At 39.6% G+C, this 288,358-nt stretch overlaps 3 protein-coding genes and 1 long non-coding RNA gene across 10 annotated transcripts; 1 reads left to right on the top strand and 3 right to left on the bottom strand.

The window, feature by feature from the left end:
* Positions 1-117,690: 117,690 nt before the first annotated feature.
* EFCAB13 (EF-hand calcium binding domain 13) lies at positions 117,691-195,984 on the bottom strand. The gene is given in 22 exon segments (XM_063629323.1): positions 117,691-117,899; positions 118,478-118,549; positions 120,490-120,633; positions 124,056-124,100; positions 129,013-129,084; positions 129,625-129,768; positions 134,278-134,349; positions 138,629-138,772; positions 140,508-140,581; positions 142,995-143,142; positions 145,970-146,464; positions 150,406-150,477; positions 159,336-159,479; positions 171,941-172,084; positions 175,074-175,156; positions 175,881-176,011; positions 178,142-178,155; positions 178,158-178,252; positions 184,794-184,954; positions 191,462-191,576; positions 193,441-193,601; positions 195,854-195,984. Coding segments are annotated over 20 exon segments (2,493 nt in total). The 5' UTR covers positions 191,492-191,576; positions 193,441-193,601; positions 195,854-195,984.
* On the bottom strand, positions 151,051-155,249 carry LOC129470174 (UDP-N-acetylhexosamine pyrophosphorylase). Its single transcript, XM_055257677.2, is given in 5 exon segments — positions 151,051-152,008; positions 152,011-152,036; positions 152,038-152,729; positions 152,731-152,821; positions 152,823-155,249. Coding segments are annotated over 5 exon segments (1,332 nt in total). The 5' UTR covers positions 153,092-155,249; the 3' UTR covers positions 151,051-151,754.
* On the top strand, positions 195,981-234,940 carry LOC129470182 (uncharacterized). 7 transcript variants are annotated; one of them, XR_010118234.1, is made up of 7 exons: positions 195,981-196,197; positions 201,094-201,241; positions 205,904-205,958; positions 215,871-215,958; positions 218,794-218,961; positions 228,368-228,456; positions 234,909-234,940. It is a non-coding gene; the product is annotated as an uncharacterized lncRNA (long non-coding RNA). The 7 variants fall into 7 exon arrangements; XR_010118233.1 differs by lacking the exon at positions 234,909-234,940 and adding an exon at positions 228,573-228,651; XR_008653171.2 differs by lacking the exon at positions 234,909-234,940 and having other exon boundaries at positions 228,368-228,520.
* ITGB3 (integrin subunit beta 3) lies at positions 201,379-264,566 on the bottom strand. Its single transcript, XM_055257675.2, has 15 exons — positions 264,440-264,566; positions 243,524-243,609; positions 236,444-236,639; positions 235,297-235,549; positions 233,573-233,735; positions 232,770-232,931; positions 230,272-230,367; positions 229,777-229,866; positions 228,953-229,087; positions 227,312-227,741; positions 220,366-220,588; positions 219,070-219,170; positions 216,810-216,929; positions 212,035-212,201; positions 201,379-209,521 (listed from the first exon to the last, which is right to left on the bottom strand). The coding sequence occupies exons 1-15, from the start codon at positions 264,516-264,518 to the stop codon at positions 209,456-209,458; spliced, it is 2,367 nt and encodes a 788-aa protein (XP_055113650.2). The 5' UTR covers positions 264,519-264,566; the 3' UTR covers positions 201,379-209,455.
* Positions 264,567-288,358: the final 23,792 nt, after the last annotated feature.

The following is a 288,358-nucleotide window of genomic DNA, read 5'->3' as shown; positions in this document are numbered from 1 at the left end:
ATGTCAATTCCTTTCTAAGCTCCATTGCTCTCTACAATGCTTACCACTAAGTGAAAGATTTTCTGTCAGATCTTTAAGTTCCTTTTCTTTAAGTACAATCCCCAGGTTTCCCAGAACAGTGTCTAGGTTATTGACTTTAACCCTTCCTGCTTAGAAAAGAAACAAAGAATCATGATGACAAAAATTAATGATTTCAAAATATTGATATATTCAGGCATTGATTTTTACCTGATGTGCCCTTTATTATAATAAAAATATAGATGTACTACTTATTTGTATTAGTGAATAGGCATGTGAGATAAGCTCAGCAAATCACCTATCATAATATTAAGAACAACTTAACAAAAAAAATTCTGAAGTTGAAACATTATTTGGGGAACTGTGACTATGTATTTAAAGTTTTTATCTGCATTATTAAGTAGTAATTATCTACAAAAAGAGGGCCCAAAAGAATACCAATGGTACGGTTGTCCCCATGGGGATTATGGGGATAATACTAGGCAAGTCTGTCTCCCGAGTAAAATCAAGACAATAGCTGAAAGTGATAATTTGAATTTCTGACTATCAATGTTATACTCTATTGCCACATCTAAAAAGTATTTAAAATGGTAACAAATTGCTCTATGAGAGTATTATGGACAACACATTCACCACAAATGTTAACTGCCATTATTCTAAGGGTCTGGAAGGAGGCCAAATGCCACCAGCAAGAGATTTCTCTCACCATGTACTAAAAAGCAGAACTTGTAACCAACCCTTTTTCCTCCTCTACTCCCTTCTCTTATTCTAAGGACTGATAGGTGAAAGAAGCAGCAAAAAAGCAGCTTGGCTACAATTCTATGTTTTTTTCTACTTTTTAAACTTGTTTGTTAACTTGCATTTGGGAAAGTACATATTATAGAACATAACTTGAAGAATCTTGATTCATGGAATAAAATTATAATAAAGAGCACTCTAAATCCTTCATATAATAGGTTGCTATTGGGGAAATTTCCAGAAAACTGCCCTATCTTCTCTACATTATATTCTGCATGTAATTAGATTTCAAATGATTATTTGAGGGTGCCATTTAGAAATATTCAAAAGAGAACAGACTCCTTGCAATAATATAACATGGGTAATTATATCAAAGTACCATGTAATGAATGTAATAAAATGATAGATCTAAATATAGACACATACACACCATTAAAACCTAGTGGTATAGACGTGTTGTTTTTTAGAAGACATTTGTGTAAATCATGCTTCTTTCATAGACTTCACACCATCCAACAATCTGTTCTGACATACCTTTCCAGCAGCTATAAGAAAAGGCACAATTTGCCTCAGAAGGAAAAGAAAGTGGGTGGTCACACAGTTATTGTGCAAATGGATAATTCAAATAAAAGAGTTTAATGCTTGACCATTTTTGGGACCATCTAATAATTCCAAATAATAAAATAATCATCATCTGTGCTGTACCATCTTCAATTTGAGGTAGTGAACAGGTAGGAAGAGACCCATACAACTACACTGAATTATGGGAGAACTGCAAACAGAACATACTTCCATAATTTCATAAATAAGAAAATCCTCTCTTAGTGATGAATCTGTGGGCATCTCATGCAGCAGAGCAGTAATCTTGCTATTAAGATTGGCCACCAAATTAGAATGGAAATCATAGAAATTTATAACTGTGGCAGGAGAAATTGATATTGTGGGGTATATTTTTAATTACATGTTTTTTCTCTTCACAATGTCACTAATATTTTGTTCCCTACTAAAGCTTCAGCTTGCTATTTGCTATGCCAGTCAAGATATGGGTTATCTGAATATTGGTAAAATAAATCATATTATTGATCTATTAAAAATATTTCCTCTATATTGCTTACTAAAATACAGAATTTTAATTGTATTGTTAAATCTAGATAGGGTAAAGTCCAACATAATACTATAAGAAGATGCATTTAATGAAAAATTAATATAAGACAAAATATGACAATTTGAGTAAATCGAGAAAGCATCTAAAACATTAACACAGTTTTATAGTAACTTGTCACTCATCAGTAAACGCTTTTAAAGCATCCATTAACTTTTTCATTTCAACCTTCTGATTAATTGTTAAGAAAACATGCAAATCATATGGACATGCCACTGACACTCATTAAAATACAACATAAAAAGAAATAGAAATCATATACTCTATAATTTTATCCTGTTTATCCCTTTCATAAGTTAGAAGTTCCAGATTATGATTTCTAGGGTGTTGACTCATTGTCCTAAAGGAAATAAAATCTCTAACAGTCAAGGGTGAGTTATATAATAAAGTCACTTTTTTTCATGGGGTCTGCTTTATGACTCCTATGCCTTGGAAAACTATCTACTGTTTACATCAAACACAAAGAATAGGACTTACAACTTGTGTGTATTGCATATTAATGTTTCAGTTTGGATTTTAGAAATAATCTCCTTATGTAATGAGTTGATATTCAGTAGTTTCTAACTTTTCCCTGAGGCAGAGTTTCTTACTCCGTTGTTACATAAGTAAAATAATAATCACTCCAGTGATTAATATGAGATATTTTGTAAAGTGAAAGCTTAATATTTATTTATAAAGCCAATTTTTAAAAAAACATTAAAATGAGGCTGGGTGCAGTGGCTCATGCCTGTAATCCCAGCACTTTGGGAGGCCGAGGCAGGTGGCTCACTTGAGGTGAGGAGTTTGAGACCAGCCTGGCCAACATGATGAAATCCTGACTATGCTAAAAAAATACAAAAATTAGCTGGGTGTGGTGGTGCGTGCCTGTAGTCCCAGCTACTTGGGAGGCCGAGGCAGGAGAATTGCTTGAATCTGGGAGGCAGAGGTTGCAGTGAGCCGAGATCGCGCCACTGCACTCCAGCCTGGTCAACAGAGTGAAACTCCATCTCAAAATAAAAACAAAAATAAAAATAAAAATAAAAATACATTAAAATGAAAGTATGTTATGCAGATAAAATTAACTCAGAAATTAAGGTTGTGTTAGAATCTCAGATACATTTTCCTTTATTGGATGAAAAACAACTAAGAAATGTTCTCTCTGTTCTTCATTTGCAAAACATATTCTTGATTGTTTGCCTGACTGTAAATGACAAATATTTAAACAGAAGTTCCATGTAATTGAGAAACTCTGTTAGTAAAACTATAATTGAAAAACATTTCCAATAATTGAAGTTTGTATTGATTATCTTATAAGTTACAGAAGGTGGCCAAAAGCAAGCATCAATTGGCCATGTTATAAAATCTAGGCTGAGAGGAATTTTTGTTCCTCATTTTCTTCTTTATCTAAAAAATTCAAGTAGGCCATTATTCATTTTTTTAGATTTGCTGAACTGTTGTGAATACACAGCAGTCTCCTCTTATGTGTGCTTTCACATTTTGTAGTTTCAGTTACCTGCGGTCAGCAGTGGTCTGAAAATATTAAATGAAAAATTCCAGAAATAAACAATTCATAAGTTTTAAATTGTACACCATTCTGAGTAGCACGGATGAAATCTTGCACCACCCTGCTCTGTCCTGCCTGGGATGTGAATAATCTCTTTGTTGAGCATATTCATGCTGTATATGCTACCCACCCATCAGTCACTTAGTAAGCATCTTGATTATCAGATCAACTGTCTCAGTATCACAGTGCTTGTATTCAAGTAACCCTTATTTTACTTAATGGCTCCAAAGTGCAAGATTAGTGATCTTGGGTATTTGGATATGCCAAAGTGAAGCTGTAAAATGTTTCCTTTAAGTGAAAAGGTAAAGTTCCACACTTAATAAGGAAAGACAAAAATTTGTATGCTGAGGTTGCTAAGATCTATAATACTGATGCATCTTCTATCTGTGAAATTGTAAAGGAAGAAAAAGAAATTTATGCTAGTTTTGTTGTCACACACCAGATTACAGAAGTATACATATGATTCTGTACTATCCATAGTTTGAGGCATCCACGGGGGTTCTTGGAACATATGTTGCATCTTGGATAAGGGGAAACTACAGTAATTCACAAACCACATAATCTACCTTTTTTTTTTTCCCCAGACAACCTCGCTCTGTCGCTCTGTCATTCAGGCTGGAGTGCAGTGGTGAAATCACAGCTCACTGCAGCCTCAACCTCTCAGGCTCAAGCGATCTTCCTGCCTCAGCTTCCAGAGTAGCTGGGATTTACAGATGCATGCCACCATGCCTAGATAAGTTTTAAAAAATTTTTTAGTAGAGATAATTTTTTTAATGTTTAGTAGAGGTCTCACTATGTTGCCCAGGCTGGTCTCAAATTCTTCTCCAGCCTCAGCCTCCCAAAATGTTGGGATTACAAGCAAGAGCCACTGTGCTCGGACACCCATTTAAAGTGTACAATTGCATGTGGTGGTGTTTTTTTAAGCATATGCATAGACCTAGGCGACTATCACCACAATCTAATTTTTTTTTTTTTTTTTTTTTTGAGATGGAGTCTCGCTCTGTCGCCCAGGCTGGAGTGCAGTGGCGCAATCTCGGCTCACTGCAAGCTCTGCCTTCCGGGTTCACGCCATTCTCCTGCCTCAGCCTCTCCGAGTAGCTGGGACTACAGGCGCCCGCCACCACGCCCGGCTAATTTTTTGTATTTTTAGTAGAGACGGGGTTTCACCGTGGTCTCGATCTCCTGACCTCGTGATCCGCCCGCCTCGGCCTCCCAAAGTGCTGGGATTACAAGCGTGAGCTACTGCGCCCGGCCTTCCACAATCAAATTTAAGAACATTTCTATTACCTCAAACTTCATCTGCATTAGCCTATAGTAACCAGCCCCTAGTAATCTAATCCACTCTCTGTCTCAATTGATTTACCAATCCTGGATATTTCATATAAGCTGAATTGTATAATATGTGGTCAGTCCTGTCCACGTGTTCAGCATTCCTTTGAATCCAAATTTAAAGGAGTTGCTGACATATGTTCATAAAATTACAAGAATATCACCTTATTTTCTTTCTGAGTTCATTTCTAAGTTTTTATAAATGTCTTCTTAATAGCAAACTTTTTCGGAGGTGATTATATAGATGTTCACATTCTCAAGTTATCTTCATCAGTTGAAAAATTTAAATGCTCACCATCAACAGGTAAGTTCTCTATCAAAGCTTTACTTTCCATTCCTGTGAGTTTCATCCCCATGTTTTTCAAGACAGTGTCTGGTTTAGTGACATCAATAATCCCTCCTGGGGAAAAAAAAGAGGAATATAAGCAAATTTGAATAATCATAAAATGTGACAAAGGCTATGAATTACTATGTGTTATGGATATAAGTTTCACCAAGAAGACTAAGGTCCAATGAGGTATGTTCAGTTGTACAAAGACTGTCAATAAGGGTAGAATTAAAATGTCTACCCTTGAGCTTTTTTGGGAAGGGGAGAATAATTTATATAATTCACTTTCAAAGGTTGTGGCATACCTACTAGACCATTTATATAAATGGCAAAGAAAAAGGTCACATACTGCCAAGAGTAGGGAAGTATTATTCTTGTTTCCTGAACTAAACAGTTTTTTCTTCTCTGAATAAATTTATCAAATAATTTTGAATAATTCATCTCATTTTTTGTTAAATTACAAAATATTACAGGGATGAAACATTTTATGAAGATACCACTGACACCTTTGTATTCCACCCAGCTTCAGGAATAAACACTACTGATGTAGCAAAAATGTCCTGTGAAACCCTCTTCATCCTCAGCCCTATTATTCTCTCACATTTTTCTCATGTGAACCACTGTCTTAAACACAGTGTTTATAATTCCCATGCACATTGTACATGTATATGTGAAGTAGTTTTGCGTAACTTTAAAATTTATATACATCATATAATAATGTGAGTTTCCTTTGCCACTTGCATTTTTAATTCAATTTTCTTTGCTTTTTAAAAAAGATTTGCCCATGTTGAAATGTGAAGGTCTTCTTCATTCATTTGAACTACTGTTTATTATTCTACTATAATGTTATTCCAACATGAATTGATCCATTCTCCTGTAGATGAATGTTTAGGTTGTTTCTGATTTTTTGCTATTACAAGAAAAGAAAAGGATGTTAATGAGCAATAAGAAATCATCTGGGCCGGGCGCGGTGGCTCACGCTTGTAATCCCAGCACTTTGGGAGGCCGAGGCGGGCGGATCACGAGGTCAGGAGATCGAGACCACGGTGAAACCCCGTCTCTACTAAAAAAAAAATACAAAAAATTAGCCGGGCGTGGTGGCGGGCGCCTGTAGTCCCAGCTACTCGGAGAGGCTGAGGCAGGAGAATGGCATGAACCTGGGAGGTGGAGTTTGCAGTGAGCCGAGATTGTGCCACTGCACTCCAGCCTGGGTGACAGAGCAAGACTCCGTCTCAAAAAAAAAAAAAAAAAAAAAAAAAAAAAGAAATCATCTGAAGGTAGAAAACTCACTGGTAACAGTAAGTACACAGGAAAAGAGACTATTATAACAGTGTGACTGTGGTGTGTAAACTGCTCTTTTCTTAAGTAGAAAAACTAAACAATGACCAATCAAAAATGTTAACTACAACTTTTCAAGACATAGTACAAAAAGATATAAATAGAAACAACAAAAGTTTAAAGGCAGGTGGATGAAGTTAAGGTGTAGAGTCTTTATTTGTTTTATTTTTGCTTGTTTGTTTGCTTATGTAAAAGTGTTAAGTAGTTATCAGGTTAAAATAATGGCTTATAAGATAGTATTTGCAAGCCTCATGGTAACCTCAAACAAAAAAAATCATACAATGAGTACACAAAAAATAAGAAAACAAACTAAATCATATGACCACAAAAAATCACCTTTACTAAAAGGAAGATAAGAAGGAAGAAAAGAAGAAAGAGAAGACCACAATACAGCCAGAAAACAAATAACAAAATGGCAGGAGTAAGTCTTTACTCATCAATAATAACACTGAATGTAAATGAACTAAACTCTCCAATCAAAACACCTACTGTCACTGAATGGACCCTGCCACCCACCGCCAAAAAAAGACTAATAGATTCTGTTGTCTACAAGGAATACACTTCACCTATAAAGACACACACAGACTGAAAATAAGGGATAGAAAAAGATATTCCATGACAATAAGAAACCAAAAAGAGCAGGAGTGGCTATACTTATGTCAGATAAAATAGATTTTAAGACAAAACTGTAAGAAGAGACAAAGAAGGTCACTATATGATGATAAAGGGGTCAATTCAGCAGGAGGATATAATAATTTTAAATATATATGCACCCAACACTGGAGCACCCAGATGTACAAAGCAAATATTATTAGAGCTAAACAGAGGGATGGACTCCAATACAACAGTAGCTGGAGACTTCAACATCCCACTTTTAGCATTGGACAGATTTTTTAGACAGAAAATCAACAAAGAAACTTCGGATTTAGTCTACATTATAAACCAAATGGATCTAATAGATATTTACAGAACATTTCATCCAATGGCTGCAGAATACATTCTTTCCTCAGCACATGGATCATTCTCAAGGATAGACCATATGTTAGGTCACAAAAGAAGCCTTACAACATTCAAAAAATGGAAATAATAGTGAAGATCTGACAACAATGGAATAAAATTAGAAATTCGTAACAAGAAGAATTTTGGAAAATGTACAAATACATTGAAATTGAATAATATCCTTCTGAGTGACCATGGGTCAATGAAGAGATTAAGAAGGAAATTTAAAAATTTCCTGGCTGGGCGCGGTGGCTCATGCCTGTAATCCCAGCACTCTGAGAGGCCAAGGTGGGCAGATCACCTGAGGTCAGGAGTTCGAGACCACTCTGACCAACGTGGAGAAACTCCATCTCTACTAAAATTACAAAAATCAGCTGGGCGTGATGGTGCATGTCTGTAATCCCAGCTACTTGGGAGGCTGAGGCAGGAGAATCCCTTGAGCCCAGGAGGCAGAGGTTGCAGTGAGTAGGGATCATGCCATTGCATTCCAGCCTGGGCAACAAGAGCAAAACTCTGTCTCAAAAAAATCTTGAAAAAAAATGATAATGGAAACACAACATACCACAACCTATGGGATATAGCAAAAGCAGTACTAAGAGTGAAGCTTATCACTATAAGTGCCACACCAAAAAAAGAAAAACTTCAAATAAATAACCTAACAATGCATCTTAAACAGTTAGAAAAGCAAGAGCAAATCAAACCCAAAATTAGTAGAAGAAAAGAAAAAATAAATATTAAGGCAGAAATAAATGAAACTGAAATGAAGAAAATACAAAAGATCAATGAAACAAAAAGTTGGTTTTTTGAAAAGTTAAACATAATCAACAAACCTTTAGCAAGAGTAACTAAGAATAAAAGAGAAGAGATCCAAATAAATAAAACCAGAGATGAAAAAGAAGACATGACAACTGATACCAAAGAGATTCAAAGGATCATTAGTGGCTACTATGAGCAACAATATCGTAATACATTGGAAAATCTAGAATAGACAAATTTCTAGACACATACAACCTACCAAGACTGAACCATGAAGAAATCCAAAACCTGAACACACCAATAACAAGAAATAAGATCAAGCCATAATAAAAATTCTCCCAGCAAGGAAAATCCCAGGATCTGATGTCTTCACTGCTAAATTCTTCCAAACATTTAAAGAAGAACTAATACCAACCCTACTCAAACTATTCTGAAAAACAGAGAAGAAAATACATCCAAATTCATTCTACGAGGCCATCCAAATTCATTCTCCCTTCCTTCTCCCTTCCCTTCCTTCTTTCTTTCCCTTGTTCCCTCTCTCCTTCCTTTCCTCCTCCAAATTCATTCTACAATGCCAGTATTATCCTGATATCAAAATCAGACAAAGACACATAAAAAAAGAAAACTACAGGCCAATATAGCTGACTAATACTGATGCAAAAATCCTCAACAACAACAAATATATATAACAAAATATTAGCAAGCTGAATTCAACAATACATTAAAATGATCATTTATCATGACCATGTGGGACTTTTCCCTGGGATGCAAGGATGGTTCAATATATGCAAATCAATTAATGTGATACATCCTAACAGCAGACTAAAGGACAAAAACCATAAGATCATTTCAGCTGATGCTGAAAAAACATTTGATAAAGTTCAAATCCCTTCATGATGAAAATCCTCAAAAAACTTGAGATAGAAGAAACATACCTTAACATAATAAAAGCCATATATGACAGATCCACAGCTAGTATAATGCTGAATGAGGAAAAACTGAAAGCCTTTCTTCTAAGATTCAGCACATGACGACAAACACACCCACTTTCACCACTGTTATTCAACACAGTACTAAAAGTCCTAGCTAGAGCAATTAGACAAGACAAATAAATAAAGGACATCCAAACTGGAAAGGAGAAAGTCAAATTATCTTGCTTGTGGATAATATGATCTTAGATTTGCAAAAACCTAAAGACTCCACCCAAAACTACTAGAAGTGATAAATTCAGTAAAGCTGCAGGATACAAAATCAGCATAAAAAAGTCTGTAACATTTCTATATGCCAGCAATGAACAAGCTGAAAAAGAAATCCAAAAAGTAATCCCATTTACATCAGCCACACATAAAATTAAACACCTAGGAATTAACCAAAGAAGTGAAAGATCTCTATAATGAAAACTATGAGACAATGATGAAGGGAATTGAACAGGACAACAACAACAACAACAAAATGGAAAATTATTCCATGTTCATGAATTGGAAGAATCAATACAGTTAAAATGTCCATACTCCCCAAAGCCATCTACAGATTCAATTCAACAGAATTCCTATTCAAATACCAATGATATTCTTCACAGAAATAGAAAAAACAATCCTAAAATTTATATGGAACCACAAAAGACCCAGAATAGCCAAAGCTATCCTAAGCAAAAAGAACAAAACTGGAGGAATCACATTACATGACTTCAAATTATACTACGGAGATACAGTAAGCAAAATGGCATGGTACCAGCATAGAAACAGACACAGAGACACACGGACTTTTTTTTTTTATTACTGATTCAATCTCTACATGTCATAGGCCTGTTGATACTTCTTCTTGAGTGATTTTAGGTAATTTGTGTTTCTAGGAATTTCCCTATTTCATCTAGGTTATTATAATGTCACCATACAATTGTCATAATATGCTCTCATAAACCTTTTTATTTATGTAAGCTTGGTGGTAATGACCCCACTTGCATTTCTGATTTTAGTTATTTGTATCTTTTCTCTTTTTTTCTTTGTCAGTCTGGTTAAAGGTTTGTCAATTTTGTTGATCTTTTCAAAGAATTCAGTTTTGGTTTCATTAATCTCGCTATTGTTTTTCTACCAAATGTCTAAGTGTTATCTATCTTCACTTTAATCTTTATTTCCTTCCTTGTACCAGCATTGCTTTTAGTTTGGTATTCCTTTTCTAGTTTCTCAAAGTGCAATGTTAGGTTATTGATTTGAGTTCTTTCATCTTTTTTAATGTAGGCATTTACATCTATAAATTTCCCTCTGAGCACTGCCTTCACTGCATCCCACAGTTTTGGTATGTTGTGTTTACATTTTCATTCATCTCTAAGTATTTTTTAATTTTTTGTGCCTTGGTGGCAGTATATGGGGCCAACTCTGCAGGTGTGCAAAATGCAAGAATTGTGGGGGTGTGGCTACCTCCACCTAGATTTAAAGGATGTTCTGCAGAGCCTTGGGGAACAAGCAGAAAAATTCCATGGGGCAAAGCCACTGCAGAGAGCCCCCACTAAGGAAATGAATGCCCAGTGGAGCCATGGGGGCAGGACTGCCCTCCAAGACTGCAGACCAGTGGAGCCACCAGTGTGTAACTCCAGTCTGGGAGAGGCCACAGGTATGTGACTCCAACATGGGAGAGATGCCGTGTGGGCTGCACCCAGCAAAGCCACGAACACAGGGCCACCTAGAAACTTTGGGGTCAAACCTCTGCCCCAGTATGTCTGGAAGGTGAGACACTGAATCAAATAAGATCATTCTCAAGCCTTAAGACTTAATGTTCTTTGACCTGTTGGGTTTTGAATTTACTTGGGACTAATTTCCCTCCTTCTCTACTTCCCTCTTTTCCATCTTTCCTTCCTTCTCCCTTCCCTTCCTTCTTTCTTTCCCTCATTCCCTCTCTCCTTCCTTTCCTCCTTCCCTTCCTTTCCTCCTTCCCTCCCTCCTTCCCTCCCTCCTTCTCTCCCTCCTTTCTTCCTTCTTTACCTCCCTCCTTCCCTCCCTCCCTCCTTCCTTCCTTCCCTCCTTCCTTATTTCTCCTCTTTAGAATGGGAATATATATCCTATGCCTATTATATTTTGGAAGCACATAATTTGTGTGATTTCATAGGCTCACAGCCAGAGGAAAATTTTCCTAAGTATAAATTATACCTTGAGTCTCACCCATACCACCACTTAGATGATATTTAGATGTGACTCTGGACTTTAGAGTTGGTGCTGGAACAAGTTAAGACTTTGGGGGCTATTGGGATGGGATGAATGTATTTTTGGGAGATCAGGAGTAGAATGCTATGGTCTGAATATTGGTGTCCCCTCAAAATTCATATGCTGAAACTTAACTCCAAAAGGGATGTTATTAAGAGGTAGAATCTCTGGCAGGTGATTACATCATGAGGGCTCTGTCCCCCATGGGACAGGGATTAGTGCCCTTATGAAACATCTTGAGGGAGCAATTTGCCTCTTCTGCCCCTTCCACCAGGCAAGGATACAGCAAGAATATTCTATCTTTGAAGCAGAGAGCGAGCCCTCTCCAAACACCAAACCTGTCAATGCCTTGATCTTGGATTTCCTAGCCTCTGAAACTGTGAGAAATGAATTTCTATTGTTTATAAATCAGCCAGTTTTAGGTATTTTTGTTATAGCAACATGAATGGATTAACACACATACAGAGCATCGATCCCAATCTGAAGAAGGTCAAGGCAAAAGTTGTTCGTGCCCCATCCATGATGTAACTTCTTACAAGTACCTGTAATTCTCTAGTTGTTTTCTCTAGCTATATAAGTATGCTTAGCCAGTTTGGGGCATATTAGAGGTGCCAGGGATTAAGTTTACTCAGGAGCATCACTCAACCATTGATTAGTGGGAAGTGGTCCTCCTTTATTTTTCTTTAAGTCCTTGGACATAATTGCAATAGCTGCTTGAAAGCCTTTGCTAAGTCCAACATCTGAGCTATATCTAACTATGTATCTGTTGATTCTTCTTTTTTCTTTATTTGACTATAATACTTTTCTGATCTATCTAGTAATATTTATTGTATGCTGGATGTTGTGATTAATATCTCATAAGACTCTGGATTCTGTTCCATTCCTCTGAAGCATTTTGAATTTTATTCCAACAGGCAGTTCCATACAGGTGACCCTGAACTAGTGTAGGTTTGATTTTGCATACTGTAATAATTGATCTAAACCAGTGCTGTCAAATAGACCTTTCTGTGATGACGGAAATGTCTACCTCTGCACTAATACAATAGGACTAGTCAGGTATGACTATTAAGCACTTGAAATATGGCTAGTGTGACTACAGAACTAAATTTCTAGTATTATTTAATTTAAATTCATTTAAATTTAAATGACTGCATGTTGCTAACGGCGACCATATTGGACAGTGCAGATCTAGAATAATCCTTACTCCAGGATGTGGTATTTACTTCGGAGGTGTAGCCTTTCTGGTTTCTCGGCTACTTGTCCAAGGGGTTAACGAGGTTTCTTCACTCTAGCTGGACTGACACGTCAACTAGCATTGCTTTCCCTCTAGTGTCTTTGTTCCACTCTCAGTTCTATAGCAGCTACTTTCTAGTGTAGCATCACTTTGAGCATGTGCAGTCTAAATCTTGGCTCAGAAGTCAGAGCATCCCCCACCTGACCCCATAGACTTCTGCCTCACTTCCTACACAGTCTTCTTCTCACTGGCACTATGCCCATCAGATTCCAGCCACTTCAACAGCCCTGAACTCTAATCTATAACTGCCTCAGCTCAGTGTGACCACTGTGTTCTGCCTGGGCTTTAGTTTCCTAAACTATAACTGGAAAATTGTCCTTAGGCTTACTTCATAATTTTTTCTTCTCTCAAGGATCAGAGTCTTGTACTTTCTGTCATGTCCAATCCTTGAAAACAGTAGCCTTATATATATTGTCCAGTTTAATAATTGTTTATGGCAGGAGAGCTAGTTATTTCATAATGATCCACAGGGAAGATCCTGGTAATGTTTTTTTCAAAAGTTTTAATTTTGCTGAAACGCACATCAATGCTCTATATATGTAAATTAAGTCTGTTAATTATATTGTTCAAATATTCTTGATAAATTTTGATTGCTTATTCTAGCAATTTCTGAAGGATATATGTTGTAATCTCTATGGTTAGGATTTATTTCTCCATTAAGTTTTGTCATTCTGTGCTTTATATATTTTGAAATTATATTATTATGAACATTAAAATTTAGAACTGGATTATCTTCCTCATGAATTAACTCCTTTATCATGCTGCAATGTGCTGGATTATCTTGCTATAATCTCTACCTAGCTTGGTATTAATTTCATTATACCAGATTTATTTTCATTTATGTTTGTATTATGTAACCATCCTTTTGCTTGCAACTTTTCTCTGTATTTATATTTAAGATGTGTCTCATGTAAGTAGTATATATTATTTTTTAATCTAGAGTCACAATCTTTTTGTTTTAATTTGAATATTTATCTCATTTACATTTAATATATTATATTTTAGTTAAATCAATATTTATTATTGCTTTATTTGCCAACTTGTTATGCTTTCATTTTCTCTTTTAATTTACTTCTTCCTTTCTCTTGACTTATTTTTATTTTTCCATTATTCCCTCTATTACAGGGAAAATGGTGGCTCATGCCTGTAATCCCAGCACTTTGAGAGGCTAAGGTGGGCAGATTGCTGGAGCCCAGGAGTTCAAGACCAGCCTGGGCAACATGGTGAAACTGTCTTTACAAAAAATACAAAAATATTAGCCAAGTGTGGTGGTGTGCACTTGTAGTCCCAGCTACTTCAGAGGCTGAGGTGGGAGGATTGCTTTGAGTCCAGGAAGGCTCTTGGTTGCAGTGAGCTGAGATCATACCACTGAACTCCAGCCTGGGCAACAGTAAAGAAAAAGACTCTATACTTTTATTTCCTCCCCATTACATTTTAGATTATTGATATTATGGTTTATACATTTTTGTATTGTGTGCCCATTAACAAATTATTATAGTTATAGTAATTTTTAATATGCTTATCTTTTAACTTTTATACTAGTGTTGAAAGTGATTTATCTACTGCCATTAGAATATTAGAAAATTCCAGATTTGTCTAAATATATTTACTTTAATTAGTGAGTTTTATACATTCATATGTTTTTATGTTGTTAATTAGCATTCTTACATTTTAGCTTGAAGAACTCCCTTAAGTATTTCTTGTAGGGCAATAAACTAGTAATAATAAGCTCCCTCAGCTTTTGTTTATATGGGAACATGTTTCTGTCTCCTTCATTCCTGAAGGACAGCTTTGCCAGATACAGTATTCTTGGTTAGCATATTTTGCTCTCTCCATATTTTGAATATATAATCCCATTATTTTCTTGCCTACAAAATTTCTGCTGAGAAATCCATTGTCAGTCTTATAGAGGGTCCCTTGTACGTGATAATTCACTCTTCTTTTGATGCTTTCAAAATTCTTTTTCTTTGGCTTTTGACAATTTAATTATAATATGTCTTGATGTAGGCCTCTTCAAATTCAACCTATTTGCTGACCATTAGGCTTCAAGAAGCCACTGGCTGGGCCCTCTGGTTGGGCATGGCCACCAGCAGAATGCAGTGCCATCACCAAGGTCAGCACACTGGTTACTGTGAACCATGTCCCTCTTTTTCTGTTCCTATGTGACCCCAGGTTGTCTAGCCCTGCCAATTCCCCCATTGTTCCCCATAAGGAAAGACAAAAATAGGCCCACCTAAAATTGCCCAGAACACTGGGGAAGCTTGATGTTCTCCTTAAGATCTCTTTCCTCACTAGAGAAACCATTGGCTTGGGGATCCCTTTTGGTGTGGTGCTGTGCTAAAACAAAATGAAACCTCTCCTCTCACCCTTCTGATATAGCTTTCCTCCATTTTTTATGTGCCAAGGGGGTGCTTTTTAGCCTCAGTCTCAGGTTCTGAGATTTTAACAAAGGCACTCTTGTCTATGGATAGTTGATAATCAGTGTTTCTGTGAGGTGAACTAGAGCAGGGACCTCCTATTCTGCCATCTTGCTGATGTCACTCTCCCATATATTTAACATCTAACTACACGTCTTTAATTGATACATCAACAGTACTGAAAAATGAAGCAATGATTTGATAAAGATATATTTTGGGGAATGAGCTTACCATAGGGCAACGGTGAAACAGTATGCAACCCATGGCAAAGTTATAACTAAATGGCATACAAGTCATATGAACAAACATTTTTATACATAAGAGACAGTGTTCAGTAAAATGTTCCTATGGAATGCTGTTTTGTCTTATTGGACTGTGTCTAGCTTAATATATTCTATTTTAGTTCCTTTAAGTTAGAGATTACTTTGTGATTTACCACACTTCAATTCTAATTCAATTTTTTCTTTAAGACAGGCAATTCTGTCCTCGATTCCTGAAATCTGATTCAAGAATTTGAAAATCCATGCCTATAAATAAGTAGGGAAAATGTACATGTCGGCTGAAACTCTGGTAGCTCTAGTTCCTATGAAAACTGCTGATTTGACTAAGGCCCTAGCAACTTTCTCAGCTACTCCTGGTACACTAAGAATTGTTTACATTCGGCCCCACAAAACCAAACACTACGTCTATTTTTGCTTACCACTGTATCTCTGGCACTTCGCATAGCACCTGATATATAGTGCTTAGTAAAAAATTGTTAAATGAATGAGTGAATGAATGAAAAATTTAAAAGTACCAACTTTAGATTAATACATTAAGAGAAAAAATATCATTCTCATCAAATAAGTACTATCAAAAATATCAGCCAAAATTCTCTTGAGGGTGGCAAAGCTATTAAGAATCCAAATTCTCTTGAGGATGCAAAGCTGTTAAGTTTCTCACCATTCACTGGTAGATTTGGGGTTAGATCATTAAGTTCCTTAGCTGTGAGTTTGAATGCCATGTTTCTGAGTATACTGTCAATGTCATGAACATTGACTTGCAACTCTATAAAAGAGGAAGACATGAAGAAATTGAAACAAAAGTCAAAATGTAATAAATATCAATTTTTATGTATCATGATTATCAATTTCATTATAAAGAAGAGCCCAGGGACACTTAAGTATTTAAAGAGGGCCATTAATGAACTAAAATTAATCTATTCATTTACATCCAATATCCAAAATGAGCCCACATAAATAGCATGTTGAAAGTTGATAAACCACTCAGGTTATTTATAGCAGAAAAATAGCAAATTTTTAAATAGTTTTTAACAATGTATCCATACAAATAAGGTTCTGTTTGCTCACTGTCTTATTGGACTGCACTCTGTATCTCAAGATATATTAGCTTCTCTAAAATTTTGAGACCTAGGACTAAATTTTATTATTTCCACAGCCAAAATTGAGAAAAATCTAAGATAGGTAGAATAACTTTAAAAATAAAACACAGGAAATTATTAAATCAACGTGAACATGCATATGTATTAAAATTAATTATGGAGCTATATATGAGATTGATAGCAAAATTTCGTGGTGAGGATAAAACAAAAGCATAACACAAGTACCTCAATTAATCTGCTTTCTCAATTTGCATATCACTTACCTTTTATACCTTTCACACAATTCAGCAACCTATTCTTATATATTTTTCCATTAGCTGTAAGAAAATACGTAATTTATGTCATATGGAAAACAATTATATATGCAAAAGCAATACAAAAATCTCTAAGTTCAGAAATACAGACCATAAAATAATTTGCTCTTAAAATTTACTTAATATCCTCTAAAATGACAAAATTAAAATGTAGACAAAATTCTTAATATGGTAAATCTGTCAATTCTTTAGCATCTGAGAAAATTATTAATATCAACTAGGATAAAGCAAAAAAAGTATACCTTTTCTGACTTTATTCTTTTTTTCTCCACAGCTCCTATACATCTATACATTTCTCCTCCTCCTCCTCCTCCTCTCCCATATCCTCCTCCTGTTTCCTATAGGTCTTAACTCAACACATCTCAATAGAATGAAAGATAACCATCAATATTAATTCCTTAGCCCTGATGACAAGATTTATGGTTATGTATATTTTATTAGACAATTTTTACATTCCTAAATATTAAAAAGTTACCTATGAAATTATGAATATTTTAAAATCCCTAATTTATAAACAATGTACAATAAACATAGGTTGTTGGATAATATAAATTTTGAGGATATATTCCTATTTCAAGACTCTACTGATATGTGTAATGTGGAATAACTCCCTTGATGACTACACTAACTCTCCTGAAGACTACTACTATTTGAAATGCCCACCATCAGTTGGAAGTAATTTCTCTAGCTCCAAGTATTCTCTAGATGTGAGCTCTATCCCCATATTTTGCAGGACATTTTCCAGGTCATTGAAGTCAACTTCTCCTCCTTCAAAACAAAAAACGTAGAGAAAAATAAAATTTAAAAAAATATTATAATTCAGAATTATGAAAGCAGAATTAAGGCAAATAATGGTATTTGCTAAACAATAAGCAGTCAATTGCAGATACAGAGAATGAATAGTATTCCTTCAACCCTAGTAAAAGAAGTGTTCTCACAGTGATGTTTATAAAATAATATTGCACACAGTTATATAAAGCTTATGCCACTTTTTTTTTTTTTTGAGACGGAGTCTCACTCTGTCGCCCAGGCTGGAGTGCAGTGGCGCAATCTCAGCTCACTGCAAGCTCCGCCTCCCGGGTTCACGCCATTCTCCTGCCTCAGCCTCCCGAGTAGCTGGGACTACAGGCGCCCGCCAACACGCCTGGCTAATTTTTTTTTTTGTATTTTTAGTAGAGATGGGGTTTCATGGTGTTAGCCAGGATGGTCTCGATCTCCTGACCTCGTGATCCGCCCGCCTTGGCCTCCCAAAGTGCTGGGATTACAGGCTTGAGATACCGCGCCCGGCCGCTTATGCCATTTTAAATGAGCATAATGGCAAAGACAATTGGTACAAATAAATGTGTTATCTAGGGTAGGGAATTAAACTAGAAATCAATAGTAAAGGATTACTAAGAAAACTCCCATATATTTGGAAATCAATAAGTGCATTTTTAAATAATTCATGTGTCAAAAAGCAAATCAAACAAAGTTAGAATATATCTTGACAATGATAATATTACATATTAACACTTGTGGAATAAGGTAAGGATGTGCTGACAGGGGAATTTAGTCTTAAATGCATATGCTAAAAAAGATAAAAAGACCAATAATCTAAGATTCTATCTCAAAAAGTTAGAGAAAAAGGCTGGGTGTGGTGGCTCAACACCTGTAATCCCAGCAATTTGGGAGGCTGAGGCGGGTGGATCACGAGGTCAGGAGATCGAGACCATCCTGGCTAACACAGTGAAACCCCGTCTCTACTAAAAATACAAAAAAAATTAGCCGGGCGTAGTGGCAGGCGCCTATAGTCCTAGCTACTCAGGAGGCTGAGGCAGGCGAATGGCGTGAACCCAGGAGGCAGAGCTTGCGGTGAGCCGAGATCATGCCACTGCACTCCAGCCTGGGCGACAGAGTGAGACTCCCGCTCAAAAAAAAAAAAAAAAGAAGTTAGAGAAAAATAGCAAATTAAACCTCCCGAAAGTAGAACAAAATAAATAATAAAGACAAAAGCAGGAATTACGGAAACAAAAAACAAACCTTACATAGAGAGAATGAACACAGAAAAAAGTTGTGTTTTAGAAAGACTAACAAAGTTGATAGATACCTGTACTAAGATTGACAAAGGAAAAAATGGAGAAAACATAACCAATGACAAATGAGACCATTACAGTTCCTATAGATACCTAAAGGATAATAGGAGGATATTATAAACATTATGTAATTAGTTTGAATATTTAAAAAAGGTATAAAGTCCTAGAAAAACATAACTCAGCAATAATGCTATATATATAGATACAGATATATACAAAGTAAAAAAGACTTAGGAGTAAATCTAACAAAAAAGAAAAATTGAGTTGACCGAAATAAACTTAGTGATGGAACGATTTTTAATCATGTGCCACCAACTTGAATTGGCTCATGACAACTGATTGTTAAATTTTCAGGAGTTTTGTGAACTTGATTTTAAATTGTTTACTACTGGAAGTCAGCCATGGTAAGACAATTTACATCATGGAAGTTGAAAAATGCTACAAATCAAATGGTGGTGTTTTACAGAGAGTCATTTTACCAGCATACCATTTACTGAAAAACTCAAAATTATAAATATATCCATTCTCTATAAATTGATCTAGATTCATAGGCTGTGGCAAGATGGCTGAATAGGAGAAGCTCCAGCCTGCAGCTCCCAGCAAGACCAATGTAGAAGGTGGGTGATTTCTGCATTTCCAACTGAGGTACCTGGTTTATCTCATTGAGACTGGCTACACAGTGGGTGCAGCCTATGGAGGGCAAGCAGAAGCAGGGTGGGGCATCACATCACCTGGGAAGCGCGAGGAGCTGGGGAACTCCTTCCCCTAGCCAAGGGACTGTGCCATGAGGGACTGTGCTATCCAGCCCAGACACTACATTTTTCCCATGGTTTTTGCAACCCATAGACCAGGAGGTTCCCTTGTGTGCCTACACCACCAGGGCCCTGGGTTTCAAGCACAGAACTGGGTGGCTGTTCAGGCAGACACTGAGCTAGCTGCAGGAGTTTTTTTCGTACTCCAGTGGTGCCCGGAACCCCAGTGAGACAGAACCATTCACTCCCCTGGAACAGGGGCTGAAGCCAGGGAGCCAAGTGGTCTTGTTCAGTGAGTACCACTCCCATGGAGCCCAGCAAGCTAAGAATCACTGGCTTGAAATTCTCACTGCCAGCACAGCAGTTTGAAGTCAGCCTGGGATGATTGAGCTTGGTGGGGGAAGGGGCGTCTGCCATTACTGAGGCTTGAGTAGGCAGTTGTCCTCTAACAGTGTTAACTCTGACTGTGCGGAACTCACTTTAGCGCAGCAAAGCCCCTGGGGCCAGACTGCCTCTCTAGATTCCTCCTCACTTGGCAGGGCATATCTGAAAGAAAGGGAGCAGCCCTAGTTAGGGGCTTATAGATAAAACTCCCATCTCCCTGGGACAGAGCACCTGGGGGAAGGGGCAGCTGTGGGCATAGCTTCAGCAGACTTAAATGTTCCTGTCTGTTGGCTCTAAAAAGAGCAGTGGATCTCCCAGGACAGCACTCGAGCTCGGCTAAGGAACAGACTGCCTTCTCAAATGGGCCCCTGACCCCTATGCCTCCTGACTGTGAGACACCTCCCAGCAGGGGTCGATGGACATCTCATACAGGAAAGCTCTGGCCAGCATCAGGTGGGTGCCTCTCTGGGACGAAGCTTCCAGAGGAAGTAGCAGGCAGCAATGCTTGCACTGGTGATACCTAGGCAAACAGGGTCTGGAGTGGACCTCCAGCAAACTCCAGTAGACATGCAGAAGGGGGGCCTGACTCTTAGAAGCAAAACTAACAAACAGAAAGCAATAACATAAACATCAACAAAAAGAACACCCACAGGAAAACCCCATCCAAAAACCATCAGCATTAAAAATCAAAGGTAAATAAATCCACAAAGATGAGGAAAAACCAGCACAAAAACGCTGAAAATTCCAAAAACCAGAATGCCTCTTCTACTCCAAATGATCGCAACTACTCTAAAGCAAGGGCACAAAACAGAAGTAGGCTTCAGGAGGTAGGTAATAACAAACTCCTCCAAGCTAAAGGAGCATGTTCTAACCCAATGCAAGGAAGCTAAGAACCTTGATAAAAGGTTACAGGAACTGCTGACTAGAATAACCAGTTTAGAGAAGAACATAAATAAAGTGATGGAGCTGAAAAACACAGCATGAGAACTTCATGATGCATACACAAGTATCAATAGCCAAATCGATCAAACAGAAGGAATGATATTAGAGATTGAAGATCAACTTAATGAACTAAAGCAGAAGACAATATTAGAGAAAAAAGAATGAAAAGGGATGAACAAAGCCTCCAAGAAATATGAGACTATGTGAAAAGACCAAACCCACAATTGATTGGTGTACCTGAAAGTGAGTGACGGGAGAATGGAACCAAGTTGGAAAACACACTTCAGGATATTATCCAAGAGAACTTCCCCACCTAGCAAGATAGGCCAAAATTCAAATTCAGGAAATACAAAAAACACCGCTAAGATACTCCTTGAGAAGAGCAACCACAAGTCACATAATCGTCAGATTCTCCAAGGTTGAAATGAAGGAAAAAATGCTAAGGGCAGCCAGAGAGAAAGATCAGGTTACCTACAAAAGGAGGCCCATCAGACTAACAGTGGATCTCTCTGCAGAAACCCTACAAGCCAGAGGAGAGTGGGAGCCAATATTCAACATTCTTAAAGAAAAGAATTTTCAACCCAGAATTTCATATCCAGCCAAACTAAGCTTCATAAGTGAAGGAGAAATAAAATCCTTTACAGACATGCAAATACAGAAGGAACTTGTCATCACCAGGCCTGCCTTACAAGAGCTCCTGAAGGAAGCATTAAATATGGAAAAGAAAAACCAGTAATGATGGGAGGTTCCAAGATGGCTGAATAGGAAGAGCTCCAGTCTGCAGCTCCCAGCGTGAGTGGCGCAGAAGATGGGTGATTTCTGCATTTCCAACTGAGGTACCAGGTTCATCTCACTGGGGCTTGTAAGACAGTGGGTGCAGCCCATGGAGCAGGGCGGAGCATCACCTCACCCAGGAGGTGCAAGGGGTCGGGGAATTCCCTTTCCTAGCAAAGAGAAGCCATGACAGATGGTACCTGGAAAATCAGGGCACTCCCACCCTAATACTGCACTTTTCCAATGGCCTTAGCAAATGGCACAAAAGGAGATTATATCTCACGCCTGGCTGGGAGGGTCCCACGCCCACGAAAACTTGCTCACTGCTAGCACAGCAGTCTGAGATCAAACTGCAAGGCAGCAGCAAGGCTGGGGGAGGGGCGTCTGCCATTGCTGAGGCTTCAGTAGGTAAACAAAGCAGCTGGGAAGCTCAAACTGGGTGGAGCCCACCGCAGCTCAAGGAGGCCTGCCTGCCTCTGTAGACTCCACCTCTTGGGGCAGGACATAGCTGAACAAAAGGCAGCAGAAACTTCTGCAGATGTAAACATACCTGTCTGACAGCTCTGAAGAGAGTAGTGGTTCTCCCAGCACAGAGTTTGAGATCTGAGAATGGACAGACTGCCTCCTCAAGTGGGTCCCTGACCCTCGAGTAGCCTAACTGGGAGACACCTCCCAGTAGGGGCCGACTGACACCTCATACAGTCCAGTGCCCCTCTGAGACGAAGCTTCCAGAGGAAGGATCAGGCAGCAACATCTGCCGTTCTGCAATATTTGCAGTTCTTCAGCCTCCACTGGTGATACCCAGGCAAACAGGGTCTGGAGTGGACCTCCAGCAAATTCCAACAGATCTGCAGCTGAGGGTCCTGACTGTCAGAAGGAAAACTAACAAACAGAAAGGACATCCACACCAAAACCCCATCTGTACACCACCATCATCAAAGACCAAAGGTAGATAAAACCACAAAGATGGGGAGAAACAAGAGCAGAAAAGCTGAAAATTCTAAAATTCAGAGCACCTCTTCTCCTCCAAAGGAATGCAGCTCCTCGCCAGCAATGGAACAAAGCTGGACAGAGAATGACTTTGACAAGTAGAGAGAAGGCTTCAAACGATCGGTAATAACAAACTTCTCTGAGCTAAAGGAGGATGTTCGAACCCATCGCAAAGAAGCTACAAACCTTGAAAAAAGAGTAGATGAATGGCTAACTAGAATAAACAGTGTAGAGAATTCCTTAAATGACCTGATGGAGCTGAAAACCATAGCACAAGAACTACGTGACACATGCACAAGCTTCATTAGCCAATTTGATCAAGTGGAAGAAAGGGTATCAGTGATTGAAGATCAAATGAATGAAAAGAAGCGAGAACAGAAGTTTAGAGAAAAAAGAGTAAAAAGAAATGAACAAAGCCTCCAAGAAATATGGGACTATGTGAAAAGACCAAATCTACGTCTGATTGGTGTAACTGAAAGTGACGGGGAAAATGGAACCAAGTTGGAAAACACTCTTCAGGATATTATCCAGGAGAACTTACCCAACCTAGCCAGGCAGGCCAACATTCAAATTCAGGAAATACAGAGAACACCACAGAGATACTCCTCAAGAAGAGCAATCCCAAGACACATAATTATCAGATTCACCAAAGCTGAAATGAAGGAAAGAATGTTAAGGGCAGCCAGAGAGAAAGGTCGGGTTACCCACAAAGGGAAGCCCATCAGACTAACAGCGGATCTCTCGGCAGAAACTCTACAAGCCAGAAGAGAGTGGGGGCCAATATTGAACATTCTTACAGAAAAGAATTTTCAACCCAGAATTTCATATCCAGCCAAACTAAGCTTCATAAGTGAAGGAGAAATAAAATCCTTTACAAGCAAACTAATGCTGAGAGATTTTGTAACCACAAGGCCTGCCTTACAAGGGCTCGTGAAGGAAGCTCTAAACATGGAAAGGAACAACCGGTACTGGCCACTGCAAAAACATGCCAAATTGTAAAGACTATCGACGTTAGGAAGAAACTGCACCAACTAATGAGCAAAATAAACAGCTAACATCATAATGACAGGATCAAATGCACACATAACAATATTAACCTTAAATGTAAATGGGCTAAATGCTCCAATTAAAAGACACAGACTGGCAAATTGGATAAAGAGTCAAGACCCAACAGTGTGCTGCATTCAGGAGACTCATCTCATGTGCAGAGACACACATAGGCTCAAAATAAAGGGATGGAGGAAGATCTACCAAGCAAATGGAAAACAAAAAAAAGCAGTGGTTGCAATCTCAGTCTCTGATAAAGCAGACTTCAAATCAACAAAGATCAAAAGAGACAAAGAAGGCCATTACATAGGGTAAAGGGATCAATGCAACAAGAAGAGCTAACTATTCTAAATATATACGCACCCAATACAGGTGCACCCAGATTCATAAAGCAAGTCCTGAGGGACCTAAAAAGAGACTTAGACTCCCACACAATAACAATGGGAGACTTTAACACCCCACTGTCAACCTTAGGCAGATCAATAAGACAGAAAGTTAACAAGGATATCCAGGAATTGAACTCAGCTCTGCACCAAGTGGACCTAATAGACATCTACAGAACTCTCCACCCCAAATCAACATAATATACATTCTTCTCAGGACCACATCACAATTATTCCAAAATTGACCACATAGTTGGAAGTAAAGCACTCCTCAGAAAATGTAAAAGAACAGAAATCACAACAAACTGTCTCTCAGACCACAATGCAATCAAACTAGAACTCAGGATTAGGAAACTCACTCAAAACCACACAACTACATGGAAACTGAACAACCTGCTCCTGAATGACTACTGGGTATAAAACGAAATGAAGGCAGAAATAAAGATGTTCTTTGAAACCAATGAGGACAAAGACACAACATACCAGAATCTCTGGGACACATTTAAAGCAGTGTGTAGAGGGAAATTTATAGCACTAAAACCCACAAGAGAAAACAGGAAAGATCTAAAGTTGACACCCTAACATCACAATTAAAAGAACTAGAGAAGCAAGAGCAAACACATTCAAAAGCTAGCAGAAGGCCAGAAATAACTAAGATCAGAGCAGAACTGATGGAGATAGAGACACGAAAAACCCTTCAAAAAATCAATGAATCCAGGAGCTGGTTTTGTGAAAAGATCAACAAAATTGATAGACCACTAATAAAGAAGAAAAGAGAGAAGAATCTAATAGATGCAATAAAAAATGTTAAAGGGGATATCACCAATGACCCCACAGAAATACAAACTACCATCAGAGAATACTATAAACACCTCTACGCAAATAAACTAGAAAATCTAGAAGAAATGGATAAATTCCTGGACACATACACCCTCCCAAGACTAAACCAGGAAGAAGTTGAATTGCTGAATAGACCAATAACAGGTTCTGAAATTGAGGCAATAATTAATAGCCTACCAACCAAAAAAAGTCCAGGACCAGATGGATTCACAGCCAAATTCTACCACAGTTGAAAGAGGAGCTGATACCATTCCTTCTGAAAGTACTCCAATCAATAGAAAAAGAGGGAATCCTCCCTAATTCATTTTATGAGGCCAACATCATTGTGATACCAAAGCCTGGCAGAGACACAACAAATAAAGAGAATTTTAGACCAATATCTCTAACGAACATCAATGAGAAAATCCTCAATAAAATACTGGCAAACCGAATCCAGCAGCACATCAAAAAGCTTATCCACCACGATCAAGTCAGCTTCATCTCTGGTATGTAAGGCTGGTTCAACATATGCAAATCAATAAACATAATCCATCATATAAACAGAACCAAAGACAAAAACCACATGATTATCTCAATAGGTGCAGAAAAGGCCTTCGACAAAATTCAACAGCCCTTCATGCTAAAAACTCTCAACAAATTAGGTATTGATGGAACATATCTCAAAATAATAAGAGCTATTTATCACAAACCCACAGCCAATATCATACTGAATGGGCAAAAACTGGAAGCGTTCCCTTTGAAAACTGGCACAAGACAGGGATGCCCTCTCTCACCACTCCTATTCAATGTAGTGTTGGAGGTTCTGGCCAGGGCCATTAGGCAAGAGAAAGAAATAAAGGGTATTCAATTAGGAAAACAGGATGTCAAATTGTTCCTGTTTGCAGATGACACGATTGTATATTTAGAAAACCCCATCGTCTCAGCCCAAAATCTCCTTAAGCTGATAAGCAACTTCAGCCAAGTCTCAGGATACAAAATCGAAGCGCAAAAATCACAAACATTCTTATACCCCAATAACAGACAAACAGAGAGCCGAATCATGAGTGAACTCCCATTCACAATTGCTTCAAAGAAAATAAAACACCTAGGAATCCAACTTACAAGGGATGTGAAGGACCTCTTCAAGGAGAACTACAAACCACTGCTCAACAAAATAAGAGAGGACACAAACAAATGGAAGAACATTCCATGCTCATGGATAGGAAGAATCAATATCGTGAAAACGGCCATACTGTCCAAGGTAATTTACAGATTCAATGCCATCCCCATCGAACTACCAATGACTTTCTTCACAGAATTGGAAAAAACTACTTTAAGGTTCATATGGAACCAAAAAAGAGCCCGCATTGCCAAGACAATCCTAAGCCAAAAGAACAAAGCTGGAGGCATCATGCTACCTGACTTCGAACTACACTGCAAGGCTACAGTAACCAAAATAGCATGGTCCTGGTACCAAAACAGAGATATAGACCAATGGAACAGAATAGAGCCCTCGGAAATAACACCACACATCTACAACCATCTGATCTTTGACAAACCTGACAAAAACAAGAAACGGGGAAAGGATTCCCTATTTAATAAATGGTGCTGGGAAAACTGGCTAGCCATATGTAGAAAGCTGAACTGGATCTCTTCCTTACACCTTATACAAAAATTAATTCAAGATGGATTAAAGACTTAAATATTAGACCTAAAACCATAAAAATCCTATAAGAAAACCTAGGCAATACCTTTCAGGACATAGGCATGGGCAAGGACTTAATGACTGAAACACCAAAACCAATGGCAACAAAAGCCAAAATTGACAAATGGGATCTAATTAAACTAAAGAGCTTCTGTACAGCAAAAGAAACCACCATCAGAGTGAACAGGCAACCTACAGAAAGGGAGAAAATTTTTACAATTTACCCATCTGACAAATGGCTAATATCAAGAATCTACAAGGAACTTAAACAAATTTACAAGAAAAAATCAAACAACCCCATCAAAAAGTGGGCGAAGGATATGAACAGACACTTTTCAAAAGAAGACATTTATGCAGCCAACAGACACATGAAAAAATGCTCATCATCACTGGTCATCAGAGAAATGCAAATCAAAACCACAATGAGATACCATCTCACACCAGTTAGAATGGCCATCATTTAAAAGTCAGGAAACAACAGGTGCTGGAAAGGATATGGAGAAATAGGAATGCTTTTACACTGTTGGTGGTAGTGTAAACTAGTTCCACCATTGTGGAAGACAGTGTGGCGATTCTTCAAGGATCTAGACCTAGAAATACATTTGACCCAGCAATCCCATTACTGGGTATATACCCAAAGGATTATATATCATGCTACTATAAAGACACATGCACACATATGTTTATTGCAGCACTATTCCCAATAGCAAAGACTTGGAACCAACCCAAATGTCCATCAATGATAGACTGGATTAAGAAAATGTAGCACATATACACCATGGAATACTATGCAGCCATAAAAAATGTCCTTTGTAGCAACATGGATGAAGCTGGAAACCATTGTTCTGAGCAAACTATCTCAAGGACAGAAAACCAAACAGCGCTATGTTCTCACTCATGGGTGGGAATTGAACAATGAGAACACTTGGACACGGGGCGGGGAAGATCACACACCAGGGCCTGTCGTGGGGTAGGGAGAGGGGAGATGGATAGCATTTGGAGATACATCTAATGTAAATGATGAGTTAACAGGTGCAGCACACCAACATGGCACATGTATACATACGTAACAAACCTGCATGTTGTGCACATGTACCCTAGAACTTAAAGTATAATAATAATAATAATAATAAAAGAAAAACCAGTACCACCTACTGCAAAAACATACCAAAATATAAAGACCAACGACACGATGAAGAAACTGTATCAACTAATCTGCAAATTGAACAGCTAGCATCATGATGACAGTATCAAATTCACACATAACAATATTAACCTTAAATGTAAATGGGCTAAATGACCCAATTGAAAGATACAGACTGGCATGTTGGATAAAGAGTCAAGACCCATCAGTGTGCCATATTCAGGGGACTCATCTCACATGCAAAGACACACATAGGCTCAACATAAAGGGATGGAGGAATGTTTACCAAGCAAATGGAAACATACTTTATACCAACAAAGGTCAAAAAACACAAAGAAGGGCATTATATAATGGGAAAGGGATCAATGCAACAAGAAGAGCTAACTATCCTAAATATATATGCACCCAATACAGGAGCACCCAGATTCATAAAGCAAGTTCTTTGAGATCTACAAAGAAACTTAGACTCCCACACAATAATAGTAGGAGACTTTAACACACCACTGTAGATATTAGACAGGTCAACAAGACAGAAAATTAAGAAGGATATATAGGACTTGAACTCATCTCTGGACCAAGTGGACCTAAAAGACATCTACAAAACTCTCCACCCCAAATCAACAGAATATGCATTCTTCTCAGCACCACATCACACTTATTCTAAAATTGACCATATAATTGGAAGTAAAACACTCCTTAGCAAATGCAAAAGAATGGAAATCATAACAAACAGTCTCTCAGACCACAGTGCAATCAAATTACAACTCAGGATTAAGAAACTCACTCAAAACCAAACTACATGGAAACTGAACAACCTGCTCCTAAATGACTACTGGGTAAATAACAAAATGAAGGCAGAAATAAATAAGTTCTCTGAAACCAGTGAGAACAAAGACACAAAGTATCAGAATCTCTGGGACACAGCTAAAGCAGTGTTAAGAGGGAAATTTATAGCACTAAATGCCCACAACAGAAAATGGGAAAGATCTAAAATTGACACCCTAACATCACAATTAAAAGAACTAGAGAACCAAGAGCAAACAAATTCAAAAGCTAGCAGAAGATAAGAAATAACTCAGATCAGAGCAGAACTGAAGGAGATAGAGACACGAAAAACCCTTCAAAAAATCAATGAATCCAGGAGCTGGTTTTCTGAAAAGATTACAAAATAGACAGACCACTAGCCAGACTAATAAAGAAGAAAAGAGAGAAGAATCAAATAGACACAATAAAAAATGATAAAGGGGATACCACCAATGACCCCACAGAAATACAAACTACCATCAGAGAATACTATAAACACTGCTATGCAAATAAACTAGAAAACGTACAAGAAATGGATAAATTCCTGGACACATACACCCTCCCAAGACTAAATCAAAAAGAAGTCAAATCCCTGAATAGACCAATAACAAGTTCTGAAATTGAGGCAGTAATTAATAGCCTACCAACAAAAAAAAAGCCCAGGACCAGATAAATTTGCAACCAAATTCTACCAGAGGTATGAAGAGGAGCTGGTACCATTCCTACTGAAACTATTCCAAACAATTGAAAAACAGGGATTCCTCCCTAACTCATTTTACGAGGCCATCCTGATCCCAAAACCTGGCAGAGACACAACAAAAAAGGAAATTTCAGGCCAATATCCTTGATAAACATCTATGCGAAAATCCTTAATAAAATACTGGCAAACTGAATTCATCAGCACATCAAAAAGCTTATCCACCATAATCAAGTCAGCTTCATTACTGGGATTCAAAGCTGGTTTAACATATACAAATCGATAAATGTAATCCATCACATAAACAGAACCAATGACAAAAAAAAAACCACATGATGATCTCAACAGATTCAGAAAAGGCCTTTGATAAAATTCAACACCCCTTCATGCTAAAAACACTCAATAAACTAGGTATTGATGGAACATATCTCAAAATAATAAGAGCTATTTATGACAAACTCATAGCCAGTATCATAGTGAATGGGCAGAAGCTGGAAGCATTCCCTTTTAAAACTGGCACAAGACAAGAAAGCCCTCTCTCACCACTCCTATTCAACATAGTATTGGAAGTTCTGGCCAGGGCAATCAGGCAGGAGAAAGAAATAAAGGGTATTCAAATACCAAGAGAGGAAGTCAAATTGTCTCTGTTTGCAGATGACATGACTGTATATTTAGAAAACCCCATGGTCTCAGCCCCAAAACTCATTAAGCTGATAAGTAACTTTAGCAAAGTCTCAGGATTCAAAATCAATGTGCAAAAATCATAAGCATTCTTATACACCAATAATGGGGAGCCAAATCTTGAGTGAACCCCCATTCACAATTGCTACAAAGAAAATAAAATACCTAGGAATACAACTTACAAGAGACGTGAAGGACCTTTTCAAGGAGAACTACCAATCTGCTCAAGGAAATAAGAATGGACACAAATAAATGGAAAAACACTCCATGCTCATGGATAGGAAGAATCAATATTGTGAAAATGGCCATACTGCCCAAAGTAATTTATAGATTCAATGCTATTCCCAACAAGCTACTGTTGATTTTCTTCACAGAACTACAAAAACTACTTTAAATTTCATATGGAACTGAAAAAGAGCCCATATATAGTCAAGACAATCCTAAGCAAAAAGAACAAAGCTAAAGGCATCATGCTACCTGACTTCAAACTATACTAAAAGCCTACAGTAACCAAAACAGCATGGTACTTGTACCAAAACAAATATATAGACCAGTGGAACAGAACAGAGGCCACAGAAATAACACCACACATCTACAACCAAATGATCTTTGAGAAACCTGATGAAAACAAGCAATAGGAAAAGAATTCCCTGTTTAATAAATTGTGCTGTGAAAACTGGCTAGTCATGTGCAGAAAACTGAAACTGGACCCCTTCCTTACACTTTATACAAAAATTAACTCAAGATGGATTAAAGACTTAAATGTAAATCCAAAAACCATAAAAACCCTAGAAGAAAACATAGGCAATACCATTTAGGACATAGGCATGGGCAAAGACCTCATGACTAAAACACAAAAAGCAATTGCAACAAAAGCCAAAATTGACAAATGGGATCTAATTAAACTAAAGAGCTTCTGTACAGCGAAAGAAACTATCATCAGAGGCAACCTACAGAATGGGAGAAAATTTTTGAAATCTATCCATCTGACAAAAGTCTAATATCCAGAATCTACAAGGAACTTAAACAAATTTACAATAAAAAAACAAACAACTCCATCAAAATTTGGGCAAGGGTAGCCGGGTGCACTGGCGGGCACCTGTAATCTCAGCTACTTGGGAGGCTGAGGCAGGAGAATCACTTGAACCCGAGAGGTGGAGGTTGCAGTGAGCCGAGATCGCACCACTGCACTCTAGCCTGGATGACACAGCAAGACTCCATCTCAAAAAAAAAAAAAAATTTGACAAAGGACATGAACAAACACTTCTCAAAAGAAGACATTTATGCAGCCAACAAACATGAAAAAAAAGCTCATCATCACTGGTCATTAGAGAAATGCAAATCAAAACCACAATGAAATACCATCTCATGCCAGCTAGAATGGCGATCATTAAAGTCAGCAAACAACAGATTCTGGAGAGGATGTAGAGAAACAGGAATGCTTTTACACTGTTGGTTGGAGTGTAAATTAGTTTAGCTATTGTGGAAGACAGGGTGGTGATTCCTCAACGATCTAGAACCAGAAATACCATTTTACCCAGCAATCCCATTACTGGGTATATACCCAGAGGATTATAAATCATTCTACTACTAAGACACATGCACAGGTATGTTTATTACAGTGCCATTCACAATAGCAAAGACTTGGAACCAACCCATATGCCCATCAATGACAGACTTGATCAAGAAAATGTGGCACATATACACCATGGAATACTATGCAGCTATAAAAAAGAATGAGTTCATGTCCTTTGCAGGGACATGGATGAAGCTGGAAACCAGCATTCTCAGCAAACTAACACAGAAACAAAGACCAAACACCGCATGTTCTCACTCCTAAGTGGGAGTTGAACAATGAGAACACATGGACACAGGGAGGGGAACATCATACACCGGGGCCTGTTGTGGGGTGGGGGCAAGGGGAAAGAGAGCATTAGGATAAATACCTAATGCATGCAGGGCTTAAAACCTAGATGATGGGTTGATGGGTGCAGGACACATGTATACCTAAGTAACAAACCTGCACTTGTATCCCAGAACTTAAAGTTTAATAAATTGAAAAATAATGACCTAGATTCAACAAAAACCCCAGCCATAGGGGTGGATTAAAGTTTGATTTGAAATGTATATGAAAATATAAAAGGCCAAGAATAGCCAGGGCAATCATAAAAAAGTAGAACAAATGTGAAAGATTTACACTTCAGATATAAGATACATTGAATATATTAAGAGAGTGGTGGACTGGTGCAAGGACACACAAACAACAACAATAAAGTAACAGATTAAATAGTCCAGATATACAAACACATTTATGGTCTTTGATTTATGAATAAGATAGCCTTACACTGCAGTGAGAAAACTGTATTCTTTTCAATAAATGGTGCTGAATATCCACTTAGAAAAAAACTGAATTGTCACCCTTATCCTACATCACGGATTGTAGATCTAAATGAGAAAGTAAAATAACAAAGGTCCTAAAAAGTGAAATAAGAAAATATTTCCACGGGCTTGGTGTATGCAAGGATTTCTCTTCTTTTATTTTAAGTTCAGGGGTACATGTGCCAGTTTGTTACTCAGGCAAACGTGTGCCATGGTGGTTTGCTGCACAGATTATCCCTTCCCAAATATTCTACCATAAAAGAGAAGACTGATTAGACTACATGTAAAAATAGGAACATTTTTTCTGTAAAAAGTATAATTCAAGTGAAAAATCTAATACATATAGTGAGATATCTGTAATTTATAACCTGCAATGGACTTGTATCTAGAATATATTAAAAAAATAAGTAAAAGACAGTAAGTTTAAAAAATCAAAAGTAAAAGACAGACATCCAAACAGACAAATAGGTAACAGACATCAAGAGGAACTTTACAAAAGAGATTATCCAAATAACTAAGATATGTAAAAAAGGTGCTCAATATCATTCATCATTAGGGAAATGCAAATTATAAACACAGTGGGATAGTAATACATGCTAACATGGAAAAGACAGTATCAAGTATCAGGCAAGGATATAAAGCAAAACTCTCACACACTGTTGGTTGAATTGTAAAATGGTACTACTACTTTGGAAAATTGAATGACAATATCTAATAAAGTATACATAATTCTATAACAAAGCAGTACAATTTCTATGTATGGCCACATAATCATGCACATATGTTCATCAAAAGGCATGTATAAAAATATCATTTGTAGTTGGCCAAACTGGAAATGTCCTTCAGTAATAGAATTGACAAATATATTATAGTATACTTACACAATGGAATATTACACAGCAATATATTCAAGTACAACAAACTAATTGAAATCATTCCCCATACCAAAAAAGGTTCCCTAAAGATTTCTACTTGATTACACTTTATTAGTCTTTGTACTATATAGCAGTGAAAATGAGAAAACTACTGCTGCATGCAACAATATGAATGAATCTAAGAATTGCATGTGACATAATGTTGAGTGAAAGAAATTAGACATAGAAGAATACAGATTGTATAGTTTCATTTATGTAAAGTTCAAAAACAGACAAAACTAGTAAATCTGTGGTCCTAGAATTCAGGATAGTAATTGCCTCCAAAAAGTAAGGAGGAACAGTCTATGTAGTGGTATCAGGAGTCTTCTGGGTTATGGGTAATCTTTTATTTCACAACCCAGGTTATAGTTAAATGGGTTTGTGTAGATGTTCATTTTGTGATAATTCTTAAGTTGGACACATATGATTATATAATATAATTAATTATATATGTCAAAACTTAGTGAAATAATTATCATAGAAAATATGGCTTAAAATATTAGGATCTTAAATTCATAGTAACTTCTTACTAACCTGTAATAACTTGCACTGTATCCATCAATGATTTCAAATCAGTCTCCCCTTTAGCTGTAAGATAAAGTGAATTCAGGAAAAAAATTATTTCTAAATAATAATCCAGAAACCAGCTAAAGTTTGTTATTATACATCATTACTTAGCTTCACTTCAATTGAATAACTTTTTTGTCATTTTTTTAACTTTTGAAATTCTTAGAAACAAAATAGTATGGTGTAGCACAATAGACAACCCCATATGTTCTCAAAGAAAAAAGTGAATAATAGATTTACATGTAGAAAGACAAGAACTTCCATTCCAAGAAGGCTAAAACATAATTGCTAATTGTATTATACTGTTTAAGCACAGTATTTAGAACTATTTTCCCACAATTTCATATATGCTCTTTTCCTATCCAATTGAAACACATAAATCAAAGTTGAAATTAACTCTTTCTACATGCCTATTTCAGATGTATAATTATATTTGAGGACTATGCTTATTACTAGTATCAGCATTTAAGCTTCCATTTCCTCTTTATTTTTATATAGTAAGAGCAAAATTTAAGTATGTATGCATGCAGATGTATATGCACAATCACATATTAAAATAATAAGATAAATATTGCTGTCCAGAAAAAGATGGCAACTACCAAATTGAAATGCCAGCTGCCAGACCATGTTACCATACAGTCATTTCAGCTAAGGTCCCAAGTTTGAATTCACAATACAAAGGACAATTTGAGGATTTTAATGTATGAATGTATAAATAATGTATGAATGTATAGGTTGTATGAGAGATAAACATACAAAAATTGCTGACTATAATAAACTGCTATGGTTGAAGCCAAGGTTGAGGAACTAGAGCCCACCCTATGTATCACTACCTGTTTATCCTCTTCCTGCATAGCAACACTTGAAACAATTCAATAAAACATAGTCTTCAAGAGTTAATTCCATATTAGTAAGCTGGCCCTTGACCATTGGACCACAAAGTCTGGCTCGGGAAAGAATATGTTCTTACTGGGCTCTTATGCTTTCCTATAAACATGATGAAAAATACCATCCATGCAAGTTAATTCTCTGAAGACCCTCAATTCTGATAATGCCACAGTTCTCTGGTGACAAAGACCATATGTTCATCTCTGGTCTATTCCTAACAGACTTTGATACAGCATGTCACTCAGAATTGCTGCAAATAAATGATTACATTATACCAGGTGTAAATATTAGTGTCCTGACCAAAAGCAGTTCTTCATTTTCTTTAGGAATTATCTTGTCAATATCTATTCATTCACTTATTCATTATGTCATTCTCTCATTTACTCAGTAATGTGTCCATCTCTAATTTAACATTTGTGGAGTGCCTACTTATATGCCAAGTACTCTTCTAGGTATTGGAAGATAAAAATATACCCATCCCTACTTTAAGGCTAACATTAAAGTGACAAGATAGGCAAATAAACAGAAATACACAATTACAGTACAATGTGGCAAATATAATGAAAAATGTATGCACAGTTATTGTGGAAATACAGAAAAGAGGTATCTAATATAGTCTGGGTAGTTAAAACTTTCTGAAAAAAAAAAAACGTGGCTCTCAATTCTGATAAGCAATGAGAAAGAGTTAGTCATATGAAGGGAAAGGAGAGGCCCTCTGAGTAATGGAGACATCATAAACAAAGCAAGGAAGTGATAAAAAGCATGATATAAAATACAAGTGATATAAAGTTATTTTATTCTATGATATAAAATGGAATAAAAGTGCAATATTATTGGAGTGTAAAATACTAGATTAGGTAAACAGGATCCAAATCATGAAGGAACTTGTTTTCCATATCAATGGACTTAAGACATTTTTTAGCACATGATTGTAAGCCACTAAACACTTTTAAATTGAGTCATGATGTGGTCAGATTTGCATCTCATATAGATCACTATGATGGCTATTTTGTAGAAGCCACTGTAATAGCTGAAACCAGGAAGGAAAGAACCTGAAATATGACAATGATAGAAGGAACAAAGAGATGTTAACAGATTTATATATGGAATTTTTTCAATGTTTTATTATGTAAATTTTCAAACATATGGCAAAGTTGAAAAAACTGTACAATGAACAGGCCTATCATCTAGATTCTACTATTAACATTTTAGTATACTTGCTTTGTCATATACCAATCATCTATGTATGGTAGTTTGAGGTAAAACTGGCATGATAAAGTGATAGTCCAGATAGGAGGTGATAGGAAACAAGTGGTTATAAAAAATGAATCCCATATATCTAGCTTATGTGACTAAATAGACAGTGATAGAACAAATGGGGCAGAGAATATAGGACTAGAAGGTAGCTTGGACAGGGAACAAATGAATTCAGTTTCAAATAGGTCAAAGGATGTCTCCTATGGAATATCTGAGTAGAAATATCTAGCAGGCATTTAGATATACCGATCTGCAATGCAGGGGAGAGGTCTGTGTAAAAATACAGATTTGAAAGTCATCAGCATGTAGGTGATATGTAAAACCGTAGATATGAGTGAGATTTTCCAGAGAGAGGATATAAAATGAAAATCAGAATAAGAAAATCCAGATTGTGGTAACCACACAGAAACTAGGGGAACAAAATTTCAAGGTCAGATTTATCATCAATATCAAAGACAGCAGAGAGCTCCAATAAGAAACAGAACGAATAATGTCTAATGCAATCGACAAATGGAAACTTATGGTGTCCTTAGAGAAGTTTCAGTAATATTAGGGAGCTGAGTCAGAATACAAAAATGAATGGGAAATATAGAAAAAATACACATTAACCTTCTTTCATTCCTTTCTTTTTCCACTCTTTTCTTTGGCTTCCTGAACATTCCCAGATGTGAAAAACAATCTTAGAATCAATCTAGTCAAATGCTTTGTATTCTATGTGGATTTAGAAAATGAAGACAGGCTTTGTTCTTGCTCTGAAACTGAATCTTTCTGAGATGTTGCAAGGTTTTTTATTATCACAAAATTAAACTGGTTTTAGAAATACTCATATATAAACCCTCAACCCACTTCTGAAGAATTTTTTTATATCTAAAATGAGTCACCATCAACTGGAAGGTTTCTTGTCAGCTCTCCAAGTTCTTCTTTGGTAAGTTCAATCCCCATGTTTCCTAGTACGTTGTCCAAGTCTCTGATATCTACTGTCTCTCCTTAGTAAAGAGAAAGAAATATGAAAATTTCCACTAATGCTGAAATGTTCCACCTTATACTTGCTTATGCATTAAAGATTTTGTTTTGCAAGTAGACTTAAGATCACTGGAACCTGTTTAAGTTTACACAGAGATTCAATATGGTTAGAATTAAGCTTAGTTCCCTTAAATCTTTTTAGAAGAATAACATATTCACCATAAATTTTCAAAGGGAACAAAATTAGCTTCCAGTGTATTATTCTTATAATGAAAATAAGAATTTCTAGTGAAATGAGAAAATTACTATGGTTGGAATAAGAATACATGGGTTTGAATACTGTTTTCTACTATTTATTATCTACAGGAACTTATTCAAATAACCTAACTTCTTTGGTCTCCAGTTTTCTGTTGTATGAAATGAAGATATTCCTACCTGTTTCACAGAGTTTCTGTGGGGATAAAGTTACATGTGAAAAATCCTAGAACTCTGTCAGCATAGAAAGTGCTTGATACATTTTAATAACTACGTCTGAGCCAAAGGTAGGCTCATTTACCTTTTTAACCCAAACTAGATTCATTGTCCACGCTAACCACAATGACTGAATGGCAATTCTCTTGCATTTTACAATTAACCTTTAAAAATAAACTCAGTCTCTTCTCTAGGAAAGTGTATCAAAATGTGTATAAATATGATCAATATAAATAAAACAAAAATAGACATTCTGCCAAGATAAAAAATAATGTAAATTATGTTGGATCCATATGTTGGAGAGTAGCAGGATTCCTTATCAAGTGATTAGGAACTATGACAACAAAGAGGAAAATTGAGAGTGATTTGTTAATTCATCATCCATCTTACCATTGAAAGCTTTCAAACCAGATAAGATTTCATTCTGATACACCTTCTCAGACTTAGTTTATGTCTCTACTGTGAAATATATCTGATCATCTATTTATGGTCATTACTGAGAAAAAACTTATTGTAAAAGACTAATATTTAGCTCAGAAGACAAACATTTAGCAAAGCGATATAACCGAATATATGTCCATCATTGCGATGATTCATGTCTTTCTTTTTTTTTAATTTTATTATTATTATACTTTAAGTTTTAGGGTACATGTGCACAACGTGCAGGTTTGTTACATATGTATACACGTGCCATGTTGGTGTGCTGCACCCATTAACTTGTCATTTAGCATTAGATATATCTCCTAATGCTATCCCTCCCTGCTTCCCCTACCCCACAACAGTCCCCGGTGTGTGATGTTCCACTTCCTGTGTCCATGTGTTCTCATTGTTCAATTCCCACCTATGAGTGAGAACATGAGGTGTTTGGTTTTTTGTCCTTGCAATAGTTTGCTGAGAATGATGGTTTCCAGTTTCATCCATGTCCCTACAAAGGACATGAACTCATCATTTTTTATGGCTGCATAGTATTCCATGGGGTATATGTAAACTACTTCAACCATTGTGGAAGTCAGTGTACCGATTCCTCAGGGATCTAGAACTAGAAATACCATTTGACCCAGCCATCCCATTACTGGGTATATACCCAAAGGATTAAATCATGCTGCTATAAAGACATATGCACACATACGTTTATTGCGGCACTATTCACAATAGCAAAGACTTGGAACCAACCCAAATGCCCAACAACGACAGACTGATTCATGTCTTTCTTTGGGAGGGAGGGTAATGCTCAAACAGCGTGCATCACAAAAGACATTCTTCAATTTCCTACAATGGTAATAGTTCTTCACTAATAATGAGTAATGTCATTCATAGTAGTAACAATAGATTTCAGACCATGCTCTCCTATGCTACAGCTAAGTCAATACAAATGTTTCATAGCCTTTCCCCCAAGTTCGAAATTGACCTGTAATTCACACTTTTGACACTGAACTTATTTCTGTAATGCTAGAGTTTTGCCTTTTTTTGACTTTTTTTTTCTCATGCACCTGTTCCAGGAATCCAATCTAATGGGTGTGGATCTGTGAGCACGTGCAAACATACACACTCTTAAACTGATAATTCCCAAACCCTAATTGTTTGCAACCACTATGAGCCCACAAATAATGGAGATGGAAGTTTTGGGAAGGTAGAGGAGTGATAGAATGATCAATCTTTCCCTTTTCCCATCTCTTCTCAATTCAAGTCTGCTTGATTTGTTCTGGCATGTTATAATTACTTAATAACCTTGATTCCTGGCTTCTCCTGAATAAAAAAAATTTAAGGATCTAGAAGTAGTTTGAAACTTCACAATAAAGGCTGAAGCTCCCTCTTCTTATTTCTCAAAGGTCCGCACTTGGGAAAATAGGAGACAAGCGTAGAGATGGTCAGTAACAGTCCACCACATTCCAGTAAGAAGACCCAACAGAAGGATAAACCACCACATCAGGCTTTTCTCCTGGAGTCAGTCACCAGCACAAGCAACAGCACCAGAGAGACTGCATAACACATGATCTGTGAAGTCTGTGGTAAGCTATCTATGATAGTGGCAAGACATCTTAAAAGAAAACAATTGTAGAAACCAGGCAGGCAGGGTACACTCAGTATATGCAGAAATAGAAACAGAGGATAAAGGTATCACATCTTTCAGGACAGATAATATTTACAAAGACAGAAAAGGGAAGAGGGCATCCCAGGTGGCACATACAGGCTTTAAATCCTATACCTAATATGGAGATGAAGCTATTTGATGACAGTGATGGTGGGAGGAGAAAATCAATCCAATGTGGTGACAGGCTGTCATGTTATCAGCATACCAGGCCTTGGCGGGGTCCCAGGGGACAATTCTTTTATCCAGAGAGTGCACACATGTGGACTCCACAAGTAGCATCTCCCCTTATTAGCCTTCAAACTGGAAGCAGATGGGCAACAGGTATACCAGCCCTGCTGGAATTCATAATAAAAACTGGCAATCACAGAACCACAAAAGGCCAGAGCAATACCTACAGGCTGGCTGGGGCTCAGCTGGAAGAACTGGAATGGAACACTTGGGGGACTATCGGAGCTTAAACACCAGGAAGGCTTGAGAGGAGGAGTACACAGGGACATCTGGAAGCAGGAAGTAAATATTTGACTTTAGAACTATTTCCCTATAGACTGGGATACCGAAAAAAGGGAACCAAGATACAAATTCAGACCAGAAGAAGCCTAGAAGAAGAAACAAGACAGGGACCAGTCAGTAGCAGTTGGGCATAAGCAAGAGGTACATCACATGGTAAGAAGTAAGAAACAGCTGCTGGTCCTAGGGTTGGGTGGGCAGCCAGGATGACAGAATAGAGAAGCACTCTCAGTTATGAAGATCAGAAGGATGGTGAAGACAAGATATCATTACAATCTGGAATCTTAAACCATTATTTCCACCAACCAAAACAATGTGGTTATGGCACAATGTCTCCTTAACCTGTGAGTTCTGCACCAGCTTCACGGAATCCAAGAAACAGGTAAAATGCACCTAAGATGGTTTCATAAATTTTCATACTCTATTATTCCATTTCTATAACATTCTTAGAGATGAAACTATAGTGGAGAACAGATCACTGGTTGACAGCCTAAATAGAAAAGTTTTAAATTAAAAAAAAACAAAACGCAAAATACAACTCACAGAGAAGAGAAATAAAATCCATAAAATAGTTTAAGTTTCATAAAGGAGCACTTTTCTGATTTGCCTTAAAAATTAGGAATATCTGATGAGGACGATGAAGAAAAAAAAAGAAAAAAGTAGGAATATCTTCACTGGCTGGCCGTGGTGGCTCACATCTGTAATCCCAGGACTTCGGGAGGCCAAGGCAGGAGGATAGCTTGGGCCCAGCAGTTCAAGACCTGCATGGACAACATAGTAAGACCTTGTCTCTAAACAAAAAAAAAAAAAAAAAAAAAAAAAAAAGAGAGAGAGAGAGAGAGAGAAAAGAAATATCTTCATTAAAATATGGAAGCTAGGCCAAAATCTTGTCACTCTTGAAGCAGTTGTTAGTGACACCCTGTCATGCCGAATATATGTACAGGTATAACATTTTAAATTATATCAATGTACTTTTCATTCTCACATTTCTTTTCTTCCATGCAACCTTTCCCAAATCAGCCATAGAATTTACACCACTTCAAAAGAAAAAACTTGTTTTTAATGTTTAAAGGCTACTTTTACGAAGCAAAACTTCAAGGTCTGACACTTAGTGTTATTGTAAACTAGAGGACTGAGAGGCCAAAAATTACATAAGGGAAACTCCTTTCCTCCTTCTTTCTACCCCCTACTTGATAAGAAGAAAAATGAAAAAAGTCCACTTTACGGTTTAAGAAAGTGCAACTGGGAAGAGCAATAGTTACAGTAATACAGTTTTATCTAGTTATCATCTATCTACCTACTGACCTACTTATCACCTTTCATCTATTTCTCTTTTATCTATTTATCTCCACTTACTGAGAAGTTTAAGTGTTCTTGCAGCCTGCTGCCCACCTTCCACCTCCACCCGAACTCCCCTCTCCAAGAGGAGGTAAGACAGAAGAAAAACTCCAGATATGCAGGTGGGATGAGGGTGGGGTATGAAAAAAGCAACAAGGACTTGTGTCATACTTCCTATTTGGAACTTTGTGAAGTTACCACCTCACTAAGTGCGCAGGCACTAGCATTCCACTGTCATGAAGGATAGATATTGTGGCATGGTGTATGTAGGCAGACAAAGGGCTGAAAATATGCCACCCCTTAGTCTCCTTTGGTTTTTGTGTGATACGTGAGAAATTCAGATACTTCCATGTACTTCCAGTGAGGAATGTGAAAGGTATCTCAGAGATGAAGGCCAGTGGGTTTGCCATGGGATATCAAGTCAAAGGGCAAGATGTTTCCTAACACAAGCTGTTGGGGTCAACGGTCCAGTCTGGGTACAGACAGAATACTTAACTGAGACTCAAAGGCCCTTATTACCAGTGAGTGCTAAGGCTGAGCCAAGTTAGTGAAGGAAGGATCACAGAATCTTGACTTTGCTGGGAAAACAGATTGTGAATTTTTCAAGCAGTAGAATTCTGCAGGAGAGGTCAACAGGATCCATGGAATCCCATGAAATATGGGACATTGCTAAAGAGAGTATCAAGAACCCAGACAATAAGACAAGGTCTGGCTGCCCTCTTCTACCACCAGGAAGACATTCAAGCTTTCCCTTATACTGGGATGCCTTTCTGAGGGGAAGTAAGGGAAAGACTTGAAAACTGATAATTTCCCAAAATGAGCTGGGTCAGCCAAAAGAGACTGATTTTTTGCTTAAACCAGAAGAAACTGGATTACTGGTCAATTTGAATTCTACCTTCTCACCTTTCAACATCCCACCCATAGCCAGAATAGGATGGGGGACTGAGAGAGAAATGAAGTTAGAAAAAATAAAGAACACACCACATTTATTGTGTATCTCAGTTTGTTGTATGTCAAATTTGAATTTGCTACACACACATACCCATTCCTTTAATATTTTTTTTCTTTATGACTACTTCCCTATTTTCTTCCTCTGTACCTCTCAGACTTGTTTCCTTCTTTTTTTATACTTAGACTTTAGGCCTATAGGTAATTCTGGTATACCATTCGAAATTGTTTAATACTGATGGAAGAACCCGTAAGTGAATGGTTTGCTGCTATAAATATACTAAAAATTCAATCACAAAACAGTTTTATTTTTCATTATAGTCATATTGAGCTAATGTTTTCCTCAACATATTTTATAAAACGTTAGTATGATGATATAGATCTGGAAATTTTCACACACAAGCCTCAAAACAAAGCTCCCTTGAAGAGAAATTCATCAGCTGAACCTTTCCTTATCTGTGAGTTTAACCGACATACTCCCAGGAATATTTTGAAAGTCACTGGGATCAATTTTCTTTCCTTTGAAAGATTAGAAAAAGAGCCCAGAAAAACATTTAAGAATTATTTAATAATTGCAAGATAAGCAAAATACCTAGCATGCTTGTATCACTCTAATTCAGCTATAGAATGAAAATAAAGATATGAGCTATTTCCAATTAATTGCAGTCTAAAATAGCCATATTTTGGTAATCCTCTTATAATTCCAGGTCAGAAATATTATATATCAACAACCTAAAATTACTAACAGGGAGTATCATTATTATTTTCTTTTGTATTATGAAGCTGGTTGTCTATATATAGATACAATCTGAAGAAAAATTACATACATTTTATCCTGATATTTACCCTCTAAGCTTCTAGTCCTTCATTTATAAAATGAAGATTATAATAATACCTATCTAATAGATATAACAGTAACAAATGAACTAATGCATGCAAAGCACTTGGCACAGTGCCTGGTATATAGAAAGTGTCCACTACATAGTAGTCATTATTATTTTTATTATGCTGATTTAGGTTTCATATTTCTAAAGTATAACAAGTGAAGCATGCTATTGGTAATACCTCTAGAGAATGGAGGACTTCTGTCAAGAAATGGCACTATAATTTTATGTTGAGAACACTGAAATTCAAAGTAGTTCATTAGAAAACATTTGCATTAGTTAATAAAGTGGCAGAAGTTACAAAGAAATGGTTACATATTCAAAATACTGTTGCAAAAAAAAATGTGTAAAGCATTAGTATCTCAGTTTTACACCAACTTCTTACCTGTAACAGGTATAGCTGCATGCACTAGTTTAATATGTTCCACTTTCCCATCAGCTATAAAACAAAACAAATCACAGAGGCCACAGTGAGATTCAAAAACACAATGTGAAATTTTTTTTTTTTTTTTTTTGAGACGGAGTCTGGCTCTGTCTCCCAGACTGGAGAGCAATGGTGTGATCTCGGCTCACTGCAACCTCTGGCTCCTGGGTTCAAGCGATTCTCCTGCCTTAGCCTCCCAAGTAGCTGGGACTATAGGCACGCGCCACCACGCCCAGCTAAGTTTTGTATTTTTAGTAGAGACGGGGTTTCACCATTTTGGCCAGGATGGTTTTGATCTCTTAACCTCGTGATCCGCCCGCCTCAGCCTTCCAAAGTGCTGGGATTACAGGCGTGAGCCACCGCGCCCGGCCTGTGAAATTCTTAACTGTGAGACACAGCATAAGAAATCAACAATTTCCCACTATTTTCACTATAACTGTATTTTTACCATCCCTCCCCACACCATAAGAACATGGAAAAAAATGAGCATTTGAAAAATGATACACATGCTTTTTTTTCATTAAAGTACTTTGGTGTTAAACTCTATTTATAGCATTAGAGCAAAAATTTTGAAGTATTTTCCTCCATATCAAGCAGGTTCATTTGATCTCCTAACCTCTCTAATTTGTTCTCTTTCACTCAAGGAAGGAAAGAAAATGAAATTTAATGCATGTCTACCAAGCCATATATTGTGATAGATGCTTTCATACAGTGCATCTATTTCATACTTCTATGAAGTTACTATGACTCCTTTTTAAAAAACATATAAAGAAGTTGAGCCTCAGAAAAGTTAAGAACCTTGCCTAAATCACAAAGTTAGTATGAGATTGAAAACTGTATCTGTCAGATTCCTAAATCAACATTTGTTCCATTCCAAGTCAAGTAGGCTGCTGGGGCAGGATTTAAAAGCAGCACAATCACTTGCACCAACATTCTTAAAACTGACTATGGTCACACTTAGTCCTCAGTAAGCACTTTTGATAAGCTGATATTTCTAACCCTTAAATTACTTTCACTTACACTTTTTTGCCTATATATTTCTCTTCTCCCTTAATCTAATGCACCTTTAGAAACAAACACTAAGTTTTACATTTTTATAAATCTCATCTCCAGAGCCTAGCATGGGGTTTTGCTTCTTTGAATTTACTTCAAGAAACATAGAATATTCTAAAGTATCATGAAGGTAGTGCTCAGTTCAGCAAAATGAAATGCTTACTTTTGGACTGAGTTCCCTTAACATGTGTCAGTTGTATTTGAAGAACTAAAAAAATAGAATTTTAAAAATGTGAAATCATAAGCCCACAATCCCAAATTATCCTTTAATGGGGATGAGGGTGTCTATAATACTCATAATTACCTGGCCAATTGTGTGACAGTTCTTCAAATTCCTTATCAGAGAAATTCATTTCCATTTTCTCTAGAATGGTGTCAAGGTTATCAATATCAACCTTTCCCTCTTGGAAAAGAGAAAGAACTATGAAAAAGGTATCATGACTCTACAACACCAAAACAATGTCTATATATTATCAATACTATGTCCAAAATCTATCCAAGTGGCAATGAGGTTTAATATCAGAATTAGAAATAAAATGTATTTCATTAGGCTTATGTTAAAGAAAATCCTATTCAGCAAGATTTCTAAAAGGAAGTTGACTCCAAACGTCAGCTCAAATGTTACCCTCCTCTATCAGGCAGTCCCTAACTATCCTATCTAAAGTAACCCCGCCATCTTCCACTCTTGCTCATGTTACCTTCTTTTTCTTTCATAGCACTAATAATTGCTTTATAAAATTATCTCATTTTTATTTATTAATTTCTCCCTCACTTTAGTGGGAATATGAGTTTCACGAAGGCAGGAATATTGCTTGATTCACCACTGTATTTCCTACACCTATAATACTAGAGAAGTACCTAGTACTATAAGAGCACAGTAAATGTTAATTAACTGAATGAATTATAGCATTGAAGGCAAGGAATCTAATATTAAAACCTTAAACAAATAAATGTTGTCCAGACTATCTAAAAAGGTAGTCTCCATTGCTGAGAAAATCCTGAAGTCTCTATTTCACATTTTTGTTGCAAAGACACAGAGCTTGTTTTTTTCCTCGCCTATCAAGATTGGAACTTCTTTCCAAAATACGAAACAGTTTATCATGTGATATTAACTGATAAATACGTAAAATAATAACAAACCAATTAATATGTGGTGGCAAGACTGTCACTCTAATGACTAGGAAATGGTATAAGAATCAAAGCAAAAGGATCACAGTTACTGTCTTTTCATCTTTTTTTTTTTTTCCAGAGACGGAGTCTTGCTCTGTCACCCAGGCTGGAGTGCAGTAGGCGCGATCTCGGCTCATTGCAACCTCTGCCTCTCAGGTTCAAGTCTCTTACCTCAGCCACCCAAGTAGCTGGGATTACAGGTGCCTGCCACCAAGCCTGGCTAATTTTTGTATTTTTAGTAGAGACGGGGTTTCACCATGTTGGCCAGGCTGTTTTCAAACTCCTGACCTCAAGTGATCCACCTGCCTAGGCCTCCCAAAGTGCTTGGATTACAGGCCTGAGTCACCGTGCCCAGCCTCATCTTACTTTTAAGAGCCTCCATTACATCTATTTGCTTCATCTGATTTATTTTTTTCTGTTGCAATAAAAGGCAAATATATAATGATTTATAAACACTGTGAAAGACTCCAACATTTCGTAAATAAATTTAGAAAGTTAAAATTTCTTTTATAATTCTGCATGACAGTCTTTCCAAATGAAATGAAAGTAGGACATTTAGAATACTTTCCATTTGGTAATATGACAATTAGTAACTCGTATCCATTCTTAATCTTTCTCTACTCCCACCTACTCCTGCCATCCTATCCTAATTATTTAGGAGCAAATCATAGACATCATATCAAATCATCTGTAAATATTTCAGTATGTATGAATAAAATATAAGAGCACTGTAAAAATATTACTAAATCATTATCATGCTAAAATTGTTAACAAGTATTCCTTAAATTATCAAGTATCTAGTTTGTGTTCACATTTCTCTGTCTCAATTTTATATGAGTTTGTTCAAATAATGATCCTAATAAAGTCTGTTACCTGTAATTGCAAATGCTATTACATCTTTTAGGTCTCTTTAAAAAAAATTTTTTTAGCTTTTACATTGATATAAAGACATTTGTTCAATTCATACAAATAATTTTTCAGATCTATACAGTAAGCCTGAGCTGAGGGGAAAAAAAAATCCTTACATTGATAGCAAAATATCTTCTAGCCCTCATAAGTCATCTGCAATCACTTACTAGGGAAAAATTCCATAATCACATAGATCATGCAAACACTTTTTTATGCTATTGGTATTCACTTTTCTAAACCGAGCAAAACAATGAAACCTTTTACTTTTTTATGGATTTCAATTTTCACATATATTAATTTTCCTTCCAACCTTGATCCAGCTCATTACCTAAAGGAATGAGATAAGGAGTGAGAAAAAGATCCTTGAATTTTCTCATTTTCCTCCTTTTTCCTTGAAGTAAACCAAGAATTCATTAAAAATTTTTATGCTGCATTTTCTTTTTCTTTATTTTTAAATTTTTTTTCAATTTTTATTTCAGATACAGGGGGTACATGTGCAGATTTGTTACATGGGAATATTGTATGATGCTGAGGTTTGGGGTATGGATCCCCATCATTTAAATTTTTATAAATCAGAACCATAACAAAAGACTCAATGGAGTAAATAAACAAATAGGTATTCAAATGTCAGTAATCTAATAGGCCCTAATACAGCTTTAAGATAATTTCACTTTAACATGGAAGTGTTAGAACAGAAAAGAAGTTTCCCAAGAGGCACTCATTTTTAAAATAAATTGTGGCTTAAATTATTACTGTATAGACTATATCAGGCAAAGGCAGAAAGAATTAATTTTTTCCTCTTTTCATGAAGCACTGCAAATCATCTACCATCTTGATTAATTGTGTTTATTGAAAGTTTTCTTAACATTAGACATTTTTATGGGAGTAAAATGATTAGCAAATAATCATTTAATTTCTTCTCTCCTCCTAGTCTAGCCACATAAACCAGCCGTAAAGGATGATACAGATTTCAGCTCTAATTTGTAAAATATTCCAAGAGCTGCCACACTCCCAAAAACTAGAGAAAACTGTCACCCACAAATAAACTATCAAGATAAATGTAAGCACAGTGTGGTTCTAATTTCTTTCATACAATCCCAGACAACCCCAAATAACTATAAATGCCTTATTTTAAAAAAAGTAATTTTAAAACCTTCAAAAGTACTTAAAATATTTAAATGTAGAGCTCTCAAATTTCCTTCAATCAGGCCAGAAATCATCACAAAAATTATGATCACAGTTACAAATGGAATGAGTGAAATGTTTAAGTTTAGGACAACCAAAAAGCCCTATGTAACTTCTTAAATATAATCATTTACTCAAATATACTGTAAATGGGAATGGTGATAACACAGGGAGCATACCTTGCAGGTGAAGTTTCTAGAAATTCATGAAAACAATGCCATTCCATATTACAGATACAAAAGGAAAAACAGTTCTAATAGAGTTAAGAGGACTCTGGTCATCTTTGTACATTTAGTCATGCAAGGTGTTAACTATTTTCATTTCCCATGACATAAGATAGTCCATAGGAGGAGCTAGTGGATATTGTCCATTATGAAGGGATGATGGAAGCTGGACCAAGGCTTAACAGCTGAAAGACCACCTGGAGCTTCCAGAATCCTGTGGCTACTTCAGATGCCACTCAGGTCCCTTTTAATTTATAGGTCCTGACTCTATCTCATTTTTCTCTGCACTTTTTTTTTGTTGAAAACACTACGTTGTTAGTTCCTTATAGTTTCTCATAACCTGGATTTTGATTATTACACCCCCGTGGTGGGGTTTAACATATTCCTCTGTGCTCTTATTTTTTTCTGTGAATCAATAGGAAGATACAGAGGCTTGACCAGACACAGGGTTGATCGTCTGGAAAAAAATACCTCATAGCTGGTATTTTGTATTTTCATCAGAAAACAATGTCTAGTTTTCTTTATTTTTGGGTGATAGTAGTGATCACTGATAATTATAGACTAGACCCATTAAATTATTAGGGGTTGCAAAATCCTCATATTCAATTTCAATCATTCATTTCTTTGTTAAGCTGCAATACATTTATAAGATAAACTTCCTCTTTGGTTATTTGGTTACTAAAAATTACAGTTTGTATAGAAAGTGCTTATTTCCCTCTATTTACCAGTCTCAAAATAATTTGTTTCCTAGAATCTTCCAGTGATGATTTGTGATGATTTTGTTAGTTGTGAGTTTTGTTGTTTCACTTGAGTATCATTAAAAAACTCATGGATTTAAAGATTTGTTTCAAATTACCACAATTATTCTTACTGATGATCAAATTGTGCTATCTTTGGCCAGAGGGAACCCATTCAAGTCAGAGTTTGAGTCCTTTTAGTAGTACTGGATAGGTTTATTGCTTTCTGGCATTATAAAATATTCCAGGCTCTTCCTGTACATTTTCTTTGGCATACCTGGGATCAGCCATTTCTCCAAAAAGCCATTCTTACAGAAGGTAGCTAGTCAGACATGAGCAGAGCAGGAAACACTCTGGCTTTACACCAGGAATGTCAGGTGACCATCAGGTGCTGGTCAGGTGGTTGTTAACTCTCTCTCTCTGAAAATATAATCTGTCACAGCCAGCACCAGGAAAAGGTAGTCTCTCAATAAACAGAAACACCTAAAACTGGTGATCGGAAGCTTCCCAATAAGATCTCAGGAGCTGGGTGAGCGGGCTCAAGCATGTGCATTAAGAAGCAAAATGACAGAGTTTAACTGGTATATGACCTTCTAGGGACATTCAGCTGGTAAGGGAAGAACACCTCAAGTGAACAAGGCATACAACTCCAGTAAATACACTGTGCATGCTCTCCTTGCAAGCGCTAGTAGGCCATTGTGCATGTGGACAGCCCACCCCAAGGGAAAAATCAGGGTAGAAGGGATGCAAGACTCTGGAAGTATGTCAACATATAAAACCCCACGCCAAAAGGTCAAACTGTGCACTTGTCTTTCAAGTCACCCACTTTGCCCTCTTCCAAGTGTACGTTCCTTTCTTTTGTTCCTGCTGTAAAGCTTTTTAGTAAACTTTCACTCCTACTCTAAAACTTGCCTCAGTCTCTCTTTCTGCCTTATGCCCCTCAGTCAAATTCTTTCTTCTGAGGAGGCAAGAAATGAGGTTGCTGCAGGCCTGTACTGATTCACTGTTGCTAACATACTTTGATGCCACGTCTTGGATACGTTCTGCTGATAACACCATGCTTCCTTTTAAAGAAGGGAGATACAGAATTTGGAGACTACAATCTGGGTCTTAGGGGCTGTGTTGTAATAAAAATATATTTTGTCTTGGTCCTCAGTTCCTGTCACAGAGTGATGAGAGTGTCTTTGTTATTTATAAGGAACCCCTTTAGACCATACTTGAGTTATGCTAATGAAGTAACTCATGGCATGGATCCTTGGATAGCTTGGGGAAGAGGAGGTTGGTTACAAGAAAACCAACCATGTGATTAGAGAGTTTAAACTTTCAGCCCCACCCCCATCTTTTGATCTTTGGAGTATAGAAAGGGACTAAAGATTGAGTTCAATCATATGACCAATGATTTAATGAGTCATGCCTATATAATGAAACCCAAGATAAAAACTCTGAAACAAGAAGGCTTGGAGAACTGCTGGGTTGGTAAATAATATTAATGTGCTAGGAGGATGGCATGCTTAAAGAAGGCACAGAAGCTCTGTCCCCACCCACCTTGCCACCCTATATATCTCTTCATCTAGCTGTTCATGTGTATCCTTTATAATAAACCAGTAATCATAAGTATAGTGTTTTCCTGAGTTCTGTGACTTGTTCTAGTAAATTTGTGAACCCAAGCAGGGGGTGGATGCAGGAATCCTTGAATTTTTAAACTGGTTGGTCAGCAATCTGGATGGCCCACTGACTTATGGCTGGCATCTAAAGGAAAAGTAGTCTCATAGTATTAAGCATTTTAAACTGTGGGGCCCATGCTAACTCTAGGTAGTCAGTGTCAGAACTCAATTGAATTGTAGGACACTCAGTGTCAGAGAGTTGGTTATTGGAATGACACAGGGGTGCTCTTCAATAAAGGCTAGTTAGTAATTGGTTCCAGGCCTTTTCCATGGATGTAATTAGGAAATATGCATCTTAAGATAAATTACATCATGAATTCATAGTAATATATTCACAATCCAGGGTGTTTTAAAGTAAATCTCATTTATCTAAATTAATATTTCCTTTCTCCTATGCCAAAAGTCACCATTCTCAACAATATCAACATAATGACTCATTTGCTTTATCCCACAGAATATACACAAGAACACAAGAGTCTCAGAATAATGCCACAAAAGCTAACAATAATAAGCTAATTGTTGAAAATATTTTCAGGGTTATTGTTATCATTCTTTGCAGATATTTTTGTCCTTTGATATTCCATTCAGGGGTGCACAGTCAAATTTGTATTTTTTATAAAATTGTTTGAAGTAGTTCCTTTCTATGTTTTAAGCTACCAAATCAATATAAAGTTAGGTTCATCTGATTTTGCTTTCAATTTTTAGAAACTGCTTTTTAAAAAATTGCTAAATAATTATGTAAAATATTTACAAAAATCCAAAGTTAAATATTTATTCAAAATAGGAGGCTGGGCATGGTGGCTCACTCCTGTAACCCCAACACTTTGGGAGGCCAAGGCAAGCAGATCACTTGAGGTCAGGAGTTCGTGGACAGCCTGGCCAACATGGTGAGATCCTGTCCCAGCTAAAAATACAAAAATTAGCTGGGCATGGTGGCAGGCGCCTGTAATCCCAGCTACTCAGGAGGCTGAGGCAGGGGAATTGCTTGAACCCAGGAGGTGGAGGTTGCAGTGAGCCAAGATTGTGCCACTGTATTATAGCCTGGGCGACAAGAGGGAGACTCCGTCTCAAAAAAAGATACATTTTTTAAGTGTATCCTCTTTTCCAGTTTTATTCACCTTGTTCCTTCCCATCCCTGAGAGTAACTATTTAAAAATTGTATATCTGATACTTTCATTTCTCTTTTTAAATCAACTTTGTTGAGACATAATTTACATATGATAAGCCACAATTTTAAGTGTTTGGTGTGATAAGTTTTGACAAATACATACATCCATGTAAACAACACTAAAATCATGATATAAAACATTTCCATCACCCCTCAAAAGTTCCCTTTCTATGCTGTCGGTCCCTCTAAAACATAAATCTAAACAATCACTGATGTAATTTCTGGTATTATGTTTGCTTGTTCTTGAATTTCATAAAAAGTATAATGTAGTCAGTATTATTTTGTGTCTGTCTTCTTTTACTCAGCATAATGTTTTGAAATTCATCCAGAATGTTGCCTATTATCAGTAAATCATTCATTTATATTGCTGAGTCATATTCCATTGGATGAATACTATACTTTGTTGATCCCTTTGCAGGTAGATGGACATTAGGATTATTTCCAATTTTTAACTCTTACGAATGAAGCTATGAGCATTCATGCACAAATATTTTTGAGAACATTTATATTTCTTTCTTTTGGAAAAATATATAGGAGTGAGAATGCTGAGTTTTACAGTAAGTTTATGTTCGGTTTCTTAAGAAATTACCATGCTGATGTCCACAGTGGTTAGAAGACCCTCTAGCAATTATATGAGTTTCAATTGCTCCACATCACTACCAACACTGGGTATGGTTGATCTTTTTATTTTTAGTTTTTCTAGTGGATGAATAGTGATATCTATTTATGTTTTAAATTGCATTTCCCTGAGAGAAATAGGAATGCTTTTTTACTGTTGATGAGAATGTAAATTAGTTCAACATTGTGAAAATGGTGTGGTGATTCCTCAAAGATCTAGAACCAGAAATACCATTTGACCCAGCAATCCGGTTACTGGGTACGTACCCAAAGAATAGAAATAATTCTATTACAAAGATACATGCATGAGTATGTCCATTGCAGCACTATTCACAATAGCAAAGCCATGGAATCAACCCAAATGCCCATCAATGATAGAGTGGATAAAGAAAATGTGGTACATATACACCATGGAATATTATGCAGCCATAAAAAGGAATTAGATCATGTCCTTTGCAGGGACATAGATGGAGTTGGAAGCCATTATCCTTAGCAAACTAATACAGGAACAGGAAAATCAAACACCACATGTTCTCACTTACAAGTGGTAGCTGAACGATGAGACACATGGACACATTGGGGGAACAATACACACTGGGACCTGCCATTGGGGGTAAGGGGAAGAGCATCAGGAAGAGTAGCTAATGGATGCTGGCCTTAATACCTAGGTGATGTGTTGAGCTGTGCAGCAAACCACCATGGCACACGTTACTTATGTAACAAACCTGCACATCCTGCACATGTACCCCGCAATTTAAAATAAAAGTTGAAGAAAAAAAAAAAGAATCAGATCTCACACCTATGAGTGATCTTCAGCCTGCCCCATTTCTGGTCCAAGAACTGTTGAAACTCTGATTGCCTAACCTCCTCCTGGCCTTCTTCTCCACTTCTTAGTATCTTACTTTCAGGCCTTCTCTTTCCTTCTATGTCTACTCATTTACCTTCTTATTTTCCTTTATCTGTTTTTCTTTTCCTAAGTTAAGTCACTCATAGTAGAGTCACTCTCAGATATTGTGTAAGCCTGCCAATGACACCAAAGAATTGTAAGAGAAGACAATATTTTAACATATTTAAGAGTTAACCTTTCTGAATACAATTCAGAGCTGCAACATGGCAAAATAGGTATTGTTTAACTAATTCTCATAGATAAGATATGCTCCTCTAAAAATATCAGCAATGCCAGAAATGTTTACCATCAACCGGTAAGTGTTCTCGTAGATTCCAAGATTCCTTATTTGTGAGCTCCACTCCCAACTTCTCCTGAATATTGTTAGGCTTTTTAGCATTAACCTTGTCTCCTTAAGAAAGATGAGACAAATTAGAGGAAAAAAAAATTTGTTTATCTATGTCCACACATATACATAACATAATATCTGAGATAAAAGTACTCTGTGCATGTTGTGCTTTTAAGCAAACTTGCATGATTAAGATTATTTTAAAATACATATAAAATAAATAGCAAAATTAGCAACAGAACCTGATATCATTAGTCCTTGTTCAAGGATCAAAATTATACCTCCGACAACCAGCGTAAGCCAAATTTTTTTAATGTGAAGTTGGTAATTGTCTACCACTAAATTTCACCAGTAGATAATAATTCAATTATTTTGGCCACTACTTACTATCTATACCAGAAGTGGTATTTGTTCCCTTCTACTTCCTCCAATCCTTCTAGATTTCTACTTATGTATTTAGTTACCAAAGTAACTTAAATCCTGCCAATTTATAACAGCAATACTTCCGTGCAGTCAAAAACATGACCACTTTAAGAAAGCCAGAGTAAATTACATTATTTAGAAAAAATATATAAAGAGATCATAGAAGTTGTTTGGCGTTACAGTAGTACAGTGATTCTTTGTTCATGAAACAAACTCAGTATCAGTGGATACAAATTATCAATCAATAAAATGATTACCATTTTTTTACTCATTAAATAATATAAACACTAAAAATCAAAACCAAGAATTTCAGTGCAAAATATAAAAAAGAATTAAAAGAAATGTACCAAAATATAGATGTTGGTAATCTTTGTCTTTGGTTGTAAACTAGGGGTGATTTTTTGCCTTCTTTATGCTTCCTTTGTTTTCTACAAGCTTTGTGTATTATGAGCATGTATTCTCATAATCAAGGACAAACATTTAATAGCTTTATTAAAATACTATTGTGAAGGCTAAAGATTTTAATTTTATGTCTTATTACTCACCTTTAAGAATCTTTATGGTATCCATCAATTTAAGTTGAGTTATCGTCCCATCAGCTGTGAGAAAAGATACAAAGTTTTAAACAAAAGCAATAATAATATGGGAAGTCAAAAAGCACTATAACGCAAAATTATAAAAATTAGTATAAACAGCAAATCTTTTAAAATTTATTTTTTAATCGACAAAAATTATATATATTTATGGTGTGTAACATGTTTGATATAAGCATACATTGTGGAATGGCTAAATCAAACTATTTAACTTATGCATTGTCTCATATACTTATCATTTTTTTGGAGTGTGAACACAAAGTCTACTCTTTTAGTAATTTTCAAGCATATAATACATGGTTATTAACTATAGTCACCATAATGAACAATAGATGCCTTGAACTTATTCTTCGTGTCTAACTGAAATCTTGCATCTTTGGACCAATAACCCTCTATTTCCTGCACCCACCAGCCTCTGATTATCACTGTTTTACTCTGTTTCTATGAGTTCGACTTTTTAAAATTCCACATATAAGTGCAATCAAGTGGTATCTGTCTTTCTGTGACTAGCTTATTTCACTAATATAATGTCCTCCAGGATCATCTATATTGTAGCAAATGACAGAATTTTCTTCTTTTAAAAGTCTGAATAGCATTCCACTGTGCGTATATATCACTGATTTCATTTTATATATATCCAGGAGTGGAATTTTTGATCATATGGTAGTTCTATTTTTAATGTTTTGGGCAATCTCCATACTGATTGCCTTAATGGCTATATTATTTTACATTCCCACCAACAGTGTGCAAGAGTTGCCCTTTATCCACATCCTTGCCAATACTTACCTTTTGTCTTTCTAGTAATAGCCATTCTAACAGGTGTGAGGTGATATCGCATTGTGATTTTAATTTTAATTTCCCTGATGATTAGTGATGTTGAGCATTTTTTCATATATCTGTTCCCCATTTGTATGTCTTCTTTTGAGAAATCTATCCATCAGGTCCTTAGCTCCTTTGCCCATTTTTAATTTTTTTTGCATTCTTATTATTGTGTTGTTTTAGTTCCTTTTTATTTTGGATATTAACCCCTTATCAGATGTATGGTTTACAAGTATACTTGTCAATTCCAAAGTTTGTCTCTTCACTCTGTTCCTTATTTTCTTTGCTGTGTAGACGCTTTTCACTTTGATGTAACATTATTTATCTATTTTCACTTTTGTTGCCTGTACTTTTGGGTTCATATATGAAAAATCATTGCCCAAATCAGTATCATGGAGCTGTTCCCTATGTTTTTTCTGGTAGTTCTACAGTTTCAGGCCTTATGTTTAAATCTTTAACTCATTTTGTGTTGATATTTTTATGTTGTGTGAATTAGGGTTGCTATAGTTTGAATGTCCTCTCCAAAACTCATGCTGAAATGTAAGTACCAATTTCACAGTATTGGGAGGTGAAGCCTTTAAGAGGTTATTAGGTTATGAGGGCTCTAACTTCTTGAACAGATAAATGCCCTTATTAAGGGAGTGGATTAATTATCATAGGAGAGGGCTCCTGATAAAAAGATGAGTTCGGCCCAATTTCCTCTCTCTGTCTTGAGTGCTCACTTCTGCTTTCTGCCTTCCAACATGGGATGACCCTCTCTAGATGCCAGTGCCATGCTCTTGAAACTTCCAGCCACCATACCATGAAACAAATAAATATCTTCTCCTTATAAACTACCCAGTCTGTGGTATTCTGTTATAGTAGCAGAAAACAGACTACATTAAAGTTCTAATTTCATTTCAGCTTTTCCAACACCATTTATTGAAGAAACTATGTTCTTAGCCTCTGTCTAAAATCAAATAACCATAAATCTATGAATTTATTTCTTGTCTCTCTATTCTGTTCCATTGGTCTATGTGTCTGTTTTGGGGTCAATACCATGCTGTTTTGATTACTATAGCTTTGTAGTAGATTTTCAAATTTGGTAGTGTGATGCCTCCAGCTTTGTTCTTTTTGTTCAGGATTGCATGACTATTCAGTCGTATGGTTCCACATAAAATTTAGGATTGTTTTTTCCATTTATGTAAAAAGGTAACTGGAATTCGGATAGTAACTCCATTGAACACATTGCTTAGAACACGTTGATTAGAATACATTGCATAGAACACATTGCTTTGGGTAGAATGGGCATTTTATCATTTTGTCATTATCAATTCTTCTAATCCATAAACAAAGAATATCCATGAATGTGATATCACTCCACTTATTTGTGTCTTTAGTTTCTTTCATCAATGTTTTATACTTTTCAGTACACGGATCTTATACTTCCTTGGCTAAATTGATTCCTAAATATTTCCTTGACTGTTTTTTTGCAGATAATTCGTTGTTAGTGTATAGAAATGTTAATGATTTTTTATGTTGAGTGTGACTTTACTGAATTCATTTTTTATTTCTAACAGTTTTTTGGTAGAAAGTTTGGAATTTTCTATATGTAAGATCATGTCATCTGCAAACAGAGACTATTTAACTTCTGTCTTTCCAATTTGGATGCTTTTTATTCCTTTCTCTTGCCTAACTGATTTGGCTAGGACTTCCAGTACTATGCTGACTAGAAGTGGCAAGAGTCAGCATTCTTCTCTGGTTGCCGCTGTTAGAGGAAAAGCTTTCAACTTTTCAGTTAAATATGTTGTTAGCTGTGGGTTTGTCATATATGGTCTTTATTGTGTTGATGTACAATCCTTTTGTACCTAATTTGTTGAGAGTTTTATCATAAAAGAATGTTGAATTTTGTTGAATGCCTTTCCTGCTGCTATTGCAATTATAATATGGTTTCTGTCCTTCATTCTGTTAATGTGATATATCACATTTATGGATTTGCATATTTGGAACCATCCTTGAATCCCTGAGATAAACCCTACTTGATCATGGTGAATGATCCCTTTAATGTGCTGTTGAATTCTGTTCACTAGCATTTTGTTGAGGACTTTTGTATCTGTACTCATCAGGGATATTGAACTGTAATTTTCTTTTCTTATAAAGTTCTAACCGGATTTGGTATCAAGGTAATCCTGACCTCATTAAATATGTTTGGAAGTATTCCCTTCACCGTAATTTTTTGGAAGAGTTCGAAAAGGCCTTGTGTTAATTCTTTCTTAATTGTCTGGCAGAATTCAGGAGTGAAATCATCAGATCCTGGGCTTTCCCTTGATGGAGGCTTTTCTTTACTGATTGAACCTTCTTACCCATTATTGATCCTTTCAGATTTTCTGTATCTTTGTGATTCAGTCCTTATAGGCTGTATCTGTCTATAGCTTTATCCACTTCTTCTATATCATCCAATTTGTTGATGTATAAATGTTTGTAGCAGTCTCTTATGATCCTTTGTATTTCTGTGCTATCAGTTGTGATGTCTCCTTTTTCATTTCTGATTTTATTTATTGGGTCTTCTCTTTTTTCTTAGTTTAGCTAAAGAGATTTTCAATTTTGTCTATGTTTTTAAAAATCAAATTATTAGATTCTTTGACTCTTTTTACTGTTTTCTAGTCCTATTTCATTTATTTCTACTCTGATCTTTATTATTTTCTTCCTTCTACAGGATGCCTCATTTTATTGTGCTCATCTTACTGCACTTTGCAGATACTGTGTTTTTTACAAATTGAAGATTTGTAAAATCTTCAATTTGTAAAAAACACAGTATCAGGCAAGTCTACCAGTGCCATTTTTCCAAAGCCATGCTCTCATTTCATATTTCTGTGTCACCATTTTGATAATTCTCGCAATATTTCAAACATTTTCATTATTATTATATTTGTTGTGATTTGTGATCAGTGATCTTTGATATTACTATTGTAATTGTTTTGGGGTGCCATCAAGCATGCGCATACAAGATGGAGAATTTAATCAATATATGTTTTTGCGGCTTCTGACTGCTCCATGTACAGGCCATTCCCCCATCTCTCTCCCTCTCCTTGGGACACTCTGTTCTCTGATATGCAACAATATTGATGATACCCCTATAAATGGCCTCTAAATGTTCAAGTGAAAGGAAGAGTTTCACATTTCTCATCTTAAATCAAAAGCTGGCAATGATTAAGCTTAATGAAGAAAGCATATCAAAAGCCAAAATAAACTGACAGCTATGACCCTTGTGCTAAACAGCCAATTTGTAAATGCAAAGGAAAAATTCTTCAAGGAATTAAAAAGAGCTACTCTAGTGAACACATAAAGAAAGAGAAACAGCCTTATTACTGATATGGAGAAAATTTTAGTGGTCTGGATAGAAGATCAAAGCAACACAACATGTCCTGAAACCAAAACCTGAAGCCATCTCCATAACATAAAAGTACAAGGTGAAGCAGCAAGTGTGCCAAAGAAACTGTAGCAAGTTATCTAGAAAATCTGGCTGAGATAATTGATGAAAGTGGCTCTACTAAACAACAGATTTTCAATGGAGATGAAAACAGCCTATTGAAAGAAGGTGCCATCTAGGACTTTCATAGCTAGAGAGGTAAAGTTAATGCCTGGGATCAAAGCTTCAAAAACAAGCTGACTCTCTTGTTAGGGGCTAATGCAACTAGTGACTTTAAGTTGAAGTCATTCATTAACTTAATTAAACATTCTGAAAATCCCAGGGCCCTTAAGATACTACTAGCACAGGATAAATCTACTCTGCCTGTGCTCAATAAATGGAACAACAAAGCCTGGATGACAGCATACTGTTTGTAGCATGACTTACTGAAAATTTTAAGCCCACTATTGTGAGCTACTGCTCAGAAAAAAATATATTTGCCAAATATTACTGATCACTGACAATGCAGATAGTCACCCAAGAGCTCTGATGGAGAAGTACAAGGAGATGAATTTTGTTTTCATGCCTGCTAACACAATATCCATTCTGCAGCCCATGGACCAACGAATAATTTTGACTTTCAAGTCTTATTATTTAAGAAATACATTTTGTAAGGCTGTAGCTGCCATAGATGGATCCTCTGATGGATCTGGGCAATGTAAATTGAAAGCCTTCTGGAAAGGATTCACCACTCCAGATGCCATTACAAACATTTGTGATTCATGGGTGGAGGTCAAAATGTCAACATTCACAGGAATTTGGAAGATGTTGACTCCAACCTTCATGATAACTTTAAGAAATCATTTGGAGGAAGTACCTGCGGATATGGTAGAAATAGCAAGAGAACTAGAATTAGAAGTGGAGCCTGAAAATGTGACTGAATTGCTGCAATTTCATGATATAACTTCAATGGATGAGAAATTGCTTCTTATGGGTGTGCAAAGAAAGTGGTTTCCTGAGATGGAATCTGCTCCTGATGAAGACGCTGTGATGCTTATTTGGTTTGTACTCCCAATGTCTTGTCACAGATGACAACCTCAGTAGATGTCTGTCTGTGTAAATGAATATTTATCTTATAAGAATAAAGGGAGGATTCAGGGGATCATGGTAGATGGGAAGCAGTTTTAGATTGCAGCTCCGGACAGAGCAGCATGCAGAGGCTTGCATTGTGAATTTTAGTTCCAGATCAACTTCAAGAACAAACCAGCAATCTTGAGAGAAAGTGGACTCCTCCTGCAGGACCCAGGAGACACCCCTAATACTGTGAGTGCCCCAACTGCGGAAGTGAGAAAGGGAGACCCTCTTCTCCCAAACACACTCCCCCACTGGAGAAACTGAAGGTCTGTTTGTGGGAGAAGTTTCTGACTTTACCTGGAGCTGAGTCAAGTTGGAGAGCTGAGCGAAATACAGGGGTAGAGGAAGCAGCAGAAAGGCCCTGGGAGCTTGGTGGGTCCCCAAGCAGCCCATTCCTGCCTGGCATCACAGGGATCCATTGGGAAGGTGGCCAGACAACCACGGGGTAAAACTACACGGAGAGAAGGAATTATCTAGCTGAATCTTGTAACAATTTGAGGGGGCAAGACGCCTCCTAGCCAGAACTCTGGAGAAGGCACGAATCAGGTGTGCAGACTTCACAGGTAGGGGAAGAACTAAAATCCTTTTCTCTTGCAGCTGGGAGGCAGATAGCCTTGGGCAAATTTTCAAACCTGTCTTGCCCTCCACTTGGAGACAGACAGGGCTATTGTGGGGAGGGTAGGCACAGTGGGAGTGAGACCAGCCCTTTAGTTTGCATGGCAGCTGGGTGAGGCCTGTGACTGCCAGCTTTCCCCCACTTACCTGACAACCTGCATGACTCAGCAGAGGCAGCCATAATCCCCCTAGGTACACAACCCCAGTGACCTGGGAATCTCACCCACATCTCCTACAGCAGCCACAGCAAGACCTGCCCAAGGAGAGTCTGAGCTCAGACATGCCTAGCCCCACCCCTACCTGATGGCCCTTCCCTATCCACCCTAGTAGTGGAAGACAAAGGGCATATAATCTTGGGATTCCTAGGGCCCCCGCCCACCACCGGTACCTCTCCACACTATGACAGCTTATGCTCTCTGGAAAGCACCACTTCCTGGCAGGAGGGCAACCAGCACAAAAACAGAACATTAAATGACCAAAGCTAAGGACCCTCATGGAGTCCACTGCACCCTCCACTACATCTACTGGAGCAGGCACTGGTATCCATAGCTGAGAGACCCATAGACAGTTCACATCACAGGACTCTGTGCAGACAACCCCCATTACCAGGCTGGAGCTGGGTAGACTCACTGGGTGGCTAGACCCAGAAGAGAGACAACAATCACTGCAGCTTGGCTCACAGGAAGCCACATCCATAGGAAGGGAGAAGACCACCCCTCATATTGTCTTATGCCCAATTTCTGCCTCCAAAGAAAGAAGAAGTAAAAACTAAAAGGCAGAAATGAAATCCACAGGCAGACAGCCCAGCGCCACACCTTGGGCCTGGTAGTTAAAGATCGACCCCTGACCTAACCGGTTATGCTATCTATAGATTCCAGACGTTGTATGGAAAAGCACCGTAAAAATCCCTGTCCTGTTCTGTTCTGATTACCAGTTCATGCAGCCCCCAGTCACATACTCCCTGCTTGCTCAATTGATCATGACCTTCTCACACGGACCCCCTTAGAGTTGTGAGCCCTTAAAAAGGACAAGAATTGCTCACTCGGGGAGCTCGGCTCTTGAGACAGGAGTCTTACTGATGCTCCCAGCCAAATAAACCCCTTCCTTCTTTAACTCGGTGTCTGAGGGGTTTTGTCTGTGGCTCTTCCTGCTATGTTTCTTGGTTCCCTGACTGGGAAGCAAGGTGATTGGCAGATGGTTGAGGCAGCTCCTTAGGCGGCTTAAGCCTGCCCTGTGGAACATCCCTGTGGGGGACTTCGACCAGCCCGAGTAACGCAGATCCTGAGAGTGCTCCTGGGTAGGCATTTGCCCCAGTGGGACGCCTCATCAGAGCAGTGTGTGGCAGGCCCCCGTGGAGGATCAACACAGTGGCTGAACACTGGGAAGGAAGTGGCACTTGGAGTCCGGACATCTAAAACTTGATAAGACTGGTCTTTGGAACTTGCCCACTCCGTTTGAGTGGAAGCGTGGCCTGATTACCCATGGCATGCCTTTATCAGCACTTTGGTTTTGGTTTTGGTTTTGACTTGGTTTGAATTGCTTGATAGGACCGGTCTTGGGAACTTGCCCACTGCATTTGAGTCGAAGCGTGGCCTGATCACCCATGGCATGCCTTTATCGGCACTTTGGTTTTGGTTTTGACTTGGTTGGAATTGCTTGACAGGCACATGTGCTTGCACAAGTGTAGCATGGATTTGACCCTGAGGCCATGTTTGAAAATGGTTCCTAGTGCTAGGAGGATTTAAAATTCTTATAATAAAAATTAGAGTAAAAACAGGAACCTGCTTACTGATCCCTTATTTACTACCTGTACTCATTCAAATGGTAAAAGGTTTCATCGATACTCTAGTTCACCAGAATGCCTCAGCACAAGTGTACTACATGAATCCCTATCAATCTGTCATGCAGGAAGACATAGGTAGTAAGGATGAAGGTGAGAACTCCCACTAATGAAACGAGTGGGAGTCTCCAAGGTGGGGAATAAGGGAGGAGACCACCCCTCATATTGTCTTATGCCCAATTTCTGCCTCCAAAGAAAGAAGAAGTAAAAACTAAAAGGCAGAAATGAAATCCACAGGCAGACAGCCCAGTGCCAGGCCCTGGGCCTGGTAGTTAAGGATCAACCCCTGACCTAACCGGTTATGTTATCTACAGATTCCAGACATTGTATGGAAAAGCATTGTAAAAATCCCTGTCCTGTTCTGTTCTGTTCTGTTCTGATTACCAGTGCATGCAGCCCCCAGCCACATACCCACTGCTTGCTCAATCAATCACAACCCTCTCACACGGACCCCCTTAGAGTTGTGAGCCCTTAAAAAGGACAGGAATTGCTCATTCGGGGAGCTCAGCTCTTGAGACAGGAGTCTTGCCAGTGCTCCCAGATGAATAAACCCCTTTCTTCTCTAACTTGGTGTCTGAGGGGTTTTGTCTGCGGCTCTTCCTGCTATAATAGGAAGAGTGGGAGAGTACTACATCAAGGGAACACCTCATGGGACAAAAGAATCTGAACAATAGCCTTCAGCCCTAGACCTTCCCTCTGACAGAGCCTACCCAAATGAGAAGGAACCCTGGTAATATGACAAAACAAGGCTCTTCAACACCCCTAAAAAATCACACTAGTTCACCAGCAATGGATCCAAACCAAGAAGAAATCCCTGATTTACCTGAAAAATAATTCAAGAGGTTAGTTATTAAGCTAATCAGGGAAAGACCAGAGAAAGGTGAAGCCCAATGCAAGGAAATCCAAAATATGATACAAGAAATGAAGGGAGAAATATTCAAGGAAATAGATAGCTTAAAGAAAAAAACAGTAAAAATTTCAGGAAATTTTGGACACGCTTTTAGAAATGCAAAATGTTCTGGAAAGTCTCAGCAATAGAATTGAACAAGTAGAAGAAAAATTCAGAGCTCGATGATAAGGTCTTCGAATTAACCCAGTCCAACAAAGACAAAGAAAAAAGAATAAGAAAACATGAACAAAGTCTCCAAGAAGTCTGAGATTATGTTAAACAACCAAATGTAAGAATAATCAGTGTACCTGAGGAAGAAGAGAATTCTAAAAGCCTGGAAAACATATATGGGGGAATAATCGTGGAAAACTTCCCCAGCCTTGCGAGAGACCTAGACAGTCAAATATAAGAAGCATAAAGAACACCTGGGAAAATCATCACAAAAAGATCTTTGCCTAGGCACAATGTCATCAGGTTATCCAAAGTTAAGATGAAGGACAGACTCTTAAGAGGTGTGAGACAAAAGCACCAGGTAACCTATAAAGGAAAATTTATCAGATTAACAGCAGATTTCTCAGCAGAAACCCTACAAACTAGAAGCGATTGGGGATCTATCTTCAGCCTCCTCAAACAAAACAATTATCAGCCAAGAATTCTGTATCCAGTGAAACTAAGCATCATATATGAAGGAAAGATACAATCATTTTCAGACAAACAAATGCTGAGAGAATTCGCCATTACCAAACCACCACTACAAGAACTGCTAAAACGAGCTGTAAATCTTAAAACAAATCTTGAAAAAAGCATCATCAAAACAGAACCTCTTTAAAGCACAAATCACACAGGACCTATAACATAAAAATACAAGTTAAAAAGCAAAAAAAAAAACAAATAAAAAACACAAAATACACAAGCAACAAGGAGCATGATGAAAGCAATGGTACCTCATATTTCAATATTAACATTGAATGTAAATGGCCTAAATGCTCCACTTAAAAGATACAGAACCGCAGAATGGATAAGAACTCACCAACCAAATATCTGCTGCCTTCAGGAGACTCACTAACACGTAATGACTCACATAAAAGCAAAGGGGTGGAAAAAGGCATTTCATGCAAATGGACACCAAAAGCGAGCAGGGGTAGCTATTTTTATATCAGACAAAACAAACTTTAAAGCAACAGTGGTTAAAAGAGACAAAGAGGGACAGTACACAATGGTAAAAGGCCTTGTCCAACAGGAAAATATCACAAACCTAAACATATATGCACCTAACACTGGAGCTCCCAAATTTATAAAACATTACTAATAGACCTAAGAAATGAGATAGACAGCAACGCAATAATAGTGGAGGACTTCAGTACTCCACTGACAGCACTAGAGAAGTCATCAAGACAGAAAGTCAATAAAGAAACAATAAATTGACACTATATCTTGGAACAAATGGACTTAACAGATATATAAAGAACACTTCATCCAACAACCGCAGAATACACATTCTATTCAACAGTGCATGGAACTTTCTCCAAGATAGATCATATAATAGGCCATAACATGAGCCTCAATAAATTTAAGAAAATTGAAATTATATCTAGCACTCTCTCAGACCACAGTGGAATAAAACTGGAAATCAACTCCAAAAGAGACCTTCAAAACCATGAAAATACATGGAAATTAAATAACCTGCTCCTGAATGACCACTGGGTCAAAAACAAAATCGAGACGAAAATTTAAAAATTTCTTAGAACTGAATGACAATAATGACCCAAGCTATCAAAACCTCTGGGATACAGCAAAGGTGGTGCTAAGAGGAAAGCTCACAGCCCTAAACGCCTACATCAAAAAGACTGAAAGAGCACAAACTGACACTCTAAGGTCACACCTCAAGGAACTAGAGAAGCAAGAACAAACCAAACCCAAACCCAGCAGAAGAAAGGAAATAACCAAGATCAGACCAGAACTAAATGAAATTGAAACAAGAAAAAATAAAAGATAAATGAAACACAATGCTGGTTCTTTGAAAAGATAAATAAAATTGATAGACCATTGGCAAGATTAACCAAGAAAAGGAGAGAGAAAATCCAAATAACCTCACTAAGAAATGAAACAGGAGATATTAAAATTGACACCACTGAAATACAAAAGATCATTCAAGCTACTATGAACACCTTTATGCACATAAACTAGAAAACCTAGAAGAGGCGATGGAAAAATTCCTGGAAAAATACAACCCTCCTAGCTTAAATCAGGAAGAGTTCAATATCCTGAACACACCAATAACAAGCTGCAAGATTGAAATGGTAATTTAAAAATTAACAACAAAAAAAAGTCCAGGACCAGACGATTCACAGCAGAATTCTACCAGACAATGAAAGAATTGGTACCAATACTTTTGACACTATTCCACAAGATAAAGAAGGAACCCTCACTAATTCATTCTATGAAGCCAGCATCACCCTAATACCAAAACCAGGAAAAAATATAACCAAAAAAGAAAACAACAGACCGATATCCTTGATCAACATAGATGCTAAAATCCTTAACAAAATATTAGCCAAGTGAATCCAACAACATATCAAAACATAATCTACCATGGTCAGGTGAGTTTCATACTGGGGAAGCAGGGAGAGCTTAACATACACAAGTCAATAAATGTCATACACCGAGGGTGGAGCCAAGATGGCCGAATAAGAACAGCTCCGGTCTACAGCTCCCGGCGTGAGCGATGCAGAAGATGGGTGATTTCTGAATTTCCAACTGAGGTACCGGGTTCATCTCACTAGGGAGTGCCAAACAGTGGGTGTAGGACAGTTGGTGCAGCGCACCATGCGCGAGCCGAAGCAGGGTGAGGCATTGTCTCACACGGGAAGCACAAGGGGTCAGGGAGTTCCCTTTCCTAGTCAAAGAAAGGGGTAACAGACGGCACCTGGAAAATTGGGTCACTCCCACCCTAATACTGAGCTTATCCAACAGGCTTGGAAAACGGCACACCAGGAGATTGTGTCCCACACCTGGCTCGGAGGGTCCTATGCCCACGGAGTCTCACTGATTGCTAGCACAGCAGTCTGAGATGAAACTGCAAGGCAGCAGCGAGGCTGGGGGAGGGGCGCCCACCATTGCCCAGGCTTGCTTAGGTAAACAAAGCAGCCAGGAAGCTCGAACTGGGTGGAGCCCACCACAGCTCAAGGAGGCCTGCCTGCCTCTGTAGGCTCCACCTCTGGGGGCAGGACACAGACAAACAAAAAGACAGCAGGAAACTCTGCAGACTTAAATGTCCCTGACAGCTTTGAAGAGAGTAGTGGTTCTCCCAGCACGCAGCTGGAGATCTGAGAACGGGTAGTCTGCCTCCTAAAGTGGGTCCCTGACCCCCGAGCAGCCTAACGGGGAGGCACCCCCAGTAGGGACAGACTGACACCTCACTCGGCCAGGTACTCCTCTGAGACAAAACTTCCAGAGGAACAATCAGACAGCTGAATTTGTGGTCTCACGAAAATCCACTGTTCTGCAGCCACCACTGCTGACACCCAGCAAACAGGGTCTGGAGTGGACCTCTAGCAAACTCCAACAGACCTGCAGCTGAGGGTCCTGTCTGTTAGAAGGAAAACTAACAAACAGAAAGGACATCCACACCAAAAACCCATCTGTACATCACCATCATCAAAGACCAAAAGTAGAAAAACCTACAAAGATGGGGAGAAAACAGAGCAGAAAAACTGGAAACTCTAAAAAGCAGAGCATCTCTCCTCCTCCAAAGGAACGCAGTTCCTCACCAGCAATGGAACAAAGCTGGATGGAGAATGACTTTGACAAGTTGAGAGAAGAAGGCTTCAGACGATCAAACTACTCCAAGCTATGGGATGAAATTCAAAACAATGGCAAAGAAGTTAAAAACTATGAAAAAAAAATAGATGAATGTTTAACTAAGATAACCAATGCAGACAACGGCTTAAAGGAGCTGATGGAGCTGAAAGCCAAGTTGCGAGAACTATGTGAAGATTTCAGAAGCCCTGGTAGCTGATGTGATCAACTGGAAGAAAGGGTATCAGTGACGGAAGATGAAATGAATGAAATGAAGCGAGAAGGGAAGTTTAGAGAAAAAAGAATAAAAAGAAACTAACAAAGCCTCCAAGAAATATGCGACTATGTGAAAAGACCAAACCTACGTCTGATTGGTGTACCTGAAAGTGACGGGGAGAATGGAACCAAGTTGGAAAACACTCTGCAGGATATTATCCAGGAGAACTTCCCCAATCTAGCAAGGCAGGCCAACATTCAGATTCAGGAAATACAGAGAACGCCACAAAGATACTCCACGAGAAGAGCAACTCCAAGACACATAATTGTCAGATTCACCAAATTTGAAATGAAGGAAAAAATGTTAAGGGTGGCCGGAGAGAAAGGTCGGGTTACCCACAAAGGGAAGCCCATCAGACTAACAGCTGAACTCTCGACAGAAACTCTACAAGCCAGAAGAGAGTGGGGGCCAATATTCAACATTCTTAAAGAAAAGAATTTTCAAACCAGAATCTCATATCCAGCCAAACTAAGCTTCATAAGTGAAGGAGAAATAAAATACTTTACAGACAAGCAAATGCTGAGTGATTTTGTCACCACCAGGCCTGCCCTAAAAGAGCTCCTGAAGGAAGCACTAAACACGGAAAAGAACAACCGGTACCAGCCACTGCAAAAACATGCCAAATTGTAAAGACCATTGAGGCTAGGAAGAAACTGCATCAACTAACGAGCAAAATAACCAACTAACATCATAATGACAGGATCAGATTCACACATAACAATATTAACTTTAAATGTAAATGGGCTAAATGCTCCAATTAAAAGACACAGACTGGCAAATTGGATAAGGAGTCAAGACCCATCCGTGTGCTGTATTCAGGAAACCCATCTCACGTGCAGAGACACGCATAGACTCAAAATAAAGAGATGGAGGAAGATCTACCAAGCAAATGGAAAACAAAAAAAGGCAGGGGTTGCAATCCTAGTCTCTGATAAAATAGACTTTAAACCAACAAAGATCAAAAGAGACAAAGAAGGCCATTACATAATGGTAAAGGGATCAATTCAACAAGAAGAGCTAACTATCCTAAATATATATGCACCCAACACAGGAGCACCCAGATTCATAAAGCAAGTCCTGAGTGACCTACAAAGAGACTTGAACTCCCACACAGTAATAATGGGAGATTTTAACACCCCACTGTCAACATTAGACAGATCAATGAGACAGAAAGTTAACAAGGATACCCAGGAATTGAACTCAGCTCTGCACCAAGCAGACCTAATAGACATCTACAGAACTCTCCACCCCAAATCAACAGAATATACATTTTTTTCAGCACCACACCACACTTATTCCAAAATTGACCACATAGTTGGAAGTAAAGCTCTCCTCAGCAAATGTAAAAGAAAAGAAATTATAACAAACTGTCTCTCAGACCACAGTGCAATCAAACTAGAACTCAGGATTAAGAAACTCACTCAAAACTGCTCAACTACATGGAAACTGAACAACCTGCTCCTGAATGACTACTGGGTACATAACAAAATGAAGGCAGAAATAAAGATGTTCTTTGAAACCAACGAGAACAAAGACACAACATACCAGAATCTCTGGGACACATTCAAAGCAGTGTGTAGAGGGAAATTTATAGCACTAAATGCCCACAAGAGAAAGCAGGAAAGATCCAAAATTGATACACTAACATCACAATTAAAAGAACTAGAAAAGCAAGAGCAAACACATTCAAAAGCTAGCAGAAGGAAAGAAATAACTAAAATCAGAGCAGAACTGAAAGAAATAGAGATACAAAAAACCCTTCAAAAAAATTAATGAATCCAGGAGCTGGTTTTTTGAAAAGATCAACAAAATTGATAGACTGCTAGCAAGACTAATAAAGAAGAAAAGAGAGAAGAATCAAATAGATGCAATAAAAAATGATAAAGGGGATATCACCACTTATCCCACAGAAATACAATCTACCACCAGAGAATACTACAAACACCTCTACGCAAATAAACTAGAAAATCTAGAAGAAATGGATAAATTCCTCGACAAATACACCCTCCCAAGACTAAACCAGGAAGAAGTTGAATCTCTGAATAGACCAATAACAGGCTCTGAAATTGTGGCAATAATCAATAGTTTACCAACCAAAAAGAGTCCAGGACCTGATGGATTCACAGCCAAATTCTACCAGACGTACAAGGAGGAACTGGTACCATTCATTCTGAAACTATTCCAATCGACAGAAAAAGAGGGAATCCTACCTAACACATTTTATGAGGCCAGCATCATCCTGATACCAAAGCCTGGCAGAGACACAACCAAAAAAGAGAATTTTAGACCAATATCCTTGATGAACATTGATGCAAAAATCCTCAATAAAATACTGGCAAACCGAATCCAGCAGCACATCAAAAAGCTTATCCACCATGATCAAGTGGGCTTCATCCCTGGGATGCAAGGCTGGTTCAACATACACAAATCAATAAATGTAATCCAGCATATAAACAAAACCAAAGACAAAAACCACATGATTATCTCAACAGATGCAGAAAAGGCATTTGACAAAATTCAACAACCCTTCATGCTAAAAACTCTCAATAAATTAGGCATTGATGGGACGTATCTCAAAATAATAAGAGCTATCTATGACAAACTCACAGCCAATATCATACTGAATGGGCAAAAACTGGAAGCATTCCCTTTGAAAACTGGCACAAGACAGGGATGCCATCTCTCACCACTCCTATTCAACATAGTGCTGGAAGTTCTGGCCAGGGCAATCAGGCAGGAGAAGGAAATAAAGGGTATTCAATTAGGAAAAGAGGAAGTCAAATTGTCCCTGTTTGCAGATGACATGATTGTATATCTAGAAAACCCCATTGTCTCTGCCCTTAAGCTGATAAGCAACTTCAGCAAAGTCTCAGGATACAAAATCAATGTACAAAAATCACAAGCATTCTTGTACACCAATCACAGACAAACAGAGAGCCAAATCATGAGTGAACTCCCATTCACAATTGCTTCAAAGAGAATAAAATACCTAGGAATCCAACTTACAAGGGACGTGAAAGACCTCTTCAAGGAGAACTACAAACCACTGCTTAATGAAATAAAAGAGGACACAAACAAATGGAAGAGCATTCCATGCTCACGGGTTGGAAGAATCAATATCGTGAAAATGGCCATACTGCCCAAGGTAATTTATGTATTCAATGCCATCCCCATCGGGCTACCAATGACTTTCTTCACAGAATTGGAAAACACTACTTTAAAGTTCATATGGAACCAAAAAAGAGCCCACATCACCAAGTCAATCCTAAGCCAAAAGAACAAAGCTGGAGGCATCACGCTACCTGACTTCAAACTATACTACAAGGCTACAGTAACCAAAACAGCATGGTACTGGTACCACAACAGAGACATAGATCAATGGATCAGAACAGAGCCCTCAGAAATAATGCCGCATATCTACAACTATCTGATCTTTGACAAACCTGACAAAAACAAGCAATGGGAAAAGGATTCCCTATTTAATAAATGGTGCTGGGAAAACTGGCTAGCCATATGTAGAAAGCTGAAACTGGATCCCTTCCTTACACGTTATACAAAAATTAATTCAAGATGGATTAAAGACTTACATGTTAGACCTAAAACCATAAAAACCCTAGAAGAAAACCTAGGCAATACCATTCAGGACATAGGCGTGGGCAAGGACTTCATGTCTAAAACACCAAAAGCAATGGCAACAAAAGCCAAAATTGACAAATGGGATCTAATTAAACTAAAGAGCTTCTGCACAGCAAAAGAAACTACCATCAGAGTGAACAGGCAACCTACACAATGGGAGAAAATTTTTGCAACCTACTCATCTGATAAAGGGCTAATATCCAGAATCTACAATGAACTCAAACAAATTTACAAGAAAAAAACAACCCCATCAAAAAGTGGGCGAAGGACATGAACAGACACTTCTCAAAAGAAGACATGTATGCAGCCAAAAAACACGAAAAAATGCTCATCATCACTGGCCATCAGAGAAATGCAAATCAAAACCACAATGAGATACCATCTCACACCAGTTAGAATGGCCATCATTAAAAAATCAGGAAACAACAGGTGCTGGAGAGGATGTGGAGAAATAGGAACACTTTTACACTGTTGGTGGGACTGTAAACTAGTTCAACCATTGTGGAAGTCAGTGTGGCGATTCCTCAGGGATCTAGAACTAGAAATACCATTTGACCCAGCCATCCCATTACTGGGTATATACCCAAAGGACTATAAATCATGCTGCTATAAAGACACATGCACACGTATGTTTATTGCGGCACTATTCACAATAGCAAAGACTTGGAACCAACCCAAATGTCCAACAATGATAGACTGGATTAAGAAAACGTGGCACATATACACCGTGGAATACTATGCAGCCATAAAAAATGATGAGTTCATGTCCTTTGTAGGGACATGGATGAAACTGGAAACCATCATTCTCAGTAAACTATCGCAAGGACAAAAAACCAAACACCGCATGTTCTCACTCATAGGTGGGAATTGAACAATGAGAACACATGGACACAGGAAGGGGAACATCACAGTCTGGGGACTGTTGTGGGGTGGGGGAAGGGGGGAGGGACAGCATTAGGAGATATACCTAATGCTAAATGACGAGTTAATGGGTGCAGCACACCAACATGGCACATGTATACATATGTAACAAACCTGCACATTGTGCACATGTACCCTAAAACTTAAAGTATAATAATAAAAAAAAAGTTACAGAATTAACTTATTAGATAAGTATTATTTTCCAACAAGCCAGAAAGTTTTCTCCATCTCCACATGTAATTCTTCAGTAAACCTAGCCCTTTTAGAATGTTTTAGACTCATGCCACAAATTCAGGTTAAGACTACTCTAGTCCTCCCAATCATCCCAAGGAGTCCTGACACACAAGACCACTTTCTCATTCCTAATTGAAATAAAGAGAGAAAAGGAAAGGAAAAGTCCTTCAGCAACAGCTAAAATGTATATGGAGATAATATTCTTTGTTAACAAGACTAACAATTCTTTGTTAGCAACATTCATTCATCCTTTAGAACAGCAAAGGTTAAAAATGGTTTAAAATGAATTTAAACTGCTTTCATTTATAGTTATACTGTTTTCTTGAAACTATCAGTGAATTTAAGTTAAGGATTATAAATTAATCCTTAATTTAAGGATTATAACTACTTAATAAAACTAGAATATTTTCCCTAAAAACATATACACAGTTAAACTATGATATTAATTCAAAAGGCAGTGTACAATGCAAAAAGAAAAAGGTAAAATTAAAAAGCACAATATTTACCAACCATGGCCTTTTCTAAATTGTTGCAGTGAAGTATTACTAAAAATTTCTGAAGACTACACACTTTCTAAAGTGGAACACTGGATTACTTGTGAAACTCAAACAACAATATTCAAAAATGTCTATTAAAAATACATTTGTGCTTTATAAAAATAAACATAGTTAAGTTTGACTATTTTATTAACCTCAGAATATAACAATGAACTGAAAAATACTTGCCAGCTCAAACCAAAATTAATTTGATGACTCATATCTCTAGGATAATGTTGGTTTAATGTAATGAATTTTTATGACCTATACAAACCTTTTAAATAATTTGTGCCAATCTCTACAACCAAAGTCTTTAAAAGAAAACATATATGGTAGAATTTTTTAACTTTTTTTTAGGTGGAGTCTCGCTCTGTCACCAGGCTGGGGTGCAGTGGCACCATCTTGGCTCACTGTAACCTCTGACACCCTGGTTCAAGCAATTCTCCTGCTTCGGCCTCCCAAGTAGCTGGAATTACAGGCACACGCCACCACGTCCAGCTAATTTTTGTACTTGTAGTAGAGACAGGGTTTCAACACGTTGGCCAGGATGGTCTCCATCTCCTGACCTTGTGATCCACCCGCCTCAGCCTCCCAAAGTGCTGGGATTACAGGCATGAGCCACCATGCCCAGGCCCAAAACAACTTTTAAAAGGTAGAACAAAGTTGAAGGGCTAACATTATCTGATTGATTTTAATTTTTGTTATGAAACTACAATAATCAAGACAATGTAATATTAGTGTAAAGATAGACAAAAAACAATGGAACAGAATAGAGAATCCATAAATATACATTTATGAAACATTCTACATATATAAACATTCCACTTATAAATAATGTTCTATACATATAATATTCTGTAAAAGTACAAAGGCAATTCAGTGGAGAAAGTATAGTCTTCTCAACAATAGAACAATTACATAACCATATGTTAAAAAAACTCCACACTTTACCCCACATACAAAAATTAACTTGAATTACACATCAAAAATGTAAAACCAAAAACTATAATTTTAGAATAAAACATATGATTTTAAAAAACTTGCAAACTTGGGTAAGAACAAGCTTTCTTACACATGACACCAAAAGCATGGTCCATAAAAGAAAAAAATTGGTTAATTAGACTTCATCAAAATTAAAATTAACCCTCTTTTAAAGACACTTAAGAAAACGAAGAGACAAAAGATTAGAAGAAAATATTTGCTAAGCATGTATCTGGTAAAAGACTTGTATCCAGAATACATAAAGAAATATGAAAACAGGCAACAGAGACCAACCCCATCTCTAAAAAATATATGTGTGTATATATATTTACATGTATATATATATATATGAAAACAAACAAGCCAACTTAAAAAGATGAACAAAGTTATAACAGACACCTCACCAAAGAATATACACATGACAAATAAGTATACAAGAAAATGCTCAACATCATTAGTCATTAAGAAAATGCAAAGTAGAACCACAATGAGATACTACTATATACTTCTTAAAATGGTTAAAATTTGAAAGCCTGAATATGCCAAGTATTGGCAAGAGTTTGGAGGAACTGAAACTCTCATACACTGCTCTTGGGAATGTAAAATGGTAAAACCAGTTTAGAAAACAGCTTGGCATACTCTTAAAAAGTAAAACATGCATCTACTATATGATTCTGTTAGCACACCCCTTGGTAATTGCCCAAAGAAATGAAAGCATATGTTCATACAACAACTGGTATGTGAATGTTTACAGAAGCTGTGTTTGTAATAGGCAAAACCTAGAAAAAACCTAATTTACCTGTATCACCAGGAAAATAAAACTGTGGCATATCTATAAAGTGGAATACTATTCTGCAATAAAAATAATGAACTACTGATGCACACTATAACATGGATGCATTTCAAAATAATTATGCTGAGTGAAAGAAGCCAGCAAAAAAGAGCACATCCATTTACATAAAATTACCGGAAATGCAAAAACAAATTTCTAGTGAAAGAAAGCATATCAGTGGTTGCCTCGGAATGTGGGAAATGTGGAGAACGGCAAGAGAGATTATAAAGGGTATGAGAAAGTTTTAGGTGTAAGGGATATATTTATTATCTTGATTGTGATGATGGTTGCATAGGTACATGCACATGTCTACACTTAATCAAAATATGTCCTTTAAAATATAAAATTATACAGTTTTACATCAATTATACCTCATAATGCTGTTTTAAAAATAATAACAAGAGGCAATGAAAACTATCTAAATATCTAAAATAAAATATTGATTGACCCACCTTCAAATATAGAAGTTGGCTTACTTGTGTTCAAATTCTCCAAAATTTTCTTGAGACTTACATTACTATTTTCTAAAAAGTAAGGTACAAGGATTATAAAATGGCAAAGTGTCAACGCTAATAATTATTAAATAACGATGACAAAGGATAGGGATGGGAAATTTTTGTAATTTCTAGAAATTAGCAGGATAAAAATCAATTAACTTAAAATAGTTTTACCCACAATCGATTTTCTCAAGATAAGAAATTCTAACTAAAGGAATTTACTTGGCTTAAATAATTAAATTTTATGCATATATTTTATAGATTTGATGCTAAATAGAGGATGGCTCTTAAAAATTTATTTCCAGTAGAAAAATCCATGAATTTTAATTAGCTCTCAATCTGCCTATGTTCTCATTATATTTCTAAGACCCAGTTTACCTCTCACATGTAAGAATGGCTTTTATCAAAAAGACAAAAGATAACAAGTGTAGGCAACGAAGTGGTGAAAAGGGAACTCCTGTACAGTTATGGTGGGAATGTAAATTAGTACCACCATTATGAAAAACAGTATGGAAGTTCCTTAAAAAATTAAAAACAGAATTCCCATGTGATCCAGAAATTTCACTTCTAAGTATATATCCAAAGGAAATGAATTCAGCATGTCAAAGAGATATCTGCACTCCCATGTTCATTGCAGCACTACTCACAATAGCCAAGGCAAAGAATCAACCTAAGTGCCCATTCAACAACAGATGAATACATTTTTAAAAATGTGATGTCTATCTATATTTATAAATATATATGCACAATAGAATACTATTCAGCCTTTTAAAAATGAAGGAAATCCTGTCATTTGCAACAACATGGATGAACCTGGAGGACATTATGCTTGGTGAAACAAACCAGGCACAGAAAGACAAATACTGCATGATTTCACTTATATGTGGAATCTAAAAAAGTTGATGTAATGGAAATAGAGAAGACAATGGTGATTACCAGGGATTGCAGAATTTGAGGGGAGAAATTGGTTAAGAGAAACAAAATTTCAGTTAGACAAGAGGAATAAGTTCTGGAGATCTATTTTAGTGCAAGGTGACTATGGTTCATAATGTATTGTATACTTGAAAACAGATAAAAGCCTACATTTTAAATGCTATCACAAAAAATTATAAGGATTTAAGGTGATGGATATGTTAATTAGCTTGATTTAATCATCCACAGCGTATACAGATTTCAGAACATCACACTGTACTCCATAGATACATATTTTTCACTTGCCAATTAAAAACTAAACACTTTTGGACTGAGTGTGGTGGCTCACACCTGTAATCCCATCACTTTGGGAGGCTAAGGTGGGTGGATAGCTTGAGTTTAGGAGTTTGAGACCAGCCTGGGTAACATGGCGAAACTTTGTCTCTACAAAAAATACACATTAGCCAGGTGTGGCAGCTGCTTGGTGGGCTGAGGCAGGAGGATGGCTTGAGCCCAGGAAGCCAAGGCTGCAGTGAGCCGTTATCACACCACTGCACTCTAGCCTGGGAGACAGAGAGACCCTATCTCAAAATAAATAAAAGTAAAAAATAAACACTTCTGCTGATCAAAAAATAAAATAAAATATACATATACACAACAGCTATCCCAAGCACATAGTAAAACTAGGGCTTCATTAAGCTCAAAATAGATTGCTCTTTCAAAAAGGATTCACCATCAACAGATGCTTGTCTCAAGATCTCTTGGAACATTTTGCTGCTTACTGGAATTCTGGCACTCAAGAGTTTGGAGCTCAGTTCATTTACAGGCATTGTATCATTTCTGATACTATCAAGAGTTCTAATCTCTTTAAATAAATCTGTAAATACGGGAAGAATAGAAAACAGATAATGAAGTTGGGGCAAAGCCCCTTTTAAGATATAACATCCACAGCCTGCTGTAGAAGACATTCTGAGTTAAAGGGCTTTTAAAACATACCTATGGGCTTTGTTTTTAGAAGTCAGTTAAATAATAAAAAATGTTCAACATACCCCTAGTCGGTAAAAGTTAAGTTTCTGCAAATTTTTTTGTAAACTCCACTTTTTTCAGTAACTATTATCCCTGAAAGGTGTTTCTGCTACATGCTCTGGTCTTTCATAGACTGCAAAGCTTTTCAAGACAGGTAGGTAGGTGGTAGCTCTTAAAATGAGGCTGAGAAGCACAAATAGAAGCCAAATAGTTGGGGAAAGGAAAACACTAACAAATATAAATTTGCTACAGACTGAAAAACAGTCATACACTACCTTAACATTAAAGAGTGTTTATCTCTTACCAGTCTACCAACTAATTTTAAGAACACTAGATCTTTCTTGTACTTTCCTTAATTAACATGCTTCACTATAGGTGAGGAAAATAAGCATGTGGCTATCAATAAAAGTGAGAGAAAATTTTACTAGATTAATGGGAAGGATGCATACTTTTACAATAAAGCATAATACTGAGACAAATTATTTGCTTTAAGGAAGCATATTCTAGGTATGTCATTCTAAATAATTCATTATACTCAAAGCATAAATTGAATATGATAAGGAATAAGAAAGCAGATTACAACATTTCAAATAAAGCAAAGAAAACTTAGGAAAGTGTTGAAAATACAGAGAGAAACAAACTATATTTTAGAAAAGATAGGATACAATAAAATGACCTAAGAAACTGCTTTCTAATTTTTATTCTTTTACTATACTTACTGTTGAATGGTGTGGATGGTTTAGGTGAATTAGTGAAAACATCAACTACATCTTTTAAGATCACTTTTCTTTCTGAAAGGTTAAGAAATAAAGTAGGATTTAAATAAAGTAGATTTTAAATTCATTAAGGCAGGGATCTGGTATTATTTTAATATTTCATCCAGCTTTCAAACCCTAGTGATCATAATGCATAGTAAGAAATACTTCTATATTGTGAGCACAGACACAAACAAAAATACAAGTTTTATAAAGCAATACTCACCCTTATTGTAGGTGATACATTCTAATATCTTCTAACAAATTTCAAGTTATTCTATTTCATTTTTAAATACTATTCAAGACCTATTAAATTTATTTCACAACTGACCCACAGTTTTAAAAATGATAAACAGGTTATATAGCACAAATATATATACACATAATTTTCATTAAAGCATACAAATACTTATAAAGAGTATAAGAGAATGTGTAAGACTACCCACTGAAGAGATGTTTTACCCATCAAAAACAGCAAAGGAAGAGACGAGAAAAAGAAAGAAAAGACATACTTTTCCTTTGCAAAAAAAAAAAAATCTGGTGACAAAGAGGAAAAATTCATTCTTTTCTTACTATCATTACTTCCTAATTGACATTGAAACAACAAACAAACAAAAAACTATACACAAAAGTAAATATATGAAACTAAGACTCCCTTTTCCAAGCAAGTAAAAATCCTTAGGAAACCTAATAGTCAAGTGTCAATTTCTTCTGAATTATCCATAACATTACACATAAATATTTCTTATTCTTTGGAATAACAGGGTTCAGGACATGCTATCCCAAAATATAACACTGTGACAGAATTGGATATTTAAGCTGAAGGAATCTGAGAAATATCAGGTGCAAGAACAACTCTGTGATCTCCCTTGTCTCCCCTGAAGCAGGTCATGATATCCTCATATGAGAGGTGCTCTTCTTATAAAAAAAAAATGAGTATCCTTATCTCCAAAGATGGAGGGATGCTGAGAGGAATCAAAACAAACAGGCCATGCTACCCTTAGCTACACTTAGCTCATAGCCACTCTTTTGTCTTCTATTACATTTTCCATGACTTTCCACTCTTCATCAAACCTAGCGTAAAAACATCCAGATTTAATCACTTCTTCAGGTTTTCATTTTCTAATGAGGGTTCCATGTCACATAAAACTTACACCAAATAAACTTGTATGCTTTTATCTTGTTAATCTGTCTTTTGTTACAGAGCCTCAGCCAAAAACCTGAAGGATAGAAGGAAAATATTTCTTCTCTATGCTTAACTGGAGACTGCTTCAAAGATTATAAACTATTAGCCCACAGATTGAATACAGTATGAGATTTAGTGATTTTCATTGGCCTAGAGAGTGTCATAGTAGTTTTTAAATTTGAATTTCATTATCTTTACATGGGATATATACTCTCAAGTTACTCCACAATTCTCATCACTTCATCTTATGCTAACCTATTTTATTAATTTGTATTTCATGCCTGACTGCTAGACATTTGAGTTAGATGCCCTTGGCCTGTTTCAAATATTATCCTTCTCTGGAAGCCTACTGTAATTTATTTATTTATTTATTTTTTTTTGAGATAGAGTCTCGCTCTGTCGCACAGGCTGGAGTGCAGCGGTGCGATCTCGGCTCACTGCAAGCTCCACCTCCTGGGTTCATGCCATTCTCCTGCCTCAGCCTCCGGAGTAGCTGGGACTACAGGCGCCCGCCACCACACCCGGCTAATTTTTTTTGCATTTTTAGTAGAAACGGGGTTTCACTGTGTTAGCCAGGATGGTCTTGATCTCCTGACCTCTTGATCTGCCCGCCTTGGCCTCCCAAAGTGCTGGGATTACAGGCATGAGCCACTGTGCCCGGCCTGTAATTTATTTAAAATGTCACTATTAGAACTATAACACTGTACCTCTTGGATTGGGAAACTAATTTGACCCATCTTTCCCCTATCTCCTATTCTAAGCAATTAGCTTGACCTTAAATAGTATTTTTTCACTCGTCTGATTTTTGTAAACTTAATGTTTTTGTAGAGACTGCTTTTGCAAAAGCCTAAAGCCCTTGAAGAAAATATATCAAATGCCTAAAGAGAGAGATTTTGACAACTGAGAGGAAGGATTTCTTCTGAAAAGAGAGAAAGAGAGAGATCTGATGAGAAATAATGAGAATTTCTCTATGAGAGCATCCATTCCCCAACCCTACCCATCCTCAAGGTGCAGGACTGCCATTGCCTTTATCAACTGAATGTCAGTAGAAACACAATGAAACGGAGTTTAAAAGCTCTTCCTCCTTGCCCCATTGCCCTTTCCCAAATTATAGTGCAACACTGGATTGGGAGGGAGTCCCAGTAAATAACCAGCCAGCCCTCAGGGTCAGAGTTAATTCAATTAAAATAAAATAAAGTGACTGCAATTTCTGGTACTATAGCAGCTAGACATCTGGATTAACCCTCCTACTGAAGACGACAAAAATTCTAAATAAAATATGATTTATAAAAAATCTTAACTGCCTCAATATGCTGCCAAGAAAGTAAGAAACTCCCAGGCCAAAAAAATTGATGAAGAACTCTAACCCAAAGCACTGTATCTACTTTTTCAGGCAAAGAGTGTTTGCCAAAGACAAAGCAAAAACAAATGGAATGAATTTTACTTTATATTTTCAAAGGCTCAGACAAAACTTAGGTTCCTCCCAAACTGCATATTTATACTCCTTTAACTTATAAAACTGCTTACCTAGAATTCAATACCCACAAAAAATATCAATAATAAAGAAAGGTTCCTCCTTTAGAGGTAATTTGACTCTTCTCTCTGGCTACCTTTAAGGTTCTGTTTCTTTTGGGGTATGGGGCAGGTTCATCCTGATATATCTTTGCATGGATTTCCTTTTATTCTCTGTGGAATTCACTGGACTTCTTGAATTGGTAGGTTAAGGTCTCTCTCAATTCTGGAAAATTCTAAGCTACTGTCCCTCAAATATTTTCTCTGCAATTACTCTATCCTCTCTTCTCCCCTGTATCGATGTATATTTTTTATACCTCTTCATTCTATCGTCTATGCCTCTTAACCTATTTCCTATATAATTTGTCTGGCTGCATTGTGTATAAATTCTTCAAACTATTTTGCAGTTCATATTTCTCTCTATGCCTATGTTTAATCTGTTAATATTCTTGTCCACTAATTAATTTTGATTATTATATTTTAAATTTCTAGAAGTTGTCCCTTTTTTCATATCTGTGCATTCTTTAAAGGCTTTAGGTTCCCTTAGATATTTTCAAGCTTCTCTTTTATTTCTTTGGAAGAATACAGAAGAATATGACTATAGAAAGAATGAAACTTTAAAAACGGAAGATACGTGCACCAGAAAAATATTACCTTAGGCTAGATTGGCATCAGACAAAATATACTTTAAGGCAAAAGCCTCACTGGTGATGAAAATTCAACTTACAACACGGGAAAAAAACAGTTTTAATCTCTTTAGGAATCTATAACAAGTTTAACTTTAAATACATCTAGTAACAAAGACTTAAAATATAGAGAGCAAAAAATTGACAGAACTACAAGGAGAAATAAACAAATAAACTATCATTACTGAAGATTTTTAACAAACCTTTCAATAAATGACAGGACAAAGACAAAAAATCAGTAAGGACATAGAAGATTTGAAAACATGATTAATAAATGAGCAAATATAAAGGACTGACTCAACAATTGTAGAATTTCTTTTCAAACTCATAACATTTTCCAAAAAATGATCATGTTGTGATCCATAAAGCAAGTCTAAATATATTTTAAATAACTAAAATCATATGCATTTTAAATAACTGAAATTATAGAAAATATATTCACTTACTGCAACATAATTAATCCAGAAATTAAAAACAAAAAACACTCCCAAATTTGGAAATGAAGAAACCTTCTAGAATTGCCTATGGATCAAGATAGAAATAATTATAAAACTAAGAAAAATAATTTTAACTAATCAATAATTTAAAAACTACATATCGATACCTGGGGCCACGTAGCTAAAAAAGCAATACATAGAAGAAAATATATATGCTTAAAACCTTACATTAGAGAAGAAAAAGGGACTAAAATTTCATGAGCTAAGCATCCATCTCAAGAAGTTAGAAAAAGAGTAACAAAATAAACATAAAAAGTATAGAGAAGAAAATGATAAAAACATAAATGAAATGAATAATAAACATATAATAAAGAGGATCCAAAAGTTGACTTAATTATTGAAATGTACAAACCATGAGCATAAATTATCTTAAAAACACACAAAAAAGACAAAAATGAGCAAGACAAGGAATGAGATGGGAATATTACCGCAAATGCCACAAATATTACAAAAATGTTAAGATCTTATTATTAAAAACCATAGAGTGACTAGCCTAGCCAACATGGCAAACCCTGTCTTTACTAAAAATTAAAAGATTGGCCGAGCATGGTAGCACACGCCTGTAATCCCAGCTACTCTGGAGGCTAAGGCAAGAGAATCACTTGAGCCTGGGAGGCAGAGGTTGCAATGGGTCAAGATCATGCCACTGCACTCCAGCCTAGGCAACAGAGCAAAACTCTGTCTCAAAAACAAACAAACAAAAAGTATAGTATTAGAGTGATAAATTTTTCAGACGAAAAAGTCAAAGTCTTAGGAAAAAACCAACTTACCCAAATTGACTCACGAATAAACAGAAAACCTAAATAATCCTACAATATGAAAGAAGATGAATCAGAATCAAAAATCTACCCAAAAGAAAATGTCAAGGCTCAAATGGCTTGTTCTGTGAATTCCACTAGACCCAAAGATAATATGCAATCTCAATGCTATAGAAACTATTCAGAGATTGGGGGTGGCTGGCAAGATGGCCACTGAAACTATTTCAAACAATAGAAACAGAAGGACTCCTCCCTAACTCGTTTTATGAGGCCAGCATCATCCTGATACCAAAACCTGGCAGAGACACAACAAAAAAAGAAAATTTCAGGCCAATATCCCTGATGAACATCAATGCAAAAATCCTCAATAAAATACTGGCAAACTGAATCCAGTAGTATATCAAAAAGCTTATACACCATGATCAAGTCAGCTTCATCCCTGGGATGCCAGGTTGGTTCAACATACACAAATCAATAAATGTAATCCATCACATAAACAGAAACAATAACAAAAAACACATGATTGTCTCAATAAATGCAGAAAAGGCCTTTGACAAAATTCAACACCCCTTCATGCTAAAAACGCTCATTAAACTAGGTATTGAGGGAATATATCTCAAAATAATAACAGCTATTTATGACAAACCCACAGCCAATATCATACTGAATGGGCAAAAATTGGAAGCATTCCCTTTGAATACCGGCACAAGACAAGGATGCCCTCTCTCACCACTCTTATTCAACATAGTATTGGAAGTTCTGGCCACAGCAATCAGGCAAGAGAAAGAAATAAAGGGTATGCAAATAGGAAGAGAGGAAGTCCAGTTGTCTCCGTTTGCAGATGACATGATTGTATATTTAGAAAACCCCATCGTCTCAGCCCAAAATCTCCTTAAGCTGATAAACAACTTCAGCAAAGTCTCAGGATACAAAATCAATGAGCAAAAATCACAAGCATTCCTCTATACACTAATAATACACAAACAGAGAGCCAAATCATGAGTGAACTCCCATTCACAATTGCTACAAAGAGAATAAAATACCTAGGAATACAACTTACAAGGGATGTGAAGGACCTCTTCAAGGAGAACTACAAACCACTGCTCAAGGAAATAGGAGAGGACACAAACAAATGGAAAGACATTCCATGCTCATGAAGAATCAATATCGTGAAAATGGCCATACTGCCCAAAGTAATTTATAGATTCAATGCTATCTCCATCAAGCTGCCAATGACTTTCTTCAAAGAATTAGAAAAAACTACTTTACATTTCATATGGAACCAAAAAAGAGCCCCATATAGCCAAGACAATCCTAAGCAAAATGAACAAAGCTAGAGGCATCACGCTACCTGACTTCAAACTATACTGCAAGGTTACAGTAACCAAAACAGCATGGTACTGGTACCAAAACAGATATATAGACCAATGGAACAGAACAGAGGTCTCAGAAAAAACACCACACATCTACCACCTGATCTTTGACAAACCTGACAAAAACAAGCAATGGGGAAAGGATTCCCTACTTAATAAATGGTGTTGGGAAAACTGGCTAGCCATATGTAGAAAGCTGAAATTGGATCCCTTCCTTAACACCTTATACAAAAACTAACTCAAGATGGATTAAAGACTTAAATGTAAGACCTAAAACCATAAAAACCCTAGAAGAAATCTTAGGCACTACCATTCAGGACATAGACATGGGCAAAGTCTTCATGACTAAAACACCAAGAGCAATGGCAACAAAGTCCAAAATAGACAAATGGGACCTAATTAAACTAAAGAGCTTCTGCACAGCAAAAGAAACTATCATCAGAGTGAACAGGCAACCTACAGAATGGGAGAAAAATTTTGCAATCTATCTGTCTGACAAAGAGCTAATATCCAGAGTCTGTGAGGAACTTAAACAAATTTACAAGGAAAAAACAAACAATGCCATCAAAAAGTGGGTGAAGGATATGAACAGACACTTCTCAAAAGAGCATATTTATGCAGCCAACAAACATGAAAAAAAGCTCATCATCACTGGTCATTAGAGAAATGCAAATCAAAACCACAATGAAATACCATCTCATGCCAGTTAGAATGGCAATCATTAAAAAGTCAGGAAAGAACAGATGTTGGAAAGGATGCGGAGAAACAGGAACACTTTTACACTGTTGGTTGGAATGTAAATTAGTTCCACCATTGTGGAAGACTGTGGTGATTCCTCAAGGATCTTGAACCAGAAATACCATTTGACCCAGCAATCCCATTACTGGGTATATACCCAGAGGATTATAAATCACTTACTATAAAAACACATGCACACATATGTTTATTGCAGCACTATTCACAATAGCAAAGACTTGGAACTAACCCAAATGCCCATCAATGATAGACTGGATAAAGAAAATGTGGCACATATACACCATGGAATACTATGCAGCTATAACAAAGAATGAGTTCCTGTCCTTTGCAGGGACACGGATGAAGCTGAAAACTGTCATCCTCAGCACAGGAACAGAAAACCAAACACCACATGTTCTCACTCATAAGTGGGAGTTGAACAATGAGAGCACATGGACACAGGGAGGGGAGCATCACACACTGAGGCCTGTTGTGGGGTGGGGGGCTAGGGGAAGGATAGCACTAGGAGAAATACCTAATGTAGATGACAGGTTGATAGGTGCAGCAAACCACCATGGCATGTGTATACCTACATAACAAAGCTGCACGTTCTGCACATGTATCCCCAAACTTGAAGTATAATTTAAAAATAAACTATTCAAAGATTTAGGCAAAGAAAAAATACTTTTCAAATTATGAAGATAATGTGACATCAAAGCCTGACAATGCTAATGAAAACAAAGAACATTACAAGTTAATCTCACAGATAAAGATGTATAAATCCTTAACAAAATATTAGAAAATGAACCCACCAATATGTAAAAAGGATAATACATCACGACTAAAATGAGTTTATTCCAAAAATTCAGGTTGCATTTAATATAAAAAATCAACTAATGCACCACATTAACCAATTAAAAGAGAAAACTCATATGACCTATTTTAATAGATGCATAAAAATTGTTGAAAAATTTTGTAATAAAACAAATACAAATGTAATCATTTTTAAAACAGGATTAAAAGGCAATTTCCTCAGCCTGGTGAATGGTATTTATGAAAAACCCACAAGAAACACTTGGTTTCGTACTTAGTGAAATGCTTAAAGTATTCCTTTGAGGTCAGGAATAAAAGAAAGATGCCCATTGTTGCTATTTTTAGCTAAGATTATTTTGGAGGTCCTAGTCCCAGTACAGAAAGATAAAGAAAAACAAAAACATAAAAGAAGTGCACATTTTGAAAATTAACTTTAAGAAATATCATATGGCCGTGAAATAGAAAACACAGTACTATAAAGATATATGTTCTCAGAAGAAACCTTATACACCAGAAGAGATTGGGGTCCTATCTTTAGCCTCCTTAAATAGAGTAACAGTCATCCATGAATTTTGTATCCAGCAAAACTGTTTCATAACTGAAGCAGAAATAAAGTATTTTTCAGACAAACAAATGCTGAGGGAATTTGTCACTATCAGACCAGGCTTATAGGAAATGCTAAAAGGAGTTCTAAATCTTGAAACAAAAAAATCTGCTATGCACCAGAATAGAACTTCTTTAAAGCACAGAACTTACAGGGCCTGTAAAACAATAATCCAATGAAATAAACAAATCAGGTAACAATCAACAGGATGACTGGAACAGTACCTCACATCTCAATATTAACATTGAACATAAATGCCCTAAATGCTCCACTTAAAAGACAGATTGGCAGAATGGATAAAAAAATCACAAACCAAATATCTGCTGTCTTCAAGAGACTCACCCAACATGTAAGAATTCATATAAACTCAAGGTAAAGATGTGGAAAATATATTCCACAAAAAGGGAAACTAAACATGAGCAAAAGTAGCTCTTCTTATATCAGATAAAACAGATTTTAAAGCAACAACAGTAAGAAAAAAAAAAGACAATGTCATTATATAATGATAAAAGGATCAATCCAACAAGGAGATATTGCAACCCTAAATATACATCCACCTAACTCTGGAGCTCCCAGATTCATAAAATGATTAATACTAGACCTAACAAATGAGATAAACAGCAACAGAATATGGGACTTCAACACTCCACTGACAGCACTAGACAGATCATCAAGGCAGAAAGTCAACAAGAAACACTGGACCTAAACTGCACTTTAGAGCAGATGGGCTTCACAGATATTTACAGAACATTCTACCCAAGAACTACAGAATATACATTCTTCTCATCAGCACATGGAACATTCTCTAAGACACACCATATGATAGGCTACAAAACAAACCTCAATAAATTTTTAAAAATCAAAATAATACCAGTATCTTCTCAGGCCACAGTGGAATAAAACTAGAAATCAATTCCAAAAGGAACCCTCAAAACTATGCAAACACATGGAAATTAAACAATGTCCTCTTGAATGATTTGACAGTTAACAATGAAATCAAGATGGAAATTAAATAATTTTTTGAAATTAATGATATTAGTAACACAAGTTATCAAAGCTTCTGGGATATAGCAAAAGCAGTGCTAAGAGGAAAGTTTATAGCACCAAATGACTACATCAAAAAGTCTGAAAAAAATCACAAATTCAACCACCTAACATCACACCTCAAAGCATTAGAGAAACAAGAACAAACCAAACCCAAAGCTAGCAGCCAAAAAGAAATAATAAAGATCAGAGCAGAACTAAATGACATTGAAACGAAAAAAATACAAAAAAGATCAATGAAACAAAAGTTGGTTCTTTGGAAAGATAAACAAAATTGATAGACTATTAGCTAGATTAACCAAGAAGACAGATTCAACCAAGCTCAATTAGAAATGAAAATGGAGACATTACAAACAACACCACAGACATACCAAAGATCATTCAAGACTACTATGAACACTTCTATGCACACCAACTAGAAAATCCAAAGGAAATGCATAAATTTCTGGAAACATACAACACTCCTACATTAAATCAGAAAGAAATAGAAATCCTGGACAGACCAAAAACATGCAGTGAGATTGAATTGGTAATTCAAAAATTGCCAACAAAAAGAGCTCAGGGATTCACAGCTGAATGCTACCAGACATTCAAAGAATTGGTACCAATCTTACTGAAACTATTCCACAAAATTAAGAGAGGGAATCCTTCCAAACTCATTCTGTGAAGACAGTATCACCTTAATATCAAAACCAGGAAACGACATAACAAAAAGAAAACTACAGACCAATATCCCTGATGAACATAGATGCAAAAATCCTCAACAAAATACCAGCAAACCAAGTCCAACAGCACATCAAAAAGATAACATACACAATCAAGTTGATTTAATCCCAGGGATGCAGGGATGGTTTAACATACAGAAGTCAATAAATGTGATACATCACATAAACAGCATTAAAAACAAAAATCATACGGTTATCTCAACAGGTGCAGAAAAAGCATTTGATAAAATCCAGCATCCTGGCTGGGCGTGGTGGTTCACGCCTGTAATCCCAGCACTTTGGGAGGCCTAGGTGGGTGGATCAGGAGGTCAGGAGATAGAGACCATCTTGGTTAACAGGATGAAACCCCATCTCTACTAAAAATAAGCCAGGCGTGGTGGCACGTGCCTGTAGTCCCAGCTACTCAGGAGGCTGGGGCAGGAGAATCGCTTGAACCCGGGAGGTGGAGGTTTCAGTGAGCCGAGACTGCGCCACAGCACTCCAGCCTGGGTGACAGAGCGAGACTCTGCCCAAAAAAAAAAAAATCCAGCATCCTTTTCTGATAGAAATGCTATCATAAACTAGCATACATTCAATCAAAAAAAAACTAGGCATCAAAGGGACATACCTCAAAATAATAAAAGCCATGTATGACAAACCCACAGCCAACATCATATTGAATGAGGAAAAGTTGAAAGCATTCCTCCTGAGAACTGGAGCAAGGTAAGGATGCCTACTTTCACCACTTCTATTTAACATAGTATTGGAAGTCCTAGCCAGAGCAATCAGGCAAGAGAAAGGAATAAAGGGCATCCATATTAGAAAAGAGGAAAGCAAACTATCACTGTCCACCAATGATGTGATCATATACCTCAAAAACCATAAAGACTCCTCAAAAAGACTCCTAGTTTGATAAATAAATTTAGTAAAGTCACATGTGACGTAATCAGTGTACATAAATCAGTAGCACTGCTGTACACTAACAGCAATCAACTAAGAATCAAATCAAGAACACGATCCCATTTCTAATAGCTGCAAAATAAAATAAAATACCTAGGAATATACCTACACAACAAAGTGAAAGTTGTCTATAAGGAGAACTCCAAACCCCTGCTGAAAGAAATCATAGACAACACAAACAAATGGAAAAACATACCATGCTTATGGATTGGGAGAATCAATATTGTGAAATGACCGTACTGCCCAAAACAATCTACAGATTCCATGCAACTGCTATCAAAATACCAACATTATTTTTCACCTAATTAGAAAAATAAATTCTAAAATTCATATGGACCCTAAAAAGAGCCTGAATAGCCAAAGCAATCCTAAACAAAAAGAATAAATCTGGAGGCATCACATTACCTGACTTGAAATTATACTCCAAGGTTATAGTTAACTAAAACAGGATGGTACTGATTTTTTTTAAAAAAGTAGATACATAGACTAATGGAACAGAATAAAGAACTCAGAAATAAAGCCAAATACTTAACAATCATCTGATCTTTGACAAAGCATACAAAAACATAAATTAGGGAAAGGGCAGCCTATTTAATACATGGTACTAGGAAAACTGGATAGCCACATCTCTCTCCTTATCTCTCACCTTATACAAAAATCACCTTATATAAAAATATCTCACGTTATACGAAAATCAACCCAAGATGGATCAAAGACTTAAATCTAAGATCTGAAACCATTACAATTCTAGAAGAAAACCTAGGAAAAACCCTTCTGGACATTGGCCTTGGCAAAGAATTTATGACTATGACCTCAACAACAAATGCAACAAAAACAAGAATAAATGAGTGGGACCTAATTAAACTAAAAACCTTCTGCACAGCAAAAGAAATAATCAATATGGTAAATAGACAACCAATAATATAGAAGGAACTATTTGCAAACTATACATCTGACAAAGGACTAATATCCAGAATCTACAAGGAACTCAAACAAGTCAGCAAGAAAAAAACCACATAATACCATTAGAAAGTGGGCAAATGACATGAGCAGATATTTCTTAAAAGAAGATATATGAATAACCAACAAACATATGAAAAAATGCTCAACATTACTAATAACCAAGGAAATGCAAATTAAAACCATGATGAGATACCATGTTACCTCTGCCAGAATAGTCATTATTAAAAAGTCCAAAAACAATAGATGTTGGCATGGATATGGTGAAAAGGGAAGGTTTATACACTGTTGGTGGGAATATAAATTAGTACAACCTTTATGGAAAACAATATAAAGATTTCTTAACAGAACTAAAAGTAGATCTACCATTTGATCCAGCAATCTCACTACTGAGTACTCAAAGGAAAAAAAGTAATTATATCTAAAAGACACCTGCACATGTATGTTTACTGCAGCACAATTCACAATGGCAAAGATATGGAATCAATCTAAGTGCCCATCAACCAATGAATGAATAAAGAAAATGTGCTACATATATACGATGGAATACTACTCAGCCATAAAAAGGAATAAAATAATGTCTTTTACAACACCTACAATGGAGTTGGCGGCCATTACTCTAAGTGAAGTAACTCGGGAATGGAAAACCAAATACAATATGTTTGCACTTATAAGTGGCAGCTAAGCTATGGGTATGCAAAGACATACAGAGTGGTATAACGGACTTTGGAGACTCAGAAAGGGGAGGTGTGAGAAGGGTGAGGAACAGAAAATTACATATTGGGTACAACGTACACTACTCAGGTGACAGTTACACTAAAATCTCAGACTTCACCACTATACAATTCATCCATATAACCAAAAATCACTTGTACCCCGAAAACTATTAAAAAAGTTTTTAATTAACATAGAAATATACAAGTTCTCCCAAATTGAACTATATATTCAAAACTCCCAAAGGATTTTGACAATCTGTTCCCAAAATTTATACAGACAAGGAAGGGTTAAAGAACAGCCAATACATACTTGAAGAACAACAAAATGGGGGCATTGGGGGCCTCACCTACCATATAAAAGGTTGATTTTAAAACTGTTGTAAATACGTGGTACTGACACAAGGATAGAAAAATAGGCCAATGTAAGGAACTATGCATATATAGACACTTGATAAAGACAGAAGTGATATTATTGGTCAATAAGGAGAGTTTTCTCAGTAAATGATATAGAAATAATAAAATTGGGCCCCTATTTATCACCGTAATAAAAATTACATCTGGATAGATCAAAGACATAAAAATGAAATGCAAAACTATAACACTTTTAGAAGGTAACAGAAGAATCTCTTCATGGTCTCAGGATAGGGGCAGGATTTCTCAAACATGACAAAGTTTACTACCCATAAGGTAAATATTGATACATTTGAGTACATGCATATTAAGAAATAATGTATACCAAAAGATACCATAAAAAGTTAAAAAACAAACCACAGACTGAGAGACAATATTGGCAAAGCACAGTGCTAAAGACCAGTATCCAGAATATATAAAGAACCTCTATAAATTAACATTTTAAAAATGAAATCCCTCTCACCAAAAAAATGAGCAGAAGTAATTGGGCATTTATTAGATAGTAAATTGAAATAGCTGAAAACATCTGAAAGGTGCTCGATTTTATTAGTAATCAAAGAATTTTAAGTAAAAACCAAAATTATGTATTTTTACTTTCCCACCAGATCTGAAAAGAGTTAAAAAAAATCTAACAATACCAAGTGTTGGTTAATATATGGAACCACAGGAATTCTTTCCCATTATTGGTAGGGGTATAAACCATTATACCTACTTTGTAAATGTTTGGCATTACTTTGTAAAGTAAAACATGAAAATACTGTAAGACCTAATAGTTCTCCTAGAAATATACTCAAAGAAGCTCTTGGACATGCCTATCAAGAGATAAATACGATATTCTTCTTCATAACAGCATAGCAAAAACTGAAATCTAGCCTAAGTTCATCAACAATAGGGCAGATTTGTCTTAAAATTGTGGTTTGCTCATGAAATGGAAAACTATACAATAGTAAAAAGGAATGAACCACAGCTACAATGCATCCGTCTGGATAAATTTCACAATACTGAGCTAAAAGCAAACCATAAAAAATATATACAGCATTATTCCATTTATATAAAGTACAAAAAGCAAAACTCCACTATATATTTTTTAGGGATATGAACATAGTAAACTATAAGAAAAAAAAGCAAGGAAATGGTTAGAACCATGCAATGGATGCCTTCTAGACATTCCAGAAGTCATTTGCTGAATCTCACTGCTGTCTTTACACTCCATCTAGTCTAAAAATTATGCTAATCCAACAATAGTAGGGTGACTAAGGTTATGTTCTTAACCACAGAACCCAAAAGTCTGTGGAACTCTGTATATAGGAAGTATCTTCTCTCTAGAATACTGGGTTGGGGAAAAGGAAGAGTAGGGCTCTACCAAATGTATTATTTGGCTTTTATACTCCAATATATGAACATCTGGTTTTAAAACATGAATAACAAGATTATGTCTGTCTTATCCAAATAAAGAACATCCATACACTTTGCAAAAGGGTTGTAACAATTCACAACGAGCAATATACGAATATACTGGTTCCACAATAACCTTTTTAAGTATACAGTATTACTATCACTTTTTAAAAATTTAGCCTGTGCGAACATGTGTACTCTAAACAGGAGAGCTGAGAAGTAACGGAAGTACTCACCGTCTGTTGCACAGTTTGATAAGATCTTAAATTCTTCTTCATTTAAAGGTTTCTCCAGGCTCTTCAAAGTGGATAAAAGGTCTTCAGTTTCAACTTTCCCATCACAGACACTATTAATAATGTTCCATGCATCTTCTATTTCTATGTGTATATATATACATATTGAGAAAGTGTCACAGTACTTACTCTAACCATATAAGCACATAACAACCCGATTTGTGTAAAATATATTCACTTTGTAGGATATCCAATCCTTTTTGCCTCTGAAATATCTTCTAAATGGAAAGCTCTACAAAATTTATAGGTTAAATGTTTATATGAGAAAACAAGAAACAAATATTTTTAAAGTGTTCAACTCAAAAAACTAAACAACAACAAAACAGAAAAATGATCACAATTAAAATGGTGCCATAAATTATTTTTTAATTTAAAAAGTAGCCCTTGCTCTTCTTATCTACATGTTTGGAAAGAATGACAGTGCTGTTGAAGAGATGTCCATAAACTGATGTTTTATTAACTTAATTTTAAGTGTTATTTAAATAATTTTAAATCTCTGTATCCACACTTTTCACTATCTTCTTATTTATGCCATCTCTATTTATTTTCCTTCATCATAATTCCTAAACAGTTCTTTATTTTATTAGTCTTTTTCAGGACCCAACTTTTGGTTAAACAAAAATTTGCTTTTTTGTGTATGTTCTATTTCAGTTACTCCTACTTTCAACTTGATTAGTTTCTAACCACTGCTTTTTGTGGGGACTGTTTTGCTGTTATAGTTTATGTTGCTGTTTAGTTCACAAGTTGAAAAATTAAGATAATTTTCATTATTTCTCTTTTCTAATAAAAGTATTTAAAGCTACAACATTTCCTGTAAGACTGTTTTGGTCATACTTTACATGTTTTGACATGTAGTGCTCTCATTCTCATCCATTTCTAAACAGTGTTTAATTTCAGACTTTCTTCTTTAACCAAATAATTATTTAGTGGAGCATCTGCTTTTTTTGCTTTTTTAAAAGCTGCTTTTAAACTTCAGATCAAAATGTTTTCCACATTCCTTCATAAATAATTTTAATATATTACTACATGGTGGTCAGAATACGTGATCTAAACAACTTCTGATTTTCAGAATTCATTGACATTTTTCTTGTGGCTTAAATATATCATATATTTGTGTGAATATTTCATAGGCATTTGAAAATGTGTATTCAATGTTTTTGGAATATGAAATGCTGTATGTTTCTTAAATCAGGCTTATTGTCATTTAAATCTCAAATTCTTTCTATCTTTATCTGTGTATAAATATATACACTCTGTTTAATCTTATCTAACTTATCAATTTAATTTTTTCATATTAGTAAAGAGTTCTAGTATACATAATTGAGTTGATCATACTCTTGAATTCATGGTGTTTTGCCATCACTTATCTTCAAAGGGCCTCTGCTTGTTTTATTCTTTTTCTCCTTTAACTACTATCTCCAGTTTTATTCCTTCATAAGTAGCAACTCCAGTATATTTAATATATTTCTATTCAATCTATCTAATTACTTAGACTTATGTGTTTACCTGAAAAAATACAGTGTTGTCTAATGTGCACTCATATAAATCAGTTTACATAAAGCATTTTGAACTGTAAGTTTATTTTATTTCTTCCCTTTCTTCACTGAACCATATATTACTGAAATATATCTATGGTACAACTAGTTTGTTTCTGATTTACTATATGTAGAGGCCACATTTTATTGAATCATTCCCTTAGTAATGGACACCTAAGTTACATTCATCTCTTTTCTCTCTCAAATAATGTTGCAATGAGCTCCCTTATACATGTCTCTAACAAGAAACTTTCTCTGGGCTAATTAAGAACTGAATTATTGGGCGATGGGAACGCATGGATTTAATTTCACTAAGTGCTGCTAGACTGCTATTCTGAATGGCAATACTGTTTTACCTGCCCACCAGCTATTCATGAGTATTCCTAATGCTCTCTTCATATACTTATGAGCCATTTGTTTCTCCTTTTGTATACTGCCTTCTTATATCCTTAACTCATTTTTCCAAAGAGTTTTTATTTATCTATTGCTTATTTGTAGAATTTCTTTATATATATTTGAATTATTAATCTTTTGTTAGCTCTAAAAGTTGCAATTATCTTCTTTCAGTCTGTTACATATCTGGTCATTTCTTTAGAGTCCTTCATTGAACAGAAATCTTTAATTTTAATATAATCAAATCTTTTTCTACTCTATGATTGTGATTTTAGAAGTCTCATTTAAGAAATCCTTCGCAACCACAAGGCACAATATTTTCTCCAATAATTTCCTTCACCAGTTTTGTAGTTTTACTTTCAGATTCACATTAACATCTATTTATTTGAAGATTATTTTTGTGTATGGCATAAAGTATGAATTCAATTTTATTTTCCTCCACAAAGTGGGGCAATTTCCCAAATAAGGTATTAAATAACACATCTTTTCCCCCATTGATTGATGATATCTCTATCATATGCCAAGTTCTCATATACATGAGTCTCTGCAGGTACTATATTGCGATGCATTGGTCTATTTGTAACACTGTTACAACAGCATTATAATATGTCCTTCTATCTGGTATGGTAAGGCAACTTCCTCATCATTATTGCTTTTCAAAGAGTCTGTCTTTCAAATAAATACCATAATTACTTTCTCAAAGTTCCCACCAAAATTTTCCTGGAATATTGATTGAAATTGCATTCAAATTAAAGACTAATTTAGAGATAATACACTTAAGACCCATTCAAAACCCCCAATAGCAAAGAGTTGGAACCAACCCAAATGTCCAACAACAATAGACTGGATTAAGAAAATGTGGCACATATACACCATGGAATACTATGCAGCCATAAAAAATGATGAGTTCGTGTCCTTTGTAGGGACATGGATGAAACTGGAAAACATCATTCTCAGTAAACTATCGCAAGGACAAAAAACCAAACACCGCATGTTCTCACTCATAGGTGGGAATTGAACAGTGAGAACTCATGGACACAGGAAGGGGAACATCACACTCCGGGGACTGTTGTGGGGTGGGGGGAGGGGGGAGGGACAGCATTAGGAGATATACCTAATGCTAAATGACGAGTTAATGGGTGCAGGAAATCAACATGGCACATGGATACATATGTAACAAACCGGCACATTGTGCACATGTACCCTAAAACCTAAAGTATAATAAAAAAAAAAAAAAAAAAAAGATTCCAATTCGCAATTTCAGTGTTTGTGTTCCAAGGTTGTTTTAATGTCTCATTGTGCTGAAATTTCAAAATAGACTTTAAAAAGCTGAGTTAAGCACTTAGCTAAAGTTTTTGACAAAGAGCAAGAGAGTAAGCCCAAATATATAAGAAGAAATAAGGAAGAAAGATAAGAAAAGAGGAAATGACACTAGAGGTGATTAAAGAAACCAAAACCAAATTACTTTAATAATAAGATAGATAAACCTTGGACAAAACTGATAAAGAAAAAATGCAACTTAACAGAATCCATGAAAAGTGAGAAACACAGATAATTTTTTAAGTAACTAATGATATTATGAAAAATATGTATCCACAAATTTGAAAACCTGGGTTTTAAATATATATATTTCTATATTGTTTAAATGACAAAATGAAAAAGGGGCCTTGGCAGAGTTTTGTTAAAAGTTAAATACATGGCCAAGCATGGTGGCTCATGCCTGTAATCCCAACACTTTGGGAGGCAGAGGCGGGCAGACCACTTGAGGCCAGGAGCTTGAGACCAGCCTGGCCAACATGGTGAAATCCCATCTCTACTAAAAAATATAAAAAACTAGCCAGGTACACACCTGTAATCCTGACTACTTGGAAGGCTGAGGCAAGAGAACTGCCTGAATCCGGGAGGTAGGGGTTGCAGTGAGCCAAGATCATGCCACTGCACTCCAGCCTGGGTGAGACTCTGTCTCAAAAAAAAAAAAAAAAAAAAAAAGTTACACACACACACACACATACACACACACAAATACACACACAACTACACATACCAATCTAGAGACATGAAGTTTCTGTTCATATTCCATCAAATTTCATACTTACTTTGGCATTCAGTAAATTCATCAGTGTTGGCCAATTCTCTGATAAAATCCTTAAAATGCACCACTTCATCTTAAAAAAAGGAAGTAACAATTTAGATATTGTTGTTAAAATGATCATTTGATGTTATAAAACCAGAGCTGTAAAACATGAAAATAAAGTGGAGGAATGAATTATCTTGTGTTGTATCCAATATGCACATCAGATCCAAAATAAAAGCGGCCAGACATGTAACTTTGAAAATAAGTTCCTTCAATACAAACTCATCAATTAAAAGATAATTTCCTTGGGCATTTAAAGTTTCTTCTGACATACTCCAACTTTGTTAATTTAAAGTGAAATAATTACTCACCATTAGGATTAGTATTATCCAAAGTGTTCTGTATTTTATCATCTGTCAGATAGATTCCCATGGCATTTAAATTTTTCTGGAGACCAGAAATGGCTGTAACATCATTTTTGTGAATGTTGTTGTTGTAAAATTTATCTTCTGGGAAGAGATAATTACTTTCAGTTAGAAAGAAATTTTCATGTTTCTCCTTTATATTTTAAAGATAGGTGGTTAAAATTTCCCAACATATGAAATTACACTCAAGAAAAATGATAGTATTATTTATTTGTATTTATTTATGTCCTTCTCTGTTGCCAAAATAAGTTAACTGACAAGAAATAGACACCAAAAAAATACAAATGTAAGTGAAAAAATTGGGGGAAAGGAAGAGAGCAATAAAAATAAGATAAAAAAGAGCAATAGACAAAATATATTTCATAAGGTCATATACACAAATTTTGCAAGAATACCACATTTGTATATACTGAACAAAGCCTTCAAAGTAAATAAAGCAAAAACTGACATAATTAAAGGGAGGAATAAATGATTCTACAGTGAGAACTGGGGATTTTAACACCTTGCTATCAGTAACTAATAGAACAAGTAGAATAAAAAACAGTAAGAATTAGAAGACCAGACCAAATTAGCAAACATTGTAACCTAACTGATATTTACAGAATGCTATCCAACAAATGCAGAATGCACATTCTTTCAGGTACACATGGAACATTCACTTAGATGGACCATAACCAGGGCTATAAATAAATCTTAATTAATTTAAGAATTTAAATCATGCAAAATATATTCTCTGGCCAAATGTATTAAATTAGAAATCAGGCTTGGCACAGTAGCTCACACCTATAATCCCAACACTTGGGGAGGCCAAGGCAGGAGAAATGCTTGAGCCCAGGAGCTCAAGACCAGCCTGGAACACAAAATGAGACCCCATCCCTATAGAAAAAATGTTTAAAATTAGCCAGGCGTAATGGTGTGTGCCTGTAGTCCCAGTTACTTGCAAGGCTGAGGCAAGAGGTTGCTTGAGCCCAAGAGCTGGAGGCTGCAGTGAGCCATGACCATGCCACCTGCACTCCAGCCTGAGCAACAAGAAAGACCCTCTCCCTAAAACAAATAAATAAATAAGTTAGAAATCAATAATAATTAAGATATCTAGAAAATGTCCCAATATTTGGAAATTAAAGACTACATTTCTAAATAACCTATACTTCAAAGAAAAAATCATTAGGTAAATTAGAAAATATTTTAGTAAATGATAAAGCACAACATAACAATGTTTGTGAGATGCAATGAAAGACATATTGGGGAAAATTTGCAGTTTTAAATGTTAGAAAAGAATAAAAATCAGTTACCTAAGCTTCTATCTTAACAAGCTAGCAAAGAAGGGTAAACGAAGTCCAAAGTAAACAAAGACCAAATGATAGTAAAAATAAAAATATAAACCAATGAAAAAGAAAAACAAAAGAGAAAAGTTAACAAAAATTAACAAAATCACCATTTGTGTAAAATTATTAATAAATTTAATAACCTCCTAGCAAGACTGGTTACAAACAAAAAAGAGAAAACAGAAATTACAAACATCAGGAATGAAAAATAAGACATCACACTATAGACAGTAAAAGGATAATAAGGGGATATTATGAACAACTTTATGACAATAAACCTGATAAATTACATAAAATAAACATTTTGACAAGACACAGTTCCAATTATAAAAAGTATATTTCTTCTTTATGATACTTACAGAAAGATATAGTGACTACAGAAAGATTTAGAAGAGGGAGGCTCTAAACAGCTATACATCCACTGAATAAATAGAGCTCAATATTTTAAATCTTCAGGAATAGATGGTGAATTCTACCAAACATTTAATGAAAACAATAATCCTAATCATAATCATAAACTGATATGGTTTGGCTGTGTCCCCACCCAAATCTCACACTGAACTGTAATAATCCTCACGTGTCAAGGGTGGGGCCGGTGGAGATAATCGAATCATGGGGGCAGTGTCCCCGTAAGTGAGTAAGTCTCATGAGATCTAATGGTTTTATAAATGGGAGTTCCCCTGCATGAGCTCTCTTGCCTGCCGCCATGTAAGAGGTGACTTTGCTCCTCATTAGCCTTCTACCATGATTGTGAGGCCTCCCCAGCCATATGCAACTGTGAGTCAGTTAAACCTCTTTCTTTTATAAGTTACCCAGTTTCAGGTATTTCTTTATTAGCAGCATTAGAACAGACTAATGCACAAACTCAACCAGAAATAAAAGAGGGAGGGAAGACTTCCCAACTCATTTTATGAGGCCAGCATAACCCTAACAAAAAAATCTGGAAAAGACACTAAAAGAAAACTATAGACCAATATCCCTCATAAACATATACTCAAAAATCTTTAATAAAATATTAGAAAATCAATAAGGTTAAGAGCTCTGTTGTATAACATGGTGACTACAGTTAATAACAATGTATAATATTTTTGAAAATTGCTAAGAGAAAAGATTTTAAGTGTTCTCATCACAAAAATAGGTATGTGAGGTAAAACATGTTAATTAATTCAATTTAGCCATTCCACAATGTATGTACATATTTTGAATCATGCAATACACAGTACATACAATTTGTATTTGTCCATTTAAAAATTAAAGGGTGACCATAGTTAATCATGTATTGAATGTTCTCACTACAAAGAAATGATAAATGTTTGAGCTGATGGTGTGAAAGGAAAATAAATCTCGGTATCCCAAAATCACTAAGCCGAAGGGAAAAGTCAAGCTGGGAACTCTGTCAGGCAAACCTGCCTCCCATTCTATTCCTAAAGGAGATAGCAACAGAGATAAAAAATAAAATAAAATAAAATAAAATAAAAGAAGAAGCTACATACCTTCCTAACAATTTGCCCATAAGGAAATTCCCCACTTCAAGTTGTCTTCCCCCCACCGTTCTGGACCAAACCAATGTACATCTTACATGTATTGATTGATATTTCATGTCTCCCTAAAATGTATAAAACCAAGCTGTGCCCCAACCACCTTGGCACTCAGGACCTCCTGAGTCTGTGTCATGGGCACACCCTTAACCTTGGCAAAAATAAACTTTCTAAATTAATTGAATCCTGTTTCTGATATTTGGGGTTCACAACCAGTTGCTAATTACACTGATTTGATTATTATACAACATATAAATGAAACAACACATTGTACCCCATAAATATGTACAATTATGTATCAATTTAAAAATTTTTTTAAAACACTTCTAATGTGTAGATTAACTTCTTGATTTATATTTAAATATGAATCTTCAGCAAAATAGCAAAAGCAACCATCTTGATTTAATGTCCTAGTATTTTCTTCCCATATATGAATTGTATAACCTTAAGTGAGGACAATAAAATCAGTTAAACTGTAAGTTTAGAACAGACCTGAGGGATAATTTTGCACAGCAGCTTTACTAATGGTACATTGTTGGTTCAACAAAATGTTGGTTACACATATACACACATACACACACACACACACACACACACACACACACAACTTAGTGGGAAACAAACAGCCAAAGGGATCAGTACCTCAACTTTGGGGGTCCTCAAATAAAGCTTTATTTGGAATTTGTAATATTGCAACCAGAACCAATCAGAATCCATTTTTTCTAGGGAGGATTGGTAGTATAAATGAGAGTACAAAGTACATTCAAAGTATATGCATGCAATGACTGCCAAACTCAAACCACTTCATATTTAATCATTTACATGATATTCCACAAAAGGCAAAACTATAGGGACGAAGAATGAATCAGTAGTTGCCAGGGGCTCAGGGTAGAGGAAGAAATGGATTACAAAAGGGCATAAGAGACTTCTGGGGGATAATATAGTCTATATGTTGTGTACAGTAAAGGTTACATTACATTATTTTTAAGAATCCAAAGAACTGTATACCTAAAAAGAGTGAATTTTGCTATATGTACCTTATACCTCAAAAAGCATGAATGTTTAAAAAATGTGATCAAGAGAGTCACTGAAGATACATGAGAACATAACAGTGATAAAAATTCTACTGGATTTGTCAAAAGTTTTAAAAATTATTTTCTAATAATTTCAGAAGTCAAATATGCCTGCTGAATAACCTCAAAGAATAATATATAATCTAGTAATTTTCTAGCACTACCAAGTAAGACTACCTAAAATTTTCAGTTTGGGTTAAGCTTAGCAATATTTGCCTTAGAATTCAAACAGAAGTTATGTAATCTAATCTTGTGTTGTTTTATATTCATATTGTATTGCTTCTTACTTACCTGTGCTTTAGCTATCGAACCCTGTATTGTTTTTAACATGCAAACCACTGCTTGCCTTTCTAGATCTGGGCAATAAGTGCATATTAAATAAAACTTACCTGCAGCTTTAGGAATTGTCAATACATCGGATAATTTAGTCATAAATTCTTGAATGGTAACCCTGCCACTTTCTGTAAGGCAAAGCATAATTTAATTAAATGAAAGAATTACTGTTTCAGAATTAAATAATATAGCTCAAGCTAATAGTCAAATTATAACAAAAGTTAAAAGCTTGAGAGTAAGGCTGGGCTACTCTCTTGCATGCATATGATTATCAATTTCTGCTCATTCTATTTCCAAATACTTCTTGAATTTACTGCTGCATTAACTAATACCTTTGTTATTACAATAGCATCTTTAAAAACCTATGCCACCAGTCTCATCTTCTATTTATTTTCCACAGTATGTCAAGGGATGTATTCCTCTTTAAAATAATTGATTATTCCTATGCATAAAACCCTTCAGTAGCTCCTAATTGCCTACAAAACTACAGAATAAATATAATACTGAGGAGGTGAGGGAGGGAAATTATAGACCAATATTACTCATACATGTGTTAAAGTATAAGTAAAATACTATTTATAGGATTCAGCAGTACAACAATGAAAAAAAATTCAAGATACTTTCAGAACAGACATTCTCACTGAGAGTGATACTGCTCTCAAGGGGTGAAACTGGTTCTTAGGAGAAAAAAATCTCAGATATTACAATAGTTTGTGGCCATAGTACTTAAACAGATATATGGTATATCTGTGGTATTAAATTTTCATGGGGGGTGGGGGATAATTAGGAACTAAAATGTCTATAAAGTCTTCTTATGGGTGCGAGAGAAAAAAAGGTTAGAAACACTGCTTTAGTATGACAGTAGACAAGTAAATTTAATCTCTCCACATGGTCTCCAAAAATCCATACAAATTAACAAGTAAGGCAAGTAAAATAACCTATAGTCCATGCCTACAGTGTAACTAAGAGGCAGAATATTAAACATTTGGATTTGCATATAAGTCAGAAAACAAAAATCTAGGACCAGCACAGTCAGCTTCAGAGCCTACACCAAAGAGGAAACTCAGGCCAGACATGGTGGCTCACGCCTGTAATCCCAGCACTTTGGGAGGCTGAGGCGGGCAGATCACTTAAGGTCAGGAGTTCCAAACCAGCCAGGCCAACATGGTGAAACCCCGTCTCTACTGAAAATACAAAAATTAGCCAGGTGTGGTGGCAGGAGCCTGTAATCCCAGCTACTTGGGAGGCTGAGGCAGACGAATTGCCTGCACCTTCAAGGCGGAGGTTGCAGTGAGCCGAGAATGTGCCACTGCACCCCAGCCTGAGCAACAGAGCAAGAATCTGTCTTTAAAAAAAAAAGGAAACTAAAATGCAATTTCATAGACGAAAGAATAAGGAAATGTCTTTGTAATACAGAACATGGATAATATCAATGTGAGTTTACCCATAAGAAGAGAGTCCCCTTGCTGTGTAGGGAAATACTAAGAACAAGTCAGAGAGCTGATGAATGAAAGCCTTAACTTCTGGGGAGATGAAACAAAGAAGCTTGGAAATACAGGAGGCCAAAGATAGCAGTCTTGAGATGGTATATGAGGGAAGCAGAAAATTAATGTTAGAACCTGGGTACAGGACAGATTCCGAAAGTGAATAGCATTATACAAAGCTTGGTAGAAAAATCGCACTAGTTCACCAGTAATGGATCCAAACCAAGAAGAAATCCTTGATTTACCTGAAAAAGAGTTCAGGAAGTTAATTATTAAGCTAATCAGGGAGGGACCAGAGACAAGCAAAGCCCAATGCAAGGAAATCCAAAATATGATACAAGAAGTGAAGGGAGAAATAGTCAAGGAAATAAAGAAAAAACCATCAAAAATTCGGGAAATTTTGGACATCCTTTCAGAAATGCAAAATATTCTGGAAAGTCTCAGTAATAGAGCTGAACAAGTAGAAGAAAGAAATTCAGAGCTCGAAGATAAGGTCTTCTAATTAATCCAACAAAGACAAAAAAAAGAATAAGAAAATATGAAGAAAGCCTCCAAGAAGTCAGTGATTACGTTAAACAACCAAATATAAGAATAATCAGTGTACCTGAGGAAGAAGAGAATTCTAAAAGCCTGGAAAACCTATTTGAGGGAATAATCGAGGAAAATTTCCCTGGCCTTGCTAGAGACCTAGATATCCAAATACAAGAAGCACAAAGAACATCTGGGAAATCCATAGCAAAACAATCTTCACCTAAGCACACTGTCATCAGGTTATCCAAAGTTAAGAGGAAGGAAAGACTCTTAAGAGCTGTGAGACAGAAGCACCAGGTAACCTGTAAATGAAAACCTATCTGATTAACAGCAGATTTCTCAGCAGAAACCCTACAAGGTAGAAGGGATTAGGGCCCTATCTTCAGCCTCCTCAAACAAAACAATTATCAGCCAAGAATTTTTATATCCAGTGAAACTGAGCATCATATATAAAGGAAAGACACAGTCTTTTTCAGACAAATGAATGCTAAGAGAATTCGTCATTACCAAACCACCACTACAAAAGCTGCTAAAAGGAGCTCTAAATCTTGAAACAAATCCTGGTAACACATCAAAACAGAACATTTTTAAGCACAAAATACACAGGACCTATAAAACAAAAATACAAGTTAAAAAGCAAAAACAAAAAACAAAAAAAACCAAAGTACACAGACAACAAAGAACACGATGAATGTAACCGTACCTCACATTTCAATACTAACACTGAATGTCAAAGGCCTAAATGCTCCACTTAAAAGATACAGAACCACAGAATGGGTAAGAACTCACCAACCAACCATCTGCTGCCTTCAGAAGACTCACCTAGCACATAAGGACTCAAATAAACTTAAAGTAAAGGGGTGGAAAAAGGCATTTCATGCAAATGGACACCAAAAGTAAGCAGGGGTAGCTATTCTTATATCAGACAAAGCAAACTTTAAAGCAACAGCAGTTAAAAGAGACAAAGAAGGACATTATATAATGATAAAGACCTTGTCCAACAGGAAAATACCACAATTCTAAACATATATGTGCCTAATGCTGGAGCTCCCAAATTTACAAAACAATTACTAATAGACCTAAGAAATGAGGTGGACCTATGTCTCCACATCCTCTCCAGCACCTGTCATTTCCTGACTTTTTAATGATTGCCATTCTAACTGGTGTGAGATGGTATCTCACTGTGGTTTTGATTTGCATTTCTCTGAAGGCCAGTGATGATGAGCATTTTTTCATGTGTCTGTTGGCTGCATAATTGTCTTATTTTGAGAAGTGTCTGTTCATATCCTTCACCCACTTTTTGATGGGTTTTTTTGATTTTTTTCTTGTAAATTTGTTTGAGTTCATTGTAGATTCTGGATATTAGCCCTTTGTCAGATGAATAGATTGCAAAAATTTTCTCCCATCCTATAGATTGCTTGTTCACTCTGATGGTAGTTTCTTTTGCTGTGCAGAAGCTCTTTAGTTTAATTAGATCCCATTTGTCAATTTTGGCTTTTGTTGCCATTGCTTTTGGTGTTTTAGACATGAAGTCCTTGCCCATGCCTATATCTTGAATGGTATTGCCTAGGTTTTCTTCTAGGGTTTTTATGGTTTTACGTCTAACATTTAAGTCTTTAATCCATCTTGAATTAATTTTTGTATAAGGTGTAAGGAAGGGATCCAGTTTCAGCTTTCTACATATGGCTAGCCAGTTTTCCCAGCACCATTTTTTAAATAGGGAACTCTTTCCCTATTTCTTGTTTCTGTCAGGTTTGTCAAAGATCAGATAGTTGTAGATATGTGGCATTACTTCTGAGGGCTCTGTTCTGTTCCATTGGTCTATATCTCTGTTTTGGTACCAATGCCATGCTGTTTTGGTTACTGTAGCCTTGTAGTATAGTTTGAAGTCAGGTAGCATGATGCCTCCAGCTTTGTTCTTTTGGCTTAGGATTGACTTGGCAATGCGGGCTCTTTTTTGGTTCCATATGAACTTTAAAGTAGTGTTTTCCAATTCTGTGAAGAAAGTCATTGGTAGCTTGATGGGGATGGCATTGAATCTATAAATTACCTTGGGCAGTATGGCCATTTTCACGATATTGATTCTTCCTACCCATGAGCATGGAATGTTCTTCCATTTGTTTGTATCCTCTTTTATTTCATTGAGCAGTGGTTTGTAGTTCTCCTTGAAGAGGTCCTTCACGTCCCTTGTAAGTTAGATTCCTAGGTATTTTATTCTCTTTCAAGCAATTGTGAATGGGAGTTCACTCGTGATTTGGCTCTCTGTTTGTCTGTTATTGGTATATAAGAATGTTTGTGATTTTTGTACATTGATTTTGTATCCTGAGACTTTGCTGAAGTTGCTTATCAGCTTAAGGAGATTTGGGGCTGAGACGATGGGGTTTTTCTAGATATACAATCATGTCATCTGCAAACAGGGACAATTTGACTTCTTCTTTTCCTAATTGAATACCCTTTATTTCTTTCTCCTGCCTGATTGCCCTGGCCAGAACTTCCAACACTATGTTGAATAGGAGTGGTGAGAGAGGGCATCCCTGTCTTGTGCCAGTTTTCAAAGGGAATGCTTCCAGTTTTTGTCCATTCAGTATGATATTGGCTGTGGGTTTGTCATAAATAGCTCTTATTATTTTCAGGTACGTCCCATCAATACCTAATTTATTGAGAGTTTTTAGCATGAAGTGTTGTTGAATTTTGTCAAAGGCCTTTTCTGCATCTATTGAGATAATCATGTGGTTTTTGTCTTTGGCTCTGTTTATATGCTGGATTACATTTATTGATTTGCATATGTTGAACCAGCCTTGCATCCCAGGGATGAAGCCCACTTGATCATGGTGGATAAGCTTTTTGATGTGCTGCTGGATTCAGTTTGCCAGTATTTTATTGAGGATTTTTGCATCGATGTTCATCAGGGATATTGGTCTAAAATTCTCTTTTTTTGTTGTGTCTCTCTGTTGGTGGGACTGTAAACTAGTTCCACCATTGTGGAAGTCAGTGTGGTGATTCCTCAGGGATCTAGAACTAGAAATACCATTTGACCCAGCCATCCCATTACTGGGTATATACCCAAAGGATTATAAATCATTCTGCTACAAAGACGCATGCACACGTATGTTTATTGCAGCACTATTCACAATAGCGAAGACTTGGAACCAATCCAAATGTCCAACAATGATAGACTGGATTAAGAAAATGTGGCACATATACACCATGGAATACTATGCAGCCATAAAAAAGATGAGTTCACGTCCTTTGTAGGGACATGGATGAAGCTGGAAACCATCATTCTCAGCAAACTATCGCAAGGAAAAAAAACCAAACACTGCATGTTCTCACTCATAGGTGGGAACTGAACAATGAGAACACATGGACACAGGAAGGGGAACATCACACACTGGGGCCTGTTGTGGTGGGGGATGGGGGAAGGATAGCATTAGGAGATATACCTAATGTTAAATGACGAGTTAATGGGTACAGCACACCAACATGGCACATGTATATATATGTAACAAACCTGCACGTTGTGCACATGTACCCAAAAATTTAAAGTATAATTAAAAAAAAAAAGAAATGAGGTGGAGAGCAACACAATAATAGTGCGGGACTTCAATACTCCACTGACAGCACTAGACAGTTCATCAAGACAGAAAGTCAACAAAGAAACAATGGACTTAAACTATACCTTGGAATAAACGGACTTAACAGATGTATGCAGAACATTTCATCCAACAACTGCAGAAGACACATTCTATTCACAGCATGGAACTTTCTCCAAGATAGACCATATGGTAGGTCATAAAGTGAAACTCAATAAATTTAAGAAAATTGAAATTATATTGAGCACTCTCTCTGGCCACAATGGAATAAAACTGGAAATCAACTCCAAAAGAGACCTTCAAAACCATGCGAATACATGAAAATTTAAATAACCTGCTCCTGAATGAGCATTGAGTCAAAAATGAAATCAAGATGGAAATTTTAAAATTCTTTGAACTGAATGACCATAATGACACAACCTATCAAAACCTCTGGGATACAGCAAAGGCAGTGCTAAGAGGAAAGTTCATAGCCTTAAATGCCTACATCAAAAAGACTGAAGGAGCACAAACTGACACTCTAAGGTCACACCTCAAGGAACTAGAGAAGCAAGAACAAACCAAACCCAAACCCAGCAGAAGAAGGGAAATAACCAAGATCAGAACAGAACTAAATGAAATTGAAACAAAAAAATACAAAAGATAAATGAAACAAAAAGCTGGTTCTTTAAAAAGATAAATAAAATTGATAGACCACTGGTGAGATTAACCAAGAAAAGAAGAGAGAAAATCCAAATAACCCCACTAAGAAACAAAACAGGAGATATTACAACTGACACCACTGAAATACAAGAGATCATTCAAGGGTACTCTGAACACCCTTGTGCACATAAATCAGAAAACCTAGAAGACATGGATAAATTCCTGGAAAAATACAACTCTCCTAGCTTAAATCAGGAAGAATTAGGTATCCTGAACAGACCAATAACAAGCAGCAAGATTGAAATGGTAATTAAAAATTACCAACAAAAAAAAGTCCAGAACCAGATGATTCACAGCAGAATTCTACTAGACATTCAAAGAAGAATTGGTACCAATCCTTTTGACACTATTCCACAAGACAGAGAAAGAAGGAACCCTCCCTAATTCATTCTATGAAGCCAGCATCATTCTAACACCAAAACCAAGAACGGACATAACTGAAAAAGAAAACTACAGACTGATATCCTTGATCAATGTAGATGCTAAAATCCTTAACAAAATACTAGCTAACCGAATCCAACAACATATCAAAAAGATAATCCACCATGATCAAGTGGGTTTCATACCAGGGATGCAGGGATAGTTTAACATACACAAGTCAATAAATGTGATACACCACATAAACAGAATTAAAAACAAAAATAGCATGACCATGCAGAAAAAGCATTTGACAAATCCAGCATCTCTTTATGATTAAAACCCTCAGCACAATAGGCATACAAGGGACATACCTTAATGCAATAAAAGCCATCTATGACAAACCCACAGCTGACATAATACTGAATGGCAAAAAGTTGAAAGCATTCCCTCTGAGAACTGGAACAAGACAAGGATGCCCACTCTCACCATTCCTCTTCAACATAGTACTGGAAGTCCTAGCCAGAGTAATAAGGCAAGAGAAAGAAAGGCATCCAAACTGGTAAAGAGGAAGTCAAACAGTCACTATTTGCAGATGATATGATTGTTTACCTCAAAAACCCTAAGGACTCCTCCTGAAGGCTCCTAGAACTGATAAAAGAATTCAGCAAAACTTCCAAATACAAGATTACCATACACAAATCAGTAGTTCTTCTATACACCAACAGTGACCAAGCGGAGAATCAAATCAAGAACTCAACCCATTTTACAATAGTTGCAAAAAAAAAAAAAAAAACTTAGGAATATACTGAACCAAGGAGTCAAAAGACCTACTTTTAGTTTTTTAAGGGATCTCCGTGTTGTTTTCCATAGTGGTTTTATTAGTTTACACTCCCACCAGCAGTGTAAAAGTGTTCCCTATTCACCACATCCATGCCGACGTCTATTTAATTATGGCCATTCTTGTAGGAGTAAGGTGGTATCTCATTGTGGTTCTAATTTGCATTTCCCTAACAAATAGTGATGTTGTGCGTTTTTTTCATATGTTTGTTGGCCATTTGTATATCTTCTTTTGAGAACTGTCTATTCATATCCTTTGCCCACTTTTTGATGGTTTTGTTTTTTTCTTGCTGACTTGTTTGAGTTCTTTGTAGATTCTTGATATTAGCCCTTTGTCAGATGTAGAGTTTGTGAATATTTTCTCTCATTCTGTGGGTTGTCTGTTTGCTGATTATTTCTTTTGCTTTGCAGAAACTTTTCAGTTTAATTAAGTCCCATCTATTTATTTTTGTTTTGGTTGCATTTGCTCTTGGGTTCTTGGTCATGAACTCTTTTCCTAAGCCAATGTCTAGAAGAGTTTTTCTAATGTTATATTCTATAATTTTTATGGTTTCAAATCTTTGATTTAAGTCTTTGATCCATCTTGAGTTGATTTTGTATAAGGTGAGTGATGAGGATACAGTTTCGTGTTTCTACATGTGATTTGCCAATTATCCCCATGCCATTTGTTGAATAGGGTGTCCTTTCCCTACTTCATGCTTTTGTTTTGTTGAAGATCAGTTGGCTGTATTTGGCTTTAACTGTGGGTTCTCTATTCTGTCCCATTGGTCTACATGCCTATTTTTATACCAGTACCATGCTGTTTTGATAATTATTGCCTTGCAGTATAGTTTGAAGTCAGGTAATGTGATGCTCCAGAGTTGTTCTTTTTGCCTAGTCTTACTTTGGCTATGCAGGCTCTTTTTTAGTTCTATATGAATTTTAGGACTTTTTTCTAGTTCTATGAGGAATGATCATGGTACTTTGGTGGGAATTGCAGTGAATCTGTAGATTGCTTTTGGCAGTATGGTAATTTTCACAGCATTGATTCCACGCATCCATGACCATTTGTTTGTGTCATTGATGATCTCTTTCAGCAGTGTTTTGTAGTTTTCCTTGTAGAGATCTTTCACCTCCTTGGTTCAGTATATTCCTAAGTATTTATTTATTTTTTTGTAGTTGTTGTGAAGGGGATTGAGTTCTTGATTTGATTCTCAGCTTGGTCATTGTTGGTGTATAGCAGTGCTACTAATTTGTGTACACTGATTTTATATCCTGAAATGCTACTGAATTCATTTATCAGATCTAGGAGCTTTTTGGATGAATCTTGAGGGTTTTCTGGGTATACAATCATATCATTGATGAAAAGTGACAGTTTGCCTTTCTCTTTACTGATTTGGATGCGCTTTATTTTTTTCTCTTGTCTGATTGCTCTGGATCACACCAGACAGCAATTTTTAAACTGTGATATTTGACAAAGTTTTGACATTTGTAAACACAAATAAGCAATAATCACAATAAAATAATGAACACACTTATCATACCCAAAAGGATTTTATATCATTTTGTCATATTTGTTTTGCTATTGTCTAAGAAATTGAGTAATTTTTAAAGTAAAAAATCCAAAAGACAAGGAAAGAGAAAAGGAAATATGAAACAGGTGGCTGAAATAGAAAGTACTAGTAAAATGGTAGATTTAAACCCAAATACTTTAGTAATCTCATACGTGTAAGTTAACTACATGGTTTAATTAAAAGACATATTACTAATTAATTAATGGGAGTGAAGGAATAAATCGTCCCTGCCGAAGAATTTCAAATAATTTTAAAATGTAGAAGGAATGAGGGAAGTAGAAAATCAACATTAGAACAACACAGTAATAATTGCTACCGGCTAGCAATTCATCTGCCAATGAATGCTAAAATTAGTGGGAGAAACTTAGAGGAGAAACAGAATACTTGCACAGTCTCAAAGTATCTCCTCCAAAAATATTTATTAATTACTGTGGTTATTTTAACACACGTTCACAAATTCTTTGATACTCCTCCCTCCAGAAGAATAGCCTAATTTTCTTCTTCTTGAGCATGGGGCTAAACTTTATGACTTGCATCTAACAAAAACTGTGAAAAAAGGAAAAAGAGTAACTTTACAATGAAAAAATATGGCAGACACCATTTCAAGTGATCAAGTGATCATACTATCATCAGTAACAAATCATGTTAATATAATGTATTATATGTTGCAATAAAAAGGGCACTTTACCTTTGGGGTATTCTTCCCAAAAGCCCATAACCCCAGGCAAATCATGAGATAAACCCAAACTAAGGGTTTATACAAAATATCTGACCAATACTCTTCCAAAGTGTCATGCTCACTAAATAGAAGGAAAGACTGAGAAACTGTCATAGACTAGAGAAGGCTAATAAGACATGACAGCTAAATGCAACATGGTATCCCAGGCTAGATCCTGGGACATTAAAGCACATTAGTGAAAACTAGTGAAATCCAAATATATTCTGTAGTTTAATGAATGGTACTCTCCCAATATTAATATCTCTGTTTTAATAAATGTTACATGGTTATGTATGATGCTAACATTAGGGGAAGCTGGGTAGGGTACACAGGAACTCTGTACTATCATTAAAACTCTTCTGTAAATGTAAACATTTCAAATAAAACATTTTTTAAGATACTAACAGGCTAGCAAAGCCATGTACTATTCATGAGATACATCTAAAATATAAGGATACAGAAAGAATGAAAGTAAAATGACAAAAAAGATATGTTATCCCTAAAAAAAAGATAGCCAATGTTGCTATACTAGTATCAAGGTAGATGTTAAGATAAAAAGCATTATTAAAAACAAATATGGATACTTTATAATGAAATGGTCTATTAATTTGGATGATATATCAGTTTTTTTGAGACAGGGTCTCACTTTGTCACCCGGGTTGGAATGAAGTGGTACGAACACAGCTCACTGCAGCCTCAACCTCCTGGGCTCAAGCAATTCTTGCCTCGACCCCCCAAGTAGTTGAGACTACAGGCTCATGCTATCACACCGAGCTAATTTATTTATTTATTTTTTCTTTTTGAGATGGAGTCTCACTCTGTCACCCAGGCTGGAGTGCAGTGGTGCGATCTCAGCTCACTGCAAACTCCGCCTCCCGGGTTCACACCATTCTCCTGCCTCCGCCTCCCAAGTAGCTGGAACTACAGGCACCCGCCACCAGGCCTGGCTAATTTTTGTATTTTTAGTAGAGACGGGGTTTCACTGTGTTAGCCAGTATGGTCTTGATCTCCTTACCTCGTGATCCACCCACCTCAGCCTCCCAAAGTGCTGGGATTACAGGCGTGAGCCACCGTGCCTGGCCCATACCAAGCTAATTTTTGTACTTTTTGTAGAGACAGGGTTTCACCATCTTGCCCAGGCTGGTCTCAAACTCCTGAGCTCAAGTGATCCGCCTGCCTCAGCCTTCCAAAGTGCTGGGATTACAGGCATGAATCACAATGCCCAGCCTTAATTCTAAGTCAGCATGTTAACAACATGGGCTAAAACTATAGACAGCAAACACTGACAGAATTGAAAGGAGAAGTAGACAAATACATAATCATTGTATAAAATTGTGAAAGATTTTAGAACAACTGTTTCAGTAATTATTGAACAAAGAAATAAAACATCAGTAAGAATATAAAAAAATTGAATTTGACAATAAATCCGATCTAATATATAGAACACTCCCACCCAACCCAACTGCAGACTACATATTCTTCTCAATCACATGAAATATTTACTAAAAATTAGGAAATTATTACATTGATACAATGTAATAATATCATCTAATTCTCAAACACATTCACATTCTGCTATTTGTCCTGGTAATGCCATTTTTAGCAAAATGATACATATTTTGTGAATGCTATAAAGAAGGCACCGAGATTAACTTTTTTATAAATGAATATTCAATTGAAATAACATCATTTATTTAAAAGGCCATCCTTTCCTTGCTCCATTGCAGTGGTACCTTTGTTGTAACTTTATAACTTTGTTATAAATCTTGATGTAAAGTAACGTGAGTTTTGCAACTTTGTCTTCTTCAACTTTGCCCTGGCTATTTTGGCCCTTTGCATTTATTCTCATATTTAAAATCAGATTGTCAGTTTCTATAAAATTATGCTAAACTTTTGATTGGGATTGCATTGAATATATAGCTCAAATTGGTGAGAACTGAAAGCATATTGAAACTACAAAACATAATATATCTCTCCATTTATTTAGGTTTTTCTTTAAATTTTGTCAAAATTGTTTTGTAGTTTTCTGTTTAAAAATTATAAACTTGTTTCACTAGTTACTCCTAAATATTTACTTTTTTGTACCATTGCAAATCATATCTTTATTTTCATTTTATAATTGTTTGTGGCAAAATACAGAAATACAATTTTTGAACATAGAATTATAATTTTAAATTGATCATGTGTCAAGCAGCTCTGATAAATTTGCTCATTAACTGAAATACAACAATATAATAAGCAGTGTATAGATTCATATTTTTTCTACCTATTAATTATATTGTCAATGAGTAATGGAAGTTCTATTCTTCCCTTTTAATCCTTATCTTTCTTATTCTGTTTTGCCTGTGGTACTGGCTAGGACTTCCAGTACACTGTTGAATAGAAGTGATGATAGTAGACATTCTTGTCTCATTCCTAATCTCTGTGAGCAAGAATTTAAAATTTTCCTTTAAACATGATTGTTGTAGGTTTCTGTAAGTACCCCTTAACATGAAAGGGTGTTGAATTTGATCATATATGTTTTCTACAACTACTAAGATGATTTTTCTTCCTCCTTTACTTTGTAATATGAAGAATTACATTTTTATTTTTGTTAATTAATACCAATATTGCACTCCTAAAAATAATTCAACTTGTGATATATCTTTCCTTTTTATATATCACTAGATTTCATTTGATCCTATTTTATTAAAGCTTTTCCCATTTGTGGTCATGATGGGGACTGAATTATAATTTGGTGCCCATGTAAGGTTTTTATATGAAGATTACATAGGTCTCATAAAATGAGGTTGGAAATGTTCTTCCTGCTTCTAAACTCTGAAGGAGTTTATGTAAGAGTGGTACTATATCCTTCTTAAATTTTAAAATAACTTACCAATGAAGCCATCTGAACCTGGAGTTACTCTTCAGATTTTCTCATTATTCTTCAGCTACTTTTGGTAAGTTGAGTTTTTCAAGGAATTCATTCTTTTCATTAAAATTTTCAAATGCATTGGTATAAAAGTATAAGATCCTCTTAGTATCTTTTTTATGTCTGTGTACTCTGTAGTAATGTCCCTTTTTTCATTCCTGATATTGGTAACATTTCTTATATGTAGATCTCTTGGTAGTGAACTTTCTGTTTTTTAAAATATTATTTCATTTTTAAAAGATATTTTAATATAGAATACAATGTTCACAGCCTTTAAAAAAGTTTAGTATTCAATGTTATTCCATTGTCTCTGGCATTCATCAGAGATGGACCACAGCATTCTGAAAGACAGGTGCATTTCACCAGCACTGTAACTCCTGAACAGTAATAACCAATAAACTATTGACTCATGAACTAAGCTAGACTCCTCCAATGATAATTTTGTAAACATTTTTTGTAAAGAAAGCTACAAATATTTATTTATTATTATTATTATCATCATTATTATTTAGAGATGGGATCTCGCTCTGTCACACACGCTGGAGTGCAGCAGCATGATCACAGCTCACCGCGGCCTTGAACTCCTGGGCTCAAGCGATCCTCCTGTTTTCCTGAGTAGCTGGGACTACAGTTATGTGCCATCACACCTGACTTATTTTTAAATTTTTTGTAGGGACAGGGTCTTGCCATGCTGCCCAGGCTGGTCTCAAAGTCCTGGCCTCAAACGATCCCCCCACCATGGCCTCCCAAAGTGCTGAGATTTATAGGCATAAGCCACCACACCCAGCAATCAATATTTTTTTGCTCCTTAGAAAATAATGTATAACTTTTCACTGGTGGCTTTTAGGATTTTCTCTTTGTAGTTGGTTTTCAGCCATTTTACTCTCGTGTTCTTAAATGTGGTTTTCTTTGTGTTTATCCTATGGCCCCACAAATCCTGACAGGCTTGGTTACTGCCCATTGCCCTTAAACAGTTGTGGTGATTACTTATGTTGCTTAATTTTTACCAGATTTTATAGTTATTCTACAAAATACAAGCTACTTCATCATATACAGATAGAACCAGGTGAACCAGCTTTACGGGTAATTCTAGTTACCCTGCTCTGGTTAAAAATTACTGTTTAGGTTATTACTTTAAACAAAGCTATAGCAATCAAAAGTATGTGATATTGATATAACGATAGAATAAATATAAAAGGAATAGAATTGAGAGTCCAGAAATAAACCCATACATCTATGATCAATTGATTTTCTCTAAGGGTACCAAAATCATTCAGTGGAGAAAGAACAATGTTTTCAACAATGGATGCTAGGACAACTAAAAATCTGGACCAAAAAAGATAAAAATGGACTGTCATCTCACACCACATACAAAAATTAACTCTAATTTATTAAGGATTCAAATAAAAGAGCTAAAACTAGAAGAGAACTTTGGTGTAAACCTTCAGGAGTTTAGATTATCTTTATGATATCAAAAGAAACAACAAAATAAAATATAAATTGAACTTCACCAAATTCAAAATCATTTATGCTTCAAAGGACACCAGGAAAGAAAAAAAGACAACTAACGAAATGTGAAAAAATACTTGCAATTATCTACCTGATAAAGGTCTAATATCCAAAATATATGAATTAACTCTTAGAACTCAACAATAAAAAGCCTGATTTTAAAATGGGCAAAGGATTTGAATATACATGTTTCCAGAAAATCATTGAGGAGAAAGTATGTATCCCAGAACAAGTTTTTAATGCAGACAAAAGTGCCCTATTCTGGAAAATAATGCCAAAAAGGACACTTATTAGTAGGGAAGAGAAGCAAGCATCATGATTTAAGAAGGGTAAGCTAGCTCTAATGTTTTGTGCAAATGCAGTTAGGTTTAAAATCAGGACCGCCCTTATCCATAAAGCTGCTAACCCTCAAGCCTTGAAGGGAAAGATAAACTCCTGCTCCCATCTTTTGATTTTATAACAAGAAGGTTTGGAAAACCAGAATTCTTTTTCTAGATTGGTTCCATCAATGCTTTGTCCCTGAAGCAAGGAAGAGACTGCCTTTTAAAGTTCTTTTGATATTGGACAATGCCTCTGGCCACCCAAACTCTATGAATTCAACACCAAAGGCATTGAAGTGGTCTACTTGGCTCCAAATATGATATCAGCCTCTACATTAGGGGGTCATAAGAACCTTTAAAGGCTCATTACACATGGTACTCTATGGAAAGAATTGTCAACACTGTGGAAGAAAACCCTGACAGAGAGAACATGAAAGGCTTCAGTAGGATGCCACGTCAAGCCCCAAACAATAAACTCCTGCTGGAGAAAGCTGTGTCCAGATGTTGTGCATGACTGCACAGGATTTATAACAGAGCTAAACAAGGAGATCATGAAAGAGATTGTGGAAATAGCGAGAAAAAAAATGGTGAAGGGTGAAAGGAGAAATTCAAGAGTTAATATACACCACACCAGAGGAATTAACTGAAGATGACTTGATAGGGATGAATGCTTCCAAACCAGTGCCAGATGATAAGGAAGGAGACATAGAAGAAGCAATGCAAGGAAACAAATTGACATTAGACAATCTGGTAGAAGAGTTCCAATTATTCATGACTGCTTTGACTTATTTTATGACATGGACCCTTCTATGATATGGACACTGAAACTAAAGCAAACAGTGAAAGATTGGTATCATAGAGAAACATTCTTAGAGAAATGAAAAGCCAATAACGTCAGACAAGAAATTATGATGTATTTCTATAAAGTTAAATCAACTGTCCTTGCCTCTTCTGCCTCTTCTTCCACCACTTCCACCTCTTCCATCTCTCCCACTCCTGAGATAGCAAAACCAACTCCTCTTCCTACTCATCTTGAAGATGATGAGGATGAGGATGATCATCCAGTTACACTTAATGAAGAGTCAACATATTTTATCTTCCTTATGATTTTAACAATATTTTCTTTTCTCTAGCCATGTTATTGTAAGAAACAGTATTATATAAATATACCATAAAGATACGTGTTAATCATTTATGTTATTGATAAGGCTTCTACTCAACAGTAGACTATTAGTAATTAAGTCTCGGGGGAGTCTGAAATTATACATGAATTTTTGACAGTGCAGCCACTCGTTTTCCAGCCAGTCTCTTGAAGCAAAAGTATCCCCTTACCCTTGGACTTTTGGAAATGTGGACTTTCTTTCATTTTCATTAAGCAATCTTTTAAATCCAACTCTATATTATCTAGAAGGTGCCCCTAACCCCCACATTGTTCAAGAGTCAATTGTACTAATTCATGCTATAATATAAATGAACTTAGAAAACATACGCTATCAGCATGGATGTAGCTGGAGGCCATTATCCTAAGTGCATTAACACAGAAACAGAAAACCAAACACTGCATGTTCTCACTTATAAGTATGAGCTAAACATTGGGTACTCATGAACAGAAAGATGGCAACAATTGAAAGTGGAGACTACCAGAGGAGGGGAGGGGGAGAAGGGGAAAGGGTTGTAAAACTAACTATTGCATACTATCCTCAGTACCTGGGTGATGGGATCATTCATATCCCAAACCTTAGCATCACACAATATACCCAGGTAACAAGCCTGCACATGTACCCCCTGAATCTAAACTAAAAGTTGAAAAAAAGAGAAAGAAAGCATATGCTGTATAAAAGAAGTTAGACACAAAAAAATACAATATGATTACATTTATATGAAATGTTCAAAATAGGCAAATTCATACAGACAGAAAGTAGATGCATGGTTGTCAGTAGTTGGAGAGAAGTGGGAATGGAGAATAACTGCTAACAGGTACAGAGTTTCTTTCGGAGTCATGAAAATGTTTTGGAATTAGAAAGTGGTGATGGTTGCACAACTTTCTGAATATACTAAAAATCACTGAATGGTACACTTTAAAAGGGTGAAATTTATGGTATATGAATTATGTCTCAATTTTAAAAGCTACATCTGATTAAAAATACTATAAGGCATTCAATTTTAGAGATATTAAAATGTAAAAAATGTGATACAAAGACATTTGTTTCACCAAAGCATTTAGAAATACGCCATTGATAAGGGTATCCGCATCCATGAAGAGTTCTTTGGTAGGTGTTCTCTGCAGACTTGGGAGTTAGGAAAATATGTTGGTGTTGAAATGGTCTCCCTAATTTCAAAAAGAATAAGACAAACCTCAGGGACAGAGGCCAAGCAGAAGTCTTTAAATAGCAGGGACAAAATGATGTGGTTAGGCAACATAGATAGTGTGGTATTAAGAATAATACAGGGATTGATACTGCGGGGATTTAGAAGGACTGATTAACTGAAGTTAGGATTTCTATAACCGAAATAGATGAGCAGTCCAGTTGTGTACATCTGAAAACTCCAGAGGCATGACTTAAGATGTCACAAAAACTGGTGGTCCCTCATCCAATTCCACACATGATTTAATTCACAGATCAGAAGTCATTGAAGAAAAACCTAACTCCTTTGAGAAAGGACCTTGCACATATTAATCTTTTTAACCTTGCCTAGTTTTCCCCCTCATTATATCTTTGCCCAATTTTCTTCACTTATTTTTATATTATTATATTATTTATACTATACATCATAAGTGGCTTGAAATCCTTTTTAAAATTAGAGAGACTAAAAATTAAAAACTTGAAATCCAGATAGTCATTTTTAAATGTCATTTTTAAGTATCTATTTTCTAGCCATTCTCTTGAACAAGAAGTATTCACTTACCCTTGGACTTTTGGAAATGTGGACTTTCTTTCATTTTCATTAAGAAATCTTTTAAATCCACCTCCATATTATCTGGAAGGTCAAAGTCAAAAATGCTGACATTAAAAACCTGATACTGAATTGGCACATGAAATAAAGACCGATTTATAATAGTTAGCTAAAATTTCACTCTAGCTCACTTTTCTGTCTCAAATGATTGAAACTATTTCAATAGAACTTTTAACACTTTTTAAAACCACCCAGTGAATAGTTAATAATATTACTAGCAAACAATAGCTAACATTTTTGAGTTCCTTATATATACTAGGCACCCTTTTATGGTGTTTTACATATATTAAATCATGTAATCTTCATAACAATTCTATGATGTGCGTACTCTTCGCATGCCTATTTTTTTTTTTTTTTGAGACGGAGTCTTGCTCTGTTGCCCAGGCTGGAGTGCAGTGGCGCGATCTCTGCTCACTGCAAGCTCCGCCTCCCAGGTTCTGCATGCCTATTTTTGAAAGATGAAAGCACATGGAAATTAAATAACTTGTCCAGGTCACAAAGTCAGGAAATGTTAGAGGTTGTATTTGAATTGATGCAGTCTAAGGCCAGGGAGACAATGTTATTAGAATACACACATACATGCACATGTACATGTACAAACACACACACACACACACACAAACACACACACATACAGTCACAAGTTAAGTAAGGTGCAATAATGTGACACAGCAGACAATTTAGGGCTATAATTATATTAAGGAGACTTTGAGTTTAAACAAAATGGCAGACCTGGGTAGCACAGAAACCATCCCACTACAAACCCCTAGAGATGCTCTATGACATATAACATTCCATGGATGTGTGACTGAGTCATATGAAGGAAATAACAAAAAGTTAACTGGGAACTGAGATCCAGAATGCTAAGCATTGAGTACTAACACCAAAACTATCTTTGGGATAGAGATGAGACCCAGAAATGGCTAGGTCCTTGATTTAAATGCTCATACAGAGTCATAAAAAAAGATTCGAGCCCATAAAAATAAGAGTAGGAACTTAGCTATCAAATAAAACTGAAATGCTTAAAGGGTTTCAATCTTGGTTTTTTAAAAAAGAAATTAAAATATTATATTTATTGACTCAAATAAACAAGGAGGCCTAAATCTTCCCAATTCTGAGAGACAGTGGAGAAAAAAAAAATCTCTTGTGAGAAATTGAAGGCCCAGCATGCATCTCATGTGGGTGTGAAGTCAAAATTTATACCACTCTGATGATGTGAGAAAAGCGAGGTAAAAACATAAAAATTGATCTAGGTGAATAACAATCTGGGGAACCTGGCAAAATCAGTAACTAAACTGTACTGGGGAGGTATTCTTAAACCTAGGACTCACAGGATTCCCAGACACAAATTGGTTAAGATAAGCCCAAAATAAAAGTTCACCAAAAACCAACAGAACTCCACAGCTTCTAGAAGTATTCCCAAATGATTTGACTTCCTAAAAGTAAATGTGTATAGGAAAGGAGATCAAGTACATATTACATGAAGTCAAAGACAGAAAACAAAGGTAAATATGGACTACTTGAAAACAATCACTAAAACTAAATAACTTATTTTTAAATGTAGTGAGCCCTCCCATATTTTATTTGGTTAAAAATCAAAATGGAGCAAGTACTGTAAAAAAAAAAAAAAATGAAAGCGGATCTCCTCTGAAAAAGATTGCATATCAAAATAAGCTGCTGTTGTCATGTTTTTATTTTATTATACAATTTATGGTATTTTTCCACCCATGCTTATAAGTAATTAATGGTAATTAAATAAGCACATATAGTATCCATATGAGTATGAATAGATATGTTCAATAAATATTTAAATTAGTAGAGTGATTTGGCTCTAATTTGTATCAACCTAAGCCTCCAACAGAAAAATGACTCCCATTAGCATCTTATCCTTATAGGTACACTCTAAGATATTTTTCATAAGTAGAAAAAAAATGAAAAGAATCTCAGGCCAAAAAAATGCTCACCACTGACGTTACAACAGTTAAGGGCTTCATTGAAGTCCTCCTCAGTTAAATTAACATTCAAACATTTCAAGGCATGCTCCAAATCAGGTATACCAATCTTGCCATTATCAACATGTGACAAGATGTTAGCAGCTTCTTTTTTTTTTTTTTTTTTTTTTTTTTTTTTTTTTTTTTTTTTTTTTTTTTTTTTTTTTTTTGGAGACGGAGTCTCGCTCTGTCACCCAGGCTGGAGTGCAGTGGCGCAGTCTCGGCTCACTGCAAGCTCCGCCTCCCGGGTTCACGCCATTCTCCTGTCTCAGCCTCTCCGAGTAGCTGGGACTACAGGCGCCCGCCACCACGCCCGGCTAATTTTTTTGTATTTTTAGTAGAGACGGGGTTTCACCGTGGTCTCGATCTCCTGACCTTGTGATCCGCCCGCCTCGGCCTCCCAAAGTGCTGGGATTACAAGCGTGAGCCACCGCGCCCGGCCAGCAGCTTCTTTAATCTCTACAAAGATAAATGTATACAAGCTAGTATGGTGTAAAAAACATTCAAAATAATTTGTCCAAAATCTACCATAGGTAAACCTCAAATTAAATATTTATCTGAATCAAAATCTCTCCAAAGGAAACACAATATTTTCTATTTGTAACTGATGGCCCACTTCCCTCAAGCAGCACTTGAAACAAAAAAACATTATGGCAAAGAGAATAATATGATGGGTTATTGACATGTATTATAATAAGATTTTATCTTCATTCATTCATCCATTAAAAACTGAATGAGCTACATGCCTCCCTGTACATGTAGATCTAAAGATTTCTACCACCTGATGATGTAAACAAAGGCTAAAATTTGAGATTGAAGCTCTTGATCCCCAGGGCCTCAGATAGTTCATACTGTGCTTTTGTGTGAATTGGGAAAAGGCACCTCCTCTCTATGCATTAGTTACAAAAAAGGGTACCTTTCACTAGGCAACTGCAATCCAGCACAGAGGTTCAAGGCTTGGGTATGAACTGCATTTCAGCCTCCACTTATGCTCTCTCAACAGGCACCTTTGTACAAAGCACAACTCATATAACCAAATGGGGCAGTCCTGTTGATCTCACACCAATTTAAAATATAAAACATAATCATTATGTGGTTTTTAATTTTTCTGGTTTTTGTCTGTTTGTTTTTGTTTTTGTTTTTGAGATGGAGTCTCACTCTGTCACCCAGGCTGGAGTGCAGTGGTGCCATCTCAGCTCACTGCAAATTCTGCTTCCTGGTTCATGCCATTCTCCTGCCTCAGCCTCCCGAGTAGCTGGGATTACAGGCATGTGCCACCACACATGGCTAATTGTTTTTATATTTTTAGTAGAGATGGGCTTTCGCCATGTTGGCCAGACTGGTCTGGAACTCCTGAGCTCAAGTGATCCACCGGCCTCAGCCTCCCAAAGTGCTGAGATTACAGGCGTGAGACACCAAATCCAGCCTAATTTTTCATCTGTACCATTTCTCAATCAATTTCTCCCTCAACCCCATATGTCTATGTTTCCATATGCTGAAAATTGTTGCATTACACCAAGAGATCTAAGCCTTCATGGAGATCACTTGGAAAGAACACCATAATATCATCTTAGACCTACATTCATTCTACTAACAGTTATTTTACAGCTTCTAAGATCAACAATAAAATATTCAGTCCCTCGTATCAAAGATTTTCAAGTAAATTCCTTGATAAGGGAGACTAAATCTGTCATATCTATAAACAAAATTATACCATATAGTAAGTGATATGAGAAAAATACACACACAAAATTATGGAAGCACTGAGAAGGTTCACCTAACCTAGATTTAAAAAGTGATGAACTCTGGGAAGGAAGTCTTATGGCATGAGAAATGACATTTGAGATGAGTTGGGGGGGGAAATGTCAGTTTGTCTGTCAGGGAATGTATCCAAAGGAAACAGTATATGCAAATAAATGCAAAAGCAAATAGAGCCAATTTAAATTGTGCTAAGTAGTATGACTACAGAATAAACACAAATGCAGAAATGATAAAGGGTGGGTCTGAAGAGATAAGAAGACAGATCTATTCAGTCATTCATTCAATAAATATTCATGATTATGAGTTAATAACAAAAGATTTGGAACAATAGCATAGTAAATATTACATAAGTATCAGATGTTAATATTAGTTAACCTTAAGAGTCTAATTAAAGAGCCAGGACTCTGCTAGGTCCTGGAGATACGACGGTAAGCAAAGTGGAGACATATTCCTTGGCCCAATGATACCAGGCAAGTGGGAGGAAGAGATATTAATCAAATAATCGAAAACAGAAATGGATATTTATAATATGAAATAAGTGCTATGAAGTGGACAGAATTTAATAAGAGCATATAACAAAGGAAACAAAAAATTCTGACCTATACTAGCCGCTGATGATAGGCTTTTCTATAATTGACTCATGGAGTCAAAAGAGATTATTCTCCAGCTTTCAGACTTAATGTTGTTTTCCCTTTTTGGTTTCGGACTTACTTGGGACCAATTATCCCTTTCTTCTCACTCATTTCTCCCTCATGGAATGCATATGTCTATCCTATGCCTGTGTGTTTTGGAAGCATGTAACTTGCTAACTTCACAGGCTTACTGCTGAGGAGAATTTGCCTCAAGATGAATTGTGCCTTGAGTCTCACCCATCTGATTAAGATGAGACTCTGGAATTTGGAATTTTGAGTTGACACGGGAACAAGTTAAGACTTTTGGGGCTACCAAGATGGAATGAATGTATTTTGCACATGAAAAGGGCATGAATTTTGAGGGCCAGGGATGGAATGCTATGGTTTGATTGTGTCCCCCAAAGTTTATGTGCTGAAAACTTAATCCCCAATGCAACAGTGTTGACAGGTCGGGCCTAATAAGAGGTGATTAAGTCACAAAGGCTCTGCCCCTGTGACTAGATTAATGTCAGTGATTTAGTTATTGCAAGAGTGGCCTTATTATGAAAGTAAGTTCAGTCTCTTCTTGCTCTCTTGCTCTCTCAAACTTTCTTGCCCTTCTGTCTTCTGCCATAGTATGACACAGCAATAAGGCCCTCACTAGATGTGGGCCTCTTGACCTTGGATTTCCCAGCCTCTAGAATTGTAAGAAATGAATCTCTCTCTTCTTTTTTTTTTTTTTAAACAAATTATCCAATCTGTGGTATTCTGTTACAGCAACACAAAACGGATTACAACAGTAGGCAAAGAGGATCAGGGAAGAATATTCCAGGGAATAGAATATGAAAAAGTCTTGTGGTGGGAGGAAACGGGAGTATCTAAGGAACTAAAGTAAAGCCAATTTAGTTGAAGTACAGAAAAGAAGGATAATGGTACAAAATAACACTAGAAAAGGCATGGAGGATTTTAATTTTTATCCTAATAACAATAGGAAATGTTTGAAGAGTTATAAATAGGGGGAGGTAACATGATTAGATTACTATTGTGAAAAATAGTAATCTGGCTGAAGTGGGCAGGAAAGATGAGAAATACATTGGTACTTGGCAATTATTCTAAAAAATATCTCTTATTATTGAAAATTTTCTCATATACAAAGTTCTTACTCACCGTTTACCTTTGGTAATTTTACATTTGAAGCCTCTTTCCCAAAATCTGCAAATTTAGAGAGAGACATTACATAATGAGGAATGGCATCCTAATCTTACCCTGTTTGAAAGGAAACCAATGGATAGATTGAATACTTCTTTTCCCACTAACATTTATCATTGATAACCATTCCCTTCTTCTCAAAAGTTGTTCCCTGGCTCCCAAAATATCCATTCTTTCCTCATTCTTTGCTTACTTCTTGGGCTCCTTCATGGTTATCTTCCACCAACTCCTTAAATGTGGCAGCTCCTAATGTCACAGATGCTTCCTTTCTCCCTAAGGGTACAAGTTAATCTCCAGCCGGTCTATTCAATAAAATGCTTAATTATTAGTCTAAATTGTCCTTCTTGATCTCTTACCTACCTATCTACTATCTAGTCCTAGAATTTTTCCTAAGAACAAGTTGCAGTTATACCCATTCACTCCACATACTTCCTACAGAGATGCAAGTTGGTGTAGAGATCTGAGGAACAAACGATAGAAATAAAATCTGTCCATTTGCATAGATGGACTCTATTGTATTAAAGAACAGTTTAGAATAACTCACAGCTAGCCCAGGTATTACCTTGAAACAAACAGAGGTTAGAATACACATAAATTATATTTGCCTTAATTTGTATTTTTGTTTTAAGCAGGATAAACAAAACAAATAACTATAAAAAGTACTTTTAAAATAATAGGTTTGGACAATTTTACATGGTAACTCTAAACAAGATTTCTGAACCTAGGCACTATTAATATTTTTGGCCAGATAATTATTTGGGGGGGGGCAAGGGTATTATCCTGTAAATTGTAGGATGTTTAGCAGCAACCCTTGCCTCTATTCACTAGATGCCAGTAGACCTCTCCCATCAGTTGTGATAACCAACACTGTCTCTAGATATTGCCAAATATTCCCTGGTGTGAGGTGGGGGGCAATGGGGGATTTGATTATACTTTTTATTTTGTACTTATTTATTTATTTGAGATGGAGTCTTGCTCTGTCGCCCAGACTGGAGTGCAGTGAGAGGATCTTGGCTCACTGTAACCTCCGCCTCCCAGGTTCAAGCATTCTCGTGCCTCAGCCTCCCAAGTAGCTGCAACTACAGGCACGGGCCACCATGCCAGGCTAATTTTTGTATTTTTTTAATACAGACGGGATTTCACCATGTTGGTCAGATTGCTCTCAAACTCCTGACCTCAGGTGATCTGCCCGCCTTGGCCTCCCAAAGTGCTAGGATTATAGGTATGAGCCACTGCCCCCAGCCTGATTACATTTTTTAGCTGAAGCTAAATTTAAAGGCAGGAAATGGCTTTCTAAATATGGGATAAAATCCATCTCAGTACATCCAAGCTGAGGGTATATAGATGGATCAGGTAAATTCTTTGTAAATAAAGTAAACAACAACTCAACACTTAGAATTGGCTACAGAAATAAACATTAGTTTTTCAACAATACCTTGTACTTCTCAAAGGGCCTTTCATCCAAAAACAGAAAGCTACAAAACCATTAAGACCTCTCTAAAACACATAAAAGGAAAAGGATTAACTTTGAAATAAAATTATTCTTCAAAGCCATGCAACAAATATATAAATACTCTGAGACCAATTTTACAATCCAGGTCATCAGATCACCCAGGAATTTGATACTGTAATGACTAAATCTCTGTGGGCACATATAACATATAGACCTGAATATGGTCTACAGTAAACCGTCCAACAAGTTTATGGTGTGATTTAGGGGCCAAGTATTAAGACTCAAATAATACTTGGTAAAATAGTTTGAAATCCTTGGATAAAAATTTAGAACAGTAATATCAAACATTTGGACCAGACAGCCCATGGCTGACCTCCCTAAATTAAAAAACAAAAAACTAAATAAAATTCAGAAGAAATTTTTTTATACAAGCTGCTGGTTGTCTGCCAAATCAACTCACCTTCAACAAAGGAGTCATCCATTACTTCTTGAAGTATGTCATCAGTAAAAGAAAGCCTATCAGTGTTTTCAAGTACATCTGGATTTTTGTCTTTGTCAAACTGACAATTTTCTTTCATGGAATCCAATGTATTGATAGTCTCATTCAATGCTACAAACAGAGAATATACATACAACATGTAATTCAGTCCATGGATCTAAGTCTTTTGAGCATAACAATAAAATTGATGGCCTCTTTTGAGATCTACACTGTCGAATAAGGCAGTCACCAGCCACATGTGGCCATTTAAATATTTAGAGTGGTCCATTCTCCACTCTAATAATTTTCTATAACCCTACTTCAATAGTTTTCTCCACTCCAATAGCTTTCGATTTGTAGCTCTAATAGTTAAAAATAACCCTTTTCTTTATTCTTAAAATCGATTTGTTAAACGTCTGGGTTTGAGGTGAGCTATTCTGCTACAGACAAAAGTATGTTAAAGTTTCCCTAGTTATTTTGTTAATAAGCACACCATTTCAGTAAAGTCCCCTTCATTCCTCATAACTCCTCCTAAATGCCAATTTTTCTCTTTCCTTCCTTGCATCCCTTGTTCCTGTCAGCTAACTTCACCCATTTTAGAGAATCATCATAGCCTCTTATGTTTAGCACAGTAACAAACATTTGGACTAAGAAGACCGTGGCTGACCTCCCTTGATTTAAAAAAATGTTAAAAATTCACAGTTCCAAAGTATATTTCTAAAAAGGCATCTCTCGGGATTTTGTTCTATGATATAGTCATTTGTCATTGGTAAGACGTTTCAAAAATAGGTCAGTGAAGAAGAGTTGAAGGGTATTTGAGTCTAGAGAGAAGATTCATTTAGTGGGAAGGAAAGAGAACATGTGAGTTATCTTGACATTTCTGGAAGGCCATTAATGGGAGGAAGAGTCCAAATGTTAAATATGGTTCCAGGAAATTTCCACCAAATATGTGGAATAATGTTCTAGTTCTATAGCTGTCGAAAATTATAGAATGAGCTACTTCAAAAAGTCATAAGGACTTCCAAGACAAAGAGTGAAATGTGTGAATGTACCTTACCTAGCCTATCCCTGCAACCAACTAATTTTGATTTTGATTTTTAAATAGTAAATATAAAAGTTGAGGGAATTCTGTCTCTAATGAACTAGGGAACTATCAAACCCTCTATTACAGACCTCATTCTCTGACCACAATAAAATACAACTAGATATAAACAACAAACTTAAGGCAACAATGACATTTAAATTGCTTTGAAATTTGGCCAGGCGCGGTGGCTCATGCCTGTAATCCCAGCACTTTGGGAGGCTGAGGTGGGCGGATCACAAGGTCAGGAGTTCGAGACCAGCCTGACCAACATGGTGAAACACCGTCTCTACTAAAAATACAAAAATTAGCCAGGCATGGTGGTGTGCTCCTGTAATCCCAGCTACTCAGGAGGCTGAGGCAGGAGAATCGCTTGAAACCGGGAGGTGGAGGTTGCCGTGAGCCGAGATTGCTCCACTGCACTCCAGCCGAGGCGACAGAATGAGACTCCATCTCAATAAATAAATTAAATAAATACGTTGCTTTGAAATTTAAAGTTTCCTCCTAAATAACTCTCAGATCAAGGAGAAAATCAAAATGCAACTGTAAATATTTATAAAATAACCATAATAATAGCCTAACAAGTCAAAGACTGTTAGATACACCAAAGTTTCACTAAAATGAAAATTGACTGCCTTAAACATGTTTATTACCCAGTAAGAAAAAAAAATTAAATAAATAATTTAAATAAGAAATTAGAAAAACTATTAAATGAGCATAAGGAAACAATATAAAGGACTTACTAAAGATAAAATCAGAAATTAATTTTTAAACTATAAATAGAAACACTAAAGATAAACCCAAGAGCTAGTACTTTAAAAACAGAGATATACATATATATATAAATTTGAGAATGAGAAAATAACCATATATACAAAAAATGAAAAGAATTAGAAGTGCATAGGGCTGTCCTAACAGTCTAAGTCATTTTAACCTCAATACAATTTAAAATTTCCTAGAAGAATCAAATTACCAAACTGACAAAATGAAACAAAAGATGGCAAAAAGCAATCCACCAAAGTCAAAAAATCAAAAATAAACTAGAAAAAAACCTGAAATGGGTAAGACAAAGTATTAATGCTCCTATCAGAATTTTTAATAAATAATACCCCCTGTTGATAAAAGTGTGAATTTCCACAAACCTTTAGGAGGGTAATTAGGCAGTAGCTTGTTAACATTTTACATCTAAAAATACTTTGGCCCAGCAAGTCCACTTCTAAGGAATTTGCCCTACAGAAAAATTGTGTGCAATGTGCACAAAGATATACGTACAAGGATACTCACCAAATGTTTGTAATAGTAAAAAATGGCAATAACCTAAATATTTATTAAACGTATTGTGGACAAAATTATAGTTCATTCCTCTAGTATAACATTATGCAGTCTTTTAAAAGAATGAGGTAGGTTTACATAATATAGTGGAACACAGAATTATATCTAAGATATACTGTCATATATTGCACTCAAGCTGTGCAATATTATGGACAGATGTAAAGAAGAAAGCCTAAAAGGATATTTACCAAACCTTCATAGGGATAGTTCTGAAGGGTAACATTAATGTTATAAGAGACTTGCACTTTATACTTCTTACATTCCTGGTCATTTAAGTTTTTTATAGCATTAAAAATAACCATTCATACAATAAAGGTATCTTATTTTAACTATTGGAAAAGATCATAATCTTGTTATTTTTCCAATCTCCAATCACAAATATACAATTCTTGAATTTCAAAATAAAATGTAGGAAGTTCCCCATAACTGAAGTGTTCAAGCACACATGAAGCAAACATTTGGCACAGATACTATAAAGAAGATTTAAACACCAAATTTAGGGTTTTACTAGGTGAACTTTGAATAAGTTCTGTATCATTGCCTTCGAACAGTTTTACCATAAAGCTCTTACCAATATAATTGGAAAATTTCTGGGTGTCCCTCAAAGCCCTCATATAGTCTTTAATGTTCACCATGTTATCTTCTGCAAGGAAAAGAGAGAGATGACAAACAAGAACCCCTAGGCAAAGTAATACTTAAAGGCTAGTATCAAAATCAGCATATGACTTATATATTTCTTGAACATTTTATTTACAAGGTACTTTTAGATTCATTTTCATCCATTAAGCCTCGCAATAACCCTACAATGTTGTAGGTATACTAGTTCTGATTCTACCTATAATGGGAACTGAAGTACAAAGAAAGCCCCAGTAACTCTGACCAGTAATTTGGTCAAAGGTGGCAAAGCTAGGATTTCTATTCACAGAACTTGAATTCCTAAGATGGTCTTCATTAATTAAATCAAGATAGCAATGAGGAGAGAGTATTCTAACAAGCCGACTTCCACAAAATCTAGACCCGCTTGTATAGAAGTATTCTCGTAACTGCAAAAGAGGAAATTAAGAGGAAAGGCTCCATTTCAAAGATTACATTTATAGTAACATAAGCAAATACCTATAGACCTTGCACATCTTCTTTACTCATACAAAAAAAAAAACCTGAGAGTAATATTTAAAATGCCTACCAGAAACAAAATCTGATTGAAGAATTTTCTCTACCTCTTCTTTAGGTGACTTAATCCCAATATTTCTTAGAAAGTCTTCCAAGTTCTTCCCAGCTATCATGTCACCTTCAAGCAAATCAGCAGCTAAGACAACTTCCTGTAACTCTATAAATAGAAAAAAAGTTAACTGATAAAAAGCAGTAGCCATCACTCAAGACATTTGTTAGTGGAAATCCATAGTTTATTATTGTATCCTGAACTGAGGAATAAGAAATCTCAGAGAGAAATTCTCCCCTCATAGAATTCTATGGCCAGCAGCACAATGTGCAAAGAGTTCTCTTGATCTATCACATTTCTCTGGTGCGTTTATAAAATTTGCACAACCAAAATCACTCATATAGCTGAATTTTTCACTGCAATTATACAAAGTAATTATTTTGCTGAGGACCTGTAATGGTATCAAATAAAATTAACTCATCAGATATAGGCGAAATAACTTTCAGAATTATGAAAAATGTAAAATATAGGACAAGATTTACAAGGGCTCATTCAGTTTTCCTTTTCAATTCACCAGGACCCAATTGTACCCTAGCGTCTGGAATGTTGCTTTATTTCCAGCAGTGGTTAAGTCAGACAAACATTCAAAGTCTGGCTCCAGGATTTGTAACCTGGAACTGTGCAACTGTGAGCAAATTATTACTACTTAACATCTCTTTCGTCTAAAATGGGATAATACTATTATCTACCTCACAAGGTTGATGTGGAGAGTTAATATAATAATGTATAAAAAGTACTTAAGATAGCATTAGACATATACTAATGCCTCAATAAATGTCATATTTATAGAATAAAATTAGTTTTATTATTATTATTAAAGTCAACAGAAACTAGCTGCAAATAGTAATCACAGTTTAAGCCTTATGTCCTGCCTCACTTTCTATTCCTCTAACATCACTGGGAGGCACCTACAGATGGCAATCTGAGCTTTGCTGACACCCAAAAAACCTGTATCAGCTCTGTTTTCTTGCCTTAGCACTTGATTTCCTTTAAAAACAGTTTCTTTGCACAACCACCTTGAGTAGAGTCTGCTCATCCTCCCATGCTCCACATACTGTAAGACCAGGAAGCAGAATAGCATTTTCCTGTCTTTCTGCTGCTGCTATCAGGCCATTTTAGTTCCACCTTCAGTCAAACCTTATCCCTCTCCCTTGAGGCTCAGGCCTGTTATTCAACTATGTCACTCTCCTGACAACAGTATTGATTACTGTCTGATCACTCCTTCACATTCTCTGAGGTTTTTGGCGCTTTGATCATAATCCTCCTTCTACCTCTCATCCCAATATCATCCAATGACAATAAGGATGAGCCTGGCCTCAGAACACTTTGACCTCTTAACTTCAAAAGGCCTTTATTTCCTTTCCAAAGTCATCCACACCAATGGCTACCCTTAATCCTTATCATTACCTAGAATTGTCTATTCCACCTCTAAAATCTTTTTTTTTTTTTTTTTTTTTTTATTACACTTTAGGGTTTTAGGGTACATGTGCACAATGTGCAGGTTTGTTACATATGTATCCATGTGCCATGTTGATTTCCTGCACCCATTAACTCGTCATTTAGCATTAGGTGTATCTCCTAATGCTGTCCCTCCCCCCTCCCCTCACCCCACAACAGTCCCCGGAGCGTGATGTTCCCCTTCCTGTGTCCATGAGTTCTCATTGTTCAATTCCCACCTATGAGTGAGAACATGCGGTGTTTGGTTTTTTGTCCTTGCGATAGTTTACTGAGAATGATGTTTTCCAGTTTCATCCATGTCCCTACAAAGGACACGAACTCATCACTTTTTATGGCTGCATAGTATTCCATGGTGTATATGTGCCACATTTTCTTAATCCAGTCTATCGTTGTTGGACATTTGGGTTGGTTCCAACTCTTTGCTATTGTGAATAGTGCCGCAATAAACATACGTGTGCATGTGTCTTTATAGCAGCATGATTTATAGTCCTTTGGGTATATACCCAGTAATGGGATGGCTGGGTCAAATGGTATTTCTAGTTCGAGATCCCTGAGGAATCGCCACACTGACTTCCACAATGGTTGAACTAGTTTACAGTCCCACCAACAGTGTAAAAATGTTCCTATTTCTCCACATCCTTTCCAGCACCTGTTGTTTCCTGATTTTTTAATGATGGCCATTCTAACTGGTGTGAGATGGTATCTCACTGTGGTTTTGATTTGCATTTCTCTGATGGCCAGTGATGAGGAGCATTTCTTCATGTGTTTTTTGGCTGCATAAATGTCTTCTTTTGAGAAGTGTCTGTTCATGTCCTCTGCCCACTACCCCATCAAAAAGTGGGCAGAGTCCACCTCTAAAATCTTAAATTGCAAGGTCAGACACTGACCATATTCCCTTAAAATTATATGTGTAGATACTGAAAGAAGGCATAGAACTTCATACTATGCCTATTCTCTTGGCTCCTCCAAGTTCTTTAACAAATAGTCTAGACAGAGTAAACCAGCTTTATCAGTTAGTAATGAAGGATACATTCTGAAAGCCAAGTTCCTATATGCCAGCCAATGTTTAATCAAAACTAAGTTTCATCTGCGTACAAACATATCAATGCCAACATGTTAACCAGAAATTAGGTGAACACACAGCATTAAAAACAAAAACAAAAACAAAAACAAGGCCTTTCAATAAAAGTAAATCTAACCGTTATAAATAATTCAGGGACAAAACCCCATTGTCTCAGCCCAAAATCTCCTTAAGCTGATTAGCAACTTCAGCAAAGTCTCAGGATACAAAATTAATGTACAAAAATCACAAGCATTCTTGTACACCAATAACAGACAAACAGAGAGCCAAATCATGAGTGAACTCCCATTCACAATTGCTTCAAAGAGAATAAAATACCTAGGAATCCAACTTACCAGGGATGTGAAGGACCTCTTCAAGGAGAACTACAAACCACTGCTCAATGAAATAAAAGAGGATACAAACAAATGGAAGAACATTCCATGCTCATGGGTTGGAAGAATCAATATCGTGAAAATGGCCATACTGCCCAAGGTAATTTATAGATTCAATGCCATCCCCATCAAGCTACCAATGACTTTCTTCACAGAATTGGAAAAAACTACTTTAAAGTTCATATGGAACCAAAAAAGAGCCCGCATCGCCAAGTCAATCCTAAGCCAAAAGAACAAAGCTGGAGGCATCACGCTACCTGACTTTAAACTATACTACAAGGCTACAGTAACCAAAACAGCATGGTACTGGTACCACAACAGAGACATAGATCAATGGAACAGAACAGAGCCCTCAGAAATGATGCCGCATAGCTACAACTATCTGATCTTTGACAAACCTGACAAAAACAAGAAATGGGGAAAGGATTCCCTATTTAATAAATGGTGCTGGGAAAACTGGCTAGCCATATGTAGAAAGCTGCAACTGGATCCCTTCCTTACACCTTATACAAAAATTAATTCAAGATGGATTAAAGACTTATATGTTAGACCTAAAACCATTAAAATCCTACAAGAAAACCTAGGCAATACCATTCAGGACATAGGCGTGGGCAAGGACTTCATGTCTAAAACACCAAAAGCAATGGCAACAAAAGCCAAAATCGACAAATGGGATCTCATTAAACTAAAGAGCTTCTGCACAGCAAAAGAAACTATCATCAGAGTGAACAGGCAACCTACAGAATGGGAGAAAATTTTTGCAACCTACTCATCTGACAAAGGGCTAATATCCAGAATCTACAATGAACTCAAACAAATTTACAAGAAAAAAACAAACAACCCCATCAAAAAGTGGGCAGAGGACATGAACAGACACTTCTCAAAAGAAGACATTTATGCAGCCAAAAAACACATGAAGAAATGCTCATCATCACTGGCCATCAGAGAAATGCAAATCAAAACCACAGTGAGATACCATCTCACACCAGTTAGAATGGCCATCATTAAAAAATCAGGAAACAACAGGTGCTGGAGAGGATGTGGAGAAATAGGAACACTTTTACACTGTTGGTGGGACTGTAAACTAGTTCAACCATTGTGGAAGTCAGTGTGGCGATTCCTCAGGGATCTCGAACTAGAAATACCATTTGACCCAGCCATCCCATTACTGGGTATATACCCAAAGGACTATAAATCATGCTGCTATAAAGACACATGCACACGTATGTTTATTGCGGCACTATTCACAATAGCAAAGAGTTGGAACCAACCCAAATGTCCAACAACGATAGACTGGATTAAGAAAATGTGGCACATATACACCATGGAATACTATGCAGCCATAAAAAATGATGAGTTCGTGTCCTTTGTAGGGACATGGATGAAACTGGAAAACATCATTCTCAGTAAACTATCGCAAGGACAAAAAACCAAACACCGCATGTTCTCACTCATAGGTGGGAATTGAACAATGAGAACTCATGGACACAGGAAGGGGAACATCACGCTCCGGGGACTGTTGTGGGGTGGGGGGAGGGGGGAGGGACAGCATTAGGAGATACACCTAATGCTAAATGACGAATTAATGGGTGCAGGAAATCAACATGGCACATGGATACATATGTAACAAACCTGCACATTGTGCACATGTACCCTAAAACCCTAAAGTATAAAAAAAAAAAAAAAAAAAAATTCAGTACTTACCTTCTAACCTGGCGGCATCACGCATATTCCTTACTACTTTTGCAAATTCTTCAAATTGTACTTTGTCACCTTCTGTGAGAAAAAACACTTTTAATAGACCAATCTCATTTAGCAAAAGTCAGATCCAATAAAGCAACCTATAAAAATATAAACCATTTGATGCACTCATAAGAATCATATTTCCTTTTCATATTTTTGAATAACCAAAGGATTAATTTTATGGGATTAATAAATATTAAGACTATAGAAGTCAGGCTGACAGCTGGACGTGGTGGCTCACGCCTGCAATCCCAGCACTTTGGGAGGCTGAGGTGGGTAGACCATGAGGTCAGGAGTTCAAGACCATCCTGACCAATATGGTGAAACCCCATCTCTCCTAAAAAATACAAAAATTAGCAGGGTGTGGTGGCATGCGCCTGTAGTCCCAGCTACTCAGGAGGCTGAGGCAGCAGAATTGTTTGAACTGGGGAGGTGGAGGTTGCTGTGAGCCAAGATCTCACCATTGCACTCCAGCCTGGGCAACAGAGAGAGACGCCATCTCAAAAAAAAAAAAAAAAAAAAAAAAAAAAAAAAAAAAAAGAAGTCAGGCTGAGTTCTCAATTTCAATCACTGGAAACAATATAATCCATATTCCCAAAATATAAAACCAAGACATATTCCTAGACAAAATTGAGACATACCTCAGTCTTAGTTTTGTCTTTCAATTGTTTGAAGATAAAAATTCTATACCAGAAAACTTTAAAGACTTCTTTCAGTGCCTGATAGGCCTATGACTACGATTTCTGATATGTGTTTACATCCATTTCTTACACAGTACACAAGTACTAGATTACAAAGTTACAGTCATGAACACAGGAAACAGAGCAGCTTTGTTTTCCCAGCTAGGAATAAGGAAGCTTAGGATTTAGAAATATTATAGTTTATTATCATAGACTAGAACAAAGCACAACAAGCAAAATGTGTCACCAGCAGATAAAAGCCTGAACAGGGCTTAAGTATATAGCTCAATTAACAATGTCTCACCTTCTATCTACTTTAGCTTTAAATTAACACTTGAACTTTTAGGAACTATTCTCTAGAGTAAAAACGCATGTCTTTATTGCAGTATTTTTGCTGCTTTGGTCATTTAGTAGAGTCCTATATATCACTAACTGTAAAGGCTCTGTCCCTGAATCTGTGTTCTCTCTCTGATGGGAGAAATGGTAGAGAAGGATAGAAGTGTTCGCACATTCCATTCCTCATGCTTCTTTTATACTTTTATACCACTCAGGATGGCCTTCCACTAGCTTCACATCAATCAACAAGGTTACATAATCAAATATTCTAAGACCATGTTATATAAAGACGTTCTTAATTAAGTGTCTTCAACTTAAAGTAGCTTAAAGATTAGCTTAAAGTAGCTTAAAGATTAGCTTAAAGTAGGCAACAGGTACTGTAACTCAGTCACCTAAATGGAGTCCCCTCTGAATCTAGTTCTTGGTATGTATAATCAAGTAGAACTAAATCACAGCTACTTAGAATTCTGGAAGGAAAGGAAGGGAAGGGAAGGAGAGGGGAGCAGAGGGGAGGAGAAGGGAGGGAATCGAAGGAGGGAGGGAGAGCGGGAAGGGAAGGGAGGGAGAGAGGCAAGGAGGCAAGGAGGCAAAGAAAGAAAGGAAGCAGGGAGCCATCTAAGGTCAACAGGTACTGATAACACTAACAAAATTTACAGCTAGCTTTGGACCTATTTACCAAGGGACCCAAATCTGTAAGCATGACCTGTGATCTCATTTGATCCTTAGGTTCATATAACTTGCTGAAATAGAATAGCAACTACCAATATTAGGAAGGATCTCCTGGATATCTTTAAATAAATCCTGTGAAAAGACATGTGGATGGATAGAGCTGCTGTCAAGAATTTGTAGCTCAATTATTCTTTGCTAAACCACCAAAACAGGGTTAATCACAGGTGATGCCAGGTTGTAAAGTTAGAGCCTGAAACAAAGATTCAGATCTGGCTTCAATGGATATTGCATAAAAAATCATGAAGATAAGTTCAGAGTCTTGTTGCCAAGCCGAAAAGAAAACGAAGTTATTAAGCTAATTTCAAACACATCAGATATCAGAGTCAGGAGAAACAGAGAATATCAGTTTAAGTTTAAAAATCTAAAACAAATAAAGCTAGAGAAACCACCAGCAGAGAAGAGATTGTCCCAGGCCTTAAATGCCTAACAACACCTATTAATGATTTCCTCTAATTCTTAGCCTATGGATTCAATGTCTCACATTCACCTTGACCATTTTCCATACCATCTGACCTATTTTTGTTCAACACCAACTTTCTTCACTCAGGTCTTTCAGAAGAAACAAGAGAGCTCATAAGCTACATAACTAGATATTTGGGAAGCATTTCTGAATATGCCAAATGATAAATTATCTTTTCTATTTTTCAATGCTTTTTTTGTAATCATAAAATTATTTTTTAATTTTAAATATATTTTAAAATATTAAGGAGTCAATATGGAATACCACCAATAACCAAGAACTCACTCTTCAATTTCACTAGAGAGAATCTGAATCAGTTGTTTTTCAAGTTTTTTTTTCTGGTCAAAATAATACCCTAGATCAGTACTTTTAAGTTCTTTCTTATATTTCTAAGGTCTTATGGAGCTGTTTCAGCAGTCCACTTGGTCATTTCTCCCACTTTGGTCAGAGAAGCTCAACTTTAATTTTTATATATTAGGATACTGTATAAGATTTAATTTGGAAAAAAAGCATTCTGCTTTAACAATATCAAATATAAACAAAAATAACAAATCTCAAAATTTTGCAAACCACTGCATTAAAATAAGAACTAAATACCTTTGTACTAAGTGTACAATGTTAAAAGAAGAAATGATATGACAAATGGCGTACAGATACAGTTTGCAGTATCATGTGTGTATTTAGGCTTAAATTGTAAAATCTGCATTTTATATACTGTCTTTTGCTTCATAAGTACAGAATAATAAACACAGGCCTGGTGCGGTAGCTCATGCCTGTAATCCCAGCACTTAGGGAGGCCAAGGCCAGCAGATCGCCTGAACTCAGGAGTTTGAGACCAGCCTAGACAATATGACAAAATCCCGTCTCTACAAAAAATTAGCCAGGCACAGTGCTGTGCACCTGTAGTCCCAGCTACTTGGGAGGCTGAGGCAGCAGAATCGCTTGAATCGGGAGGCAGAGGTTGCAGTGAGCCAAGACTGCGCCACTGCACTCCAGCCTGGGTGACAAAGCAAGACCTTGTCCCCTCCAAAGAAAGAATAATAAACACAATATGTGAGTTTTTATTATCATAAAAAATACTTTTCTAGTTACTTTCATATCTCATAAAATAATACTTCGTTGGTCTGGTTCAAATAAATGCTATTACTTTCTGTGGTACATGTTGCCTATAAATTCCATTAACTTTAACAAAAGAACCTGAAGCACTGCCACAGAGAAAAAGGGAAGAAAATCTATATTATTGGGCAGAAATTAGCCTTCTTTTTATCATCAACCTTTTCACCTCAAATCTTCCAATAAACAAAATAATCAACACATTTAAAGCCCAAAACTGCTAGCCTCAACTAAACAGAAGCTTAATGGATGAAAAGGATAATAAATGATTACAGAAAAAGTTCTTTGACAAAGACCCCTGACAGCATGCTCATGTTACTAATCTAGTTCTGTATAAACATTCCACATAAAAGAATATAAACGTACTAGGCACGTTTTCAACTTCTAGGCACTAAGACTATGAGAGAGTAGAAATGTCTACCTGTAGCCTGTGTACTCTCCTTCCTGCATGTAGAATATCAGCAGTAAATGATGGAGACTTACTTTACATTTACATTTTTTAGTCTATAGTCTTTGTTATACAATACTTTTTTGAACTTTGTTTTTATTTTTTTTTAACTTGCTAAATAGAGGTGGTAGCTATCAGCAGGTGTGTTTTTCTACCAAATTAAATAAAAGCCTATTTCAACAAAACAGTATGAATATTCCAAGTGCTGTTATTATAAAATTTAAATAGATCTTTTACCATTTCCTAATCATGCCCTCTGTGTTCATTGGGATATGCCATTTTCCAGTAACATACTACACAACTTGAAGGTACTCAATGCATATTTGATCAATTTAGAGCAATAATAAATTACATAATAATATTTTTATATTGAATAGCCAAACAATCTGAACTTTCTTTATACAGTATTTCCTAAATGCATATGTTGGCATTTCAATCATATTGGAACACTCCGTCTCACCAAGTACAAGATACAACGACAAGAGTTGACAGAAAATAAAGTAGTATCTTGGTATACTTCTTAATTTTAGTATTTGTAACACTCACCATCAACTGTCACTAGTTTCAATGCAGCTAGAAATTCATCCTTTTTTAAATTACTATTCAAACTAGACAGAGTATTCCACAGGTCAGAAACACTCATCGTCTCCTTTCTGAGATTGTCGAGGGTTTCAATAGCATCAGGCAATACTAAAGGGTAGATAAAACACAAGTTTTACGAATGCTTATGCAAGAAGTTAATACAGTAAACTGTCATCTGGAATAGACAAAAATTAAGGTTTTTATGGTTTAAAAGAATAATAAATATAGCATAAATGAACTGCCAACTTTCAAATATGAAAACATAATAAAATATTTAGCCTCAAATATAATGTATTTTTTAGGATCTTGAAATCTTTTAAGAACTTACAGTGCCCCAACCCTGAATAAACATTATAAATAATAATTTTTATTGAATTTAGATTTTTAAAAGTGTGAATTCAGAAACATTTTCAATTGATAATACAATTAAGTAGCTTTTGTTCTATATCTCTCCCTAAAATTCTCCTCTGGCTCCTACTTCCTCTTCAATCTACCACTGTAGACAATAAAAAGAAAGACTATTTCAATACAAAATCACTGGAGCATCTTAAACAAAGGAGTGCAATTATCTTACTACAAATTTGTAAAAAGTCACTGTGCTGCTATATAGAGAATGGATTCTCAGGAAGATTAGACATTAGGAAGAGCTAGCAGATATTAGTGACCAAGATTTTGTTTATAACCTGTACAATCTTCTCAGCTGTGTGATTTTCTCCAGAAATGCTGTCAGACACAAGAAGGAGGGTAATTGGGTTCATTTGGGGTTGAAAGTTTTGACAGATAGGTGCAACAAAAGTACACGGAGGCAAGACAGTCTAGGGTATTAGGTATATATAGATAAGATAATTTAAACTAAACAAGGAAGAAAAGTGAAAACAGGAGGAGACTGATGGATTAGGAGAAAGCGGAGGGGTAAAGGGATATAAGCTCCCAATGAGGTATATGGAACCAATAAAGAAGACATGCTCTGAGCAGTCTAATGAAGAAAAAAGAAAAAGAAGTAAACATAAACATGCAATATTAACAATGATATATAAAATACAATGACAAAGATAGATTAGGTAATATACTATATAACTCTGTGCTAATAAAATTTTAATCTCCATAAAACTAAATTTCCTAGGAAAAATGAAGTAACTGATAATCTCTTTCTCTGTATGATGTACCCCTGTATAGGAGACAAATTAAATCTTATATTGTAAGGTAAAAGGAGCTGCTACTTAAAATCTACTGTTACCTAACATATAAGAACAAAATAATACAATGTTACTTTCAGCCCCAATTTTTAGAATGCATACTAACTTCACTCCATTAAAAATATACATATGTGACCTTACACTTTTTTATGGTGAACTTCTGAGTGGCAAAACTATCTTTTCCATATTGCCACACTTACAGCTTAACATAAAGCCTAGTACATATTAATGGTTCATAAATGTTACTGAATACATTGGAAGATAGAAAGAAATGGGAACAGATGTAACCAGAAATTCTCATATTAGTACTCAGGCACTAGATGGCATCATTTTTCTTAAGTTGAAAGACATTTTAAATCTTTTCCCCAAAATGAATGCTATACATGGTTCTAGCCCTCTATAAGTGTGCTAATGAAAAATAAAATTATGATAGCTTTTAATTCACTTGCATGTAGAAGACATTCTAGAATTAGGGGTCATTAGGGAAGATTAAAGCCAAATATAGCAGCAGGAAGCCAGGCATTTATTTCCCGGATGACCTGCAGGATAACCAGCTCTATAAGAGACTAAAAGAGTGTTTACGCTCTTTTAAAATCTGTCAAACCATTTGGTCCACAAAAACCAGAAGACATGATATTCTTATGTACATAATTTTTCAGAGAAGCATTCTGTGTTGCTCATCATAGTATTGATGAATTCTTTAAAATTCACTTTTTTTATTCTACAGGAAAAAGAAACATTTTTTTCAGTATCTTTTAAGTATTAAATTATTACGAAAAATATTGAATTATATAAAATAAGTTATATATTCAGAAATATATAATTATATCCATCAGGTAATACTAACCAATAAAAATACATGGGTATAAAGGGGAAAAGCAAATCAATTTACAGTAGAGAAGTAAACGCTGAAAAACACCAAGAAAACTGGTCAAAATTCTTCCAGTCCCTCTCAAGCATACATAATATTTTTAACTTTAATTTATTTTTATTTTTTTATTTATTTTTGAGACAGAGTCTCACTCTGTTGCCCACGCTAGAGTGCAGTGGTGCAACCTCAGCTCACTGCAACCTCCACCTCCCAGGTTCAAGCAATTCTCCCGCCTCAGCCTCCCAAGCAGCTGGGATTACAGGCACGACACCATGCCCAGTTAATTTTAGTATTTTTAGTAGAGACAGGGTTTCCATTATATGAATACACAATGGTGTATACCACAATTTATGTACACATTCTGTGGATGAATATCATGTTGCTTTCTTTCTCCTTTTTTGCCATTAAGATCAGTGCTGCCATGTACCTTCTTGAACATGCTTCCTGGTAATTAAGTCCAAGAGATTTTCCAGGATTTATAGCTAAGAATAGTATTTCTAAACCATGGGGTATGCAAACTTTACAAGATACTACATATTATTTTCCAAAGTGGTTTTACCACTTTCACCATATTTACCAATACTTAGAATTAACATATTTCTTAATTTTTCCCAATTTTAGTGGATATAAAAATGTATCTCATGAGCCAGGCATGGTGGCTTGTGCCTGTAGTCCCAGCTACTCAGGAAGATGAGGTGCGAGGATTGCTTGAGCCCAGGAGTTTGAGGCCAAAAGATCCCTCTTTTTTTTTAAGTATCTCATTATGACCTAAACTTTGCACTTTCCTAATTACTAAGGATGTTGAGAACCTTTTCATGTGATTATTAGCAACTTGTGTCTTCATGTGGAAAATTTTTATAATTTCTGTTGAGTTGTTAGTTTGTAAAAGTTGCCTATATATTCTCTATGATAATCATCACTGTTGTAAGTGTTGCAAATAACTAGTGTGTGGCTTGTATTTCATTCTCTTTGTTGTATCTTTTAACAAAGAGAAGTTCTTGATGTACTCAAAGTTATCAATCTTTTCTAGTTTCTTATTTCATATCTTAAAAAATCCTACGTCAGAAAATTTTTCTTCTATTTGTTTTCTAAAACTTAGTTTTCACACCTGGAAATTATTGAATACGGAGTGAGACAGGGATCTAACTCTATTCTTTCCATTTGAATAAGTAATTATTTCAGTACCATTTATTAAATGGTCCTTCTTTCCCCAGTTATCCACCACTTTATCATATATGTTGCCATGTATGTTTGTGGATATGTTTGGAAGTTCCTTATCTTGTCCTATTGGTAAATTTCTCTAGCCCTGTGCCATTCTCACACTCTTTTAGTCACTATGGCTTTAAAAGGAGTGTTGATATCCAGGAGAGCAAGTTCCTCCCAACCCCCACCCCCCAACACACACACATCTCCACAAATGTTCTTCTTCAAGAGTGCTTTAGCTATTCTTAGCCTTTGGTCATTCATATAAATATTAGAATTAGCTTACAAAAAAGTCAGGGTTTTATTAGAATTGCTTTGAATAAATAAGTTAATTAGAGAATTGACAGTCTTGGGTCTCTGAATCTACAGACATGGGATACATTCTTATTTATCTAGATTTTAATGTCTTCACAAAGTCTTATTTTCTCTATACAGGGTCATACAACTTAGATATTCCTTTTTTTACTTTTTATTATGGAAAATGTTAAATATACACAAAATAGAATAGTGTAATATGTTCATATATTATCGCTAGCGTCAACAATTATCAACTCATAGACAATATTTCATCTATAACCCCAGTCTCCTGTCGAGCCACTCTCACCCTTTCCCTTTAGAAGAGCTGCTACTAGGTTATATGGGCACAGATACTCAAAAATGGCATACCTTTATTGTGAATTGTAGGTTTTGACATAATAATGAATCCCTATTTGCCCCCATTTAATACCTTTTGTCCTGACTTCTACCTTGTCAGACAGCAATACCACAAATTCTGCTTTCTTTTTGTTTGCATTTTTGCCTAGGAAAAAAAATCTTAAAAAGACTATTTTAAAAATAAATAAATAAAAAATTTTTTAATTAAAAAGACTATTAATACTGGTTATTCCTAAAAAATGGGCTTTTGAGTGTTTTCTTGTACTTTTGAGTACTTCCATACTTTTTGTATTAGTTTAATTTTAACATTTTATAATAAAAAAATTAGTCATTTTTCTAAGGAAAAAAATAACAAATTGACCCTCCTTCCAGATGTGTCAATGCAGTTTGCCTGAAAATATATCACTCACCACCAGCTTCAGTCAATTCTGTGATCTTCTTAAATTCTGGCTTAGAAGGGTAAATACCCAAATTTTGAAGACAAGTATTTAGATCCTCATAATCCACATTTTTATCTTTAATTTTATCAATGGCTTTAATGACACCAGGCAACACTAAAAATAAAGGAGTATGCTAATAAGTATTAAATATAAGTCAAAAATAAAACACCAGTAATAAGATAAATTTTAGTTCTAACACTAAATTAACAAAAATATAAATCACTTCAGCAGTGTTATATACTAAAAGCACATCTAGAATCTTTAATTAAAAAAACAGTAAGTATCAAAATCAAAGTCAAAAATATATTATTCTAGGCCACACACAGTAGCTCACACCTGTCCTAACATTCTATAAACATTTATAATCTACTTGTTTGGGGGAACAGCCTGTTCCAGTGGCCCAGCCAATGCTGCTTGCTTCTGATTAAAATAAAATTAATGAGGCCAGGTATGGTGGCTCCTGCCTGTAATCACAGCACTTCGGGAGGCCAAGGCAGGTGGGTCATTGGAAGTCAAGAGTTTGAGATCTGCCTGGCCAACATGGTGAAACCCTGTCTCTACTAAAAATACAAAAATTAGCCGGGTGTGATGGCGCATGTGTGTAGTACCAGCTACTCAAGAGGCTGAGGCGGAAGGATCACTTGAACCCGGGAGGCAGAGGTCGCAGTGCACTGAGATCACACCACTGCACTCCAGCCTGAGTGTGTGTGTGTGTCTGTATGTGTGTGTGTAAAATTAATGAGTCCAAGAAATAAAAACACGGAAGTGTTTTGTTTAAATTGAAGAATTCCAAGCAAAAATGTAGAGTTCTTCACCCTCCCATTAATTTACCCTACCATGTTTTCAGTTCATTAACCTTCAAAAAATAAAATCTTAGAAGCAAATACACGTAGACGTCATGTGCTTCTTACTATGATGCACTGAGATGGGTACAATATCACTTCTGAGGTAATCTGACCAAAAATACATAACCTGAATTTATTTGTGAAGGAATAAAAGAAAAATCCAGAATGAAGGGTACTATACAAGACAACTAGTCAATACTCTTCAAAAGTGTCAAGGTCATGAAAAATTGAGGAAGCATCCCAGACTGAAGGAGACTAAGGAAAAGTGACAACTAAATGTAATGGGTGATTCTGGATTAGATCCTGGAATTGAAAAAGAACATTCATGGAACAACTGACAAAATTTGAATAAGGTCTGTAGATCAGTAACAGTATTGCATCAGTGTTAATTTCCTGGTTTAGATCATGTCCTAATGGAAATGTTTGTACTATTTTTGTGACTCTTAAGAATGTAAAGTTATTTAAAAATGAAAAGTTAGAATTTTTTAATGTAAATCATACAGGCAGTCATATTCCATAAAAGTCCAATTACCATCAATTTGTTTCAGGAAGTTATGCCACATAAACTATTTCATACTTCTCTATATTCAGAACATTAAGTATGGCTGTGGTAGGTGACATAATTTTATTTTAGTGACACGAGAAAGGTAGATATCACTTTCTTCTGATAGCCTCTTCTACCCATGTCTGTCTGCTGTTTCATTATTCCTTTAACCCAAGGTTTTAATTCTTTTGAAATAAAAATAACTCTCAGAAATACAAATGAGGCACAAAGTAGCAGCAGTGCATTGGTAAAGGAATCAGAATCAGGATGATAATCACTGTGCCTCCTTAATAGATCACATTCCTTTTTTCCATCGAGTTATTTGAATTATGCACTAATGTATGAATCACAAAATTTTCACTAAACAATCATTTTATCTATTACATTAAATACTAAATGTGATATGAAGGTCAGTAAGTTTTTAAAAGAGCATAAATATGACTTAAGTAACTTCAGCAGAGGACTACAGGAAGAAATCTTTAATTGGGTTCCACACACACTGCTTCTATGATGAAAGTAATACAAGGAGAGAAAAATATATTGGTTGGGAAACCATTGCTCATCTTTGAGAAAAATCATAAAGACTTGGAGACCTAGATATATACTATTATTTTTTCCTGATATTCTCCTTCCATAAGAGATAATACCTGAAGTACTATGAATATTATATATTTAAATTACAGCACTCTAAGCAAAAATTTCACATAGATTTCCTACTTGTTTAAATGTTTAGTAAATTACAAAATAAACATTTCTAAAAGAAGCCAGGCCTTCTACTTTCTAGGGAATATTAATGACTCCAATTAATCACTGAGTAAGTTTCTCAGGAAAAGTTAAGCTCCTCCCTAAAGGGGGCATCTGGAAAGGAATTATCATCAAAATCACAATATTATATCCATTAGTTTATGTGCCAGAAGTGGCAGGCCAGACGTGGTGGCTCATGCCTGTAATCGCAGATCCTTGGGAGGCCAAGACAGGAGCACTACTTGGGGCCAGGAGTTCAAGACCAGCCTTGGGAACATTATTGGACCCCATCTCTATGAAAAAAAAAAAAGTTAGCTGGGTGTGGTGGCATGTGCCTATGCTCCCAGCTACATGAGAGGCTGAGGAGGTGGGACGATCACTTGAACACAAAAGGTCGAGGCTGCAGTGAGCTAGGATCATGCCACTACACTCCAGCCTGGTTGACAGAGTGAGATTCTAACTCAAAAAATAAATAATAAATAAACATACAATTCAGTGGCATTAATCACATGTACAAAGTTGTACCACCATCACTACTGTACATTTCCAGAATTTTTGCATAGGCATGGTGGTTCACGCCTGTAATCCCAGTACTTTGGGAGGCCAATGCAGGAGGATTGCTTGAGGCCAGGGGTTTGAGACCAGCCTGGGCAACCCTGTCTCTATAAATAATTTAAAAATTAAAAAAAAAGAAGTGATGGTTACCCAGGGTGTTAACAATTGAAATGCTTACAACTATCTAATAATTGATTGATTCTGTTCATTTCTGTGATGACTGAAGAACTCAAGAACCTAGATTTTTTCTTACCCAGAGTATTAATTGCAGTTTTTTCCGTAGACGAAACCTGTTTTAGGAGACTGGAACGCTTTCTTACAGCTGGCTTCTGAAGTTTTGGGATACTAGAAATATCACTTTTATCCAGAGACTTACTGAGGCTTGTACTACTCTTCAAGCTTTGTGGTTTAGACTTTGAGTCATGAATTTCACCCTTCTCTGAATGTTTTTTAAAGTTTATGCCATTCTTTGAATATGGTTCTTGGACTTCTACATTACTGCTGCCAACCCCACCCAGAAATTTTCTTCTTTGCCAAGTATTTTTTGGTCTTTTAGATTCAAGGTCATCATTCTCCATAATTTTGCTATAATACTGGTTGCTGTTTTTATTTAACTTTTTGGATATTGAAGGTTCAGGGAGTTTGGAAGACAAACTGTTTTTCTTCTTATATTTTAGATAGCATTCTGCTATACTTGATAACTTTCTGTCTGAAGTAATTTCATCCAAAGGTGATCCTTCTGTAATTGCTAAATAAGAGAAATATACAATTATTTCATTTACCTGTATAATCTGCAATACATTTCAAAAATAACAACTAAGTCCTCATGAAAACTATTCAAGAAATTATCAGTTGCTTAAACATATAAAACAAACCAAAAAAATTAAAGAACTGACAGTCAAAAGATTGGACTATTAACTAGGTCAAATATAATGTGCTGCTTTAATATATTTACATATTCCCATCCAAAGCTATTTAAAGTTACACTGAAACTAAAATGATAGCCTAATGAAGTATATGGTTCTCATTCCCCACTCCTTCCCAATTGACAAAGATAACAGATTAATAAGCTAATACAGATAGAAATTCCTTACTTATAAAAGTGCAGAACTATGAGGAAAGGGGAGATTTTATTTATAAAATTAGAACTTAAGTAATTACTCTCCTAAATATTCTTGGTATTTGTGGAGGAAAAAATAACTTCATATATAAAACAACATCTTTAGAAAAATATTAAAACAATGCCCCAAACTGGGACTTCATTTACAAAATTTATCTGATGTTTCAGAATCTTATCTTACATTTGAATAACACATTTTAAAATATTTCGAATGTTATAATATTTGATCCTCAAAACAACTCTATGAGACTGTCAAGCAGCAGCAGTATAATCTCAACTATGAATAAATTTTGCCTAGAGGAAATAAAAAAGTTTCTTATCTTAGACTCTATGAGAATAAACAATTGAAAATAATTAAATGACAATATTTTGATATTAAAGTCTGAAAATACTTAAAGATGGTGCTATACATGTATCTCTAAGTGCACTATGTATCAGATAAATAGGTTAGTGAGCAGGTAAAAATATAATCTTTGACACTTCTGATTTAGGCTTTTGGACCACACCAAACAGCCTGCCCAGAATCTCTGATTCTGACTGATTAACTGCTTTCCCAGTCCTTCAAATGCAGAGACATCAACATAAGGCAACAAGAAACATGAAAAATCAAGGAGACATAATGCTACCAAAAGAGCACAACAATCTCCTGATAGCTAACCTCAAAGAAACGAAGATATAGAAACTTCCTGACAGAATTCAAACTAATTGTCTAGAGAAAGTTCAGGGAATAAAATTAATGACATACAGAGAAAAAAATTCAGTGAAATCAGGAAAACAATAAATGACCAAAAATAACATTTTACAGAGACACTGAAATTACACAAAAGAAAATAAATAAACAAAAATCAAGAGCTGAAAAGTGTAATTAAAGAAATGGAAAATACAATAGAGAACATCAACAACATAACTGATTAAGCAAAAGAATGAATTTGTGAACCTGACAAGTTGTTTGAAAATATATAGTCTGTGGTGAATAAAATAAAAAGAATGAAAAATAATGGGGAAAGCTTACAGGATTTATGGGACAGCATCCAAAGAGAAAATAGTCAAGTTATAAGAGTTTATGAAGGAGAAGAGAAAGACAAAAGAGTAGAAAACTTACATAAAGAAGAACAGAAAACAATCCAAATTTGGGCAAATATATAAATATCCAGGTACAGGAAGGCCAAATGCCTCCAATCAGATGAATTCAAACAAGACTACACCACGACATATTATAATCAAACTGTCAGATATCAAGAACAAAAGGGAGATTCTGAAAATAGCAAGAGTAAAGTAAATAACATATACGTTCCAATAAGGAGAGCAAATTTCTCAGCAGACACCTTATGGGTCCATACAGAATGGACTATATATTCAGAGTACTGAAGGAAATAAACTGCCAACCAATAATACTGTACCTAGAAAAACTGTCCTTCAGAAATGAAGATAAAGACTTTCCCAGACAAAAGCTGAAAGAGTTCATCCCCTATATTTGTCTTACATGAAATGTCAAAAAGAGTTCTTCAAGCCAAAACAAAAGGATACTGTTTAGTAACACAAAAAATAAATGTGTAAAACTCACTGGTAAAAGTAAGTACACAGTCAAAGTCAGAATACACTAATACTATAATGGTGGTGTGCACTTCACTTACATAGTATGAAGGTTAAAAATAATAAAAGCTACAATGATTTGTTAAGGGAAACAATATACAAATCTGTAAATTGTGACATCAAAAATTATAAATGCAAAAGGAGAGATGAAGTAAAAGCACAGTTTGTTTATGCAAGCAAAGCTAACTTGCTATCAGCTTAAAATTGCCTGTCATGACTACAAGAGATTTTGTAAGCTTCAGAGTAGCCACAAATCAAAAACCTACAGTAAATACACAAAAGATAAAAAGTAAAAAAAAATAGAGAAAAATCAATCACAAAAGAAGATAAAAATAAGGAAACAAAGGATCTATGAAACAAGCAGAAACAATTAACAAAATGGCAGTAGTAAAATCCTTCCATATCAATAACTACCTTGAATGTAAATGAATTAAAATCTCCAAAGAAAAGACATAAAGTGCTATGTGGAACTGTGAATCAATTAAATGTCTTTCCTTTATAAATTACCCAGTCTCACGTATGTCTTTTTTAGCAGCATGAGAAAAGACTAATACAGCAACCAAAACAGTATGTATAAAAATAGACACAGAGGCCGGGCACAGTGGCTCACACCTGTAATCCCAGCACTTTGGGAGGCTTAGGCAGGTGGATCACCTGAGATCAGAAGTTCAAGACCAGCCTGACCAATATGCTGAAACCCTGTCTCTACCAAAAATACAAAAATTAGCCAGGCATGGTCATGCATGCCTGTAATCCCAGCTACTCAAGAGGCTGAGGCAGGAGAATCGCTTGAACCCAGGAGGCAGAGGTTGCAGTGAGCTGAGATCATGCCACTGCACTCCAGCCTGAGTGACAGAGCGTGACTCCATCTCAAAAAAAATGGACACAGAGACCAATGGAACAGAATAAAGAACCCAGAAATAAAGTCACATATTTACACCCAACTGATCAACTGTTGGTTTACACCCAACAAAGCAACAAAGCCAACAAAGCAGTCAAGAATATACACTGAGGAAAGGATACCCTCTTCAATAAATGGTGCTGGGAAAAGTGGATAACCATATGCAGAAGAATGAAACTAAACCCCTATCTCTCATCATATACTAAAAACAACTCAAGCTGAATTAAAGACTTAAACATAAGATCTGAAACTAAAAAACTGTTTGATGATAACATAGGGAGAAGTCTACAGGACATTGGTCTAGGCAAAGATTTTATGACCAAGATCTCAAAAGCACCAGCAACAAAAACAAAAATAGACAAATGAGACTATATTAAACTAAAAAGCTTCTGCACAGCCCAATAACAGAATGAAGAGACAACATCTTGAATGGGAGAAAATATTTGCAAACTATTCATCTGAGAAGGGATTAATATCCAGAATTTATAAAGAATTCAAGGAATTCAAACAACTCAACAGTAAAAAAAAAAAAAAATCCCATTAAAAATTGGGCAAAGAGGCAGACGCGGTGGCTCACGCCTGTAATCTCAGCACTTTGGGAGGCTGAGGCAGGTGGATCACCTGAGGTCAGGAGTTCAAGACCAGCCTGACCAACATGGTGAAACCCTCACTCTACTAAAATTACAAAATTAGCTGGGCGTGGTGGCATATGCCTGTTATCCCAGCTACTTGGGAGGCCGAGGCAGGAGAATCACTTGAGCCCAGGAGGCAGAGGTTGCAGTGAGCCAAGATCGCGCCACTGCACTCCAGCCTGGGCAACAAGAGCAAAACTCTGCCTCAAAAAAAAAAAAAAAAAAAAAAAAAAAAACTAGGCAAAGAACATGCATAGACATTTCTAAAAAGAGGACATGTAAATAGCATTTTGAGTATTATATTTCATCTCCCTGATTTAAGAAGGTAAATTATTCAGAGAAGGTTTTCAAAACCCTTTATAAAATAAAACTTGTAAATTAAGATTTAATGTAAAGACTTTAATTATAAACAAAACTTGTCATAGCAACAAGAGCTCACTTACAAACATCCTCATACTGTTCCTGTAGCTCATTCAAAATAAATATAATATCCCCAATATCCACCATGTGGTTTCCTGTAATAGAATAAGTTCAAATACTGTATTTACTTTTGAACACAGATATATCTGCCATCCTATTCTAATATGAAAATAACACAGAATGTGTGGCTAGTAGGAACAAAGAGCCAACTATTACGAGTTTTGAATAAAACCTGAAATCATGAATTAATAACTCAGTACACACCCAACATAAGAGTAAGACCATGGTCTTTTCTCCTTAATAAAAGAGTTTTTCATCAAAAGAAATAGTCATGTTTTAAGCTCTCGTGCTAATCAGGATATTTTTTCATTTTACATGTTTTTTAGAGTTTATTACAGGTATTTATTTACTCTTTTGACTTCATTTCTAGATTGTGAACTCCTCAAGAACAAAGGATGTGTTTTTCCTTTGTTTCCCCAATGCCTCACAAACTACCTACTTCTTATCACTAAAAATTATTTTTGGTTGAACAAAATATACAGAAGGTGATAAAAAACAATGCAATGTCTACATAGTGAATAGCAGACAACGATTTACTTTGTACCTTCTCTGTGTCCAGCACTCATAACTTCCCACTATTCCTGCCCCTGCCCGTCTAAGATCATTTTACTTCTTGGATAATGCATGACTGAGGATGTGTTCAGATGCAGTCACCTCAAATAATGTCATTTCAATTGTGCACAGAGATAGAAAATGCTTTGCCCAATCGTTCTTGCCTCCAAATATTTGACTTTGCTTGCCATCCAAGATGAAAAAGACTGAAAATTTACTTATCTATAATAGTGACGGTTTTTTTCTTCAGTCTATTCATAAGAAATCAACTGTTCAATAATATGCATAAGTGAAAACTCTGACAGGAAGAAGCAAATTTTTATTGTTTTCCAGAAACAAGAAGATACGTTTATTTTACTGTCCAATTATTTCATTTAAAAAGTTGAATGTTTGATAAAATAAACTTTTGGTACCATAGAAACCTTTCAACATCTACAATGACATATTATTACTATGCACAACTTCAAAAACAAATGCCTCCAGCTCCAAGTAAAGTGATGTTGAACATCCTGACTATAGTTCAGCTGTAGGAAATTTCTTGTATTGCCAATGGTTTCCTTGCCTTGGAAAGAAATACACAATTGAAAAATATAAATAAGACCTTCAATGAGTTGGGAATCATAAAAATGCTATCTGAAGTTCAGTCATCTAGATCTTGGGAAGTTTGCAGTAGCTCTAAGAGTTCAACAAGCAAAATAAAACCCTGTGAATATTTAAACTTCAGTCATCCAGGAGGTCCTGTAGGTTCACAGTTGGTCTATCAAAAACAAAAGCTATTCCTATTGTGGTAGAACTTGGTATCAGGCTCATATACCATTTTCAACACCTCATGAACTCCATTCTCATCGATGATTAAAGGTGCATGGAATTCTATATCTGCCACATAACTTTCTATTCCTTCCTCAGCATTAGAGATAAGAAGAGAGGTTTCACACTGGATTGGTACATCATTGGCATCCTTTAAGTGGGAAATTGCTGGAAGATGAGAGCCATTTTCATCTATAAAGTGACCCCTGCATTGAGAACCCAGCAATAATGAAGTGTGCCTTGCGGTAGTAGAGTTGTCTTTCCCATTCTGACTGTCAGCATTCTTTAGTGTGGAAAAGTCATCTTCCCATAATACTTCATAAACCACAAACTTCTTTGCGAACTAGAAGATGTCAAAGACAAATTTTTCCATACTTATTCCACTGGGTTTATCTGGCTTAATTAAGTGTTGTTGGGTATCCACATAAGGAATCTTCTTTTGAGCCACATGGTGCTGCAACTGAGGTTCATAAACATTGACAACATCTCTCAGAAATGGTACAGTTAATAAATGGTTGGCAATATTCCCCACATTGAACAGCAGTCATCCATCTGAGCTTCGTTTCTGAGCTGTTGCCAGGGAAATATCACTATATTCTACCACCTGGTAAAGTCCATCCACTTGGCAAACCACTCCAACCGGTTCTGTAGGGTTTGTTTTCTCTACCACCTTTGCTCCACAGTCTGCTCCTTTCTGAATGCAAAATCCAGTGAACCGTGGGTCTGCCACTTTTACTAATAGGCTGTTAACACAATAGACATGAATGCTCCAAATGCCTCTTTGCTCCATATCCTCCACAATATGCCAGGCTGCAAGAGCCCGATGAAGACCACCATTCTCATCTGGAGCCATAGAAACTTTGTTCTTCTCTTCCAAAATAATTTGCCCATCAAAACTCATGGCAGGGAGCATTCCTTGCTGAAAAAAAGATTATATTTTCTATTTTTTTTAAACCAAAGTACTTGTGCTTGGTGAAGAACTCCTTTGTAGATTCTGCTGTTCTGCCACTGATCCTTATATGGAATAATGCATTTGTTGCCATAATATTTTTCAGCTAACTGTTGTAGCTTCAGGATATGCTCTGCTTGAATCTGAAAAACTGTCTTATGGGATGGCAAACCAACATCATACATCCCCTTTGGATATGCAACGAGTCTAGTCCCCTGCCCACCAGCTAGAAGAACTGTGACTTTGTTCTGAGAAATCTGGAAAACTTTGCTTTCCCAGGCCTGGAGCTGATCTAGCTTCCCTGCAGCACTGCCCAGTACCTCTTGAGGGACAGGTTCCATTCACGCATCCACCTTTTCTTGATGAGAGGACTGGTTAAATCCTTCAATGGCCTTTTGGAAAAAGAAGTTCAGTTCCTGAAAGTTGATGGCCTGGAGCTCTGCATAAAGTTCTACCTGTCAGGCTTCTTCAAGCTCATTCCAGAAACGTAGTGGGTGTTCTTGCTCAGCTTTGGACAACCTGAGTTCGAGATCATTAGTGTTCATAATGCTCTGATAGTCAAGCTTTGTGAAAATAGGGATGCAATGCATGTATCTATAAAGCTTCCTCAGCGCGACCACAGCTCCACCCGGCTCCTTCTGTGCCGGCGTCCTGCGTCCCCTCCAAATATATACCCTCATCCTGGGCCATGGTGGTGGGGCGGGGCAAGCCGGGACCAGGGCCGAGGGGAGTGGCCCAGCCACTCTGCTCCTCTTGCTGCCACGGGAAGCAAATATGTAAATCAAAGAATAGTATCATTTTGGTCTTGGGTCCACCTGATTCACTCTGATTCTCTGAAAATTGGTAAACTATGTATTTCAGGTGCAGGCCTTTAAATCACTGCAAAGCAAGTACTATGTGTTTGAACCAATCAAAGAAATGCTAGACAAAATTGGTGCTAAACTGCCTTCTGATTAGAGATTGCATTCTACATTCTGGTTTCTTATTTCCTTGGTATTTATCCTCATTCTGGTTTTGATTATAGTTCTAACACTTCCCATAACCTCCCCAGTAACTGGCACTTATGGTAGATTGATTCCATGTCCCATGTTCTTAGATCATGGCTTAAGTCCTAATAAACTCAAAGCTTCAACCCTCAAGCTCTTGAATCTGATCACTGAAAAGTATTCTGTTAGACCATACATGTATTAATCCAGTGGAAAAGGCCATCTTGCTTTTACCTGCTCTTCATTTAGAAAACTCCTTTCTCTGAACAGAAGTCCAACGTCAACTAATAAGAGTATGGTAGTCAACCATGTTCACAGATTCATTAGCTCTTGCTCAAATTTATTCCTTGCATCTATGCAATAATAAACACCTATTATGAAACTCCCAAACAAATATTACCTACTTAAATAGTCCCTAGTGGCCGAAGATGCATTCCAGAATCTGAAATGACTATCTTGGTCCCTATCTAACTTAGCAAAACCTTAAAGAATGATTCCTGGTTGAAACCAAGGCAATCAATATGGTCATAGGTATCATTTATTCCTAAGGTATATAATTCTGGAGGAAATTCATCCTGGAAAACGCAACTACTTACTGTGAGAGGAAAAAATGATCCTAATTATTAAGGTCATATATGCAAGGCAACATTACTCTGAAGGTGCTAAGTGACCATTAACACTACATTTCTGTAATCTTCAGGTAGCTCCACAATATCGAAAGCCTCGTCTAGCAAAAACTGCACTAGTCACAACTTCCCACCCAGTTCAATTTCCAGATCTCTAACCTCCATGAGAGAAAAAAAAAAAAAAACTACTATACCAATACACTATTTCAGAAACCAAAATACCTGGCCCTCTAAGAACTGCCATCAGCTGATTTTCCATATGGCACTTTTTGCCGTATCTTAATAAAGCAAATCCTCCTTGGACTTTCCTGAAAATTTCAGGGGGCTAATTCCTTCTCCCTCATTGCAAACATCTATAAAGATGAACATATTATCTACCTATCATCTCCAACAATATACCAAATGCAAAAATAAGATGCTGGAACAGTACCTGCAGTGCTATGTCTTCTTTCAGCAGGACTGTGTTATATTATTCCTTACTGCAAAATTCTGCCACAGAAAAATTAACATCTCCTACCTGGGCGACCCAAAATTTTTGGCATCCTGGGGTTAACGTTTCCTTTAATATTAAAATAGCTCAGACCCCAGAGCATATACTAACATAAATCAATACCTTGACCAAAATTTGAGGATTCCTGGGTCACTTGTGCTCTTTTTGTTTATTTTTGCTTCGTTTCTCTATTCCCATGGACTCTTGATCTCACTCACATTATTACTTTCCACAGGTGCAATCCTCTTTCTGCCCCAAGAAGATCAAACATAGAACTTATAGGTCTTTATCCTTGAAATCTCCCCACCAACAATACTAATACAAGTCTATTGTATCTATCCAACTTTTATTGGTAATTTGCAATTGATGGGAGTAAGGGAGTTCTTAAGAAGCACAGCAAGCAACTACATACTATAGTCCTAAAGTTCTATGGTTACTCTACCCTCACTCACTCTTAGGTTCTATCCATCTTCTTCCTCCACTACTGAGCCACTACTATATTTCAAATTCCTGTTGCTTTCTTACTTTACCTTACCTTTTTGCTCAATCTAGGTGTTTCCCAGTATGTTTTAACTCTCATAATCTAACATATCTATTAAGATTATTTTCCTGGTCAAAAGATAAGGACCTTCCTTATGAAGAATTTTGTCTCAAACTGCAGCCAGCTTATTCATATGATAAAATGAAGAACATTTTGTTCTTTCTGACTGGAAGATGTGGCATGAGGAATCAGAATTATTCATTCATTCAACAAATATTTGTTGAGCGGTTAATATGTGCCATAAGCACCATGCTAGGTACTGAAGATACAATATTAAGCTAAAGCAGACATGATATCTGCTCACCTGATGCTCAGTCTTATTTGAAATATCAACGTCAATCAAACAAAAATACAAATTTCAATTGTGAATAGTGCTATGAGAGTGTATAACATGAGAATCTGACCTACTCAGAGAGGTCTGGGAAAACATCCCTGAGGAAAAGACAGTTGAGTTTGGATCTAAAGTATAAGTAGGAATTACCTAAGGGGAGAAAAAGGTTCAAGGAAGAGAAATGAACACATGCAACAGCTATTTGGCAAGAAGGGGAATGGTATATAGTTGAAACTCTAAGAAGGCACAGAGAGCAAGGAAGAATATGGTCTCAGATAAAGCTGAAGCTCTGGGTAAAAGCCAGAACACACAAGGCCCTGTAAACCACACTAAAAGAGTTATTTATCCCAAGAGGTATTATTAGATTTTATGTGAGGAGAATAACATGATCAGACCTGTACTTGAACGAAGATCATTATGGCTGCAGTATAAAGGAACATAAGAGTGGAGAGGGGTATACTTGTTAGGTTGAACTGCAATGGTCCTGAGTAAAGGTTATGTGAACTTGGACTAAGATAGGGAGATAAGGAGAAATAGATTACGTCTGTAATCCCAGCACTTTGGGAGGCCAAGGCGGGTGGATCACAAGGTCAGGAGATCGAGACCATCCTGGCCAACATGGTGAAACCCTGTCTCTACTAAAAATACAAAAATTAGCTGGGCATGGTGGCATGCGCCTGTAATCCCAGCTACTCGGAGGCCGAGGCAGGAGAACCGCTTGAACCAGGGAGTCGGAGGTTGCAGTGAGCCGAGATCACACCACCGCACTACAGTCTGGCGACAGAGCGGAGTAAAAAAAAGAGAGAAATAGAAAGACTTAAGAGATATCTATCTTATATACAGAAAAAAGGAGAAAAGTTTTTAAAAAGATGTATCTAAGACTTTAAATAAGGGAACTATTGCATGAGGAATAGAGAAGTAGAGTTGCCAAGGATGACTCTCAGGTTTCTGCCTCACCCTTCTTCTGTCTGTTCTAGGTGCCAAGCACTGTGATAAATGTTTATATTTAATTCCTATAACAATTCTATAAAATTAGTATCATTTGTCCAATATACCGCCCCAAATAAAGCAGGAGACCTGGAGACCCAGACCAGAACTCCATAAGCCAAAAAGCAACGTACTGCAGCTATTTCATATATGATTTCTGTTGTTCCTGGTAGGGCATGCCCTAAAGGCTTAAGATTAGTCTTTAAAATCCCCATTTTACATTTTCATACCCCATCATATCCTTCCGCTCATGCCTCACCCCAGAGCCCACCATACCTGACTTCCTAAGAGAACTCCATGTGGCCTGATTCTATCTCCAGACCACATATCAGCAACCAAAAGCCCACTACAAAACCACCATTAATAAATGACAAAAACTAGTGGAAGCCCACTCAAAAAGATGTCATGTCTGATTATTTTTCTGCCATATTTACACAAACTGTTCCTTTGGCTTAAGATGTTTTTCTCACTCTTTGCTACCACCTTCAACTACTTAATTCATACAGATCCTTCAAGATTTAGCTCAGACATCAGGCCCTCTGATAATCTTTCCCTAAGGCTTCCAGTGTGTATTAGCAGCCTATGTACACTCTATTATAGTATTTGCCATGGAGCATTTTAATTTTCAGTTTACTTGACTCTTTCCACACTTGAACGTGAGCTCCCTCAAAAAAAAAAAGAAGTGTGTTTTATTCATCTTTGCATCACCTAGCACAGTTCCAGGCATAGTAGATATTAAATGACTGACTATCTGATTCATTAAGTGAATGAATCAGGCTGGGTCCAGCGGCTCATGCCTGTAATTCCAGCTACTCAGCAGGCTGAGGCAGGAGGATCACTTGCAGCCAGAAGTTTGAGACCAGCCTAGGAAACATAGCAAGACCTCATCTCTACAAAATAAAAATTAGCCTGGCATGATGGTGCACACCTATAGGCCTAGCAATTCAGGAAGATGAGGTGGGAGGATTATTGAGCCTAGGAGGTCAAGATTACAGCAAGCTATGATCACAACACTGCACTACAGCCTGGGCAACAGAGTGAGACATTGTCTCTAAAAATAATAAAATAACTGTAGGGTCCAGCCCCACAGGGTCAGTGGGTTTTCTGCCCGTGTGTGGAGATGAGAGAGTGTAGAAATAAAGACACAAGACAAAGAGATAAAAGAAAAGACAGCTGGGCCCGGGGGACCACTACCACCAAGACGCGGAGACCGGCAGTGGCCCCGAATGCCAGGCTGCGCTGACATTTATTGGATACAAAACAAAGGGGCAGGGTAAGGAGTGTGAGCCATCTCCATTGATAGGTAAGGTCACGTGGGTCGCGTGTCCACTGGACAGGGGGCCCTTCCCTGCCTGGCAGCTGAGACAGAGAGAGAGAGACAGAGAGACAGACTGCTTACGCCATTATTTCTGCTTATTAGAGACTTTTAGTACTTTCACTAATTTGCTACCGCTATCTAAAAGGGAGAGCCAGGTGTACAGGATGGAACATGAAGGCAGACTAGGAGCATGACCACGGAAGCACAACATCACAGGGAGATGGTTAGGCCTCTGGATAACTGCGGGCAGGCCTGACATCAGTCAGGCCCTCCGTCAGGCCCTCCACAAGAGGTGGAGGAGTAGAGTCTTCTCTAAACTCCCCCGGGGAAAGGGAGACTGCCTTTCCCAGTCTGCTAAGTAGGGGGTGTTTTTCCTTGACACTGACGCTACCACTAGACCACAGTCCGCTTGGCAACGGGCATCTTCCCAGATGCTGGCATTACCGCTAGACCAAGGAGCCCTCTGGTGGCCCTGTCCAGGCATAACAGAAGGCTCACACTCCTGATCACTTCTCAGTATGTCCCCTCAGCTCCTATCTCTGTATGGCCTGGTTTTTCCTGGGTTATAATTGTAGAGCGAGGATTATTATAATACTGAAATAAAGAGTAATTGCTACAAACTAATGATTAATGATATTCATATATAATCATATCTAAGATCTATATCTAGTATAACTATACTTATTTTATATATTTTATTATACTGGAACAGCTCATGCCCTCAGTCTCTTGCCTCAGCACCTGGGTGGCTTGCCGCCCACAATAATAAAACAAATGAATCAATCAATTAATCACTAATTATTATAGGACGTCCTCTGGTTACAAGTAAACATGTAATACAAAACACCTGCTAAATATTTTTATCATGTTTAAAGCAATCCACATTGTGCAGAGAGCAACCGAAGGGCATAGCAAAATTGTTTAATCAAAGCTACATAATAAAATTGAGAATTCAAGAAATTTAGGTCTTCTAACTTGTGGAGTCAATGCCCTTGACACTACAAGAAACTACTTCTCCACAAAGACCAGAAATGACTTGGAAAAGAGATATAAGGCTGAACTTTTTTTAATTCATTTTATTCTTTAACCAAACATACCAAACTATAACAATTTTAGAAACCTCTCATTTAATTTTTCTAGACTATTTCTTACTATAGACACCAGTAAACAGTGTCAATGGCAAAATGTAAGAATCAAGAGAAAAAAGGAGAAGCAAAGGACAGATCACAAAATTGATATCCGGAAAAAAATGTATAAATATATTCACATATATATTGACATATATATCTCAATGCAAATAACTCACTGTCAATATAGGTATGTTTTATCACTTCTTCTAAAATTTCAGGGTTTACAGGGATACCCATGCTATCCAAAACAGCAAACACTTCATCAGTTGAAACTCGACCACCTTTTATCCTACAGTAAATCTTCAAGGCATCCTGGAATGCTGCAAAAAACAAATTATTATACCATGAGAATCAACAGCTTTTCTTGGAAAAGGAGCTGATTTTGTGTCAATAGCCTTCTAAGGGAAAATAACCTTGTATAAGCACAGGGTTTTATAAATATTTATCTACAAGTAAACCACTGTTATAAAATAACTTTATAATAGTGGTTAAAACATTGGTCTTTTATTTCTCCACAGGAATTTCATATTCTTATGTTAACAATCCTTAGCATATAAAATGAATTGAAAAGAACCTATTCAGAAGGAAATATTCAGCATGGCCCTGACTAGCAAACCAAATCTGGGGGTCCCCAAGACATCTACTTCTGAATGTTAGATTCTATAATTTTAAAACAATTTAACTAAAATAAATTAAATACCAAATCACTTTATCATTTTCTAAAATTTTTAGAGTCACATCAGAGAGCTCAGTATATTTTTAATTTTAAAAAGAAAATATTCAGATAAATTATAATTTTCCACAAAAAACCTTAAAAATTAAACAGATTGAAAGCAGATTGAATATAAACTGCTAAATTTATATTCTCCCTGACCACTACACCCCTAAATTAGCCTTGACAAAAAAAAAACACAATTCCCGTTATCAATTTCAGATGGAAAATCATTTATAGTCAGACTAGATTTTCTTGAAATTCATCATATAATAAACTAATGATTACTAAGTTCTTTGATAAGCACAGTCAAGGAGGAAAAAATGGGCATTATTTGTTCATTCAATTAGTCTTTTTTTAATTAATTAATTTTTTTTTTAAAGACAGGGTATCTCTCTGTAGCCCAGGCTGGAATGCAATCACACGATCTCGGCTTACTGCAACCTCTGCCTCCCCAGCTCAAGCGATCCTCCCACCTCAGCCCGTTGAGTAGCTGGGACTACAGATACATACCACTACGCCCCGCTAATTTCTTTGTATTTTTGTAGAGATGGGTTTTTGCCATGTTGCCCAGGCTGGTCTCGAACTCCTGGGCTTAAGTGATCCACCCGCCTTGGCCTCCCAAAGTGCTGGGACTACAGGCATGAGCCACCATGCCTGGCCTCAACTAGTCATTATTGATCAAGTGAACAAAAATAGCAGAGGAAGGGACCTCCAGAAACTCTCTCCTCCATAAAAGCAATGAGAACTCTGGCAAAAATGATCAGAACCAACTTGTTTTAAAATTCTGAAAATAAGCCAAAGGCTTGCAGCTATCTGAGGAATTTCTTCAAGAAAAATGACTGAGTCTTAGTAAGAACAGTGAGCTTTGTGGCATTTAAACTTGCCCTATTCCCATCTACCCATTTCCAGGTTCCCTGGAACATTGAAAACCAGTACTCCACAATCATGATGAAAATGTGTGTGTGTACTATTGAGGTGAGAAAGGCCCCTTTAAGCACAACTCAAAACTCATAAGACATAAAGAAAAAATAATAAATTTTGTGATAAAACGTAACAGTCCCATTCCAAAAACCAAAGACACCATTTCAAAATTAAAAGAGAAACATTAGAAGAAAACATTTGTAATATACATAACAAAGGATTAATAGCCAGAATATGAAAACTCCTACAAATCAATGAGATGAACCCAGTTTTTTAAATGAAAAGTGTATGTGAAAAGCGAATTCATAGAAAAAAATATATGAATGACCAGTAATTATATTAAAAGATTACTAATTTCATACTTGAGAAATATAAGTAAACAAGATAGTTCCTGCAAAACAAGGTGGCAAAATTTCTTTTTCTCTTAAGAAAAAGATATTTGCATTTTTCCCTTTTATTTTTCTCTAGGGAGTCTCTTGATTTCTAACTGTATGCATGATCTTTTTACTAGTTTCTATGAGACCTAGGTCCTTTGCTTCCACTCTGCCTAGTAATTGATAACTCATTTTGCCTTGACAAAAACATAAATTATATATATATATGTGCATATAAAAAGAATTCTCAGGTCAGTATTAAACTGTAGCAATCTTAGAGGGGTTAAAGAAGGTCTTTCATATCTTTATACACATATATTGCTTGGATATTTTATTAAAACAATATATTCAAGAATTATGTGTGTTCTTTTAAAAGGAACAAAAGAAACCTGAGAGTTCTTGATTAGTCTCAGAACACTGTCTGTAAACAGAAAATAAGGTCAAAATAGGAAACCAGGACTTGAAAAATCAAGGAATATAGGGAAGTAAATAAGCTATTCTAAGTTGTGATTCAAAAAATGGTCTCTACACGCTGCTCTGTCTGTCCGAGTGAAAGCTGCAAGTTAGTCCTGCCTCCTATCCATCATTTTTCCCTATTGTCTGGAACTCAACTTACATTTTTTTCTGACTATAGATTTATATGTGTGTTTGGACTCCTAAGTACTGACCACAGATACATATATATAATTTATGTTTTGTAGCAGGGCACAGTGGCTCACGCCTGTAATCCCAGCACTTTGGGAGGCCGAGGCGGGTGGATCGCCTGAGGTTAGGAGCTCGAGACCAGCCTGGCCAACATGGTGAAATCCCACTTCTATGAAAAATACAAAACTTAGCCGGGCATGGTGGTACGGGCTTGTAATCCCAGTTACTCAGGAGGCTGAGGCAGGAGAATTGCTTGAACCAGGGAGGCAGAGGTTGCAGTGAGCAAGGTCGCGCCACTGCACTCCGGCCTGGGCAACAAGAGTGAAATTACATCCAAAAAAATAATAGTAATTTATGCTTTGTCAAGGCAAAATGAATTATCAAAACGTCAAAATAGGAAACCAGGACTTGAAAAATCAAGAAATATAGGAAAGTAAATAAGCTATTCTAAGTTGTGATTTAAAAAGTAGTCAGTTAGTAGACACTCACATCGTGAACTTTTGCTCCAAGAACTACTGCAGGAACATACCAGGAAAGCCAAGAGAATCCACAGACCCCCTGAAGGAGGTGGATGCCCTTGCAGGCTCTGTGGGACAGGCAAGTAACTGTGAGTCAGCTTGCTTTCTCAGTGGGGAGGCTTGTAGCTTGGGGCAAGTTCTCATCCCTGCTCACCGCCTGCCTGGAAATAAATTCGGTGCTATAGGTGAAGCACAGTGGGAGTGAAACCAGTCTTTCAGACTGTGGGCTGCGTGGAAGCTGGGTGAGGCCTATCGCTGCTGGCTTTCCCCCACTTCCCTGGCGACCTGTCAGGCAGCAGAGGCAGCCATAATCCTCCCAGGAACATAACTCCATTGGCCTGGAAACCACACCTTCACCCCGACAGCAGCTGCAGCAAGGCCCACCCAAAGAGAGTTTGAGCTCAGACATGCCTAATCTGCCCCACCTGATGGTCTTTCTCTACCAATCCTGGTAGCAGAAGACAAAGAACATAATCTCTTGAGAGCTCTGTGGCCCTGCCCACCACCTGACCCTAGGGCAAGCTTGTAATCTCCCTATACTACTGCAGCTGATGCGCTCTTGAAAGTGCCACCTCCTGGCTGGAGGCCAACCAACACAAAACCAGCACACTAAACAAAAATACAACCAAGGACCCTAATAGAGTCCACTTCACTCCCCTGCTACCTCCATTGGTGCAGGTGCTGGTATTCACGGCTGAGAGACCTGAAGATGGAACACATCACAGGACTCTTTGCAGACACTCTCCAGTACCAGCCTGGAGCCTGGTGGCTCCACTGGGTGGCTAGATCCAAAAGAGAAATAACAATCACTGCAGTTTGGCTCTCAGGAAGCCCCTTGTCCAGGAAGCCCTATGTCTCAGGAAGCCCCTAGGGGAAGGAGAAAAGCACCAAATCAAGGGAGCACCCTGAGGGACAAAAGAACCTGAACAGCAGCCCTTGAGTCCCATAGCTTCCCTCTGACATAGTCTACCCAAATGAGAAGGAACCAGAAAAACAATTCTGGTAATATGACAAAACAACATTCTTTTACATCTCCAGAAGATCACACTCAAAAGCTTAGCAGCAACGGATCCAAATCAAGATGAAATCTCTGAATTGCCAGAAAAATAATTCAGAAGGTCAATTATTAGGCTAATCAAGGAGGCACCAGAAAAAGGTGAAGTCTAACTTAAAGAAACCAAAAAAAAAAAAAAAGATACAGGATATGTATGGGAAAATCTCCAGTGAAATAACATAAATAAAAAACAATCATAACTTCTGGAAATGAAGGACACACTTAGAGAAATGCAAAATGTGCTGGAAAGTCTCAGTAATAGAATCAAGTAAGTAGAAGAAAAAACTTCAGAGCATGAAGACAAGGCTTTCTAATTAACCCAAGACAACAAAAACAAAGAAGAATTTTTTTTTTTTTTTTTTTTTTAATTGAGACGGAGTCTTGCTCTGTCACCCAGGCTGGAGTGCAGTGGCGCGATCTCGGCTCACTGCAAGCTCCGCCTCCCGGGTTCACGCCATTCTCCTGCCTCAGCCTCCCGAGTAGCTGGGACTACAGGCGCCCGCCACCACGCCCAGCTAATTTTTTGTATTTTTAGTAGAAATGGGGTTTCACTGTGGTCTCGAGCTCCTGACCTCGTGATCCGCCCGCCTCGGCCTCCCGAAGTGCTGGGATTACAAGCGTGAGCCACCGCGCCCGGCCAGAAGAATTTTTTAAAATGAACAGGCCAGGTGCAGTGGCTCACACCTGTAATCCCAGCACTTTGGGAGGCTGAGGCAGGCGGATCATGAGGTCAAGCAATCGAGGCCATCCTGGCCAACCTGGTGAAACCCCATCTCTACTAAAAATACAAAAATTAGCTGGGTTTGGTGGCGCGCAACTGTAGTCCCAGCTACTCGGGAGGCTGAGGTAGGAGAATCACTTGAACCCGGATGGCAGAGGTTGCAGTAAGCCGAGATTGCGTCACTACACTCCAGCCTGGTGACAGAGCGAGACTCTGTCTCAAAAAAAAAAAATGAACAAAGCCTCCAGGAAGTTTGGGATTACATTCAATGACCAAGCCTAAGGATAACTGGTGTTTCCAAAGCAGAAGAGAAATCTAAAAGTTTGTTAAAACATATTTGAGGGAATAATCGAGAGAAACTTCCCCGGCCTTGTGAGAGGTCTAGACATCCAAATACAAAAAGCTCAAAGAACACCTGAGAAGTTCATCGCAAAAAGATCGTTGCCTTGGCACATAGTCATCAGGTTATCTAAAGTCAGGATGAAAGAAAGAATCTTAAGAGCTGTGTGGCAAAAGCATCAGGTAACCTATAAAGGAAAACCTATCAGATTAACAGCAGATTTCTCAGCAGAAACCCTACAAGCTAGAAAGGATTGGGTCCTATCTTTAGCCTCCTTAAACAAACAATTATCAGCCAAGAATTTTGTATCCAGTGAAACTAAGCTTCATAAATGAAGGAAAAATACAGTCTTTTTCAAACAAATGCTGAGAGAATTTGCCATTACCAAACCAGCACTACTGACTGCTAAAAGAACTGCTAAAAGGAGCTCTAAATCTTGAAACAAATCCTCAAAATACATCAAAATAGAATCTCCTTAAAGCATAAATTTCACAGGACCTGTAAAACAATAACACAAGAAAAAAAAACCCAAGATATTCTGTCAACAAATAGCACAATGAATAGAATGGTATCTCACATCTCAACACTAACATTGAATGTAAATGGTCTAAATGCTCCACTTAAAAGACAGAGAATGGCAGAATGGATAAGAATTCACCAACCAAGTATCTGCTGTCTTCAAGAGACTCACCTGACACTTAAGGACTCACTCACATAAACCTAAAGTAAAGGGGTGGAAAAAGATACTCCATGCAAATGGACACCAAAAGCAAGCAGGAGTAGCTATTCCTATATCAGACAAAACAAACTTAAAGCAACAGCAGTTTAAAAAGGCAAAGAGGGACATTATATAATAATAGGACTAGTCCAACAGGAAAATATCATAATCCTAAATATATATGTACCTAACACTGGAGCGCCCAAATTTATAAAACAGTTACTACTAGACCTAAGAAATGAGATAGACAGCAACAGTAGTAGGGGGCTTCAATACTCAACTGACAGCATTAGACAGGTCATCAAGACAGAAAGTCAACAAAGAAACAATGGACTTAAACTATACTCTAAAAAAAATTGATCTAACAGAAATTTACAGAACATTCTACCCAATAAATGCAGACTATGAATTCTATTCATCAGCACATGGAACATCCTCCAAGATAGACCATATGGTAGGCCACAAAACAAGCCTCAACAAATTTAAGAAAATTAAAATTACAGCAAGTACTCTTGCTACAGTGAAATAAACTGGAAATCAACTCCAAAAGGAACCCTCAAAACCATGCAAATACAGGGAAATTAAAGAATCTGCTCCTGAATAATCACTGGGTCAACAATGAAATCGAGATGGAAATTTAAAAATTCTTTGAACTGAACAATAATAGTGACACAACCTATCAAAACCTCTGGGATACAGTAAAGGCAGTATTAAGAGGAAAGTTAATAGCATAAAATGACTACATCAAAAAGTCTGAAAGAGCACAAATTGGCAATCTAAGGTCACACCTCAAGGTACTAGAGAAACAAGAACAAACCAAACCCAAACCCAGCAGAAGAAAAGAAATAACCAAGATCAGAGAAGAACTACATGAAACTGAAACAAGAAAAAAAATGTAAGTCAAAAACCAAGTAGACAAAAGAGAACCAGGAAAATCCTAATGCCATGGAGTCTATCAAAATGCCAAAAAGAAAAAGCAAGCCAAGCATCATATCTATATTATTCACTGCTTCACATATAGGCATAATTAATGTTTATTACATAAATGAGTAAATAAGTATTGAAGAGTTTTCATTGCCTTTTACTTGCTAATCCAGTTCTATAAAGACTATCACATTCACATATCCTTGATGCTAACAAAATAAAATCTGGGCCGGTGCAGTGGCTCATGCCTGTAATTCCAACACTTTGGGAGACCAAGGCAGGCGGATCACTTGAGGTCAGGAGTTCGAAATCAACCTGGCCAACATGGTAAAACCCCATCTCTACTAAAAATACAAAAATTTAGCCAGGCATGATGGTGCACGCCTGTAGTCCCAGTTACTTGGGAGGCTGAGGTAGGAGAGTCCCTTGAACCTGGGAGGCAGAGGTTGCAGTGAGCTGAGATTGTGCCACTGCACTCCAGCCTGCATGACAGAGCAAGACTCCATCTCAAAAAATAAATAAATAATAAATAAATAAATATACAATCTGATTCACTATAAAAGGAACATACCTCAAAATAATAAAGGCCATATACAACAAACCCACAGCCAACATCCTACTGAATGGGGAAATGTTTAAAGCATTCCCCCTAAGAACCAAAACAAAACGAGGATGCCTACTTCCACCACTCCTATTGAATATATTACTGGAAGACCTAGCCAGAGCAATCAGGCAAGAGAAAAAAAGTAAGAGGCATCCAAGTTGGAAAAGAGAAAGTCAAATTATGTCTGTTTGCTGATGATATAATCTTATACTGAGAAAACCCTAAAGACTCCTCCCAAAAAACCCTTAGATTTGATAAACAAATTTGGTAATGTTTAAGTAGATAAAATCAACATACAAAAATCGGTGGCATTTCTATACACTAGTATCAAGCTGAGAACCAATCAAGAAGGCAATGCCATTTAGCTTAGCTACAAAAAACAAAGTACCTAGTAATACATTTAACCAAAGAGGTGAAAGATCTCTACAAGGAAAACTACAAAACAGTGATGAAATAAACTATAGAGAACACAAACAAGTGGAAAAACATCCCATGCTCATGGATCAAAAACTTAATATCATTAAAATGACCATAATGCCCAAAGCAATCTACAGATTCAGTGCAATCTCTATCAAAATGCCAATGTCATTTTTCACAGAAATAGAAAAAATAATCCTAAAATTTACATGGAACTAAAGGAGCCCAAATAGCCAAAGTAATCCTAAACAAAAGAACAAAGCTGGAGACATCACATTACCTGACATCAAATTATACTATAATAGTAACCAAAACAGCATGGTACTGCTATAAAAGTAGAAACATAAATCAGTGGAATAGAAAACAGAACCCAGAAATGAAGCTTCATATCTATAGCCACCTGATCTTTGACAAAGTTGACAAAAACATACACTGGTGAAAGGACACTCTTTTCAATAAATGGTAAAGGGAAAATTGGATTGCCATTTGCTGAAGAATGAAACTGGACCCCTATCTCCCACCATATACAAAATCAACTCAAGATGGATCTAAACTTAAATGTAATACTTGAAGCTTTAAGAATACTAGATGAGGCCGGGTGCGGTGGCTCACGCCTGTAATCCCAGCACTTTGGGAGGCCGAGGCAGGCGGATCATGAGGTCAGGAGATCGAGACCATCCTGGCTAATGCAGTGAAACCCCGTCTCCACTAAAAACACAAAAAAATTAGCCAGGCGTGGTGGTAGGCACCTGTAGTACCAGCTACTTGGGGGGCTGAGGCAGGAGAATGGTGTGAACCCAGGAGGCAGAGCTTGCAGTGAGCCAAGATCACGCCACTGCACTCCAGCCTGGGCAACAGAGCGAGACTCCATCTAAAAAAAAAAAAGAATACTACATGAAAACCCAAGGAAAACTCTTACTGACATTGGTCTAGGCAAAGAATTCATGACTAAGAACTCGAAAGCACAAGCAACAACAACAAAAAAAGACAAATGAGACAACTAAACTAAAAAGCTTCTGCACAGCAAAAGAAATAATCAACAGAATGATTGATTGAACAGACAATGAATGAACAGACAACTTGAAGAATAGGAGAAAATATTTGCAAACTATGCATCCAACAAGGACTGACATCCAGAATGTACAAAGAACTCAAACAGATCAACAACAACAAAAGCAACAAATAATCCTGTTAAAAAGTGGGCAAATGACATGAATAGACATTTTTCAAAAGAAGACATACAAATGGCCAAATGAGCATTATGAAAAAATGGGAAGCAGTGTGGAGATTTCTCAAAGAACTAAAAATAGAACTACTGTATGATCCAACAATTCCACTACTAGGTATATATACACCCAAAGGAAAACAAACCATTATCTCAAAAAGATACCTGTACTCATATGTTTATCACAGCACAATCCACAATAGCAAAGACATAAAATCAACCTAAGTGTCCACCAATGGATGACTGGATAAAGAAAATGTGGTACACACACACACACACACACACACAGTGGAATACTAGTCAGCCATAAAAAAGAATAAAATAACATATTTCACAGCAACATGGATGAAACTATTATCTATCTGACTTTCTGTTTCTGACTTGTTTCACTTAAGATAATGAAAGCCATTTATAGGTAGGAGCCAAATTTATAGGTGGGAGCCAAATGTGTACACATGGACATAGAGCATGAAATAATAGTTACTGGAGACTTGGAAGTGTGGGAAGGGAGTGAAGGATGAAAAATTACTTAATAAGTACAATGTATAACTATTCGAATAAAGGTTACACTAAAAGCCAGACTTTACCAGGATGCAATATATCTATGTAACAAAACTGCATTTGCACCCCTTAAATTTATACAAATAAAAAATAAAAATATATAATTCCAAGGACCGAGCATAAGAACTTGATATCGCCTAATGGAGGAATAGAAGAATTGCTAACATCAGGTCATGAACACCACAGATTTCGTGTTTTTTGAGATACTGTTTCTACCATTAGTACGAATACCCTTTCCAACCACTTTATTTATAATGTATAGGTAATGTAAACTAAAGGTTACTAGGAGACCCATAAGTATCTGAAATTTTTAGGAAGAGATACAAACAAGACTCCTGGCAAAAGGAAGGAAGTACTGTTAAGGATGAAGAACAAAACAGAAGTGAGATTTCAACAGAAAAAAAAAACACGCACACAAACAAAGGCATGGGAGTAAGAATTATATTGGCACGTATGGAGATTTATGACTAACTGGAGTATGCGGTTCTTGCCTGGGAAAGGTTCTGTGATAAAGGGAAGAGTGGTGAACAAAATTATGAAGGGGTGAGGAGGCTAAGCGTGAGAGTTTGGCCTCTATAGACTCATTTGATAATAGGAAGAGCATCTAAATTCTTGAGCAGGAAAATGACATGGAGAAAATAGTATTTTAAGAGAATTAGTCTAGCAGTTAATGTGCAGGAAAAACTAGAGATTAGAGATAGAATGTTTGAATACTGGGGCAGTATGAGCCAGGTTTTGTAATGCCTTTTATGACAAAATTCACTCCTCATTTTTCTCAGCCTACACTAGTGGGAGATTTGTAAAATATAAATTAATTCATATATTAAATACCACCCCTCCCAACCCCAAAATCAGTTACAAAAGTATTATCTTCTATACTTTTGAAGAAGTCTTTTTTACCTGGATTCTGAGAGACCAAATAAGAAACATCAGCCACAGCTTTAAGGAAATTTGAAAAATCCAGCATTCCATTAACTATAAAAATGGTTCCAAAACAGAAGGGAAAAAAACTCCATCAGCAAACATTATTAGCAAACTCACTAAGAACATAAGATAAAAGTGGCAACTAAAAATGTAAATAGAATTAACTAATGAAGGCCGGGCGCGGTGGCTCATGCCTGTAATCCCAGCACTGTGGGAGGCCAAGGTGGGCGGATCACGAGGTCAGGAGATCGAGACCACAGTGAAACCCCGTCTCTACTAAAAATACAAAAAAATTAGCCAGGCATGGTGGCAGGCGCCTGTAGTCCCAGCTACTCAGAGAGGCTGAGGCAGGAGAATGGCGTGAACCCGGGAGGCGGAGCTTGCAGTGAGCCGAAATCACACCACTGCACTCCAGCCTGGGTGACAGAGCGAGACTCTGTCTCAAAAAAAAAAAAAAAAAAGAATTAACTAATGACATTAGAATACTATTATCTATACACAGAGCAGTCGACATTATACATAGAATGTAAAAAGAATATTTACCAGAAAAAAATTTACATATTGTAATTAGGTAGTAAATAGTGTTCCAGCAGTAATAAGAATGCTATGGGACTAGTACTGTAGATACTGCAGTGCTCTTTGCTCAAGACTAATTTTTATATTTGTAGTTCTTCAAGATTCTTCAAGTTAAATAACTATGAATTCATCTTCTGCTGTCATTAAATAAATGAGCCCAACTTTGACAGGGTTTATTTACATCAGTGATGTTATCTAAGTCATGAAGAAAACAAGTATAAACTTATATTTCAATTTAATGTCATCTGAGCAGAAATAGCCTATAGAGGAATACTTCAGTGCTTCCAATTGTCTGCAGAGGAAATGACAAGGCTTGGTTGTTCTCACTTCCATACCACAGAAGCACTTTCTCCAATACTGAAAAGTCTGTCAAGTTGTCTGTCTCCACTTCTTCAGTGTAACAACTTGAGAGTGGATTCTCCTTTCTTTCAAAAACAGTGAAACATCTGTCCAAATTTTAATGAACTACTTTGACTTGTTTTCTAATATTGTTGTGACTTTGGGTTGGCAAAGATCTTTTAGATAAGATATCAAAGGCAATTCATGAAAGAAAAAATTGCAGACTGGACTTCATCAAAAGTATGAACTTCTGCTTTTCTAAAAACATTCTTAAGAGAATAAAAAGACAAGTAACAGAATGGAATAAAATATCTACGAATCACATATCCAATAAAGGACTTATATTCAGAATATATAAAGGATCTCAAAATACAATAATAAGAACACAATTTTTCAATGGGCAAAAAATATACAAATGGCAAACAAGCACATGAGAAGATATTCAACATTATTTAATCATTCAGGAAGTGCAAATTAAAACCACAATCAGATAATAACCGTATATCTATTAGAACAACCATAATTTTTAAAGGCTGATCAATTCAAGGGTGGCAAGAGCAAGAGCATACAAAAAAAGCAGTATACAACAGTATGAATAAATCTTAGTCACATAATATTAAGTGAAAAAAACAAAAGATTATATACATCATGAAAAACTGTTTACTAAAGTTTTCTAAACAACTAAAATTTTTGAACTATTTTACAAAAATACCTATCCATAACAATAATACTATTTAAACAGAAAAATAAGAGAATAATGAATATAGGATTCAAGATAATTCTTACCTCAGGTTGGGGAAAACAGACTAATAGGTTGCTTAGGAAAGTTTACAGTTAGATGTAAATTACTGACAAGGTCCTACTTTTTATTTTGGGTGGTTGGGTCAAGTATTTATTACATTATTTAAATTATATAACTAAATAAGATTAGACCATGCATGGAACAATAATGAGAATAAGTCATAATCCAGTCTAGTAATTAATCAATCCAATTACACAAACCTGAGGCTAATTTTCAATATCATTATTGTAAGTAATGTTCTTGTAACATGTAAAAATGTTTCGTAACATATAATATGACCAAAAATGATGTTTTTATAATATATTTTAAGGTTTAGCTTTCCTATCATTTGTAATTAATCTGACAAACATAACATATTTATGATTGCAGACCCTTAAACTAATACTGAAAAGATAAAACTTACCGTCAATATCAACAGTCTTTAGTGCCTGTCGCATTTCTAAATCACTTATAGAAATTCCCAAGATGCAAAGGATCACTGGAAGATCATTCACATAAATCTTACCACTTCGAATTTTACTAAAAATTTTACAGGCTTTATGAAGTGCTGCACACACATAACAAAACATTTAGTTAATTACCAAAAAGAATAATTATCCTTATTCCCCCCACTATCTCTCAAAAAAATAATAATCACTAAAAGAAAGGGGAGCCAATCTGTGTTTTCAGCCTTTCAAACTTCTTTTTTACCCCACCCGCTTCAATCTTTTAATATTCAAATCTTTCAACCTGTTTCCTAAAGAACTTTCAGAAACTGTCAGAAAAGTCACACAAGGGCACATAGGCAAAGACTTCCACAACTTGCCCTGGGAACAGTAAATTTTTCCTCTGTGTTCCCATAGCACTTACTATGTATCTCAGTGAAAGCCCTTGATATTATGATTGCTTGCATGTCAGTATCCCTCACTAAACTGTCAGCTTCTGCGGAGCAAGATTTTTCATTCTTCTGTTTCCAGTGCCTAATTAAGAAATTCTCAAAAAAATGTCTATTGAACTGAATTTTTTGGTTCAGTGGATACTACACTTTATTTTCAGAAAAGAGGCAATTGGTGATAGTGCTGTTTTTGTTTGTCTTTTTAGAGCCAGAGTTTCTCTGTTGCCCAGGCTGGAATGCAGTAGTGCGATCATGGCTCACTGCAGTCTCAAACTCCTGTCTCGAAATCCTGGGCTTAAACAATCCCCCTACCTCAGCCTCTCCAGTAGCTAGGACTACAACTGTGTGCCAACATGCCCAACTAATTTTTTGTTTTTATTATTTTTTGTAGAGATGGGATCTCACTATCTATATTGCCCAGGCTGGTCTTGAACTCCTGGTCTCAAATGATCCTCCCACATTGGCCTTCCGACGTGCTGGAAATATAGGTATAAGCCACCTCACCCAGCCCTAACAGTGATAAATACAAAATAATGACTAAAGAGTTGATAATAATGGCTTTAATAAAATAAGTTTTAGTAGAATTTTGTAGGTGGAAGCCAGATTTCCATGAAATGGGAAGAGAGAAAATTCAGCAACTAATGAAAACAACTCCTTCAAAAGGCTTCTGTGAAAAATATTGAGTATAAAATTAGCAAAGCATAGACCTTGAGAAAGCAGAAGAAAATCAAGAAATGAAAGGATTAGTCTGGTGAAAGGGCACCTTTTCCAATGAGACAAGATGAAAGGATATGAACGTTGTTTGTAGGTAAGAATATCAAGGAGTTGGCCGGGCGCGGTGGCTCACGCTTGTAATCCCAGCACTTTGGGAGGCCAAGGTGGGCGGATCACGAGGTCAGGAGATCGAGACCATGGTGAAACCCCATCTCTACTAAAAATACAAAAAAAATAGCCAGGCGTGGTGGCGGGCGCCTGTAGTCCCAGCTACTCGGAGAGGCTGAGGCAGGAGAATGGCGTGAACCCGGGAGGCGGAGCTTGCAGTGAGCCGAGATCGTGCCACTGCACTCCAGCCTGGGCAACAGAGCGAGACTCCGTCTCAAAAAAAAAAAGAATATCAAGGAGTTTAGGAAGCTTCCCAACAGCCCTTACTAACTCTCTATGAAAAAGCAAAGCCACATGATCCAGTAATCCCACTTCTGGGTATTTATCCAAAAGAATTAAAATCAGGATTTTGAAGAGACAGTAGTACTCCCCTGTTCACTGCAGTACTATTCACAATAGCCAACCTATGGAAAACAATCTAAATATCTGTGGAAACAACCTAAATGTCAGATAAATGGGGGGGAAAAAGTACATTATATACATATGATAGAATATCATTCAGCCTTTAAAAAGAAGAAAATCCTGTAATATGTAATAACATGAATGAATCTGAAGGACATTATGCTAAGTGAAATAAGCCAGTTACAGAAGGACAAATACTACAGAATTCCAATTATATAAAGTATCTAAAATAGTCAAACTTATGAAACAAAGAATAGAATTGTAGTTGCCAGGAGCAGGGGGTATGAGGAAATAGTGAGTTGCTAATCAGTGAGTATAAAATTTCAGTTACACAAGATGAATAAGTTCTATAGAAATACTGTACAATATTGTGCCTATAGATAAGAATAACTTACATTTTTAAAATCTGTTAAGAGGGTAGATCTCATGTTAAATATTCTTACCACAATAAAATTTTTTTCAAAAGTAACAGGGGAGAAAAGATTCAGTTTCATAGATTTCAGACTAGCAAGTTTTAATTTTATTTTAATTAAGTAAAACATTTTTAAATGTTTAAAGTTGGATAGGTGACATAATTGAGTATTTGAGGAGAGTAGTGAAGGTTTGGAATAGATACCAAAGGAAACAGGAGAGATCACACCAAAACTTAAAGGGAATACCAGCTGGTGCTAAGGGCAGCTGAGGTTGGAAATCATACAATCATAGTGGCACCAGATGGAGAGGTCAAGAAAATAAAATTCTAAATAAAAAGAGATTGTGAGTGAAGAATAAGACATTAAAGTCTGAGATTTTCACATAATGACAATGTGTAATTTGTGGCCATCAGTGTTGGTCAGGGGAATCAAGGTAAAATAATTGGTTTTGAAACTGTGAAGCTACAGCAGTATGAGTCACCCATTTGGACACTAAGATACACAATATGACAACCCGAGTTAAGGTAAAAGGAAAACTATGCGAAATTATTCCATAAGTATAAAGGAGAAGCTCAAGATAGGGAGAGGTCAGTGTCATGGAGTGAAGGCTAGTATAAGCCTTAATATTAAGATACCAAAGACTAAATTCCAGTGATATCAGTGACTCCAGCACTTACTAATTTATCCATGGGATGTAATATGCAGACATTTTTCCAAAAAATACATTTGGACTAGTATAAGCTACATATTATATTTTCCCTATCTTACCAATACAACCAAAGATATTTATGTATTGAACTATCTACTTTTGCTTCTTCACAGCCCGCAGCATTTGCTATATCATGTATTATCAGTTGATACCATAAGCCATTAGGAGTAGATGAAGAGGCACTAACTGCTGAAACAATTCCTAAAAAGCACATAATCAGGAAATGTATTCAAGAAATTTTAGAACCTCTTATTACCACTTAATTCTTTTGAGTGTAAATATCCATGGGTTACTTCATCATCTAATGTCATGTAGAGGTTAGACAGCATTTCCTTTTCCCTGTCAAAGAAACAGCCATATTAGAAAGTGGCAATGAAAATATGCAAATTCCATTTTAAAATATTAGCAAACCTACCAATAGTCTGAGATTCATAAGAACCTTTCTTGAAGAACTGTCCAAGTTATGGAAAATTCCATATTCTTCACCTCAGAAATCCCACCTTATTTCTTTTTGAGATATTTTTCTATAAAGCAGAATTTACCCTAGTCTGTAAATAGTGTCTATGACCCACTATCCTTTGACTGTGGTCCAATTTTTCCTATTCTTAATCTAAGTCACAGCAAATTTTTAAGAAAGTTATAATAATAAAGCAAACGAGAACATCTTTAAACAGCCAAAGAATCTCAGATTCCATTACCTATCAGGAAAAATGTCTGGAAAAGACGATTTATCTAATACTGTAACATGTAAATAACCAAAATCATATAATGTTAGTGTTGAAAGACATCTCAAGAGTCCATTTAGTACAAGGTCCTTATACAGATGTGGAAAGTGATGCCCAGAGATGTAAATTTTACAAAAGTCTAAGCATGTGAGGTCAATCAGGACTCAAATCTAAGTCTTCCAATTCCATATACAGTGCTATTATCTCTACACAATTCTAACAGCACAGTTAGCATAAACTACTTGATATTCTTTGTGTGGAAGGGATAAATGATTCTGGAGAGAAACACCCAAGTCCGAACCCAACATTTAAAAAATAGAGAACAAGGATTTAAATACCGAGTAATTGCAGAAGATGTACAAAGAGGTGATGAAGTCTTGTGAACGCTGTACTGATTTGGCAACTTGCATAAAGAGTTTTCTTCCCTAGTCACCTTCTCCTTTGACAGCTTCAGAAAAGGAGGGATAATCTAGAGCCAAATGCAAGTATGTTGGTGCCTGAGGTGACACTGGTAATTCAGCATTCTTGGATGATAAAATTCTTAAAAGATAATTAATCATACCTTGGCTCCTCATTAATTATGCTTCTGGTGTAAAATTGCCTTTTGTAATTAAATTACATTTAATATAAACTAAAATTTTAATAAACTATACAATGTTGTTTTGCAAAGCCATGGTTTTCTTAAGTATGCAGTTAATCATGTCATTAATAGTTGGTAAATATATAGTAATGGATTTTGCAAAGCAGGGAAAACCTATGGTATAGAGAGAACAAGAAGACTCAGCCACCAGACTCTAGGCTACATATAAAGGCTTTGACTTAAGTGCAATGTGGAGAATCAACACAGTTATTCAAATGATACAGGTAATTTTGTTTTCAATTATCCCTATCATTGAGTAAATTATCCACTTAAGATTGCATGTATAAACATGATTCCAAAAAGGCAAGCAGCTAGGTGGATAGAAAAGTAGCACTTTAGAAAAATGAGAATTCTAATTGTGTCTTCAATTTTACATGGAACCCTGAGCATTGAGTTTCAATGACCATGCAAGATGTGGAAAAAACACTCTCACGTTACACAAGATTGACAGGAATTGGTACTTAGATGCCACACAGAACCAAAATCTTCAAAAGACAATGTTTTCAGCAAGAGTGGGGAAAGAAAAAACTTATCCCCCAATGAAAAAGTATGATTAAAACATGTCTGTATCCCAGCTCTAGGTTTGAAAAAAAGAAAGACTATTCCTCCTGATTAGTCACAATCATAACTCTACATACATGAGTTTGGAACTCAAATCTACACTAAATATATGGGTCAGGGAAACAGAAACCAAAAAATTCATTTAAAATGACCTCAGATTTGTAACACTTCTGAAGTGCATGGCAAAGACAAAAGCAAATTTTCTTTTTAAAAATTCTCTTGAAGAGCAAACTGAAGATTCCCACAGTTTTACATCAACTATATATGAAAGAATGTACAAAGTATATATAACACCCAAAGAACAAGTTAACATGAGTGAGAATCAGACAAAACAACAAACACAAGATTTGGATCCCCCAAGAATTTCATATAGTGAATTGATCAGATACCAATCTTGAAATAACTATAGAATATGAGCAAAAAACATGACACAGGGCATATTTTAAGAACCATCAAATAAAATTTCTGGAGGTAAAAAATAGAATCACTGAAATTAAAATCTGAGAGGAAAGGTTAAATTGCAGATTAGATTCAGCTAGATAAAGAATAAGTGAAGTAGACAGTAGATGGGGAGAAATTACCAAGAACAAAATAGAGAGACAGAATAGACAAAAAATATGAAGCAATGTTAAAGAATATAGAAAACAGGATGACAAAATCTAATACACATCTAATAGAAGATACAAAGGGACAGTAAAGAGATTGAAAGAGGGGAAATATTCTAAAAGATAATATATTAGAATTTTCCAAAATTGAAGAAAGGCATGCATTCTCAGATTTAAGAAGCACAGCAAATACTAAGAGGGGAAAAAAGGAAATATACCTCTAAGTATATCCTCTAAGTATATCATAGTGAGTGACTACACAAAAAGATATTCCATGTTCTAATATCTGAAACCTGTGAGTGTCACCTTATTTGGAGAAAATGTCTTTGCAGATGTAATCAAGTTAAGATCTTGAAATGAAATATACAATGACAGACGTGCTTGTAAGAGAAAGGAAGAAGGAGATGAGATACAGACACAGGAAAAAAGGCCATGTGAAGACTCATGAGAAGATGGAGGCAGAGACTGGAGTTATGCTGCCACAAACCAAAGAACACCTAGGGTTCCTGTTAAAAAAGCAAAAATGTTAGCAGAGAGCACAGTAAAAAAAGACAAAAAAATGAAAAAACGCAAATTTTTCATAAGCTCCTGAAAACATTCCTTGTTCTTTTTTTTTTTTTTTTTTTTAGGGAGAAGGAAAAGGAGAATTAAGAACAGAAGAGGTGGAGCAGGAGCAGGTAGCAATATTTAAGACTGTGACATTTCAACACTTGGACTAAAAAATATAAGGGAATGTTTGAGGGCTAAGGAAAACACTTGAAGGTAAAAGAAAAATTTCCAAATTTTTATTTACCTCAGTTCTTTTCTGTGCTGTTGTACTTGTAAACTCTCTCTCCCAACTTTTTTTTCTCCTGAAAAATCAGAGGACTTTTCTTCTCCACAAAGGATTATTGACGTTTCAAATCTAAATGACACAGAAATTGGAATCACTCTTGAATTTCTTTTTGCTTTTTCTTATTCTTTTCAACTTTTAATTATGGAAATTTTCTAACATATACAAAAGTATACAGAATCCCATCACCCAGTTTCAACAGTGGTCAATCCAATTCCATCTATATCCCATCCCTGTTCCCATCCCTTATTATTTTTGAAATAAATCACAGTATATTATTTCCATCTGTAAAGATTTTAACAGAAATCTCTACAAGGTGTCTTTTTTTGTAGAGATTGGGCTGGGTGCGGTGGCACACACCTGTAATCCCAGAACTTTGGGAGGCCAAGGTGGGCAGATTCCTTGAGGTCAGAAGCTCAAGACCAGCCTGGCCAACACGGTGAAACTCCATCTCTACTAAAAATACCAAAAAAAAATAGACAGACGTGGTGACACACGCCTGTAGCCCCAGCTACTCAGAAGGCTGAGGCACAAGAATCACTTGAACCTGGGAAGTGAGCTGAGATCGAGCCACTGCACTCCAGCCTGGACTCCATCTCAAAAACAAAACAAAACAAAACAAAAAACACCATATGACAGCTAAAAATTAATAATTTCTTAATATCATCAAATATACAGGCAGCATTCACATTTCCAGTTTGTCTAGTAAATGTCATAAAATTTTTTTAACATTTTGCATCAGGACTCAATAAAATCCCAGCATTATAATTGACTGAAATGTCTTTTTAACTTCTTTTCATCTATAAGTTCTCCTTCTACACCTTTTATTATCATTATAATTATTATTACTAGGTCATTTGTCCTGTAGATTTTCCAGTCAGGATTTTGCTGATTGTATCACCATGGCTGTAGGATTCTAGAGGCTTGAACATATTAACGTTCAATAGTTGAGGGAGATGCAAAACCACTCTCTAGGTGGTGATGTTATTCCATCAGGAAGTACATAATGTCCAACTGGCTATTTGTGGTATTAGCAGCTACTTATACATAATAACTAGATCCAGTAAATCATGAGGGACTGGCTGGGCATGGTGGCTCATGCCTGTAATCACAGCACTTTGGGAAGCCAAGGTGGGCAAATCACCTGAGGTTGGGAGTTCAAGACTAGCCTGGACAATATGGTGAAACCCCGTCTCTACTAAAAAAAAATATATATATATATATACAAAAATTAGCCAGGTGTGGTGGTGCACACCTGTAGTTCCAGCTACTCAGGAGGCTGAGACAGGAGAATTGCTTGAACCTGGGAGGCAGAGGTTGCGAGCCAAGATTGCACCAATGCACTCCAGCCTGGGTGATAGGGCAAGACTCTGTCTCAAAAATAAATAAATAAAAATAAAAATAATAAATCATGAGAGACTGCAAAGTGGTTATAAATCTATCATTCCTTCAGTCATTAGCTAGAATATTTCTTTTTTGTATGTGTAGAGATGGGATCTTGCTAAGTTGCCCAGACTGGAGTACAGTGACTATTCACAGGTATGATTATAGTACACACTACAGTTTCAAACTCCCAGGCTCAAGTGATTGTCCCACCTCAGCCTCCTGAGTACTGAATTATAGGCACACACCACCATGCCTGGCTGCTAGAATATTTCTACAAATAGAAACTTTCTCTCATGTACTATTGGGTTGCCTAGTGGTACAGTTCATATAGAAAGGCAAGATATAGACAGATTCAACTGATTAAAAAAAAAAAAAAAGAACAAGAAAGAAAGAAAGGCAAGATAATTGTTCTATTGTTTTCCTTTATTTACCACTTTTCATAACAAAGACTTGGCTCACTTGTAACCTCTAAAAATGACAAAATAATTTTATACCATTTTGAACACAAAGACTTAAATACATTTGATGCAGTTTAATTCCCTGAAATTATTATACTTATTGATGCTCTAATTTTCTCATCTTTTATAGGAAAAGGTGGGAGCCTCTTCGAGTAGGCTCTTGAGTCCTTCTGATGAGTCCCTGGTAGCAGTCTTTTTTATTAATAGTTTCCTTATCTCCAGAAGACAAGATGTTCCAGGCTTACTGTACATTTCCTTTCACAGACATGCAATCAGCATTTCTCTAAAGAGCCTTTTAATAAGAAATGGTATTTCAAGACTAAAGTTTGGGCACTAGAAGCTGAACTTCTTTTTAATCAACATGCTTCTTTCTTATTGTTTGATTTTCTCTTATTTCTCTTTTTTCCTCTTCTTATTGGACTGTCAAAAACTTTTTTTTTTTTTTTTTTTTGAGATGGAGTCTCGCTCTGTCGCCCAGGCTAAAAGCACAGTGGTACGATCTGAAGACCTTTCATAACACAAACATTCCATAAACCAGGGGTCCCCAACCTCTGGCCTGTGAACCAAAACCGGTCCACACAGTAGGAGGTAAGTGGCTGGAGAGTAAGCATTACCACCTGAGCTCCACCTCCTGTCAGATCAGCGGCGGCATTAGATTCTCACAGGGGCACAAACCCTATTGTGAACTGTGCATGCAAGGGATCTAGGTTGTGCTTCCTTATGAGAATCTAATGCCTGATGATCTTCTGAGGTGGAACAGTTTCATCCAGAAACCGCCCCTGCCTCCTCCCCATCCCCTTGTCCGTGGAAATATTATCTTCCACGAAACTGATCCCTAGTGCCAAAAAGTCTGGAGACCACTGCCATAAACTATACAACAATAAGATAAAATGTAATTATGAATTACATTTGAATTAAATTTTAGAAGAGACGACACATACTCTTAGAAAGTGCTTCAAGTAATCCAGGGTAGACTTAAATTTCAAGAACAACCCATCAGGACAGTGACTAACTAGACTATATCTACAACAGCTTCAGGTGAACTCAGCCCTAAGCAAAACTGTGACATAAAAAAAATTATAATTCATGCCACTCCCCTTCTTTAGCAAGTACCTTGGCCTTTTTTTCCAATTTTATTTATTTTAAATTGATAGATAAAATTATATGTATTTATTGCGTTTCTTAAATTTATTTTTAATTGACAAATAAAATTATATGTATTTATGGTGTATCCTGCTTTTTTCTGACTTATTTCTCCAAGAAAAAGTATCCTGCTTTTTTGACACACTATCCCTTTAAATCCAATCTCCCAAATTTATACCCTGTGAACCCCCATACTTTGCTCTTCACTTCCCTGAAGCTGCCATATGATTAGATCCCTCTGCAGTCCTCTAGTCTCAAAGCAAGGATTTTCAACTATTTTGCCTATGACCCACAGTCAAAAGTACATTTTCTATTGAGGTACAATATACATATACAGAGAGAAGAGGTGCAATAGAAAGCAAGGGAGAGAGAGGAGGAGGAAAAAGCACTCTAATGCTTTCAATTCTATTCTAACTTATTTATTTTAAAAAAAAAAAACTAGTAGTAAACCAGCTGCAGTGGCTCTCACCTGTAATCCCAGCACTTTGCGAGGCCAAAGTGGGAGGACTACTTCAGGCCAGGAGTTCAAGACCAGCCTGGGCAATATAGTGGGACCTCACCTCTCCAAAAAATTTAAAAATTAGCTAGGTGTGGTGGTGCACACCTGTAATCCTAGCTACTCAGGAGTCTGAGGCAGGAGAATCCCTTAAGCCCAGGAGTTCCAGGCTGCAATGAGCTACGATCATGCCATTGCACTCCAGCCAGGGTGACAGAGTAAACTCCTGCCTCAAGAAAGAAAGAAAGAAACAAACAAACAAACAAAAAAAACTAGTAGTGACCTCCTAAACTGATTTCATGACCCATTAATGAGTCACAAACTGCAGTTTACTGGTGCTTTATATCCCCCATATATCCTTATTGAAGTTGAGCCTTCTTACTTCTAGTATAATCATGACTTCCACTCCATTACATGACTTTTGATCTTTCATCTTTTTTCAAAAAATGATAAAGAAAATAAATTTTTAATCTGATGAATGCAAGGCCTCTTTAAATTATCAGGCCCAAAGAGGCATTAAAATGAGATAGCAGTCACTGTCTCACATCCCCTTGAGCTAAGCAATTATTTCAAAGTTGCCTGCTATGTGGACTCCAGACTGTCACCAAGTAGCCACAAATTAACCTAACAATGCCATACACTGGATACCATAACTCACACGCTACAGTTCAGCAATATATAGCCAATCACTAATCAATGTTATTTCTGTAAGCCAGTAAGAATTCCTGAAAAACAACTTTTGTAATCAACCCATCTCCTGATTGCTTCCTTTTTTCTTTAAAATATTGAACCTCTCCTTTGCTCTCCAGAGTACCTCCCAGTGTTTCCCAGGCTGCAGTCCTCAACCTGGGCCTAAACACTCTACTTATATTAATTTTGCCTCAGTTTCCTTATTTAGGTAAACAAAAGTGTAAGTGTATTTTTTAATTATGAGCTGCTTCGCACATTTCATAGAATAAGGATGATTTGGTATAAATAACGAATAAGTAAAAACATTTGTCCTGTACCCCATTTTTAAATTTTTTTTATTTTTATATATTTAGAGGGTACAAGTGCAGATTTCTTACATGCACATAGGCATTGTGGTGAGTTTAGGCTTTCAGTGTACCCATCACCAAATTCAACCCTCACCCCTCCTCCTACCTTTTGTAGTCCCAATGTCTATTATTCTACTCTGTATGTCCATGTGTACCCATTGTTTAGCTCCCACTTACAAGGGAAAACATGCACTGTACCCCATTCTTTTGAGGCATGTGCTTCCCACAGTGCTAACCTATCTTGAGGAATGCTAATGGAAGAAGGTAAAGGGATGCTCCCACGACCTTCCTTTTCTTCCTAGGTAACAAGTTTCATTGTAGTCTTCTAGAAATAATTGCTTCATCTTTTGCCATCTAACAAACAGGAGTAGTGGTGAAAATGTTAGATTAAATAAAAGTGAAATACAGATTTCTGGAAGGTAGAGGAGATTTTTATTTAGGTGCCTCTCCAATCACAATGTGTAGGTAATTTCCAGTTTCACCAACAGGTAAGATGAGCATTTAGTTAAAGATAATAAAGTGACATAAGCTCTGAATGTTTTCCCAGAGGCTTTTAGATTTTTTTTATTTTTTAGTCATTTTATAAATAATAAATACAGATTGAGTATTTCTCCTACATGCATCTAAAATGCTAGAACTTCTATGACTAACAAAAGGCAACCAGGCAATGCAGCATACAAGAAAGAACTGCTAAAAGATTCAAATAGCTTGGCCGGGCACAGTGGCTCACGCCTGTAATCCCAGCACTTTGGGATGCTCAGGTGGGCAGATCACGAGGTCAGGAGTTCAAGACCAGCCTAGCCAATATGGTGAAATCCTGTCTCTACTAAAAATACAAAAAAAAAAAAAAATTGGCCAGGTGCGGTGGCTCACGCATGTAATCCCAGCACTTTGGGAGGCAGAAGCGGGCAGATCATGAGGTCAGGAGATCAAGACCATCATGGCTAACATGGTGAAACCCCATCTCTACTAAAAATACAAAAAATTAGCCATGCATGGTGGTGGTCACCTATAATCCCAGCTACTTGGGAGGCTGAGGCAGGAGAATGGCTTGAACCCAGGAGGCGGAGCTTGCAGTGAGCCAAGATCGTGTCACTGCACTCCGGCCTGGGCAACACAGCAAGACTCCATTTCAAAAAAAAAAAAAATAGCCGAGTGCGATGGTACACACCTGTAGTCCCAGCTACTCGGGCGGCTGAGGCAGAAGAATCACTTGAACCCAGGAGGTGGAGGTTGCAGTGAGCCATGGCTGCGCCACTGCACTCCAGCCTGGGTGACAGAGTGAGACTCCATCTCAAAAAAAAAAAAAAAAAAAAAACTATTCAAATATCTTAATTTCATGGAAGGCACAAAGCCAAGCCTAGAGGAAAGAACCTTCTGTTTCCTTCTTAAATTCTCTTTAAGACAAACTTAACAGACATATGGGTAATTGTTCTCCTCTAACTAGAAGCCTATGATTCCAGTTAGCCTATAGCTTCCTTATAGGCTTCCACATGTGATATAGTTTGACTCTGTGTCCTTACCTAAATCTCATGTTGAATTGTAATCCCCAGTACTGGGGGAGAGACCTGGTAGAAAGTGATTGGATCATGGGGGCAGATTTCCCACTTGCTGTTCTCACGATACTGAGTGAGTTCTCATGAGATCTGTTTGTTTAAAAGTATGTGGCACTTCCCTCTTCACTCTCTCTCCTGCTGGCCTTGTGAAGATATGCTTGCTCCCCCTTCCCCTTCCACCATGATTCTAAGTTTTCTGAGGCTTCCCCAGCCTTGCTTCCTGTAAAGTCTGCAGAACCATGAGCAATTAAACCTCTTTTCTCTATAAATTACGTAGTCTCAAGTAGTTCTTTATAACAATGTGAAAACCAACTTAGACAACATGGAAGCCTATAGACTTCCACATGGCTGTGAGAGAAGTCAGAAAAAATGTAAGAACAGCTATTTAGGAGTTAAAATTATGCTACTGAAAGAATGACCACAAATATGCATGATCCTATACACATGGTACATTATGAGAACACATAAGCTACATTATGGCACTCTTAACTTGCAAAAGTATAATTCAATAAAGTAAGTTCAGAGTTTTTAACTTACATTTGTTTATATTCTGGGCTCAAACTCCTAATTTCCGGTGAAATTTTCTTCTCTATTGTTTTAGAAAACTTGATATATTTCTTGCGGTTGATAGCTCCTGATGGCAAGTCAGTTGCAAAAGAACTAGAGCCATCATCTACTAAGTCAATATTTTCCTCTGCCTGGGGAATATAAGAGCCACAATCAAGCATGTCCTCTTTGCACATACATATTAAATATGACATTCTGGGTCAATCATTCATTTTAGATCGATATTCTTTCTCAAATAGTGCTACCGAAGAGAATTTTGTTGAAAAAGGTTTTACTCACTAATGTATTATTTTTCCAGATTCAGTACATATTCTAAATAACTCCAATTATCCTTAGTGCATTATACAGCTATAAAATGAACATCATTTATGAATATGTCTAACAGTTATTGCATCTAGCACTTTTTCTTTTTTTGAGACAGGATCTCTTTTTGTTGCCTAGGGTGGAGTCCGGTGGTGCAATCATGGCTCACTGCAGCCTTGACCTCCCAGGCTCAAGCAATTCTCCCACCTCAGCCTCCTGAGAAGCTGAGACCACAGACATGCACCATCACACCTGGCTAATTTTTTTATTATTTGTAGAGACGAGGTCTCTCTACATTGCCAAGGCTGGTCTCGAACTTCTGAGCTCAAGCAGTCCTCCCATCTCAGCCTCCCAAAGTGCTAAGATTACAGGCATGAGCTACCTCTCCCAGCCTGGATCTAGCTCTTAAGGCATCAAGGTACAAAAGTTTATCATACTCTTTGCCAAGCAAGGTGAAAAAGTTTATCATACTCTTTGCCAAGCAAGGTACAAAAGTTTATCATACTCTTTGCAAAGCAGTATTTTTATTATAAAAATTAACTCGATTTTAGATATAAACCAAAGCCATGATCCATGAAAGAAATAATCGATAAGTTAAACTTCATTTAAATTAAAAGCTTCTGCTCTGTGAAAGACACCATATCAAGACAATGAAAGGACAAGTCACAGACTGGGAGAAAACGTTTTCAAAAGACATATCTCATAAAGAACTGTTATCCAAAATATACAAAGAACTCTTAAAACATAATAAAAAAATAACTCAATTTTAAAATGAGCTAGACTTGAACAGACACCTCAACAAAGAAGATATACAGAAACATGGTAAATAATGATATGAAAAGACGCTCAACATTTTAATGGGATTAGGGAACTGCAAATTAAAAGGAAATATCATTACATACCTGTTAGAATGATGAAATTTTAACAAAAAAAAACTATAAAACTTTGATAAAAGAAACTGAAGAAGACACAAATAAATGAGAAAATAGCCCAAGTTCATGGATTCAAAAAGTTAATATTGTTTAAATGTCCATACTTTCCAATGCTATCTACAGATTCAATGCAATTCTTCTCAAAATTTCAATGTCATTTTTCACAGAAATAAAAAAATCCTAACATTCGCATGGAAACAGAAAACACCCCATACAGCCAAAGCAATCTTAAGTAAAAAGAACAAAGTTGGAGGCATCACACTTCCTAATTTCAAAACAGATGATAAAGCTATAGTAATCAAAACAGAATGTTACTGGCATAAAAACAGACACACCAATCAATAGGACAGGATAGAAAGCCTAGAAATTTTCCAAATATTTACAGTCAGCTGATTTTCAACAAAGGTACCAAGTACACACAATGGGGAAAGAACAGTCTCTTCAACAAACGGCATTGGGAAAACTGGATATCCTTCTGCAGAAAAATGAAATTGGGACATTATCTCACACCATATACAAAAATCAATTTAAAATACATTAAAGATTTAAACACAAGACCTAAAACTGTAAAGTTACAAGAAGATAGGGGAAAAGCTCTACCACATTGGTCTGGGGAATGATTTGTTGGATAAGACTCTATAAGCACAGGCAACAAAAGCAAAAATGGAAAATGGGATTATATGAAACCAAAAAGCTTCTGTACAGCAAGGGAAACAATCAACAGGGGATGAACAATCCACAGAAGGGGAGAAAATATTTGCAAACCTTACATCTGTTAAGGGGATAAGGGGTTTATACCCAAATTACATAAGGAACTCAAGCAAGAAAACAAACTATCCAATTAAAAAATGTGTGAAGGATCTGAACAGACATTCTCAAAAGAAGACATACAAATGGCCTATAGGTTTGTGAAAAAATGCTCAATATCACTAATTATTAGGAAAACGCAAACTAAAACCACAATGAGATATCATCTCATACTAGTCTGTTAGATATTCTGTTAGCTATTCTGTTAGGACAGCTATTATCAAAAAGACAAAGGATAATAAGTGTTGGCAAGGATGTGGAGAAAAGGGAACATCTGCACACTGTTGGTATGAATGTTAGTACAGCCATTCTAGAAAACAGTATGGAGGCTCCTCAAAAACTAAAAACAGAATTACCATACGTTCCAGCAATCTCACTTCTGGGTATATATCCAAAGGAATTGAAATTAATATGTTGATATCTGCACTCCCATATTCATTTCAGCATTATTCACAATAGCCAAGATATAAAAGTAACCTAAGTGTCCATCAACAGATGAATACATTAAGAAAATGTGGTGAATATATACAAATGAATACTATATAGCCTTTAAAAAGAAGGAAATTTGGTCATTCACCATAACATGGATAGAACTGGAAGACATTATGCTAAGTAAAATAAGCCAGGCACAGAAAGACAAACGCTGTATAATCTCACTTACATGTGAAATCTAAAAATGTTGTTCTCATAGAAACAGGAAGTAGAAAGACGGTTATCAGAGGCTGGGGGGTGGAGAGGTTTGGGGGAAGAAGAGGGATGGGGAATGGGAAGACATTGATCAAAGGGTACAGAGTTTCAGTTAGACTGGAGGAACAAGTTTTAGTGATCTAATGCATTGGTGAACATGGTTAGTAAATAATATATACTTCAAAATCACTAAAATATTTTTTATGTTCTTACCACAAAAAATAAGTTGGTAATGATTATGTTAATAGCTAGATTAAATATTTCTATAATGTATACATAGATCAAAATACTACATTATGCCCCCAAAATACACACAATTATTATTATTTGTCAATTTAAAATAATAATAAAAAACTCAATTAAGAAAAAAGAATGGCAATAATCCAAAACACTGACAACAACAAATGCTGGCAAGGAATGTGAAGCAAGAACTCTCATAATTGCTGATGGGAATGCAAAATGGTACAACCACTTTGGAAGACAGTTCGGCAGTTTCTTACAAAACTAAACATACTTTTACCATACAATCCAACCACTGCACTTGTTGGTATTTACTTAAGCAAGCTGAAACTTTATTTCCACATAAAAACCTACAATTGGATGTTTATAGCAGCTGTACTCATAATTGCCAAAACTTGAAAGCAATCAAGATGTCCTTCAGTAATTAATAAACTGTGTTAAATGTAGAGAATGGGATATTATTTAGTGCTAAAAAGAAGTGAGCTATCAAGCCTTGAAAATACGTTTAAAAACTTTAAATGCACATTAAGTGAAAAAATCCCGACCTGAATGGTTCCATATTGTATAATTCCAACTATATGACATTCTGGAAAAGGCAAAACTATGGAGACAGTAAAAAATCAGTGCTTGCCAGGGGATGGGGGAAGGAGAAGCAAATAGCTAGAGCACAGAGGATTTTAGGGCAATGTGATTATTCTGTATGATACAAAATAAACAAATGAGACCTAATTAAACTCAGAAGCTCTTGCACAGCAAAAATAATAATCAACACAGTCAACAGACAACCAACAGATGGGAGAAAATATTTGCAAACTATACATCCAACAAAGGACTAATATCCAGAATTTACAAGGAATTCAAACAAATCAGCTGAAAAAAAACAAGTACTCCCATTAAAAAGTGGGAAAATAACATGAGCAGATATTTCTCAAAAGAAGATACACAAATGGTCAACTAATATATGAAAAATGCTCAACATCACCAATCACCAGGGAAATGCAAATTAAAACCACAATAAGATATCACCTTACCCCAGCCAGAATGGCCATTATTAAAAAGTCAAAAAACAATAAATGTTGGTGCAGATGGGATGAAAAGGGAAAATTTATACACTGCTACTGGGAATGTAAATTAATATAATTTCCACAGAAAACAGTATGGAGATTTCTCAAAGAAATAAAAGTAGATCTATCATTCAATCCAGCAATCCCACTACTGGGTATCTACCCAAAGAGAAAAAAAAGTTATTGTATCAAAAAAAAAACCTACACATATATGTTTATCTCAGCACAATTCACAATACCAAAGGTATGGAACCAACCTAAGTGCCCATCAACTGATGAGAGGTTAAAGAAAATGTAGTATATATACTATGGAATACTACTCATCCGTAAAAAAGAACAAAATAATGTCTTTTGCAGCAACTTGGATGAAACTGGAGGCCATTATCCTAAGTGAAGTAACTCAGGAACAAAAAAACCAAATACCACATATTCTCATTTATAAATGGAAGCTAAGCTATGGATCCAAAAAGGCATATAGAGTGGTACAGATTCAGAAGTGGAGAGGGGGCAGGGAAGTGAAGGATGAAAAACTACCTGTTGGGCACAATGTATACTATTCAGGTAACAGGTACACTAAAAGCCCAGACTTCACCACTGTATAATTCAGCCATGTAACCAAAAACCACTTGTACCCCTGAAGCTATTGAAATAAAAAATATTAAATAAATAAATATCTTTCTCTACAAAAAATAAAATAACAAAAAACAAAGCCTACATTAAAAAAAAAGAAGCTATATTGCTTCTAAATAGACACCTCTCCCCACCCCCCCAAAAAAGAAATAGAGTTTAGTGACAATAAACATGTTTAGAAAAAGAAGAATGCAGTTGGAAATATTCTCTCCTGAAATTTGGCTGTTTGCTTAAGACAACTGGCGGCACCCAGTCAATCAAAGGTGCATTAGTCCTGAGTCTTTGAACCCAAAGGTGACCCTGAAGATTACACAGACAATTTATAAAGATTACCAAGGAAGTTTAGAGAGAATCTCTATTTCCACAGGATAGAAATTAACAGAACTATTTCAGTGACTTTTAGAATCTGCATCATTTGTCTTATAACAAAGGCATACCTTTAAATTGTTTCAAAAAGGCAATTCAATTTGCTGCCTTGATGAGATGTGTATTACAAATGATGAAAGGATTCCTAAAGAGATTGAAAAAAATGACCCAAAATAGAAAGCTGAGGGGGAAAGGGGGTAGGAAATTTAAAAAGACAGAAAAACCTGTTACCAAAGGCCAAGTGAATGAAAACAAAGAGTGAGTAGAAGTTTTTGACACAGAAGAAGAAAAGAATCTCAGAAACACTGTAGTAAAAGGTGAGCCATCTGGGAAGTATAAATTATACAGTCTAAGGAAAACAAACCGGTATGATACTTTAATATTAATTTTTAAGAATTCATCTTCAAAATCAGTTTATAAGGGCAAAATCAACAAAGTAGTAGGTATAAAAAGGTAAACTTTAAATGTATATATGTGTATATATATGATATAAAGTACATATCTCAGCACTTTTCAAGAGTCTCTGAGATTATTTTTCAAACTATAGTACAGGTACATGTTTTACACAGTAGCGTCAGATCTGTTAAAAGGATAAATTTAAAAGATTAGGACTCTCAATTGACAATGCTGAATTTCACTTGAGCCCTAAACTCCCAGAAAACAGTGAGGGTTAAAGGAAACCCCCACCCTTTTGTGTTCTGGAAAATGGCTTACTGCAAACCACCCCCCACCATATGACTTAGGTAAGACTCTGGAATGCCCCCCTTGTTTACTTATTACAATGCCAGACACACCCCCTCAAAATTCCCTTTCTTTTTGTCATAAATTATTAGCTGAATTGTTTTATCCCCACTGATAATCAGAACAAAATAGACTGACTTCATGATAAAATACTCTCCAATATACTTATCTAATCATTCTACTGTTTCATCCCATTTCCCCACACCTGGTTCTTTCTAGCATCTCTCTATAAAAGAAAACTCTTTCTGCCCAACCCTTGAGACACCTGCAGATCTTACGGTCATAGCATTCTTCCCATTGCAATAGTCCTCCTCCTCTTCCAATTTCAATAGTCCCTTTTTTACCTTGCAACAATTATTTTGAATAAAGTCTCTGCTTACTAAGTCCAGATTTGTTTTTATTTGAAAAAAATTATCTTATTTGACACAATACTAGCAAAAAAAAAAAAGGCAGAGACATCTAAAAAGACAGAAGGGCATAAAAATCTGAAGTACAGATAAGAGGGCTAAAGAAATTTGATGTCCTCTACATTATTTTTTGGTTATACTCTCACATCATTAATTATATTATCTATGACCTCTCGTGTAAGTTTAACCCTTTTGATCTCCACAAAAATTATCCAGGTCCATACCCCACCAAAATACTCTCATCATACACCACAGAAGATCTCTCAGTATTATATGGGTTGTTGGGATGGGAGTTCAATACATGTTCACTAAAATGACTCAAAAGTCATCTCAGTTACTTGGCCGGGTTCCTTATAACTATTACTCTATGAATTTGCTTACTGATTATGAATATGAGGTAATGTAAACTAATTTTAAAAAGAAGAAAGAAGAAATCTTTGGAAACTGTTTTAAATAAATACCTGGCAGAATAAATGTACTTTAGTTTCCATCTTTCTGTTTAGAGGTAAATTCTGTCCTTAAGGACTCCAGGCTTTGATGAACAAGTATGAATGAGCAATAGTACAAAAGGATTTCCTGCCAAAAAAAAAGAGAAAGAAAAAATCATATGCTTGTTTAGGACACTTAAGCAATTATATTTACCTACCTGAAGTTATCTCTTCAATGTAACATTGACACAATATTTCACCAACACAGATATGTGGGCAAACACTAGAAAAAGCAGTTAGTAGACTATAAATCACAGATCATCCAGTTCCTTAACTTTACCTTTTGTGGTATGAGGAGAAATCCAGTTTCAAATGGCATACAAAGCAGAGAAATCCAATTACCTGTTTATTTAAATAAACCCTGAGAAGCAGAACTGCTAAGACAGTAGTAATCACTCATGTTGCTGAATGCTTACTGTGTGCTAAATATTATGATAAAGACTTGAAGAGATCAAGTTTCCCAAGATCACACAGCCAGCAAATAGCAGAGACAGAATTTGAATTCAGACAATTTAACTCCAAGCCTGTGGTCTTCAGTCCCATAGAACATTGCCTCTCAAAACAATGCTACTGCAAACAAAAGATGGTGTAGGCTGGGCGCGGTGGTTCACATCTGTAATCCCAGCACTATGGGAGGCCGAGGCGGGCAGATCACGAGGTCAAGAGATTGAGACTATCCTGGCCAACATGGTGAAACCCCGTCTCTACTAAAAATACAAATCAATTAGTTGGCGTGGTGGCATGTGCCTATAATCCCAGCTACTCAGGATGCTGAGGCAGGAGAATCGCTTGAATCCAGGAGGCGGAGATTGCAGTGAGCCAAGATCACACCACTGCACTCCAGCCTGGGATATACAGCAAGACTGTCTCAGAAAAAAAAAGGCCAGGCATGGTGACTAACACCTGTAATCCCAGCACTTTGAGACGCCAAGGCAGGTGGATCACGAGGTCAGGAGTTCAAGACCAGCCTGGCCAAGATGATGAAACCCCGTCTCTACTAAAAATACAAAAATTAGCCGAGTGTGGTGGCATGCGCCTATAATCCCAGCTACTCAGGAGGCTGAGGCAGAGAACTGCTTGAACCCGGGAGGCAGAAGTTGCAGTGGGCCAAGATCACGCCACCACACTCCAACCTGGGTGCAAGACTCTGTATCGAAAAAAAAAAAAAAGAAAAGAAAAGAAAGAAAGAAAAGATGGTGTAGCCTCACTTCAATCCAAAGACTTTCACATTATGCAAATGTGATAACCAACACTTAGAAATTCCTCAAATTTTCACATTTTCAACTCACATCTGAGTTACATTTGATGAGCTATTTATCACAGTGCTAGCTATATAACATTATATTACATTGCTAGTTATAATCATCAGTCTTTTTCTTGTAAAGTTTAACTGCAAGTATTAATATTCTAATGAAGACAGAGCACTTAAAATCATTTTTATTTATTTCTGACATATGTTAATAGTCATTATTTTTCAATGTGATATGTCCAACATTCCTGGAATTCAAAATATGTTAAAATAAAATAGAACCACATTGAAAATACCCATCTCAGAAAATACTGGAAATCTATGCAGGTCTCCTCAGTAACCCATCCTATGTAATCTCTTCTAGATCTTCTCCAACCAGTTCAATATTTACCTCTAAACTACTGTGCATAGCACTTACTGTCTTCACTATTCTTGTCTTCACTATCTAACTGACATTAATCATTTGCCTTGTATTTGTATTTAATTTTTATATGTATACCTCCTATACCAACTATAGCCTAAATTTATAAAGAACTGGGACTGGTAACTTATCATTCTTAAAATTATTTCTCACAGTATCAAATACAATGGTATATATATAATGAAGGAAAGAGTAGAGGAGAGGAGGAAAGGTATGGAGGGAGGGGAAAAGAGAGGGAGAGAGGGATGAATGAACAAATTCCCTTCCTACTAAGCTACTCACCAAGAGTTCTTAAATCATCAAAGTGCTTAATTAAGCAGGTTGACACGTTTTGAATAAATCTTGAAAGGAACAATTGTTCTGTAATTTATTGACCAGATTATCAAAAAGTTGGCAGGTCTTAATTTGCTGGATGAATCAGGTGCCGCATAAGCCTCTCCAAACTTAAAAGAAAAAATTAACTTAGAAAGTCTATTCCCTGTAACTCTGACAATATAATTGTTTCTCAACTATTTCAATCCTATCTTCTATCTGTGAACTTGCAGGAACAAATCAAGAGAAATGGAGGGAGTCGTATCCCTTTTCTCCAGTCGTCTACCCATTCACCTTTCTATCCATGAATTCAACGTTTATGTCCGCATGCTTAGCCTAGGTTCTCTCCCAGGCTCTAGGGATATAGCAATGAACAATATATATATAAATATATATAAAATCTGCCCTCATGAAGCTTACATTCTAGTCAGGGAGTGAAATGATAAAATAGAAAAATAAAACACATCGTATGTTATCTGCAATAAGTACAAAAAAAAAAGTAAAGCAGGGAGGGGAATATGAAATATAGTATAGGGGAAGAGATGCAGGGAACAGAATGGGTGGCCAAGGAAGATCTTACTGAGAAGGAGACTTTTGAATACAGACCTGTGGGAACTGAAGTAGGGAGCTGATTAATACCTTAGGGAAGAGCATTTCAGCCAGAAAGAAAAGTTAAGTACAAAAGCCCCGAGGCAAGAAGAATGTTCAAGGAATAGTGGGAAGGCCCCAGGAGGCTGAAGCAGGAGAGATCAGAGAGGCTAAGGGAAGGTGGCAGATCATGGAGGAACCCTAGATGACAGTAAGAACTGTGGCTTGTACTCTGAAGGAGTGACAAGCATTGGAAGAGTTCTGAGAAGGATTACATAATCTGAAGTTCTTTCTGAAAGGATCACTCTGGTTACTGTGAGGAGGGAAATCAGGTAGGTCTGGGTTCCTGAATGCCAAGTGAAGAGGGTACTTCAAGAAGTGAGCAATCAGGCTGTGCGTGGTGGCTTATGCAAGTAATCCCAACACTTTGGTGCGGGGGGGTGGGTGGGGGTCTAAGCAAGAGGGCTGCTTAAGGCCAGGAGTTCAAGACCAGCCTGGGCAACAGTGAAACTCCCACCTCTACAGAATTTTATTTTTTAATTAGCTGGACATGGCGACCTTAGTCCCAGCTACTCCAAAGACTGAGGCAGGAGGATCTTTTGAGCCCAGGAGTTTGAAGCTGCAGTGGGCTATGATTGCACCACTGCACTCCAGCCTGGGCGACAGAGTGAGACCTTGTCTCAAAAAAAAAAAAAAAAAAAAAAAGTGGGGGGGGTGGGGGGCTAAGATCAGTACTGAATGGTTCGCTAGGTTTCACAACACGGAGGACACCGACAACCTTGAAAGGAGCCATCTGGGTGGGGTGGTAAGGAGACAATGTCCTCAGAGTGAGTACAAGAGAGAATGGGGTAAAGAAATTGAACCCAGCCAGTAGGGTAGGCTCTTTCAAGGAGTTATGTTGTTAAGAGAAATAAGGTAGTAGCTGAGAGGAAAATGGGGCTGTGAGGGTTTAAGATGAGAAAAACAAAGGCATCTTCACTGAAGCATGACTCTGTACGACATCCCTTCACAAAATACTTTCCTCTTTCCTCTCATGCCACATTTCCCTCACAAGCCGCCCCACTCGCTCGCTTTTCTCTCGCTAGAGGGACTGAAAACGTCATTAATACCAACTGCATACACAACTCCATTGCAGCTACTGCCATTCATGAACGTTCAAACTTTCGTCACCCTGTTTTCATATTTGTGTAACAAATGTCGAGTGAACCTCCACCTCTTCCAAGAACCCACGCTGAGGAGGCTTCCCATAGACCCTGCTCTTATGAAGCCAACGACTTCTACAGAAGAAACAGAACCTGTAAGCTAGGGTGAACGACCCGCAAGATGGAAATGAGTGCCCTAATAGAGGTCTCCGCCTCACGCTGAAGGAGCAGGGAAGTGACCCCACCCCCGGGACCGCCAGCCTTCTACAACTACCACCATTTCTGAGGAACCACCTGATCAGTCCCAGTCACCCTTCACCCTGCCCCTTTGTCCCACTCGGTCCCCTCACTGTTCCTTTCTGGAACCTTCCTTCACCCAGCCCCACCACTGTTCTCCTTCCACCCTCGCACCCTACTGCATTCTCCACCCTCCACCTCGAAGGCTCCCCTCCCAACTCCTCAGCGGGTCTCGCCTCCCCTCCCCACCTCTGTCCCCCAAGGTTCCCACTACCGGCCCGAGCTGCCCTCCCCTCCTCTTGGCTCGAGGCCCCCGCGCTCTCTGCGGTCAGCCCCTGGGGCCCCTCGGGCGGCGCTGCTCTAGCTCCGCAGCCTTCCCAGGCTCCCGTGCAGCGCGGTCCCGCCCCCGCGGTCACCTGACCGAGCCCGACGCTCCGCCCACCGAGCGTCGCGAGCGGAGCGGGCACACTGCCGCAGTCGAGCCGGTGCTGCCACGGCCACCGCCACCGCCCAGGGGCTCCGGGGCCGTGGGGAGCGGCTGAACTCAACACCGCCTCCGCGCCGACTGGAAGGCGCTGCGGCCGCGCCTGCCTGCCCCACCTCATAGGGGCCTGTGACCTCACGAGGCGAGCCGCCGGGCGCTGCATTCGAGCGGCGGGGCTCCTGTCCGTGCGCTTTCCTCCCGCAGCCCCGGCCGGGATTCCGCCCTCCGTCCTTGCCACCCGCTCGCCACTCTTCCCTAATCGCTGTTCATTCTCCGGTGCGCTGTCCCGCCATGGTCTGACCCCACTTCAGTTTTATCTTCGGTCCACCCTTTGAACACCCCGACCCCCGACCCCCGACCCCCGACCCCTGTCTTCTAAAACATTCCATCCTTCTTGGCTTCTGCTGCTCAATAATGGACAGCAGCTCGAAGGCCATGTGTCCCACGGCTTTGCTGAAATTTGTCTTGGGTTGCCTTTCAGGAGACTGTCGTTTCCTTTTGAAAGAGATACTTTGGTTGGTTTGGTTTTATTCTGTGTGTTTGTTTTTCCTATGTATTTATTGTATGCAGTTGGGCAAAATATTTATGCTCTCTGAGTCTCGATTTTCTCATTCTTCCAGGGTTGTGGGAATTCAAAAACATATACGTAGTGCTCAATCAATGTTACAATATTTAATCCCTTCCATGATACTACTGTGTTCATTTATATCTTAAACCTTGCTTTGTAGGCATTTAATATTTGATTTGTATTTATTATTATTAAATATATATACAAATCATAATTGTAAATATTTAGTGGGGTACAATGTGATATTTTAATATATGTATACAATATGGAATGACTAAGTCAAGCTTAACATATCCATCACCTCATTTAACGTTTTTTATGGTGAGATATTTGAAATTTACTCTTAGCAGTTTTGAGATATACGATATATTATTTTTAGCTATAGTCACCACACTATGCAATAGACCTCAGAAACTTGCTGCTTTTGTCTGACTGAACCTTGTACCCTTTGAACAGCATCTCCCCATCCTCCATCTCCTACCTGCCCCGTCCCTTCCCAGCCTCTAACCACTATTCTACTGTCTACTTCTATGAGTTTGACTTTTTAAGATTCCACATATAAGTGAGATCATGTGGTATGTGTCTGTCTGTGCCTGGCTTTTTTCACTTACTATGTCCTCCAAGTTCATTCATGTTGTCACAAATGACAGAAATTCTTTTTTAAGGCTGAATAGTATCCATTGTATATGTTTACCACATTTTCTTTATTCATCCATTGATGGACAAAGGTTGATTCCATTATCTCAGCGATTGTGCATAATACTGAAATGAACATGGAAGTGCAAATAAGTCTTTGATATACTGATTTCAGTTACTCGATATATGCCCAGAAATAGCATCGCTGGATTATATGGTAGTTCTACTTTTAATTTTTGGGGAAGCCTCCATATAGTTTTCCATAATGGCTGTAACACCAACAGTGTAAAAGTTTTCTCCACATCCTCACCAACACATTATTTTTCATCATTTTGATAACAGCCATTCTTTTTTTTTTTTTTTTTTTTTGAGATGGAGTTACTCTGTTGCCCAGGCTGGAGTGCAGTGGCGCAATCTCAGATCACTGCAACCTCCATTCCTGGGTTCAAGCGATCTTCCTGCCTCAGCCTCCCAAGTAGCTGGGATTACAAGCATGTGCCACCACACTTGGCTAATTTCTGTATTTTTAGTAGAGATGGGGTTTCACCATGTTGGCTAGGCTGGTCTCAAACTCCTGACCCTCAAGTAATCTGCCCACCTCAGCCTCCCAAAGTACTGAGATTACAGGTGTGAGCCACCACACCCAGCTTAATAGCCATGCTAACAGATGTGAGGTGATATTGTAATTTCATCTTGCATTTCCCTAATAATAGTGATTTTTTTTTTCACAAACCTGTTGGCCATTTGTATGTCTTCTTTTAAGAATTGCTGTGTCAGGCTGGGCATGGTGGCTCACACCCATAATCTCAGCACTTTGGGAGGCCAAGGTGGGAGGACCGCTTGAGCCCAAGAGTCTGAGACCAGCCTGGGCAACATAGGCCTCATCTCTACAAAAAAAACTTTTTTTAAAAGTCTGTTCAGATTATTTGCCTATTTTTAAAATCAGGTTATTTGCTTTCTTGCTACTGAGTTTCTTGTATATCTTGGATGTTAACCCCTTGTCAGATGTATGATTTGTAAATATTTTCTCCCATTCAGTGGGTTGTCTCTTCACTCTATTAACTGTTTGCTTTGATATGCAGAAGTTTCTAGTTTCATGTAATCCCATGTGTTTTTGTTTTCTCGCCTGTATTTTTGAGGTCATGTCCAAAAAAATGCCCAGACCAATGTAGTGGAGCTTTCCACCTATGTTTTCTTCTAGTGGCTTTCTTCTATATTTTTCCTCTAGTAGCTTTCCCCCATGTTTTCTTCTAGTAGTTCCAGTCTTACATGTAAGTCTTTAATCCATTTTGACTTTTGTGTATGGTGTGAGATAAGGGTCCAATTTCATTTTTCTACACATGGATATCCAGTTTCCCAACAGTTTTTATCAAAGAGATTCCTTTCCCCATTGAGTGTTCTTGGATCCTTATCAAAATACAATTGTCTGTAAGTTCTGGACTCTCTAGTATGTTCTATTGGCCAATGTATCTGCTTTTATGGAATACCATGCTGTTTTGATTACTGTAACTTTGTCATTTATTTTAAAGTCAGCTACTGTGATGCCTTCAGCTTTGTTCTTTCTTTTTTTTTTTTTTTTTTTTTTTGAGATAGAGTCTGGCTCTGTCTCTCAGGCTAGAGTGCAGTGGCACAATCTTGGCTCACTGCAACCTCCACCTCCTGGGTTCAAGTGATTCTCCTGCCTCAGCGTCCCGAGTGTCTGGGACTAGAGGCGCATACCACCACACCTGGCTAATTTTTTTGTATTATTAGTAGAGATGGGGGTTTTTTACCATGTTGGCCAGGCTGGTCTTGAACTCCTGACCTCATGATCTGCCCGCCTTGGCCTCCCAAAGTATTGGGATTACAGGCATGAGCCACCGCGCCTGGCCCAGGTTTGTTCTTTTTGCTCAAGATTGCTTTGGTTAGTTGGGATCTTTTACAGTTCCATATGAATTTTAGGATTTTTTTGTTTCCATGAAAAATAACTGTGGAATTTTGATAGGAATTGCATTGAATCCATAGATCACTTTGAGTAGCATGGGCATTTTAATTATATTAATTATTCCAATCCAAGAACATGGGATGTCTTTTCGTTTATTTGTGTTTTTTCCAATTTCTTTCATCAGTGTTTTTCAGTTTTTAGTATAAAGATCTTTCACTTTCTTGGTTAAATTTACACCTTTTTTGTTTCAGTTTTGGTTTTTGCTAATGTAAGTAGAATTATTTTCTTAATTTCTTTTTCGGATTTGTTGTTGGCATCTAGAAATGCTGCTGATTTTTGTGCGTTGACTGTGTACAGCAATTTTACTGAATTTATTAGTTCTAACGGTTTTTTTTTTGGTGGAGTCTTTTGGGTTTTCTATGTATAAGATCATGTTGTCGACAAAGAGAAAATTCCAATGCTTCCTTTCTATTAAGATGCCTTTTATTTCTCTTGCTTAATTATTCTGACTAGAACTTCCAGTGCTATGTTGAAAAAAAAAAAAGCAGTAAGAGTGGGCATCCTTTTCTTGTTCCTGATCTTAAAGGAAATGCCTTTAAGATCTTTCACTGTTGAGAATGTTAGCTGTAGACTTGTCATATATGACCTTTATTGTGTTGAGGTACGTTCCTTCTATACCTAATTTGTTGAGAATTTTCATCATGAAAGGATGTTTCATTTCATCAAATGCTTTTTATGTATCTATTGAAATAATCATATGATTTTTGTTTATGTGGTGTATCACATTTATAGATTCCCATATGTTGAACCATCCTTGCATCCCAGGGATAAATCCCACTTGATCATGGTGAATTATTCTTTGAATGTATTGTTGAAGTCAGTATGCTAGTATTTTGTTGAGGATTTTTGTTATCTATACTCATTAGGGATATGACCTGTAATTCTTTAGTGCTTTTTAAATGTATATAGTTTATCTCCCCAAAGATTCTGAAATATCTTAGTGCTGAGACCATGTCTTTTATTTTTGTAAATACCCCTCAATCCACCCTCCATCCCCCACTTTCCCACTCCCCACGCCTGTTGTGTTTAAGGGTGGTAGCTCAGAGTACTGTTCAATCAGGCAAAAGACCCTCTAAAGATTTTAAGAGTGGCTGGGTGCAGTGGCTCACGCCTGTAATCCCAACACTTTGAGAGGCTGAGGCAGGTGGATCACCTGAGGTCAGGAGTTGGAGACCAGCCTGGCCAACATGGTAAAACTTCATCTCTACAAAAATACAAAAAAATTAGCCGAGCGTGGTGGTGGGTGCCTGTAATCCCAGCTACTCAGGAGGCTGAGGCTGGAGAATTGCTTGAACCCGGGAGGCAGAGATTGCGGTGACCCAAGATCTTGCCACTGCACTCCAGCCTGGGTGACAGAGTAAGACTCCATCTCAGAAAAAAGATTTTAAGAGTATGGCTCACAGGTCCTCTCATTCAAACAACAGGGCTTCTAAGAAACTTAAGGTCTTTGTCCTTCAGCAGAAGCCCAAGCTAGAAAAAGAACATATCTCAAAGGTATTTGCTGCCATGGCTTTTGTCTCCTGGACTAAAACCCAGTAAGATTCACAGTAGATTCAAAAATTGTTTTAAGAGAATTGTATTGTCAGAAATACTGTCAGCTCGAGCTGAAAGGGAGTACAAAAAGGAAAGGGGCCTTTGGACCCTTTCTACAAACACATTTCTACAAACAGGAAGCAGGCTAAGACAACTGTTTAGGTCCAAACACATCTCCCTTTCACCCAAAAAAGGATGACTTAGAGGATAAAACCAAGAGCCCAGAGGGTGGAAACAAAAGCCATAGGGAGTTATTCCCAGGCTTTGAATGCAGAACTGCAAACCTGTACTCAAATGGATTTCAGAATTGCTATGAAGTAGTGATTTCTGTGCACCTTGTTTTCCAGCTGTTAGAACAGGAATGTCTATAGCAGTTATCTCTCTGCCCCTGCCGTTTTACATTGGTTGCTGTGGGGAAAGGAGCATATGACCTTTTCCTTTTTGTTCGCAGAACTTCAGATTGAAAGGTATGTACTTGAGTAGCTGTATTTAAGGAATTACACCCAAGAAGTCTCATCTTCCCTGGACTTATGTAGAGGATAAGATTCTGAACTTTGAATTGATGCTATAATGGGATAAGACTCGGGGCCTTAGAAGGGGTAAGTTTATTTTGCATGTGGGAGAACTATAAATAATTTGTGACCAGAGGGTGGCCTGAGGTAGTCTTAAAATATGTCCACAAACACTTTGATATTTGTATTCATTTCCTATGCTGTGGTAACAAATTACTACAAACTTAGTGGCTTAAATAACACAAATTTATTATCCCAAATTTCTGGAGGCCAGAAGTACAAAATGAGCCTTACAGTGTTAAAAGCAAAGGCTGCATTTCTTATTGAGGTTGTGGAGGAGAATCCATTCTTTGCCTTTTCCAACTTCTATGGGCTGTATACATTCCTTGACTTATGGCCATATCAGTCTGACCCACTTCCATTCACTCTCACTCTGGCTCTCCTAACTCCCTCCTCTTTTTTTTTTTTTTTGAGACAGAGTATTACTGTGTCATCCCGGCTGGAGTGCTGTGGCGCAATCTCGGCTCACTGTAACCTTTGCCTCCTGGGTTCAAGTGATTCTCATGCCTCGGCCTCACAAGTAGTTGGGATTACAGGTGCATGCCACCACACCCAACTAATTTTTTTGTATTTTTAGTAGAGACAGGGTTTGGCCATGTTGGCTAGGCTGGTCTCAAACTCATGGCCTCAAGTGATCCAACCACCTCAGCCTCCCAAAGTCCTGGGATTACAGGCATGAGCCACTCAGCCCAGCCCTGACCCCTTCTTGTAAGGACACTTGCGATTACATTGAGCCTCCCCAGATAACCCAGGATGATTGCCTCATCTAAAGATCATTAATTATGTCAACAAAGTTGTTTGTTCCACGTAAGGTAACATATTCACAGGTTCTGGAGATGGGGATGTGGCTGTCTTTGGGGAGCAATGACTCTGTACACAATGCTCCTACCTTCAAGAGGTGGCATCTATTTCCCTCCTCTTGAATGTTGGCTGGATTTAGTGAGCTACTTCTAATGAATAGTGTATGGCAGAAATTATGGTGTGACACTTACAAAACTAAGTCATAAAAAAAATTGTGGCTTCCTCCCTGTTCTCTCTTGGATTACTCCCTCTGGGAGATACTAGCTGACATGTCATGCAGACACTCAAGCAGTCCTATAGAGATGTCCAAGTGGTGAGGAACTAGGCCTATTGCCAATAGCCAGCATGGAATTGATGCCTCCTGCCAACAGCCATGTGAGTAAGCCATCTTAGAAAAGGATTCTCCAGCCCTTTTTAGCCTTCAACCGACTACAGCCCTGGCCAACAGTTTGACTCCAACCTCATGAGAGTCTCTGAGCCAGAACCACTCAGCTAAGCCATTCCTAAATTCCTGACCACAGAAACAGCAAGATAAGTTTGTTGTTTTAAGCTACTAAATTGTGGAGTAATTTCTTATGCAGCAACAGATAACTAATACAATCCCCACTGGGTACGGTGGCATGCACCTGTAGTCCCAGCTACTTGGGGAGGTTGAGGTGGGAGGATTGCTTGAACCCAGGAGTTCGAGTCCAACCTGGGCAACATAGTAAGACCTCACCTCCTTAAAAAAAATTTAAAAATAAATAAAATAATACAATCCCCAAGATCACATACTGAGCTATGAGGGCTACTTAACTTCTGGGTATTAACTCTGCATTCCACCCTGCAAGATGAAGGAAATGAAGAAAAGTATGTTCCTCCCCTTAAACAGCATTTACTGGAAGTTGCATACACCTCTTTCATTTACATCTCATTGTCTATGAGATGGACATGGCACATATAGCTACAAGATTTTTGCATGCTAACTTTGTATCCAGCAACTTTACTAAATTTGCTTATTAGTAATAAAAGAATAATATTTATTCTGGGCAACCATGTGCCCAACTAAACAGCAGAAGTTCTAATATTATGTGAGAAGGAGAAAACATACTGGGCACAATCAGCAATCTCTGTCACAATGGTGAGTGTAAGGCTCAGGAAAAGCAAAGTCCAGCACACACCCATCAACATTTTTTTTCCAATTTCTTAACGAAGTATTTCCATTGGCCACCAAAGTGATATTTACACATCATCACTGTGGTCTCTCCAAAGAATCAAGCCAATTCTGTATGAGTCACTGGAAAATCCAATTACTATACTAAAATAAAATCAATTGTGAAACTTTTTCCTTACAAGTTCTTATTGGGGACACTGCTAAAGAATAATTTAAAATGGACATTTTGTTTAAAGGCTCCTAAATTTTCTAAATGGTGCTTTCTGTGAGCAATCTTTGATGTGTCAGAAAATACATAGCCGATGAAAGTGTTTCCTTTATGCAAGGAGTTGGAGGGGCTTCATTATAACATTAGCAGCCTCAAAGAAGGCAGTCATGTTCCTAACCTCTTCATTTTCTTTTCACATACAAACCCTTCTTAGGTAGCCACATTAAGTGGATTTTTAAATTTTTATGTAATGATATACTTAACCCTAATCACAAGCTTCTAAGACTGCCTCCTTGCATGTTTTAATCTAACTAAAACAAATTAGGAATATATACTTCCATAAATATACTGTATTATAAAACCAATTAGAAATGATTTTTAAATGGCTTATTTGCAGAGCATACGTTATGGTTCCATTATATCATTGTGAAAATTGAGTAATTCCCAGGCAATCTGCTTGTAATTGGTCCCAGTGGTCATTAGATGGCTCTGTTACTGTAGAGTTTGGACTACCGAAGCCAAGAGTTAAAGGATTACAAATGTGGCTTGACATATAGCTTTTCATCTCATTTTACATAAGATCCTCTATTTTCATCCAGACATTTAGTCAGCAGTTACCAAGATGTAAATAAAACATAGTGAATCTCACAAGATTTCACCATAAAAGGTCTCAGTCTGTGTTCACATAATCTAATGATGTCATGTATTGTTCATGCTCAAAAAATGTACATTATGTTAGAAATTTAAGACTCAGGCCAGGCACTGTAGCTCACGCTTGTAATTCCAGTACTTTGGGAGGTAAAGGTGGAAGGATTGCTTGAGCCCAGGAGTTTGAGACCAGCCTGGGCAATATAGTGAGACCTCATCTCTACAAAAAATATGTTTTTAATTAGCCAAGTATGGTGGCATGTGCCTGTAGTCCCAATGCTTTGGAAGGCCAAGGCAGGAGAATCCCTTGAGCTTGGGAGGTCAAGGCTGCAGTGGCCACGATGATCCCACTGCACTCTGGCAACAAAATGAGACCCTGTCTGCAAAAAAAAAAAAAAAGGACTTAAAGATTATGTTATCAGTGTTCTATAAGGTACTTCAGTCCCACACTGTTGGTGCTCAATAAATTTTAAACAGCCAAAAATAAAGTAAAAAATTCTAAGTATTATTCTAGCATCCTATAGGATAATGTTAATAATAAGATTTTGATCCCATCTCCTGTGAATAAATTCTGTAAGAATATTTCCTTGCTTGTGTCTTGGTACACATAAAAAGCATCCTGTTAGTTTTTCCCCAGGATTCTATTCTTTCAGTTATTCATGGGAATTTGTGGTCATGAGTGAAACCAAGATGCCCAAGATCATTTAACCTGGAAAATGGGTCAAAGTAGATTTTCATTTTGTGTGGGTGGATATTTCATCTTCTGAGTATGTCAGGCAAGATTTGCTATTAACTGTATAGTAACTAAGCTGCCTTACTATAAAGTTCTTTCTAGGCAAGAAGGCTAAATATGTGACTCCTTAAATCAGTTGTTCTTAAACTTGAGCACGAATTAGAATCACCAGGGAGGCTTCTTAAAACAGATCATGGGTCCCCACTCCCAGATTTTCTGATTCAGCAGCTGTGGGGTGGGGCCTGTCGATTTTCATTTCTAACAAGTTTCCAGCTGATATTGATGTTGCTGGTCTTGGGACCACACTTTGACACCCACTGCCTTAAATAAAATTTAGGCATTTAAATAGTCCTGTAAATAATTTGCCATTACGCTATTATTTTATCCATTTATGCTTCCTACAAACAAAATCTAGGCTATACTGGCAGTCTGTTCTTTTGAGGTTGCACAAGTTCCTAAATAATACTCAATTTAAAAAAAAACTCAAACTCTTAGAACAGTAATAACCTACTCATTTAAAAAACATTAAGTCTAAAGAGGGCCAGGCCTGGTGGCTCACACCTATAATTCCAGCACTTTGGGAAGCTGAGGCCGGCGGATCAGTTGAGGTCAGGAGTTCGTGACCAGCCTGGCCAACATGGTGAAACCCTGTCTCTACTAAAAATACAAAAATTAGCCAGATGTGGTGATGCACGCCTGTAATCCCAGCTACTCAGGAGGCTGAGGCAGGAGAATCGCTTGAGCCCCGGAGGCAGATGTTGCAGTGAGCAGGGATCACACCACTGCACTCCAGCCTGGGCAACACAGCGAGACTCCATCTCAAAAATAAATACATAAAAATACAAAAATTTGCCAGGCATGGTGGTGGGCGCCTGTAATCCCAGCCACTCGGGAGGCTGAGGCAGGAGAATCTCTTGAGCCCAGGAGGCAGAGGTTGCAGTGAGCCGAGATCGTGCTCACTGTGCTCCAGCCTGGGCAACAGAGTGAGACTCCATCTCAAAAAAAAAAAAAAAATCTAAAGAGAAGCTCTGGATTCTGAAGCTAGCTTCAGTACCCATAGTAGTCATCATTCTGTTACATTTAGAAACATGCTTGCTCTAAAATAATCATTTCTGAGTCAATGACACCTATTCTTTTCATCCAAAGGAAACAGAAATAACAACACAGGAAGCACTGGGCAGCCTTAGGCCAATTCTTTTTGGTAAGTACATTTAATTTACTGTTGCACAAACCCAGAGAAGGTGGTTAGGAAGTCAGGAAGGCACTTAAGAAATTTCAACCACAGCTGGGCGCGGTGGCTCACTCCTGTAATCCCAGCACTTTGGGAGGCCGAGTCAGGCGGATCACAAGGTCAGGAGATCGAGACCATCCTGGTTAACACCGTGAAACCCCGTCTCTACTAAAAATACAAAACAAAATTAGCCAGGCATGGTAGCAGGCGCCTATAGTCCCAGCTACTCGGGAGGCTGAGGCAGGAGAATGGCGTGAACCCAGGAGGCAGAGCTTGCAGTGAGCCGAGATTGTGCCACTGCACTCCAGCCTGGGTAATAGAGCAAGACTCTGTCTCAAAAAAAATAAAAAAGAAAAGAAAAGAAATTTCAACCAGGAAAACTTAACAAACAAAAAGAGGCCTTTGGACCCCCACGTTAAAATCACGGATGACAGGCCAGGCACAGTGGCTCACGCCTGTAATCCGAGCACTTTGGGAGGCAGCGGAGGGCGGATCGCCTGAGGTCAGGAGTTCGAGACCAGCCTGGCCAACATGGTGAAACCCCGTCTCTACTAAAAATACAAAAATTAGCCGGGCATGGCAGCGGGTGCCTGTAATCCCAGCTACTGGGAAGGCTGAGGCAGGAGAATGGCTTGAATCCGAAAGACAGAGGTTGCAGTGAGCTGAGATCTTGCCATTGCATTCCAGCCTGGGCGACAAAAGTGAGGCTTCATTTCAAATTAAAAATAAAAAAAATAATAATGGATGACCTGGGATTATCAGAGAAGTAAAGAACCACTCCTAATATGGCAACTTGTGAGGAATATTCAAAGTTTCCCATTATTGTCCACAGATCCTGAGACTGGACATAAATTTTCTCCAAAAGAGCAAGACACAATCCCTTTGTGCCGTGTTATCTGATGCCAGAACACTGTTTAGCTGTTCACCCCGCAGGCCAAAACTGCTATTTGCTACCTCATGAATGCAGCTACAGGTTATCCCCACATATTGACAAATAGTATTGGTCTTCAAGACCTGTGAACTTCATTCCAGTAGCTCAGACAAGATTCCTGATTTGATTCACCCGTTAAATACATTTTCTTCCCCCTTTGATACAGTTTCTTCATATAAAACATCTTATCTAAAGAAAATGTCCTGTTAACACTCTCATGGACTCTGTCTTAGTAACTGAAGATTATAATTACAGGCGTGAGCCACCACACCTGTTCCCTGCCACTATTTCTAAAGACTTCTTGGATCCATGACAATCCCTCCCCGTCCCCTATTTATCCCTCTACCATATTCCCATTCCCTACAGTAAGGAGTAATCCATGGGTGAGACAGGGCTCAGTCATTGCCTCATATCTAATTCCAAGGCTTATTCTCAATGTTAACACAATAATACAGAATAGATATTTCAGCTACTTATGGATTCCTCTTCCCTAATATGTGGATGCAAATGTGTGCAAAGTGAATAAAGAAATAATAACTAAATGAAGCTTAAGTGCTACATCGGGAGAGATGTAGCTATTAACAAATGTTGGAAAAGGGGTTTGGAGAGAGGATAGAATGAGACTTTCATTGAGAAAGATGATAGGGAATGACATCTGCTCTTGCCAAAGCCAGGTCTCTCTGATCTCCCAACTAAAAACACAAACAGTATCAATATCCCACAGAATCTTAACCACACATTTGATGCCACAGTAAGTCCCAGCATCTTAGAATGTTGATACTGAAAGAGACCTTCAAGACTGGCTGCTAAAAATCCATCATTTCTCAAACTAGAAAACAGCCTTAAGAAAAAGAAAGTGACTTGCCTTAATTAGAGTTAAAGATTATTTAGCTGTAACACTGAGGGCAGAACTCCAGTTTTCTGCTCATGGAACGACTGTTGATAAGTCTTTCTTTTTTTCTTGGGCATTTGGGGGTGGCTTTTAATGTTGGATGTATGTCAACACCAATGGAGCCACTGCTTTTCTGGGACAAAAGAACAGTCCCTCTTCCTCAGGAAAGGTCCAGTGTGTCCATACATCTATCCCCATAGCCTTCCATCATGAGAGAGCCCCTCACAGATCCAGCCACTGACCAGTGACTTGCTGTGAATGATGCCAAGTGGGAGTGTCTGTACCCTGCCCAAGTCTGTGTAGTTTCCTATGCTCTCCTTCTTTGCCATCACATAAATTTACAAATATAATGCAAGCATGTATATATACATGTTATTTTAAGTTAAGAAAACCTCATCATGAGAAAAATAAAATAAAATTGCACTGTGGCCTCTCAGATTAAAGACTGAGTTAAAATGAGGTTGTCCAACCCATAGAAGAACAGGCCACACATGCTGATACAACTGACCCATCATTCCATCCTGGCACTTATTCCCAGCCAACTCACGGGAATAATTCCTTCACAAGGCAGCCAAGAGGTAGAAGGTAAATACAATCAGCCCCATGGATGGATACAGCACACCAAGGCACAGGGCCGGGTATGTGGAGGTGCTATGGATGAGAGACAGGAGGCCGGAAGCGTAGGGCCAGACCTCTGGCTCTACAATAGCACTCTCTCCCTTTGAGGAAAAGCATCTGGTCATGAGAGACATCCCCAGCTCATAGCAAATGTCTACAGCAGTGAGGGTGTGGAATTAGGAGGTAAAGAGATGGTGCTGGCCTAAGGGTGACACACTTCTTCTAAACAAACCTCCAGAGTAGAGCTGCCAATAAGGCAAATCTGAAGGGTTGTGATTATGAACTGGGAGATGCTGGTACATCCCCCAGGCCATGAATGACCCCTGAGTGGCCCAGACATCCTCACTCCCAACAGGTCAAAGAATTAGCTTGCGAGGACTTCCCTTGCGAGAGAACCATAGCTGGGTTGAGGGGATGGCAAAAGGCACAGGCAGCTCTAATAGTTCAGCTCTCCCTGACTCCTCCTTCGGCCTGAGGGAGGGGAAAGGAGGCAGAGGTACAGATGACCCAGGCTGCCAAGCCCAGCAGTTCCCACCATAGCTGCTGAGAGTCAGGCCCGAGAACCATAAACTTATGAACTCAGGGTAGAGCCAAGGCTTGGCGTCCCTTCCTCTGGAATGAGAGGCCTCAGCCCTGCCCTTCTCTTCAGGGACAATGGCCTGATGAGGAAAGCTGGCTTCTCACTGAGGTAATGAAGAACACCTGCTCAGCTCCATAGTCACCCTCAAGCTAAGCAGGAAGAATCCCTGCAGGAGGCATTCTGGGACAAAGGCTAAGGAGCTCAGCTTATCAGGACACATCACAATTTTAAATTACACACTCCCACACACAACATGCACACATAAACACACAGACCCACACACACACACACACAGACCCACACTTCCACATACTGACATTCTCCCAACCCACCCCACTCTGAGCCCCAAATCCCTCCCCACAAATACTGTCCTCTGTAAACATGATGGCAGAGACTCCTGCAATCGTGGCACAGGCTGATAATGATCTGAGGATGACTGCTTATCATTAAGTGCCCCGGTATGTGATATTGGTGAAGGTAGACGTGGCCTCTTTATACAGTGGGTTGTTGGCCTGTGGAGGAAACAGAAAAGCATCTTACAGTGACTTCCTCAATCCTTCCCTACCCCGAATGTTTAAAATTCATCTCAGAAGTTTTCCCAAGGCACCGTTCTCTGGAATACACCATCAATGAAACAGAATAATGTTCATTTTGCTAACACTTTAGTTCTTGGCATGGGAATTGACAGGAAATAACAGGAGGAGATGAGGTAGAATGCCATCCTGCCACCGTTTCTTTTTTTTTTTTTTTTCAGACAGGGTCTCATTTTGTTGCCCAGGCTGGAGTGCAGTGGCACAATCTCGGCTTACTGAAACCTCCACCTCCCCTGACTCAAGACATCCTCCCACCTCAGCCTCCCAAGTAGCTAGGACTACAGGCACACACCACCATGTCTGGCTAATTTTTGCATTTTTTTGTAGAGATGGGGTTTCATCATGTTGCCCAGGCTGGTCTCAAACTCCTGAGCTCAAGCGATCCACCTGCCTCAGCCTCCCAAAGTGCTGGAATTACAGGCATGAGCCACCACACCTGTTCCCTGCCACTATTTCTAAGGAGCTAAATTCAGCCTATCACTCTTCAGTGATCCCACAGCATTTGGGGATAGAACCTCTCCTATTTCACCCCTGTGTCCCCCCTCTCTTTTGCCCTTCTCCTATTTTACATTCCCTGTGACAGTGATAGGAGATGTGGACAAGGGACAGAAATGTAGCAGGTGGAATTCAGAACACAGAGGAAAGCTTTTGCCCAAGTAATTATTAATTTGTTTTCATCTAATCTGGCCAAGCACTAACCATGGCCAGGCATGGTGGTTTATGCCTATAATCCCAGCACTTTTAGGGGCCAAGGTAGGAAGATCACTTGAGCCCAGGAGTTCTAGACCAGCCTGGGTAACAGAGTGAGACCCTGTCTCTACAAGGGAAAAAAAATACAAAAATTAGCTGGCTCGGTGATGTGTGCCTGTAGTCCTGGCTACTTGGGAGGGTGAGGTGGGAGGATCACTTGAGCCCAGGAGATTGAGGCTGCATTGAGCCATGATGGCACCACTGCACTCCAGCATGGGTGACAGAGCGAGACCCTGTCTCAAAAAAAGAAGGAAGGAGGGAAGGGAAGGGAAAGAAAAGGAGAGGAGGGGAGGAAGGGAAGGGGAGGGGAGGAAAGGTAAAAGGAAGGGGAGGTGAAGAGAGGGGAGGGGAGGGAAGGAGAGAGGAGGGGAGAGAAAGAGAAAGCACTATCCACAAACTGTCATGTTATCAGGACAAAGTAAGACCCTCACTAGGTTTCCCAAACTATTTTCCAACAGAAAGTAACAAATCCTATAAGGTCTAGTAGTCCTTAATGGTAGCTTCAAGAAACACATTCTTGGCCAGGTGCAGTGGCTCACGCCTGGAATCCTAGCACTTTGGGAGGCTGAGGCGGGTGATCACAAGGTCAGGAGTTCGAGACCAGCCTGGCCAACATGGTGAAACACCGTCTCTACTAAAAATAGAAAAAATAGCTGGGCGCGGTGGCTGGCGCCTGTAATCCCAGTTACTCAGGAGGCTGTGGCAGGAGAATCGCTTGAACCTGGGAGGCCGAGGTTGCAGTGAGCCAAGATCGCTGCACTCAAGCCTGGGTGACAGAGCAAGACTCTATCTCCAAAAAAAAAGAGAAAGAAACATTCCTGTGGCCCTCATAGGTACAGAATGTTCCACACTGTTCTAACAGAAACATCTCAGTTTCTTGGGACCCTTGAGTATAAAGCTCTGGGGTCAACATCAAATGGGAACAAACTTGCAGCCTAACTCTGGACATTTGCGGAGTCAAATAGCCATTTGGAGGGTCCAGGAAAAAAGTTGAAATGTGAAAGAAGAGCCAAAAGAGAATAGAGTAAGATTAAGTATATAGAAAGTTCTCAGTAAATGCTTATTTAATTGGAATAAATCAGGATAAAAGAGTAGAGTCTGATTTGGAAGTAACCTTTTATTTTATTTATATTATTATTATTATTATTATTATTATTATTTTTGAGACCAAGTCCTGCTCTGTCACCCAGAGCAGGGTGCAATCTCAGCTCACTACAACCTCTACCTACTGGGTTCAAGCAATCCTCCTGCTTCAGCCTCCCGAATAGCTGGGATTACAGGCATGCACCACCACACCCGGCTAATTTTTAGTTATTAATAGAGACGGGGTTTCACCATGTTGCCCAGGCTGGTCTCGAACTCCTGAGCTCAAGTGATCTGCCCACCTTGGCCTCTCAAAGTGCTGGGATTACAGGCACGAGCCACCAGGCCCGGCCTGGAAGTAACCATTTATTTGAGAAGAAAGAAGAGAATGAGGTGGAATGACATCTTGCCACTATTTCTAAGAGGCTGAAGGAAGCTGAAGGACAAGGGGATAGTGAGACCATCTTTCCCAGTTTCCAGAACAGAGGATAACAGAAAGACGATGGTACTGGCTGAACATGACCACCCAAAGCATCTGCTGCTTCCACTTAAGGGTCTCAGACCAGTGACTTTAGAAAACGCCCAGCCCTGTCTCTTACTGTGTCCCATTTTGCTCTGGTGCGTTCTTCCTCAAATTTAGCAAACTCTTTTCGGTCATGAATGGTGATGAGGAGCTTCCAGATGAGCAGAGCGGCAAGGCCGATGAGCAGAATGGCCCCCATCACTGAGAGCAGGACCACCAGGATGTCAGGGCCCTTGGGACACTCTGTGAGGAAGAAGCACAGAGCAGGGCAGTTGTGAATGAAGCAGGAATCACTTGAACTGGCTATGAATAAGGTGTTCTTGACAAAGTAATTAAGGTCCTTGAAGGAAATAGGACAGTTTTCAAAAATTAATTTTTTTAAGGAGACAATCATTAGGACAGCAATAATCTGCACTGAGTGGCTCAAATCAGAAGTCTAGACCTGGTAACCCCTAGACAGAACCCAGCCACACCTTTGTGTGGGGGTTCACTCAAGTGTTTATTTTAAAAATTAAACACAAAGAAGAGGACAACAGACACTGGGACCTACTTGAGGGTGGAGGTGGGGAAGAGGTGGGGATCGAAAAACTACCTATGAGTCACTATGCTTATTACCTGGGTGATGAAATAATAGGTACACCAGACCCCCATGACTGACAATTTATCTACAGAACAAACCCACACATGTACCCCTAAAGCTAAAATAAAAATTTTTTTAAAATTTAAAAATAAAAAGCCAAGTGTGGTGGCTCACACCTGTAATCCCAGCACTTTGGGAGGCCAAGGTGGGCAGAGCACCTGAGGTCAGGAGTTTGAGACCAGCCTGGCCAACATGGTGAAACCCCGTCTCTACTAAAACTACAAAAATTAGCCTAGCATGGTAGCGGGCACCTGTAATCCCAGCTACTCGGGAGGCTGAAGCACAGAATCACTTGAACCTGGGAGGTAGAGGTTAAAGTGAACCAAGATCACACCACTGCACTCCAGCCTGGGTAATAGAGCAAAACTCCATCTCAAAAAAAAAAAAATAAAAATAAATATAAATAAGAAAAAAATTGATTTTATTGGCAATATTGAATAATCAGGAGATTCTCCCCCTAAAATTTCATATTAGTCTCTAAAAAGAAAATCCAGGCCAGGCACAGTGGCTCATGCCTATAATGCCAGCACTTGGGAAGCCGAGGCAGGAGGATAGCTTGAGTCCAGAAGTTCAAGACCAGCCTGGGCAACATAGTGAGGCCCTGCCTCTATAAAATTTTTTTTTTTAATTAGCCAGGCATTGTGGCATATGCCTGTAGTCCCAGCTACTCAGGAGGCTGAGGTGGGAGGATCTTTTGAGCCTGGGAGGTCAAGGTCATAGTGAGCCATGATCATGCCACTGCTCTCCAGCCTGGATGACAAGAGGGAGAGCCTATCTCAAAAGAAAGAAAGAGAAATACAGAAAGCGAGAGATTCCTGTATTCCTGCAGGGCAGCAGCTAGCTAGAGCTGAGGAGGAGCTGCTGCTTTTAGTTGGAATGCATGTTTTCTAGTTTACCAGAATCCCCACCACTCTCCCTTCTCTCTCCTAGAGGAAGGCAGAGTGACTTGTTGGTGTCTCTGTGCTCCTGTGGATGTTAGAGCCAGACTCCCTGAGTTTGAATCCTGACTTACCACTTAACTTTGATACATGATCTTTGGAAAATTACTTAACCTTTCTGAATGTCTGTTTCCTGTTTCTCCATCTTTAAAATGAAGATAGTAATAGCACTGACTTTAAAAGACACTTGTTATGAGGAATAATTAAATTAAATATATCTTAAAAACTCAGAACAATGCCTGGCACAGAATAAGTGCTCAGTAAATATCAGCTACCGTTGTAACCGATCTTCTTACACCCAGTTGTTTTCACTAACTTATTTGCTTCCTTAGCCACTGTAAGTATTTGTGTCTGTTACCCTGGTTCAGATATTTACATTCCTGAGGGCTGTGAACGTAATGACATTTTTTGCATTCTTAGAGACCAGGACCTGCCAGCCAAGACAATATTTTGGGTTCTTTCCCAAAATATTTAGTCATCTAAAATCATAACCCTATTGAAAGCTGACTTCCTGTTCAACCCCAGTCAACAACTAAAACAGAGGCATGTCACCCCTCTGGGGGTCAGGCTGAGTATACTCTGCAGAGCTCTGCTTCCCACAAATGTCAGGTATCTAATAGGTGATCTTATTCCAGTAACCTAAAGTGTTATGAAACCAGGTGTTTATATTTGAGGGTGCTAATGAGCCTGGAGAGGGAGTCACACCCACTTTCCACACTGTCTCCCACCTTCTTCTCCAAACATATACCCAATGCTCACCACACACACCACAAAAACAACCACCACCATAACCCAAGCTGGCTATCTCCCAACCTGCCAAATTACAACCTGTCTATAATTAAATGAGTGCCTGGAGAGAGGCTGTGAGGTTCCAGCGTTCAAGTTCCCAAGAGTGCAGGGTCCCAGTTCTGGGAAAAACAATTATGGATTCTCTGGAAGATTTGGGTAGGCTGACCCTCAATTATCCAAGTAAAATCTCTTTAATTCTGCACATTAGTATAGGCAGGACAGGTAGGGTGCCAGAAGGTCTTCAGGGGAAAACAATCTGTTAACCATGTGTCCTGAAAGGAGTTTGGGGTGGGCTTCCTGGAAGCAGAAGGCAAGATCAGGTGACCTCTGGAGGGCCCTTCCAGCCACAGCGGTGGACCAATGGCAAATGACCCAAGGTCAGAGAAGTCTGGGTAGGGTTGGCAGATTTAGCAAACAAAAACACAGGTGCAGTGGCTCACACCTGGAATTCCAGCACTTCAGGAGGCGAAGGCAGCCAGATCACTTGAAGTCAGGAGTTCAAGACCAGCCTGGCCAACATGGTGAAACCCTGTCTCTACTAAAAATACAAAAGTTAGTCAGGTGTGGTGGTGGGCGCCTGTAATCCCAGCTACTCGGGAGGCTGAGGCAGGAGAATTGCATGAACCCGGGAGGCAGAGATTGCAGTGAGCCAAGCTCACGCCACTGTACTCCACCCTGGGCAACAGAGCAAGACTCTGTCTCAAAAAAAACAAACAAAAAAAAAACAAAACAAAAAACAAACAAAAACCCAGGAAGCCAAGACAAATTTGAATTTCAGATAAACGATTATTTTTTACTATCATTGTGTACCAAATATTGCATGGGACCTAGTGTATTTTATTTGGCAACCCCATCTGGGAGTGATAAGAGCCCAGCTCAAGAGCCCATTCCATGTGGTTAAATTCCATTTGGTCAATGCCAAAACTTTTGGCAGTGTTGTCTTTACTGCCCTATAGTGGCTTAACCCTTCAAGAAGAGCATCTGCAAGAGCACGAGTTAGGAAAGAGAAAGAGAATGATCTTCCCCATTGTCTGAGGCCCCAGCTGCAACATTCTACTCAAAGCCAGGAAATGATTGGAGTTGGGAGATGAGCAGGGAGTCAGAGTCTAGAATTCCAGAGCAACAACATAGGAAATGTTGGCCCTGTGTGTTGTCTCACACCTGTAATCCCAACACTTTGGGGGGCTGAGGCGGGGGGATCACTTGAGTCCCGGAGTTTGAGACTAGCCAGGGCAACATAGTAAGACTTCATCTCTACAAAAAATAACTTAAAAAGTAGACAGGTGTGGTAGTGTACGCCTGTAGTCCCAGGGAGGGTGGGATGGGAGGATTGTGTGGGCCGAAGAGGTTGAGACTGCAGTGAGCCAAGGTCGCACCACTGCACTCCAACCTGGGCTACAAAATGAGACCCCATCTCAAAAAAAAAAGATAGGAAACATGGGTCTATGGATCTGGGGTCTGTTCTCCTAATGTGGAGGAAGGGGTCTGCTGGCAGTGAATACTCAAAAATGTTTTCTAATAATTCATCTTAATCTGTTGTTTAAGGAGAACAAAGGCCATAAAGGTGTTAAAGGGAAGCAAGCAATCAACAGCATTGGATGGTGACAAACCTGTGGCTGGTCTGTGTATGATGGTATGGATTCCTCCTGGTCCCAGAAGGCACTGTCCTTTCAGTGTTCAGGGCAGCCTTGCCTTAGTGCCTCAAACCCATCCTACATCCTGCGGTAAACTTGGAAAGGTAACACCTCTAACCATCAGGCCTTCCTCTGAAGCACAGTCAAGTTGCTCCTGGCAACCATCTCAATTTTAATAGTGCAGATGCCATGTGCTGTAAAGTCCTAAAATTTAAATTCTTTATTTCTTGACATCATTGCCTCAAAAAAATGCAGTGATATATTTTGTCCATTAATGAGATCCATATCTATCTTCTCCTTACCTGCTTTCTGATTTTCCTGTCTCCTCAATTAACAAGTCACTTTCTTGATAATATTTGTGTTTATAAATACCCTTCACCCAGATGACAGTCCCTAACTTATCGTTTGTTTTTTTTTATTGTTGTTGTTTGTTTGTTTTTTTGAGACAGAGTCTCACTCTGTTGCCCAAGCTGGAGTGCAGTGGCGCAATCTCAGCTCACTGCAACCTCCGCCTCCCGGGTTCAAGTGAGTCTCCTGCCTCAGCCTCCCAAGGAGCTGGGATTACAGGCATGCGCCACCATGCCCGGCTAATGTTTTGTATTGTTAGTAGAGACAGGGTTTCACCATGTTGGCCAGGCTGGTCTTGAACTCCTGACCTCAGATGATCCACCCACCTCGGCCTTCCAAACTGCCGGGATTACAGGTGTGAGCCACCACACCTGGCCCCTAACTTACCACTTACAGGCTTAACCTGTTTTGCTTAAGAGCATCGATGAGTAGAGATTCCTGCCTAACATGGTTCTCCCTTTCCCTCCTGGGGCAGGGCCAGGAGCCCTCAGGGTTCACTCACCTGGCTCTTCTACCACATACAGGATGGACTTTCCACTAGAATCTTCATAGTACTGGAATCTGACGACACAGTCATCCTCATTCTTATAGGTACAATTCACTGCATCCTTGCCAGTGTCCTCTGGGAGTAGGGAAAATGGAGGAATAAAAAGTGAGACAACTACTGGAAGATGGGCCCACTCCAAACCCCTATCACAGGACTTCGGGGAAACTATGTGACAGGAAACCCTGTGCCTCATGTGCACGATGCCTAGATTCAAGGTGGCTGTTGTGTCTGGCAGTTGCCACTCACTGACCCTCACTGATGTATTTCGTACTGCACAGGCCCTTTTTGGTTCCTAATCCTTCCTCTGAAAGGGACATGATATAACAGTATTACACAATTTAATTCAAATTCTGGCTTCACTACCTACCTGTTGTGTGATCTTGGGTAAGTTACCTGACCTCATCAAGTCTTTCTTCATCTATAAAAAGGAAATGATACCCCCACCTCACAAAGTCGGTGAACTAAACAGCATAAAGTAAACCGTGTCTAACATATAGTAGGTGTACTCTTCCCTCTCTTTCCTTTCTCTGCTGCTTAGTGATTCTTAATAGTTTGCTTATGCAGCTGTTCTATTTCTTCCATTTCTGTTTCTGATCCAGTATACCTCCCCAGAGCTATCCTCTCTTCTCTGACTCCCACCATGTTTTGTAGACTTCATCTCTTCTAATTCTAAAGCCTGTTATTCTGCCAATGATACTAGGGGTTACCCTCCACCAGCTGCACTATGCCCCATACTGATGAAATCAGATGAGTAAAACTGACACATGATGAAATTAAGCAAATGTACCCAGGTCACACAGCAAATGAGTGATGAAGCAGAACAAGAACAGGAGTCTCAAAGCACATCCTGCAGACTTGAACTCAACAACCCTTCAGAAAACCAGTGGTATTATAATAGAGGGAAAAGAGTATGAATTTCAGGATCTAGTTATTATCTTAATTTGCCATTCCCTTGCTTAGGCCAGTTATTTAACTTTCCTGAGACTCAAAATGAAGATAATAATAGTACTGTAGTTCTACTTCACTAGGCTATTGACAGAAAAATAAGATAACGTATATGAAAGATACTTTACAACTTTTACAAGCTATAAAATTCCCTACAAATAAGCATTTATTTTAATATACTTATTTCCATACTCTTTTCCCTGTACCATAATACCACAGGTAGAGGGGAGGTGGAGGTACAGAACTACTTATCAATTAACTTGTAATACCCACCTAGTCTAGATGATAAAAATAACTCAACACCTCAGCAGCCTCTCCTCTCTGAACTAATCATAGCAAGCCTAATCTCCTCCAGAGGAAAAAGTGTTTCTACAAACTCAATCCCCAAATCACTAACCTCACCCCAGCCCTACTTCTGATATTAGCCAAAAGGCCCAGAGATCTGACTCTTTTCCATAACACCCCCACCAGGAAGCTGACTGGCTGGCTGTGTCTTACTGTAGCTCTCTCTGAAATGTGTTTCTGCCTTCATGGGACATTGCTATATGTGGAGAGATTGCCGTCTCTCTAGTACTACCCAATGCTTCACTGGCCCACATAACTATATCAGATGTGACGACAGCAGCAAAGATCATCTCCTTTTAAGTTAAGATGAAGTACAGAGAATATTTCAAGAATAATTGCAGGCAAGATTTTTTTTTCTCCCCATTGTTTGTATTTCTGTCTGTCTTATTTCAAAAGGGGCTCCAGAGAGGCAGAAGGACTTCAGATAAAGCTTTTGGTTGCCTATCCATAAGGTTGAAGATTTCCCTCCAAACCTGCAAAGCTTTAAGCAAAATCTTGGGCACTGCATAACACTTTTAGTTAAGTAAACTTGGTAAACACTTACTAGCCTACTGAGCTAAGATGATGACTATCACAGGCAACCACTTCCCAGCTCTGTGCCTCAGTTTTTTCATCTGTAAAATGGGATACATTCTCTTCCCTTCCTTAGGGAGGCACTTGCTCCCTTTGCTTTGCAGGCTCTTGCTGAGTCTGTGGGCTCTGGGAAGCAGAAGTGGTGGATGGCTGCACACACTAGTAAGAAAGGAGGACGACTCTCAGAGACACCAGCTCACATCAAGTGTCAGTTGTTCCTCAAGCCTGCACAACATTCCCTGAGGTAGGAGTCACACTTCCATTTTACAGATGGGAGTTGGATAGGTTCTGGGATTGAATTAGAAACATTTAGAACCTGGGTGTGTGCAACTCTAAGATGTGCTGAACTTACTAAGCTCTTTCACTGACTCGATCTCGTCACGGCAGTAACGGTTGCAGGTATTTTCATCATGTAGGGCTCCCCGGTCAAACTTCTTACACTCCACACATTCTCTGAAGGAGAGAGGACACGGTGATTAAGGGAAAGAAGGAGGAAGCCTAAGCATATCCCAGTCCAGCTGCGATCTCCATGCATTCAGAAAGCTGCTCCACCTCCATTAAAAAACACACACACACACACACACACACACACGCCTGTAAGACAGTCCTGGGGACCTGAATGGCAAGTGTGGAGTTCAGGGGTGGGAGTGTCCCCCTCACCCGTAGGCAGCACCTGGCAGCCAGAAGCCTCCCAGGTCCTTCATTAAATGTCCCACCCCATCCAGGGCTGTGCCAGGATGGTGAACCCTATGCCACTTCTGACAACTATGAAGTCCGAACCAGTCATGTCATTTGGGGGCCCAGTGCAAAATGAAAATGTCAGCTCTCTTGTTCAAAGATTAGTAAGAATGTCAAGAGAGTGATGGCAAACCTTTAAAACAAGCATGAGGCCCTTCTAGGCATAGGGCCCTGTACAGCTGCACAGGTTGCATGCTCGTAAATCTGGCCCTGCTTAAAGTGGTAAGCAGAATGACAGTGCCATGGACTTGGGCTGATGGGGCTTCCTCTGGCCCCTAAAGTGGGAGGTTTGTAGTAGTTTCACAGTGTCGTCCATAATTCCAGCCCTCACATCTCCCACTGAATCAGAATATTAGCACTGGAATGTTCCTAGTACTAGAGAGACGGCAATCTCTCCACAGATAGCAATGTCCCATGAAGGCAGAAACACATTTCAGAGAGAGCTACAGTAAGACACAGCCAGCCAGTCAGCTTCCTGGTGGGGGTGTTATGGAAAAGAGTCAGATCTCTGGGCCTTTTGGCTAATATCAGAAGTAGGGCTGGGGTGAGGTTAGTGATTTGGGGATTGAGTTTGTAGAAACACTTTTTCCTCTGGAGGAGATTAGGCTTGCTATGATTAGTTCAGACTGGTTTAGCCTTCCTCCTAACTCGGAGGGATTCAGGATGTCACCCTAGGAGAGGACATTCTCCAATCGAAGTCCAGCTCATTCAACTTTGGCGCCTTCACAGTCGGCTCTATTCCAACTTGCCCAAAGCCTTTGGCAAAAGGAGAGGTAGCCATCTGGCTGGAGTGGACTCCTCTCCCTAAGGCTCTAGTGAGCAAGAAACACACCTGGAGAGCTGGGGATTCTAGTCAGGGGATCCTCTCCTACCTCCCAGCCTCCCAGCTCTGTCCAAACTCCACACTCACTTCTTAAAGGTGCAGGCATCTGGGCAGGTGGGGCACTTCTCACAGGTGTCCCCATAGGAGCCCGGCTGGATACAGACACAGCTGCCACATTCACACTTGCCGCGGCCGCTGCACAGCAGCCCATTGCTAGACATGCAGGTGTCAGTACGCATGGTACAGTTGCAGTAGTAGCCGGTCCAGTCGGAGTCACACAGGCAGTCCCCACAGCTGCACTGGCCATGGCCTGAAAACACACAGCCCAGGAAGGTGGACTAGCTGGCGACAGCTCCACTCCCAGGGCAGCAGGCTACACACAACCACCCTGCTCTCCCAACCACACAGATAATGATCCTCCGGGTTGGCAGGGAATTTGCTTACCCCCCAGGGGGAGTCCTACCTAGCAGGGACAAACTCAGTTTCCTAGGTGTCCCAAGGTATGGCAGGACTTGCTCAGAGCCACTGTAGAGCAAAAGATTCTCAGGAACTAAGTCTCCTGGGCCTCTTGCCCTCTCTCTTGCCCTTTTCTGAATACCTCTGCCTTCTGAGAAAGGCAAGAGAAAGGGTAGGAGGCTTAGGAGACTTCGTTCCTTCTAGTCTAAGAACTAGAAGCAAGCTCTTTAGCCCTGAGGGCTGACAGCACAAAGCCACAGCCCTGAACCTACACAGGGCACTCAGTAGCCCTGACGGTGTGACCTGATGATGGCAAAATGCCTCACAGGCCCCAAAACTCTCTCCCTTTGACCTGACACGGGGCTGCTCGCCTCTCCTACCTGATCTAAGAGGCCTACCATTGTCGTCATCGTGGCCACCCAGTTGGGTCAGACAACATAGGGTCCAGTTGGAAGAGCTGGTCCCATCCCACTAACAAAGCAACCACCACTTCCATTTCTCCAGTCAGCTAGGTGTTACCTTGCAGGATGAGAAGCAGGGCTCTGAGGGCACATGCGCAAGACAGGAAAATTGTGGCATGGGGAAAGAAGGAAAGGAGAGATTCAGGGCACGGGGTTATTCCAAATGCAGAGAGGGAAAGTGCACACAGAGCACCCTGAACGTATGGGTGGATGGGGCGGGGCATCCAAGGGGCAGAGGGACGGCGCTGAGAGCCCATGGAGTTGGCCAACGGAGCCAAGTAAACAGAGAGAACAAATATCCCCTATCTCCCAGACTGCCGAGGGCCAGTGCAGTTAAACAAATCCCATGGATGCCATAGAGAAAAGAAGTCAGAAAATAGGAGAAATTAAATGAAAAAAAGAGAGATTTTCCTAAGGTGAACAGCAGTAGAGACAATCACTAGTAATGACCTCACGTAGCCCGATGGCCTCCCCCATGCCCCTGTTGACTCATCTTGGTTCCTGCTTCTGCACTCAACAGTTGGAGAAATGTTTGCCACAATTAAACATTTTTTAATTAATTATTTAAAGTTACAGGCACAGTTCAAGTTCACCAACACAACCTGTCTTTCTTGACCTGGTTCTCTTCTCAATCTGACCTCATCATATCATATCTGGGAGTGTAGTGGAACAGACTTGGAAAGCATTTAGAGAAGAGAATGTGTATCTATTTTCCAAACCAATCAAGGAGGCATTTAATGTGTGTCAAGCACTGTGCCAAGTTCTTTTTCTTTTTCTTTATTTGCTTTTTTTTTTTTTTTTGCAACAGAGTCTCGCCCTATCACCCAGGCTACAGTGCAGTGGTGCAATCATTGCTCACTGTAACTTCAAACTCCTGGGCTCAAGTGATCTTCCTACCTTAGCCTCCTGAGTAGCTGAGACTACAGGCATGTGCCACCACAGCTGGCTAATTATTTTTGTTTTTGTACAGATGCGAGTCTTATTATATTGCCTAGGCTTGTGGGCTTGTGCCAAGTTCATTTTTTTTTTTTTTTGAAAGTCTCACTGTCACCCAGGCTGGAGTGCAGTGGCGCCATCTTGACTCACTGTAACCTCCACCTCCCGTGTTCAAGCGATTCTCCTGCCTCAGCCTCCCAAGTAGCTAGGACTACAGGCGTGCACCACCATGCCCGGCTAATGTTTGTATTTTTAGTAGAGATGAGGGTCTCACCATGTTGGCCAGCCTGGCCTTGAACTCCTAACCTCAGGTGATCCATGTGCCTTGCCCTCCAAAAGAGCTGTGATTACATGCCCGGCCAGCTGGTCCACCACTCCCAGCTGCAAGTTCTTTAGTATGTTATCCTTTTCATTTCTTATAACAACCCTTTGAGGTCAGAGAGGTTAAGTAACTTTCCCAAGGCCATACGCCTTGTAAATGGCAAGGTCAGGACTCAAACTGAAGTCACTGTGACTTCAGATCCCAAGTGCTTAGCCTCTATGCAGTGTCATAAGCAATGCTTTTCCCTATTTATACTAATATGGTCTTTCCAGAAGATGTCTCTAACTTACAGAGAAAATGGCCTTAACCAGTAGAAGATGGAGCCAGTTTTAATGGAATATTCTTCAAATTGACCAGTGGAGGAAGAAAAGAGACCAAAATAGTAAGAAAGAAGTTATGGAAAGTCCAGTAACTAGGCTTGATCTCAATGAGAAATTTCAAGGAGGGAACATTTTAGGAGTCAAATGTTCTGAACTATTTAAGCGAAGGGTGGATGGGCCTCACTGTAGACATTTCCATGCCCTGTCCTCAGCCTGGTCCTGTCTCCAGATAATTAAGTCATCTCCCCTTCTCCAGGTGATTGTCAATTCCTCTGTGGCCAGGATTCTCTTTGTAAAATGTGATTTCTCAACCTTGGTACTTTTCAATATTTGGGGCCAGATAATTTTTTGTTGTGTACGACTGTCCTGTACATAAGGATGTTTAGCTTGAGCTCCACCCTCTAGACATCAGTAGCACCTCTCCAGTTGTAACAATCAAAAATATCACCAGACATTGCCAAATGTGCCCTGGGAGACAAAATGTCTCCTTCCTCTCAGTTGAGAACCACTGTTTTAAAGTATCAGTCAACTTGATCATGCCACTCACCTGCTTAAAAACCTTCAAAGGCCAAGTGTGGTGGCTCATGCCTGTAATCTCAACACTCTGGGAGGCCGAGGCAGGTTGATCACTTGAGCCCAGGAGTTCAAGACTAGCCTGGGCAACATAGCGAGATCCCATCCCTACAAATTTTTAAAAAATTATCCGGGCATGATGGCAAGAGCCTGTAGTCCTAGCTACTTGGGAGACTAAGGCAGAAGAATCACTTGAGCCCAGGAGTTCGAGGCTGCAGTAAGCCATGATCATGCCACTGCACTATGGGCTGGGCATGAAAATAAATGTCTGCTTCCCAGGAAGGATGGGGAACATAACCCAAGCTGCCCCAGCTGCCAAGTATATCTGGAAAGTAGAGATGTTGGGCTGCCGGAAGGGTGGAGAAAGCAGAAAGGCTGTGTCCCGAGGCTAGGTTCCCTAGAAGTACAGCTTGGATGAGGATCTTATTTAAGGGACTCACTGAGGAAGTAGAGAGGAGGGAGAGAAACAGGACATGGCAAGAGGCAGAGCTGGCAGGAATGTGGTCTCAGCCAGATGCCCTCCAGCCTGATCCTACGTGAATGGCACCAAAAAGCCAGGCCCACCCTGAGGCAAAGAGTCTAGCCTTGAGTAACCCCTTCTCCATCAGTCATTGGCCAACATCTAGGGGCAAGACAGCTCCTGTCAGCCGAGGGTAGTTCTCCACAGAAGGGGCAGCTGTGAGCTGCTATTGGCCAACCTCACAGCAGCCAGGGGAGGAGTGCGCCAGCCAGCAGAGCTGCTCCCCCGCCTGCCCCCGGGCCTTCCACTATACCCTGCATTTGGCCACTGCTCCTGGATGGGAAAGACCGACACCACAGGGGCCTGGCAGCACTCAGAGGCCTCCGCCTCCTCAGAAACTCTTGTCCCATAGTGTTTCCTTTGTGAGGCTAAACAAAATGATCTTTGACAAGATGGGCCAGCCAGGGAGTGAGGTTGGGAGTGGAAGTGACAGGTCAGAGCCAGCAGGCTGACCCCAAGCCTTGGTAGGGTTAGTCCTTAAAAGGAAGCCACAGTGTGGTAATGTCACAGGACTGGCACCCTTCCAGCAAAAGGGAGGCTGAGCCCGGGTTCATCAGAAAGTCAGAGGAGTAAAGTAAGAAATGAAAAGTGTAAGAGGAGAAAGGGAGGGAAGCCAGAAAAGGGAGGGAGGAACAGGTACTTAAGGTCATTGGGAACACAAGCCCCACAGCTAGACCTTCTGGGCTGATGCTCGCTCCACTCCTTTCCGTCCTGAGCCTGCCCTTCCTCTGAGATCCGTCAGACATCCCACCTCCTCCATGAAGCCACCCAGGCCTACCCTGTCCCCAGTCAGTCTCGCTCCAGTGGAGTCCTATAACGTTCCCTGAGCACCCCACACTTCCTGGATCTGTCAGATTCAACCTCATATTGGGAATTATCTTTGGTTAACTGTCTTATTCATGCCTCTCTATCCTACTCCACAACAGCACAGAATCTGGCTCACGAGGGTGCCTGACTGATCTGTGGCTGTGGCAAGTGGAAAACTCCCTTGAGGATGTGCACTTCTTGATGTTTGAGGCAGGAATGTTGATCATGAGCAACCATGAAGACCAGGCCCAAAGTAGGGAGGGGACAACAGGGATGGCCAGGGAACCAGCTGCCATGCTTACAGGCCATGGGCTAGGGAAATAGCCGAGTCACAGCACACCTGCCTCCTGAGCCCCTGCTTGTGGCAAAGAATGGAGCATAGAGCCAGCAGCTCTGGCAACGGGCAATGGTGAGTGGGGCTTTAAGCTTGGAGAGGTCAGGGATCATGCATGACCCCTTGTTCACTCATATGGACCAAATGATGGCACAGAGCAAGTGCTCAATGATGTGCGCCCCTGAGTATCTGTCACTGGATTATGTGATGATGGCACCACGAGGTCTAGATCTGAGGCCGGGTGGGCACCTGACACCCTAGCAAGACATGGTAAAGGGAGGCTGCAATGGCTGCCCTGGTTCCCTCATGGATTAGACTGGAATGCACTGAGGAGGAGCTGTTCTTGCACTGGTGAGAGGCAGGAACCAGGGCTTCTAACCCAGTCAGCTTTGTTTTGTGGCTTTAGTGGGGTAGCAGCCAAAAGAAACATGCTCTGGCTGGGATCCTGCCGCAGTGCCTCACACCAGACCAGGAACCATCAGGCCATGGAGGAGGACTAGGAGTGCCCCCGTGGTCCAGCCGTACTCCTTTCCTGGGACCACCCTCTCTCCCTCAGTCCCCAGTCTTCTTCTCAGGGGTTTCCCACTTGAAACTTACCCATTTCCTTTGGTACCTTGAATTAGATGTAAATACTTTAAAGAGTAAAATGAAGTGAAACTCCTGCCTCACCCCCTAATTCAAATGGTTGTTGTTTGTGTGCTTTCATCTGTGTGTGTCTGATCTCTTGCTCTCCCCTAATCGTTCTGATAATACTTCCTTCCAAACTCTCTCTGAAATTTTGACAGCATGAGTAAAGGAAACAGTGTTGTAGATAATAAAAAAGCCGTCATTTTTGTGTTACTGGCATGCTTTAGAATCACACAGATCGACCTTTCTAAGTGACCTTTTTTAAAGGCTAATATCAGTATTAAAGTGAGTATCTGCATGGATTAGCTCAACTGATTAGAACCCCAATGCCAGCCGGGCGCGGTGGCTCACGCCTGTAATCCCAGCACTTTGGGAGGCCGAGGCGGGAGGATCACGAGGTCAAGAGATCGAGACCATCCTGGTCAATGTGGTGAAACCCCGTCTCTATTAAAAATACAAAAATTAGCTGGGCATGGTGGCGCATGCCTATAGTCCCAACTACTTAGGAGGCTGAGGCAGGAGAATTGCTTGAACTGGGAGGCAGAGGTTGCAGTGAGCCAATATCGCACCACTGCACTCCAGCCTGGCAATAGAGCAAGACTCCGTCTCAAAAAAAAAAAAAGAACCCCAATGCCAATGAAGCCAATCTGAGTCAAGGGTCATCCCCAGAAAACAATTATAATCTCTCTGTTTGGCCACACAATACACCCGTAACCCAGTCCCAACCAACTTGTAAGTGTCTGTCCCAAGAGGGATTAAGCCACAGTGATTATGGCCCAGTAAAAACCCATCCTCATTGCCCCAGGAACAACTCAGACCATTTGCCCTCTGAGAGTGTTGTCAACATGTCTGCGGATAAAGACTACATTAACATTAGTTCAACTTCTAGCTGGGGAGGTACCCCAGGAGTGGTTCTTGGGGCAAGGAGAAACTAATTTGAGATTATCAGTGGGCCTCAAGATTTTACTGAATTTTGCAATGAGAAGGACAACTCAGCACCCTGCTGAGTAGAAGGACTTAAAATCATAATCCCCAATCTGTCAGCAGGGACTCTCTGTGGCAGTGCTATCCAAGAGAACTTTCTGTCACATTGAAATGTTCTAAATCTGTGCTGTCCAATATACCAGCCACTAGCTACATGTGGCCACTGATCAGCTGAAGAACTGAATTTTTAATTTTTTGATTTTGGTTAATTTAAATAGCCACATGAGGCTAAAGGCTACCATATTGGATAGCAAAGATCTAGAATCCAAAAAATAACAGTAGTACCGATAGTAGTAATAGTGATAACAAAATAGTGCTAACATTAACAAGAGCATTACACCATTTTCCAGACATTGTTCAAGCACACTCCAATGTCTTGCATATATACTACTATTTTCCAGATCTCTTGTGATACAAAGAAAAACTCATATAAAATTATTACTAACCTTACTACATATTCTGACATGTGTTTTCTAAGTCTATAAATACTAAAAATTTAATTGCCATTTATCAGTAACTTTTTTTTTTAACCTGAAAAGGGAATTGATTGGTCCTTATACTCAAAAAGATTAGGAACCACTGACTTACACCTCTGCGTGCAAAGACCCATCTCAGGCCTTCACCTATGTTTCCAGGGGTTGCAGGTATATGAGGGGGTGTGGGTTCCAGGACAGGGGGCCCTGCAGTTCTCACCTGAGCACATCTCCCCCTTGTAGCGGACACAGGAGAAGTCATCACACTCACAGTACTTGCCCGTGATCTTGCCAAAGTCACTGCTGTGGCAGACACATTGACCACAGAGGCACTCGCCCCGCTGGCTGCAGACGGGCTGACCCTCCCGGGGGCTGCACTCATCCTGCTGGGAAGGGCGATAGTCCTCCTCTGAGCACTCACACTGGGATCCCAGCCAGCCAGGCCCACAACGGCATACCCCACACTCAAAGGTCCCATTGCCATTGTTGCAGCGATGGCTATTAGGTTCAGCTTGGGCCTGGCAGGCACAGTCGCAATCAAAGGTGACCTGGACAATCAGGCTGTCCTTGAAGCCCACGGGCTTGATGGTAAAGGACTTCTCCTTCTCCTGGGGACAGCCTCGCACCTTGGCCTCAATGCTGAAGCTCACCTGCATGGAAAGCAAGATTGTATTTAGACACAGTTGGGCCCAGTTAACACTCCAGCTCTGGAGGAAAAAAAAAGTTCTTCCCTGCCCTGCCAAGGAATACCCAAATTGGGTGTCTTATGCTTTTGCAATCTGGAGTTCCTCAGCCTTCCCTCTATGAAGGTCTGCAAAGCAAAAACACAAGCACGGGAATAGTATCATTGTGACATATCTAGCTGGATGCAGAGACATGGTTTACTGTCAATAAATAATAAAAGGCTGTTTTTTCACTCCACATATGAAATAGACCAGCTCAAACTGAACAGAACCTGTGATCATATAAACACCCTGCTCTGGCCTGATTATAATTATCAGCAAGCTGGACTGATTATAATTATCAGCAAGATGCACAAAGCACTATTTTGCACCACACAATCCTACATGGTGGTCAGTCATAAGCTCAGGATCTACTTCAGTTTCCACACATTTCATAGCTTATGCAATAAAGCATGTTTCAGGACAATATTTCTAACATGGGATGTTTGCACAAGTGCCTGAGAGATAGATAGATCAATAGAAAGGATCAGTGCATCCAAAGATCTATTTTCTTTCCCTCCTTCCTCCCCTCCCACCAACCCTTCTCCCCTTAGGCAGAAGCAGAGGAGAAATGACCAATAAGGAAAGTCGTGGAGAGACTGGAGTGGTGAAATGAACATCTGGTTTCAAAAATTCCATGAGGGTAGGTATTTTTGCCTGTTCCATTTGCTGCTAAATCCTCAGCAGCTAGAACAATGCCTAAAACATTGTCAGTGCTCAATAAATATTTATAGATGATGTTGTCATTTTACATTTTAGATTTTACTTTCTTGTGTCATTTTACAAAAGAAAGGTATTAATTACCTTGGGAAGGCTGGAGACTGGTGAGGGACTGAAGGTAAAGAAATATTTTCCTTTGCAATCAACTGTGCATACACAAACAAAGGTAACCAAATTGTAAGTTTTTTAAATTCCTGAGAGTAAAGTTCATGTAACAGAAATGGCTTATGCAACAGAAGCCTCAGAGGAAAAGATTGGTGGATCCATTACATCTAACTTGGAATGACTTTCAGGAAAGGTATTTTTCTTGCTCGTATTTTTTTCTGGCAGAAGGGGGCCATTTTTAGTCACTACAAAAGGAAGAAAGGGGGTTGGGACACAGATGCTACAGGACAAAGGCCCTGCCCAGCCCACCTCACCGTGTCTCCAATCTTGAGTCCCATACAAGACTTGAGGCCAGGGATGACCTCATTGTTGAGGCAGGTGGCGTTGAAGGATAGGGACAACTCTTCAGGGAGGTCACGCACTTCCAGCTCGACTTTAGAGCGGATTTTCTGAGCAGAAAGGGGCATAAGAAGACAAGAAAATGACCTGAAATGAAATGGGAAATGGCAAGAGCCAGTTCCATCCCAAGCCACATCTGCCAAGTAGCTCTGGATTCACCCCAGCAGTGCCAGAGGCTAAGGTTTGACCTGGAAGCTGCCGGAGCACCGCTAGGTCTCTGTTTCCTGCTCTGTTTCCTGCGCAGGAACCTGCTCCCTCTTTCCATTTCCGCTTGCATCTAGGTGAGTCTGGGTAAAATGTACCAGCTACACCCTCCTGCAGGCCTCACAGATGTTGCAAAAGGGGAGTGCCAATACTGGTCACCTTGGAAAGCGGCATTTTCTACCTAATGTTTCATCAACCTCACCTTCCCCATGTCTCAGCTCTCTCTTTTCCCTGTTATTGAAGCCCAGTTTTCCTTCACTCTGCCCCCACAATTCCAGGGCTCTGCTCCTTCTCCATCTAATCACCATCCCCATCCCCATCCCCATCCCCTTTCTTTCTTTCTTTCTGGGCTACTTCCTTCTCAGAAGGCTGCATCCCTTCTAGAGCGGGCCATTGCCTGGACTCTGGGAGCACACAGAGAAGGCAGTAAGACCGTGTGGTAGACTGGCAACTGGGACTCACAAATCTGAGCCCTGCTGTGTAAGCCAAATGAGGTGGACTCTCCGCAGGACTATTCCTAGCACAAGACACTTACCCCATAAGCATCAACAATGAGCTGGAGGACATTGCTGGAATCCATGGACAGAACCCCGACTGTGGTCCCTGGGATGAGCTCACTATAGTTCTAGAAAGGAAGACAAAGTCCAGAGCTTACTGAAGGAAGGTGGTGGTCTCCAAAAGCCCTCCCCAAATCCCACTGAGAGTCCTGAGATGAAGATTGGAGGAAGGTATAGAATATTTCAATTGTCACTGCCAGGAATATATCTAGCAGTTTTTCAGCCCTGAGCAAAAGTAGAGGAAACCTCTCACACCCCTCACCACCTCCCCTCCACTACCACAAACACCAACACACACCTAGTAAGTTCAAGGTTGCAGGAAAAAGGCCCAGAGTGCAATCTTTAGCTCCTGGGGAGTGGATTAGGGAAGAGTCTTCCCTGGTTGGGGACTATGGCCAATGCTAGCACAGGCTGGCTTCCTGGGGCTCCCACCATCACAGGGCCCACACCAGGAAGCCCGAAGGCACAGTCACCTGATAGAGACTGACTACATTTTCCGTCACTGCAAAGATCAAATTGATGTTTTTCTGGGATAGCTTCTCAGTCATCAGCCCCAAAGAGGGATAATCCTAGGAAAATGACGGATGTAGAGGTTAATGAAGTCTCATGTACATCCCCAGGGTCTAAACTTAGAACTTATCTTGCTTGGGCTGTGGCTGAGTGTGGTGGTGCTTAAACCGTTTCACTTCATGCTGAAAGTGAGACAAGAGCCTGGGCAACAGAGCAAGACCCCATCTCTAAAAAAAAAAATTTTTTTATTTGCCAGATGTGGTGGTAAGTGCCTATAGTCCTAGCTACTGGGGAGGCTGAGGCAGGAGGATCACTTCAGCCCAGGAGTTGGAGGTTACAGTGAGCTATGATTGCACCACTGCACTCCAGCCTGGGCGGCAGAGCAAGACACTGTATTTAAAAAAAAAAAAAAAATGGGGGGGTGACAGTGAGACAAGAAGGGTAAGTATCACAGAAGTCTACTTGTGAACTCCAGGGTAGACGAAGAGGTACAGGCCAGTGGTGTCAAAACTAAGCACTTCTTTCTTCCTGCTTGAATTAAATGCACTAATACTATGGAGCTGCTTCTGCGCACAAGGCACTGGGTTAGGCCTCTGTTTTGGAACTACTGACAAATGCCTTGGCCTGGCCCTCGTGATCCTCCACCGTGTGGTCTCAGTCTTTCTTTCCAAATATCACTCACCTCTCTCCCTCTTCCACTCAGCAGTGATCTGGCCCACTGTCTCCCACCTGGAGTGGCCTTCTTGTTGGTAATCCTCCTCCTTTCTTAGGGCCTAGCTTAGCCCCCACCTTCTTCAGGAGACTTCCTTGGCCATCCCAGCTCATGAGCTTTCCTCCCTTGGATACGTATAGCCACATTGGCTGTGCCACACCCATTTAGCACTAATCATGCATCTTGTGTTATTGTAAATATATATATCCTTTCTCCTCAACTAGACCAAAAACTCCCTAAGGATAGAACTATACATAGTCTTGTTACCTCCCTCAGCTCCTGGCCCAGTGCCTTGCATAGATTAGGTGTCAAAGGTTGCTGACTCATTGTCTGATAGTGCTTGACTTGGATATTGCTGACACCAAGGAACTCAAGGACGCTGTGGGGGTGGGGTGGTGAATCGTGAACATGTCCATGGGATCCTAGACCTTGCAGGGAGCTCATTAGATCCTCAGCTCAGTCTCCTGCCTTTACACAGGTATACCTTGAAGTCACCTAGATGCGGAAGTTGCTATATTATCCTTAGGAGACAAAGAGTTCACACCTGCCCCAGATACCTAGAGCATTACAGCACATTTCTCTTATGGCTTATAGTAATTTCTCCTGATTCAATTTAAATATTTTCCTCTTGTTTAACCTTCTATGGCCATATAAAACAACTTATAAGTTCTCTCATGTATAAGCTAAATCATCCTTTAGCCTTCTTTCTTTCAAGCTAAATGACTCTGGCCCTTTAATCTTTCCTCGTAGGACCTGTTCACCATGTCTTTTATGTTCTTCCCCCGCCCGCCTTTCTAAGAGAAGGGGTCTCCAATAGGAGCAATGGCTCACGCCTGTAATCCCAGCACTTTGGGAGGCTTAAGCAGGCAGATTGCTTAAGCCAAGGAGTTCGAGACCAGCCTGGGCAACATAGCAAGACCCTGTTTTCAAAAATTAGCCGGGCATGGTAGTGCATGCCTGTGGTCCCAGCTATTCAGGAGACTGAGGTGGTGAAGGCTTGTGAGCCAAGATTGCACTACTGCACTCCAGCTGGGCAACACAGCAAGACTCTATATCAAAAAAAAAAAAAAAAAAAAGCAGGGGTAGTTCTTGCTCTGTCACTCAGGCTGGAGTGTAGTGGCAAGGTCACAGCTCACTGCAGCCTCAGACTACTGGGCTCAAGAGATCTTTCTGCCTCAGCCCCACAAGTAGCTGGGACCACAAGCCACCACACTCAACAAATTTTTGCATTTTTTTGTGGAGGCAGGGTCTCACTATATTTCCCAAGCTGCTTTCAAACTCCTGGACTCAAGTGATCCTCCCACCTCAGCCTCCCAAAGTGCTGAGATTACAGGCATGAGCCATCACATGCCTGGCCAATCTTTCTCTTTTTTTCCTCTATCTTCTTCCAATAACCACAAATTAGTATGGTATTCCAAGAAAGGGCTAATCAGAGTGGAGAGGAAGACCTGCTTTCCAGCTGGGTTGTAAAAATCCTTTGGGTCCATTCTGGATCCCATGATGCTGCTGCTATGCTGGTGACAGTGAAGGCAGTGATAACACCACAATCAGGGACATCTCTAATGGTTATATAGGTTGTATGCTGGATAACGGTGTCCAGTTGGTAAGGGATAGGGGCAAGCTGAAACCGAGCCCTGCACCCTGCCCAGAAGGAGGGGCTGCCATTTTCATATTCACACAGACTCTGCCTGGGTTAGGGCAACCCTCACCATCATGAATAGAAACCATAGGTGGTGCCAGAGATCTCACCATGGTAGTGGAGGCAGAGTAGTGATTGTCACTACCAACATGACACTGCCCATCATTGGGCTGGACAATGCCTGCCAGCCTTCCGTCCAGTGCTATGTGAGTCTTGGCATCAGTGGTAAACACCAGCAAGTGGGATGCATCATTCCTCCAGCCAATCTTTTCCTGTTAAAAGAAAACAAAAAACAAAGGCAGAGGAGACAAAACAAATTCAGCCATGTCACTGGTAGAGAACAGAGACCCAGGGCGCTCCCTGGCTAAAGGGCTGGACAGCTTGTTTTGAAGAAGGGTCTCAGTCCCAGTCCTTGGAACCGAAGCTGAAGCTTTCCAGTTCAGGGGTTTCATTCTCTTCAGAAAACAGTCTCATAGCTGATTAGTTCAAGCAGCTGAATGAGATCCTCTTAAACTCCAAACTTAACTCTTCTAATGACAGTCACATTGCTCATCTAGAAACTGACGTGCATCCACAGAGCTGACCTGGCCTAGAGGAGATCTCATCTGAACATCTGCCTACTTTGCTGAGGTTAAGTTAACCCAGCCTTAACTCTGAAGTAACTCCGAAGGTGGGAAGATGCTCTCCCCTGGGAACACCTGAGACCACTGGGGTTCAAAGAAATGTCAGCTCAGGCCAGGGAGTGGATCTAAGCCAAGGCTGAATATCAGGAGCAACTTACTACTCATAACTGCAGGAAGCTCTGCTTAGTTCTCATCTCATTTTACACCAAAAATCCCCAGAGTTCAGCCACTTCCTTCCCCATTTTGATCTATGCCAACCACACCTGGCACTCCAAGTCTTCCAAACTCACATCACAGACTGTAGCCTGCATGATGGCATCAAAGCCACCCTCTGGGGCATCTCGGTTCCGTGACACACTCTGCTTCTTCACTTCCTCATTGAAGCGGGTCACCTGGTCAGTTAGCGTCAGCACGTGTTTGTAGCCAAACATGGGCAAGCAGGTGGTCTTCATACTGGGGAGGGATGGGAGATAATTTAAGCAGACACCTTGATGGAAAAGGCAGCATGGGAATTGGGGGAAAGAGAGGGGACAAATATAGATAGTGGTATGCCCAGGCCAGTTCCATACAACCACAGTTACCCAGACAGTTCAGACTCCAAAATCCTCAAATTACCTGAGGCTCCCCATCAACCTTACCCCCATCCAGCTAACCTAGAGGATAAGAGATTGAACTGGAAACAAGACTCCCTGAGCTTAGATCCCAGCTGCCCTCTTTACTAGCCATGGGACCTTTGGCAAGCCTCTCAATCCAACCTGTGAAAGTGGGGCCAGGATAGCATATAGCCCATAAGAGTTGTGAGACTTAAGTAAGTTCATACACACAAAGCACTTAGACCAGAGCAAGGCTCAAGTTGCTGTTACTATCACCTTATACTTAACACTTTCCTAAAGTAACAATAAAGCAAAAGTTCATCAGTAAGTTAAGGTCCCTGAACCATCAATAAATTGATAGATCATGCAGGACAGGAGCATTTCTGCCCCCAGCCAAAATAGTGTGTTTAATTAATAGCTGATGTCTTGCTTGGGAACCTTGCAACCCAGATAGAAGGTTGAATGCCACATCATATAACTTCAAAACTTTTTTTTTTTTTTAGAGACAGTTGTGCTCCATTGCCCAGATTGGAGTGCAGTGGCACAATCATGGCTCACTGCAGCCTCAACCTCCCAGGCTCAATCAATCCTCCCACCTCAGCCTCCCTGTAGTCCTGGGGACTGCAGGCATGCACCATCACACACAGCTAATTTTTTTGTAATTTTTGTAGAGATGGGGGTCTCACTATGTTGCCTAGGCTGAACTCAAACTCCTAGGCTCAAGTGATCCTCCCACCTTGGTCTCCCAAAGTGCTGGGATTACAGAAGTGAGCCACCCCACCTGGCCATAACTTTGAAAACTAAAAAGTAAATTCACACCTTTTCAGACTCAGCAACCAGCATTGTTAAGTTATTCTAATACATGGATTTGCACAGTCTCCACCAATTAAATAAATAAGCCGTTCAGTTTTAAGCCAAAGTGTCAAACAGAGGCACAAGTTATCCATTTACAGACTATAAAAGTGTTCAACAAATGTCATTTCCACTCTTTTATATTCCTTAGCACATCATTTCTTCTGTTTTCACCCTGCAGGATGCACGGCCTTGATGAAGACAATAACTCCAACAATGGAATTGATCCTTCTGTAATCATAATTTCTCGGTTTACTTATCCATAAATTTCTTTCTACTTTTGACCTCATTTCCCTCCCATCCTCTCTTGCCTCCTATTTATTTGTTACCAAGACTAAGAAGCTGATGAATTTTCTTTCTAGGTTCTCCAAACAGCCTTAGGCTCCACTGACACAATACTCTAGATCCACAAGCTAGCCCATTTGCCAGACAGGGAGACCAAGGTAGAGAGGAGCTATAGTTTGGCCAGAAGACAGCCAACAAAGTGATCCTAGAGCTAGAAATAGGAACAGGACTTGGACCCTCCTGGGGCAAAGGATGCTGTTCTGGCATCTGGAGGAGGGACTTACTCATAGCAGGGGTTTTCGAGGGCCTCTGGTGGGGAGATATACATGTATGGTGACACAGGCTTGTCCACAAACGCCCCGAAGCCAATCCGCAGGTTACTGGTGAGCTTTCGCATCTGGGTGGCCAGCTTGGTACCCAGGTTCTGGATGCTCCACAGATCGTCCTTCATGGAGTAAGACAGGTCCATCAAGTAGTAGATGTCCACAGGGTAATCCTCCACCTGCCGCACTTGAATGGAGAAATTCTTCGAATCATCTGGAAGGCAGAAAGATGTTAGTTTTTATCTTCTTCTCCCACCAAGATTGAATAAGCAGATTTGGATACAGTTGGGACTAAGAAATTGCATGATCAAAGCAAACCAGAAAGCCCTGGTCCCTTTTCCTCTTCCTTTGCAATTCTATTACTCTTCTGATCTCTTGACCCCCTATTTTTAACCTCTTCTTTTCCATTCTAAAATTTTCCACTTTCTCTAAATCCCCAGGGGATTTCTAATCCTGTGAGTTCCACGGGTCTATCACTGTGAGTCACAGAGACTTTGATAGTTACTACACTTCAGACTCTGTAAAAGACAGAAATTGCACCCTACCTTTCTCTGAATCCTATTGCATCCAACACATGCCTTGATAGTAGGTAAATCCTTCTTGCCTTAGTTGGAAAGTCAAAATCAATGCTTCAAAATTTCTGTCTCTTAGTCTAACCCTTCCTCCCTCTAAAGGTCTTGTGTACCTATTGTGTCTGCCCCCATTCTCCCGTCCCAATCCCCCATGAAAGGGGGGCTTACAAGTTGCTTTCTTGTTCTGTATCTCATTTGCACCTCAACACAAAGCTCTAAGCTAGGTAAAACAGGCACTTGGGTAAAGAAGAAACAAATGTTTTTTGAGCACCTACTATGTCAGAAGGGTTAAGTAACTTGTCCAAGGTCAAATAGCTAATATATGATACAGTCAAGATTCAACTCAGATCTTCTGACTCAAGTCCTAACATCTCTTATTTTCTTCCATTCTCTTGCCCACAGCTCCCCGCTCATCCTTGTCTTCCCACCCCATTTCCATTCTGAGCTACTTCCCCAAGACTTCCTCCTCAGACCTCCACCTTGTGCTCTATGCCCACCTGTTTCAGGTCTCTCCCCGCAAAGGGTCCCATCCCTACCTGGTCGGAGCCGGAGTGCAATCCTCTGGGGACTGACTTGAGTGACCTGGGAGCTGTCTCCAGAGCCCTTGTCACTGAGGGGCCTGTCCTCTAGTACTCGGGCCTCACTCACTGGGAACTCGATGGATTCTGGGGCACAGTTATCCTTCAGCAGATTCTCCTTCAGGTCACAGCGAGGTGAGCCCAGAGGCAGGGCCTGTAAGACAGGAGCCCAAAGAGAAGTCCAGCAATCAGAGCTATGGTGACTCTCTGCCTCCTGCAGGCCCTACCACTTCCCAATAGCTAAGAGTTTACCCCATAACATTGGAGCATAAACAAATTGTTGTGGTCTTTCCTGGGATAATCCCTTAGGACCGTTGTACAGAAAGGGGAAATTGATACTTTGGGAGGCCAAGGCAGGAGGACTGCTTGAGGCCAAGAATTCAAGACCAGCCTAGGCAACATAGCTAGACACTGTCTCTACCAAAAAAAAAAAAAAAAAAGGAAAAAGAAAAGAGAAATTGAGATATTAGGAAGGCCTATTCATGGAGTTGTAGCTAGAAGGAGAGCCTGTACAGTAAGATGCCTGGTAGACCAGCATTTTTTAACTGTGGAATACCACAAACTTGTGGGTCCCAAAATCAATTTAGCAGGTGTCAACTATCATTTTGTTAAATAAAATACAATAGAATAGAATAGAAAATATGAAAGTGTACAAATAGTCAAAGTGTTGTTTTGTGAAACTCTTATATTGTTGGAGGAGAGTGGGGAATAACACATATAATAAATAACTATACCCAGTACAATGTGTTTCTTTCTGTAGGTCAGAGTCAAAACAGTTTGGAAGCTACTGTGTTTGACACGGGTTAGACTGTGAGATCCATGAAGTCAGGGACTGTGTGTGTCTTCGCCCCTCTCATTTCCCAGCATCCGACCTAGGACTTACCACAAACGTGATAGGGAAAGGCAGTGTAAGGAGGCAGGAGAGAGTCAGGGCTAAGAGCACAGGAGTAAATCTCAGCATTGCACTTACAACTGCTTACTAAGGCAAGTCACCTAATTCCTCCAAGCCTAGTTTCCTCAGCTGTAACATGAATATAATAACAGTCCCTCCTTCAGTACTTAAGAGCAATCAAAATCATAGAGTCAAAAAGTAGAATAGTAGTTTCCAGGGACTGGGAGGAATAGAGAATTACTGTTTGATGGGTACAGAGTTTAAGTTTTACAAGATGAAAAGAGTTAAGGAGATAGATAGTGGTGATGGGTTTCATGACATTATGAATGTACTTCATGCCACTGAACTGTACGCTTAAAAATGGTTAAGATGGGCCAGGCACAGTTGCTTACGCCTGTAATCCTAGCACTTTGGGAGGCCGAGGTGGGCAGATCACCTGAGGTCAGGAGTTCGAGACCAGCCTGGCCAACCTAGCGAAAACCCGTCTGTCTCTACTGAAAATACAAAAATTAGCCAGGTGTGGTGGCGTGCACCTGTAGTCCCAGCTACTTGAGAGACAGGCAGGAGAATCACTTAAACCTGGGAGGTGGAGGTTGCAGCGAGCCGAGATCATGCCACTCCACTCCAGCCTGGGTGACAGAGCAGGACTTGATCTCACAAAACAAAACAAAATGGTTAAGATGATAAATCCTATGTTATGGGTATTCACCTCTCCTACCTCTTCCTCCTCTGGAAGCGTCTTTTTCTTGCTCAGAAAAGCCCCAATCCTATCTCTGATTCCAGCTGCCCACAAAGCCCCAGGGAGAAAACCTTCCCAAAAAGGCAGTGGATAAATCAGAATGCAGTGAGGAGCGGATCCTTTCCAGAACTAAGACAGATGCTGAAGAAGACAGCAGGGACCGGAGCCCAGCAAACTGGATGAGAGCAGCAAGGCCATCACGCATCTTCAGGCTCCATCAGCAGAGGGAGAGAATGCGTTAGACGGGAGTTTCCTGACTCCTATTTTCTAATGTGGCAGTCCTAATGAGAAGAGGGTTTGAAGCACTAAGATGTGCTGACGGTCCTAATGGTTTGTTATGAGTTTCCTTAGAAAAATTAAACACTGAAAACCAAAACTGCCTCCGTCCCTCCCTTTGTGGTTGCTGACATCAGAGGTCAGGAATATAACAGGCCTGCTCATCAGCCAAGCTCTCCACGAGAGCCCTCTGTTCCAGAAGAGCACCAAGGCAGTGACCTCAACATACTTGGGCAACATTCCCTTTCTTGGTAACCCAGGCTGAGAAGGTAGAAGGAATGTCTCCAGGTTATGCAGGAAGAAAGCTAGAAGGGGGAGGGGTGAATATTAAAGTTCCAGTTCCCAGGGAAACCGGATATTACACAAAAAGGGCAAAAATAGCCAAGACCCAGGGGAAGGGCCCGAGCACAGAGGTGGGAGGTTCCAGCCGGCGCCCTGCGAGCTGGCTGAATTACCTCCCTCTCCTGGGAGGGTGACACACGCTCTTGGTACCATTCTCCATTAATCCCACTTTGGAAATTGGGAAAATATAACATGAATAGTTGTCATTATCCTGCCTATTTCACAGGGTTAGTCAGGAAGTAAAAGAAGACTCTGAATGTGAAATGCTTTCAAAATATAAAAATCTCAACATAAGTTAACTATACTGAAATCCATTAGGACAGAGGTCCCCAACCTTTTAGGCACCAGGGACCGGTTTCATGGAAGACAATTTTTCCATGGACAGGGAGGTGGGGATGGTTTCAGAATGAAACTGTTCCACCCCAGATCATCAGGCATTAGTTTGATTCTCATAAGGAGTGAACAACCTAGATCCCTCCCATGCGCAGTTCACAGTAGGGTTTGAGCTCCTATGAGAATCTAATGCCACCACGGATCTGACGGATCTGGTGGAGCTCAGGCAGTAATGCTCACTCGCCTGCTGCTGACCTCCTGCTGTGTGGCTCGGTTCCTAACAGGCCATGGACTAGGAATTGGAGCCCCTGCTTTAGGACATAGTACAAACAAATGCAAATATAAAGTGACTTTTTTTTTTTTAGATGGAGTTTCGCTCTTGTTGCCCAGGCTGGAGTAGTGCAATGGCACAATCTCGGCTCACTGCAACCTCCACCTCCCAGGTTCAAGCAATTCTCCTGCCTCAGCCTCCCTAGTAGCTGGGGTTACAGGCCTGCACCACCACGCCCAGCTAATTTTGTATTTTTAGTAGAGACGGGGTTTCGCCATGTTGGTCACGCTGGTTTCAAACTCACCTCAAGTGATCTGCCTCAAGTGATCTGCCCACCTTGGCCCTGCTGGGATTACAGGAGTGAGCCACCACACCTGGCAGGTGACTCTTTTTTACAATTACCACAATAACTACTATTATTTCATACTCTTTTCTTGGAGAGCGAGAGTCGATATGCCCCAGTACTTTTTTTACCCCAGAGCGCCACCAAAACATCTCCCATCCATGGTTGTCTTGATTAACTCATCTGGTGAGGACAAGAAATCACTTGAACACGCAAAGAGAAAAGAATGAAGAGGGCAGAAAGGAGGAGGGGAGGAACATGAAGCATTTTTGTTTATAGTTGTTGGTATTCACATTTCATTGTTTACAAGAAGAGGAGCACTCTTAATATTATACTTCCTTTTACAATAATAAGTTGGAGCAAAACTCTCAAGATGAACATTTGTCCTCCAGATTAAAAATAAATAGAAAGAAGACAAGTCAGAATAAAATTATGTTTGTGATTACATAGAAATGTAAATCATGGCCTATGTCTTGCTCCTGCAGTTGCAGAGAAGAAAACGAGAAGGAAATCCTATTAGAGTCTTCCTCTACTTCGCTAGACTCAAACCCCTTCTTCCTCTGTCACCTTTGGTTGTCAGGCTAAGTGGGAAGCTGGCCCACCTTCCAGGGTGTACTCGGGTTTATATAAGAATTCCTAGTATTTCCCTCCACTGTAGGGTTTCCAAATTTAGCAAATATTTGGGACATACTTATACTAGAAATTATTTTTTAATTCAAATTTAAGTGGATGTTCTGTAGTCTAGATTGATTTTTTAGAGACAGGATCTCCCTGTGTTACCCAGGCTGGAGTGCAGTGGCTATTAACAGACATGATCATGGTGCACTATAGCCTCAAACTCCTGGGCTCAGAGGATTCTCCCACTCCAGCCTCCTGAGTAGCTGGGACTACACGCACCAGGCTGGATGTTCTGTATTTATCTGGCAACCTTAACTCCACCTCCATCCACCTTGACCCCAACCCCAATGGCCCTTCGATTAGCAATGTTTGCCAAACTTGCTATCATAAAAACCCATTCTGATGTAACAGACCCAGGGTCCATCCTGGGAAGCTTTATTTTTAACAAGCACCCCAGGCAATTCTCAACACCAAATGAGTTTGGGAGGTTCTAGACTCCAGCATGGCACCACTGAGACTAAGACTATGAGTTGAGTCTCTGTATAAAGCCGGCCTCTTTGCTAGATTTACAGACCAGAGAGAGCACACCACCCCAACCCGTGTCAGTATCCAGCACTCCAAGAACACACCCTACGCAGATGGGCCCAAAACTCTGTGCTCATCCACATTGGCTATGTTTTCCTCTTACCCAGCCAAGCTCTCACTATACACACCCAAGAGCTCCGGTCCTCTAGGACCAAGGAGAAAGCCGAGCCCAACCAGTTGTTTTTCCAGGCACTGCCAGCTTGCCTGGAACAGCCAACTCAGGGGAGGAAGAACAGAGGGCTCTCCAGGGTTTGATTATTCAACAAATTACCTACAAAATGGACCAGACAGTTCACCTTTGGTTTTTTGAAGTCAATGTCCAAGGCATTTTCAGCAGTTAAACTTGGCCTATCCAGGGGAAGCCCTGCTCCTCTCAAGAACAAAATAGCATTTATGTTCAGGTTACAGTCCAGGATTCCCACCTCCCATCCCTCCCTGGTCACCACATTCTGTCCCACACTGGGCTCCGCCACCTTCCTTCTCTCACTCCTCCCTCTTGCTCAGAGATAGTTGTAGTCCTTCACTAACCTCGGCCCTGCCTCCTTTCATGTTCATATGCCATTCTCCCAGGGAATATCTTACTGGACTTTCTACCTCCCTCCATTTGTTTTCTTTGGTCCTAGCTGCGCCCATTTCCTCGCTGACTGCACCCCTCATTCCTAGGCTGGTCCTATGTCATGCTCTGATCTACCCTGCACCTTTCCCTCTGCCCTCCCCAGGCCTGCCCCAGGGGACAAGGAGCACAACAGTCACCCACAAATATTCTACATTTGCATCTTTGAAATCCGGTTACGTGACCTAAGGGCTTTGTCTGGTCAGTCCTCAGCCCACCTCAGCTGCATGGCTAGTCCCTACGCAGATCAAGAGGGATGAAAAATGGGGGATAGGGAGCAGGACAGACCCTCCAAGAAGGTTTTCTTTTTCCCCAGATTCTCTGGGCCAGAGATACCTGCATTTTCTCTTGCTTTGGGTTGGAAAGGAGGGAAGGAGGAAAAGGGAGAAGCACCCTTTGAGTGACACTAGGGCTTCTGTCCTGACCTTCCTCTGCTCCTGAAGGCTTTGGGCTACCCAAGGCCCCCTCCGCATTCAGCTCTCCCTTCTTCCAGCATTCAGTTGCAGAACTGCAACTTCCTGGTAAAAGAAGCTTTAGTAACAACACGATGGGAGGAAGGAGGACATAGTGAATAAGGAGGGAGGAGGCTACATCACACTGAGCAGCCCGCTCGGCACAGAGGGGAGGAGAACCTGCGGGGGTGGAGGAGAAGGTCTCATCCATGCCCCCCTTACTCCCCTTCCCCAGCCCCAGGGAATGTTTCATTTGCTAAATGAAGTCAATGTGGCCCAGATGTTGGGCAGCTGCCTCTGGAAGCAGTTCCCGTGCTGAACGGCAAAGAGGCCAAAGCAACGTGCGGAGCTGGCCTCTGCTGCTCTGGCAGCCCTCCTGGCCAGTGATAAACACAGCCTCCCAGCTCCCGCCCCTCCCCTCAGCCGGCCAGGGAGGTTGCCTTTTTAGGAAACTCAGCAGATCTGGAAAAGAAGCAGACAGAGAGACTGAGGGCGGGACTGGAGCGGTCATAAACTGGAGAGGGCTGGGACTTGCTGTGGGACAGAGAGGACGCCTCAGGTAGCTGAGCCGCAGCCAGGCCAGGAACTCAGGTAACCACCTGCTGGCCGGGCCAGTGACTCAGCCCCAGACTCTACAATCACCGAATCTCTTCAACCACATTCATCTCCCACCCCCACCCCATCAGCTCTTGCCAGCTCCAAATTTCCATCCCAGCCACAAACATAGCCATTCCCTCAGACACACTCATTCCCTAGGGCCCCAGACACAACAAACCCTCTGCCTGGACACAACTAACCCTTTCCTGTCCCCCTTCCGTCCTCACCAAGTAGGCCCAGCTCCTTTCCTCAACACCTGTGTGAGAAGGAAGGAAGGAAAGAAGAGAAAGAAAAATGTAAAGCCGGGGGGCCCAATCGTCAAAGAGAAGGGAAGAGAAAAGATCTTCTGACTAAACATCCCCACACACAAGCACAAGATTCCTCTTCTATTTGCCTTTTTTTAACCTCTAGGAAAAAGAAGTAAGCCAGCACCCCTTCCCAACCCCATCCATACCTATACCCCTTGCTGCCTCTCCTTTTGAGACCTGACACCCTGCCTCCCCAGGATATTCCACCCCAAGAAATGCAAGCAAAGGGCTGGGCATGGTGGCTCACATATGAAATCCCAGCACATTGGGAGGCCAAGGTGGGAGGATCTCTTGAGTCCAGGAATTCGAGACCAGCCTGGGCAACATAGTGAGACCCTGTCTCTACCAAAAAATTAAAAATTAACTATTTTTCTTAGGAAAAAAAGCAAGCAAAGTGTGAGAAAGGGCAGCAGTGGTTACAGAGAGGACAGGAGGTCGAGCCAAACTGGCAAGGGCCAGGGGCTATATGGTAGACTCGGGAGAGTATTCCTAGCAACATCCCCATGACGGCTCCTCACCATGCATCAATGGGAAAAAGTCATCAAAGTTTTGCTTAGAAGGGACAATGGGCATGTGTATTCAAGAGGGAGGTGATAACTTCATGGGTCTGTTTCTGCACAAAAGCAGCTTAGTCTGGAGAAGAAACAAGGTCTGGTATCTGCTCCTTACCTCATCAGAGCACCAGGCACACATGGGGCTCACAGCCAGGCACTGCTGGCAGGAGCTCACACCTCGCGTGGTACAGATGTTGGGCCCTGCAACAGACAGACAAAGGCATTAGCACCAGATTTGGCTCAGTGAAGGTACTTGCCTGCCTCATCCTTCCCAACTTTCCCAATGTCCAGGTTTACAGCTCTTAGGTGCACACAAACACACCCTAACCATACCACAGATGTCTACCAAATACAGGTTATTGGTAAGAAGGAGGAGGAGGAAAATCAGGGGAAACTCAACACTGCTCTCAACTGATGAGGCCACAGTGGTAACAAGTGATAGGGCAAGGCTGAGCCACGGACCCAAGTCTCAGATCGTAACTGATGGAAAGGCTTTAATTAACAATTGGTTTGACACCTACATTGTGCAAATGAAAATATCTCTGGGGCCCAGAAAAATGGCAATGTATCCCCTCTTCAGTCATTCTAGTGATATTCACAGCCACTACACAGGGGATCCAAGGCCCAGATGCACTAACATTAACACACAGCCTAAATACAGTGGGGGCGTGGAGGGTGAAGTGACTTTGGTGGCAGTGTCCCACTGGCTGGCAAAAGAAAAGCAAATTTGAAATCTTCTCAAGCTTCTCAATACATATATCTTGGAATCCAACCATAAAATGCTCTAGGAGGAAGTGCAGAAATGTTAGAAAAGGCTGACTGATATACACTGAATGAACATGGAATTTTAGAGTTGGAAGGTTTGTGCTTGAATTCTGAATGTTCTTCCTACTAACCACTTCATGACCTTGGGCAACTCAACTAGCCTCTATGGGATGACAATATCTGTCTCACAGGATTTGTACAAGAATTCAGTGAGGTAAGAGGAAGCACTTGGTACACTATAAGGTGCTGTTCAAATGTGAACAGTCCTCATACTGTCAAAGGACAGAACAAAGGCTAGGAGGAGGAGCAGGAACAACCAGGAGAACCAAAATTACCTTGAGAAGCTCAGCCAGGAAGCCAAACCCAGGCATCTGCTCAGAAAGAAGCCACTGTCCTCTCTAATTGCCTAGCTCAGCATTCCTGCTCCAGCCAGGTGAACCCTTCTTCCTGCAGTGCCTTAAGGAGGTTTTTTCCAATATAAGGAGCAGAATGTGAGGGACCTGTTCCTCTCCATGACCCAGTTACCCTGACAGCTCCTTCATGCAGTTTTCCAAAGGGACCTCTTTGCCCCCAGCTGGTAAGACCAGCAAACCTATTTTGGAGAAATCAGCCTGACCATTGCGATGTTTTCCCAGTGTCCCCAAAACTTCTCATTTAGCTGTCTCCATTCATTTTATTACAGTGTGACTGAATTCCCTACTTCCCAACACCTGGACAAAAACACACTCAGAAAATGAGTGTATACACACACACACACAATATTGTAAAGAAATTATGGCCGGGCGTGGTGGCTCATGCCTGTAATCCCCCCACTTTGGGAGGACAAGGCAGGCAGATCACTTGAGTTCAGGAGTTTGAGACCAGCCTGGCCAACATGGTGAAACTCCGTCTCTGCTAAAAAATACAAAATTAGCCGGGCATAGTGGTGCATGCCTGTAATCCCAGCTACTCAGGAGGCTGAGGCAGGAGAATCACTTGAACCAGGGAGGCAGAGGTCACAGTTAGCTGAGATCATGCCACCGCACTCCAGCCTGGGTGACACAGTGAGACTCCATCTCAGAAAAGAAAAAAAAGAAGGAAGGAAGGAAGGAAGGAAGAAAGAAGGGAAAGAAGGAAGGAAGGAAGGAAGGAAGGAAGGAAGGAAGGAAGGAAGGAAGGAAGGAAGGAAGAAAGAAGGGAAAGAAGGAAGGAAGGAAGGAAAGAAATTATATAAAGTTTGGAAACAGGCAAAGAAAATACGAATGTCCTTTCAATGTAATGCAGAGTGTTGACTAGCTGACCCACCATGCTTAGGGATTATCTGATTTTCTAAGAGTATTTACCTATTATTTGGCTTCTATTAATCAGGATATTTTACAATACTGTAAGAGTAGATGTTGACCTATCGAAAACCATAAAAATGGAAATGATCACCATTGCACTCCAACCCCGGGCAATAGTGCGAGACTCCGTCTCAAAAAAGAAAAAGAAATGATTTTTGGTGAGAACAATGTATATTATTCTTTTAAAAAAAAAAAAAAAAAAAAAAGGCCGGGCACGGTGGCTCACGCCTGTAATCCCAGCACTTTGGGAGGCCAAGGCGGGTAGATCACAAGGTCAGGAGATCAAGACCATCCTAGCTAACACAGTGAAACCCTGTCTCTACTAAAATACAAAAAATTAGCTGGGCGTGGTGGCAGGTGCCTGTAGTCCCAGCTACTCAGGAGGCTGAGGCAGGAGAATGGTGTGAACTCAGGAGGCAGAGCTTGCAGTGAGCCAAGATAGCGCCACTGCACTCCAGCCTGGGCAAGAGCCAGACTCCATCTCAAAAAAAAAAAAAAAAAAAAAAATAGCCCAGGTGAGGTGGCTTATGCCTGTAATCCCAGCACTTTGGGAGGCCGAGGCAGGTAGATCACCTGAGGTTAGGAGTTCAAGACCAGCCTGACCAACATGGTGAAACCCCGTCTCTATTAAAAATACAAAAAATTTGCCAGGCATTGGGGTGGGCGCCTGTAATCCCAGCTACTTGGGAGGCTACTCAAGAGGGGCAGGAGAATCACTTGAACCCAGGAGGCAGAGGTTGCAGTGAGCCGAGATCACGCCACTGCACTCTGCCTGGGCAACAAGAGCGAGACTCCGTCTCTAAATAAATAAATAAATAAATAAATAAATAAATAAATAAATAAGTGTTTGCTGTTTCAGCCACCCAGTTTATGGCATTTTGTTATAGCTGCTAGAACTGGCTAAGACAACATTTTAATCTAATAATGATCGTATTGTGGTGTATAAGGTAAATTATTTAGATAAGAGAACAATGTATATTATTCTTATCCAACAATAATACCAATGATTTCTGTCTGGTAGAAAAGGTTATCCCCCACAGGTTAAGGTTTATTGCCTTGTAGAATATTAACCAATTTTGAATCTATTCACTAATTCACTTCAGCATTCCTTTGACTGATCAACTATAAATCTCCCTTCTTTGAAATTCCTTTTGAACTACCCCTAATGTCTTACTGGTTCTTTAACTACTAAAGTTGAATAAAATATTTTACAAATATGTCCTTTATATTTGTGTGGAAATCATAGTTTTAACTCTGTGAAAATTATATATACTTTAACAGTACCCATTTCAGGACCTTACCTGGGGGCCAGGAGGTCTAACAGAGTGGGTACACACAATGAGTAGACTGTCATCCTAATCGAGTCACCCACTAATAGTGTGGCCATGGGTGAATCATTTAACTCCTCTCAGCCTCCATTTCTTCAATACTAATATTCCTACCACATCATAATAATTTACGTATCTGCCTTAACAACACTGCCACCCAACAGATTTTAAGTCCCTTTAGACCTGCTCTGCCCCCTGCCCAGCTCAGCTCCCGTTCTTACTCAGTGGAGACGCTCAGTAAATATGCACTGGGGCAAAATGAAAGGTAGGGGAATAGATGAAGTTTTGCTTTGCTTTTTTAAGCAACTGAGCTCATTTCTCAAAATTATGCATAGAATTCCAATATAAAACATGTAAATTGGCTGCAACAGTTCCTCAGGCAATTTAAACTTTCACTGTTCTCCCAAAAACCCTAGATTATATGTGGAATCCTTGAAGCACCTCCTGGAAGTCCCAGGTTTCCTCAGAGCCTTGAGTCCATCTAACTTCAAAGGCCTTGCCCAACTTTAAAATTCTACAAGTGAGATGCCATTATGAGCCCATGAGTAACCTCTGGGGCTCCACTCTCTGACTTAACTACAACTTCAGAACGTAAGTGTGAGGCCCGTGAGTGGGAATGATGACACTGGTTCCAAGCCTGGCCTTAAAGCATCAAGGTCACCTCTGAGATGGGGCAGCCCTGAACCATGCAATGCCTATAATGAAAGAAAAGTAGCTGCTAGTTTCAAGATTCCTGAATGTTCACAATGAACAATGCAACCCAAGACTTCTCCCTGCATGAGCTGCCTGGCCATCTCTTAGCCTTATAATTGCTCTCTTCCCAGGAATATGTGGACGTAGCCTCCCATTTTCCCCTATCAGAAGACTTCTGAGAGGAGCACAGCCTGAACTATTTTAGGTATCTCCCTCCCTTTCTGGAGTTTCCATGGGAATTGGCATGCAAAGGAGTAATTCTCGACATAAATGCCATTGATATTCACAAGAGAGAGAAGCGCAAGGAGACATCAAGAAGGGTTAGAAGAGGGAAGAGGACCATAGGAGATATGGGCACTGCTATGGTTTGGCTGTGTCTCCACCCAAATCTCATCTTGAATTGTAGTACCCATAATCCCAACAGGTCATGAGAGGGACCCAGTGGGAGGTAATAGAATCACAGGGATGATTACCCTCATGTTGCTGTTCTCTTAATAGTAAGTTCTCACAAGATCTGATAGTTTAATAAAAGGCTTTTCCTCCCTTTGCTCAGCACTTCTCCATCCTGCCACCATGTGAAGAAGGATGTGTTTGCTTCCCCTTCCACCGTGATTGTAAGTTTCCCGAGGCCTTCTCAGCCATGCTAAACTGTGAGTCAACGAAACCTCTTTCTTTTATAAATTACCTGGTATTGGGTATATCTTTATTAGCAGTGTGAGAACAGACTATTACAGTAAATTGGCAATGGTAGAGTGGAGTGCTGCTATAAGGTACCAAAAATGTGGAAGTGACTTTGGAACTGAGTAACAGGCAGAAATTGAAACAGTTTGGAGGGCTCAGAAGAAGATAGGAAAATGTGGGAAAGTTTGGAGCTTCCTAGAAACTTGGAGGGCTCAGAATACAGGAAAATGTGGTAAAGTCTGGAACTTCCTAGAGTTGAATGACTTTGACCAAAATGCTGATAGTGATATGGACAATGAAGTCCAGGCTGAGGTGGTCTCAGAAGGAGATTAGGAACTTATTGGGAACTGGAGTAAAGGTCATGCTTCCTATGCTTTAGCAAAGAGACTGGCAGCATTTTGCCCCTGCCCTAGAGCTCTGTGGAATATTGAACGTGAGAGAGATGATTTAGGGTATCCGTCAGATGAAATTTCTAAGGAGCAAAGCATAAAGCAGCAGGAAGCAGAGCATAAAGGTGTGGAAAATTTGCAGCTTGATGATGTGATAGAAAAGAAAAACCCATTTTCTGTGGAGAAATTCAAGCCAGCTGCAGAAATAAGTAACGAGGAGCTGAATGTTAATTACCAAGACAATGGGGAAAATGTCTCCAGGGCATGTCAGAGACCTTCATGGTAGCCCCTCTCATCACAGGCACAGAGGCCTAGGAGGAAAAAATGGTTTCCTGGGCCAGGCCCAGGGCCTGCCTGCTACGTGCAGCCTAGGAACTTGGTGAACTGCATCCCAGCCACTCTAGCCATGGCTAAAAGTGACCAACATAGAGCTCAGGCCGTGGTTTTGGAGGATACAAGCCCCAAGCCTTGGCAGCTTCCATATGGTGTTGAGCCTACAGGTGCACAGAAGTCAAGAATTGATGTTTGGGAACCTCTGCCTAGATTTCAGAGGATGTATGGAAACACCTGGATGTCCAGGCAGAAGTTTGCTACAGGGCAGGGCCCTCATGGAGAGCCTCTGCTAGGGGAGTGCACAAGGGAAATATGGGTTGAGGCCCCCACATAGAGCCCCCCACTTGGGCACTGCCTAGAGGAGCTGTGAGAAGAGGGCCACCATCCTCCAGACCCCAGAATGGTAGATCCATTGACAGCCTGCACCATGTGCCTGGAAAAGCCACAGATATTCAACGCCAGCCCATGAAAGTGGCTGGGAGAGAGGCTGTACCCTGCAAAGCCACAAGGGTGGAGCTGCCCAAGGCCATGGGAGCCCACCTCTTACAACAATGTGACCTAGGTGTGAGACATGGAGTCAAAAGAGATCATTTTGGAGCTTTAAGATTTGACTGTCCTGCTGGATTTCAGACTTGCGTGGGGCCAGTAGCCCGTTTGTTTTGGCCAATTTCTCCCATTTGGAATGGCTGTATTTACCCAATGCCTGTACTCCCATTGTATCTAGGAAGTAACTAATTTGCTTTCAATTTTACAGTCTCATAGGCAGAAGGGACTTGCCTTGTCTCAGATGAGACTTTGGACTTGGACTTTCGGGTTAATCCCTGGAATGAGTTAAGATTTGAAGGAACTGCTGGGAAGTCATGACTGTGTTTTGAAATGTGAGGACATGGGATTTGGGAGGGGCTAGGGGTGAAATGATATGGTTTGGCAGTGTGCCCCACCCCCCAAATCTCCTCTTGAATTGTAGTTCCCATAACCCTCGTGTGTTGTGGGAGGGACCTGATGGGAAGTAATTGAATCATGGGGGCAGTTACCTCCATGCTGCTGTTCTCATGATATTAAGTGGGTTCTCATGAGATCTGATGGTTTTATAAGGGGCTTTTCTCCCTTTTGCTTGGCACTTATCCTTCTTGCCACCATGTGAAGAAGGACGTGTTTGCTTCCCCTTCCACCATGGTTGTAAGTTTCCTGAGGCCTTCCCAGCCATGTCGAACTGTGAGTCAATTAAACCTCTTTCCTTTATAAACTACCAAATCTTGGATATGTTTTTATAAGCAGCATGAAAATGAACTAATGCAGACACTGTCAGATTACTTTTTAGGACTTTTCCCAGTCTATTCATTTAACCATCCATTCATTCTCAAATTAGCATTTCCCTATGAGTCCTTGACTTGTAGCCACAATAGAAAGCTTTGCAAGATACAAAATAAATAACACCAAGTCCCTCCCAGTGAACTAATGGTCCCTGACCCCAGAGGATAAAATTAGGTGCTAGGATTTGTTCTTTAGGAAATCATGCCTGCAGAGTCATGGTTACCCAGTCCCTTTATCCACTCTTTTTAATGAATCACAGGTTGATTTTATAAGAACCAATGAACCCCCCATGATACCCCCAACCAAGTCCTGCTACCCAGGCAGGTTCCCTGGAATGCAGTGGTTAAAAGTGACTGACTCATCAGAAGTCTCTGCACTGAGCCCATGCTGATTCAATGAGTTGTTGTTCTGAGCCCACCCCTCCCTCCTGAACATGTGGAAGGAGTTGGACCTCTGTTTCCAGTCATTCATAAAGCCTATGTTCCTGCTCATTCTCTGGGGCCCAGACTCAGTCCTGCTAAAGTGAGAATCTTCACCATAATGTCACTTAAAGAACAAACAGCTCCTACCTCCTACCACCCCTTTCGTCTGACAGGTTAGCCAGAGGCAGGGAAAAGGTGGATTGACCCCAGTCTTCACAGGGTGGTTGTAAGGATGAAATAAACCAAACCCTGTAAAACTCTGAGCACAACAGCTGGAACACAGAAAGTACTCAATAAATGCTGCTGCTGCTGCTGTAATTTATATTTGTTTTATTGCTGTTTTTATCCTGAGTCTCAAGTTGTTTAGGGCAGGTGAATACTTTTTTTCCTTGATGACATCATTCTAGGGGACACTAGATATGAAGTTAAGTATGCCCTGAGCAGAAGGAGTTGTGGGAGTGTGGAGCCGGAAAGTATCACACCAGGGTAAAATGTTTACTTGTCAGATCTGGCTACTAAATGGGGTTAGGAATATTAGTCTTCGAAAATCCAGGCTCATGCCTGTAATCCCAGCATTCTGGGAGGCCAAGGCAGGAGGATTGCTTGAGCTCAGTCGTTGGCGACTAGTCTGGGCAACATAGTGAGATCCCCATCTCTATGAAAATTGTTATAAAAATTAGCTGGACATGGTAGAATGCACCAGTAGTCCCAGCTACTCAGGAGGCTGAGGCAGGAAAATCAGCTGGGCCTGGGAGGTTGAGGCTGCAGTGAGCTGTGATCATGCCACTGCATTCCAGCCTGGGCAACAAAGTGAGACCCTGCCTCAAAAAAGTTTTTTGAAAATAAAAATTTTAATCCAATCAAGACCAGCCAAGAAGTTTGCCTGGAAAGTAGAAGTAGAAGGCTGTGGTTTGGCACATCAGCTTGAATCACAGAAGCAGAAGAGAGACAAAGGGTGGGAAAAATGGAGGAACAAAGGAAGAAAAGGAGGAAATTGGATCCAGTGGAAGTCATAATGCGTCAATGGGGGCTATTTTGAGGACATGTTGTCCAATGAGACAGGATGCTGGACTGTAGGAACAGGCCACCCTAATGAGGACAGGGGACACAGGAGAGGGCTAAGTCAGAGTGACAGGTGTTTATCGAGAAGGGAGGATGTTCCACTAACACTATGGACATCTATCACTCTGCCAGAAAGGAGTTCTAATCTGGGTCCCCAGCCCTGCCACTGACCTTTGACTGGTGACTTCCCAATTAGGTCCATGGGGACAGTGGGTGACTCACATGGTGCCTCATTGTAGTCACCTGGCCACGTGACTCATGAAAAAACAAAACATCTCATGTTTACTGTCCTACATAGGCACAAGTGGTTTCTCTAGAGCAAGTTGCTAAGAAAGTTTATTTTAATTTTGTTCCTTCCTTAAATGTAGCATCAGCTAAGTAACCCAAGGAAGGAGAAGGAGACAGGGAGGTGTAATTTAAGGTAACACACACCTCTGTGCTCTGAGCAAAAAGCTCCAGTAAGCATCACCCAAAGCTGTAGAGAACCCAGGCAACCATATTTCATCAAATCGAACACTATGGATATAGTATATATCCTGCTTTCAGAGATTTAGAACTGTTTTTAAGTATATCAGAGCCAGTTAAATATGGTATTTAACATTGGAAAACATTTGTGTTAACTTGCCTCCACCAATATTAAAATGTGTTATAAGTTGACTTATGTCCCCAAAAAAGATATGCTGAAGTCCTTACCCCAGTGCCCATGACCATGACCTTACAGAGAAATCAGGTCTTTGCAGATGTAATCAATTGATGTCGTTAGGGTGGGCCCTAATCCAACATGACTGATGTCCTTATGAGAAGAGGAAAACACCACACAAAGAGAGAGACATAAAGAGAGAATGCCACATGAGGCAGAGATTGGAGCGATACAGCCAGAAACTAAGGAACACCAAGGATTGCCAGCCAACACCAGAAGCTAGGAAGGAGGAAAGATTCTACCCAGAGTCTCAGAGGGACCATGGGCCTGCTGACACCTTCATTTCAGATTTCTAGCTTCCAACAAAAATAAATTTCTGTTGTTTTATGCCACCCAGTTTGTGGTGCTTTGTTACAACAGCCCTAAGAAACTAACACAAAATGGATTTGCATCTCCATCATGTATATGGCATGATTTTGAAGAACATTGCCATGAAATACTTTGCATGATTGAAAAAAGCCAGCATGAAATGAAATTTTTGTTGCATTTAATCCACATATGGATAAGGTTTGAAAAATGATTACTTTAGCTGTACATTTTTCTACCTATATATATATATCAATGGTGTCAGCATTCATTGATTCATTCATTCATTTACTCAACAAATATTCATTGAGCATCTACCTGTGCCAGGCACTCTCCTAGGCACTGGAGACACACTGATTAACTAAACAAAGACCCTGCTCTTTTGAAGCTTACATTTTAGTGAGGAAGATGATAACAAAAAATACACAACAAAAATGCACAATTTCAAACACTGGCAAATGCTGTAAGAAAATAAAACAGGATAAAGGAATAATAACCAATGAGGGAAAGGACTCTCTTTTAGAGCATGTGATCAGAAAAGGTCTCTCTGTGGAGCTGACATTTCAAAATGATGTTAAAGAGTGAATCATGGTAAGATCTAAGGCACAGACATTCCAGAAAGAACCCAAGACAAGACCTGGATGGACATCAGCCTGTTAAAGAAATAGCAGGCGGCGAAAGAAAGGAGGAAGAGAGAAGCACAGAGGAGGTTAGAGGAGCAGTTAGGGACCAGAACACTAGGAAGCTATAGGCCATGGTAGAGAGTGTGGCTTTTTTCTCCACATAGTGGGAAGCCACTGGAGGAATCTGAGCAGAGGTGAGCACAAAAAGATCATCCTGGCTGCTGAGTGGAAGACAGAAAGAAGGGAAGCAAAAAGGAAAGAGACTTATTATTCAATTAGAAACGTACTAAAATAATCCAGGCAACAGAAGGCAGTGGATTTGGACGGTAGCGGAACCAATGATGTGGTCAGACTGTAGATACGTTCCATCTAAAGACTTGCTGATGGATGGCTCATAGGGCATGAGGGTGTGAACAAATGTGAACCTGAAAGAGCCAATCCTTCGAGATAGATCCGGAGTGGCTAAGTGGGCCTAAATTTTAAATAGAGCAAAGCTGCCATTTGCTGACTAGAGGTCACAACCCACTTTGAGTTCCCTGAAAATCAACACCTCTGTTCAACTTTGGGACCTCCAGAGCTAACCTAAAATAACCAGTCAGGGCTCTGCTGCCTTGACCAATCAGGCCTCAGTTGTTTCAACCAAACAGAACTAAGCAAGTTGGAATTGTTCATTTGCATAAGTGGACCTCATCAGGATCCTGGGCAGGAACTTTCATTATAAACCCCCAATTCCGACACCAACAGTTGAGTTTCCCCAGTTTCCAAACTGTTCATTGGAATAAAGTCTTTCCTCCCAATTCCTTTTCAGAGAACTTTTGTTCACAAGGGAAAAACAGGAAGGATTTTTGTCTGAGCAAGTGGATTCCCTGTAGACAAAGTTCAAATGTCTTGACCACTGGCCATATCCTTTCACTGACCCTTCATGCAGTAAGAAAATAAAGCAGGATAGGCCGGGCATGGTGGCTCACACTGCAATCTTAGCACTTTGGGAGGCCAAGGCGGGTAGATCACCTGAGGTCAGGAGTTCAAGATCAGCCTGGCCAACATGGCGAAACCCTGTGTTTACTAAAACTACAAAAATTAGCTGGCCATGATGGCGTGTGCCTGTAATCCCAGCTACTGGGGAGGCTGAGCAGGAGAATTGCTTGAACACAGGAGGCGGAGTTTGCAGTGAGCCAAGATCGTGCCACTGCACTCCAGCTTGTGTGATGGAGTGAGACTCTGTCTCAAAGGGAAAAAAAAGGGTGGGGGGGGGGACAGGGAATAGCAAGCAATGAGGCAAGGAGTCTCCTTTAGAGCATGTGGTCAGGAAAGGTCTCTCTGTGGAGCTGACACTCCAAGATGATTTTAATGGGAAGATCTAGGGCAGGTCCTGTCCTTGTAAATGAAGCCAGATTATGTCTGGTTATCACCTCCAATGAGGTTAATTAGGTCGCCATGTGCTGAAGACTGCATAAAGCCCACCCTGGGACAGAGTCCTGTCTTCTCTAAGGTCGTGGTCTAAAATTAACACCCAGCTCCTGAGAAATGTGGTAAGGCAGGGGCAGTAAAACAACAGACACGGTGGATATGGCAGAAAAAGCAAGCAAAGCAGCAGGAAACCTCACATCTAAAGCCTTCTTTGCCCTTCCTCTGGCCGTATGACCTCAAGCACATCCCTTCATCTCTCTGGTGCTCTCTCTAAGGCCCAGTGCCTCTTTGAGTCTATGTCACATTCATAGTCAAGAAGATATAACTGCTCTGTAGTATTTAATGGGTTTAACCAGCCACATCAGCCAAGCACTGCTTGGCTCCAAACAGCTGCTTCCTTTCCACAGTGCTCCCAAGTTGTTAGGATTAAATGACATAACACATATGAAAGAACCCTCTATAGCGGATGCTCAATAAATGTTCATTTCCTTCCACCTTACTTTCACTCTAGTCACTTCCTACACCAGGAATCCCCATCCCCTCGCCTCCACCTCAGGGTCAGACGTGAAAGGGCCCTTTGTCTCTAACAGGATATAGTGAAGAAATCACTCTGGGCAGGAGACAAGAGCCCCCAGGGAGAGACCCAACCAATGCCACTAAGCCAGTTGTATGATCTTGGACAAGTCACTTCACGTCTCAGGAACTCCCTTTTTGCTTTTTCGTAAAACAAACAGGTGTCAAATTAGATGATCTTCAAGGTGCTGCCAGTCCTGGAAGTATCCTCTCTTCCAGCCAGAAAGCATCAGTAGGGGGACTCATATCCTAGAAAGCCTAGCAACCCCAGGCATGAGAACCCTCAAGCAATGCACAAGTGGCCATTTCTTCCTGATGGCCTGATATTTGACTCAAATGCTGCATCTCAAGAGTTCTGGAAAATTTTAGTAGCATGGACCCCACCTCTAATCTGACTCATTCAGTATACAGAAGAAGCAGGTCTGTACCAAGCTGTCCAAGGCTCAGCCCAGGGGTGCCCTACTGGTGACCTCCTTGGCATCCTGCTGTCCAGTTCTGCAGCCTTCCTCCCCCAGCTCATGTGTTACGGATGTGGACAGCAGGCCGTGGTGCTATCACCAGTCCTTACTGCCAGCCTGGCTTGGTAGGAAAGCAAACGGGTTCAACTGTTTTGGAGGACCAATTGACAACATCTATTAAAATTTGAATTTAAAATATGCATGCCCTTCGACCCACCAACTTTCGTTCAAGAAATTAAGTCTGTAGAAACACTTGAACAAAGGTGCATAATAAATGAATAAGGATATCCCCTGCAGCTTTATTTGTAGTAGCAAATAATTGGGAATGACCCCAATGTCTGCCAACAGGGAATTGGTTAAGTATATTCTGATATATTCATATAACGAACAGTATGCCTTATGGCTAGAATTATAGCTCTTGGGATAAATAATGGAAAGCCATAAACTGACATAAAAAGATGCCCAGAGTATATTATTAAGAGACAATGGGCCAGGTGCGGTGGCTTATGCCTGTGATCCCAGCACTTTGGGAGGCTGAGGCGGGTGGATCACCTGAGATCAGGAGTTCAAGACCAGCCTGGCCAACATGGCCAAATCCTGTCTCTACTGAAAATACAAAAAATAGCTGGGCGTGGTGGCAAATGCCTGTGATCCCAGCTACTCTGGAAGCTGAGGCAGGAGAACTGCTTGAACCCAGGAGGCGGAGGTTGCAGTGGGCCGGGATCACGCAACTGCACTCCAGCCTGGGCAACAGAGTGAGACTCCGTCTCAAAAAAAAAAAAAAAAAAAAAGACAATGATCCTATTATTGATTATCCTATTTGAGAAATAACAATAATGATAAATAATTATATATGTTGACAAATACATAGAAAAAAACTCTGCAGTAACTATCAACAGTGGTTATCTTTAAGGACAAGACTACAAGAACTGGTACTTGTACTTTCTGCATTATATTTCTGAGCTGCCTTTTTTTTTAATAATAAGCTTAATTACTTTTATACACTAAAAGAAAATTAAAGCTAATTTGAAATGTCTTCTGTTCTGCCTCCCTGTCGACATTTGCATTTATTTAAATGTAGGCTCCCCAGAGTCTGCTGGGCTTTCTACAAACTGCACCTTCAGCATCAAAACCTCTTGGAATGGCAAACTCAGCAGGAACACAAGAATGAGCTTTGGGGTATGGTTTGCATGAGGAGATGCTGGTCAAGGGATATAAATTTTTAGTTAGACAAGAGGAATAAGTTCAAGAGATCCACTGTACAACATAGTGACTATAGTTAATAACCATATGTCATCTACCTGAAAATTGCTGAGAGGAGATTTTTAAGTGTTCTCACCACAAATAAATGATAAGTATGTGTGTGAGGTAATGCATATATTATTTAACTTCATTTAACCATTCCACAATGTGTACATATTTCAAGACATCATGTTGTACATCATAAATATATATAATTTTTATTTGTCAATTTTAAACAATAATAATGATAAAAGAGAATGGAAAAAAAAAGGAATAAACTTTGTCAGACCCACTCTCACAGCCTTCAAGAACTGCCCAGGGCAGCATGGTCTGTTCTCAACTTGTGGAAGTCCCAGAAAGGAAACACCACCCTCCTCTCCACTGGGGATTGGTCAAACATGCTCCTTGCAGGCGGCTCCGGCAAACGCTCAATCTGGAGTTCAACACGTGCGATGGCTAAAGTTGGGGTTTGGAGCCATCAGTGGATCTCATAGACCCAGGTTTCTCTATCCAAAAATTCCATTAGCAAAGAGATGTAGGGTTGACTACAGGGACTTTTTAAGTGGCTACTGAATGTGTCTTTTGCCAAACTTCTGGAGCTCTCTTCTAGTGCAGTTTTTCAAGCTTGATTTTAACCGCAGGATCTTCTTTTTTTCCCAAAGAAATCCTTACATGAAATCCAAATTGTTAATTAGTTAAAGGAGTTCCACTTGAAGGTGGTGGGGAGGGGCAGGAGCAAATTGAAGTATCTCCCTTCATCTTCTCTGTCCCACTTTGCAGCCCCTGGGACACCAAGAGACTGAGGCCTAAAGGTAAGGTGACTTGTTCAAAGTCACCCAGCAAGCTGATGAAAAAGCCTGCAGAACTGTGAATCGAATGTAGGTTTCTTAATTCCAGATACATTGTTCTTTCCACACTGAGCTTTTTTCTATATGAAAGGAAGTACTATATATCATGGGTTTAAGTAAAGGAATACACACACACACACACACACACACACACACACACACACACACACACAAATAATCATAAATGCGAGGGGAAATGTCTAAATAGAACACACCACCTGATTAATATGAACATTATAGGGGAATAGAATTAGAAGGGAACCAGCAATTTTAATGACTGACAATGATCCTATGTGGATGAACCTATTTGAGAAATAACAATATTTGTTTTGTTTTGTTCTGTTTTTTGAGACAGAGTTTCGCTCTTGTTGCTCAGGCTGGAGTGCAATGGCTCGATCTCAGCTCACTGCAACCTCTGCCTCCTGGGTTCAAGCGATTCTCCTGCCTCAGCCTCCCGAGTAGCTGGGATTACAGGCTCCCACCACCGTGCCCAGCTAATTTTGTATTTTTAGTAGAGACGGGGTTTCTCCTTGTTGGTCAGGCTGTTCTCAAACTCCTGACTTCAGGTGATCCGCCCACCTCGGCCTCCCAAAGTGCTGGGATTACAGGCATGTGCCACGGTGCCCAGCCGAGAAATAACAATATTTGTTATTTTGACTTCTTTAAAATGAACATCACCTCATTTTTCCTCTTTGTTTCTCTCCTTGAATATTTAAATATCTTCACTAACTGAACTAAGAAACTGAACTAACTCAACTATAAAACCGAGAGAGGGGGGTTAGTAAATAGTCTTTTCATGGGAACATGACAGAAAAACAGAAGACATCCGGAGTTAGATCTAGTGTTAGAATCTGTCTAGCAAGCTTGCTGGTTTTGGCCAAAAAGCCAGCCACCCACCCACCCACTACCCCCAAAAAAGAGAAAAAAGGCCAGGCGCGGTGGCTCACGCTTGTAATCCCAGCACTTTGGGAGGCCGAGGCGGGCCGATCACGAGGTCAGGAGATCGAGACCACGGTGAAACCCCGTCTCTACTAAAAATACAAAAAATTAGCCGGGCGTGGTGGCGGGCGCCTGTAGTCCCAGCTACTCGGAGAGGCTGAGGCAGGAGAATGGCGTGAACCCGGGAGGCGGAGCTTGCAGTGAGCCGAGATTGCGCCACTGCACTCCAGCCTGGGTGACAGAGCGAGGCTCTGTCTCAAAAAAAAAAAAAAAAAGAAAAAGAAAAAAAAAGTTGAGTGGATTGTTTTTCCAGAGATGCTACCAAAAATGTAAAAATGTAGAATAGCCCCAGGTTTACTTAACAACTTCTGACTCCAAGCATCATGACATACAATATTTGGCCACAAAATATCTGTTACTCCTATGAGCAAGAATAATAAGTGTTGGTTGCTACAAAATCCTCTCTAATATCCTGAAGTCTTTAACTACTTAGCACATGGAAAATCTAATGGCTTATATATAGCCGAATACATCCATCCAATTAGAAAATTTAGAAGCTGAAAGCTGGGCAGCACCTCCAAGGTTTAATGGATCCAGTCCCACTGCTTTCAGGGTAACTGTTCCAACATGGAGGATGATGGAGTGGCCTCAGACGACATCTTAGAGTTACTGATAGATGCAGCATCATAGATTAACCCCAAATGTATTGTGCTAAGTGAAAGAAACCAGACTGAAAGTCTATACACTGCATGATTTCATTTATATGACATTTTGTAAAACATAGAACTACAGGGACAGGAAACAGATCAGCGGTTGCAACCGATGAGGGTTGAGGGTATGGTATCGATTACAAAAGAGCTGGGGGGTACCTGGCACAGTAGCTCACGCCTGTAATCCCAACACTTTGGGAGGCCGAGGTGGGCAGATTGCCTGAGCTCAGAAGTTCGAGACCAGCCTGGGCAATATGGTGAGACCCTGCCTCTATAAAGAAAAAGAAGGAAAAAAAGAGCTTGGGGGAATTTGGGGGGATGATGGAAATATTCTGTATCTTGATAATGGCAATGGTTACTTGACTGTATGCATTTGTCAAAATTCATAGAACTGTATGCACTAAAAAGGGTGAATTTTACTGTACATAAATTATACCTGAATTATCTAACCAAAAAAAAAAAGAGTGTTTCTGGTGAGACTGTGTGCATGGACAGAAAGGCAGATGCTATCACTTTTTTGCTGAAGAGTCTCACGTTTCAATAAATGCCAGCAGTTCCCAGACGGGGAATAGGCAGTTCCCCTAAACAGAGTCATTTCCCTGCTCCCACCGTCATTTCCACCAGTGGCCTGAGCTCCATCAGGCACAATGAAGGTCCCACTCAGGAAGGGCCAAGGTTCAGGAAGAGGGAGCAGAGGCGATGGGGTGGGGCAGCAGGCCCACTCTGTGGGCAGCAGAGAAGGCTGGGTAAAACGAAGCGGTTCATCCCCGAAGCTGCTCAGTCACTCCCTCGGTTAATTATCTGCCTGCTGATTCATGAGTTGTGGTTCCTGTGGGCATGCTTCCTGGAGATTTCTGCCAACAAGGGAAGAAGGGTTCTTGGGACTGGGAGGGGATGATAACCAGAGATCCCACGTAGGTGGGGAGCTTTGGAGGAGAAATTTCGATCAGGAAATTCTAAAGTCATAGCCAGACTCCCCCTCCTCACTGTGGTGTGCTTGACCCATCTTATGATCCTCCCAAGAGACCTCTGTCACTCCTCACCTTTGCCCTCACACCCACACGTCCAAGGCGGAGAAAGGAGAATGTTGCCCTTCTAATGGCTCCTCCCAGGAGGGAAAAAAAGGCAGACACTTTACAGAGGATCCATTGAGTTTTTCATACTCTCAGATCACAGGTCTAAATGGTGCAACAGTGCGGCGGCCCAAATGCCCAAAGAATTCATGATCTTGGCTATGTTTTAATATCCTCCAGATTATCCAAATGGAGCACTTGAGGATCTTACATGAATGAGTGCAAATATCCAAATATTGGGTTTCTTAAAGGGAGGCACATCATCTATAGATGCCTTTTCATAGCATTCCATAGATATTTATTTTGCTGCCTATGTGCCAGGCAGTGGGCATAGAGTATTGAACAAAATAGACATGACCCTCTCCTCATGGAACTTGAAATCTTATAGATCCTTTTATCTTCCTCTTTTTTCAGATACAGGGCTTGAAGTTTTCTCATGGGTAAAGCAAATGTATAAGCCTTTTTCCTTCTTGGCTTCTTCTGTGGATTCTTGCCAGGTTAGAGTAGCTGAGATACGCCAAGCCAGCAATGAGGAACGAGTTGAAATAAGAGGGACCCCTCTCTCACATATGTGTGGGGAAAGGGACCCCGTCAGTTTCATTCTGGAAGCCTGCATAGCGCATATGCATGAAGCAGTAACAGCTTTTGCCTCCGATACATGGTAGATAGCATGGATAGGAAGAATAATGACAATAGCAGTTGTCATTTATTAAACACTTATCTTGCGCCTCTGTTTCATTTAATCAGCATAATCATTGGCATTGTTTCCTCTGCCTTACAAATGAGGAAACTGAGGACTCAAGAGATTAGGTAACTTATTTAAGGCCACACAGCCTACAGGAGACAAAGTCAAGAATCAAACCCACATCTTACTGGCTTTAAACCATAGCGCTCCCTTTCCAAAGCCAACAAGCCTTCCTGCTGTGTTTCTCCAGGACCTGAGGATTCCTGCAGAGGGCTTCGATTGGAGAGTTTCTAGGATATAAACTCCAGAAGAGAAATAAGCACCTCAGCTTAGACCTAATTAGGTCAGAATAAAAACCTAAACACGAGGAAGACAAAAAACCCATACTTCATGGGTGAAGCTAAAAAGATCATCTTTGTACATAAAATAAAAAACTTGATGCTATCCTCAATCAACCTCTCTTCTCCCCAAAGCAGACTCCGCTACTCTAGGACAACCTCTCTGTGCCACTCAGCTCTTTCTGTGCCCCTTCAACACTTGGAGTCCCAACACAACTCTCCTACTCTCATCCCACCATCTGCTTCCCCAGGGATCTGAGGACCCTGCCACCAACACTGTGATGGCAGATATAAATATAGTAGAAACTGCTTTGCGGGGTTGGGGGCGAGGTATTACTCTGGAAGTCTGACTTTAGAGCCCCTGCCCTTAATCAGAACTGTACACTGCTTCTCAGACAGAGTGTGGGGCTAGCTCAGCACAACCCATCGCCACTTCTGGAATCGCCCCAATCACAAGATTAATCTGTGAACAGATCTCCTAAGGATTTTTTTTTTATTTTAGTAGAGATTAGGTCTCACTATGTTGCCCAAGCTGGTCTCGAACTCCTGGGCTCAAGCAATCCTTCTACTTCCACTTCCCAAAGTGGTGGGATTACAGGCATGAGCCACCGTGCCTGACCAGATATCTTAAAGGATCTTTTAATGCAAACTTAGGTATGTCAATGCAGTGGAATCCAATACACTCCAAAGTGAATTTAGAAGACTGTGAATGTGAAAAATTTTTAATGACAGCAAAAATTGTTGTAAGTGCATGGAAGCAAGCATCTCATCCTGGACAAGGCAAGGATACCTTTTTTTTTTTTTTTTTGACTGAGTTGCCCTGGTGGATTTCTCCATTCCCTGCATCAATAGCCAGCAGCATCTGACCCAAGGCTCCACATGTCCCAGGGCAGAATGCTGGAGATTCCTATTTCTGTGTCATAGTCATCAGACTGCTCACTGCAAGCTAACACTATCAGCTGATCTGTTTTAGTCCCTGTCACATAGGAAATGCAGCAATAACCACTGCAATATTCCCCTATATATCAACTGCAATCCCTCCTTCAAGATACCCTTGGCCAGGTGCGGTGGCTCACGCCTGTAATCCCAGCACCTTTGGGAGGCCAAGGCAGGCGGATCACGGGGTCAAGAGATCGAGAAGATCCTGCCAACATGGGGAAATCCCGTCTCTACTAAAAATACAAAAATTAGCTGGGTGTGGTGGGTGCCTGTAATCCCAGCTACTCGGGAGGCTGAGGCAGGAGAATCGCGTGAACCCGGGAGGCAGAGGTTGCAGTGAGCCGAGATCGCGCCACTGCACTCCAGCCTGGCGACAGCGAGAGTCCATCTCAAAAAAAAAAAAAAAAAAACAAGATATCCTTGCCCTGTCCAGGATGAGTTATACGTCTATACATACACAGAAGAGTCTTGAAGGGAATCACTGAAGTATTTTCGAATAGTTTATCTTTGAAGTGAACTTATCAACAAATCTTCCCTTTTTAAAATAAATCCTGGCCAGGTGCGGTGGCTCACGCCTGTATTCCCAGCACTTTGAGAGGCTGAGGTGGGCGGATTACTTGAGGCCAGCAGCTCCAGACCAGCCTGGCCAACATGGTGAAACCCCGTCTCTATTAAAAATACAAAAATTAGTCGGCCGTGGTGGCAGGCGCCTGTAATCCCAGCTACTCGGGAGACTGAGCCAGAAGAATCGCTTAAACCCAGGAGGCAGAAGTTGCAGTGAGTCGAGAACCCACCACTGCACTCCAGCCTGGGCGACAGAGCGACACTCCGTCTCAAAATAAATAAATAAATAAATAAATAAATAAATAACAAATCCCTTCTGCAGGGTGTAGATTGTTTTACGAGTACTACAGTTTTTATTAAAAATACTCACATGCACTCTTGTGTCATCCTCTGAGGCAGAGGCGGCTCCAGCAGACCAGGAGCCAGGGTTTCTCTCCACCCCAGGCAAAATCACCAAGGACTCAGAGAGGACCACGGGCAGCAACCCCGGGCTGTGCCTGCTCCATCCCTCCACCTGTGTCCCCAGCACCAAAGAGGCCGAATGCCAATTGCCCTGACGGCTGACGGTGTGCGCAGCAGCCAGAGACAAAGCCAAGGATCCCACCGGCCCAAGGGAGCCTTTTCGTGGCTCCCCGAATACACTAGAGATTTTTCGGGTGCAGGGTCTGCCCTGGGAGCAGAGGCACCGCTGCCACCTGGGACACTGGAGGAGGCAAAGCCCTCATCCTGCTCCAAAACAACTCCGCAGGAAGCCAAGTTGAAGGAAAAAAAAGAAAGAAAAAAAAAAGGAAAAGAAAAAACCTTCTGGAGAAAGCGTAACAGGAGAAATTGGAAATGTGAGGAAACTGGCAACCCCGCGCGCGCGCACGCTCTCACCCAGGAAGCTACAGCGGCATCCCTCTGCCAAGGCGCGGGAATAACCCCCGGAAGTCCCACCTCGCCTTGGCTCCTGGGCCAGTCGTCCTTGGCCCGACCAAGACCACCCGCGACGCGCGCAGCCCGGGCTGATCGCGGGGCTCAGAGATGCGCCCACCGCACCGTGCGCGCCGCGGCGGCTGGGAAGGCGCTTAGCCTGGCTGATGGCTTCGGCGTCGCGGAGGACCCGCTCCCAGGCACCAGGCGCCTCTCAGCCCCGCCACCGCCGGGACAGGAAGGTCCCCAGCTCCCGACTCCGACCGCGCCAGCCAGGACCCGCGCATTCCCAGCGCAGACGCGCGGGACCAGCCCTCCGGGTTTCCCGGCTCCAAGTCCGCAACTTGACGGCGGCGCAGACTTGGGGCAGCTGCGACGCTGCCGAGCCGGAGCCTCACTCACCTCCTACGCCAACGCCCGCCAGCGCCCCCAGCGCCAGCACAGTCGCCCAGAGCGGCCGGGGCCGCGGCCGCGCTCGCATCTCGTCCGCCTCCCGCGGCGCTCCACCCGCCCCACAGTGAGCGCCGCCGTCTGCGGCCGCTTTTCCCGCAGCGGGAGGGGAGGGGACGCGGTGGGTGGGACGCAACGGGGCGGGCCGCAGACTCGCGCTTCCTCCCCTCGGGCTTCTCTAGACCCTGCGCCTGAGAGAGAGCGGTGGGAAACTTCTACTCCTCTCCCGCCGCCTCCCTCGTCTCGCCCACGAGGACCCACCTGCCAGCCGGGTCGTCAGCGCATCCTGGTCCCGGGGGTCCGCGACTGGGCACTTGGTGTGCTCAGAAAGGCCAGGAGCCTGTGGCCCCTCTCTAGACCCTTCCAGTCCCGCCTCCTGGGAGACCCTGTTTCGCTGGATTCTTGGAACACATTCACCCACTGCCTCGAGTTTCATTCATTCACACTTTAATTCATTTGATTGGCAAACATCTGTTGAATGCCTTCTCTGAACCAGTTCAGTCCTTTATTATTCACTAGTTTTTTTCTTGCCTTAGTTTGGTTTTCCGGTAGGCTACCTACCCGTTGAGGGCGAGACTACATCCCAAGCTTGTGTAAGCAGTGAAAGGTCCATGAAGAGCCTCGCCCTACAAACACTGGCTTGCACCTAGCCGGTGTCTGAAAACGTCTCAGAACACAGTCAGCATATTGCCTCCAAATTCACACTCAGGCTTTGCGACTTTATCTATTTTCCTCAAAGGCCTCCTGCCTGACTCCCCCAACCTGTGGCCCCTTAACTCCCACTCCAATCTTTCTTTGAGGCCCTGGATCTTCCCCAGACTTAAAACCTCTGGAAGCTCAGAGAGAAAAATACTATGGCTATGAGCAAGAGGCCACCAGAAAGTAGCTGGGGTAGTGCAGCCGGCCTCAATGGGTAGTCCTGATGGTGATAAAAACAAGGCCTGAGGCATCAGTTCCCCTTTAGGGCTTTCACAGTGGCCCTGGGCTTCCCTATGCAGCGTGCCCACCCTCTTCTAAGACACACAAGATGCCAGACAACTGGCCCTGACCCATCTCTCCAGCCCATCTCCTGCCCTAGTCCAAGAAGATACTTGTCATTCCCAAATGCTCCATGCCTTCCTATCTGACTGATTTTCCTTCCTTTTTCCACTTGGAAAATTCCACTTATCTTTCAAAACATCTCAGATGCCATCTTTTCCATGTGATTTTTTTCTGACAATCCTCCACCTCCTGCCTCACCCTCCCAAACACTAGGACCTTAATAGTAACACACATCAGCAGAAGCGTCACTAGCAATTTGCAAGGGGAAAAGCCAGCTCTGCAAAGGGTAGCTGGGCCCTCTGACCTGGGCTTTCAGGCTGAAGCTCCATCTACCTCCCCTGGCTGCAGAGGGCCTCTAGGCCAGAAGCATTTTAACAGCAGTGTCAACGCGCTGGAGCAAAGTTCAGGTCACATGGCCTGGTTATATCTCTGCCTAAATATTTACTTATCTGCTGCATTCCCATATATATAAAACCAATCTCCAGCCACTTAGGTGTCTCCTCAGCCTATCCCTGCTGGCTGCAACCACTGGGATGGGCACTGGCCTCAGCAAATATGCTAAGTCCACAACCCTAGCCCAAGCCCTAGCAAACATGACATAATTGTGCAAGTGACTCCATCCTGCACTCCCAGCCCCAGGGAAGGCAAAGGAGCTAGTCCATTCACATTTAGTATAGTAATTGATGGTTGTGTTTACATTTACTATCTTGTTATTCGTTCTTTTTGGCTGGTTTCTCTGTTTCTGTTTTTCTGCTTTCTTTTGGGATAATTTTTTTTTCTCTATGGGCTTCCTAGCTACACCTCGTTTGTGTGTGTGTGTGTGTGTGTGTGTGTGTTTGCTCTAGGTATTACAATATTCCTCCTTAACTTATCATACAGTAGCCTATGTTGAATTAATATTGAACAATTCTATGTAAATTGTAAGAACCTGTAAACTACAAATAAAATTCTAAGCCCCCCCCAAAACTGTCTGAACTAACCCTTCCTCTCAGCCAAAGGCATTCCAAAGTTAATCTGAAAAACTAGTTCAGACCATGATGTGAAGCAGGTTTGGGGAAGGTGGGGGTGGGGGTGGTTGAATATGCCTCACAGCTGACCAGCATTAGCATCAACACAAAGACCTTAAGGCTGATAGAATAGACTCTCTAAGTCTGATAAGAAACATTAACAATCTATTCTGTCTGAAGCCTTTGGCTTCATCTGCATGATATAACTTTGGTCTCCACAACCTTTTATCCTAACTCAGACATTCCTTTCTGTTGATTCTAGGTCTTTAGATAATAACTCTTACAACCAATTGCCAATCAAAAAATCTCTGAATCCGTCTCTGACCTGGAAGTCCCTGTGTCAGATGTCCCGCATTTCTGGACTGAACCAATGTTCAATGTACATGTATTGATTGATGTCTTTTGTCTCCCTAAAATGCATAAAACCAAGCTGTAGCCCGACCACCTTGGGCAAGTGTCTTCAGGACTTCTTGAGGCTGTGTTATGGGCATGTGCTTAACCTTGGCCAAATAAACTTCTAAATTGATTGAGACTTGTCTCTTTAAGTACATTAAAGATGGTCTGCTGTTTGCTGTCTCCATCGTCTCTGGTGAAAAGTCTGCCATCCTTTATATTCTTGTTGCTCTTTCTTCTCCTCCTGGATTTTTTTCTGTAACTTTTAATTTTTAAATCATTAATACTTACAGAAGAGTTACAAAATACTAAAGAGAGTTTTCTTATGTCCTTCACCCAGCTTCCCCTAATGTTCACATCTTATATTTCTACATCATAATTATCAAACACAGGAAATTAACATTGATATAATACTATCAGTCTAGCTACAGAATTTGAATTTTACCATTTTTTTCCCACTAATGTTCTTTTTCTAGTCCAGGATCTAATTCATTGTATTTAGTCATCATGTCTCCTTAGTTGGCCTCAATCTGTGACATTTTCTCAGTCTTTCTCATTCATCACTTTGACACTTTTGAAAAGTCTAGGCCAGCTGGGTGCGGTAGCTAATGCCCATAATCCCAGCACTTTGGGAGGCCAAGGCAGGTAGATCACTTGAGGTCAGGAGTTCAAGACTAGCCTGGCCAAGATGGAAAAATGCTATCCCTACTAAAAATACAAAAAAAGGGCCAGGTGTGGTGGCTCACACCTGTAATCCCAGCACTTTGGGAGGCTAAGATGCGCAGATCACCTGAGGTCAGGAGTTTGAGGTCAGCCTGGCCAACATGGTGAAACCCTGTCTCTATCAAAAATACAAAAAATTAGCCAGGCATCATGGCAGGCACTTGTAATCCCAGCTGCTTGGGAGGCTGAGACAGGAGAATCGCTTGAACCTGGGAGGTGGAGTTGCAGTGAGCCAAGATCACACCACTGCACTCCAGCCTCGGTGACAGAGCAAGACTCCATCATATACACACACACACACACACACACACACACACTAGCTGGGCATGGTGGTACGTGCCTGTACTCCCAGCTACTCGGGAGGCTGAGGCAGGAGAATCACTTGAACCTGGGAGGCAGATGTTGCTGTGAGCCAAGATTGCACCACTGCACTCCAGCCTGGGTGACAGAGGAAGACTCCATCTCAAAAAGAAAAAAAAAGAAAAGAAAAGTCTAGGCCAGTTTTTTGTAGTGTTATGTTTATTTGGGGCTTGTCTGTTGTTTTCTCATTTTGGACAACAATGCCACAAAAATGATGCTGTGCCTTCTCAGTACATCATATCAAGGAGTATATGATGTTGTTATGGCTTATTACTTTGATCACATTGTTAAGGTGGTGTCTGCCAGGTTTATTCACTATAAAGCTACCCATTTCTGTGAATGATAGGGCCTTAGCAGATGGATAATAAAAAGTAAAAAAATACAAAAAAAAAAAGCTACCATTTTTCTCTTTGTAATCTATACATATTTAATGGGAGGATACTTTAATTTTATGCAAATATCATAATGGTTTCATAATTTCACCCACTAATTTTACCATCCATTGATGATTCTGAACTGCAGTAATTATTACTGTGGCATTTGATTCATAGTGATTTTCTATTTTCTTTTTTCTTATACAGTTATTAATTAACATTCAACAGTAAAGAAGAGCTGTCCCTTCTCTTCCACTTTAAAATTTGTTTATGTCAGTATAAACTCACAGATATTTATTTTATTGCAGGACAGATAATCCAGTACTATCATTATTATGCTGCTCAAATTGTCCCAGGTTTTTCCCTAGCTACTCTATTCAACATCATCTAGATATCATCCATCTATTTGGAGACAGTTTCCAAATCCTTTCTAAGATTTATGCTCTCTAGGTGATATGACCCCAATTTATCTTATTTTATTTTATTTTATTTTATTTCATTTCATTTCATTTTTGACACAGGATCTTGCTCTGTTGCCCAGGCTAGAGTGCAGTGACATGATCATAGCTGACTGTAGCCTTGAACTCCTGGGCTCAAGCAATCCTCCCACTCCAGCCTCCTGAATATCTAGGACTATAGGCACACACCACCACATCCAGATAATTTTTAAATTCTTTGTAGAGACAGAGTCTTCCTATGTTGCCCAGGGTTGTCTCAAACTCCTGGCCTCAAGTGATCCTCCTGCCTTGGCCTCCTAAAGTCTTGGGATTACAGGCATGAGACACTATGCCTAGCCTTCTCTAGTTACTTTTAAGTTCTTTATCTTTTTTTTTTTTTTTTTGAGATGGAGTCTTGCTCTGTCACCCAAGCTGGAGTACAGTGGTGCAATCTCTGCTCACTGCAACCTCTGCCTCCTGGGTTCAAGCAATTCTCCTGCCTCAGCCTCCTGAGTAGCTGAGAATACAGGCACCCACCACCACACCCAGCTAATTTTTTTGTATTTTTAGTAGAGACAGGGTTTCACCATGTTGGCCAGGCTGGTCTCGAACTCCTGACCTCAAGTGATCCACCCGCCTTTGCCTCCCAAAGTGCTGGGATTACAGGCTTGAGCCCAGCCTCCTTATTTGTATTCTTAAAAGACAGGTTTGAATCCTAGAGCCTCCATTTCCTAGCTGAGGGACCCTGGCGAGTTACTTGACTGCCCTAAGCCTCCATTTCCTCATCTATGAAATACAGTTAGAAGGGACATGATGGTTCACACCTGTAATCCCAGTGCTTGGGGAGGCTGAGGCAGGAGGATCACTTGAGCCCAGGAGTTCAAGACCAGCCTGAGAATCAAAGCAAGACTTCATCTCTACAGAAATGTTTAAAAATTAGCTGGGTGCACTGGCACACACCTGTAGTCCTAGCTACTTGGGAGGCTGAGGTGGGAGGACTGCTTGAGCCCAGAAATTCAAGGCTGCAGTGAGCTATGATCATGCCACTGCACTCCAACCTGGGCAACAGAGCAAGACCATCTCTTAAAAATATAAAACATAAATAAATGTTTTAAATAAGGTTAAATGAAAAAAATTAATGTAAGCCACTTAGCACAGAAATTAGCATGTAATAAGTATTCAATAAGTGGTGGGCATGGTGACTCACACCTATAATCCCTGTGTGGGAGATTTTAGGTGTGAGCATTGTGGGAGACCAAGGAGAGGATCCCTTGAGACTAAGAGTTTAAAACCAGCCTGGACAAAATGGTGAAACCGCATCTCTAAAAGTAAGTAAGTAAGTAAATAAATAAATAAATAAATAAGAGCTATTTTTTCCTCTTAGCATTAACTCATCTATGCTGGTTTAATCTACCCCCACATTCTGCCTACGAGTCAGGATACCCACTGATTTTCATTGTTGCTGCCCATCGCTAGCCCCCTGGCCAATGTTGGCTGAATGGAGGCAGGACGATGTTGCATACTGTCTGGGTAGCATCTTTACCAGTCAAACTGAACATCCTCTGACAGCTCCTGGATCAGGTCCTGTGCCCTGTGCCAACCCATGCGTGGATCTAGTGTCTAGTCCTTGGGCTTAATTAGTGGTGGTGGGACAAGTCCACCAGGTTTCTTCACCTGAAGTCCCTTGATGAGTTCCTGGGGGTCTGTCAGGCACCTCTAATATGCAAACATTTGTGTGATACACATTTTTCTATAGAAATGGTCCTTAGTTTTCACTAGCTTCTCAAATGGGTCTGTGATGTCTAGGGTTAACAACAATTGTTCCACCTTCTTAAAGAACTAAAAGTAGATCTACCACTCCATCCAGCAATCTCACTACTGGGTATCTACCCAAAGGAAAAGAAGTCATTGCCTCAAAAAGACACCTGCATGTGTAGGTTTATCACAGCACAATTCACAACTGCAAAGATATGGAACCAACCTAAGTACCTGTGAACTGATGAGTGGATAAAGAAAATGTGGTAGCTGGGCATGGTGGCTCATGCCTGTAATCCCAGCACTTTGGGAGGCCGAGGCGGGTGGATCACCTGAGATCAGGGGTTCGAGACCAGCCGGGCCAACGTGGTGAAACCCCGTCTCTACTAAAAATACAAAAGTTAGCTGGGGATGGAGGTGCACACCTGTAACCACAACTACTCGGGAGGCTGAGGCAGGAGAACCGCTTGAACCTGGGAGGCAGAGGTTGCAGTGAGCCAAGATTGCACCATCGCACTCCAGCCTGGACGACAGGGTGAGACTCGATCTCAAAAATAAAAAAGAAAATGTGGTATATAGACACCATAGGATACTACTCAGCCATAAAAAGGAAGGACATAATGTCTTTTGCAGTAACTTGGATGGAGCTGGAGGCCATCATTCTAAGTGAAGTAACTCAGGAGTGGAACACCAAATACTGTATGTTCTCATTTATAAGTGGGAGCTAAACTATGGGTATGCAAAGGCATACAGAGTGGTATAATGGACTTTGGAGACTCAGAAGGGGGAAGGTTGAGGGGGGGTAAGGGATTAAAAAAAACACACATTGGGTACAATATATACTACTCAGGTGATGGGTGCAGCAAAATATCAGACTTCACCATTATACAATTCATCCATATAACTAAAAACCGCTTGTACTCTAAAAGCTATTGAAATTTTTAAAAACATATCTATAAGAAGAAAAAAAAAAAGAACAATTGCTCCAGGGGAATCCTAGGATCTAGAACACCATGAGGCTAGTTTGGGCCACTGAGGACTGAGGAAGGCCCTTGCTATAGCCAGTACCCACACCATCAGGTATGTCCTGTCACTACTCCAGCCTGCCACTCACCAGCTTCTCTGGAGTAGCAGGACCTAGTGAGTTCTCCCAAATCTGCCCGAATTCAGTGCCAGTCCATTGTCCAGTCCCCGACATTTCTACTCAACAGAGGAGGTTAACTCCACAGGTCTACTCCAGCCAGGGACTGACCTCCCTTCCCCCAACCCCACTTCCCTTCAGCACATGAGCTGCTCACCCAGTTCCTCTTCCCCAGTGTTTGGCTCTCCTCCACGAGAAGAAACTAGAATTTGACAGCACCTACCATATACCACCTTCCATACAAATACTGATTATTTCCCTCAATCCTCATTTTACAGAGGCGCAAACTGAAGCTTGGTGGATGAAGGCACAGTGATGATGATGATGATGATTTTACTAGATGCCATTTATTTTGAGGTTATTGTGTTCGAGATACTACGCTAAGCATTCTTTCATACTTTTTTTTTAGTCTGCGGTAAGATATGCGGGAAAATCCTGATTTTACAAGTGAAAAAATGGAGGCACAGAGAGATGAGGTAATTCGCTCAAGAGCACCAGGGAGTTAGTGGCAAAGATGGGGTTCAGAAAAGTTCAGCCTGACTTCAGTGCTTACCCTACAACCTACTGTCTCCCTTATTGTAAGTGTGGGTATAGAATGTCAGGCACTCCCAAATGTTTCAAGTCAGCGTTGCTATGATAATGGGAGAAATTCCTGTTTGTCATAAAACACTACTGGATTTCCCATTGTCTGAGATAAAATTGGGAAATCCATGAAGACATTATCTCTAGCGTTGCTGCAGCCCAGGCCAAGTCCAGGAATTCTGTGCCACCAGCCTGAGGAGGCACCCAGAGCTGGGTCAGTCCTACCCACCCCCAAGGGCTGCTCTATTTCCAGGTCCTGACCACTTCCTGTCTTGACTATTACAAGAAGTTACCAACCACGTCTGGCTGAATCCTGAGATATGATAGTGGCACCGGAAAAACCTGGGCATTGGGCCAAGTTCTGAGCTAAACAGAGGGCCCTCGGGATACAGCTTTTCCTTGAAAGGATGACAAACAGAGAGATGACTGTGAGCTGGAAGTATGAATAGCAGCATGTCTCACTTCCCCCATGGCCCTATCTGTTTCCCACCCAGTAAGACCTGCCTGGAAGCCATGAGGCCCGAGGAAGCAGCCATGAGGCCACACCTCCTTCACTGCACAGGACCGCTGGCAGGAGCGCTCCTCTGCCTCTCTGGTCCTGGCTCCTCCCTCTCCTCTCCACCCCTCTGGCTCCATTCTCCTCCCTTCAGGGACTCAGACACCTGTGCCTACCCCAAGGGCTGTGTTCCCCGTCCCTGGGCAGTTACTCTCAACCACCATCCTCTGTCTGCCTCACCCTGATTCTTTGGTCCTTCCCTAGGAACTCTTGGCCTGCACGCCCATCCCTTAAATGCTCAGAGGATTCTGTACATGGTAAAACTTTCAGCCTAAGACCATTCTAGTTAATGAATGCCCTGTTTCCTAACGCTTTTCTTTGCTCGGGTCATAAAGTGGACTCGTTGTGCCTCAGAATTCTACTAGGCAATGCACTGAATAAGATTTAAGCTTATAAGGACAAGAATGTTGATAACTTTACCTCTGACATTTATTGAGGGCTCATTGTGGGCCAGGTGTTATTCTAATAAGTGCCTCATACATATTACCTTGTAACATCCTCACAACATCCCTTAATGAGGTGGGTGTTGTTTTTATCCCCATTTTACAGAGAAGGATGCCAAGGTGCAGAAAGGAAGAGGAGTCTCCAGTTCTAAACTCTGGCATTCTGGCTTCAGAAGCCAAACACTCAATAATCAAGCCATGCCCAGAAGCCTTCAATGCCTACACCCCCAAAAAGTAATTAATAATGGATATTTGGGGCACTGTGGCAGGTGACCATGGATGCCCTTCAAGGTAGGGGGATAGAACTCTCAAAGTCCCTCAAAATCTAATTGTAATGTGGCAGAGGATGGGAGGGAAGCACGTGAAGATTTGGCTATGATATTAATTACATAGGTTATAAGACATAAGCCCCAGCTCTGTTTATCTGTGCCAACTTTTTAAGTTGTATTTTTTCATCGAGACAGACGGGGGAAAAAAGTACCTTAAAAATATGAGCTAGCCAGGCACAGTGGCATGTGCTACTCAGGAGGCTAAGATGGGAGGATGGCATGAACCGAGAAGTTCGAATCCTCATCTCTAAAATTAAAAATATTTTAAAAAACATAAAAATATGAGAGTGATTTTGTAGAAAGACTATTCTTACTGATGGCAGCAGCGGGCCATCCAAAGCGGCAGCGACCATCACACCAGCTGCAGCAGGGAGGAGCCAGCAGTGGCGGCAGGAGCAGGTGTGGGAGCATCAGTGGCGGCGGTGGGACCCCTGCGCTCCACCTCTCACGTGCCCTGCATCCCGAGGCAGCCGACTGCACCGCCCCCACCATCGCACGGCTGGGTGGGACCCGCCCCCCGGCCTGGAGCCTCCATCACTTTTGACCCTGGCCCCATGTCGCCGCTGTCGCCCACCGCGGCTGCAGGGAGGGCGTGGGGAGGAGGCGGACAGTACTCAGAGCCCAGCCCAGGGAGCTGCCCCAGAGCCTGCCGCCCTGGGGGCCACCGCAATGGGGCCAGGCCCAGTCACCAGCCTGCAGGGGAACAATGCAGTTGGGCACAGAGAGGTGGGCAGAGAGGGGCCTGGGGTGCAGAGCTGGGGCCTAGCTTCGGGGACCAGGGGTGGAAAGTGGGAGCGGCACCTGCTTAGAGACCCAGCCAGCAGTACGGCCACGTGCCCAACCCACTGAGAGCAAGGGTTCCTGTGCCTCAAGAGGAGGCTCTGCGCAGGGTTGCCAGGGCTGCATCCCCAGGATCTGCCCTGCATCAGGGTGGCCACCGAGCCTGACACTCCAGATGGCCAGGCTCAGGACTTATAGTCCACTCTCGAAGTCACTCCCGGAGGTGCCCCTGGGCAAGGCCTGATACGGGGGAGCCCTGGGCCACCCCTGAGTGCTGGGGGCCATGGTAACAATGACACCCCTACACCAGATGCCGGCCCAGGCCCAGTGAGAACTTGAAGACCTCACTCCAGGCTGTGAGGAGGCACTGCCAGGGCTGATCGCTCCACAGAGCCAGCATGAGCCAGGGACAAGCAGAAGCCCCACCCCTGCCAAGTTGGTGGGTGGGAACTCCCCAGGTGCTGCTGCAGCCACGCTGCCCTGTGGAATCAGGCATCTCTGCACTCTTGAGAGCCCAGGAAAATCCCTCTGCCCCCTGCAAGCTTGGGGGTGCCTACTCCCGCTGCCTGGCTTCTCCCCACTGTTGGCGTCCACTCTGATCTCAGAGCAAGGCCAGGGCCTAGCCTGGGCACTGTCACAGCCCTGCCTGGGATGCACACACTTGGGGCAGTGCTGACACACTAGGCCCCTGCTGCTTTGGTCCCCTCTGGACTGTGGGTGCCAACAAGCACAGGAAGGAGGCTGAGGGGGGTGCTGAGGACAACCCGGAGCTGGCCTGCAGACTGAACAGCCTGGGCACCATGAAGTGGGCAGGAGGCAGACAGGCTCCTGGGTGGAAGAGGGAGGGTCCCCAGTGAAGCCCCATTTTCAAGGGAGTGGCGGGATGGGGGGCAGCAGCCAGTCCAAGACCACAGAGGGAACCTGTAGTGCTTTTCTCTGAGCCCTGCCCATAGCCACCTATGGACCAATCAGCATTCACTTCCTCCCTTATGAAGCCCATAAAAACCCTGGACTCAGCCAGACTGAGCAGAAGATGGAAAGCATGACACCCAGGGAGGTGATGACCAGCTGCAGAGAGGAGATGCCCTCCCCAGAGGAGCTGCCCACCCCAGGGTCTCCTCTCTGCTGAGAGCTGAGGAGATGACCATCTGCAGAGAGGAGCTACCCTCTCTGCTGAGAGCTGAACACTCATTGGGACACCCTGGCTATGGAGAGGAGCTGCTCACTACAGATCTCCTCTGAGCTGTTCTGTTGCTCCATAAAGCTCCTCTTCATCTTGCTCACCCTCCACTTGTCTATGTACTCATTCTTCCTGGTTGCAGGGCAATAACTTGGGACCTGCCAAATGGCAAGGCTAAAAGAGCTGTAACGCAAACAGTGCTGAAATGTGCCCCTTGTTTGCCCCATTGGGGACAAAGAGGAGAGAAAATCTGTGGCCCTTCAGGAATCTCAGACCTGGGAGCTCCCCAAGCCAGGGCTGTGACTCCCTCTTTGGGGCCCTGCAGTTCCTGGCATCTCCAAGCTTCTGGGTGCCACTGCATTCCCCAGTGCCAGCCGGGGAAGCTGTTTGTGCACCCAGTCCAGCAGCAGCCTCACAGAGAGCTGGCACCCATGCTACCACCTGGAGCTGCCCACCCTGTGGCAGCAGCCGGCATGTCCAACTGTGCACAGTGGCTAGACCCCATGCTCACCCATGCACCCCTTACCACTCCATGCCTGACCTGCAGTCTCCCTTGGAGGCATGGGATTCAGGCCAATAACATGAGCAGAGCATGGCCTGCCAGGCCGAGTGGGCGGAACGAGCCCAGCAGGCCTGAGCGAAACTTGGGCAAAGGCGCTACCAGCCGCAGAGGTTTCCAGCCAGAAAAGCAACACCCCAAAGATCCAATAACACTACCAAGTCCAAATAATCTGAGTCTCATCCACAGAAAAAAGAAATTTAGTAATAAGTATACCTGAGTTACAAATCACATGACACAAGTGACTTACTGTCTCTCCTGCTACTCCCTACCCACTCCATCTCTTCTCCCACAACCCACAAGACTCATTGCAACCAGATGCCACAAAGAAAGGACCAGAGGGACAGGGTCACCAGGACACATCCCCTCACTCCACCTTCCCAACTGGAGCCCCAAGCAGCATTCCTCATTTCCTTTAAGGTCTCTTTGGCTCTTATTCCCTGGGAAGTGTCCCTAACTCAGCTCTAATCTCTGATCATCTCTGTACTCTAAATCATTTCAGTATTTCTGCCCTAATTTTGTTAAGTGTTGGTTGGATTTATTTTATTTTATTTTTTACCTGCTAGCAGGTTTGTACCAAGGGGCCTGAATGCTTTGCTCTACACTTCTTTGAGTATTCCTAGTGTCATGTTATTTGGTGGCCAGAATGGTACATGATGGCCGAGTAACCAAAGCTGCAGAAGAGGGGAGAAAGAGAGCTGGAAGGGATCCCAGAGCACCTTTGTCTCCTATACTGCAAAAGGAAACTGAAGCCCAGGAGGAGAAAGTGACTTGACAAAGTGACAAGTTTGACTGGTGGTGAGGGAGAACCAGGTAGTTTTTGTTTCCTACTTCACGGCATTGGGTAGAGAGAATTGGGGTGGGGCCAAGGAAAGCAAAGGGCAATAAGGCATGGTGCTAAGAATGCAGGCAGCGAGCTGGTGTGGGTCTGATTCCTGAAGCTTCCACCCACTCACTGAGTTCCCTGGTGAGAGTTACTTAACCTCCAGAAGCCTCAGTTTTCTCATCTGTAGAATGGGGATAATCACACCTACCTCATGAGGAATCTCTGGAAAGGGTAAATGAACATGTACACAGAGCACTTGAAACAGCATTAGCGCAGGGGAAGTATGCAGAAGAGGAAGGGGTTCTTATTATTATGAGCAGTATTTCTCTCTCCGTTTGTCTTCTAGGCAATTTTTATTCTTCTTTCTTTCTTTCTTTTTTCTGTTTTTTTTTTTTTTTTTTTGGTCGGGGGCAGGGTCCCACTCTGTTGCCCAGGCTGGAGTGCAGAGGCACGATCAAGGCTCACTAAACCATTGACCTCCCAGGCTCAAGTGATCCTCCTACCTCAGCCATCGGAGTAGCAGGGACCAGAGACACACACCACCACACTGGCTTTTTTTTTTTTTCACTTTTTGTAGAGACAGGGTCTCACTGTGTTGCCCAGGCTGGTCTTGAAGTCCTGGGCTCATGTGCTCCTCCCACCCCGATCTCCCAAAGTGCTGGGATATCAGATGTGAGCCATGTGAGCCACACCCAGCCATTTCTATTATTTTTGAGTTTTCTGAAAGAATAATGGTTCTTTCATTTTCCTTCTTTTGCTAAGGCTATTCCCATTGCTTAGGATACCCTTCTCCCCTACAGAGTCCTTACTATATTGCAGACACTGTTTTAAGTGCTTTACACATTTTAAATTATTTGATCGTCTTAATAACCAAATTGGGTCAGTACGACTGTTATCCCCAGTTTATAGATTAGGAAATTAGCCAGGCATAGTGGCTCACTCCTGTAATCCAAGCAGACACTGTTTTAAGTGCTTTACACATTTTAAATTATTTGATCTTAATAACCAAATTGGGTCAGTACGACTGTTATCCCCAGTTTATAGATTAGGAAATGAGCCAGGCATAGTGGCTCACTCCTGTAATCCAAGCAGACACTGTTTTAAGTGCTTTACACATTTTAAATTATTTGATCTTCTTAATAACCAAATTGGGTCAGTACGACTGTTATCCCCAGTTTATAGATTAGGAAATTAGCCAGGCATGGTGGCTCACTCCTGTAATCCAAGCACCTTGGGAGGCTGAGGAAAGAGGATTGCTTGAGGCCAGGAGTTTGAGACCAGCCTGGGCAACACAGTAAGACCCCATCTCTACAAAAAGTAAAACAATAAAATAAAATAGCTAGGCATGGTGGCATCCACCTGTAGTCCCAGCTACTTGGGAAGCTGAGGCAGAAGGATGACTTGAGCCCAGGAGTTTGAGGTTGAAATGAACTATGCACAGCAAGACTCTGTCTCAAAAAAAAAAAAAAGGTAAGTTCTAATTCAAAACAAAACCAGCAATACAATGCATTAAGGACATGATTATGAAACTATACAGAGTTCTCTCCACATTCTGACTGGTAACCAAGCTTTTAATGCTAGATCTTTGACTTCTAGCTTTTGTTTGTTTGTTTGTTTGTTTTGAGACAGAGTCTCACTCTGTTGCCCAGGCTGTAGTGCAGTGGCATGTTCTCGGCTTACTGCAACCTCAACCTCCCAGGTCCAAGTGATTCTCCTGCCTCAGCCTCCCAGGTAGCTTGGATTACAGACATGCGCCACCATGCCCAGCTAATTTTTGTGTTTTTAGTAGAGATGGGGTTTCACCATGTTAGCCAGGCTGGTCTCGAACTCCTGGCCTCAAGTGATCCACCACTTGGGCTTCCAAAAGTGCTAGGATTACAGGTGTGAGCCACTACACCCAGCCAACTTCTAGCTTTTTTCATTAGCTTGTAGAGCACAGACAGACTGAGCTGATTACTGAAGAGTGTGGGTGGAAATGGAAAGGGAGAAGGTAGGGCCAAGGGGGCCATTATTGAATCTCCTTTGAAGCTCCAGGGCCAGGAAGTTGAGACCAGCTCTGCCAGATGTGCAGTTTCAAATTCTCAGACGCCAAGACCAAAGTCTCACACATCACAAAGAAAACTGAGACATGGATGCCCCCAGTTCCCTGTACCTACATCGACCACAGTCATCAGTTACAAAATGACACTTCTGTCCCTAATAACTAATACCATACAAGATATATGTAAATGCAAAATGACTGAGATTTTTAGGAACTGCACATACTCTCTTGAGTATGACCAAAAATTTGTGAGAGGAGAATCACTTCCATTGACAATGAACTTTATTCTAAAGAAAAATTAGGCCGAGTGCAATGGCTCACACCTGTAATCCCAGCACTTTGGGAGGCCGAGGCAGGTGGATTATCTGAGGTCAAGAGTTTGAGACCAGCCTGGCCAATATGGTGAAACCCCATCTCTACTAAAAACACAAAAATCAGCTGGGTGTGGTGGCAGGCGCCTGTAATCCCAGCTACTCAGGAGGCTGAGGCACGAGAATCACTTGAACCTGAGAGGCAGAGGTTGCAGTAAGCTGAGATCACACCACTGCACTTCAGCCTGGGCAACAGAGCAAGACTCTGTCTCAAAAATAAAACAAAAGAAAGGAAGAAAGAAAGAAAGAAAAGAAAGAAAGAAGAAAGAAAGAAAAGAAAATAAGAAAGAAAGAAAGGAAGAAAGAAAGAAAGAAAGAAAGAAAGAAAGAGAAAGAAAGAAAGAAAGAAGAAAGAAAGAAGAAAGAAAGAAAGAAAGAAAGAAAGAAAGAAAGAAAGAAAGAAAGAAAGAAGAGAAAGAGAAGAAAGAAAGAAGGAAAGGAAGGAAGGAAGACAGGAAGGAATTAAACTGATAGGAATGGAGGCATGTGAGTAAGTGCTGATCATCAGGAAGATTCAGATCTACTGGGGACCTGCCCATCTGAGGGATGACACCCAGTGGAGGCCATCAGAACATGATAAAGCAAGAGAGGAAAAGAGGTGGCCTCAGTGGTGTGCAAGCCTGTGCGCCCTCAGTTCCTACCAGGGGATATGTGCCCCGTGCAGATCCAGCAGGGTTTGGAACAAGATTGAGAGGAGCTTGGTGTTCATGCAGATCAAAGTGGCCCCACAGAAGAAGTAAAAGTTATAAGTGGAACTGTCTCTTTAAACCCAAGTGTGACCCAAAGAATGGCGGGGGGCAGAGCTGGAAGTGAAGAGAGTCCTGAGAGAAAGAGATGAGCTATCTTGGAGTTCATGGTAGCCTGAGAGGAAGACTGGCTACACCAGATGCAATGTCAAAACATTCAGGAAAAAGATAAACAGAATCCCACAAAGGCCCTGCAACAGCAGTTTTTAACCTTTTTTTTTTTTTTTTTTAGACCTCTGACCCCTTTGAAAATATAACAAAAAGGGCAAATCCTCCCCTTGGAAAAAGAGCAGAAATATGCCTACAATGGTTTCCTAGGGTTAAGAACCTCTGTTTCTATTGTAAAAAGAATGAATGGTACTCAAGATTGAAATTCTAGGCCGGGCACGGTGGCTCGTGCTTATAATCCCAGCACTTTAGGAGGCCAAGGCAGGAGAATCACCTGAGGCCAGGAGTTCAAGCCCAGCCTGGGCAACATAGCAAGACCCTGTCTCTATTTAAAAAAAATGTTTAATTAGCAAAGCATGGTGGCATATGCCTATAGTCCTCGCTACTCAGGAGGCTGAGGCAGGAAGATGGCTTGAGCCCAGGAGTCCAAGGGTGCAGTGAACTATGGTCATGCCACTGTACTCCAGCCTGGGAGCAGGGTTCCAGTCAGGAGGCACAGGGTGCCTTCCTCTTTGCCAACATAACCACAGTTTCTACCTTTTAGGATTTAGGTAAAAAGAAGTAAAGAAGAATAAAAGAAGAGTGAGAAAGGGAACTGGAAAATGGGATGGAGGCAAGGAAAAGGGAAAAAAGACAGGGTGGAGCGGGGAGCACCCATTCACTCTGGAGTGATGTGTACCCATTCAGAGGTCGAGAAGCCAAGTGAAACAATCTGAAGATAGGTCAGGTGTGGTGGCTCATGCCTGTGATCTCAGCACTTTTGGAGGCTGAGCAAGGCCGATCCCTTGAGCCGAGGAGGTCGAGACCAGCCTGGGCAATGTGGCAAAACTCCATCTGTACAAAAAATAGAAAAATTAGCCAGGCATGCTTGTAGTCCCAGCTACGTGGGAAACTGAGGTGGGAAGATCACCTGTTCCCCCCGGCAAGGCTGAGACCACACTGTGCTCCAGGCTGGGCAATGAAGTGAAACCCTGTCTCAAAAAAAAAAAAAAAAAATCTGAAGGTGAACTGGGAAAGCACTCATTCTTTTCTCCCCTAATCTTGTAGAACCACAGAACCACAGGTTTCAGGGTTGGAAGAGATCTTTAGCTCAAACTCTTCCATAAAGCCCCATGAAATATTTGCTAGTGTTCACCTGAATACCTACCATGACATGGGACTCAATACTTTGCAAGGTAGACCATTCCATTTGAGAAAACCTCTAGTTGACATTAAATTTTTCCTAGTAGGGATCTGACATCTATATCCCTGAGGTTTTCATCCACTGATCCTGGATTTGCCCCCAAAGTGACCCAGAAAAAATGTAGGACAATTTCCCATGATAGAAGTTGCTGTTTCCCCATTTCTCAGCCAAGTACTTTCCAGCAGGTGCTTGTTCTAGGCGAAGATTCTTGAATCTGTATTATGTGGCCATTTGCTCTGAAACCTGTTTTATCTTGGGTCTCAGTTCCCTCTAAGGTACGTATTTTCATATTTTAGAGTCAGAAGATTAATCTCCTTGACAGAAAAGATGGAACTGAGGTCAAAATAGCGGTTGAGTTCTACTAATGTCACACTGCTGGCACAAAGCGCGGTGCCCTTCCTGGTCTTCTTGCTCTTAACATAAGTAACAGCATATATTTGTTGATTTTAACATATAAACGTTTCCATTTCATTTTAGACTTATGCCCTCTTGGCTTGTTCTCACAGCTCTATGCCACAACTTTATGTCCATCAGTGGCTCTCAGTTCACCTTCAGATTTTTTTTTTTTTTTTTTTTTAAGACAGGGTTTCACTTCATTGCCCAGGCTGGAGCACAGTGTGGCGCAATCACGGCTCACTGCAGCCTCAACCTTCCCATGGGGGAACAGGTGATCTTCCCACCTCAGTCTCCCACATAGCTGGGACTACAGACATGCCTGACTAATTTTTCTATTTTTGTAGAGACGGGGTTTCGCCACATTGCCCAGGCTGGTCTTGACCTCCTGGGCTCAAGGGATCAGCCCTGTTCAGCCTCCAAAAGTGCTGGGATTCGGCGTGAGCCACCGCGCCTGACCTATCTTCAGGTTGTTTCACTTGGCTTCTCTACCTCTGAACGGGTACATGTCCCTCCAGAGTGAATTGGTGCTCCCCGCTCCACCTTGTCTTTTTTCCCTTTTCCTTGCCTCACATCCCATTCTCCAGTTCTTTTTCTCACTCTTCTTTTATTCTTCTTTACTTCTTTTTACCCAAATTCTAAAAGGCAGGAACTGTGGTTATGTTGGCAAAGAGGAAGGCACCCTGTGCCTCCTTACTGGAACCCCGCTCCCCGAGTTCTAGTCTATTGATATTCCATCAGAACTTGCCACCTCTCTTCCTTGAAAGCCCTCCCTGACCACCCCTCCTCCTCTGAGCTCCTAGTGTCCTGGTCCCACACCTCTGCCTTGCTCCTTAGACATATACTGCCTAGTGTCATTTCGATTATTTTGTCTTTTAATATAGTTCAGCTCCACTTTTATATTTTTTCCCTCAAGTATAAACTCATAGAGGGAGAGACCATAGATGACTTTGTTTTTACATCCTGAAGTACCTACTGCTGTGTACTTAATAATTTATTTTGAATGAATGCTTCCCACGGCTGAAGATTCTAAACACGCATATACAATAAGGATCAAAATAAAACAAATGGACTAAGGCTGACTGTAGTGAGGGAGTTGTTGAATGCTAAATGATTAGTATCAGAGAGCTGGAAGGGACATGAACCATGATCTAATCGACTCCCTCATTTTGCCACCTGTGGACTGAGCCTGAGTGGGGATGTGACTTGACCAGGTCCCCACATGTCCACAAGAGTTCTCTCTATGACCCTCATTGCAAAACCTTTGTGGGGGTACTGAAGCAAACGAACGAATTGCTGTGAGTCTTTAAAAGTAAACAAAAACTCCATTTGTCTGAAGGCAAAGAGACGGACTAAGTGACTTCTCAAGTTTCCTTTCAGCCCGGGCTGGCAATCGGTTTTCTTCAGCGTCTCAGAACACGTCAAACGTGGGCGTCCTGTTGGAAGCACGCTGTTGCAAGTTTGTCATCTAGTGGTGGAAGGTAGGTATTGCACCACCAGCCATCTCCACCAACCCAGTTTTCTCTAAAAGCCCTGGTCAACGGAGTTTGTGTAGGATGCCAAACGCGTGATGACACTCTGCTAACCGTGGCCCTCAGGTGATTACACTCTACTAGAAGTCTGCAGGGTCTCCTGTAGCTCTACAGTTCCAATCTGGCGACTGTGTTAGGGAGACTAAATTGTGACCATCACTAATACGGATGGGAAAATCTCTAGGGAAGGGGTGAGCCTGACTTGCGTCTTGAAGGGTGGGAATAACCTGGATGAGCAGAATGGGGCACATATCAGGAGAGAGGAACAAGATGAATCAAGAGGTCGTGGGGTGAGGAGAGAGGGGGAGAGGGAAGCAGCGTTGGGGAACTAACAGAAAGAAAGATCAGCTGGCTTCAGCCAGTGGTGCCTCTAGCAAATTTGGGGCAAATAAAGATCTTAGAAATTAGAAAGGTTTGAAAATGACCCAGTAGGGGATAGGAGCTCTTTTGAGTCCTAATTGGGGAAGAAATTTGGTTAAAACGGTGTTTTAGGAATATTAATATGCCATGCTACCATCTTTTTTTCTTTTTTCTTTTTCTCACCACCGCCCCATGACCGGCCCCACCCCCGAGACGGAGTCTTGCTCTGTCACACAGGCTGGAGTGCAGTGGCGCATTCTCAGCTCACTGCAACCTCCGCCTCCCAGGTTTAAGCAATTATCCTGACTCAGCCTCCCAGGTAGCTGGGATTACAGGCACCCACCACCGTGCCTGGCTAGTCTCACCACATTTGCCAGGCTGGTCTCGAACTCCTGACCTTGTGATCCACCTGCCTCAGCCTCCCAAAGTGCTGGATTACAAGTGTAAGCCACCGCACCCGGCCTTTTTTTTTTTTTTAAGATGGAGTCTCGGTCTGTTGTCCAGGCTGGAGTACAGTGGTGCGATCTCGGCTCACTGCAACCTCCACCTCCTGGGTTCAAGTGATTCTCCTGCCTCAGCCTCCTGAGTAGCTGGGATTACAGGCGTCCAACACCATGCCCGGCTAATTTTTGTATTTTTAGTAGAAACAGCGTTTCACCATGTTGGCCAAGCTGGTCTTGAACTCATGACCTCAGGGGATCTGCCCACGTCGGCCTCCCAAAGTGCTGGGATTACAGGCATGAGCCACCGTGCCTGGCCCATGCTACCATCTTTAACTGGAGAGGGGAAACTAGAAAAATTATGAGTCGAGTTTGTTATTATTCTTCCTATATATTTTTAAATTAATAAATTTTAATTAATACATATTTTTGATTAATAAATACAGAAACTCCTGAACTGCTATGAGAGATGATAGAAGTGCTTAGCATAGTGCCAGCACATAGTAGGTGCTCAGTAAGTTGATGATGCTCTTTATTATCATCTCTCTGAAATTCACCTTTGACATCAGGGGACCTCATATGATGATCGCCTTAGCTCTAGTGACTGCTTTGCTCATTTTCTCTCCGCTGGGTAGTAGAGGCTCTGGCCTCTGTCAGGGGCCTGTGACAGTGGGCAGGGAGGAGACTTACAGAAGGCCCCTGAATACCCTCTCCCCCTCTGCTCCTTTCCCACGTCCCTCCTGAAGGTCACTGGCTGTTCGTTCCTCTGACAGTGGGAAGTTTCCATGAAGATACCCATCCTCTCTGACAAATTTCTGGGCAACTTTCTCCCCAGCATCTGTCCACGGGGAGCAGAGAGCCTGGCCTTTGGGGGACACACAGTCATACTCTCTTTCCACAGAAGCAGCTTCCCTGTGTCCCCTCATGTGTCATCATCCCCTCAGGATAGTGCCATTGCTGGCTCCAGGCCAGAGCCCCCCTTAAATCTTCCCCAGAGCTGGGACACCCTCCCCCTCCTCCTTCTGGCCCACTTACTCACACTCATCCTGCCTGAGATGCCACCTTCTCAGGCCCTCATTCAGGAACCCCTCAGGGTGGTGGAAGGGCCCCCAGTGGGCTCAGTCCTATTTCCATGAACTACGGTTGACCCATGAACAACGTGGAGGCTGGAGGCACCAACCCACGTGCAATCAAAATGTGCATATAACTTTTGATTCCCCAAAAACTTAACTACTAATGGCCTACTGTTGACTGGAAGCATTACCAAAAACATAAACAATTAACATATATTTTGTATCTATATATTATAGACTGTATTCTTATCATAAAGTAAGTTGGAGAAAAGAAAATATTAAGAAAATCATAAGGAAAAGAAAATATATTTGCTACTAAGTGGAAGTGGATAATCTTCAAGGCCTTCATCTTCCTCATCTTCAGGATGAGTAGGCTGAGGAGGAGGAAGGGATGGTCTTGCGGTCCCAGTGTGGCAGAGGTAGAAGAGGAGGTGGAGGTGAAAGGAGAGGCAGGAGGGACAGGTACATTCAGTGTAAGTTTTATTGAAAAATGTCTGTATATAAGTGGATCCACACAGTTCAAGCCCATGCTGTTCAAGAGTCAACTGTACATGGTCTGGATCTGGGTTCGAAATAGTGGAAGTCAGTCTAGTTGAAGAAAATCGTGAACTTTATTTAGTCACTTTTTATGCATACCTCTTCCCAGGAGGAGCAAGTGCCGAACCTTAGTTATGGGCCGGGAAAAGTACGGGGTTGGGGAAGGGATGACTAGGAGGACAAGAGTCTCTTCTGTCTTCAGATAAACAAGCCCAACACCACGGAGGCAGCGAATAAGTTGCACTGGTTCCCAAGGAGGTTTGTGAAGTAGAAAATGCTTCCCGGCCAGGCGCGGTGGCTCACACCTGTAATCCCAGCACTTTGGGAGGCCAAGGTGGGTGGATCACCTGAGGTCAGGAGTTTGAGACCAGCCTGGCCAACACGGTGAAACCCCATCTCTACTAAAAATACAAAAAATTAGCCGGGTGTAGTGGCACATGCCTGTAATCTCAGCTACTTGGGAGGATGAGGCAGGAGAATCGCTTGAACCCGGGAGGCGGAGGTTGCAGTGAGCCGAGATCGTGCCACTGCACTCCAGCCTGGGTCACAGAGTGAGACTCCATTTCAAAAAAAAAAAAAAGAGAGAGAGAGAGAGAAAAGAAAACAAAGAAAAGAAAAGAAAAGAAAAGAAAAGAAAAGAAAAGAAAAGAAAAGAAAAGAAAGGAAAGGAAAGAAAGGAAAGAAAAGAAAAGAAAAGAAAAGAAAAGAAAGAAAAGGAAAGAAAAAAGAAAAGAAAAGAAAAGAAAAGAAAAAAAGAAAAATGCATCCTGAACTATTCTCTCAGTGGAAGTGATAGCTGAGCTGGAGCAGCATCTTAAGCCATGTGTAGAGGTCACACACTGAGACACCATACGATAAAAGAACTTGAGTCCCTGAGGACTGTGGAGCATGCCGGCTGTGCCAGCCAGGGACTGCCAATCTCTGGATTGTAATGGGAGGCAGAAATGCACTTCCATGTCTCTTAAGCCACTGTGTTTTGGTCTCCATACGCACAGCCAAATATAATCTTAATTAATACTGTGTTCAATAAATGTTGGCTGATGTTGTCACATGATTATAACTAATGTCTGTCTTCCCACTAGACTGAAAGCTCCATGAGGACAGGAGCCATGTCTGTGTGGTTCAGTATATCCCCAAGGCTCATGCCAGTGCCATGTGCACAGCAGGTACCCAATGGGCATCTGTTGAATTAGTGAGTGAGCTATGACCTCTGTTCATGCTCTTCTTCTCCCTGGACCTAAGCACCAACCTTGGGGCACCTTTTCCTGAAAGGTCTCACTGAAAGCCCTTCTCCCAGAGAAAATATTTGTAATGCCTCACTTCCTTCTGGTTCCTCCTCTTATTGGTTCCTTAAAACTTACACTGTATGTTGCATAGATGGAGTTATCCCTATGCTATTTGGGGATCATTCTCTATTTATCCCTGGATACTTATGTGCTTGCTTAAGTGGACAGTAAGCTACTTTGGGCAAGGAAAACACTTTCAGTTTTCAAATCACTGGGAACCTTAACTCCAGTTCCTCACAAGTGAATACAGTGAGCAATAAATACTTGCTGAAGAAAGAAAGAAGAGAGGGAGGAGGGTGAGGATCAAAAAACTACCTATCAGGTACTATGTGTATTACCTGGGTGGTGAAATAATCTGTACACCAAACCCCTGAGACATGCAATTTACCTACGTAACAAACCTGCACATGTGCCCCTGAACCTAAAATAAATGTTAAAAAAGAAAAAAACAAAAAGAAGGGAAGGAGGAAAACCTGACGAGGCCCCAGTGCTAAGGAGAATGTTGGCATTTCAAGTTGGAGGTGTGATTTAAAGAAAAGGAGCAGAAAGTGAGGCCAAAAAGAGCAGTCTGTGAGGTAGGGACAAGGAAAAGAGTCCCAAGAGCCAAGCTTGGAAAACATTTCAAAGGCAGGTTGAAAATGGTGTGTTGAAAATTGAAAAAATGTAGAATTCAGGGGACCTTGTCAACATTAGCTGTGACCTTGATTAAGTCACTTCCCCTTTAAGGATCTGTTTTCCTGATTTTGACACTTAGGAAGTCTGACTAATCGGTGAACTGGCTCTGCTCCAAGGAGCCTAGTTAGAGGCTCCAAGAAGCCTGAACCCAGCCCTCTCCTCCTCAGTCAGAGAAACTCTGTTCTCTTCAGCTTCACGCACTGACTTCCCCGTAAAATTTAGTTCGAACAAAAGGCTATGGGGCTAAACCAAAGTTTGAGAGCCACTGGATTCAACGAACCCCTCCTCAACAGTATAAAGATCCCTGGTTTTGAGATTCAACCAGTCACTCCCAAAGCTGAAACCCTTCCTCAAAGAAAATCTGGGAAACAAAGGGCATGTACATAGACCTTGGCCTTGTCTCCCCAGCCAGACTGCAAATTCTAGGAAGAGCAAACTTGGGCTCATGGTTCTCAGCTTCCCATGACAGGCAGGCAGCCTTGGCTGAATTCATAGATGTTCCACAGAGTTCTGTGGCTGGATGCTTGACAGTTAGGCAATAGAAAGGCCATGGGAAGGATTTACTTCACCTTGGGGAGTC

The sequence above is a fragment of the Symphalangus syndactylus genome, chromosome 20 (assembly GCF_028878055.3).
Source record: "Symphalangus syndactylus isolate Jambi chromosome 20, NHGRI_mSymSyn1-v2.1_pri, whole genome shotgun sequence".
NCBI classification, from domain to species: Eukaryota; Metazoa; Chordata; class Mammalia; order Primates; family Hylobatidae; genus Symphalangus; species Symphalangus syndactylus.
Note: the sequence above shows the minus strand (reverse complement) of the source record. Positions and strands in the feature narration are given on the sequence as shown.

Bases quoted from the DNA above. Each gene is read 5' to 3' on its own strand.
- ITGB3 (XM_055257675.2), bottom strand. From the start codon at position 264,518: ATGCGAGCGCGGCCGCGGCCCCGGCCGCTCTGGGCGACTGTGCTGGCG. The intron at 230,368-232,769 runs GTGAGATCTCTG...TCATTTTCCTAG, and splicing joins ACTCTGCCTCCACTACCATG to GATTATCCCTCTTTGGGGCT. The intron at 227,742-228,952 runs GTGAGGTGGGCT...CTTTCCATGCAG, and splicing joins GACTCAAGATTGGAGACACG to GTGAGCTTCAGCATTGAGGC.